This window comes from Talpa occidentalis, unplaced genomic scaffold (genome assembly GCF_014898055.3).
Source record: "Talpa occidentalis isolate TD23 unplaced genomic scaffold, MPIMG_talOcc4v2.1 talOcc4.5, whole genome shotgun sequence".
Lineage (NCBI taxonomy): Eukaryota > Metazoa > Chordata > Mammalia > Eulipotyphla > Talpidae > Talpa > Talpa occidentalis.
In genome coordinates, this window is record NW_023604861.1 from 82970076 (window position 1) to 83256251 (window position 286176).

Genomic DNA, 286176 nt, shown 5'->3' on the forward strand with positions numbered 1-286176 from the left:
AAAAATAAAATACTCCACATGTAATTTTAGAATTGTTCTAGATGGACTTTTCCAGAAAACCCTGAAATACCTCACTCCTTTATTATTCACAGTACACATATGGAATGTCTCATATATAGCGTTTTCTGCTGCTTATTTGAGGGATATAGTTGGACTGCAGCTTACTTTTCAGTTTCTATCATTTCATCATCTAGATACCAAAGGAAAAAGATTGCATTTAACATCACTTCTATAAGTTTTTAGATTTTATTGCCTTTTCTAGCCCAGATGCTATGGAAGTCTGCCTCCCCCAAACTCCTTTTTGCATTCTTTATAAATAAATTCATGGGAATCAGGTTTTTGATATTTAAATCATTTGTGCAAAAATATCAAACATTTCAAAGACTAGGATAACTTATTCACCTATAATTATATCATTTCAACAATTATAAACTCAAGGCCAATTGTACACATGTATCTGTTCATATTTCTTACATTAAAGTAACTCTCAGTGTGCTATTTTACCCACAAGTATTTTATAGATTTCTGAAAGATTAGGGTTCTTTTTGGCAAAACAAATATTGTTAAAAATATCCCTATTCAAAAAAAAATAAATAAAAATATCCCTATTCAAGTATAAAAACCCAGTTCCAATTTTCTAATGTCTCATAAATGGTTTTTGTTCTACTGTGTTTGAATTGAGATCCAAATATGGCCCCTGTGTTATGGCTGGCTTTATAGGTCTTTCAAATTATTTTAAAAATATATACTTCCTTCTCTCTTTGGAATTTGTTGGGTGCAAATCCATGCTACTCAAAATGTGGTCTTTGGAACTAGTCCTGGTTCAAAACTACTTGGTCCCAGTTTGACTGAAAGTATAGAAATTGAGTGTGTTTAGAAACTTTTTTACCATTTGACAGTGACTTTATCTCTGTTGAATCTGACAATAAATTGGGGTTTGCAAGTTTTTGCATCTTACTCTTTTTTTTTTTTTTTGCATTTTACAAAGTATTAATCTGTGATGAGCTGGAACTTAGGGGGGGGAAAAAAGAAACTCTTCCATCACATAGTTTGAGAAGCTCTGCTGAAGGGTTTTCCACAGTTTGGATTTTGTTGATTGCCACTTGTATAGTGTAATTTTAACATCTTCTACCCTCAGAATATCTTGTGAATAGGTAATTTAATAAAAACTTTATCAGAAATTGTTTTTTTTACTTTGTCTTTCACAAGGCTGCTTTAGATTGTGATATGGTCTTCCTTTTTTAAAAAAAAAGATTTATTATTATTTTTTATTTATGCATACAGGAACTGGGGTGTAGGCCAGAGGTGCGGGGGGCTGAGAGGATTCACCAGAGAGAGTAGGGAGCAGAACAGGCAGATCTACTGAAATACATTGCTGAGGGGAGCAGAGAGGCAGACAGGAGAGGTCTGCTGCGCCATGTGGGTTGCTCCCTGGCCCTCTGGGGTGCTGCAGTGGCTGGCGATATCTTGATAGCACTGTCTTTAACCCCTGTGCCACCAGGGAGGCACCCTGGTCTTACTTTTCTTTTTTTTTCTCCAAAGATTTATTTATACAAGCACTGGGTACAGTCAGAAGCGCGGGAGGGTGAGAGAATTCACCAGAGCGGAGAGTAGAACAGGCAGACTAACGATACACTGCTGAGGGGAGCAGCGGATGGTAGGAGAGGTGTGTGCCCTCATGGGAGCCTCGCCTGGCGGCCAGGGATCGAACCAGCGCTGCAGAGGCTGCTGGCAGCTTCGCAACCCAGCGCTCAACCGCTGTGCCACCAGGGAGGCCCCTGGTCTTCCTTTTCAAGAGACAAAATCTTTCTGCTTTATTTGGGATTTTAGTAGCAGTTAATGCTTAAAATTTTGACTCATTTATCCATTAGGGATTGCAAAACGGTGATATTTTAATTCTGTATACTTTTCTGAAAAAAGGAACTTCCCCATTTCTGCTCTTTGGTTAGCCAGTGATATAATTTGAATAAGAGAGACATGTAAATATTTGATGCTTTTCCTTTATCAGTTTTTTCAAAATGAATTGTTTCATTGGCATTCGTGAACTGTGATACATTCTTTTTATTTAAGTATTAATTAGGACTCAAACATTTCAGGTTACTTAATGTTGCAAACCTTTGCATTATTCACCTTATTGATCTCAAATGGCTCCATTTTTGGCTCTCTTGATTCGACTCCTTGTAACTTTAACATGACACTACTAATTTTCATAGGTTTTTTTGCTATCCATCTCTCAAAATATTCCAGGTTCACCTTGTACACTTTGTGCTCTGGACCTGAAGTCAGCCATTTCATTAAGGAACAATGGATAGTTATAGCTTCTGTTGTGGTTATTACTTTTTAATGGACAGGATTTACAAGTATATGTTTTATTTTTAAGATTAAAGTACATCATGACCGTACTGATTCTTCCAATTCAAGTTCAGGACTTTAAGGTGGTGGTTCTTACTGTTGTTTTTAATCTCTTCTGTCTTAAATCTATATCTTCTTTGTCCTATGTCAGGAGCTCTAATTCTTAAGGGCCTCAGGTTGATAGAATTAATCTATAAAAAAACTGCTTAATTATATCTCACTTTACATTCATCACAAATAACAATACCAGGACCACAACCAACAATGTGATTACTCAAAAAGTCAAAATCATTGTACAATTTTGATCTTTTTGTCCCCTCTCAGATTACTTGGCATAGTTCATAAGTAGTTATGCTATGATTTAGATTAAATTTTTAAGCTCATTTGTTTAATTTCATATTTATTATCAGAGTTTAGCATTTAAAATTTTGTATTACCTGAGACATTTACATGGTCCTAAAATCAACCTTACAAGATCTATTCAAAGAAGTCTAGCTTCTCTCTTATTCCCCGCTGTTGTCTCCCTCTCTGACATAGGTAACCTTTCTTTGTTAGTTTTGTTACCAAGCCGTGTGTGTGTGTGTCTATGTATATATGGTTCATATCCGTGGGACAGTTTTTAATACTTTATGTCTCATGATTGCTAACATAAAAGGGGAACCAGTGACAACAATAAGAATAGAAGTTGAAGATTAAATAGAAATAGGAAATAACTGAATCCGCATAAAGCTAGATGAAGGAATTTGCCAGATGCTGAATCTTTTAATTTACAGGTCACAAAACTGATTCAATTACAGCAAGTCCATGAGCTGAAAAGGGAATTCTCTTGGTAAAGCTTTAGGTTTTTTTTTTTAAACAGGGTGGTTTTATAAGAACACTCAAAGATTTATAAAGAAGGATGGAGAAAAGGGTAGCAGTCTATGCCAAAGAATTCATGAAAAAGAGGAGTAAGTTGCTATGATTGACTCCTTTCCACTTTATTCTGCTCTGACATCTATAAAACTTCATCAGCAAAACATTACAGGCTTCTGAGGTAGGTACTAAAGTTTTTTTAAAAAATATATATGTTCATTTACTTATATGTATCAGGATCTTACATGAGAACGTGAACATAAAAAATACTTGACAACCTCACATATGGTAGATGCTTACTGATTAATACAGAGTTAACATGAAGTAAAATAAATGACAACAATTAAAGGGATTACAGAATAAAATGAAACACCACATTTTTACATTATTTGTGAAGGGGAACAATGTTAAGGTAGGTCAATTAAGAATCTGTGCTGCTAAAAGAAAAATAATACAAATTTATAGGTTAAAAAGTAAATAGAAAAGATGAAACGAAGACTCTTAGTAAGAGTCTAACCCATAAAGAAAAAGAAAGGGATCAAAAAGGACTGGAGACAAATAGAAAACTTACAGAAAGATGGTAGGTTTGTGTTTAACCATATCAGTAACTTTATTAAATGTCAGTCGATTATACATTCCAACTGGGTAATTTACGCTTGAACTCGGGTTAGCCTCTTTGCACTCCAGATGGCCTCTAAGCCTTAAAGATGAAGGATTTGCTTTCTTATATTTAACGCTTACAGAAAAGAAGTAATATAACCTGTGAGAAAACCAGTCTTAATTACTGTAGGTATGTAAATAATTTGGGGAAAAAAAATTCTCACATAACTGAGCTCACTTTTTAAACCAGACACTGGAACTGGAGTCAGGCATGAGAAAAGAATATTGCTTGGTAGAGTATGTGCTAGGTTTTAATTTTCATTTCATCAAATAAGACTAGGTGAAAATAAGAATCCTGTGTATGTGCCAGGTAGTAATCTAAATGTTTTATAGCCTCTCAATCTTCAAAATTATCCTAGGAAATAAATGCTATAGTTCCGTTTTTACTTAGGAAGCAAGCTGAAAGAGACAACTATTTCCTCATAGCCACATATAGCAAGTTAAGTGATAAAACTGAAAACCAGGTCTTACCTTGCTCTAGAATCCATGCTCTTTCCATCCTCCACAATTCTGATGAACTTAGACCATTTGGAGTATGGTAGAGAATTTCTTAGATAATTTAGCTAGATAGCTGCTTTGGCAGGACTGGGGATCAGAGAGGGAGAAAGGAGACTTTGCTTGATTGGGTGTGTTATACTTTGTTTTGCTTAACCTGCAAAGGAATTAATGGATAAAGTGGAAAGTCTGGTAGTTCAATGGTAGGAGTGGTACTTAGCCTCTGGTGGGGTATGGGATTATTTATCGGTATTTTGGAAAACTCATGACTTATTTTTTTTTCTATGCAAAAATGCATCGTGACTTTTCCAACAACCTAACAGAATAAAATGCAGATGTAGTCAGTTTTAAGTTTTTTAATAATCTTCACCCTCCTTCCCACCGCCCGCCACATTTATCTTCATGGAATGGACTACCCATTGCCCTACCTATAATGTACCCTTTCCATTTGGATTGCTTTCCCCTGAAGGTGGCAGTCCAGTCCAGCTGCATTGGGGTATAATTGCCAGAACAAACGAGATCCCCAGAGTCTCCTGACTTACTTGGAAAGTGTTTCTGGGTGTCCGAGAGAGGGCATCTGGAGTTTGCTGGTGCATTTTTGTGAAGACTGGCCAGAGGCTTGGATGGAAGTGTAAGACACCACTTCTCAGCCAACATGACCACATGACGCCAGGTTTTTGTAGACCTCTGAGTTGAGTCAAATCATGTATTAAGTTCCAGAGAAATAATGCCTGAGCTAATAACAGCCACAAGGACTGGCTGGGTGCTGCACTCAAATGTTACCTACCCTACAATAGCCTTGTAATTGGGAACTTTTAGTCCTCCCAATTTTAACAGACTTGTTGCTTCCACTGTCCCAAGGCAGCCTCTTGGGGTGAGCTCCAGCCAGGGAAGGAGGGAGTCAAGAGCCTTCATGGGGGTGAGAAGATGAAGTTCTGACTTAGCACTGAGGTGCAGTTACCCTGCAGTTACAGAAGTAGCCCTGCACTTGACTGTGAACTATTAGCTTTTGTTCGTTGTGACCCATACAGGTTTTTCCTGAACTCACCATTCAAAGCTGTATTAGAAAAGAGACCTACTGAACTAAACATTAAGAAACTAAACTGAATACTGTTGAACCTTAATCTTTCCCTTCTGTGGACCCTAGATTGATTAACTGGTGTGTATTTCAGGTCTCTCTTACTAAAGAAATTATTAAATAAATATGTTGTGTCATTAAAGTTGGAAGCATACTCAGTAGGGGCACCTGTCTGTGACCTGCAGACTGCTGGAAGGAAGGCAAAATCACATTTCATGTTTTAGTTGTGTTCCACTCCCTGAGTGGAGTAACTGAGTAAGTACTTTGATGAATCTTCCAGTCTGTTCTGTCAAACATGTTATTTAAATGGCAATATAATATAGTCCTGAGCCCTGAGTGTCTGAGGTTGATGTAGCAAAGTTAGGTTTAGAGGTGGGAAAGAAATGGCACTTTAGGAAAGCTGCTTGTATGTAGTTACTGTTGATTGTGAAGCATTCATTACTTATTCTTCTAAGCAGCCTTGTGCTTCCCGGTTCATGATAACAGGCAAAGAGCCATAGGTGGGTCTTGATTAGTTTGAGCCAATCAGAGTGAGCCCATCTATTTTCCTAGGGTGATTTCTAGTTTAAAGGAGTGAGAGTCAAGGGGAATTTGCCTGGGATACCTGGGGTTAGGGTAAAGAATGGAGTAGGGGGAGGAATTTCTTTGCAGAAACTGAGAAGCAGCAAATTTCTGATTTAGGTAGCACTGAATGCTTTCCTTTAACCAAAGCAATAAGTCTGTTGGAATTGAAGACTAAAAGTTCCAAATTGCAAGTAGGCTTTGGAAGAAGCATGTGCTACAACCAGTAAAAAAGAGTAGTACACACTTAAGCCCTGGAGCCTTACATTATTGGCTCAACCTACATGAAAGCTACTCTACTTCTCAAGTCCTGAAAGCTAATATTTTTCCTTACATTCAAGTCAGTTTTATCAGGGTTTCTTTAATTCATATACTTCTTTAGCTTTAACTCATATAGTTCTTTAACTCATATAGTTCTAACTCATATAGCTTTGATTGTTGAGCTAAGGAATTTACACTATATCCCTTTTTTAATAGAATTTACAGACTTTTGAGATGAAGTTATCCCATATTTCATTTTCAGGTGAATATATAGGGAAAAAGAAAAGTTAGAGCATACAATTAAGATAGACACGAGGACATAAAGGTCTCTATGACAGCTTTGAAGGAGTACCTTCCCACAGGGCAGATAAGGGTGAAGAGCCCCTGATATGACACATTCCCCTTGGGAAACTGCCAGTTAACAGTTGGTTTGACAATATTCAACCCCTCCCATCTTGGAGGATACAGTGCTCTATCCTCACAGGAATATATACACATTTTGACTATGGGTTTTGCTCCCTCAACTCAGGGCTTCGATAGCACCACCCATCATAACTTTGACAATGTATGTTCTGGTAAATGGACGTGTGGGCCAGGCATGAATCTAAGGCATGAACCCATTGACTGAAGTTTTTACTGTGTACTTCATCACCCAGAAACAATTGACTTGATAAGTAGGATGACCTCTAAAGATTGTAGGTTATAGTACAAATTGGAAGTAAGGGTGTTATCCTAAGGATGCTTTGTATGCCTTAGACACAGGCAAGTATGTGGTACCATCTTCTCCATAGCCAGAATATAAGGGTTTAGGAACCAAGGAGTAGAGATTGGAGTGTCCTCTCTCACTATTACAATTATACCTATTAACATACTTCCATCTGTGATCTTGGAAGATCCTGTCTTTTTGGAAGCCCAGGTGCCCAAAAGAAGAACACATACACCAGGAAATAGGAGCATGAGTCTCATGAATTGGAAGCTGAGACTCCCCTCTCACCTTTTGGGGTTCTTCATATCAGGAACTGACTTACAAGGAAAAGGAATCACTGTGCCTAATGAGATGCAAGGTCTTTACCAGGGGAGAATTGAGTTGCTGTGACACAGTGGAGGCAAGGATCATGTTTGGAACTCGAGATTCAGGGGAATGCTGCCCTTTATGACTCCTGCCTAGTAATCCTGGTAAGTGGAAAACTGCAGCATTATGTAAAGATAAGAAAGACCAGTCAAGACTCATCAACTCAGTCTTTATGGCAGAGGGTAAGAGGTAAAAGGAATGAGTGGTAGAGAAACTCAGCTTGTGATTGGATTTATGTTGCTTGTCAACATAGGTCCTGTTACTAGATACAGAGGCAGAGACTATAGTAGCCATGCTAATAGGATTTTTAAAGAAATCCCTTCTCCCCATTATATTATATGCTGGGTATAATAAAAATTAAGTTTGTCTAATAAGGAGCCAATTCTAAGATCAGAGGCGTGAATCTAAGTAAAGATTAACCTCAGAACTTAGGCTTTTGAAGGGGTTGTCCTTGGTGGGAAAAGCACTCTCAAATGTTAGGGGTGTCAGTAGGATCTGACTTCTGGGTGAGACATCTGGGTAATGATTGGACAAGGGAAAAGGGCAGCTATGAAGTACTGTGATTCTGGGTAGGTGACACCATACAATGTGACTTGTCCTGTTGTCTCAGCAAGACCTTTGGCTTAATTTTGGGTTTCCTCAAAGCAAATATGTGAAGACTCCTGAGATCTTCCTCAGCTCTACAAAAGGAACACTCAGGAAGGGCAGGGATTAGCCAAGGTCAAAGAATTTGGTGGTTTCTCTGGGTTTGAGGGAACCTAGGATCCAAGTATGTTGTGGAAAGACAGCTCTACTTACCAAAATCACAGGGTTTGGACCTTGAAAACTGGTCGTTGAGTTGGCCAGCATTCTTCCCAAAGGTGGCTTGCCATGCTTCACTTCTGCATTTTTCTCCAATCAGTTCTTGTACATCAGGATTAGGTTTCATGTGTGGTTTCTTATTTCTCAGTTTAGCTTCTAAGAGATGGAGTTCTAATATGAGACATTACCAGATGCTTATGTTTGAGCTACAGCAACTTCCCCAAATGTCCAGAGAAGGCTTGCCTTATTATCTAAGCTTTCCCTGGCACTAGAATCATCATCTGTATTTGTCATATTCTCGTTTCTCTCTATAATCTTCACCTAAAGCCTTATGTTAATCTTGGTGAGGATTTCTATGCAAGGATACATCTTGATCTATAGGAGTCTTTTCTGCTTCCTGGTAGTTAGGCTTCTTTGAGCAGGGAAGTCGTCCTCACCACTTTGTTGGGTTTATGTAAGTGCCTGTACTGTTAAAACCTCAAATGTTTCTGTTATGATTTGAATGTTTATGTCCCTAAAATTCGTATGTTGAAATTCTAGCCTCTAAAGGTATTAGTAGGTGGGATCTTTGGCAGTCATGAGTGTGGAATGTCATGGATGGGATTAGTGTCCTAAGAAAGGGTACTGGGAGAGATTCCTAGCCCCCTTTTGCCATGTAAGGGTACAGTGAGCTGTCTGTGATCTGGAGGAGAGCCCTCATGGTATGCTGGGACACTGATCTCAGACTTCCACCTCCCAGGTATAATACCCTGGAGGTATTATACCTCCAGGTGAGAAATAGTAAATTTATGTTGTCTATAAACCACCCTGTCTGTAGTATTTTGTTACGCTAGCCTGAATGGACTAAGTTTATAACATTGTGCCTTCATTTCTAGGGTTTTAATCCTTTGAAATATGTTGTACATTCCAGTAATAATAATAATATTTATTGAATGCTCACTATGCATCCAGGACATATAATGTATTAACAGCACTGTATTAGAATTCTCTACAGACCCAATAGTACATATAAAAATACATAGAAATTTAATTATACAGTATTGGCTTTCAAGATTATATATACTGAGAAAGTCCTATGATTGGCATATGTAAGGTGGAAATCCAGAAAAATGATGATGTATTTCCAGCCCCAAGCCAAAGATCTAGAAGCTAGGAGTGTAGATGTCTGAGGACAGAAGGTGGATGTCACAGCTCAAGCAGAGGGCAAATTTGCCCTTCCTTTGCCTTTTTGTTCTAATCATTCTGTTTTGACCCTCAATCTACTCACACTGGAGTGACAACCTTTAATTCAGTCTGCTTAATGCTAATCTCTTCCAGAAACACTTTCACCTGCACACTCTTCAATGATGTTTTACCAGCTATGTGGGCATTCCTTTGTTCAGTCATGTTGACATAACGTTATTCATAAGTACTTAACCTGTGATATATTTTACAGATAAACAAGTGAAGGCTCAGGAAGGTAAAGTAAGTTGCCCAAGATCATAGGGTTAGTAGGTGAAACAGCTAAGTTTTGAACCCGTGTGGTCTAAATCTAGAGTCATCCTTTTATACTACGGCCATTGTTATTTCTTGTCCTACTGGTTTTACAGTTTTTAGCTGAATATTATCTCTCTCACTTTCCCCCCACCTCCTCCCAATGCTCTCTTTCTACTTAAAGCCAATCTCCAGACAAATGGCCTTCTCAGATTTTATGAAATGTACTCCATCTGGATTCAGAGTGCATTCATCTGGCATTTTAGGTTCTGGTCCAAAGAGCCAAAGCCTGTTCTTTGATGCTACCTAGGTCAGTGGTTCCTGGTCTTTGTTCTGTGTTAGAATAATTGGGGAACTTTTAAAAGCCAGATTCCTGGGCCATTTGCAGAGATTTTTATTCAGTAGGCCTGGGGGTACAAGGATACCCAGTTGTCTCCATTTTCTAAAAGAAGATTCTTACAGAATCTTCTATACAGGAGACCTTTAGGCTGACCACACGTTGAGAAACACTGATTGTTCAAATTTTCATTTTTCTTGGTATACATTCCAAACTCCCAGCCTTTAGTCAAAGAAGAGTCAATGAAAATGCCACCAACTTATTGCCCTCTTAACTCGTAGAAATGTTCTTTAAGACTTATCTGGTGGTGTTTCTCCATGAATCAACAAGAATCCTCTGATAGGGAACTTCAGAAAGTTTTCTACAGGGATCCCTCTCATCTCCTCTCATCTGCATCAGCCCTGCCTGTGTCCTCATTCAGTGCCTTAGCATTAAGCAATCCATTGCCAGGAACTGACTTTTCCTGGGATGTTGTGACCACTTCCAGAAGATGTGATAATTACTCTCCTTCCCCAGCTTCCCAAACTTCTTTTTTCGATATCAGCAGCTATGTCTGTTTTTATTTATTTATTGTTTACTAAGCATTTCTTTTTTTTTAAAGATTTATTTATTTATGCATACAAGAACTGAGAGGTACAGGCCAGAAGTGTGGGGGGGTGAGAGGATTCACCAGAGACAGAGTGGGGAACAGAACAGGCTGATCAACTGAAATACACTGCTGTGGGGAGCAGCGGGTGAGTCAGGAGAGGTTTGCTGTGCCATGTGGGCAGCTCCCTGGCCAGCCGGGCCCGGGGATCAAACTCATGCTGTAGTGCCTGCAGACAGCCCCATAGGTTGCTTAGCCTTAACCCCCTGCGCCACCAGGGAGGCCCTGTTTACTAAGCATTTCTTATAGTGGAAATTGAAATCCTCTTGATACCACCATGAGTTTTTCTTCTCAGGAGAAACAAATGAGTTGACCAGAGTGTGACCATGATGTTAGTAAGCTTCACAAAGATCTGTGTGTCAGAGAACGCAGAAATCGGGTAGTGTTTTCAAATTAGCTCTTTGGTTAAAAATCTGCTTTTTCCTTCTTTCTTTCTCCTTACTACTGGAAGTAGTACTGGTTTCTCAGTGAGATTGGAGGCCTGACCCTCCTTGTCTACCCTGAAGCAATAGCAGTAAAAGTGGTCTGAATGCCCACCCCTTTTCAACAGTGATCTCATTGCACTGTCAGAGCCTGGTGCATCGGTCTCCTATGGTTGCTCTAACCAACTCTCACAACTTGACAACTTAAACAAGTTTACTTTTTTCACAGTTTTGCTGGAGGCCAAAAGTCCAAGATCAAGGTATCAGCAGGATCATGCTCCCTCTGGAGCCTTTGGAGGGAGAATCCATTCTTTGTTCTAGTTTCTGGTGACTACCTAGTATTCCTTGACCTCATGGTTCCAACCTCTGTCTCCATCTTTCCATTGCCTTCTCTATGTGTTTCTGTCTGATCGCCCTCTGTCTCTCCATACTTGTAATTTCATTTCTAGTCCAGTGGGGTGATTCAGGATGAATGCCTCCTCTTAAGATCTTAACTTAATCACATGTTTTGTCATGTGAACTTGTATTCACAGGTTCTGGGGATTATGAAGTAAATATATCTTTGTGGAGGCATTTTTTCTGTCTACCACACTTGGTTATGTGAAGTAGGCACCTCTCTTGTCAGCCTCTAGATTTAGCCAGCTAAATCCATGGCCCTGGATATGATAGTGAACTTCAGAAAGCAATTAAAGAACCTCATCTGTAGCAGAAGAGAGGGCAGGAACAGAGTGGACTTCTGTGTACTTAATAAGAAATAAATGATAAATAAAAGCTTTTAACCAGCCTCTGTATCTTGATGTGTTTTAATTTGATCTGCTGTGATTCAAGAACAAAAATTCCAAGTATGCCAACAAAGAGAGACACCCTGAATTTTGGAAGATCCTAAAGTAGTACCCTGAATACATTTTATTCTAACTTTAAATTATGATTATATCCATCTAACATGTGAGGAAACAAAAGCTCAGAGAAGATAAAATGTGTCAATACTCTTACACTACCTGGGATCTGACTTAGTACCATCCCTACTTCCTGCCCTTAGTACACCCTGACCTATCAGATTCTTTTGTCCAGAAAATAGGGTATGTGGTCTCAGAAGACCAGAGCTCATAGAAGCGAAAATTGATTAATGATTCAAGTGATTTTTATTTAAACTGTTCAAATGAGAGAGGCTGTACTTACTTTCTTTCCCAGAGGAGAAATCTAACTCCAGAGAGTTTTTAAGAATTGAGCAAAGTGGGCCTCCCCAGTGGCGCAGCGGTTGAGCACTGGGTTGCAAAGCTGCCCGCAGCCTCTGCAGTGCTGGTTCGATCCCCGGCTGCTCCATGGCCACCGGAAGAGGGTCCCACATAGCGCTCAGACCTCTCCTGCCTCCCGCTGCTCCCCTCAGCAATGTACTTCGGTCCTTCTGCCTGCTCTGCTCCCTGCTCTGGCTTTGGTGAATTCTCTCACCCTCCCACACTTCTGACTGTACCCAAAGCTTGTTCTGACTGTACCCAATGCTTGTATAAATAAATAAATAAATCTTTAAAAAAAAAAAAAAAAGAATTGAGCGAAGTGAACTGATCAGTATAGGCAAGTCCTTTTATAATCCTGGGATGAGGCAGGCATTAAGACCATTAAGACCACAAACATAGACGTCAAAAGGGAAAAAACTAATAAACTAAAAATATGTAATTTCTGCAAGTCAGCCAGCCTGTCTTTAGAAGGGCTTCCTGAGCTGGAGCTGACTGACCACCTATTGTTTAGAACTGCCAGCTAGAGATCCTGACTTTGACAGGGGTGGTCTAAGAGGGTCACCATGTATAATTGTTCATTGTACTGCCTGTGCAGTCATACATGCAGCCTTGAGGGTTATTATAACACCCCATGTAAGGGATGGATCCCAGGACTCATACATGAGCATGTGCGCGCGCACACACACATCACTTAGCCGTCTGAGTTTTCCGGGCTGTATCAAAACTAATTCCTCACATTCCCATTCCTTCTCTTCTTTCCTGGTCCTTCCCAATCACAATTCCAAAGGCAGAAGTTAGGTGGAAATATTAGGCACTAGTGCTACTTAATATACCTTGAATGTCATAGTTGAGGTTCTTTGGTAGCAAGAACCAAAGCTATGCTTCAAATTATTCTATGTAAAAGTTAGATTCTTGACTGCTAATGACATCAACTAGCAGTGAGCATCTGAGACAAGAGGATTACAGGAGAACTTTGGGGACTCATGGAATGGAGAAAAGCTGCCAATGATGGCTTGGGATGTGGACAGGACTCAAGACAGCAGGAGTCACAACTATTTCCTGTCCTGTAGCAGAGAAAGGCTGGTAATTTGCTGTCAGTGTTGATACCACCTCAGATTTCCTGAACCCTTAAGGATTTTCAGGTCCTGGGAGCATGTCTAACTGCCTGAGCCTAGGCCACACTGCACAGTAAAAGGGAGAAAGAAGCCCTGACTCTGAAACTTTCAGACAACTTCAGAGAAGTAGGCACTTCTATTCTCTAAGACCACTGAAGAGGAATGGTGAGGGAGTGTTTAAAAATGACAGGTGGAAAGCTGGGAACCCAAAATGGCAAATATCTATCTCTAAGACCCTCTCTTAGTACTCAGATTCATGAAGAATGGGATCCAGGAACAGGCAGAAAAGGGTCTTTTTCTCCTTTTCTTCCACTGTATCCCCTACTTATTATCATCTCTTTTTCTCTGACTGCAGAACTTTCTCTGAGTATTTTGTCATGGATGTGACTCCTTCTAAGCCTCCAGTTTTATTGATCTCAGCTCCAGACACACACACACACACACACACACACACACACACACAAACACACTAGCATTCTCAGACCCAATTCCAAACTCAAGGGAGAGATCATTGATTGGTTCAGCTCAGATGGGGTGTCTTTCCCTGCTGCCAGGAGATGGTCTTAGAGGATGTGGTTTTTTTGAATATAAAAGATACCCTAAATATGTTCAGCACACTGAGGAATAACATTAGGGTGCATTGTCGCTGGTTCCTTTTTGTATAGACTGGACTATGCATAAAAAGTTTGAAGAGAAACTGCTGCATGAATAAATAACAGAAGTTGGTCAGACTGTTTAACCTATCAAGAGAACCAACTCTTTTTAGATCACTTTAGCCATTCCATATTTGCAAGTAGCTAAGTTCTCCTTAGATTCAATTCTAATTCTGCCTTGCAGAAGGTTCATGTTACTTTATGCATCTGAATAGAGCCCAACTGTACTTCTTTAAAAATAGACCATAATTTGAGCTTTCCCTAGATCAACAGGGCCACTTGCTCATCTTCCCAATGAAATTACAATTCACTAAGTACCCATCTTTAAAACTTGAATCTGGGCCTCCCCTGGTGGCACAGCGGTTGAGCACTGGGTTGCGAAGCTGCCTGCAGCCTCTGCAGCACCAGCTGGATCCCCGGCTGCAACCCGGCCACCAGAGGAGGGTCCCACAAGGCGCGCAGACCTCTCCTGCAGCCCGCTGCTCCCCTCAGCAGTGTACTTCGGTCCTTCTGCCTGCTCTGCTCCCCGCTCTGGCTCTGGTGAATTCTCTCACCTTCCCGCGCTTCTGACTGTACCCAGTGCTTGTATAAATAAGTAAATAAATCTTAAAAAAAAACCCAAAAAACAACAACAACAAAAAACTTGAATCTGCCAAACTCTTAACACATACAATGTACCCTAAGATGCTGGTTAAATGAATGAATAAAACAGTTTGTCAATTCACCCAAGGCAAAGTTGGTGTTTTTTTTTGTTTGTTTGTTTTGTTTTTTGCAATTTATATACTGGCCTATTTCAGTAGCAAGAAACTTGACCTACTCCATTTGCTCTGCAGAATGGCCCTCCAACTTCCCAGCTTTGCCTTACCCTGCTCCATCCCCACTCTCACTGTCTCTGTCCTACTTCCTCTTCTGTCACTTTAGCCCTCTGCTGTAGTCATTAAATGGTCTCTGCCTCCACTCTGGCTCCTTGTGCTTCATCGTTCAAAAAACAGTCAGAGGGTGTTTTTGAAATGTAAATGGAATACTCAACCCTCAGGACTTTGCAGGCTTTAGGCAGCTTCCCACAGGTGCTGCCTGATTCTCTAGCCTCATTTCCTCCAGTCCTTCCTCACCTTCCAATCTAGATATCCTGTTCCTTCTCTTCACTAACCTCAGTCTTGCTTAGTGAACTGAACTTCAGATTTCATCTATAGCTCTCAGTGTCTCTGGAACTAGGTGAAGATTCCTTGCTTTGCTCACACATGCCGATTTTATAGATGTGTAATAATGTGTGATTAGCTTGGTTATTTATCATGTCAGTTTCCTCCACTGAAGTGGAAACTCCTAAAAGTCAGGGACTCTTAGTTTTTTGGCTGCCATAACAAAAGACCGCAGACTGACTTGATAGAAATTTATTTTCTCACAGTTCTAGAGGCTAGCAATTCAAGATCAAGTGATTTAGCTGGTCTGGTTTCCTCGGCGGTCTCTCTCCTTGGCTTGCAGATGGCTGCCTTCTATATGTGCCCTCACAAAGTCTCTCAGTGCGCGTTCTTGCACACATGTCAGATTGGATTAGAGCCACCCTAATAGTCTCATTATAACTTAATCATTTATTCAAAAGCCCATCTCCAAAGACACTCTCCAAATTCCTAACACGGGGCAAGGAGGAGGTTGGGCTTCAACATGTGAATTTTGAAGGGACATAATTCAGCCCATTGCAGGGGCTGTATCACTCCTGCTCATTGTGCCCCATCACTCAGAACAATGCTTGATGTATCACAAGACTCATACCTGTTAAATGAATGGCTGTATTTCAATTCCCCCCTCCTTTTTTTCTCACTCCCAAGCCCCTTAGAGTGCTAAAAACAAGAAAGAGAGATTGCAGCAGAAGGACCATAAGTGTCCACAGGACATGTTTGCTACCCTGATCTTAACATTACAGGCCTTTAAGAGAGTCTTCCTCCCTTTTCCCTGCCAGTACCTTCTTATGGGGCAAAACAAGCCCCTTTCAGCAACTGACCCTGCCTGCATGGGTGTGCGTGCTCTCTCTCTATGGGCTGCTGGGGGAGAAGTTTGCTGACAGCTGCACACCCATCCAAGAGGCCCTCTTTAGAATGTGAGTCACCCTGCTGCGGGGAGTATGGATCTACACAGCTCCCGGAAAGCAATTTAGAAATAGGTACTAGGACCTAAAATAAGGCATGTCCTGCGACATGGTAATTCCAAGACTGTGAATCCAATCTGAGGAACTAACAGAGGGGAGCTCAAGATGGAATTAGATCCTAGTTTTTATATAAAAATTATTTCTCACAATTAGTGAGAAGTTGGAAAGAGCCTACATGTGTAACAGCAAGAGACAGCTTAATGAATCTGTGCACTCATACAACAAAAAGTTGCACAGCTATTGGGAAATTGCCTATGAAGAATTTTCAGTGATGCTAAAAGATGTTATGTGAAAAAGCAGTTTACAGAACTGCATATGTTCTCTGATCTTAGATATAATGATAATTTACAGGTATATCGGCATAATTCGTTCACAGAAAAATGTCTGGATTGCTAAGTATCGAAATACTAATACTATTTTTTCAGACGTACATTTCTTCCTTTCTTTTTTTTTTTTTAAATGCGTTTTGTGTTGAAAGCACCCTGTGTTGCTTCAACGACTAGAAAAGAGAGGGCCAAGTTAGGGCAGCCGTGCGACTGGTCAATGAAATTCGTTAGCTCGGGGCTTCTTGGGCGAGTGCCAGCCCTCCGTCTGCTTCCAGCCTGTTCCCCCAGGAACAGGCTGACGACCCACCTGCCCGGCGGCCGGCTGGCTGGAGGGAGGGGGCTGGAACCCCCGCGGCCGGAGAGAGCCGAGAGCAAAGCGCCGCGCGCGGCGGGAGGCGGAAGGTCAGGGGAGGAGCTGAGCCTTTCTCCGGTCCGCGAGCGAGGTCTGGGCTATGCGGGTGCCCGGAGAAGCGGTGGTTCAGTCTCCGGCCATCGCGGCCGCCGCCCAGTCGGCTGTTCCGCGGCCAGGTGCAAAATGCCGTGTCATTGGGAGGGTCTGCGGCCGCAGCATTGAATTACAGCCCAGCCGGGCCCGGGTAGGGCAGCGGGGGTGGAAGATGAGCAGAAGCCCTTGTTCTTCTCCGAGCGCCCGCTGACCAGCGGGGTAAGCAGCACCCGGGAGACCTGCTTCTCAAGAACAGCAGCTCTGAGCTGGAGCTAGGGCTCTCACCCGACGCCCTTTCACCAGCCCGCTCCGCTAAGGGACCCCGGGGCTGCGTCTCCGCCCTCCCGCCCTTCCCCGGCGCCGGGACCCTAGCTCGCGCCAGTCATGCTGAGGGTCTTCATCCTCTATGCGGAGAACGTCCACACCCCGGACTCCGACATCAGCGATGCCTACTGCTCCGCGGTGTTTGCAGGTAGGAGGGGCCTGTCGTCGCCGCCGCGCCCTGGTTGGGGTCGGGAAGGGGACGCGGTGGCTCTCCACCCTGGAGAGCTCCGGGACTTGAGAGACGAAAGTCCTTGCCCTTGACAGACTGACTTGGAGTGTTGCAAAGACACACGTCCATGGGGAGGGCTGACTCAAACGGAAACTGAGGCAACAAGAGAGAAGTGAGTGGAGCTTCGCCGGGCGGCTTAGGGCTTGGAAAGCAGTTCGGCATTTCATCTCTCATCTCTTTTCTGATCTCTTAAAAGACGTCTTTCAGCACTGTGGGCAGCAAAGCACTGTGCTGAGAGACTCTCCTCCTTTCCCCGGATGGCTGGGCCCCAAGCCTATTTATAAATAGACTCTCTTCCCTCAGGCTCCGGCCTGGGCGGCTCACCTTGGCCTTTGCTCTCTTTTAGAGATAGGGCTGGCTGGCTAGAAGGGACACGGGGCAGGGGTACGGGCCCACCTTTGCTCTGGGCTCAGGATGGGGGAAATTTAGCAGTTGACATATGTCACCGGCACTAGGTACTAGAAAAATCCTTGAGGAACTTAATCCCTGTCACCAGACTGGAGCATGCAGCAAGTGGTATGTGGGGTGGTGGTGTCTCCGTCTTCAGATTGAGGCTTCCTTAAGCAGGGAGCCTGCTCCTCTGTGGGGTTGGGACCTCCCACAGCGAGGTCTTCAGATGGTTATGACTGGACTTTTCCTCCCAGAGGTGAGGGCTGGGCCCTGTCTACTCCTGTCTGCTCAGGGTCAAACCAGAGCTGGGTCTGTACAGCTGGGTCTTTGGATTTAGAGCCATACAAGATGGACCAGGGGAAAGAGTGTGCGAACCCATCTCTACCATCTGTCTGTGGGTTTGCTCTCAGCCTCCAGTACCTGTCACTCCCCTTCTATCCAGAGATCTAACGTTAAATCTGCCTACATCCCAGGTCCCCAGAAATCATAGCATCAGTGGGTCCCTGACTACCCAGCAGACACACCTTTTCAGTTTCACAAGCTCCTGAGTCTACCTGTTCCCAGACCCTTTACTGCATGTGCTCCCAGACACATGCACACCTGAAAGGGCATGTGACACCTGCAGTGTTCAAAAGGAGGGACACTCAGAGCAAGCAAGCGTGTGTCCACAAGCGTGCATGTGTGCACATGTGCACTCACACACACTTTTCTGGGTGTGGGATTTGGGGCTACCTGAGGAGTCACTGAAAAAGCCTGTGGCTTGGAAAGTGTCAGGGACTAAGGGTGGGGAGGGACACTGGGAGTGGGAAAAAAATACTCCATCTATGCTTTTTTCCCCTAAGGTACTACTTTGACCTTTTCTGGACCAGTTCCCCATAGTTGCCTCAGAAAATGAGCTTTGTCAAGGTGTTTCCGGGAGGGTGGTCAAGAACGTACATTGGTGGCCTCCCCACTTCCTCTGCATCCTTAGCTCTGGGAGGCCAGGCTGGGGATCACTTGCAGGGGCCAGACTTACAGCCTGATTGTGGGTCTTGGGCTCCACCTTGCACAACTCCAGGAAGCACTACTCCCGCTGCCGTAAATATCCCCTGGTACAGCGGAGGGAGGAAGGACACTCTGGGCATGAAGCCTCTTCCTCAGGCTTCAGTACCCTCCCCCATGCACAGTCATCCAGCCCCAGGACTGAGGAGACTGTGAGCCACTCCCTCTGGAATTGTGCTGTGCCCAAAACGAACCCCCGTGAGGGGCCACCTGGAGCCCCTGCCTCTGTTCTCAGGGGTCTGGTCTCTGGAGTCCAGCCAGCCTGAACCAGATTCAGGCTGACCACACCTGACCACACCTCCCTCATCAAACATCCCTTCCCCCCAACCCTAATACACACTTGCCTCATACTTCATAGTTCCCCTTTGCCTGGCCAGCTCAAAACCCTCTTAAGAGGAGAGAAAGAATGAATAATGAATGGGAAGCATTTTCTAACCTCAGAAGTGCTTTGATCACATGAAGCACTGCTAGTGTGGCTTCTCTCCTGGAGTTATTATTTCAGCCCCAAGGGCTGTCTGGAGAAGTCCTCCCATCTTCCATCTGTGTCCCTGACTGAGCCTCCTCCTCCCCATCTTCCTGATGGCAGTCTGCAGTCCTACCTGTTGCCTGCTGTCTGGTCCTCTGGGTGGGCTTCTCCTTCTCGGGGGAGAAAGGAGTATATTGTCTGTGCTGACATGGGTGCCCCCAACTTGCAGAGGGGGCTGACTGGAACACCCTTCCTCCCCCCCAATCATCACAGTCACTGCCAGGCAGTCATGGGGAATGCAGTCCCTCCTCCTCAGCTCTGGCCACATTCCACCTCCTGCATCAGCCAAGTTCTTAACCCATGTCCAAATTTGGCCTCTCTGCACATTTGGGCCTGCTCACCCTCCTCCTAGCCAGAGCCGGGTTAATGAATGATTACACAGAAGGCGCTGGTCTCAGGGACACACTACTCAGCAAAACACCCTTCTGGGAAGACTTCTCTCACCAGCTGGCCTGGATCTGGCTTTCCCAGACCCCTTAGATTTGGGGCCTGCACAGCCCTATATTTGACTCTGTGATTATAATATCCCATTATATATATTATAATATCTCATTATGTTATAATATCCCATTATATAGATATATACACACTATGTATAATATCCCCTTATATTATTATGTCCATGCATTCATACATTCATTTCATGCTCACAGCAGCTTTGTGAGGCCAATGGCAGCAAGATTAATCCCTTTAGAGGTGAGCAAACAGGCCCAGAGAAGTGCAGGGGACTGGCCAAGGTGACACAGAGGCAAAAGAATGAACAACCCCACCCCCACCCCCATCATCATTGCTCTCAGTTGTTCTTAGCTTCCAGAGCGGATAATAAGAAAATGCTTTGGAAAGCATACCATATGTCGCCCACATGCAGGCTACCCTGGGCCTGAGCCAGCCCAAGGGAGGACTGAACTTGGGGTAGGTACCCAGCTTGGATTGAGTCAAAGTGGGGGAAGGGTAGGGCTGCAGGGATCCCAGATGAGACAAATGACCCAATGCTGTAGGATTCTGATTTTGAGATTATGTTTTTACCACAAGGAGAGAGAATGGACTTTCATTAAAGTCAATATTCCATTTTCATAGGCTGTTTCTCTAAAACGCTAGAATAATCCCATGAAAGAGAGGCATTTAACTGATACTATGCTTACTAGGTGCTGGGCCTTGTTCTAAATACAACTCATCTAATATGAGCTATACCTTGTTCCAGTTGTAATTTGTAGCAGGCACTAATAGCAACCATATAAAGCAGCAACTGTTACTACTCCTTTGTACAGATGCGAACTCTGTTGCACAAAGAAGTTAAGCTATAACTGATAGGTAATAGTAGAGTCAGGATTCAAGCATGGGTGGTCTGGGTCCACAGCCCTGTCTGTAATGACTACCATATCCCACTGGTCTTAGCTTTGATTTTTAAGATGCAAGCAGTAAAAAGTGGAAGGGCAGGATTTGAATCCAGGATTGGCTTGTACCTGGAACCTCATCTGACATTGCCCCCTCACAGTCTGCCACATCACTCATAGTGCCTCTACTCTCACCCAGTCCCTTTCTTACCTGGGCACAGATTCCTCATGCTTACTCTCTGATGTGGAGGAGGCTTTCTTGTCTCTGAGGGGGGTTCTCTGCCCTTCTGCATCACCCTCTCTGGAGCTCATGGGACCAATCAGTCACTAGGTGGTCCACGGTGCCCCCTTTACATAGTTCTCTTGTGTAGGGCCATCTGACTAGTGTCTGGTAGGCCTGTGGTGGCTTCATAAGGTCTTATTAGCTGAGACCAAGGTCATAGGTCTTGGGGCAGTGATATGGGCAGCCTGTAGGCATTCTGGGGCTGCTACAAAGGGGACCAGGTAACTGGACCCCAAGCTTGACCAGTCCAGTGTGAAGTTGTGTGGAGGGCTCCGGTCCTATTTCCTCTGGCTGCCCCTTTGGAGCAGTCCCTTCTGATCTGAAGGAATTAATTTGTCTACCTGCCTGATGGCTGGCTGTGGCCCTCACCTTGGTGCTAGGTCTTTCTTGGAACAAACATTCTTCAAATGATTCCCCAGATCCACAAATCTTCTGAATCCCTCTCCCTAAGGTAAACTCATTTTCTTTCTCTATTGGCTCTATTGAACCAATCTCCTTCCAGATTGGTTCACTAGAATGAAATGTTAAGCAGAAGGGCACTAACATCTGAGCACTATGCACCAGGCACTCTGCTGGAGATGCTATTGTTTGGCTTAATCATCCCAACACTTCTGCAAAGCGGCATTCTCTTGATTTCACAGAAGCAAACACAGACTCTGAAAGGTCAAGTCACATGTCTCAGGTCTCACACTTAGAAAAGGGTGGACTGGGATAGAAGCCCAGGACCGACTGATTGTTTCTGCTATGGAACAGTTCTTCCTCGGGCAGTCACGTAATTTTAACCATGGCAAGAATCACCTCCGCCTGTGCATTCCACACCCTTGGTGGACACGCAGGTGCCTCATGGACCCAGCTGGCTGGAGGGAAACGTCTGTGGGACACATTCTTTAATGCACATGAGGAGTGAAGGCAGAGAATGCATCCGACCATCTATACTCCTGGGGGGGGTTGGATTTTGGCATATGTACCCCAAAGGAATCCTGTAAACCCACATGCAGAGTGTTATCTCAGGGTTGATGTCTCTGAGCATGGTTTGTTTGTTTTTGGTACCTTTGTGTCAGAGTGGAAAAAATATTAAATCCCAGACATGAGGAGAATCAAGCCTGGGGAGACCAGCCAGCCGAACTCCAACAGTAAGAAAGAGCCCTGTTCAAAACACCCCATTCTTGACAGTCAGGGCGATAGGAATCCAAGTAGGTGACAGAAGATAATAGGGGTCACAAACTCACATGCCAAGGGGCGTCTGGCAGGTGACATAACTAAGCACATGCATGTTGGGTGAAAGGTGGTGGGAAGTGTGAGTCTCTCCACAGATGCCGGATAATTGGTGTTGGGCAGTGAATTTGCACTCATAGGCCAAATTCTCTGTTTTTTTTTTTTTTTCCAAGAGAAGGGGTAAATCCAGAATGGTATGGGAAATCTCTGATGTTTAATCAAGCTACAACCTTGCTATAATACATTGTGTTGCTTAAAGACAACAGGTCTGTAGGCTGCGTGTGTCCTGGGGACACCTGTGACAGCATCTGAGATCCTGGTTTCTGGCTCTCTGGGAAACCAGCAGCCAGTCTTTCATTTGGGATTATCTGCGAGCACCTTTCCAGGACTATACTGGTGGAACAAATTGGGGAGAGCTTTAGTTCCCTCCCCCTTACCTCTGTCAGTCCTGAATGTCATTGCAGTTAATATAACATTGTAAGAAAAAGCTGACTTACCTGCAAATCTAGCTTCAAAACAGGTCATCAGTGCCTTGCTACCTGATGGGGGCTCCTATGCCATCCCTGTCACTAGAGTCCAGGGTGACAAAGAGTTGTCCTTAACCTGTGGCTTTAGGTGGGATTGTAAGTTAGCCCTAACTAATGGTAGTGTGAACATGGTAGTCTCTCTTACTCACATAATAGTTGGGGTGTGAATAGTTCTGACTGATAAAGCTCTAGCCTACAAGGCTTTCCAGAACCCCAGATCCCTCTATCCACTGGCGTCCATTTGGTAGTATCATCTGTGATGACTCATCATCACAATGGGCTGACATGGCCCTCCCCTTTAAGGATGCAGCCGTGTAGTTACAGATGTCCCTTCTACTCCTATCTCATTAGTCATCATTTGGTTTTATGGCCACAACTAGCTGTGAGGGGCACTGGGAAATATGGTCTTCCTATTTGGGTACCACATGTATAGGTAAAACTCTCTGGAAAATGTTCATGGAAAAAGAGGAGAACATCTCTGAGGGGATACGTTGACTTCTCAAGACACTCTCCATGACAGCTGCATTCCTTCAGACAAGTCTCCTTGGAAGGAAGCCCCCTTGAGTCCTAGGTCCCAGTTTGACATCGCCAAGGGAACAGTCAACTATCTGATCAGGAAGAAGTGCTGGGAGTGAACAGCAGCCAGGCAGGGAGATTGGAGTTTGGTGTGAAAAAGAGGTCTCGGGAAGTGTCCAGGGCTCAGATTACCAGCTGCTATCCCTGATTTACAGAACAGGCGTGTGGGGCCCCCGTTCCTTGGATAGTCCTTTAAATAATTAATTAATTAATTAATATATATTTTTAATAGAGGCATGTTATTTATTTATTTGTTTGTTTGTTTTTGTTTATACATGCACTGGGTACAGTCAGAAGCGCGGGAGGGTGAGAGAATTCACCAGAGCCAGAGCGGGGAGCAGAGCAGGCAGAAGGACCGAAGTACACTGCTGAGGGGAGCAGCGGGCGGCAGGAGAGGTCTGTGCGCCATGTGGGACCCTCCTCTGGTTGCCGGGGAGCAGCCGGCAACCCAGCAGCTTTGCAACCCAGCGCTCAACCGCTGCGCCACCGGGGAGGCCCCTGTTCCTTGGATATTAACCAAATGTTTGTGAAAGTCCCTTGGAATATACATCTGAAATATTAAATATGGCCCTACAGATTTCTTGTACTTACTCTGATGGATTATCTCAGTAGGGGGTAGGGTGCGATGTGGTAGGCAAAATGAGTAAGACAGGCATTGTGACAGTAAGAAAAATATACCCAAAACCCCCCCTAGGGGGCAGTACTGTCCTCTTCAAGAACCATGGACTTAGCCTCATCGGGGTGGGAAGGGACACTGAGGATGCAAGTATAACATATATTACACCAATCCAGGATAGCCCTTGCACAGGAAATACTTGGCGGACTGAGACCTACTTGGTCCCTGCCCACATGGACCCAGTCCATCGTCTAGCTAGATATCAGACAATGACTTATTCCTTAAATACTTAAATACTCTGTGCGGGAGCTTGTAGGAGGTCAGAGATGGCTTCCGCAGGGAAGCGATGTTTAAGCTGAGGCCTGAAGGGTGAATGGAGGTAGCCCTGTAAGGTCAGGGGGAAAGACAGTTGCAGGCAGAGGGGCAGCAGAACTGGGAGCTGAGAGGGAGCTTAGCATGTTCCAGAAAGTGAGAAGCCACTGGAGCTGCAGCACCGAGTGAGGGGCTGAGTGGCTTGACCTCGTAGCTGGAGGGAAGGGATTCGAGCTTTATCCAACAAGTCTTTGCAGGGTTTTCAGCAGGGTGTGACCTGACCATGTTTGTTTTAAGATCATCTGTCACCAGTGTGGACAATGACCCACAGGTCACCAGAGTGACTGTGGTGACCATTGAGGAGACCATAAAGTCTGATGTTCTTAATGTCTGCTCATCCTAGAGCTTGTTGACAATTGGAGCTACATGTTTCTTTATTCCTATGAAACAGGAGAAGGGGTCGGGCTTGTTCATTCACAGAACATAAGCCTGTCTCTTCAGGGGAACAACTCAGGACACAGCAGGAGAGACGGCAAAGGATGTGGGCACAGATGCTCTGGGGGTTAGGTGGATGGGAGCCTGAGAAAGTTCTTTACTGAGTAAATAGGGAGCAAACTGAGAGGGAGGCTGACCATGGGGTGCTACAGCTTTGGGGAGAGAGAAAAGTATGAAATTGTCATGCAGGAGAGGGAGGCTGAAGAGAATGTGGAATAGAATATGACGACCCAGCAGCAGTAAGTGTCCACCTGAGTAAGGGGTCACGGATATTGTGACACGGCGGTTTGCTGGGTTCTTGTCCAACATGTTTAGTGTTTAGGATCCAGGGGTGGAGCAGGCAGAGTTGGATGTTGTCAGGATTATCGGTTAATGTTTGGCCATATGAATATGCTAAATTCTCAAAATAAGATTGGGGAAAGGAAGTTGATATTTTATGGGGAGGAATAACTGGTCACAGACTTGAGGCTGAGTGAAGAGGTCAGTGAGGTTCTGGGAGGTGGGTGGAAGGCCAGTACCCCGCCCAATGGTAGGTGCTGGGTACTAGGTGTAGGTGCATAGAACACGATGGCTGCAAGAGAGCTCTCCCAGCTGGCTCCTGCTCCTCACTCAAAGTGGGTTTTCTCTTGCGGAAAACAAGTCTGTCCAGGAGACACACCACAGCCATCCACAGCTTTTAAAGACACTGAAAACACGCCCCCTGGTGCCAGAACTGGAGATACACCGAATTAGAATGGCTCTAACCAGTGGCAATGTGAAATCTTTGGAGAAGTTGTGTGCTGACTGGATCAGACATACAGAGGAGAAGAATCTTAAAGGACCAGTGTGGATACCTACCAAGACTGAGAATCACTACAAGAAAAATCTTATGTGGTGAAGGACTTGGGATTTTCTTTTTTTTTCAGATGAGGACCCACAGCAGCTCAGTGACTTGCACACTGCTCCTGAGATTGTTAAGCAGACTACTTACATCTCTATCCAGCCAGGAGTAGAAGTTGGAGTCGCCATTTTAAAATAAAAGGATAACCACTATTTTTTTTTTTTTTTATGTTCATCAATTGCAAAGGAACCAGTCATAAAACATGAAATCCTGTTAAGGGCTATCACCTCTTAGGGCTCACACTATAAGCAGTTACCCCCATGGGTAGGGGTGAGGGGACCTAGAGATTGCAGGTTGCAGTGGATATTGCAGAGGACTGAATGGGCACCGGGTGGACCCTGTGTCCCCGGGGAAGGAAATTCAATTTAGGCACTGGCCCCGGAGAGAAGTGACCCTAGACTGTTTAGAGAAGGCTCAGAGGCTGGTTCGCGAAGGCTCGAGCGCGGGTCTATACCGGAAAGGCTGCCTCCGCTCAGAACAAGAACACGGATAATGGGGCAGGACTGCGCTAAGGCCGGGACTCGCGGCGCCCCGCGCACTCTGCGGCTCCGCAAGCACTTCCTTCATCACCAGCTCCAATTTGCAATTTTCCGCAGACACGCACTCGTCTCTGCCTCCTGATCACTTTCTCCCCTCGCTGTCGCTCATTTCTCCTTCGCATCCATTTGAAGCGCCCTTAGCTTGCGCGCCGGGACTGGGCGCGGCGGGGAGGAGGAGGCCTGGATGCTTGGCCGTCCGCTAACTCGGCCCCGGCGACCGGGGCCCCAGCGGTCTGCTCACGCTGGACCGCCAAGCTGTGCTTCCCGCCTCAGTGGCGCTTCCGTTCCTGGCCCCGGCGAGCACTCGCGGTGGGAGGTGGGGGACCCGCGCCCCCACAGGCGCCTGTCTGACCCCTGCCCTGCCCCTCCCGCTCCGCGCAGGGCGGATCCGGGTAGGGGCCGGCGGGGAGGGTCCGCCCAGCGGGTGTCCGGTGTCCTCCCAGAGGCCTCTCCCAGGCGTTGGCGACTTCTCCGCGGAGACGCCGCGCGCTTGGGTGCCTGGGTCCTGGGTCCTGCCTGCGCGCATTGCGCGCCCTGAGCGGCTGAACCATGCTATGCTGCCTGCTGGCGAGAGCCAGCAACCTCCCCACGGTGAAGAAGGACCGGCGCAGCGACCCCGTCGCCAGCCTGACTTTCCGAGGTGAGAGCCCCGGGGGCGCCGCGCCGGTGTGCCCTCCTCTCCAGACCGTGCGCGCGACCTGGTCTGCGCCCCTCGCTCAGGCACTACCTTTAGTCAAGGCCACAGTTTCTTCCTTTGTCAGCAGGGACAGAAATCTCAGCCCTGTCGTCTATAGAAGCGGCGATGAGGATGAAACAGAGCACAATAAATGCCACAATGCTCTGAATTTTTGGAAAACCGAAAGTAGCATAAGTCAACATTAACAGTTTTCTAAGACCGAGGCAATAACTTCTCTTAAGACTTTACCGGGCAGCGGACATGGGTGGCTTGGAAGATGGGTGAAGAACAACGAGAGAAATCAGGGTTACTCAAAAAACTAGGCTTACTTTGAAATTTATGTCTTTATTTAATACATTCATTCACTCATCTTTATTAAACACAGGCCATATTGAATCCACCATGTCTCAGTTGCGAGGAAAAGGAATAGAACTGGACGAATATGGCCTTGTCATAAGGAATTTTGAGGGGTGTCAATGATGTTTTCCAAATTCAAAATCTAAGCACCTACATGAGGTGCTTAGCAAGAGAGGGTCTTTCTTTGGGGTAGCAAAGAACACCCAACTCCTGTCCTCATTCAAACAGGCATCCTAACCCAACTTCAAGGCAGACATTCCCACGGGAGGAGGTGTCTCAGGAGGGGGAAAGGGAAGAGGAAGAATCTGTCAAAATTAAGAGAAGGAACAATGGCTGTGAGTCAGGACCCCAGTTCTGCAAAGAAAGATAAATAAGGAGAGGAGAGTTTTCCTCTCTCAGGGAGGCATATATCCTGTGGTTTTATGGAGTTAAAAAATACATGACATTTTTTGGGGGGTGGGAGGGCAGGAGGGGAGGGACTGGGGTCAGAATGGGGGGGTTGAAATTGTATGGGGAATATAAAAATAAAATTTATTATTAATTAAAAAAAATAAAAAAAATACATGTATTACAAAAGATGGTCAAAAGAGGGAAAGGTGGTGTTTTCATAAGATTTGGAAACAGTGGGAATACCAAGGTTTTTTTTTTTTTTTTGGTTTAGACATATTATCTCCATTTGCTTCTCTAAGTACCCAATATAATAATAACCATAGATGAAAGGCACAATTTGGCAATTGAGAACTGTGTGTAACTTTTAATCTTTGTAATGGGGCAATTGAAAAGTGTGAGTTGAAGCATTTTAGAAAACGTTGCTATTTTCATTAAATGGTGACATTCCTGGAACCCCCTTATGAAACTCAGCTTGAGGACAAGTCCCTTGCTGTACCGTATCATCAAATTTCTGTATAGAAATTGTGGGGTTACCATTGTCTGGAAAAGAAGTTCCCTAAAGATCCTGAGTACAGGGACCTAGGGCAGTCTAGGGCTCATGGATGTTTTGAAACTCTTTTGGGTCTGTTCACAGTTTTCTTTCCCTAATTCTGGAACAGTCTTGTGGTGGCTACCATTCTCTCCATTTTGCAAACTTTGGGAAGGTGAATGATGTGTTCAGGTCAGTGGTCACTATCAGTGCCTGGAGTGGACAATGCTCTTCAGTCAGATAAGTGACCCCTCTTGGCTGTTACCATGGCCTAGATGCCCCAAGAGCATGCAAATGACTTCTAATTTCTGCATCCTCACCTTTCACAATGCCTTACTACTTATTGGCACTGACAAGCCCCTAGCAAAACTGAGATATAATAGAATGTAACATCACCAACTATTGAGACTCTATTTGTCTTTCAAAGCCTGACTACAATGCCACTTTCTCCAGGAAGGCACCCAGGATTCCCTTAACTATTATTGGTATCTCATTTCTGGATCCACAGCATCTTGTTGGATGAGCTAGCCCACTCACACCGTCAGCCTGTGGTCAGTTCTTGGCTCCATACTTGGGATGCTGTGACTCAGGGCAGCAACCTGTCCTATTCATCAGGATGTCTGGGTACTGAGCAGAAATAGTGCTCTGTTGTATTTGTGTTCTTTCTGGCCCAGCTTCTAGCTGTTCTCCACGTATACCTGAGCGCTTCTGGCAGTCAGGGGCAGTGATCCTTATGCTTTCCTCTTCCTGGGAATCCCCTAGCAAGTATTTTTGAAAGACAAATTCCTGGATTCCCTCCATGGAAGTTCTGATGCAGTGGGTTTAGGTGACCGAAGAATCAATACTTAGCACACAGAAACAGGCCATTTTGGAGGCACCCTCTGAGAACAATTGCATGAGATGTGGTGAAAGGTGAGATGAATGTGACTGCTTATATGGTGTCTCATGCAGCAGTTTGGAGTTGAGTTGATGCTAGGGAGAGAGCTGTTAGAAAATTGAACCCAGAACTTACAGACTAGCTAGGCTGGGGCACTCAACCCTGTCTATATATCAGAACACATGGGAGAGCTTTAAAAAAGACCATTGTCCACCTTCCTGTCCCCCTTCTCTTTTGAAGCTAAACCCATGGAGGAGGGGCCCAGATTTAAAGTGTTTCTAAAAAATTTTCCAGACGATCTGGATGAACAGTTAGGATTGAGAAGCGTTGAGCCCAACCCCCTCATGGCACAGATGGGACGTGTCCTGCTCGCATAAGCCAGCCTGCGCTGAGTGCTTGGCTGACATACACAGCACCAAGTGCGTGCGCCTGGCTGGCCCCGCTCTTCCTTGCAGTTGTTCCCCAGGCATTCCAGCCTTGGATGTAATTTCAGGACCTGCCTCCCAAAATAGATAATGTGCTGTGGGAGGCTGGACTCTGAGGGGATTTTTTTGGCTTCCTTATCTCAGGGCTTTCGGGTAAAGACTACTAATGAGTACTTATCATTCATTTGTTCTTGTATTAATTAGTTCCTAAAACTACCATGGGTACCTAGGTCACAGGAGATCTTTTTGATGGGCCATGAGTGGGGATGGGCAGCCTCCTTTCCTGTAACATTTACTCATCTGTTCCTTTCTTTCTCTCTCTGTCTCTGTCTCTTTAAAGATTTATTTATTTGTACATACATACAGGAACTGGGGTACAGGCCAGAGGTGTGTGTGTGTGGGTGGGGGGGGTGTGTGAGATGATTCACCAGAGACAGAGTGAGGCACAGAACAGGCAGATTGACTGAAATACATTGCCGAGGGGAGCAGCAGGCAAGCCAGGAGAGGTCTGCTGCGCCATGTGGGTAGCTCCCTGCCCTGGAATCAAACTCTTTTTTTTTTAATTTAAATAATAAATTTTATTTTTATATTCCCTCATACAATTTCAAACACCCCATTCTGACCCCAATCCCTCCCCTCCCGCCCCCCACCCCCCAAAAAGTGTCTCTGGTTCATAGTTTTTTGTTGATTTTGATTTTCACTTTCTTATATTCATTTTCCTGGTCCCTTATTTAAGTTTTCTAGATTCCTGCCATGAGTGAGACCATCCGGTATTTTTCTTTTTCTTTTTGGCTTATTTCGCTGAGCATGATCCCTTCCAACGCCATCCATGTTGCTGCAAATTGCATGTGTTTATCTTTTTTGAATGCTGAGTAATATTCCATGGTGTATATGGACCACATCTTCTTGATCCAGTCATCTATTTTGGGCATTTGGGTGGTTTCCAAAGCTTAGCTATTGTAAATAGTGCTGCTATAAATATAGGGGTGCAGGTGTTCTTTGGAATTGATGTTTCTGTGTCCTTTGGGTAAATACCTAGGAGTGGAATTGCTGGATCATATGGAAGCTCTATGTTTAGTAGGTCCAGAAATCTCCACACAGCTCTCCATAGTGGTTGGACCAGTTTGCACTCCCACCAGCAGTGCAGGAGAGTTCCTTTTTCTCCACACCCTCGCCAACATTTGTTGTTGCTAGTTTTTTTAATATGTGCCATTCTCACTGGTGTGAGATGGTATCTCATGGTAGTTTTGATTTGCATTTCCCTGATGACAAGTGATGTTGAACATGTTTTCATATGCCTGTTGGCCATTTGCATTTCCTCTTCAGAGAAGTTTCTTTTTAGCTCTTCTGCCCATTTTTTGACTGGATTATTTTCTTTGTTGTTGCTGAGTCTCATCAGCTCTTTGCAGATTTTTGTGATCAGTCCTTTATCATTAGTGTTGTGTGCAAAAATGTTCTCCCAGTTGGTGGGGTTTCTCTTTGTTTTTGTTATTGTCTCTTTTGCTGTGCAGAAGCTCTTTAATTTGATGTAGTCCCAGCTGTTTATCTTTGCCTTCACTATCGCTGCTTTGGGTGATGTGTCTGTAAAGATGTCTTTGATGTGCAAATCCCGTAGTGTTTCGCCTATATTTCCTTCTATGTATTTTATGGTTTCAGGTCTTATGTCTAGTTCTTTAATCCATTTTGAGTTGATTTTTGTGTATGGTGTGAGGTAGTGGTCAAGCTTCATTCTTTTGCATGTAGCGACTCTGGGATCAAACTCTTGCTGCAGTGACTGGGGATAGCTTCATAGGTTGCGTCTTAACCCCTTGCACCACCAGGGAGGCCTGTTCCTCTCTTCTGTTTTCCCCTTTTTCCATCCTCTAATGTGATTGTTTATGTCTTGTCATTCACACCTTTAGCTCATAGAACAAATATTTATTGAGCACTTATTACTTGCTGGGTGCTATTCGAGGTGCTGGTGATGCGTGCAAGAACAAAATCAGATCCTTGTTTCCTTGAAGCTCAAAAGTATTATTTCTATGAAGGTCAGATCCCCTGTGTCCCCACCTGGAGTATTTTACCCTGCTTCCTCCAGACTCATCAGCCAGAAACCCAAGAGTCTCTACTGTCCCTTCTCTCTCCCTCATCCTATCAGGTCTTCTGCTCCTCCCTATGTCTCTCTTCCTCCCTTCTTTTCTCTCTTCTGGGTGTCTTTAGACTTTTGGCAGGAGTCTGGGGGATCTTAGAGAACCACCTGAAGGCAGAGGCACTCTTGAGGGGTAAATGTGACTTGCTGGTGTAAGGGAAGGGGCACTGGACTCTCTGAGTCTGACATTTTAAACACTAAAAGTGACTCTAAAGCATTGAAAATAACCTGCTTTCTTTTTTGCAAATATATGTACCCAGTGTAAAAAGGATACAGAATAGAAAGGCATGAGGCAGTACTAATAAGAGGCCCCAAATTCTGATACTTTGAATTAACCTATAACCGGCTTTGACTTATACCCTCCAAGATTTTCTCCCCCTTTAAAAAGAATACAATTAAATTTTTTGTTGTTGTTAAAGTAATATTGGATTTTAGCAGCTGTTAAAATGTTTACTTCATTTAAATCAACATCTGTATATTATAAATTATATTCACTGCAAAAAAGGCCCATTCTATCCTTCATTATACAATTGACCATTTTTATCTAATTTATCCCCTCTTCTCCTTCCTTTCTAGTAATGGCTACTTTAGTCTTATAGTCTCAAAATTTACTTTTGTATAAAATATCAATTTTAGTTGTGAAATTTAATATTCAAATAAATATAGTAGATGAAATATAAATGTATGGTTTAATTCAGTAGTTCCCAACTAGGATGATTTTATTCTTTAGGGGACATTTGACAATGTCTGGAATTATTTTGAGTTGTCACCACTGGAGTTGGGGGGATGGTTTAGGATGTCACCATCATCTAGTAGGTGGAATGCCGGTGTTCTGCTAAACGGCCTCCAGTGCACTGGGCAGTCTCCACAACACCCCAGCAAAGAATCATCCAGCCCCAAATGTTAACAGTGCCAAAGTTGAGAAACTGTTTTAATGAATAAATTATGAGGGAATCCCCATGTGTGTCACCCAGGTCAAGAAATAGCGCCTTACCCATCACGCCTGTCCTCCAGAAGTCCCAGATCCTTGCTTTCCTCTCTAGAGATAACCCCATCTCATACCTACTTTCAGATGTTTGTATATTTACATTTTCAGTCAAAGATAAACCAGGGACATTTTTCTGTATCAGTAAATTTTTTTCTACACATGTTTTAAAATGTCTGCATAGTATTTCATGGATGCACCATAGTTCAGTTAATGTGCCCTCGATTGATGAATATTTAGGTTATATAAAATTTTTAACATTTATATCCATTGCTTAAATTATACTGTCACTATGAGAAATATCCTGGTGACTGACTAAATCTTTGTCCACATATTTAATTATCTCTTTTGGGTAAATACTGAAAGTGACATTGCTTTGTCAAGGGTTATAGACATATATAGGACTTTTCTTCATTTTCCAAACTGCTCTCCTGAAAATCTGTACCAACTTTACCCTCCCAACAGATGAGGACAAGCGTTTATTATAACCTGCTAACACTAAGCATTAGCATGGTAATATTTAATGATTTCCTTTTGAAATATTTGTGACATTTCAATGTTATTACCATTTATTTCTTTCTGAATTGCTTCTAAATTTGCTCATGAGGAAGGGAGAGAGGTGTTTCTCTTTTTCTTAATTAATTGCAAGTGCTCTCTATATATTAAGAATATTAGTATTTTGCCATAGTATTTCAAATCTTCCTCACTTGTAACTGGTCTTTTGAGTTTAAAGGCTAGTCCTCTCAGAGCACATTCCATTCATCACTGCCAGTATATTCATCTGCCACCACCCCTTCCTGAAAAGTGTGGCTTTGGTAGGCTTTCGAAAGAGTGGTATGAGGGTGAGAAGACTAGGCTCTGTAGGGGAGGGTAGTGAGTGATGGCTGCCCAGTTCTCGGTGTACACAGGTTTGAGTCGGGACACAGATGGTGGGGTAACAGTCAGAGATACCAGACTCTATCTACCCTTTTGTTAGGGGGTATCTGTACTAAGAAGTTACGTGACCTTCCTCAGCAGAAGCCAGGGCTACCTTTTCTCCTTTTAGTTGCTAAGGCATTTTGGTTGTCTGATACTTTGAGTTTCTTTCACTTTCTTTTTTTGAGGGGTCAGATGACCTCTGAACTGCTTTCATGCCTTTGGGAGCCCATGCATAAAACTGTCATAAGTACAGTTACTCTGCACCGGTACAGAGCGACTCCTCAGTATTTGTGGAATAAACTTCTGACAGTAAGTCCCGTCTCCTGACCTACAGGCAGAAACGGCCCATCCCTCTCTCTGGAAGTCCCAAATACCCATCTCCTGTCCTCGATACTCCCTTTCCAGGTGAGTGGCGTCACAAGACCCACGCACCCCTGTCAGAACCTGAGCCATCCTCTGCTCCTCCCCGCTCCTCCTTCCCTGCCCACACATGGCCATTGGACCCCTGCCCCACTGCCTCACCATCTCCCATCTGTACTTAAGAAAATTGGGCTAAAATACACATAATGAAAAATTATCATCTTTACCATTTTTAAGTGTACAATTCGGTGGTATTAAGCACATTCATATTGTGCAACCCCCACCGTCAATCTCCAGAACTTTTGTTTTCCCCAGTTGAAACTCTATATCTGTTCAATAATAACTTCCCGTTCCCTTCTCCCCAAGCCCCTGGAAATTGACTTATTTCACTTAGCATAATGTCCTCGAGATTTACTCATATTGCAGCACAAGCCACAATTTCCTTCTTTTCTTTTTTTTTTTTTAAAAAAGATTTATTTATTTATTTATACAAGAACTGGGGTACAGGCCAGATTCGCGGGAGGGTGAGAGGATTCACCAGAGACAGAATGGGGAGCAGAACAGGCAGACAGGTGAAATACACTGCTGAGGGGAGCAGCAGGCGAGACAGGCGAGGTCTGCGTGCCATGTGGGACACTCGCTGGCTGGCTGGGATTGAACCGGCGCTGCAGAGGTGCGGACAGCTTCACAGCGCAGCGCTCAATTGCCTGTGCCACCAGGGGAGGCCCACAATTTCCTTCTTTAAAGCTAAATAATATACCATTTTATGCATATCCCCACATTTTGCTTATACTATTTTCTGATAAGGATGTTGGAGTTGCTTGTATATTTTAGCTACTGTAAATAATGCTGCTGTGAATATGTGTGTATTAATATCCCTTTGAGACTCCTCTGTGAGGCCCTTTAACTTCGGCCCCACGGTGTGAGGCCCTTTGAGCTTCGCTGCTTGCCAGTATTTTATCTGGCTGGGGCTACAAGGCCTCCTGCAGCACCTCTGGACTTGGATGCAGCCTGTGACTATGCTGTCTATTCCTACCACCCTCCAACTGGGGTGCTGGGGCGCCCAGCCCTCACGTTCTCTCCATGTAGCCTCAGGACCTTTCCCTCCATGAGCCTGCTAGGATGATCCCACCAACACAACAATTGAACTTTGTTACAGTTACTCTGAGCTTCCAAAGGCATAAAAGCAGAAGCTGCTAGTCCTACTTAGAGTCACAGGGCAAGCTTAGCTCAGCAAGGAAGTGCCCTGAGCAAGGAAGTGAATGCCAGGCAGCAGGGGGTCATCTATGGACACCACCATATGGGGCTGTCTCCCCCACATTTTCAACTCCAGGGAGCAGGGACCACTTTTTTCTCAACTTGGGCAGTGTGACTGGGGTGTTCACACAAGGTTGGGGTTACTCTTTGATTATTCCTGCCCTAGCACCATGCTAGACATATAAGGAGTCAGTGAGTATCTATATACACCTTTATTTCCATCATTTCCCTGTGTGGGAGTTGGTCTCCCATATACTAGGGGCAGCACCTCACTCTTAGTACTAAGCTGTTTTACTTCTTGGCACTTAATTTTTTTTTTTTTTAAATTTTAGGGCTATACTCTAATCCTAACCGCTGTATTCTACTTTCCAGCCCTGTGAATTTGATATTCTTGATGCCTCATTTAAGTGGAATTATATAACATTTGTCCTTTTGTGTCTGAGTTATTTCATTAGTGTAACATTTTCATGGTTCATCCATGTTGTAATACGAATTAGAATTTCTTTTCTTTTTAAGGCTGAGTAATATTCCATTGCACAGACATCCCACATTCTGTTTATCATTCATCCATCAGTGGGTACTTGAGTCTTTGGTGCATTTGAGATGCTATGTGAAATGGACCATGATTTAGAGGCCCTTTTTATTTTTTTATTATTATTATTTTTTTCTCAAAGGAAGGGAAAATTTATTGCGCCCGGGGCGGACCTCACGTACCCAAGGTGGGCGTCCGTGAAGCCGTGCCCATTGTGAGGAGAGATGTCCCTTTTATAGGGTGAGGAGAGGTCAGGCAGGAAAACTGGGTTGGGGAGGTGGGGGGAGGGGAACAGGTTTAGGTGGAACAAAGCTGTTTTGGGTGGAGCCCAGTTGTTTTCTCCTGTTTATGGCTTCAGTTTAGGCTTGATGGTATCAGTGGTCCTGGTGTCAGGGTCCTCTTGTCTTTTTCTGTGTGGGCTTCCTCATTCTTGACCCCTGCATCGACCTTTCATTCCAGCCTTATGTTGATAAGAAAAGGGGCGATGGTTCTTTCTTTGGATACTTCCTGCTGGAAGGGGGCGAAGACCAGACCGGGGTGGGGGCTTAGGCCTGGTTATGAGCATCTTCTGCAGGGACATGAGAATATGGGCGGAGAAGGGGTTGGTTAAAGGTGGCACTAGACATTTCCCGAATGCGAGCCTGAGTTGGGCCCAAGCACTTGCATACTTACTGCTTGTCCACAGGGACTCTGTTGCTCATCTGTCAATAACAGGAATGACTTTTCCAGGTCTGGGAGAGCTAAGGCTCATCTCAGAGATCTTTTCCTGCAACCTTGACTGTTACCCTGGGCTCCTCGAAGGTTATCGGAGTTGATGAGTCCGGGCCTCTTCAGTCCTCAGCTGCCAAACCCAATACCACCGGTGGCAGGGTTGCAGGGACTGGAAGGACTGGCCCACCACGGCCAGGCGTGGAGGGACAGTCACTTTTCCAGTGACCCCAGACAGTCCTGGCGGAGGGCGGGGTTGGGGCAATGTTTGGACCAATGGCCCTCCAGGCCACACTTGAAGCAGACTCCCGGCGGCTAGCTGCCCTTTTTAAAGCTCTCTTTGACAGGCTTAAATATCTCCCACACATTGCTGACTGTGCTGGGCACCTTCACGGACAACCCCTGACTTAGAGTTTGTCTCATCTGTGATCCCACCAGCTTTCAAGATTCCATTGTCACCAGTGTTACAAAAACAAGCATTTTGTCTGATTTTCCAATGTACCATTGTAACAGGGTGGTCCCCAGGAAAGGGGGAGGTTCCCTGCCCCACCCAAGGGAGGGTGGAGCTGAGCAGGAAGAAGAGAAGCTGCAGAAGAGACTGAGGAAGGAAGCAGGATGGAGCCAGGAGACCTGGAGGAGGCGCATGGAGCCTAGAGACACGTGAAGAAACTGCGCTTGTCTTTTGGTCGTGGACTGGGTGACACAGATGTGGGTGAGACCCGTGGGGAGGTGACAATGGCAGCTTTTATCTTGATGTTGATTTTGCTCTTTTCCTTCCGGGCTTGTCCAGTTGTTTGTGACCCTTTTCTGTGGGTCCCCACTGGAAGATGCTTTAGACTTGTAGCAGGCTTTGGGGCCTTGCTCTGGGCCGATCCCATATGGATGGAGTTTTACCCACGAGGGGATGGGTAACTTTGGGTGCTTCATTTAGAAACTAGACTCTGCCTTTCCTGTATTGTTTCCTAGTTTTATTAAAGTTCCTTCCCATTAAAGTCTCATGTGTTTTGTGTTGATGCGGCGGATGGCAGAACCCATTTAGAATAGGCAGGTTTGCGGGGTTTGGGCTGCCCCTTTCCCTGTCCTATAACACCATGACCATTTCATTGTGTGTTGGGGGGCACTGGGCGGTTGTCAGCTGGCTCTGCCAGAAGCTGGGGTGCTGCCTCCCACACTGTAACCTCTGTGTACTTCTTGGCCCTTGAGACTGTAAGGGCCTCTGTAAGGGGCCTATGATGAGATAGACCTGAAGATCTGAGTGAGTCCTGGGTCCCAGACCACTGGTGGGCAGCATCCTGGACATGGACGGGTAGGTCTCACTAGGCAGTGAGCAGGACGGCAGTGAGTGGCTCCTGTGGGACACTCAGATGTCAGGAGGTGTGGAGATGGCTTGGCCAGTGGCCCCGGTGTTGACCCAGGAAGGGTGAGCTGTCTTCTTGCTTTCACTTTCCTCCTGTCTCTGAGGCTCCTCCTCACTCTCCTTCACAGCTCATGGTCTTTATCAGACTTGGCTTTAGTGGGGTCCAGGTCGTTGAGCTACATCTTTCCTGCCATATACCTTGGCTTCCGGTGCACAGTGGCTAAGATGGTAATTTCTTTGTTTCTCAATTCTCTTTTGACCATCTTCCTTGAAGGCAATGTTTTCAAACGTTCAGACTGTTATCCACAAGATGTATATTTACATCAAGACACACCCATGAAAAAAAAAAAAAAAAAAAAAAAAAAGACACACCCATGAATAGGTGAGTGAAAATATACTCAGAAATTTCAAGTAATAGCACTTTTATGATGAAAGATGTGCCCTGATGTTTTCTTCTCTAGACTAGTTTGTCATTAAAAAGATCTATTAGTCAACTCACTCTCCCTAATGTCATGGCCCCTAATGTTTCCTGGTGAGCAGTTTGAGAAACACCACCTTACACCATTGGGGGGCTCTGGTGGAGGAGTCTGGAGCACAGTGGAGTTGGGTAGACCTGGGGAAACAAGTGAGGAGGTTCCCTGGGGAAATGGATGAGTCCTTTCTGGGTAGGTTCATTCCTCCCACAAAGTCATTCAGCCTGGAGGAACAGCCCCAGTCTACAGCATGGTTCTCATGGATGTCTGCTGGCCCCAAGGCAGAGTTGTCTGAGAGAGGCCATAGCCACCTCCTCACAACCACAGCATGAACTATGAGCTCTCCTATGCCTTTAACTATTGAGTCTGTTAAATTACACCCATGAAGGCACATCTCTTAAGGCCAGAATTAATTATCAAGGACAGAACTGGTCTAAATCCATGATGAGGAAGGAACTATTTCATTAACTGTTTCCTAATTAGCGGTGAGCCTTCCCTTTCCTTGGTGTCTATAAATCATGTGATTGTGTTAGGTGAATGTTTCATTTCTTTCCTGCTCCACTTTGGCACCCCCCAGTGACCCCCTCCCTAATTATCATTCAGAGGGTCTCTGAGTTGGCCCTTCTAACCAAGACTTAGTGAAATGGCAATGAGGGCCCTTGTTCTCATCTTCAGGGAAGGTAGGAAGTAGAAAATGTTTAGAAGACACTTTGCCCAGAACTTGGCACATAGACGCTGCTCAATTAACATGAGCCAGGAGCCCCAGGAAGTGAGTTCCCACGTGGATGACTCGAGAGCTGCAGATGGAATTTCCCATGTTATTACTGTAAGTCTTGGGAAGTTGATAGGGGAGAGGAAGTGAGATAGCGCTTAACATCTCACATTCCTTCAAAGCCTTCTGAAGGAGACACTCATTCTTCCCACTTTACTGTTGAGGAGCTCAGGCCTAGAGAGGTTGTAAGGGCTACCCAAGGTCACACAGTAGTGACGGTTACTCAAATGACTCCAAGTCAATGTGTTTAACCTCTGCTGGGGGTTACCCCAACATGGCTAAGAAGGGGACTCAGAGTGGTTCAGCCAGGGCAGGCCTGGACCAATTTTGAGAACATATCTGGTGCCACTTTCAGTGTTCCTTGAGAACTGTGGTTCTGTCCTCTGGTGAGGAAATGAAATTGCAGTCAACTTTGGAGAGAAAAAGAACCATTCATTCAGCGCCCAGTTACATAGCACCTGACTATATATTAGGGCTGCTAACATGAGTCAGGCATGGTGTCTATCCTCTACACAGACAGCCCCATGGGGGACACAGACATGAAAGCACACTGTTATCCTGCTGTCTGGTACACGTGGTCACAGCTTGATTAGGGAGCACCAAAGAGAACAGCCATCTATGTCTGGGAGAGTCAGGGGGAAGGTTGTCAGAGGAGTGACAACCAACCGGGTATTGCAGCATCAGTAGGAATTCACTAGATACAGCAGAATGGAGCATAGAAAGAGGTGGGGAGTGGAAGTAAATGCACATTTAAATCAGTATGCTGAGTGCCAGGCACCTCACTTACACCATCTTAATTAATTTTCATGTGGAAGGATTATTATGAACTTGCAGATGTGGAACAGAGGATGAATTGCCTAAGATGTTCTTCAGGTATGGTGCATGGATCCTACAGGTCAGCAAGGTCAGAACTTACTTTCACAATGAGACTAAGGCACTATTAGCTCTTTTCACTGCCTCAACATCCACACTGATGATAGACAGTGCTGGAAGGTGAGCCCGCTGGTGCCTTGGCACTAACAGGGCCTAGGGGCCATACTGTAGGAGCCATTGCATTCTTCACCATCATACGTTTGCAGCCTCATTGAGGAATGTTCTCGATAAAGCAATATAATTATTAATTTTATTAAGACTGACCTTTGAGTACACTGATGTGTGCAATATTTTATGCTGAAATGGGAAGTGGGCATAGGGAACACATGGCAGAACCCTGAAAATGGTGATTCCTGCCAGTGCTTGTGTACCTGAATTGCAAATTGAACTAGCCACTGTTTCCAAGTAAAAGCATGGAGTACTGCTTATACTTGAGAGAATGAGTGACAAACTGATTATTCGGTATTGGGCATTTGGCAGACAAATGAACATGAGTGAGTGAGTTTGCCCAAGGCAAACAGCTGACATCTATATCATTTGCTTGCCAATCATAAAATTTGAGCTTTTAAAAGAAAATCAGATTTTTAGAAAACTTGTATCTTCCAACTTCCCAGTAGACGGTCCCTGACTTACGGTGGTTTGACTTAATTTCTTTGACTTTACAATGGTGCAAAAGCGAAATGTGTTCCCTAGAAACCATGCTTGGAATTTTGGATTTTGACCTTTTTCTGGATGGCCATATGCAATCTGATTTTCTCTCGTGATGCTGGGCAGCAGCAGCAAGCTCTACTTCCTATCAGTCCTGTGGTCACGAGGTGAACCATTGTGCTTTTCACTTTCTGTACAGTATTGAATAAATCACAGGAGATATCCAACATTTGATTAGAAGATAAGCTTTATGTTAGATGATTTTTCTCCACTGTTGCCTAATGAAGGTGTTCTAAGCACTTTTAAGGCAGGCGAGGCTAAGCTGTGATGTCTGGTAGGTTAGCTATATTACAAGAAATTTTGACTTATGACATTTTCAACCGTTCGTTTTATTGGGACATAATCCAATTGTAAGTTGAGGAAGCCATAGACGTAATGAATTTGGTGACATGATGAGTGATGGTGATGTTAATACATATGATTTTTTGTGTATCATATAATAAACCATGTCAACTTTTGTAAGATCTATATAAGTCAACGAAAAAAAATTTTCCAAATGACCAATGCAAGATGTTACAGACTCAGGCATAGGTATGATTCCTTCAAAATGCAAGATAGAACAATGGTTTTTAATGGAGCAGAGTACATCAATCTGCTTTCAGATTTCACACTACAACTAACCTTAAAGAACTGTAAGTAATACCACTAGTCGAGTTTTGATACAGTTTTAAAGAAAAATAGCTACAGTTATCCGAGAATGTATTAAATTATGTCCCCTTTTCCAACTATATCACTCTGAATATTCTTCATAGCTGTCAACCAAAACAATACAACAAAACAGATTGATTATAGAAGTAGATATGAGAATTCTTCAGGCACTAAAGAGATTTGCAAAATGTAAACAGTGTCACTTTCCTTTTTCCTTTGTTTGGAAGTTATAGTATTTTTCATAAAAGTGTGTCATTTATGTTAACATGTACTGGATTTTTGATTGCTAACTTAAAATTAATTATTAAATAAACATTTTTAAATGGTTTTTCAGTTTTAGTTTCTAATACAGTAAAAGTCTGTAGAGAGAAGGCGTCTAAATAAAAACTCTTTGGTGGCCTCAATCATTTTTAGGAGTAACAGCCTCTGTGCCCAAAGTTTGAGAACTGCTGCCCTAATGTTTTGCAGAAAATAAGAATTCTCTGGTGGTCTGCTTCATTCCAACATCCACATTCTTTTCCTACATTGGTGATTTATCACAGGCCTTGAGAGGGGCTGGGGGCCCCCCGCTCTCCCACTGAGGGACAGTTAACCCAGTTTCTGTGGGGACCCACTGCTAAACAGCTATTTTTTAAAAAGATTTATTTATTTAGGCATACGAGAACTGGGGTACAGGCCAGATGTGTGTGAGGGTGAGAGGATTCACCAGAGACAGAGTGGGGAACAGAACAGGCAGACTGACTGAAATACATTGCTGAGGGGAGCAGTGGGTGAGTCAGGAGAGGTCTGCTGTGCCATGTGGGTAGCTCCCTGGCTGGAATCGAACTCATGCTGCAGTGGCTCCGGTTAGCTTCATAGGTTGTGTCTTAACCCCTTGCATCACCAGGGAGGCCCGTGAACAACTATTTTTAATACACAGCACTGGAATCTACCAGACCTGCTCTGCCTTTCTCCTTCGGATGTTCCGTTCTCCATGAATTTACTGTACTCTCTCTCTTTCTCCGTTTCTTTCCTCCAAACTCTTCCACAAAATTTGCTGGTATGCTCCACCCTTGTCTGCTCTCCTCTTCTTCTTGCTGTGATGCTGTAAAATGACCCCACATCTCCTGCAAATGGGATGAGTGCTGACGATGCTCACTTCACAGGTGGACTCAGGGTCCTGGGAGATGTTTCCAGATGCTGCAGGGACCTTCATAGTCTAGGCTGGAGTCTATAAAAGCTGAGCAGTCCAGCTAGAGACTAAAGGCTTCTAACTGGAGGGTCTGCACAGGTGGGGTTGAACCAGGTGACCTTCAAGATCCAACCTGCTGTAAGTCCTGTGTCTGTCTGAACACTTTTTTTTTAAAGATTTTTTTTTATTTATGCATACAAGAGCTGGGGTACAGGCCAGAGATGTGGGTGGTGAGAGGATTCATCAGAGACAGAGTGGGGAACAGAGCAGTGGGAGAGACCGGAGAGACCTGCTTTGCCATGTGGATTTCTCTCTGGCCGGCCGAGAATCGAACTTGTGCTGCAGAGGCTGCTGATTGCTTCATAGTGTGGTGCTTAACCCCTTGCGCCACCAGGGAGGCCCCTGGCTGAACACTTTTTTTGTGTCCATTGAGCACTTAATGGAAAAGGTGGGTACATCTGTGCTCTCAACTACCCCTTCAGGCCTAAGGCTCCAGAAGGAATGCCCTGGCTATTGTTTCAGGGTCCATGTCCAGTCTCAGCCATCACAGTGTTTGTTCTTATTGTCTAGCCCAAAGCCATTCTGCATTCCAAGGCCCAGATTCATAAGCATATAGAATGGTCTTGACACAGCCTGCTTTAGACCAGGCACCTTTAAGGCAAGGGTGAGATGGATTTTTTTTTTAAAAATTGAGGCTAACTCACATACCTTAAAATTCACCCATTTAAAACTGTACAATTTAGGTTTTTAAAATTAAATTATATTCACAGTGTTGTGCAACCATTACCACTATCTAGTTCTAGACCATTTCATCATCTCCAAAAGAAACCTCTGTTAAGTATTCATTTCCCATTCCCATCTCCCTCCAGCCCCTGGAAACTACTAATCTATTTTCTGTCTTTTTGGATTTATCTATTCTGGACATTTCATATAAATGGACTCATATGATATGTGGAGGTGGATGTTTTTGAAAAGAAAAATGTAGTATTTTCAGTGAAGATTGTTCCTTTGTAGAATCACACAATTTACAATTTAAAAACCTTTAGGAAGTCAGGAATATAATAACAAACCCATTTTATTTCAGTCTGGGTATTTTAAAACATCCTTCTTATGAGGCTGCTGTTTCTGGATCCCAGATCTAAGAGAGAGAGGACCCCATGATGGGCATTGGGCAGTCACTGTAGTTGGGGAGATTCTCAGAGAATCTGCTGGTTTGGGGAGAGTTCCTTTTTTTTTTTTTAGGATTTATTTTTATTTAGGCATATAAGAACTGGGGTGTAAGCCAGAGGTGTGGGGGGTGAGAGGATTCACCAGAGACAGTGGGGAGTAGAACAGGGGAGCAGCAGGCGAGACAGGAGAGATCTGCTGTGCCTTGTGGGTAAGTTCCTTGGCTGGGCATCAAACTTAGGCCACAGCAGTGATAACTCTGAGACTTAACCCCTAGGCCACCAGGGAGGCCCTGGGGAGATTTCCTTTGGCAGGCCAGCTGCAGTGCCCCTCCCAGAGGCAGACCCTAACTGGGTGGAATGTGGATATGGGTTACCTCTGCTCACTCTTTCTTTGTGTGTCTCATAGGGGTGAAGAAGAGAACCAAAGTCATCAAGAACAGTGTGAATCCCGTATGGAATGAGGTATGTGAGTTTTTCCATCCTCCTTCTTTCTCTGCTGCCCTTGTCTGTGGGACGAGTCTGGGGGTGCATGCAGCAGGCGACTTTCTCTGTGACAGTGTTAAGGACGGAGGGGCTGGTGGTCTGGCCTGACAACGGAATCTCCTGGTGCTGGGAACCCAGGAGGAGGGCTGGCGGCCTGGCCTGCCCGCTAGATAGAGGCACCTCCCCTGCAATGGGGGCAAGCAAGGAGAGGAGTGAGGTGTCGTTTGTCTCTGTTTCCCCCAGCTCTGGTGAGCCAGGTAGAGGAGAAGGGGCTTTCTTGCTTGCCCTATCTTCCTTGTATATATAGAACGCTTTCCTTGCCCAGAGCCCATCGTCTCCTTCCAGGTCTCCCTGATTAACCAGGACCTCTCTGGCTCTTCCTGGCCTTTGTGCTCTGACTTCCTAGGCATTGGTGGAATTGAGTTGGGGGAGCGGGCCTTGGGAGTCTGACCTTGTCTCTTCTGCCTTTGGCTCTCACTGTCACTACTGATGTTCTGGGCCCCTGCTCTTTATGCTTTCATTATTTCATTCTTTTATCTGCCATCTGCCAGCAGATTGGTGGATGCCGGCTCAGTATCCTGAAGGGACCAGGGTGAATCAGACACAGTCTCTTCTCCTAGAGGCCACAGGGTAAGATGCTTTTTCTCCTTTTCTTGCAGGGTTTTGAGTGGGACCTCAAGGGTATCCCCCTGGACCAGAGTTCCGAGCTTCACGTGGTGGTCAAAGACCATGAAACCATGGGGAGGAACAGGTGAGATGGCGGGCGCAGGGGGTGTTCCAGAGACTGTAGGTATGGGTAGGGTCATAGTGGATGTAGATTCCAGAATCCAGGTCCTGGAGCATTGGGGTTTCAATTGAACATTTATTGCCTTTCTTGGGCCTGGCCCAGTAGTAGATATTGGGGAGAGGCCTGGCAGTACCCTCAGGATCTCTGCCCTGGGTAAACCTGAGAGCTGCCCAGGCTGCTGGGAAGGAAGATGGGCTAAGATCGGTGTGCATGTGTTTGCACAGACAGCCTGAGTCCCAGGGAGCAGGGAGGAAAAATCTCCCCATGTCCTGCTGTGGTCCCAGGTGCCCTCTCTTCCTGCCCATGCCGGGCAGGTGAGGCTGTGGCACATTTAGGTGTCAACAGGCAATACTGCAACTGCAGGGATCTCTGGAGGAAGGCTCCATGGAAGAGATTGGGCTTGAGGTGAGATTTGTGGTTTAGCAGTCAGAACAGTAAGAGCAGATCAGTGGATACCACCTGTGGCAGTGTTTTCTGTCATGTCATGGACTTAGTGGTGGGGGAGAGGGGCTTCCAGACAGGGGATAGCGCAGGAGCAGAGTTGTGGCAAAAGCAGGCTCTGTATGGGCAGATGATGGGCCTTTCCCTCCTCATCGAGTTCCTGCCTTGTGTACACTGGACGTCGGGGTGTGGGGGGAGGTAGGGGCGGAGGACCAACTGAGCTTACAGATTGATGACCCCAATGCTGTAGGATCAGGGATCCTGGGACACACAGCCTGTGAGGCTGCACAGTGCCAGGGTAGGGGCTCAGAAGTCCCTGCTGGGCTCATGGGATATATCTATTAAGTGCCAGCAGGAATGGGTTCTTGCTCTTGGTGTCATTTACTGAGATCTGGGCCCTCATATCAGATTTTAGATTGCTGTTTGGTGACTTGCTTACAGTGGGAACCTTTGATTGGGAATTGGGTTGTCCTGGGTTGGCCTGGCTGTATTACTTGGGCTGGAAGAAGAGAGAGAGGGAAGGGGGAAGAGTCAGAGACCTGGGAAAGGCTGAACAGGGTCTTAGGTGGCAAAATACCTGAAATTCTTAAAGAGCTTGGAAGAAAACCCAGTTGCCATCATCTCTCTGTGGCTCTGCTGGCCCTGGGTACAGGGCATGGTCTGTATAGGGAAAGTGGAGGGACTTTGATTGAGCCTCTGAAGGTGGGCTTCAAGGTATGGGGGCCCAGGATGTCTTGGGTTCATCTCATCCAGCTTGATCCTTAGCAGCCCCCACCTGCACAGGGAGCAGGGGCTAGAAACAGTTCACACTTAGTTGCTCCAACATAGATATTTTGTGGAGAGAAGGGCAGACTTTCACAAGCAGGGATGGTGGACCTGCAGGTCATGAAGGGAGTAGCACTGAGCACTGGTAGTCCCAGAAGGCTTCCTGGAAACAGGTCACACTGGTTAACTCAGAGGCTGGGGCTGTCTTTAGAAAGTAAGGGAGGGTTTTCTAGTGTTCGGTAGGGAGGGCGGGTGGGCGAGGGTCTTACAGGTTGTACTCAACACTCTGAGAAGGGAGCAGTGGGATCAGATTAAGGAGCCCCGGGATCAGATTGGGGAGCCCCAAGCAGAGGATACTAACAGCAGAAGCACACAGCTGAGGTTCACCAAGAGCTTAGCTAAGTGTCTGCTCTGTGCTGAGTCTTTCTAATACAAGAACTTTTAATTCCGGTTATTATACTACTATTATAATTGTCATCGTTATAGATGGGGAAACAGAGCCCTTGAGAGATCAGGTCTTTCGCAAAGGCTAGTGAGGGTGAAGGTGTGACTGGTGAGCAGCTCTGCAGTGTGCTTATGATCACAGAGCCCCCTGCATCTCTCAGGCATCCTAGGACGCCCCTTGTGGATGCTGGGCCCTTCTGGAGAGTTCCGTCCCTGATGATGCTGGAGTTGAGATAGCCTAAAAGGGCAAAGGCAGTAGAATTTTGTCACTGTTAGGCCTGCAGAGGAAATGCATGTTTCATTTTCATGACTATATTTAGCATTTCTACAGCCCCTGTGGGAAGATGGCTAGGACCATGAAGGCAGCATGAGATCAAATTTTTGATCAATTCAAGGGCCGGGCAGGTCCTCAGAGTGACACCAGCAGTGCTGCACATGGCTGCCCTGGCCCCGTGGGTCAGAGGTCACACTAAGGGCAGCCTCCTTATCTCTTGGGACCCTCTCACTGATCGTTGTGGCTGTCATCTCACTTCTTCAGTGTAGCTGGCTCCCTAAAGTCCCACGTGACCAGTTCATCGCAGGGCCAGCATGCTGCAAAACAGTTCCTCAAACATTAGTTTTCAGAAGAACCAATTCATAACACTTCCCAATTTATCAGAAATGTCTTTCCTATAACTATTTAAACGCAGTTTTGAGTTTTGCAAACATTATCTCAATGTGTCATGTCTAGCAATTAAAAATTAAAGTGAAACTAAATTAAAACTTAAACTTACATTCATAAATCTCTGAAAAACTCCAGAGGTTGCCCCAACAACACCATCATGGTGGGTTTGTTCTAGGAGCCGGTGGGTAGCAGCCTCCATCAAAGTTTGCTACTTGAATTCGAGTTGTAGGAGCAGGAATCTGTAGAGGGCAGAGGGGAGAGGCTAGATGTGTTCAGGCTCATGCTATGATGTACCTAAGGTCAGAACTCAAAGTGCTTTCACCGTGCACATGGAATGTGAGAAAGGACCCCAACATTACAAGTGGTAAACATTCTAAAGCTGTAGTACTAAGAAACACACCAGGAAGTGACTAGCGCAACCATGTGACATTTCTGATATTAAAAGAGAAAAGGGGTAAAATGCAGGAAATACAGGTTTGAAATGCAAATGCAAGAAAATTCTGTTCTTGGGACACTGGGCAAACTCAGCTGGAGATCCTGGCCCAGGCTGCACTCAATGATTTCCTGTTTATTCTCTAGGCTTCACAGAGAGATGCTGGAGGGAGGGGCCCTGATCCCTGATCCCTGACCAGGTGTTCTGACCCCTGGAATGTCCAATCTAGTGGTTCCTAATTCGGGTTCCACTTGCACCACTGCAGCCTTGCACATACCAGGGCTGGGTCCACCCAGAGGTCTTGATCTCATTGGTGGGGATGGGGCCTGGGCACCATTACAACTGCCAGCTGTTAGGTCTTTGTACTCTGCAGCCTGGGTGAGAGCCACTCATCTCCACTCTACACTGTGCTGCCCAGTTGGACTTCCTGAGATGAGGGACATATTCCGTGTGGGCTAGTACAAATGAAGAATTAAATTTAAATTTTTTTTTAACTTTTCATTAATTTAGATTTAATGTGAACAGTGGCTACTGTGTTGCACAGCACAGCTCTGGATTTTGGAACAGTGTTCCCACCTGGCTGCACATTACAGTGGCGGGGGAGGGGGGTGCTTGAGCACGGATGTGTCTGGGCCCTGTGGTGAATTGATTAAAGGAAACTCTGGAGTGGGGTGCAGACTCTGGAGTGGGGTGCAGACATCAGCACTTCTTGAAAGAGAGGGGAGGGGGCGCCCGTGCACGAGGGAGGAGAACCCAAGGCGGACTTGTTCTCATTCTTTCATGGATTAGCTGTGAGATAAGTAGAATGTGTTACTCTTGTAATGGCTTGTATTTGGGGTGATCACTGTACAATGATCCTAGTCAAAATGGCATGTGGTAAAATTGTTAAGGAAATGAAAAGCTGGCTGAAGGATCCTGTTGGGAACAGTGAGTGTTGACCTGGGGGACATTGGACTTTATTGAAGTCATTCCACAAAAGAGAATACAACATGGGTGTGAACTACGCTGGATAAAACTTGATGTAAACAAAAAAATTTTTCAAAATCTATGCACCAAATCTGTCTTGGGAAATTGAAACATGAAATAATTGTTACAAGTGACAATTTTGGTGAGGTAAAAATGAAGATTAAGAAAAAAAGAAATAGCTTAATTGAGCAATACAGAGAATGCCAATAAATTAGGCTTAATTTGTTCTGGACGTTGGCTTGCCAGTGGTATTTTTTTATTTAAATGTTCAATAAATGTAAACATGGAAACAAATTTCTCCACATGGTACAAACATCATCCAGGGTCAAAATGGTGCTCCCTTGACTGCAGTAACTTACTGCTCTGAGCCGGCCCAGGAACCAGGAGAGAACCTTTCAGGACACCCAGTGAAGTTTTAATGGCTTCAGCATTACTTGTGCTTGTTTTAAGAAAGTATTCATTGTTATCTGAAATATAAGCTAAACAGAGAACCCAATATTTTACTTGGTAACCCAACCCCAGGGTGACTGCACCCAGCCCCCTCTTTAATCAAGAAGCATACAAGACCTAGATTTATACCTAGAACCAGTGAGGAGGTACACTATTGCCTTTCAAGATGCATCCTTTAAGTGTTCATGGTGGTATTTTCTTTGGTATAGTGTGAGCCAGTCACTGATGACCCTGTGATCTGGGTCATCAGTCATGGTGCCTGCAAATGTCTGGGGTCCAGGCAGCGGGAGAACCTCCCTGAGTGCCACTGCACCTTGTTCTTCCTCCTTCATTGGGCTTGATGAGTATGGATTTTGGGAAGAGCTAGGGTCTAGTCTCCTGCTGTCTGGCCTTGGGCAGGTGACCCAAGGTCCCTGAGCCTCTGTCACTTGTTCCTTAGGGAGTATCAAGCCAAGCACAGAAATTCACCAAAGGGGCCTGCCACATAGGGAGACCCCATAAATGGCGGTTCCTTCTGTCACATCCCCTTTCCTTATCTCCTGTGCTGCCCTTCTGCTGCCCCTGTTGCTATAAGTCCCATGAACTCAGCCCTTTTCCATCCAAGTTTGCTATGGTCTGGAAAAAGACTAATTCATACTGAAGTGTTGGAGGCAGCCTCTGGTTTAATGCTCTGTTCCTTCTTCGGAACTTGGTGCTTTATATGCCGTATTTGCTTAGATCACAAGGGAAGTGCTGATGGTGTCGGGCACCACTATAGGCCATGAAGAGATATTTGGGGAAAGGTGGATCTTCCTCACGTGTTGACTACCTCCTGTAAGACTGTCTCTGAACCGAGAGTATGCCTTGCTGTCCCCAGGGTGGAGGTAAGTTGCCTCCTAGGACAATAGGTTTGATACTGGGGAAGTGGCATCTTCTAGGAAACAGCTGAACACAAGATGGCAGTGGCACCTGGGGAAGAGGGCCCGGCCAGTTGATGCCTGGAATGTGTTGGTGTGATTGAGAGTTTCCATCCTGGTGGTCTTAGTCCTTTAGGCTGTCCTCCAGAGTTGAGCAGGACTGGAATGATGGCCTGAGAATAAGGGTCAAAGACTTCTCTCAGGGACCCCCTCTCAGTAGTGAGTCTCACCCTGGCGCTGTCTGTGACCCAGATTTCTCTGAACCTGTTTCCTCGTCATGAATGGCATCTACGATGCGAGGTTTTTGTGAAACTTAAATGAGATAATGTGTGGGTGTCAAATGCCTGTTTGGTGCTGGGTATGTTGCAGGTGCTCAGGACGTGGGGCTGTTGGTGGGAGCAGAACCACATGGATGCACACCCCTACACCATGCGTGTGCCTCGTGTGGACACATTGCTGCTTGTACACAAACACAGTGCATACATACATGCATACACATTCTTTTGTTTAAAGGACAACAACCTAAAAACAACCCTCACAAACATATATAAAGTATAAGCATTAGTTGTAAACGTAAATAAGCTCCACTTGTAAAAAGTTACTCAGTGCAAAGTGTGAGTTCTCCTATCCTCTTTTCCTGCCCTCCCTCCCTCGGTGCATGTTGGCTGTGCTTACTCTCCCTGGGCACGCACACGCTCTGTTTCCATACACGTAGACACATCTAGGCACACTCCAATGGGGTGGCGCCATGCACATTGCCCTGCACCTTGCTCTCCATCCCTTCAGCATGGACCATTCCTGGGTCAGTGGGGTTTGACTGACCCCATTTGTTCCACAGTGGGGGTGCACCAAATTTTATCCCACTCTACCCTGATTGACTGGCAGATGGTTTCTTTCCAATTTCTTGCTCTTGCATGATTGTTCAGTGAACATCTTTCTCCAAATGCTTTCATGTCCTTATAGTATGTGTTTCTTAGGATAGATCTTTAGAAGTGGGATTACTGGATCAAATGTGTCTACATTGTATGTATGAACATGTGGTATTTTGGTAGATTCGGACAAATTACTTTTCAAAAGTGTTGTTCTAATTTATGTCTATCAACAATGTAAAAATAAATGCCTATCAATGTTCATTTAGCTAGTACCGTGGGGGGAAAAGATTATCTTGTAATCCCTCTTGTGTGTCCTTGACTCCTTGTAAAGTTGAGCATTTTTCTTGTGTTTTCTTGTCCATTTGTATTTCTTTTTCTGTCAGTTTTCTATCCTTATAGTTTGAGTTGCTTACCTCTTTCTTACTAATGTGTAGTGCCTTGTGTACTTGGCATCTTATCAGGAATATTAACCCTCCATCTGTTTTAGTTGTAGAGGATGTTTTCCCTCTGGTGCTTTGTCATACATGTGCATGTACCCACAGACGTCAAGGAGGGTGGAGAGGCACTTTGCTATTGCTGGAAACTGGAAAAAGTAGACCTAAGTTCAGCTTCTGGGCTTCAGTGACCCATTTTTTAGACTCCTTCCTGGAATCCTTGGGAGGCTGTTTTGGGGGCAGGAATATTAACAGCTCACCGTCCTATTGTTCTCAGCATATTCAAAAGCATTGACCATATCCGTATTTTCCAAGGATTTTTATAACTGTATTTTGTGTTGGTATTTTGTCTTGGATTCTGTCCAGTACATCCCTGAGTTTCAGAACAGTTTTTCTTTTGTCTATCCCTGAATGGAAGTGGAAACTATTTAGAGTTACCCTTGGGCAGCCCCTGGGGAATCAGATATTGGCGGGGCGGCTGTCACAAGTCAGGTGGACTCAGGGGCTGTGGAATGTCCGTCTTTTCCTCATTTCCTGTCCTTCACTGCCAGGCACGCATGCTGAGGGCTCAGCCCATGCTGTCTCCTCACCAAGGTCCTTAAGCCAGCACTGAGTATGTGTGTGTGTGTGTGTGTGTGTGTGTGTGTCCTGCCAGGATAGGGGCTCTCTGACTTTCCTGTCTCGCCTGACTCACAGCATCTAATGAGAGGAAGGTGCAGCTGACTCAGTGATGAATGGGTTTGAATTTGTGCATTTTTAGTTGACCTCCTTTCCTTAGTTTAAAAGATAAAGAATGAGCAACTGACACAAGGAAAGCCCTCTGGAGCTTTTCTGTAGCAAATAATATCAAGCTTGTATTCAAATTAATTAGTTCAAAATTAATTAATTTTAAGCATATTTGAAAAGTTTCAAACATAGAACAAAGCACATCCATATACTCTCCATTAAGATTCACCTAGTGTCACCATTCTACTCCTTGGGCTTTATCATTCTCACTCTCCTCCTTCTTCCCTTCTTCCTTCTTTTTTCTCTTGCCCATTTGAGGGCGATTTATGTCCATCATGGCCCTTTACCCCTAAATATTTCAATGTATATTTCCTGAGAAAAGGATATTCTTTTTCATAATCATTGTTCAGTTGTCCACCTCGGTAACTTTAACACCGCTGTGCTTCTTTATCAGATCCACTTCCTGTATTCTGATTCTATCAAGCGACCAAATCGTCTTTTACCCTTCTCCCCCCTTTCCTCCCAGTGCAGGATCCAGTCTGGAGGTAGAGCCCCGTATTGAATTTAGTCTTCACGCTTCCACAACCTCCTTTAATCTTGGACACCTCACAGCCTTTGTATTTTGCCACAATTCACATTTTTGAATAATAAAATACCTCCATTTTAAAAGTTTGAATGCTCTTATTTATTTCTATTTTATTTTTTATATTTTTTTTACTTTTTACATCATAGTTCATTTTTAAACAATATGTGCTTCCCCCCACCCCACCAGGTGTAGTCCCCATAGAGTTTCTTTCACCAGTGCACCCGGGCACCATCACCTCAGTTCCCTGTGCTCTTGTGACTAGTGCTACAATGTAGGTGTGATGTTATCTTTTCAGGTTAGTGTTTTCATATTCTTTGGATAAATACCCAGAACTGGAATTGCTGAATCATGATGTCGTTCTATATTCAATTTGTTGAGGAACCTCCAAACTGTTTTCCATAGGTGCTGTGCAATTTTTATTCCCACCAGCAGTGCACAAGGATTCTTTTCTCCACATCCTCACCACCACTTAGTGTGTCTGATCCAAACTTTAATATGATGATTGCAAACTGGATTTCCATTGCCTGCACATCCACCACATTTGCCAGTTTGGGCTGTAAAGCCTTTCCTACACGGGGGGCTAGTAGCCATGGTGACTCTTGTCTACTCCACTGTTGTCGCATACTTACCCTATTCTGTCCCTGATACTTGCACTCATCACTTGTGCTTTCACTGGACCCTCTGTGCTTGACTGGCATGTCATCCAGGGTAGAATGACCCATGAGAGGTCATGAGGCAGGGGTCTTCTCCCTCCTTGAAGGACAGTGCTGGAGTCAGGAGGAAACCCATTTTGGTCCTGGGTTGGTCTGTTAGAAAACCCTTCTTTCAATTGAGTCACAGTCTCTCTCTCTGATTTTGAGGGTCTCATTTCTACTCCACCACTAGAGTGACCCAAAATAAACATAACCTATTACATAGGACAGTGCTTCCAATTATGATCTCATGTGGCCCTCGTAGTGATCCAGTGGAATAGCTTTGTGCAGTGAAGGCCGGGAAGATGGTGGTTGGGAGGTGGGGCCTGGAGGTAACATTCCCCAAACCCCATCTATGCTCCAAGCACCTGGGTACGGGGCGGAGGTGTTAGGTAGGTGAACTCAGATTTTACACAGAGGAGATTCAGTTGCATAAACGGACCTCCCACGCCCCTCCCCCTCACCCCAGGCAGCAGGTTTGCCTCTTTGACTGGTTTCCCTGGGTCCCAGTCAGCTGCCATGTTAACCAGACCAGTTCCCCACATTGGACCCTTCTCTTCCACCTCTCATACCTCTCCTCAGAGCCCAGTCTTCAAAGGCGCCCCATGAAAACTGCACATTCTCACCCTGCACACGGCAGCCTGCTAGAGATGTGCACTGCCCCCTGAAGCTCCACCAGTGCAGGGTGGAGGTCCGTTTATGCAACTGATGCCCCCAGGTCCTGTATCAGTGCGTCACGCAGGGTAGGTGCTCACTGCATGTTTGTTACATAAAGGACTGACTTTTACAGATGAGGAAACAGACTCAGCAAGGCTTTGTACTTTCTGCCCTCCCAGTTGTCAAGTGGCAGAGCTGGTTTTCCAACCGAGGTAGGATGACTTGAGGACTCTTACGTTAAATCACTGAATGATATTTTTGGAAGATAGTGGAGAGGAAGAATATTTCCAAAGTGTCCCTGTAGTTGGAATGGTATAGTTTGAAAATGTTAGGAGTGACCCCATGCGCCAAGACAATGGTTAGTGTGCGTGACACCTTAGGGTCTGCCACCAGGGGTGCGCATTGAACCGACCAGAGTGGGAGCTGTGGGTCACTTTCCTTTAGGGTATTGGGGGGAGTGGGCTTGTCTTACATCCACTTCTTCATTAGTAGCGGTGTAAGCTACATCCTCTTCTCCCAGCTTCCCCAGCCCTAACATGGCCTCTAGCCCCTGGGGCTGTTGTCCTCTCTGGGCTGCCCTATCCTGGCCTGATGCACCAGTTTTTTTCTCAACTGAAAACACCATAGCATAGTGAAAGGCCTGGGGGAGCCGATTGAGGGTCTGCCCCCCTGCAGGCCACTATAAGGGCACCTCAGCTACTCTCCTCCTCCCCTCCCCCTCACCCCAGGCAGCAGGTTTGCCTCTTTGACTGGTTTCCCTGGGTCCCAGTCAGCTGCCATGTTAACCAGACCAGTTCCCCACATTGGACCCTTCTCTTCCACCTCTCATACCTCTCCTCAGAGCCCAGTCTTCAAAGGCGCCCCGTGAAAACTGCACATTCTCACCCTGCACACGGCAGCCTGCAGGACCTCCTCAGAAAGACTTTATCCCCATCTACCACATATAGTTTGGGAGCTTTTAAAAATGACAATTCACCACTGATCTCCCCAGCAGAGAACTAGCTGACTTGTATTTTATTATTAATAATAAATGGGGCTCTATATTAGGAGAGCATGGACACTGAAAAGACAGTTTGTTGCTCACAGCCCCCGAGAGGAGGGGCCGCCACCACGTGCAGGGCCACACAGGCGGCACCAGGCAGTCAGCAGGCAGAGGGACAGACGAGGGCCCAGCCCGGGCACCAGCCATACCCGTTCAGAAAAGAACGGGTGAGGCCGGATTGTGGCTAATGATGGCTTGTTTGAATAACTCAGGAGGCTCTGGGGTGTAGGGCCTGTTCTGAGTTGTGTGGCACCTGTCCTTGGGGTGACTAGGCAGGGGGTACAGGTCCTGAGTGTGAGAGCTCCACAGGGGACAGGGTTGGGGTGGGGTCTGGGCTGGCCAGTTTGCATGTGGCACTGGCAGATGAGTCATTGCCGGTCTCTACCAGTTGGCCAGTCCTGGGAGGGGAGTCCCTTTATAATCAGAATGGTCCTGGATGTTGAACATCAACATACACAAAAGAAAAAGGAATGATTAATACAGCTTGGAATTATATTTAAAAAAAAAAGTTGAGTCAGATCATATTGATAGGCTGGGCTCTTTTCCCGTGGATGAAGCAAAGCAGGACCTCTCCGTTGCTTTCATGATGTGCTCATGGAGCCCTGAGGTGTCCCTCCGGGTCCAAAACAGGGTGTAAGACAAGGCCTTTGGCATCTGGCTCTGCCTGCCTAGTTATCTGTGTGCCATCAGCAGAACCAAACAGCTTTCTGACTCCTAATTTCTTGATCGCTAAGGTAGAGTGGACTGATAAGGCACCTCCCCTATGGGCGTTGGAGGGCAGCTGTGATTAGAAGTGAGTTCCCTGAGGGCAGGGGCTGTGCTTTTGTTGGATGTGTGTAGTTAAGTATTTGTTGAATGAATAAATTATAAAATCTTCAAAGAGTTATATGTTCCATTTTTATATTTAATTTTTGAATTGATAAAAATGTAAGGGGTTAAACAAAAGCTATAAAAAATACAGTGAAAATGTCCCCTGTCATGTTTGTCCCCCACCTACCCCCTTGTCACCTTTCCCCCAAAGGTAACCACTGTTCTGAGTTAATTTTGCGTCATTCAGAGTTCTTCTGTTACTGCTTAATCACAATACAGACCCTGACTGTCTTCGTTTTTCCACAATAGGTATCAAGTTATACCTACTGTTTTGCACTTTGCTTTTTTCACTTAACAATATGTCTCGACTATTTCCATATGTCAGACCACAGTGCATTTCCCATGGTTCGGCTGCAGGCCACTGTATTTGCACATCTTTTTTTGATGGACAATTGGGTTGCCTGTGTTTTGTTATTGCAATCAATGATATAAAATGCCCTGATCTTTTAAAATAAAGTTGTTTAGATTTCTTCATGCTTCATTAAAATAAATTTACTTGGTCACCTTAATTCATTCCCTCCCACTTAGGCTCAGATTTGAGGCCACCACCCATAGCTCTTCTTTTGTCTCTGACAGGGCAGCGCTCCTGGGTGATAAATTTGGTTATTAGTTCTTTTCCGTGGAGGAGATGTGTGCCCTGTCACTGTGTAAGCTGCTTTGGCCTTGCTCCCGCCCCCACACCAATCCCTGAAACATGCCAGTCCCTGACTTCTTTTTCAGTCTTAGGGATAACAGCAGCTCTTTCAGCCCCGAACACTTCTCCTGCCCCCACATTCCAGTGGCTCCAGAACACAGCAAAGCCAAGAGGAATGACCAGAGAGACTGGGAGGGGAGCAGCATTTTTCCACATGTGGGCTGCAGGAGCTGGGCCAAGGCCCATGGGGATTCCTCCTGATCCACCAGGCCCTGCAGTTGCTCAGAGCTGATTGTGAGGCAGGACCCCAAGCCCCTCCTGGCCTCATTTCACTCCTTCTGCCACCCCCTCCCCAGCCCCCATGGCCACTGGTGCCTACTAACCTGTAGCATCTCTCTGGCATTCAAGGCCTCTGAGCCCTAGAATCTGTATCTCAGTCTTGATCTCCAGATAGGGTGCATCTCTTTAAGGGTCTGCCCCCACTCAGGTCTGAGGCTGCCCAGAATGAAGCCATGTGTCCTCCAACTTCTGAAATGAATGAATGAAGAGAGACTATCAGTGTTTCTGGTGATCAGGCCTCAGAAGTGCCCCCTCCCCAGGGAGTCCCTCCTCTGCTCCCTCTCGGGCTGCCCACTCAGGGGCAGCCTGCTTAGGCTTTGGAACGGGCAGCCTGCTGCGCTGCCTCCATCCAAGCTGTCTAGCTCCTTGGTGGGACTGGCCCAGGGCCTATGGCAGGGGTGGGTGATAGGGGCATTGCATGGTGAAGGAAGACGTTTAAGGGAGGAAATAACAAACAACAACTCCTGGCTGAGGGCTCTAGGCCCCCAGGAGGTGCCTGGGCTGGCAGGGGTGGGGCCAGCACTTCCTTCTGCATTTCCTCTCATTGTTCCCCGCCCTACTTCCGGGAATTCTCCTGGGCAGAGGGCTGGGATGGCTAGATGCCAAGAAGGGAGGCAAAGGAGGCCTGGCTTTTCTCTGCACCTCTGGCTCTGGCTAGTGCTCTGACCCAATCTTGAGGGCCCCTGAGTCAAGCGTATGGCTGTCTGGAGACCCAGGTCTGCTGTTTCCTCTACTCCTCTGCCTGGCCCTGCCTCTAGCTCCCTGAGACTGGTGCCTCAGAGATGCTGGGAATTCCCAGAGGGAACCTAGGGACCCAAGGTCCAGAGCAGACTCTGCCATCCATCTGCTGGAGCAAGTCACTGGGCTTGGCTGCCCCAGTTTCACTATGAAGAGCAAGTGACTCTGGTCACCAGTTGCATGGATTGTGAGTCCTTTACACCTGCTGTCCAGTCTTTTTGAAATCACCTGGGTCCTGAGGACACTTCAGTCGACACTCTGGTGACAGTGCCTCCTACACTGGCCTTGGGGTGGAGATTCTCCAGGAGTCCAAATTAGTGAGCTGTGGTATGAGCCTGTTCCATGCTGTGAAGGACATCAGCCAATCGAAATCCTAGAAAACATGACTCCTAGCATCGTTAGAGGACCTAGAACCCTGGAACGAGTTTTAGTGAATGTGTCTCCCTTTAAGCCTTTCTTTAAAGAACTATTAGAAAAATTGATGGCCAGGTTTATTGCCTTGATAGCAAGGGGAATATGTAAGGTGATCCAACATATGTGGGTTCGAAAAGGGATGGTAATGGAGGTATTTTATATAAGCAGCTAGTTACTTATTTACTCATTGATTTAACCATGGTAAAATATACGTAGTGAAACTTACTATTTTAGCCATTTTACGTGTACAGTTCAGTGGCATTCAGTACATTCATTTATTGTGCATCCACACCAGAACACTGGAAATTTATTGATGACAGTAGAATAAGTAATAATAAATATTAGCTCCCGTTCTCCTTATCCCTTACCACTGGGAAACTTTATTCTACTTTCTGTCTCTATGGACGTGCCTATTCTAGGAACCTTATATAATCAGAATTGTACAATATTTGTCTTTGTGACTGGCTTATTTCACTTAGGCTTATTTCATAATGTCTCCCAGGTTCATCTGTGATATAGCATGTAGCAGAATCTCTTCCCTTTTGAAGGCTGAATAATATTCCACTCTTTAGATGCCATACTTTGTTGATGCATGATTTATTCATAGGCACTTGGGTTACTTCTGTCTTTTGGTTACTGTGAACCTGGGATGCAAATATCTCTTTGAGTCCCTGATTTCAGTACTTTTGTGTATATGCCTGGAAGTGGAATTGCTGGATAATACACTAATTCTGTATTTAATTTTTGAGGAACCACCCTTCTGTTTTCCACAATTGCCCTATTTTTCCATTTGCACCAGCAATGCACAACGATTCCAATTTCTCCATATCCACACCAACACTTGTTAGCTTCTGTTTTTGTTTTCTAATACAACCTTGATGGGTGTGAGGCTGTACCTGATTGTGAGAGGCTATTTTTTTTTTTAATTAGCTAGTTAGATCAAGATTGAAGTTTTATTCCATCATGTCATAAGAACCCATGTCCAATGCTATTGCTATAGGAACAAGAAAAAGGGAGGTCCTGGATAACAAGGGTGCTGTTCATGCATTAGGAAAAGAAACTTAAGCAAGTGATGTGGGTACACCTGTGGCCGGCACTGCTCACGTGTTGATACCCACGTGTATCACATGTGGGGATGTGTGTGGTGTGAAAGCCCTGGGTCTCTGTTGGGGGTGGGATGTGTCTCCCTTCCCCAATCTTCTTTGCTGCCTGTCCCTGTAGACAGGAAGGTCTGTTTGTATTTGATTTATAATTGTTGCTGGCCGAGCCCTGGGAAACCACTACAGATGACTTCTGTAGACGATGGCAGTACAGATGTGATGGTGGGGAAATGGTACCTGCTTTCAGGAAACACCCATCTGTTGGACTGCCTAGGCCAGACAGCTCTTCTAGGGGAGCACCTGGGAAGATGCAGTAAGGGCATGGAGAGGGTGGGCCTCTGGGGAAGGGCAGAAAGGGGTCAATGTAGACCTTGGGGGAGGGGTGACATCTCTTATCCCTCTCCTATAGGGACAGAGTCCTGGCTTTCCAAAGGTGGTGCATGGGGTGTTGGGGTTAGGGGTACAGGAGGAGACTTGAGGCATCCCAGGCAGGTCGGCCTTGTCTGTGTGGTGTTTATGAGGTGTGGTGCTGGTGGGTGGTGAAGCTTATGGTGGAGAAGAGCAGACATACTAGGCTAGGTTTCTACAGTCTACTTTTCTCTTCTCGCAGGTTCCTGGGGGAAGCCAAAGTCCCACTACAGGAGGTCCTCGCCACCCCCAGCCTGTCTGCCAGCTTCAATGCCCCACTGCTGGATGCTAAGAAACAACCAACAGGGGTAAGTGCGCATCCAGCATCTGCAGCAGGCCAATTTCTGGTCCTGGGCCTCGCCTTTCTGACTCCAGAGCTGTGTCATAGTCCAGCTTCCAGCAGCCAGGCCTGGTCTTGGGGTGCCCGGAGTGGGGGTGCTGGGTAGAAGAGATGTGAGGGGGGTGGCAGGGAGCCCTTACCCCACCAGCAGGGCTTGAGTGAGTCTTGCTCACACCAGAGTGGCCTGCCCTGTCACCTCTGCTCTGGAGGGAGGCATGGCCACATCCTGGGATTGGTTGTTCATAGAAACCTAATGGCAGCCTTGGTTATATTCCCCCATCTCCCTGGCAGCCTTCCCTCACCATCCAGTGCCCTTCTCCAGATCCAGGATTTCTGAGTCATCTAGGTCACAGATCACAAGGGAAGGGAGGCAGACAGCTCCCTCCCCTGCCCACCCACCTGTCAGACCCCCTTCCTCTCCTCCATTGTCCTTCCCGCCCCTCCCCCAGCCTTCCCAGTGCTCTCCCAGTTGTCACAGACAATTCCCTTCATCTCTGGTCTCCTGTTATTTTTAGTGAGCTAAATATATCCTGTGGGGTTCTTCCTGGTCCAGAGAATTCTTGACCTTCCCTCAGGTCAACCCCACTTCCCAGGATGCACTGGGGGAACTATTGGTTTGGAAATTCATCCTGCTGGTGAGGGAGAGGAATTCCAGGCCACCTAGCCCAGGAGCGTGTGCGTGTGTGTACATGAGTGAGTGTGTACATGTGTGGTTGTGTATATATATGCGAGCGCACATGTGCACACATAAATGCGTGTGCACTCGTGTGAGTATAAGTGTGTGTCAATGTGCATACGTGTGTATATGCATGCACATGTGTGTGTATGAGGTTGGGACTTCATGAGTCAGTCTGGGCAGAGCTCTGAATGAAGACACCTGGGTACTGAGACTTAAAGACAGTGACTGACCGAAGTTACACAGTGGGTTTGTGTCCAAGTGGGGATATGAATTAGGGGTGCATCTCCTAACCTCTCAAGAGATGGGATTTGGGGCCTCCTTGGTGGTGCAAGGGCCTCCCCAGATGCAACCTATGAGGTTGTCCGCAGTCACTGCAGCATGAGTTCGATCCCTGACCAGGGAGCAACCCATATGGCTCAGCAGACCTCTCCTGACTCGCTCGCTGCTCCCCTCAGCAGTGTACTTCGGTCAATCTGCCTGTTCTGTTCCCCACTCTGTCTCTGGTGAATCCTCTCACCCTCCACACATCTGGTCTGTACCCCAGCTCTTGTAAGCATAAATAAAAATAAATCTTTAAAAAAAAGAAGAGCGAAGGGATTTGAATGAACTTCTGCTTCACTGCCCTTCTCATGTTCTACTGAGGCATCGTACACGTCAAAACACAACCAGAGATGCATGGGATGCCTCTTTGGTGGAGAAAGTCCCCTTCCCAAGAGTCCATTCCTTGTTCAGACAGTGCTCACTGAGGAACATTCTGGTTCGATGCGGTATCCAGTCTGTCTCTATCGCCTTCTGAGTTCTTTCTTGGCCCCCCCTTTCAACTCTTTGGTCTTCTAATGTTTCCCACAGTCAAGAAAGACTCCAAAGACTTCGGGTACTGCCCCTTTGTGGGTCCTAAAGAGGACCATTGCTAACTCACAAGGTGTGGGGCACTAGTGGAAGAGTTGTGGGGGTCCAGACGTCTGGTGAGGAGGTGTTTGGAATCAGGGGCTCTGGTTGGTGCTTGCCGTCACATCTCAGGGGTGGGACCATCTGCTTTGCTGTATACTGGGCCCTAATGCCTCCAACCAAGTTTCTGGCTTCCTGGCTGAACTGCTTAAATGTCTCCCCACTCCAGCCCTATATGCACCCCTGATACTGGTGTTTGCTGCAGCTTCTGCAGTACTTGCTCCCCTCCAAGCTCACAGGCCCGCCAGCCCTGCTTTCATACTTGCTCCCTGTCCGTGGGGCCCAGTCAGCCTGGCGACCTTCCCTGGAGGCCTCCTTGCTCCTTGTTTCCTGGCTCTCTCTGTGCTTCACATTCCCTAACGGGGAACCTGCTGCCTTCTTTACCCTGGGCTGGGACCCTAGATATTTGCAAAGCTGGCCAATCTTTCACAAATCATGTTCCCAAGAAAGACTGAGAAACAGAAGGTGATGAGTGAAGGGAGGGCTGGGCCTTGGTTGGTGTTTACCCCTGTCTGAGCAAAGCCTGGGAATGGTGGGGTCTCCCTTTATGCCGCTCTGAAGGTATCACGGGCCTGTGGAGAGGAGCAGGTCCATGTCCTTGTCCCTGTGAATAGCACGATGTCATAGGCAGCCCCAACAGGTCTCAGGATCCTCTGACTGGAACTTCCTGCGGGGGACCCAGGGCAGTTGCACTGTAGTGGGAGGTACAGGAGGCCTGTCCAAAGTGAGGATTCTCACCGGCCACTCACAGAGGCTCGATTTTTAGGCAAAGACTATTGGACAGATCATACCAGGTATTCTCAGATTGCCTGAGGGCTGAGGAACCTGCTGCTGAGTGATGGAAGTGAAGATAAGGCTTGTGGGAACCTCAGAAAACCCTGGAAGGACTTTGAGGAGGGGCCAGAGAGGCCAGAAGACTTGTTGGGGCCATGGACTCGGCTTGCCTGTCACTCAGTGTTCTCAGTCAAATCTCTTCACATATGGCATACTAGGGTATGCCATGAAAAGGTGCCAAATCTATCCTTAGAGGGCTTCTAGACTGAGGGAGAAAACACTACTCCTGTGCTGGGGGAGCTGTAGGCCACGGGGGCACTAGACACACGTGGAAGAAAGGAGTAACGTATACGTGTACTGTGATGGCAGCCTTCTGATGAGGGAGTGAGTACTGTGTCTGTATCACCTCAGCCTGAAAGGGAAACACTGTGGGTGGTAAGAACACATGAAACCTGGCGTCATGGCCTGTGGGGAACTGGGGGGCACTGCACATTGGGACAGGGAGGGGGTGGGCACGTGCTCTGGTGAATACCTGAATTTCTTTTTTTTTTGAAAAAATATTTTTTAAAGATTTATTTGTTTATTTATTCAAAGATTTTATTTATTTTTATACAAGAACCGGGGTACAGGCCAGATGCACAGGAGTTTGAGAAGATTCACCAGAGACAGAGCGGGGAACAGAACAGGCAGACTAACAAAATACACTGCTGAGGGGAGCAGCGGGTGAGACAGGAGAGATCTGCTGTGCCATGTGTGATTCTCGCCGGCCGGCCAGGATTGAAACTGCGCTGCAGAGGCTGCGGATAGCTTCACAGTGTGGCGCTCAACCACCTGTGCCACTAGGGAGGCCTGAATACCTGAATTTCTTTCAAGAGGTTTGAGGGTGCTGTCAACCTCCCCTATCTCAGCTCAAAGCCACCTCTTAGCCTTAGCCTCCACCACCTCAGGATATTGTCTGAGGGCAGGGGACTAAGACTGGGGCACAGATGGGGCTTTCCTGTCTACTAATGAAGAGTGTGTGCGGGAGGTGGACTTTGATCTTGCTGAGTTTCATGCTGGGGCCCAGGAAGTAGGTGGCAAGCACTGGGTCTGAGCATGGCAGGGTGGACAAAGGCCCTGGAGTCAGGCCACACCACCTGTAGGAGGATCCCATGAGTTGTCCCCTGCCTTTGCCTTTGGTTTCCTGGGCTCTCATAGCCTGGGAACCAGACAGGACCCTTCAGAGTTCTTTTGGTATTATTGACAATGGAACCCCAATGGTAGACATGTCACCCTGCTCCAGGGCAACAGGTTTTGTTGGACTAACTGTGAATCGTCTTGTAGGATGACTGCATGGTGGTGTCGTGGCTGGAAACCTGAGAAACAGAGCTGTCAGTGGTGTATTTCAATGTGGGGGGCAAAAGGGGGTCTTACTGGGAATGCTATATGGTCTGGGAGAGCAAGGAATTCACATACATCTCATAGGAAGAAAATCTTTCGCTTTGGTGAAGTCTGGCAAAGGGGAGGGGTGGGGGACGAGGTGTGTATGTGATGTCATCATGGAGGTCCTGAACCTGAGTGGGACCCACCGATAAGCCCCCTTTCATTTAGATCCCCAGTAGAGCTAAAGGCCTCCAGTGTGAACCTCCCCTGGTCCTAAAGCAGGGGTCCCCAGAGCCTGCGCTTAGGGTTGATTCCCTCTGGTGGTGACATCAATTTTGATCCTGAGTTCTGGATCCTCTCAAGCTGCTGGGATGGGCTGGGCTATAGAAGAGGGGATGGCTCCATGCTGGAAGTCTCCTTCACCTGCCTGGAGCCACGGGGATGTTGCCAGTTCTTTCAGAAGTCAGTGTGGGTCTGTCAGTAGAAGCATCTGATGCTCAGGAAATGCACAGAAGATGCTGGGTTCTGGGGCCACTTTCCGTCCTGTTCCCCTGGGAGGGCTGCTAAGGCCCTGGCACCCAGACAGTGGGGAACAGTTACATGCCCACACCTCCACCTCAACACACAGCACTGAGAGGGTACCCCAAATCCTCTAGGTGGTGTGGATGTGGTGGGTAGGTGGCACAAACCCCAAGAAATAGGAAGGGATGCTCTTCAAGGGGATCTGGCCCTGGGAGGAGATCTCAGCTACTGGCTGTTGAGGACCCTGGGCCTGAGGGGCAGCCAAAGCATGCCCTCTGCACTTTTTGCTCTATTCTCACCGGACTGGGGTCCACTTAGACCACTGGATTTAGCACTGTAATCTGCCCTTGTGCTCCTCTGCTCCCTCTTGCCCTGGTTTTCCTTTTCCTTTCTTTCTAACATACTATGTAATTTGTGTATTTATTCTGTTGACGATTTACTGTCTCTCTCCTCCACTAAGAGGTTAGCTTCATGGCGGCAGGAGCCTTTGCTTTGCCCGTGCAAGCATCCCAGCAGCATGCCGTGTTGGCCCCTCTCAGGTGCCTGGTAGATATTTGCAGAGGGAACGGATGAATGGGCAGACCACACCTGTTGGGGCCCCCCCACTCCCCACCTTCCAGATACAGGCCTAAGTCATGGCCCATGAAACACCCAGCTTTGTGGACAGTTGACTCCCTTTCCTTGCTTGATTGAATACTCTAATGTGACCATCTTGACATTTTAAATGATTTTTGAACAAGTGGCCCACATTTTCATTTGGTATGGGGCCTGGCAACTGTGTGGCTGTTCCCTCCTCACACTACTTCTGGAGTGTGGGACTCAGCATGCTTGGGTGGGACACTTTCCTAGGCTCTGCTGAGTGACATTCTTGTGGTTATAACAAAAGCAGATTCTTCATATTTTTTGAACATTTTATTTTATTTTTTATTTTTTATAGAGGCATGTTTTATTTATTTTATTTATTTGTTTGTTTGTTTGTTTTGTTTATACATGCACTGGGTACAGTCAGAAGCGCGGGAGGGTGAGAGAATTCACCAGAGCCAGAGCGGGGAGCAGAACAGGCAGAAGGACCGAAGTACACTACTGAGGGGAGCAGCGGGCGGCAGGAGAGGTCTGCGTGCCATGTGGGACCCTCCTCCGGTGGCCGGGGAGCAGCCGGGGATCGAACCGGCGCCGCAGAGGCTGCGGGCAGCTTCGCAACCCAGCGCTCAATCGCTGCGCCACCGGGGAGGCCCTGAACATTTTATTTTAAAATAATTTAAGATTTAGAGGAAAAACTGCAAGAGTAGCACAAAGAGAATTTTGCCCTAAACCATTTGAGATGAGCTTGCACTTTCCTGGTGGGTCACCTTGAATTTAGTGTGCCTTTTTTCTGATTAAGAGGTAGCCACACACACAGTCTTTAAAATGAGGAAATTAATGTCACGACAACACTACCATCTAAATCACAGACCCCATTCAAGTTCCATCAGTTTTTCCAAGGGTGGCCTGTCAGCCACACGCCTTCATGTGGCGACACCTGGTGGTGATTTCGGGACCTGCATGGCGGTTAGGGCAATGCTTCCCATAAAGGAGCTCAATCATCTTACTGGGTCTCTTCCCCATTCCTCTGGGATGCTGAGTGGATTTTGTCTCCTTCCTCAGTGTTCTGGGCCCCACCTTTCACCGCCTTGCCCTCCCTAGCTTGGCTGCTGCTTCCCAGACCCTAACCAGGAAGATTCCAGCCCCAGATCCGGATTCATCTAGAACCTTCAGCCCTTTCTCTCTCAGGACCAGAACTCATTCCAGGAATTTCTGGATATCCCTAACGTTACTCGATAGAGAGTGTGGTCTTGTGAATTATGCTGGAGTCCAGCTGTGCACTTTCAGAGGCCACTGTGCACTATTAATTGTGTTGATCAAAACCTAAGAATGCTTACTGTTTAATATTAAGTAAAAGAAAAGCGGGCCTCCTTGGTTGCACAGGGGTTAAAGTCTCAGCACTATGAATCTATCACCAGCCACTGTAGCATGAGTTCGATCCCCGGCCAGGGAGCTAACCCACAAGGCACAGCAGACCTCTCCTGTCAGGCCCCCTTCTCCCCTCAGCAGTGTATTTCAGTCAGTCTGTTCTGTTCCCCACTCTGTCTCTGGTGAATCCTCTCACCCCTGCACCTCTGGCCTACACCCAAGCTCTTTTATGCATAGTAAAATAAAAAATAATTCTTTAAAAAAAAGTTAAAGAAAAGCATCTTATATATAGCAAAGCTGTACACTGTTTAAAAAACACTGGAGTGGATTATACTAACATGTGAACAGTGGTGAAATTATGATCATTTGTTTTCTTCTGCATTGTTTGTCCCCCTTAAGATTTTTGCACTTTTTTTTTTTGGCTTTGTTCACTGGGTGAATTTTATTTATTTATTTTTATTTTTATTTTTTATTTTTTACATCATTGTAAAACAATATTTGCTTCCCTCCCACCCCCTCAGGTGTAGTCCCCATGGAGTTTCCTTCCCCAATGCACCCGTGCACCAGCACCTCAGTCCCCTGTGCTCCTCCCTCCCTCCCTCTGGTCCCTCTCCTGCCTCCTCCCCTGCAGGATGTCTCTGATTTATAACTGTCTGTTTTTGCTTTGTTGTGTTTTGTACTGTTTTTATTTTCTTACACTGCTGTCTTACTTGGCTCCCCTATATTCCTGCTACAAGTGAAACTATCGATATTTTTCTTTTTACTTTTGGCTTATTTCACTGAGCATAATTCCTTCTAGTTCCATCCGCATTGCTGCAAATGGCGTCAGTTTATCTTTTTTGATTGCTGAATACTTTCTTAAATGGCACATTTATTACTTTGATCAGTAAAAAGGCTGCCCCAGAATGCCTGCTGGATGTGCATTCCCCTGGCCTAGGAGCCGCGAGGCTGGAGAGCCTGCTGAGCTGAGTATTTTCTCAGACTCAGGGGCTGCTCTGAACAGTGAGGTTCTTGAGGGGGTCAGGTGGGTGGGGGTCAAACAGCCTTACCCTGGGAACAGTGGGTCAAAGGTGGGGTAGATGGGGGAGAGGTGGGGTCAGGGGTGTTTCTGGGAGAGAAGATGGCTCAGTGCTAGCTGAGGGGTCTACACAGATCAAGGCTAAGCACTGTGGAGATGGATGCGGGTGACTATGGCTGAGCAGGGGCTTCTTCCTGAACGTGTGGGCCTACACTGAGAGCTGACACACACAACAGGAGAGGTTTGAGCGCTGATTCATTTATGAAGCCATGTTACCTAATGATTGGCTGTGGTCTGAGATGGGCATGTGGTTAGGTGATTTTATCATTGTGCAAAAGTCATGGAATGAGTGGCACACACCTAGATGGGGCAGCCCACTCCACACCCAGACCCTGCCTGCTGGGCCGCTGCCACATGTGCCGCCCACTCTTGATGGAACCATTCCTAAGTGACACATGCTATAGGTTTACCACATGCTCCATGGTGATTGACTCCCCATTTGACCCTATGAAGAAGGTTCCATTGCTATTCTACCCCCCACTTTACAGATGAGGAAACTGAGGCACAGAGAGGCTACAGATTTTGCCCCGGGTTGCACAGCTCCTGAGTAGTGGAACCTGTCTCCAGATTCTCTGCTCTTAACCCCCGACTATGCTGGTGGCACAACCTCCTGCAGACCCGACCCCTGTCAGAGCTGTTGTCATCTGGAGGAATGGAAGGGATGACCGGGGTGCTGCAGGGCGGTGGTCTGAGGCCAACACTGACCTGCTGTCCTCTCACCCTCTCTTCTAGGCCTCGCTGGTCCTGCAGGTATCCTACACGCCGCTCCCAGGGGCCGTGCCCCTGTTCCCACCCTCTGTGCCTTTGCAACCCTCCCCGACTCTGCCTGACTTGGATATGGTGGCTGGTAAGGCGCCCACCCTGGCCCTGCAGGGTTCAGGGGAGAAGTCTAGTGTTGACACTGAGCCCGGGGATGGGAGACCACAGTGAGACTTCAGCAACCCCTGGTGCCTTTCCCTGGGTTGGGGGCTGCTCGGGTATGGAGAGAGTGGACACCGCTGGGTGGGGAGTCCTGGGATCTGCCTTCTACCATGCAGAAAAAAGGACTGGAGGCATGTTCCCTCAGATGCTGCTAGGACTAGTTGAGGACACCCTCCCTGACCCTGCTGTTCAGGGAGGGGACTGTGCCCAGGCTGGGTGCTCTGCACTGTGCAGCTCCAGGTGTATGGGTGCTTTACAGAGTGTGCCTATGCTGGGGAGGGATCCCCCCAGAGCTCAGTGCTCCCTGCCCTGGTATCTAACAGGCCTTTGGTAATAGCAAGTGACATTGAAAGAACCCATGAAATCAGGAGCTTGTGACTCAGGGACATGAGTTGTTGCCTTTGAATTCAAGTAGCTGTGTGACTTTGGGCCAGCTGCTCTCCCTCTCTGAGCTACACTTTATCATTTATGAAATGAGCAGACTGAATTAGCTAAGTTGCAAGATTGCTTCAGCTCTCTTGACTTGCCTCCACTGTGCTTGTCAAGCAAGGATCCAGCCTGGAGGGTGGGGAAGGATTGAGGGGCGCTGGCTTGCCTCTAGGGGTGGGGTTGGGGGGTTCTGGGTTTGGAAGCCTCCTTGTGGTCTGTTAGCTGGTGCGGGGAGGGAACGGCACAGATGAGCAGGTGGGGTCTTGCCCATGGGAATAATTCTAGAGTTCCTCTCATGGTGAAGGGAGCTAGAAGCAGACACAGCTCTAACCCCTGCAGCCCCTTCCCGGGTGTGCCTTAAGCCTGTCCTGAAGCCCAGAGCTCTGTGGGACTCAGTTGAGAGGGAGCCCATCTCCCTGGGGCTTAGCACTGTCTGAGCTTGGAGATGGGGATCACTCTGAACTGGGGTACAGATTGAGAGGGCTAGAGGAGGTGGGGTTGTGGAGGGCCCCCAGTGTTCTGGTACCACCTCAGAGGTAGATCTGATAGCTTAGGTACAGGCCCCTCGGGGGCAGCTTCTAGACATAACCAATTCCCAGTCCTGCCTGGAAAGAGTTGAGAGGGACAGTCCTCAGCAGATGTGGCAACTCTTTCTGTCCCTCGTGCCAGGCAAGGCAGGTGGGCAGGGCAGGTGGGGTTGGGTACTGTAGGTGAGCTTTCCTCACCCAGTTTCCTCCTTATCCTGTGGGGCGGCGTCCTGCCCCACATGCCAGGTGGGGGACAGAGCCGGGCTGAGACGTGGTCCCTGCTCAGTGACAGCACCGTGGACACGAGATACTCTGGAAAGAAGTGGCTGGCCCCCACGGGTGAGACACAGGCCGGAGCTGTCTCCATCCTTCCACCTGTAACCGTCTCACCTGCCGCCACGTCAGCGCACTCCATCGGAAGAGGGTTTTGTCCTGCAGGACGGGGGCTGGGGCGGGAGGGTGAGGGCCATTCTGTTTCCTTCCTGCTGACTAACTGGACTGACCACCCTCAGATTTCAGCTGTTGGAAGCTTCTCTTCTTTCTCCCTCATCCACTCTGGCTCATCGACGGGAAAAGAAGGGACAGGGGAGGCTGGTGGTGGGACCCTTTGTCAGCTGGCCTGGGTTCTCGGAGCAGGGCTGGGGGACCCAACCTCACTGGCACCCCCTCCTCCCAGACACAGGAGAGGAGGACATGGACGACCAGGGGCTCACAGGAGATGAGGCAGAGCCATTTCTGGATCAGAGTGGTGCCCCAGGTCCAGGGGCTCCCACCACTCCGAGGAAGCCACCTTCCCATCCTCCCCCCTACCACCCAGGGAGCAAAAGGAAGAGAAGCACACCTGCACCCCGAAAGCTGCTGTCGGACAAACCACAGGACTTCCAGGTGATGGGTCGACCGCTGTCTAGCTGTCTACTGCAGTCTCCTCTTTAGCAACAGCCACTGCTAACAGGACCTGCTTGTCTGTCCAGCCTCCGGGAAGATCCAAGTCTCTGCTACTTGGAAGTCGTGGTTGCCCTGGACCCCGGGCGGATGCTAAATGGGGTGATCACGTGTTGGGAATTCAGTCTAGGCCACTGTCCAGCCCCTGGTTTTCTCTTCAAAAATGGTCACTGTGGAGATCCAGCTTATCTTTGCATGTGTTACCTGTTTCCTGACTGGAGTTTGGCCAGCTAGCTCCTTGCAGTTCAAAGTCCGGGTCTGGACCCGCTGCGTGGGCATCAGCAGGGAGCCCTGGGCCCACCCAGACCTGCGGAAGGTCTCCAGATCTAAGAAGCTCAGACTAGATCCCACTGGTTCCTATATCCCTTCCTGTCCTTATTGCCAAGGGTTTTTCTGAAAGTCAGCGTGGAAGTTGAATTTGCTCTTCACAGAGTAAAATTATTAACATTAACCTTTTGACATATTTTTAACCAAACTGGTTCCATTTTATTTATCTTTTCATTTTGGTCCTTTGCTTATTTTTCTGTTCTGCAGAAGTTTCCATTTTGGTGTCATTGTGTTTAGTGATACTTAACTCTTCAGATCTACTTTTATGAGACTAACGTGCTCCCTACTGCACTGAGATACCTCAGAACTGCTTTTAAAGTTAAAAACAGGAACTTAAATCTTTATTTATTAAATGCAATAAATTATAAAAAGGATAGTTCACTTCTAAATCATGGCAATTTAAGCAAAAACCCTAGCTACCCCATTAGATTTGCCTGAGAGACAAAATGCTATCTCCTTATTATTATTCCTAAGACATGTTCTTACTGCCTTTTTTCCCCTAAGAAAATGAATATTCATTTATTGTAAAAAATTTGGAAAATACAGCAAAATGAAAAGAATAATGATCACTCATCTACCTTCCCACTGCTCCTAATGACGTATTCCTCTAAAGTCTTGCACTGAAAAATCAGTTGCTCAATAAACAATAACTTCTGATTAGTGATTAGTACCAGTAAAAATCTTATTTTTCCATGAAATATATGAAATTTTTTGTCTAAATTTTCCATTAAAATTTTGTCATAAAATTTTCCATTAAATAAATTTTCCATTAAATAAATTTTCCATTAAAATTTTGTCATTTTTTGTCATAAATTTTCCATTAAAATATATGAAATTTTTTGTCTAAATTTGGAAGCACAGATATTCCTAACATCTGTATTTACTTAAAGTTCAATGTCAAGAACTCTTAGTTTATTTCTCAGAATGCAAGAAAGAGGTATATATCTTATAAAGAAAGGTGGAGTCACCTCACTCTGCAAGTGTGACATCTGAGGGAGTAGAATGTTCAAGCCCCTCAAAACTGCCAGTGTCAAGGGCTTTGAAGGGGGCACTTTTGTTGGGGCTGTGCCCACGGCTGCATGAAATGAGCTGGGGGCAGCCTGGCAGCTTTCATGTGGAACCAGGGATTTTGTCGATGCAGGTGACCATGGTGGGTAAATAAGATTGTTCTTACAATGCTTTTCTTAATTCCTTTCTAATGCCTTTCCTTTTAAATTCCCCTTTAATACAGTGAGGATGGTCCTTGAGATTTCTGACTCTCTCTCCTCGTGGGGGTGGAAATGGATAGGGGACTGGGGGCCTCTGACTGCTCCCCTTCCTTCTGCTCATACTCCCTCCCGGCTTTCAGATCAGGGTCCAGGTGATTGAGGGGCGTCAACTGCCAGGAGTGAACATCAAGCCTGTGGTCAAGGTCACTGCAGCTGGGCAGACCAAGCGGACAAGGATCCACAAAGGAAACAGTCCTATCTTCAATGAGGTGGGAGACTCTGAGCGCTAGGGTAGGACCTTGGGGGGACCTTCCAAACTGGAAGTGTCTAGCAGACACATGGCAATTCGCTCAGTTTTGGTGAATGGTGCTAACTTTGGAGAGATCCTCGGTGGGTCTCTGAGGAACAGGAGAGAGGGGTCTGGCTTGTGCCCCTACCTGGAATCACTCCACCTTCCTGTGACCCTCTAGGTCAGCCAACCCCTAACCCACTCCAGACATGACAGGCTCTGTGAAGTCAGGGGAGCAACGCCCCAGAACTTGTTGAATTTCCAGAGCTCAGTGTGGGTAGTAGGTGTGGACTGAATGGCCGAATGACCAGACTGAAGGCTGTGGGTGGTGGGCGACCCCCACCCAGTCGTGTGTCAGCAGGCTCTCATTTATCTCCCTTTCACCTTGAACCAACAGACGCTTTTCTTCAACATGTTTGACTCCCCTGCAGAGTTGTTTGACGAACCCATCTTCATCACGGTACGTCTCAGCAGGCGAGGTGTCCTCCCTGGTCAGTGTGCATGTCAGTGTGTGACCATGAGTGGGAGAGAAGCATTTATACCTGGGGATGGGTGATGTGGACCAGCTCACAGTTGCCCCCTGCTGGCACAGAAATGCCTTCAGCAGTGCTGATGGAGGCACCAGTCAACTGGGGAGACTTCCCACCCCTGTTGCACAGCCCCTCAGGTGCGTCAGCTCAGGGTCCTGAAATCTTGCAGCGCACACTTGGATTTACATCTTATTTTGCTCGTGCATGTGCCTGCTTCTGGCCAAGATTTTCTTTCTGTGGACCTCAGTTCTCTTTTGTTTCTTTCCCTCTGAAAGCTTTGTGATTAAAAGCTTGGACTCTGGAGCCAAATTGTGGATTCTAGTCTTGTCTGTGCCCTGTAAGGGTTGTGTGATTCTATCCATGTCCTTTATTGTCTGTGCCTCTGTTGCTTCATCTGCAGAGTGGGGATAATGGTACCTACGTGTGGGGCTCTTGGGGGGTAAACATTGCTTAGAACAGCTCTGGACTACAGCAAGAGCAATGTTAAATTTGGGCTGTTAATATCTGTGAAGGAAGAACTATTGAGTTGGGGCCTGTTTGGGCCAACCTTTACTTCAACATGAGTTTTAATTTCTCTTTCTCTCCAGGTGGTAGATTCCCGTTCCCTCAGAACAGACGCTCTTATTGGGGAGTTCCGGGTAATCATTTGTTTTCTTTGGAAACTGTCTATTCTCACTTGCTCATGGTGGAGGCTGTGTGGGTACTCTGCAGAGACTGGCACTCCAGAGAGCCTGTCCATCTTGGTCTCTGTTGGGTTATTGTTTAAAAAAAATAAACAAAACAAAATCTTCTCCCCACTCAGAAATTCCCTCCAAAAGGGTAACAGAGAAAGAAAACACTTTTATCATCAAATAATCATTAAACCAGAGGTGACCCATTACAGGTGATCCACTAAGAGATCATAAAGACAGACAGAAATCTTTTCATCTAGCCAAGCAGATATGACCCATTCCATACATGCTCTCAAGAAGATAATAGCTAGTCCTCAAGTTGGAGCACACAGTTCACCCTACCTCTATTTTTAAAGATTTATTTATTTATGCATACAAGAACTGGGGTACAAGCCAGAGGTGGGGAGGGGTGAGAGGATTCACCAGAGACAGAGTAGGGAGCAGAACAGGCAGATCTACTGAAACACACTGCTGAGGGGAGCAGCAGGCCAGACAGGAGAGGTCTGCTGCTCCATGTGGGTTAGCTCCCTGGCTAGGGATTGAACTCGTGCACAGTGGCTGGCAATAGCTTCATAGTGCTGAGACTTTAACCTCTTGTGCCACCAGGGAGGCCGCCCTCATCCTACCTTTACCTGGTATTTGGGGTGATTATCTATGCTAGCTAATTGACTTTACCCCAAGAGGAAAAAAAAAAACGGGAAAAAAACAGACTTGTGTTTTTTTGAGAGATTGTTTTACAACTCGGAGTAAGGAGCACACTGGACACAGACTCTTCCCTTCCAGAGATGGGAGAGCCTTGAGGAAGATCATTCTGGTCATAAAGCTGACACAGGCTTACTGGGTTTCTGAAGAGATCCATTTCAAAGATAAACAGAAAGTACTTATATTTATAAGTTTTCTAAGATAAAAATGTTCTGACAAAAAGAGAGGGGAGGGAAATCTTATATCCTGCAGATGAATTTAACTTCTTACTTTTTTTTTTTTAAAGATTTATTTATTTATACATACAAGAACTGGGGTACAGGCCAGATGTGCAGGAGGATGAAAGGATTCACCAGAGACAGAGCGGGGAACAGAAGAGGCAAACTGATGAAATACACTGCTGGGGGGAGCAGCGGGTGAGGCAGGAGAGGTCTGCTGCGCCATGTGGGTAGCTCCCTGGCTGGCCAGGAATCAAACCCGCACTGCAGAGGCTGTGGACAGCTTCACAGTGCTCCACTCAACTGCCTGTGCCACCAAGGAGGCCCTAACTTCTTTCTTTTAATGGGTATTTGTCCTTAGATCTGGGAAGGCAGCAGGTGATTTGAGCTTGGGCAGTCTTCCTCCTGACTATGCGCATCTGGGGCCAGCCACCCCGTGGGCTCCGTGCCAGAACTCACCCCCTGAATTAGATGTGGGCCTCAGATGTGGAGTCTGGGGGAACAAAGTGGGGACAAGTAGAGATAGAGGGGATCCTGACCCTTTCTTTGTCCCAGACAGTCCAGAGGTGAGAGTTCCATAAAGCTGAAACAGAGCACTGACTGTATTATTTAGCTCGTCAGGTGGCTTTAACTGTAAAGCAAAGACAAAACTAGTGGTAGAGACCTTCAGGACAGATGTTTTATTGTAATTCTTAATTGTCTTTTTAATGTTTCAAATTTTCTTTTTTTTTTTTTTTAGAGGCTTTTTTTTTTTTATTTGTTTGTTTGTTTGTTTGTTTTTTTTGTTTATACATGCACTGGGTACAGTCAGAAGCGTGGGAGGGTGAGAGAATTCACCAGAGCCAGAGCGGGGAGCAGAGCAGGCAGAAGGACCGAAGTACACTGCTGAGGGGAGCAGCGGGCGGCAGGAGAGGTCTACGCGCCATGTGGGACCCTCCTCTGGTGGCCGGGGAGCAGCCGGGGATCGAACCGGCCGCGGAGGCCGCGGGCAGCTTCGCAACCCAGCGCTCAACCTCTGCGCCACCGGGGAGGCCCAATGTTTCAAATTTTCAAGCATGTATCAAGTGGAAGAAAGGGAACCAACATATTTTACTCACCCCTGCTATTCAAATGAAATATATAGCAAACTAAGCCCATTTTCCTGGAAGAGCATGTTTTAGAGGAATGGGCTGAAATCTCTGTCACTATGTTGCTGTGAGGGTCTTAATTATATCCAGTCTCTCATCTATGAAACACATTCTCGATCTGAGAACTCAAGGGTTAAGTAAAAAAATTTCATTTTTTACAACTAATTGTAAAAGTAACCATGTTATAAAAAATACTTTATTTTTAACAGCAGTTTAAGGTTCATAACAAAATTGAGTGGACTCTGCCTGCACAGGCACAGCCTTCTCCCCGTCCCCCTCAACGTCCTGCTAATCTCTGACTTTTTAATAGAGAATTATAAAATACAGGAAAGAGTAAATATAAAATAGAAGTCACCCAAATTTACCACCCAGGGACAGCGCAGCTACCATTTTGCTGTGTTTCCTTTGCTCTTTCTTTCCTACACACGGATACGCTTCACCAACCTGATCAAAATGTCTTCTGCCTTCTTTCCACGTAGTAGCAAGTGACTCTTCCCTGCGTCTCTAAGTGTTCTTGAAAAGGTGACTTTTCATGGGATTGACTGACACACCATACTCTATTTAACACTTTTTTTAAAAAAAGATTTTTATTTATTTATACAAGCACTGGGATACAGACCAGAGGTGCGGGATGGGGAGAGAATTCACCAGAGACAGAGCAGGGAGCAGAACAGGCAGAAGGACCAAAGTACACTGCTGAGGGGAGCAGCGGGCGAGACAGGAGAGGTCTGTTGCGCCATGTGGGAATCTCCCTGGCCGGCCGGGAATCAAACCAGTGCTACAGAGGCTGGGACAGTTTCACAGCGCTGTGCCACCGGAGAGGCCCCTATTTAAAACACTTTGGAGGCAAGAGTCTGATGTGTGTTTCCTCTGATTTCAGATGGACGTGGGGACCATCTACAGAGAGCCCCGTGAGTGACCTTCTCCTCACCTTGGCCGTAGCTAGCACTTTGGTTCCAGAGGCTACCTCCTTGGAATACTCACCCATCCTCCTTGGGAGTGTAGAATTTAGATGTGTAGCTTAAGCTGAGTAGGCGGTGGGAGCTGTAGGAAAGATAGGACAGGCTTTTCATCTTCCCTGTCCAGCTTGCCTCCTGGAAGATCTGACCCTCAAGGGGTCTCAGTTGGCCCAGTTGGGGTGCTAAATCTGGAAGGCCCCAAGCAGGAGTTGCTGGAGACTGGGGTCACGTCAGACTGGGATAGGTCATTTGGATGACACATGTAGGGCTACTCCATATCCTGGCTTCTGCTACTCGGGTTGCTTCCTGAGGGGGCGGGTGGAGGGCGTGGAGGCCTTAGTCTCTGATAGGGGTCTCTGTTAGCATTTCTGGCCCCAATTCACACAAACACTCAAAGTACCTCTTGACCTGAGAATGTGAGTCCTGCGCCACATACCAGTGGGTGAGTCCTCATATCCACCGTCCCCATCCCAGGCTCCTGGACATGGCTGCAGTCTTGGGTCCTTTTGATTCTGCCACCATCGGTGGATCTCCTCTCTTTCAGGACATGCCTACCTCAGGAAGTGGCTGCTGCTCTCAGACCCGGAGGACTTCTCTGCAGGGGCCAGAGGCTACCTGAAAACAAGCCTCTGCGTGCTGGGTCCTGGAGACGAAGCCCCTGTGAGTGATTTCTCTGGGTCCTCCTCGTTATGCCTCCCCCAAACAGTAGAGGCGACAAAGAAACAGTTTTTCAGATTTAAAAGAAATACAGTGTAATTATGAGAAATGTAGAGTTTGTGGAAAAGTATAAAAAACCCCAAATCATTCATAATTTACTATGTGGAGAGAACTGTTATTTATTCTTGCCTATCTTCTCAGAAGGATAGACGTGGGTGTTTTTCTTTTTTGCCTAAGTGAAATCATTCTCTGTGATCTCTCTATTATATTGTAGCCTGAATTTTATTGTCTAATTGTCAGAATTGTTTATTGCCTGTCATTATCTTTACATGTCAGTAAGTAAAATTATAAGAGGTGAGGGTGAGAGAGGTGTTTAGATTGGGGAGATGTGTCCAGCTTGCCTTCTGGAAGATCTGACCCTCAAGGGGTCTCAGTTGGCCCAGTTGGGGTGCTAAATCTGGAAGGCCCCAAGCAGGAGATGCTGGAGACTGGGGTCACCTCAGACTGGGATAGGCCCTACTGTATATTTGGGGAGAGGGGATGTAATGTGGTTTGGATTTGTTGTCATGGGAGCAGAATGAGTGGTTGATTATGCCTAAACAGAAGGATTTCTGAGCAGACATAAGAGTGCCTATTCTGGATTGGGGACTTTGTGGCAGAGTCTCATAATACTCAGCAACCTAGAAGCAGGAGAGAGGCAGGTGAAGGTGGAAGTACCAGACGTGGCCAAGGCAGGAGGGTGGACACTGAGGCTGAGGTAGCCAGGGCACCTGAGCATGGCTGCTGGGTGGGGAGGGCTCAGGAGGATGGAGCCAGGAATGATGAGAACAAAGAACAGCAAAGAACGAGTGACTGTCGACTGAGTGCCTGCTGCGTGCCAGGCTGTGCTGATGCCTTGCTGTGTGAGAAGGGGCTTGGAGGAGGTGAAGGTGTTGGAAACTGTCTTCAGAAAAGGTTTTTAGAGGTCAGGGTTTTGCTAGGGAAATGGTGCCCGAGTTGGAGGTAGAACCATGTGTCCACACTAACCGGGAGGGAGATGGTGGTGCTGTCGGCGGAGGACAAGGGCCTGTCTGGGTGAGTGAGTTGTCCGTGTGGATGTTGCTTATCTTCTGGGAGAACAGGAGATCGAGTAGGCAAATTGTGAGGCCGGTACTGCAGTCACCCATGAAGGCGAGTGTGTGTCTTTGGCGTGGTGGCTGCCAGCAATGAGAGCTAGGGGGCGTGGGACTTGTGGATGGTGTGGGCTTCCGGGAAGGAGAGGTGAAGCATGATGGAGGGAGGAGGGGCTCTGCTGCGAGGTGTGGCCTCTCTCCCCAGCCATCGTGGGGTGACTAGGAGGAGTGAGAGAAAAGGTGGAGGTGGGGAAAGTGGATCTCGGGTTAAGGGAGTAGGGAGGTAGGCAAAGCCAAGTGCAATCGGGGGGCACAGGACAAGCTCCATGTGAATGTTGATGGTGAAGACCCCCTTTAATAGGAAGATAAGGGGAAGGCTAGGGGAAGGAGAGTCCAGGGTGTCATGGGGTGGGGGGGGGAGGCACCACCACAACTCAGCTGGACCAGCTCCACCCAAGGCACCTGTCCTTGTTTTCATCCCGTACAGTCCAGTACTGCCCTTCCCTTCTGTATGGCATTTCTGAACATTTTCAAAAATATTCCTCCCCCCTCTTCCTATTAATTTGAATCTTGTTTTTCCCTGATGAAGCCATTCCTCCTGAAAGCAATGGAAGGGGATGAATAGATGTTATTGAAGTGGCCAGCTTGGACCTGTCACTTCTGCGTTATTTTTTAAAGGGTGAAGTGGAAAGGAGACTCTGGTTTTTGAAGCCCTACTATGTGTCACATGCATTTGCAAATCACCGATGTTGATCCTTCAGCAGCCTGTGCGGTCGCTATTAGTGTCTCTGCCAGCGGGGGGGGGGGGGAGGATGTGGGGTTGCAGGGTGAGGAAGCTGCCCCAGATTACATGTTAGTTAGTGGCAGGGTGGCAGGGTGAGATCTGCCTTCCTTCAAGAGGTATATTTCAGTGGTTTAAGTTGAACTGGCAGAAGAGGAGGGAAAATGCTGTGCTCAGGAGGGCATTAAGGGAACATATCTGGTTGTATTGTAGCTGGAGAGGAAAGACCCCTCTGAAGACAAGGAAGACATCGAAGGCAACCTGCTCAGGCCAACCGGCGTGGCCCTTCGAGGGGCGCACTTCTGCCTGAAGATCTTCAGGGCTGAGGACTTGCCACAGAGTGAGTCAGGGGCTCCCGTGTAGGCCACTGCATTGTGAGGGTATACCTTGGGCCAGGCAGTGGGCATTGGTTCCCTGCAGGCGAAGGAGAAGCTGGCCCTCTGCTGCTTCTCTGCCGCCCGTGGGCCTGCTTCTTCACCAAGGGTTCATCAGAGATCCCCTGGGTCTGGTCTGGCTGTTTAATTATTCCATGGGCCGGTTTTCTGGGTTCCCACTGGGAGTCAGCACCATCTGGCCCCTCTGTTCTGCACTCAGGGCTGGATCTCACGGATTTCTTTAGCCCTTCTCAAGGAAGTCCCAGCCTCCTATTTGGCAGATCTGGGGCTGGGGGAACACTCATCCACCAGGTGACCCACTTACCCAGTTTGCCTGGGACTGTCCTGGTTTTAGCACTGAAAGTCCTGGGGACCCCCTCAGTCCCTGGTAAACTGGGACAGTGGGCCACCCTAACTCTGGCCCTCTCCTCATCCTCCCAGGAAGGCCAGTGTGACCATTGTCTGGTTTCTCACAGTGACTAGCTCAGTACCAGACCCACCCTGTGTGTTTCATAAGTACCGGGGGAATAATCCCAAATATTCTAGAGCTGTGGGTGTCAGCCTGGGCTGCACGTTGAAATCACCCAGGGAGCTGTAAAGGAGCCCAGACGCCCGGGCCCCACTGCGGTGTTTCAGATTCACTTGGTTTGCGGTTGGACTCACACATTGGTAGTTTTTAAAGCCTCCTGGTGTGGTTTGAGTGGCTGGCCGTGAGCCAACATTGGGAGCATTCATTAGCATAATCAAGCCATTTGCTGTCCACAGCAGAGTAAGTGAGAACATTTGCAACTTGGGTCTCTGTTTACAAGTTTTGCAAAAAAGCTAATTGTTTGAGGGTTTTTGCTTTGGCTAATGACATCAATAAATGAAATGGGTTCCTTCTGTACAAGCTTAATTGAACCAAAATCATGGAAAGCCTTTAAATAAGTAATGGCTATTAAATGGGCCTTAAAATACGCACTTAAAAACATTTTGCACTTGTTGGTTGAAACTGCAGAAATGAGGCTGGTCAGCTTCCAAGGGTCTGGGGAAATAGAAATGTTGGCTTTGTTCAAGCTGAGGGTGCTCTGTGTTTAGTTCTCTGCAATGTTGTTTAAGTATAAATGAAAGGAAATAGGTGGGCAGAGCATAATTATTTGCTACTTGTTATTTGTTGTCTTGATGTAGGGCTTAGCTAGTGTGTAATCTTTAACTGTCTCCCTGCTCTCCCTCTAATTCATACACTCAAATACATTTATATATATATATATACATCTACATAAATTCATAACTATTTGTCTGTCTATCTATCATCCATCCGTTACCCAATCATATGTAAGCAATATGGCTGATTCACTAAAGTATTGGTTTGGAGCAGCATAGATTAAAAACTCTTCTCAAAAAAGAGTTTACTCTTTTGGTTAACCTTAGGTAAATCACTGTGCTGATGCATATCAAGGAAAATGTCAAGCAGGCATCAATAATGGTGTCTTATTATGGCGACTTCCAGTTATTTTCTGGCTTGTTTACTGCCTTAGCAATGTAGGTTTCTAATTAACCAACCAAACAACCCATCAATCAATCAATCAATCAATCAATCAATCGGTGGCCTTTTCTATAAAGCTTTGAGAGTGGAGGGAACAGTGACCGTGCTCTTGGGGCTGGGTACGAAAGCAGTCTGGTGCCCTTAGGAGCTTCTGTTTAGAGATGGTACTCCCTCCTAGGAGGCACCCCAAGGGGTTAGGGGGTCATGGGGCCCCAAGGCCACCAGAAGACAGAAAGTTGGGTTTGGAGGCGGGCTAGCAGGCAGGCAGTGACCTTTGTATTCTCCCTAGTGGATGATGCTGTGATGGACAACGTGAAGCAGATCTTTGGCTTTGACAGTAACAAGAAGAACTTGGTGGATCCCTTCATGGAAGTCAGCTTTGCAGGAAAAATGGTAAGGAGCAAGGGCGTGGGAAGGTTCTTATGGGAGGGTGAGCACTGGGCATCCCTGTGGACCGTGCTGGGCACTGTGACTGCACGCGGCCACTGAGTGTGCACACTGGCTGGGGTTGCCACGCATGCGCACATGGACAGGTCTGCTCAGGGGGCCAGGACAGATACATAGGAGGACATGGGGATAGACAGAAGATGGACGATGGATAGAGGGACATATGGGGGAAAATGAAGCAATAGTATAGAAACCAGATGTGGAGGTATAAAGATAGGGAAATATTAAAAAATATATGTAATAAAGCCATAATAATTATTTTTAAAAAGTTGTGACAGAAGCTGGGCAGAGGAAGTCCAGTGTGGTGGAAGTATACATCTTATTCCTAGGTGTTTCTGTTCCTCGCAGCTGCCTTTTTGCCAGGAAGCAGGCAATTCTCAATAGGTTGGTGCTCTGGTCTGTGTTGATTTCTGCCTAGCCCTTCCTTATCTCCTCTTCATGCAGACTGACCATTCCCAGAGTTTGTGTGCCCATACTACAGGCTTTCCCCGCCAGCCTTAGCCACTCCCAGGCTTCACCCGTCTCTGTTCTACAGGGTTCTCCCTCAGCTCTTCTTAACTCTGCCCTTTCCTGCCGCCTGCCCCACCCTCCCACCCCAGCCTCTGCACATCTCCACTTGCTGACCTTGATCCTTTAAAGGACTCAACTTCTGCCCCAACCTGCCCTACTTCCAGGAGTCTCCATCCTGACCAGGTGCCACCATCAAGGGCAGGAAATATGGGCCTGCCTTGATTCCTCTCTGCCCCCCAAATCAATCTCCCTACATTAAACATGCCACCCTTAGCTCTTGACTTCAAGCATGTACCAAGGTCCATTTTTTCTCTCTGCCCCATGGCCACTGTCACCAGTTCCCAGGACCACACAACCGTGGGTCTGTTCTCTAGTCTGGGTTCTCTCCTTGAACAACTACCAGAAAAGTTAGTCTCAAGCACAGCTCTCTCTATATAAGGAGTTCAGATCCTGCCCATCCTAACTTTCTTTCCCCATCTCCATGGCCAATATGAGCCCATACAGTCTTGGGAAGAGTGAGAAAATGGCACCTCCTTTCTCTGTGGTTGCAGCTCTGCAGCCCAGCTGTCAAGTGGGGGTTTGTCATCACAGCAGGAAGTAGTGGTGTCAGGCTGTCCTTCATCAGCGGTGATAGGTTGATCACTTGGTAAGAGTAGTGTCTCCAGACCTCACCCTTGTCAGTATACATGTTCTCCTTTGTAATTTGCAAGTAATCCATGGATCACATCTTGATGCTGTGGGGATATCCTGCTTCTTAGAGACAGCTTATCCAGTGCCCACATAGCCACTGCCCTTGCCTGAATGAGTCATTTACTTGGGGTTACAGAGCGGTGATTTTCTCTATCAGTTCTCCATCAGCTGGTGTTTTCCTGGAAGGAAAAGCTCTCCTCCCCACGCTACCCCTTTTAAATATTGACATGGACGTCACCACTTTTTGTTAATTCAGCATGTCAAAATCAGTCACTGCTGTGTTGAGTGTATGAATTGACATCAGGGGGCCACTGGGAGCCCCCTTAGGCTGGCTCCTCCATTTCCAATCTAACTCGGCGTCTCAGGGAAGATATGTCTTGGAGGGGTAACTCTGATTTAATAGTCTTTCACGCGAAGGTGTAAATGCTCACTGCAGGTCCTTATCCAAGTGTAGTTTTGATTGGGCTTGGGGCTGGGGTCTGCTGCCCTGCCCCCGGCCTCAGGAGGGACCCACAGGATGAAGGCAGGAAGGAAGCAGGAAGGTTGGCTGGACCATCTTGTGGGACACTTACCCTAAGGACTGGGATCAGTTCTGTTAATTTAGCAGATGGGGAAAGTCATGTTTCCAGATTTTTTTTTTTTTAATTCCACATTCCCACCATGGTGGGTGATGGGTGGGTGGCTAGTCTTAGGCCTTGTTGCTAAGTCTCAGAGCTCCGGGATCCTTGCCAGCACCTTATCCCTTTCGCTCTCTCTTCTGTCTGAGATGGCCTAAGCTGGGTCTGGGAGCTTTAATAGAAGGTGCAAATGTCTAGGGGAGGTGAGAGAGGTAAGGGATTGTATGAAACTCATAGGTATTTGGGCTCCTACAAGAAGCTGCACCCCCTCTAGAATGAGGGAACTCATCATGAAGGAAGTGGTCAAGGCCCTCCCTCTTGAAAGACCAAGCTGGTTGGCCTCTTCATGTGGTCCCCAGGCCTCTGTGTTCCCCTTTTTCTTCTCTGCCCATCTTGTTGTGGTCTTTCCCCTCACCCTCAATTTGGCTACCTATATTGCTTGTCTCGTTCTGCCTGTCCCTCTCCTAGTCTGCCTGTGAGTCACTTTTTCTTACTACATTCTAATCTGAAGAGTTCAGTTTTTTGTGTGCACCCTCACCCCACAGGACCCTCTTTGCATTTCCTGTTATGGACGCTTGGTGGCACTATAATCTAAGATGTGAATCAAAACTGACTTGACCAAGGGAGAGGAGGGGTGTGTGTGTGTGAAAGATTTTGGAGAAGGAAAGAAGAGGCACTTGGAGGACAGAGCAGGAGACACCCCCAACACCCAAATGTGAGAATAAAACCAATTAATTGGAAAAAATTGAAAAAATATCAGAGAAAACCAAGGGGAAAATTGTGGCCGTATTTCTGCACCCACACCTCTCTGGAGATAACTACTGATAACATTTGTGTGCCTTTCCTTCTAGGTACGCTTTCCTCTCTCTAGCTGTCTCTTTCCCCACTACTGGAAAAATATTAGATTCAGATTACGGTTGGCCATCTCTATTCATGGACTCCATCCTTGCAAACTCATCACTTTATTGTAACCTCAGAGTCCTTGTGGTGCTTTCTTGATCGTTTGCAGATGTGAGCTCAGTGTTAACGAATTGATATGTGAAGAACAGTGTCTTTAAGTGGAGACACACATAGACCAGGTCATGGGATGAAGGTGTTGTGACAGAGGCTCTTGGGGACCTAACCCCATGCTCCCCTTGGAGCCATGGTTCTGGGCTTGCTGATGCCACCCATGTTACTACCATCAGTAAGGAGAATCCACGGTACATATGCCGATAGGGAAACTGTTTTTGTCGTCTAATGTTGAAATGGATATGAAATACTTTTGAAATCATTTTTTTGATAGCTATATAATATCCTTTGAGATGAATATCACAACAGTTAACCTATTTTTGGATAATAATGATTATTATTTACAAATTTCCTCTTTGATACACAACTCTCTACAATCATCAGGGTACGGGAATCTTTGTCCTTGATTGCTTTTCCAGTGGGACGTTCCTAGGACTGGGTCAGAGGGCACACTTGTTTTTTTTCTTTTATTTTTTAAAAAGATTTATTTATTTATGCATACAAGAACTGGGGCACAGGCCAGAGGAGTGGGGGGTGAGAGGATTCACCAGAGACAGAGTGGGGAACACAACAGGCAGACGGACTGAAATACACTGCTGAGGGGAGCAGCGGGCAAGACAGGAGAGGTCTGCTGTGCCATGTGGGTATCTCCCTGGCCAGCTGGGGATCGAACTCATGCTACAGAGGCTTAAGATAGCCCCACAGTGCTGTGCTTAACCCCTTGCATCACCAGGGAGGCCCCCACACCTGTTTTTAAGTATTTGATACAGATGGACAAATGGTTTTTCCTTTTTTCCAGAAGTTAGTTTTACTAACTCTACCAAGATGTGAAGGTGGGTTTAAAAAAGGCTTAGAGATGAGAAGGGCAGGAGGACAGCAGGAGCTTGGAGAAGGAGGAAGCCTGGTGCTGCTGTGCTGAGTGCGTGGGGCGTGGAACAGGATGTGGAGCCTGAAGGGACATCTCGGGCCAGAGGCAGTGCTGGCTTCAGGCGTGGCAAGGGGACCAGCTCCTGGACCCACATGGGACTCAGGCCTCTATACCCATATCCCAGTGACTCAGCGGGAGCCTCCCGAGGGCACAGGAAGCCCTAGAAGACTTGCGGACTTCAGGGCAGTCTGAAGGTAGAGGAGCTGATGGTTCAGATCCGGCTTCACCTGTGTTAGGTTTCTTGTTTGTGGAACATCCAATCTTCAGAGCAGGAGGTCTGGGGCTGATTGTGGCTTGTGGGGTTTGTACTTCACTCAAGCTCTGCTCACTCTCGGAAGCCAGAAGACTGACCCTCCATCTCCTCTTGCCTCTTCCCCCATCTCTAATCTCCAGGGGTTCATAGTTTTCCAAAGGGGCAGGAGACCTGGGCTGATGGGCAAAGGGGAGTGCCTCATGCTATAGGGCCCCTGGGAAAGCCAATCTGGGTTCAGGGTTCTCCCATTTAGAGTCATGGCCATAATGAGTGACAGGAGGGGGGTTTCCATCCAGAAGTTCGGTAGGATGTAAGGATAGGAGGACAGGGGCATTTAGACAGTCTACCCACCCCACCCTTCCCGCCTCCCTGCTCTGGTCTGTCCTGGGCTTTGTCTCTGCAAAAATTTCCCTTATCTGAGCCCACTGCACTGGCCTGAACAGTGGCCAGCATAGCAGAGAACTGCCGCCGGTTGGTGTGGTGGTGCCCTGTGAAGGCCAGAGGTCCATCCATCTGTCTTTTGTGTCTTCTAGCTCTGCAGCAAGATCCTGGAGAAGACAGCCAACCCTCAGTGGAACCAGAGCATCACGTTGCCTGCCATGGTGAGCCTTGGCCTCCTCGTGGCCTATCCAGGAGCTCCTGGGGTCCCAGCCTCCCCAGCATCTTGTTTCCATCTCAGACTTTTTCTTCTTCAAAAGAACCAGCCCAACCTGTCTCTCTTCCTTTCATAGTTTCCCTCCATGTGTGAAAAAATGAGGATTCGTGTCATGGACTGGTGAGTTCTGAGTCTTGGAGTCTGCGGAGGTGACTGTCCTCAAGGGTCCTTTAGTTCAGGCTGCACATGGTGGGAGAGTCTGTTTCCGGTCCGGTTGTCTCCTCTTTGGGGTGGGGGAGGGAGGGGTTAGGGTGGGGGCAGAGAAAGAGAGGGTGTGGGGCGTTCCTGGGAAGCTTACAGCCCATGCTCTGATATAGATTAGAAGGGCAGTCAGGTGGGGTTGGGAGGGCTCTGGGAGCCCCAGATCCTCTAAGGCAGGAGGGACCAGGAAGGCTTCCCGGAGGAGGTGGGGTTGGGATAAGTTCAGGTGGAGTATCACAGGCAAAGGCAAGGAGTCCAGAAAGAGCAGAACTTCTGGGAAGGTGGGCTGTGATGCCCCATGGTTGGCAGGGTGGAATGGAAATTTCCCAGGCTGTGTAGGTGGGCCAAGATGCCACTGCAGGCTGCGATGGGTGAGGGCAACAGCCACATGGCCCTCTGAGACAAAACATCTAACCCTGTTGAGTACCCACTGTGTGCCAGGGCATGATCTCATCTGATCCTAGCTTGGTTTCTGCAACAGTTGCAAAGATTGATTGAGTGACCTGCTTGAGGTGACAACTGGGAAGTGGCCAAGGCCAGGTTCCAGCCAAGCCTGCTGCTTTCTGAGAGCTCTGTTCTTGACTGCTGTGCTGTGCTACCTCGTATGCTGAGGCAGTCTCTCTCACACTGGGGGGGTCTCAGGGGTCCACACGTGAGCTCTCTCCAGGACTTGCTAAATACAGCCTTTCTAAAGAGAGAGTTGTCCTTTCTCTGCCCCCCAAAAGTCTTGGCTGTGCGGTTCCCAGCGTGTTCTCCTTTGGTCTCAAGCCCATGGCACCCCCCAGCCAGGAGGATAATGAGAGACTAGGGAAAACCCCCAGGCCACAGAGCCGTTAAAGTGTACGCCAGTTCCCTGGGCCTAAAGAAAACAGCTTGTGAGAATTAGAGGAGAGGAAGGGAACAGCTAGGAGGGCCAGGAGGGAGAGGCCTCCAGGGCCCTGGCCGCTGGTATGTTCCGTGGGGGAAGCGGTTTGGGGGAGAAAGGTGCCTTATGGCCACAGAAGCATCTTTGCATCTCATCTCGCGGTGTGTACGAGCACGTGTGTGTGCCTGCGTGCACACGGGTGCAGTGGGCCTGTATGTGGTGGGCGGGCCTTGCCCGAGGCCGTGTGAGCTGTGTCAAAGGCATCAGCATACTGTACAATCCAAACACATTACGGAATCTGGTGGTTGCCTCTCTGGTTTGGGTTGAAGTGGCATTTTTATTGTGAGTCTATTTTCAGACTCGCTGTATTTTCCAAAAGCAACCCCAAGCCCCAAAACCCAGCTCTTGGCCAGCAAGCATTCTGCTGCTGCAAGTTCCTCTCCAAAAAAGTGCTTTCTTCCCAGAAAACTCAGATAAACTTTTGTGATTACCTGGATCCTGGAACTATGATGTAGTCCATATGGCCTTTTTCTCTGTAACTTAATCTTCCATTCACTTCTTTAAAAATACCTTTTTATTAAAAACTAAAAAGCCAAAAAAAAAAAAAAAATCCACCCCTCTACTCCCTGCAGAAACAAAGCCTCTCTTCTGTCTTCTTTCCTTCCTCACCCAATTCAGATAAGATCAGAGGTCAGAAATCCCATCCCTTTCTGCTGGTCTTTTCTAGGGGTTGGTCAGAAAAGAGGTTTAAAAGTGCCATCAATGTCTGTTATCTGGTGTTGATAATCTCACTGTAACATGTTTAAGGAAGATTTTGTTTTCCCGTTCTTATTAGCATCATTCACTAGGGAAAATGATAAAGACCTGGGCTGACTGTCCACTCTTCCTAATGTAACTCCCATCCCGGCCCCACCTACCATCAGGTGGAAAACTTTAAAGTGGCAGCTTAATCACCTTCCCCTTCCTGGGAAATATATACAAAGACGAAGGAGGGGAGCAGCAGAAATGCGGTGTCTCATGGGTTTATGATTTATAGGAAAATGGCATTACCATGTCTACGTGTGTTTCTCACCCTGGGACCTGGGTGTGTGATCCCCAGAAGCCGTCTATGCCCAAAGTACAGAAAGAAGAAGGAAAACGCACCCATGGAAGGAGATAGTCTAGCCCAGCCCAGTGTTTCTCAACCTGGGCACCAGGAAGTTCTTTGCTGTGGGACTGTCCTGTGCATAGTAGGATGTTTATAGGATGTTTCTCAGCAGCCATGTCCTCTTTCTATACTGCCTTCTCCCCCACCCCAATTCCGAAAATGTCCCCTGAGGGTCAACATCGATAGATGGAGAAGCAGCAGGTTGCTGCAATCATAGTTCTCATTTCTATACCAAGCGTATGCATCCTCCAATCCCAGCTTTGTCACCTTGGCAATTGTTTTACCTTCTAAAGCTCAGCTTCCCAATCTATTGATAGAATTGGGGTTAACTGCAGTGCTGGCACAGGACTGGCTTGAGGATTAAGTGAGCTTAGTCACATGATATATTTTTTAAATTTAAATTTTATTTTTATATTCCCCATACAATTACAATCCCCTTATTTTGACCCCACTCCCTCCTTTCCCCACCTCCCACCCCACATAGAGTGTCTCTGGTTCATAGTTGTTTGTTGATTTTGATATTTTCTTTCTTATAGTTATTCTTTTTCCTGGTCCCTTATTTAAGTTTTCTAGATTCCTGCTATGAGTGAGGCCATCCGGTATTTTTCTTTTTATTTCTGGCTTATTTCGCTGAGCATGATCCCTTCCAGCTCCATCCATGTTGCTGCAAATGACATGAGTCACATGATATTTTTACCCCAGTGCTTGGCTTTCAGTAGGTGCTCAATAATGTTAATATATTATCATTAAGGGGGGAAGGTGTGGGGCACAGAGGGGTTCTGCACAGGATGTGTTGGCTAATGGATTCATCAATAAGTTAGTCTTCTTGAGAGCCTGCCCACTGCCCCCTATGCTGTTAGAGGTGGTGGTGGCGAGACATCCTTGCAGGGTCGGAGAGGTAACTGGCTCAGATCCTCCCTCCTAGACTGACCCGTAGGCAAGGACTTTCCAGCTCCAAGCCTCAGCCTCCTCACCTGTGCAATGGAGAATAATAAAAGTACCAGTTCCTCAAGGCTGCTATGAATATCCCTCAAGATAAAAGAAGTTTAAAAGTGTTTTGTCACATATGAAGGCAGATACAAAAAGGAATTGTGCATTAACACTGCCTACTTAAGACCAAGACCTTGAAGATGGTTTCTTCTAGGTCACCTGGTTTTCCTTTTGGTCTAGATATTTCTTTTTTTTTTTTTTTTTAAATATTAAATTTTATTTTTATATTCCCCCATACAATTGCAAACGCCCCATTCTGACCCCAATCCTTCCCCTCCCGCCCCCCCCCCCCAAAAAGTGTCTCTGGTTCATAGTTTTTTGTTGATTTTGATTTTCACTTTCTTATATTCATTTTCCTGGTCCCTTATTTAAGTTTTCTAGATTCCTGCTATGAGTGAGACCATCCGGCATTTTTCTTTTTCTTTTTGGCTTATTTCGCTGAGCATGATCCCTTCCAGTGCCATCCATGTTGCTGCAAATTGCATGTGTTTATCTTTTTTGAATGCTGAGTAATATTCCATGGTATATATGTACCACATCTTCTTGATCCAGTCATCTATTTTTGGGCATTTGGGTTGTTTCCAAAGCTTAGCTATTGTAAACAGTGCTGCTATAAACATAGGAGTGCAGGTGCTCTTTGGAATTGATGTTTCTGTGTCCTTTGGGTAAATACCTAGGAGTGGAATTGCTGGATCATATGGAAGCTCTATGTTTAGTAGGTCCAGAAATCTCCACACAGCTCTCCATAGTGGTTGGACCAGTTTGCACTCCCACCAACAGTGCACAAGAGTTCCTTTTTCTCCACATCCTCGCCAACATTTGTTGTTGCTAGTTTTTTTAATATGTGCCATTCTCACTGGTGTGAGATGGTATCTCATGGTAGTTTTGATTTGCATTTCCCTGATTACAAGTGATGTTGAACATTTTTTCATATGTCTGTTGGCCATTTGCATTTCCTCTTCAGAGAAGTTTCTTTTTAGCTCTTCTGCCCATTTTTTGACTGGATTATTTTCTTTGTTGTTGCTGAGTCTCATCAGCTCTTTGCAGATTTTTGTGATCAGTCCTTTATCATTAGTGTTGGGTGCAAAAATGGTCTAGATATTTCTTGAGCGAGCCCCAGAAGACTTGTTCTCCCTGGGTTTGGTGGGTCTGGTTCCCTGAGCAATCTCTTGCCCCCCTCACTCCGTGTCTTGCCTCTGGCCTCCTGCCTCTCCACCCTTGGCAGGTAGCTTGCTGTGGGCTGATGGGATGCCCATGTTTGGCAAGATGGACTAGCATCCTCTAGGGGAGTCTCAAGCAACACTTTCTTTCCAGTTTCATCTTCCTTAGGATTACCAGGCATCATGCCAACGTGAAGACTGGCGCTCCTAACAATGTACTAGTGAGGCCATTTCCTTGCCTGTGGCCTGTGGCCTGGGGTCCCTGCCTGTGCTCAGGCCCTCTCTACCCTCTTGCCCTAGGGACCGCCTCACCCACAATGACATCGTGGCCACCACCTACCTGAGTATGTCCAAAATCTCTGCCCCTGGAGGAGAAATAGAAGGTAAGTCCCCACTTTGTTCTGCTCTCTGCTCCTCTGGGTTCCCCTCATCGCACCCCTACGTGCCTTGCACCTCTAGTTTTCAGTTATTAAATATCAAATACACATATTCCATGCATGGATATACCATAATCCACATTAACTAGTTAATGCTGAGTAGTTAGGTATTTTACAAATTATAAATAATTAACTTTATATTGAATATTTTTGTAGCACAATCTTATGCAATTCATGATTTTTCTTTTGGATAAAGACCTTGAAGTAAAATTGTTACATCAAAAAATATGTGAACATTCTAGAGGTTTTGGTATATATCAAAAAGTCTTCAAAAAGACTGCATTAGTAACATGCTAGTGACTTACATGAACTTAGTTGTTGCACCCTCAGCAAAAAGGTAAAATATTGTTTTTGAAAGCTTAGTTAATTTTTTTTTTTTTTAAATATTAAATTTTATTTTTATATTCCCCCATACAATTGCAAACGCCCCATTCTGACCCCAATCCTTCCCCTCCCGCCCCCCACCCCCCAAAAAGTGTCTCTGGTTCATAGTTTTTTGTTGATTTTGATTTTCACTTTCTTATATTCATTTTCCTGGTCCCTTATTTAAGTTTTCTAGATTCCTGCTATGAGTGAGACCATCCGGTATTTTTCTTTTTCTTTTTGGCTTATTTCGCTGAGCATGATCCCTTCCAGTGCCATCCATGTTGCTGCAAATTGCATGTGTTTATCTTTTTTGAATGCTGAGTAATATTCCATGGTATATATGTACCACATCTTCTTGATCCAGTCATCTATTTTTGGGCATTTGGGTTGTTTCCAAAGCTTAGCTATTGTAAACAGTGCTGCTATAAACATAGGAGTGCAGGTGCTCTTTGGAATTGATGTTTCTGTGTCCTTTGGGTAAATACCTAGGAGTGGAATTGCTGGATCATATGGAAGCTCTATGTTTAGTAGGTCCAGAAATCTCCACACAGCTCTCCATAGTGGTTGGACCAGTTTGCACTCCCACCAACAGTGCACAAGAGTTCCTTTTTCTCCACATCCTCGCCAACATTTGTTGTTGCTAGTTTTTTTAATATGTGCCATTCTCACTGGTGTGAGATGGTATCTCATGGTAGTTTTGATTTGCATTTCCCTGATTACAAGTGATGTTGAACATTTTTTCATATGTCTGTTGGCCATTTGCATTTCCTCTTCAGAGAAGTTTCTTTTTAGCTCTTCTGCCCATTTTTTGACTGGATTATTTTCTTTGTTGTTGCTGAGTCTCATCAGCTCTTTGCAGATTTTTGTGATCAGTCCTTTATCATTAGTGTTGGGTGCAAAAATGTTCTCCCAGTTGGTGGGGTTTCTCTTTGTTTTTGTTATTGTCTCTTTTGCTGTGCAGAAGCTCTTTAATTTGATGTAGTCCCAGCTGTTTATCTTTCTCTTCACTATCACTGCTTTGGGTGATGTGTCTGTAAAGATGTCTTTGATGTGCAAATCCCGTAGTGTTTCGCCTATATTTCCTTCTATGTATTTTATGGTTTCAGGTCTTATGTCTAGTTCTTTAATCCATTTTGAGTTGATTTTTGTGTATGGTGTGAGGTAGTGGTCAAGCTTCATTCTTTTGCATGTAGCGACCCAGTTTTCCCAGCACCATTTATTGAACAAACTTTCTTTGCTCCAATGCATAGTCTTTGCTCCTTTGTCAAAGATTAGTTGACCATAAATCTGTGGGTTTATTTCTGGATTTTCTATTCGATTCCATTGGTCTGTATGTCTGTTCTTGTTCCAATACCATGCAGTTTTGATGATTATGGCTTTGTAGTATAGCTTGAAGTCTGGGAGTGTGATGCCTCCATTTCCTTCTTTTTTTTTCAGTAGAGCTTTGGCTATTCGGGGTTTTTGGTGATTCCATATGAATTTCATCAATAATTGTTCTATTTCTTTGAAGAATGCCATTGAGATTTTGATTGGAATAGCATTGAATCTGTATATTGCTTTTGGTAGGATGGCCATTTTAATAATGTTTATTCTTCCAATCCATGAGCAGGGGATGTCTTTCCATTTCTTTGTGTCTTCTTCTATTTCTTTTAACAGTGTTTTATAGTTTTCTTTGTATAGGTCCTTTACCTCTTTTGTTAGATTTATTCCCAAATATTTGATTTTTTTTGTGAAAGCTTAGTTAATTTAATGGATGAATTTTTTTATTGCCTTAATTTTCATTCACTGATAACTGGTGGAATTAACCAATGCAAATTTTAAAATATTTAAATAATTAGTTTATATTCAGATGTTACATATGTATAAACTTTATATTCTATTGTAAACTGCTGGTTCTTATCCATATTTCTGATGGTATTTTTTTTTTCTCATTGCTTTGTAAGAGTTCTGTGTATATGTGGCTATTAACTTTCTGTCATATATGTGGTAAATGATTCTTGTCAGTTTTATTTTATCACTTAATAGCTTTTGACATATAGAAATTAACATTTTTTTTTAATGTAGCCCAATCTTAATTTTTCCCTTAGTGAACAGGCAAGATTCTAACATTATTTTTTTCAAAATTGTTCTTTGGTGATATCAACACTATAAATTGAATATTCTTTTCCCTATATTTTGAAATGCCATCCTTATCCCCTACTAAATTCCTAAATGTGTTTTTGGGCCTATTTTTTAAATTTTCTATTATCTTTAATTGCTATATCTGCTTATTATTTTTTAGGTTTTGGTATCTGGGTTATGCTGGCTCTGTAAAATTAATTGAAATGATTTAAAGTCTTCTTTAACATCTGGAACAGTTTATATAACATAAGAATATAGTCTTTTGAGGGTTTGAAAGAATTCACCCATAAAACCATATGGGCTGGGTGCCCTTTTGAGTGGGTGTAGTTCTAGCTCTTTAAAAACTTTTCAGTTTCTTCTGTTATTTTTAGTTTGTTACTTTTACTATAGTCAATTTTCATAATTTATAGTTTCCTAGAAAAGCATTCATTACATTGAGGCCTTGCAATTTATTTACATAGTGTTGTTCAGAGCAATCTTTTTTAAATCAAACAAGTCTCTCTACCTGTGGTGTATTCTCCTTTCTTATTTCTCATGACATGCGTTTGCATTTTCTTTTTCCTTTCATAATTAGTCTTTAGAAACTGCCCCTTGCCCCATATACTTTATCAGACTTTTCAAAGAATCAACTTTTGGATTTGTCTGTTAATTCTAAAATTTTCCTTTCTAATTATTTATTCTCTCATCTTTTTCCTTTCAGTCTCCTTAGACTTATTTTGTTGTTTCCTTTGAAAACCTTTTTGCCAATTTCTTATTTTCAGTATTTCTTATTTAAATAATGAAAGTATGGTTTCTGCCCCATCTTGCCTTCAGCAAGCTCCAAGATTATATTTAACTCGATTTCTTAAATATTTTTGCATTTAAGTATTTCGTCTATTTTGAATTTATGTTGGTTTATTTTCTGAGAGCTGTTTGATCTGACTTCTTTGTAGGTAGTCTTTTTTTTTTTTTTTTTTTTTTCCTGACTAGATGATGCTTGGGGGAATGTACCTTTTTGTTGATGCGTAAGAAATTATATTGCTCCATCTTTTCAATGAATTTTGTTTGAGTCATGATGAATTCTTACATCTGAGTGGAGGGATAACTTCTTTTATTCTAACATTGTATTCTAACATTGTGGACTACTGAAGCAGGGTGTGTTGGGCAGGCAGCAGCTCCAGCTCCTGTTCTGCTAATCTTTGTAGCCCAGTGAATAAGGCTTCGTCCCCTCTTACTAGTCCCAGCCTCATTAGGTTGTTGTCAGGAGCCAGTGACAAGATAAAGTTCTTAGAGTGTCTTGTGCACAATAAACCCTAAGGTTAGTATTTGCTGTTTATTATATCATTGACTTTGCATCACTAATGTGATTTTTTTTCCCCTCCGTGCCAATTATGCTTTTTACTGCCTCCCATGTGGTTTTAAAATTGGCTACTGGATTTTGAGTTTCTTATCATGTCTTTTTCTCCCTCTGTCACTCCTTTTATAGTTTCTTTTTCCTGTTTATTTTTTTTTCCTGTCTTCTACCAGCAGTTTTGCTTTGTTTCACAAAGTCTGTCTTGTACTCTTTTGAGGATTCCAGACCATTTCCTAACAGGTGAAGTTTCTCCTGAATCTTACAGATGCTGCTTCCCTGCACTGGCACTTAGTCCCCTCCTTCCTGTGTTCACTCTCTAGCAAGATGCCTTTAGTGTTGGTGTCTTTCTGCAGGCAGGTGGGTTTCTGTCCTCTTTTCTGAGTTTTACCTGGAGGACAGGTTACCAATTTTTAGCAGACTCCACTCTTCAAGTTGAGATTTCCAACTTGAAGAAGGTTCAGAGAGCCTTCTTCTAGGTTCTCTGAAACATTAAAAAATCTTTTGATTATAGAACATTCAAACATGCACAGGTAGAGTTGTACAACCAACTCCCAGGTGCCCCAGTTCAGCTTCAACACCTGTTGACTCTGCTGTTCTGATTTCGTCAGTCCTAGTAGTTGGCAGGATACACAAAATCTGCCTTCCAGAAAGCACTGCTCTCAGGGCTCTCCTGCCTAGATGCTCCTGCTCCTAACTGTGGGTGCTCTGGCCCTGGGATGCAGTCCCCTCCTCTCACTGCTGTTCAGATAGCTTTTGACTGATGTTTTGGACATATAGGAGTAGGGGCCAGTGAATTGAGGGGCTGGATGGGAGGAAGGGCATTCTGGTCTACCTGAGGGAGTGTTTAACCCTCTTCCCCAGCTGGGCTACATTTCTGGAGGTGATGCCAGCCTGCCTCTTTTTCAGGGTCATCAAGAGTATTTTAAGGGACCATAACAGATATATATTTGGTCACTAGATGGCGCTCAGGTCACAGACAACCCAGGGTGGTTCAGGGCCCTAGGCACAGGAGGGACCACGTTCTCTGGGCGCAAAGGACAATCTTCTTGCAACCAGCTCACAAGTTTTAAATGTATAGTTTAGTAGTTTGATCTCTGTAAGAACTAAAGAATTAAACTTACTGTTCAAACTGGAGCCTTTCTTTGAGACTATGGGAGATTCCTTCCCTCAGACTTCATCTCTTTCTGAGGTCCTGAAGGTTACCTCCCTGCCAAGTTTCTCCCCCTTGTTCTGAAGCCACCTCAGAACATGTTGCTCTGACTTCTCTTTCAACTCTTCCTATTTTTTACTCTACCCTGGGGGGTTTTAAGCAGTGTCCCTCTCTTCATTCCTCACTGTACTCAATACCCAAACTAAATCAAACTGTAAAAATAGGTTCTTTCTCTCTAGTCCCTGCCTCATGGTTTACTAGCTTTTTGGTCCAAGCAGGAGTTTTTGTTTTCATGTTTTTGTTTTTATTTCCAGGGTGGACAGAACCTAACATTCCCCTCTTAAGCACCTCTGCCCGCAAGTTGGCCTGGGCACACTCAAGTATTCCTTGGACCCTGTGCTCCAAAGCATTTAGTGAAAATTTTGTTTTCAAAAAAGGAGTGGTTTCTTTAGAAGCTTCAGTCCCTTCAAAAGGTAACAGGCACGCCAGGCTTGTGAAACCTAGCATGGATGCCTGGTGACCTTATATGTATGAAATCATGCTGCAGAACAACACTCACATCCAGTCTTTTCCACAGCAAAGAAACCCCAACTTAGTTTCTTTTTGTCTTTGGAATGTAGATGATGCTGATTTCCCAGCAGTTCTTGCTTTCTCCTGCCGCCTGGTGTGGGCTGGTGTCAGGCAGCCAAGCTGTGGGCGTGGGAGATGTGCTGCAAGGCAGAGGGAGCTGGTGGGCTGGCCACAGGTTATGGCTTCTGTGTCTCCAGGGGTGACAACGGTGTCCCTGGGAAGGTTCGCCAGGCTGTGAGGCACGGCTCTCGGGGAGGAAGGGCCTGCTCTGGGGCCCCTTTTGCTTCCCCCAGGTGATGGAGTTGGGCTTGGCTGCTCCAGCTGTGTTTTGGGGCTTCCACAGCCCTGATTCCCTGGGCTTAGGGAAAACACACCAAAACACTTGTGCTTTGGCAGAGGGTGATGAGGGCTCAATAGAAGCTTTGTGTTGGGTGGCCTCAGTGGTCACTGCCCTTGACTTTACAAGCTGTCTGCAGACTCAGGGGAGAGAACTGGGGGTGATCCTTAGCACCTGGGGACCTGCGACCCTGCCCCCAAATTAATAATCACTGGCTTGAGATGTCGGCAGAACTGTCTCTCTCAGTGTCTAGCACTATGCCAAGTTGGGTTTGCTGAATAAACAAACGAATAGATGAATGAGGGAATTATTGAAAAGGTGTGTTTGGGAAACAGGCCACTTCGCAGCTACCACTTAGTTCACCTAGGCACCAGAAGCATGTGCTGGTCAGATGGCTGTTGGGTTTAGGAGACATCTGTGTCTGAGCTGGGCACCAGTTTGCAACCAGGATTGAGTTGATCTGTGTGTGGGACGCCAGGTTTGCCTCTGCGAAAAGCCCACAGGTGTGGGAACTCTGACCTTGGCCTCATTAGCCTGAGATAACTGGCTGGGCCTGTTTGTAATCATTTGGAAGGAGCTTAAAATGGAATCTGTTTCCTTCCGGTGGTCCCTGGCCACTGCTGTCCTAGGAGTTGCAGCTGTGCCCATGTAGGTCCTTGAGCTGTTGCTGAAGGCTCCCCTATGACCAGGCCTGACTTCCCCACCGAAGAAAACCTATTTTCATGGATCTGAAAATAGCCTTGACTTCTGCCAGCCACATTCCTGGCTGAGATGAACTGAGAAGCTGTGTCCCAAGGCCTCAGGCCCCAGGCCCCTGGGCCTGGTGCTTCTTGCTGCCATCTGGCTCACTGGCTTAGCTCTGTCCTCGCATCTCTGTCCTCAGATCTCTACACTCCTTGACTCTTTTTCTCTCTGTGTGTCTGCTCTTTCTTCCTTCATAATGTGTTGCTCAATTCTTGACTCTTAAATACCTACATGGAGCTACAGGAAAAGATTCCAAGGTTGGAGTTTTTTTTTTTTTTTTTTTTTGAGGACACCAACAAGTAAAGGTGACAAATGAATAAAAAAAAAAAAACGAAGGATTTCACCAACCACATCCCCTGGCTTGGCACTGCCTTACACTTGGTTGCACCTAGCTGTTGGGAGGAGACAGGGAAGGTCTGAGTGCAGGAAGAGGCAGAAAGCACAGAGGACTGTGGAAGGGGACTGAGGATGCCTTTGGGGGGCATCTTATGCCTCCTTAGCAGTGAGGGACAGAATTCAAGAGTTCGTAAGTATGCCAGAGCATGTTTCCTTACTTCTCTTATTTCTAGAACTTACAGGCATTTAGAGTACATGTGCAGGACAGACTAATGGACAGAATCTGGTTTTATGCTTCACTTGGAGCAACAGATGCCCAAAGCCAGACCCCCAGTGCCTGCTGTTGTGAAAATGCAACATGTTGTCCTCAATGGCAATACCAGTAGTGGGCACTAGATGGAGATGTTGTGCCTTGAAATACCACTTCTTAGGACCATGTGCTCCAAAGCATTTAGTGAAAATTAGCTTGGTCTCAAGTGTCAACCTGCCTGCTGGGGTAGAGCGTGGGGTGTGCCTCATAGCTTAGCTCTGGGCACCTTCTGTGTCTCCCAGGCTTTTTTGGTGTCTGAACTTTCCTTCACTTATCTGGCTATCATATGGAAAAGCACATTTTCTTTTCTGTGTTTTTTTGAATGAGTTAAGTTTTGAGTCCAATTTTCAGTTGGCAAACAAAACACACAGAAGTGCAGGCAGACCCTGAGGACTCACCATGGTGCTGGGGGCTGTGTCTGCCTGGGGTGGGGGCCAGGTGATGACTTAGTTGGTGATGGATTCACAGCTGGGCTGGGGGTGGGGCCACATCTGTTTCCTCGCACGGGAGCTATCTTTCCATTAGTCTGTCTGCCAGCTCTCCATCCTTGCGCCTATTCATGTAACCACTCCTCCTCCCAGCCCTGTCCATCCTAACCCTTTTCCATTTCTTTACGCTTCAGAGGACACCGCAGGTGTGGTCAAGCCTTCTCCAGCTATGGACCGTATGTGCTTTCACCTTGGGGATGAGGAGAGGGTGGGCCTTCGGGGTTTGCTGGTGGGGAGAAGGTGCTGGTTGTGGGGATTTTTTGAGATAGGACTGAGATTCACCACCGTGGTCTCCAAGCTGACCTTTGGTTGTTACCTTTCCAGCCCCTTCTTAGCCCCCCAACCCTTTCCTGAGTCTGTGGGCTGTGGCTGATGCTCACTGAGTCCACTCTTTCCAGCAGGGCTGGGTTGGGGCTAAGGTGGGGTTCAGGAGGAGCAGGGGAAGTGTGTAGGGTTTCTCTGGACCAGGAGTTGAAAACTCTTACTGTTGGAATTCACAAAGTAAATCATTATTACGATGATTAGTGCAGATGAATAGTAATGCTCATGTCAGTTCCATTAGCCCGTGCCTCCCACCTCTGTCCCAAATGCCAGAGACCTGTCTGTGCTGGGGACTGGAGGGAGAGTGATGAGGGGTACAAGGTAGTCCCTGGCTCGGGGGGGAGGCACGCTCCTGCCTTCTGGTGGGTAATATATTACTCAAACCTGTCTTGCCCTTCCCTTCCCCCAGGGTCTCAGCACTTAGGGGACACAGTGCTGGAACTCCCATAGGCCTGGCTCAAGTACTTCCCAGCCGAGGCCATTCCCTGCTGTGTGTGCCTCCCCCTCCCCTTCCTTCTGCGGACTGGGTCATCCTGGATGATTGTTGCCCATGTCCCACCTTTGGCATTACGGAATTGACTGCTTTCCCTTACCTCTAAAAGGGACATCCTGGCTTTTCAGGCTCTCAGAGTATAGCCAGTGAAGTCCCATCCTGGGGGACTTGGCTGTCAGCTGGAAATCAGAACATTAGCAAAAGAGGGCCTCCGGAAATGAGGGAAATGATGTGGAGAAAAGATTTTCCCTCATCAGGAGTGTAATTCTCACTCTGAGTTGCCTCCAACTTGCTCCCCTAAAAGGTGTCTCTTTGCACAAAGTGGGGAGGAGCGGGGATGCTGGATGAGTCAGGCTATCAGATAGCCTGTCTTGACTTTGTAAGGATATGGAGGTGGGTGGACATGTATCTTGGGGCTGCCCTGTTGAGGGGACATCTAACTGGGCCCCTCCCTGGCCTCCTAGGAGATGGTATCTCTGGTCACCAGGCTTTGGGGCTTCCCCACAAGCAGGGGGTCCTGAAACACCAGTGGAAGTGCAGGATGGAGAGGGGATGCAGGGCGAGGTATGGACCGAGAAAGGCAGGGCTGTGCAGGGCTGGACCCCAGTGCTATGTGCTGGCTGAGTCCATGGACTTTGAGGTTAGACCATTTTGGGTCATATCACATTGTAGTCATGGGTTCCTTTGCATCTTTGAGTCTCAGTTTGCTCATCTGTAAAATGGAACTAATAAAAATAGTAAAATATCCTTGATAGTAAAATATCCATATATCAGCTTAGTAGTAAAACTTGAAGGAGTTGATGGAAGACGATGGGAGCAGTTGTCAGTGTGACTAGTCTATGTACACTTAGGGGCTTCATCCTGTGCACACTGGGGGAACTGAAGCCAGGAATGGGATCAGGCCTGAGGGGGGTGCCCTTGAAAGCCCCTCTGATCCCTGCCTCTTTTTCTTAGTGGATGACCATCTAGGCTTCCTGCCCACCTTCGGGCCCTGCTATGTCAACCTGTATGGCAGCCCCAGGGAGTTCACTGGCTTCCCGGACCCCTACGCAGAACTCAACACAGGCAAGGTGAGCCAGCCAGAGCCCTGGCTAGGGCAGGGTGCCAGCCCTCCGGTGGCCCTTGGTCTGCAGGCCTGTGTGAGGTCTTCCAGTCTGGCCCAGGCAGTGTTTGGGTCTGGCCGGGACTCCAAGAGCCTTGAAGGGGCATGAGCAGGCCCAGGGCCAGCAGCTACCTCTCAGAGAATCCTCCTTCTGCCTGGCCCCTCCTGCTTTCTTCCCTTTTGCTTCTCTTTCATGGTCAGCCTGATTCCCTCCCCTATCCCCCAATTTTCCTGTCCCCTAAGGGCACTAGTCCCATTTACCTCAGATTTCCTTTTCCCTCTGGTCAGACTGGAGTCTGGTACTGGATGTCTGGGTGGCTAGGCTTGTCCCCTGGACTCGGTACCACCATTTCCTCATCTGAAGAGTGATGGGGTGACTCAGGGACCTCCTGGGTGCCTGTGAGATGAGTGACCTCAGTGCCAGATCCTGCCCCTTTCCTTTCCTTCTTTCCCTCCTGGTGATCCAACCACCTCCCTCAGGGGGAAGGTGTAGCCTACAGAGGCCGGGTTCTGCTTTCCTTGGAGACAAAACTGGTGGAGTACAGTGAGCAGAAAGTGGAGGATCTCCCAGCAGATGACATCCTCCGGGTAGAGGTGAGGGCATGGCTCCGGGAGGGGTGAGGGGGGCAGTGGGGCTGGCCTGGGGGGCGTCATGGTGGAGGAGGGCTTAGTTCCAGACACACTCATGCCTTCACCCCTCTGTACCTCGGTGCCTCAGCTGTGAAATGGGAGTAACCCAGCTCCCACCCTGCCTCCCTGAGGAATGCTCAGAGGCTCAAGAAATTTAAATGAAAGTATATATTTTAAAAATCTTTGATGCAAAACGAGATACTATGGTCACGTGTCACCAGGATGTGACCTGAGATGTGTGTTATGTGCCATGTGTGGCTATCTCAGAGCGTCACCGCACAGACCTCGATGGTGCCGCGTCATGCACGCGGTGCTTTCACTGGAATGACATTAAGCGACGCTTGACTGTATTCTAAGCAATGTAAGGGCAGCTGACATTTGGCCATGTGTCAGACTCTGTGCTAGTGACACCTGGGTCGTCAAGTCCTCCTCACACCCCAGGAGTATCTTCATGTTACACATGATGAAACTGAGGCTCACCTGGGTCAGGGCCACAAGTTGGAGAGTGGGTCTTGCATCCAGGAGGCGGTGTGTGAGGCCCAGAAGGCAGCTTGAGCTTTCAGACTCTGTCAGCAGCACCAGCCTGACCACTCACCAGCTGTATCAGCACCCCTATCTATAAAGTGAGGGACATAACCACAGTGACCTCATAAGATTGTTGTGAGATTTAGATTAATTCATACCTGTGTGCAGCAAGCACTCAATCAGTGTTAGTTGTTATTACTATGTATAATACCCCCAAATCCAGTTGGATAATAACCTCTCTCCTCTGTGCCTCCCATGAGGGGATCATAAAGTCACCCTGGTTCAGGCCAGGACGTGTGATGGAGTGCCTGCCATGTCCTCATCGCGGTGCCCGATGCCCAGAGCGGGCAATGGGATTCTTTCATCCCAAGCACGCAGCAGCCTGTGTTCCCGCAGAGCTGGCTGGCGTGTGGACACCCTGAGTAGTGTGGGGAGACCGGGTGGCACTGGGCAGGGGCCTGGAGGTTTAGGCCTTTGACCCTTCTGAAAGGCAAATGCAGGAGACCCGGCTCCCCTGAGGTGGCGGTGCATTGATGCTGGTTTGGATTAAGGAGCAGCATGACCTTGGAGGAGCAGACCTTATTAGGGGAATGTGGCCAAACACACAGGCCTGGAATGAGTTGCTCAGTTAGTAACCAAATCTGGGCGCTGTTGCTTAGCTGGACCACTCACCACCCACCCGTCCAGCCAGGATTTATTGGGCGCCAGTCATGGCTAGGGCCTGCCAGACATGTGACCCCTCCCCACCCCTGTGTCTTCCTTCCTCCTTCCGGTGACCCCCTGGCCACCTTCTCTGCTCCCAGAAGTACCTCCGGAGGCGCAAGTACTCGCTCTTTGCGGCCTTCTACTCGGCCTCCATGCTGCAGGATGTGGACGATGCCATCCAGTTTGAGGTCAGCATCGGGAACTACGGGAACAAGTTCGACACCAGTTGCCTGCCGCTGGCCTCTACCACCCAGTACAGCCGCGCCGTCTTTGATGGTGAGGCCTGGGCGGTGCGCAGGGCTGGGACCCAGACAGCAGAGTAGGGACCGAGCCCTAAATCCCAGCTAGCCTGGAAAGTTGTCAGAGGCCTGTTGGACCTCCCTGGCTTGGGGAAATCTGTTTGAGCAGGTCCCTTGCTCTGAACTCCCTCTATTGCCTCCCCCTCCTCACCTGCAGGTGGGTCCCCATTCAGGCTCCTGACAGCAACCCCCTCAGCACTAATTCTGACCTGACACTGTCATTATTCCATGATGGCTATGGACCTTGGTGAAGAGAATTTGGAGAGTGTGGGCTTGAGTTTTCTAGAGTCCTTCTAACAATCCCTCTATTTTTTTTTTTTTTTTAATAGAGGCATGTTTTATTTATTTATTTGTTTTGTTTGTTTGTTTATACATGCACTGGGTACAGTCAGAAGTGCGGGAGGGCGAGAGAATTCACCAGAGCCAGAGCGGGGAACAGAGTAGGCAGAAGGACCGAAGTTCACTGCTGAGGGGAGCAGCGGGCGGCAGGAGAGGTCTGCGCGCCATGTGGGACCCTCCTCCGGTGGCCGGGGAGCAGCCGGGGATTGAACCGGCGCTGCAGAGGCCGCGGGCAGCTTCGCAACCCAGCGCTCAACCGCTGCGCCACCGGGGAGGCCCCTCTATTTTTTTTTTTTTTTAAGATTGATGTATTTAAGCATACGAGAACTGGGGTACAGGTCAGAGGTGCAGGGGTTGAGAGGATTCACCAGAGATAGAGTGGGGAACAGAACAGGCAGTTTGACTGAAATACACTGCTGAGGGGAGCAGCGGGCGAGACAGGAGAGGTCTGCTGCGCCATGTGGGTAGCTCCCTGGCCAGGGATCGAACTCATGCTTCAGAGGCTGCGGACAGCTTCACAAGTTGCATCTTAACCCCTTGTGCCACGAGGGAGCCCCAATCTCTCTATTCTGATATGCTAAGGAGCCCTAATGAGAGCAGCAGCTATCTGTTCAACACTCAAAGAGAGCTCAGTTTGCCTTGTTGGGACTGGGCAATATTGGTCACACTAGTGTGCCTGAGGGAGGGAGTTCTTGGTGGGAAGGGGGAGTGGGTGCCTGACTCCATCCCACCCACCACTGCCTTCCCACCACCCCTCTGCTCCTGGCTCAGTACCAGGCCCTTTGCCTCCCTCCAGGGTGCCACTACTACTACTTGCCCTGGGGCAACGTGAAGCCTGTGGTGGTGCTGTCATCTTACTGGGAGGACATCAGCCACAGAATTGAGGCTCAGAATCAGCTGCTCAGGATTGCTGACCGGCTGGTGAGTGGAAGCCCCCTGCCCGCCCACCACCCCCCGCCCGCCTTGTGTACACATTGCCCCAACTGTGTCTTCAGACCTCCCAGGGCACACTCACTTACACACAGCTTTGCCTGCACACCTTCATGGCCCCAGGGCCCCAGGTGCCCTGACAGTGGCAGTTTGCAGTCCTGTCCTGCTTACTGGGAAGGGAGGAGGAGGGTGAGAACACACCGGTGGGGGGCTCCCGGTCTGATACAGGAGACAGAGATGAGCTAAGAGAAACCGGGTTAAGAACAGCAAGCTAGAGCCCTCCTTCCCTCCCAAAAATGTCTTCGACTTTCACCACCTGCAAGGGCTTGTGCTGGAAATTTCTAGCTAGAAGGTAGAAGTGAGCAGGGAGCGGCACCTGCCTTTGGACAGTCAGCAGAGGTAAGGTGAACACCGTCTCACCCACACCTCCCATACAGAGGTTTCCAAACTGAAGTGCAGGTGACACTGGGACTTCCGAGGAGCCGTGGGGGACTCCGAGTGACCAAGGGAAGTCATGAGGGCATCACTGGGCAGCAAGGGGGCCATGTCCAGTGAGGGAAGGCAGAAGGCTAGAGTCCAGTTGGGATGCCATTCCAGGGGTCCAGGGAAGACTGAGGAGGCACCGGGAAGGAGATGGCCTGGCAGGAAATGGGCAGACTTGAGCTGAAAGGACCCACTGGTCTATTGCTCTGGGGAGAAGGGAGGCAGTGAGAGTGACAGGAAGTGATTGGGAAGTTGAGAGGTCAGGGGGTGAGCCCTATTTTGGATGTGAACAGGGGGTTGCCTGTGGGTACCCAGACTTCAGGCCTGGTGCTTGGCCAGAGAGGGAGGAGAATCAAAGAGGGCAGAGGGGTAGAGGCCCAGGGTGGGAAGCTGACCCTCTTGGTGGTGCTGCAGGCCGCTTCTGTGGTGTGCAGGGATGGAGGCTCCCCCACGAGGAGTGAGCCTGGAGGCACGTGGAGGGGACAGTGTGGCATCTGTGGGGCAGGTGAGGAGCAGAGGGGTGTGGGCGAGAAATGGAGAGACTTAGACACCAGTGTAAGTGAGGAGGTGAGCACAGCAGCTCCCTGGGACTGATTGCTCTTGGGGAGGAAGGAGAGCAGCCCCCACTGGGATGTGGATGGCCTGGAGTGGAGGCTGTGCCAGTCGAGACTCTGCCTTCCAGATCAGCTGCGCTTACAGAGGATATTCCCTTGGAGGGAGGCTGTCTGTGCTTTCCAGGCCCTGTCCCCAGACTGGGTGTCCCAGGATGAGCACAGAACACTGCTCAGAAAGACTGACTATACTCCTCTGGGAGCTCCCAGATCAGAGCTGGGCCACTGGACGTGGCTGGAGGAGAGTTCTGCAGAGGAGGCTGGTGCAACCCTGGGAGTGACCCCTAGCCACAGGAGGCTGGCACTCCCTCTTGCTGTTGGTTGTCTGAGTCCTCCAGAAAGAAGGAAGATGTGATCCATCCTGCTTGGGCAGTAGGAATTGGAAAGGAGAGCTCATCCCTGGTTGGGAACTGGAGTGGGGCTCCGAAGATCGCTCACCTGGGCGGTGGCAGACCTGGCTGGAAGGTGGCCAGTGAGGAGTAGGATGCAGTCAAGTTCTGCACATGAAGGCTGCAGGCACCTCATGACCAGGCGTGAGATTGGGGTCCCAGGCATGGGAATTTGGATGTGGTTGTGGGGGTGCCTGGAAGGTTCTTGGGCCAGGACAGGCCCTGGTTTGTCAGGTCCAGGCTCACTCATTCTTGCTCTGACCACTCTTGCCTTTTTGGTTGGGGGATTGGGCTGCAGTGACATGGCTTGGGGAATTGGGCCCCTTGGTGACTTCCCTGCCTGCCTTTTCCACAGGAAGCTGGCCTGGAGCAAGTCCACCTGGCCCTGAAGGCACAGCACTCCATGGAGGACGTGGACTCCCTGGTGGCTCAGCTGATGGATGAGCTCATCGCAGACTGCAGGTAGGGGGTTCCTGGCATCCACCAGTCTCCCTTCCTGGCTAGCGAGGCCCTCTCCCTAGCAGAGTTCGTGTGTGGCGGGGAGCGACGGCACGTCTCCCCAGCCACGCTTGGCCAGCGGTCCAGCCCGTGCTGAGTCCAAAGGTGGTGGAGCCAGCGCAGGGAGTTGAAAAGGTGACATTTAGAGCAGGTCATAAATCTCCCTGCAGCAGCGGCAGCTGTGGGCCCGGGGCTGCCCGGCTCACCTGAATAGGGAGCATTGTGTCTGATCCCCGACCTCTTATTTCCCTGATGGAATCTCCAGGAGGAGCTGGCTGGTGGGGGTGATGGCGCCCCTCCTTCCTCCAAGGCTATGTCGGGGACCACGGTTTCTGTTTAGCCTTCTCTTGACACGGCTGATTGTCAACTTCAGAAAAAGTGGGCCCTGAGGGTGATGGAGAACAGGGGACACAGAGGCATAGCAGAAAGAGGAGCTTCTCAGTGTCTTCTCCACTGCTGAGCAATTTCGGCTCACCCCCACCCTGCCAATTCTGAACCATGGTTTCCTCAACTTGAATATTCAACTGATGAGAAGAATAGCTACTTTATAATATCACATAAACAGAGTGTCTGGCCCGTATGACGTATTTAATAAATGGTTGCTATCATTATTACTAAGAAGAAATGTCCGTGACTTAGGTTCTTATCCCTTTAACCAACGACATGGTTTGGGGCAACCTCCCCCAAAGCCTTGACCTTGGTTTTCCCAGCTGTTAAATGGAATTAGAAATGAATAGTTGTCTTTTCTGCCTTGTAAATTTGAATATATGCAAATGTACTGTTTCCCCTAGGTCTTGCCCCACAGCCCTATTGAGTGCATGAGAAATGCCTTCTTGCTGGGAAGTTGGAAACCATAGCCGCAGGCTGCCCTTCCTTGTTCTTTGTGCCCCCTTGGGAAGTGTACCTTCAATCAGACAAAATGTCTACCCAAAGGAATACCCTCTCCCCTGTGGGTCGCTCACTTATTCCTCAGATCTTCCTGAACCCATGTGCCAGGTTCCAGAGCATTCTGACCAGGGTGCAGCTTCAGCCCTCCAGTGGGTGGTAGATGCAAAAGTGAGCCATTGAAGTCGAGTGCTGGGGAGTCAGAGGTGTGAGCCGAAGGAGCTCAGAGCAGGTGCATGAACTCAAGTGTAATTCAGGGACTCTTTCTGGAGAAAGACTGTGAACTTAAAGGAGGAGCAGGAGTCAGCCTTTGGGACTGCCCAGCAAAGGGCCAGAAGATGGAAATGCCTGCTGCCTCAGGGTCATAGGGAAGCTGAGGCAGGATTGAGGGCTCAGGGTTCTACTATGCCTCTTCAGGAGACACGATGACAGTCTCAGAATGAGCACTTTCTGTACCAGGTGCTGTTCCAAGAATTTTACATGAAAATCTTATAAGCCAGGAAGTAGAATGATTTTACAGTTAAGGAAACTAAGGCACAGAGAAGTTCATTAACTTGACCAGGTTAATTTACTTGCCTAGTCAGTGATGGGCCCCCTGGCTGTCCTGCTCTCTTAATTGTGGATTGGATGTGGGGGCCCAAGAAGACCCAGAATGATCCTCTGGCCAGGGCAGCTGAGTGGATGGCAGGGCCGTTCTCTGAGTCAGCTGGGTATGGGTAAAGATAAAGAGTTGAGGCCTGGCCATGTTATGTGGGAGGTATTTGCGGGATGCCTGTGAATTGTTAGAGTACACAGAGGCTCAGTCATCATGGGGTGCACTGTGTGGAGTAACTTGGGTACCCCGCTGGCCAGCCTGATAGCTGGGGTGTGAAAAGCCAACCAGAGCTCTGGGTTCTACCTGCAGCCTTGCTCATGTTTCCAGCATCTTGTAGACCTAGGGAGGTGTGAAGTGCCTGAAACATCTGAGATGAGGATCCAAATCCTGGGGGTCTGTTCTTGGGGATTTGGCTAAAATACCTCTGCCAAAGTTTGACCTCCTTGAGTGATTCTCCTGCTGGTAGAAGATGACTGATCCCAGGGAAGGAGCTTAGGAGGAGGGTGGCATCCAGAGATGTACAGATGTACTTCAGGGAGAAATTCCAGGTCTCAGGCACCGCCTAAGGGCACCAAGCAGCCCTGGGGTTGCAGCAAGAGGACCTCCCTCTCCCCTCTATGCTTAGTTGTGATGACTGCTAATAGGCAGGGCAGCCGGATCTGGGGCTCCAGCTTGTCCATGGGCTGCTCACCCATTTTTCAGCCAGTCCCTGCCCACATCTGCAACATCCGTATCCTTCCTTTCATCAGACCCTTATCTCAGTTCTTCTCCCTGGCAGCATTTCTCTGCACCCCCCTCCCCCTCGCCATCAGTTGCGCCCTCTCTGTTCTTCCAGGGCAACTAACTCCCACCCCCAACTGCCCACCCAGCTCCATGTGTGCCATCCTGACAGCATGTCCAACTCATCCCCCATCATCTCCCCAGAGCTGTGCCATCTTACCTCCGTCCCCTGCAGTGGCTCCCACTGCCTTCAGGAAAAGTCCCAGCTCTCATCTCTGTCCCTCTGCCTTGCCTCTTGGACCCCAGCAGCCCTACCCTGCAGCCAACCTTTTGGGAGCTCTGTGCTGGCTTCTCTGGCTCTCACTGTCCTGCATGCATTCTCTCCTGCCTTGAGCCTTCGTCCTGTGCACATGCTGCTGCTTCGGCCACAAAATGCCCTTCCTGCGCGTCCACCTGGCTAGCTCCTGCAGACTCCCCCAGGAGCACCATGGGGCCTCATCCCCCAGGGGTCCTTCTGCCTGCTCCAGTAGGGATCTAGCCTGTTTGCTTCACTATTGTGGAACTTCCCTGAGGGTAAGGCTGGATCCTGACTCATGACCCTGTCTGCAATCCAGGTCCAGCAGAACTGAGGCTCACAAGGAGTGACATGAATGATCAGTTTATCTTCCATGCTGGCCACTGGCCCCTCCTGGGTGGCCATCTCTGATACATTCTCTTGGGCTGCAGGAGCAGGCAGTGACTCTTGAGCAGCCCTGCCCTGCCCCTCCCACCGTCTCCAAGTCAGTCACTGCTTGCAGAGCATCTGCCCCTGCTTAGTTTGGGATTTCAGTGTCATCCAGCTTCCTTTCTGGGTCTGTCTTTCTTTGTGTACCCCCTACCTTAGGCTTTTCTGGGATGGGAAAGGGCTGAGACCTCTTGTCAGAGGCAGTCTGCGTTCTGGTTGTTTCTTGGGGAGTTTTGGCTGGACTGGTGGCCTCCACAGAAATCTCTCTTTGGTGGTCTGCATGGCAGTCCCTTCCAGCTCCCGACCTAGGCTGGGAGCATAAATCACCCGGTTGGCTCGGTTCTCTATACCCCACTCTAGACCTGCCGGCTCCCACCCTCAGGCCCACTCAGGCCTCCTTCCCAGGCAGGCCCCAGCTCAGGACTTGGGCCCAGGCCCCCCCATCCAGTGAGCATACCCCTCCACCTCGCTCAGTGGCTGGGGATGAAGGCTGCCCCTCTCCCCTGGCCTGGGGCAGCCCCATCCGCGGCACCCTCGGGGCAGTAAATATTATATTACTACAGGGTGTGCAGTACGTGACCTGAGACAGGCCCCGGGGCTTAAGTTTCCCTGAGATGGAGTTTGCGTACTGCTCCCCCCCACCCTAAAAATTCAATTAAAAAAAATAACAGGAAAAATGTAGTGCACCGAGGGCCTGCCAGAGTGGTGTATCTGGCGGCGGTGCCGCTGCGCTCCGGCGGTAATTGGTTCTGCATAGCTCGGGGAAATTGGCAGAAAAATAAATCAGCCGGGAGCCGGAGTCGAGACGCTGCTGGGAGGGGAGTATGGGGTAGGGTGGGGGGGGGGGCTGCAAGTGGTGGGAGCAGAACTGGCGGAGCGGGTTTGACTGATGTCCTGTTTGGGAGTCAAGGGCTCAGCTGGGGGGGGTGTTATGTGGGGGGGGTTTGGGGGAACCTCCTCTTACCCTCCGTCAGGGATGATCTAGAGGGATCCTGCTTGGTGACAGGGAGCACAGACTCCCTACCCCATCCCATTCTGCATGACCCTTGTTGCTTGTTCTGGTGAGGAGGAGCCATAGGAAAGACTTTTAGGGAGCCCAGTGGGAAGAGGGGGGGGCTAGAGTTCTTTGCTTTCAAGTAGAATTGACTTTATACCCTACCCTCCACTTGGGGCCTAGGGATGTGTTTCTGGGACTGCATGTACCCCAACCTCCTCTCCAAAGGCTTCCCAAAGCAGAGGGTTCTGGGAGGGGTGTTGTGGGGCCGCCCCGGGTCGACACATCTGTATTGCTGGCTGCCGGCCTCCCCACAGCGTCTGCAGTGGCTTGTCAGGGGTCCATAAATTTCCTTCTTGAAGAAAGTGTGCACACAACAGAATGGATTCGTTTCAGCCAAGGGCGACTTAGCACTTGGGCCTCTGTTCTATGAGAAAGCAGAGGCAGGGGAGCCCCGCTGGGTTCACTGAGGGCTTGCAGTCAACTGGGGAGAGGGGGCACATGTAAAAGAACTCATACCACTGGTAGTCAAGGGTAAATTCCAAATAGGGAGCCCGGGAATAAAGGGCTGGATGCTGCAGGCCAGTGTGGTTGGGAAGACTTCCTGGAGGAGGGGAGGATGGAGTAGGATGCATGGAGATGACTGTGCATGTGGGTCAGCCTGGAGAAGGCAACCAGGGCCTGGAATTGAGCAAGTTCTGGGCTCTTTCTCATTGGTCTGTCCCTCACAGCCAGCCCCTGGGAAATGTCCACGAGATGCCCTCCGCCACGCACCTGGACCAGTACCTGTACCGGCTGCGAACCCGTCATCTGAGCCAGATCACTCAGGCAGCCCTAGCCCTGAAATTGGGCCACAGCGAGCTCTCCATCTTTCTAGAGCAGGTTGAAGATTGGCTTCAGCGACTCCGTGCCCTGGCAGATGAGGTAGCTAACCCCATGAGCTGCCTTCCTTCCTGCCTGGAACATCAAAGCTAGGAGGGACTTGGGAACTGTGTGGACCATGCACTAACCTTCACTCCATTGCTGGGTGATATGGGGCAGTGACTTACCCTCTCTGGCCCTCAGTGTCCCCATTTGCAGAGGAGGAGGGTGCAACTTGATACGGGGTATTGTGGGGACCAGCACAGATCCTGGTGTGTAGTAGGAGCTCAGTAAATGTCCCCAAATATGCTCAGTGAATATGCTTCATGAATTCTGCCAAAGTACATCAGAGACTGAGCTGGCATCAGACCTGGGCATTCCTGCTCCCTGCCAACTGATGCCTGTCTGTACCTGGTCTTGAACTGTCTCTCATGGGACCCTGTGTTACTTGCCCTCCTGAATGCCCCTGAGCTTGAGGTCTGTGGCAGTTACATTTGCAGTAATTCTGAACTTTGTTGTACCTGGTTAGAGAGAAATGACTCCAGTTTGTCTTCAGGAGCACTCTTTCCTTAGTTGCATCCCTCTGCCCCACCTACGTCAGATGCCCCCCACCCAGTTCCCCAGGCAAGCAGGTTTGTCTAGAATGAAGAGAATGTTCTGCTCATGTTTCACAAGCAGACTTGCTGCTGCCACTCTGACCAAGCTGTGGGAACCCAGGAAGGGGGTGAGGGATGGTGAGGAAGGAGCTCCCCAGCATGAGTGTGCAGACGGGACAGAGCTTGAAAGAGATTTCTAGAGGATCGAGTTATTGAAGGGGAGAAGGAGGAGGTCCATGATGTGGAAGGAATATTCAGAAAGGGAAAGTAGCCCTACATGTGGTGACTTTGGACTTGTCTCCGAGGGCCTCATGTGGCCAGCTACCTGGGGAGTTCCATGTTGCTCATCTACAAGTTGACCCCTCACAGTGGCCATGGACCATCCCCTCAGGCTGGCCATGCACTGCTCTCCAAATTTATGGTCCGGGCTGACTCCTAAACTCTCAGCACATTGTGATAGGGCTGGGAGAGGCTAAGGTCAAACGGGTGCTACTGACATTAAGGGACACTGGAGAGTCTCTTGAATTTGAGTATGCGGCAGTGGCCCCTGAGGGGCTTGTTGAAACAGGCTATGGGCCCTCCTGATACCGAGTGTCGGGTAGAGCCTGAGAATTGGCATTTCTAGCTAGTCCCCAGGCGGTACTGCTGCTTTGGGGCCGCAGTTTGAGAACCCCAGGTGTCGGGGTTAGGAACACATATTTGGAGTCATAAAAACCCAGTGGCACCTTTGAGGCTCTTTCCCACCAGTCAGGTGGGACTGCCTGTTCCTGCGTCCTGGGCTGTCCCAGGGATGAAGGGGGATGATACAGCATTCAGGAGGTGCCCAGTGAAGGTCCTGGAGCACCAGCCCCAGCTGAGGTCCTGACTAGAGACACCGTTCCACACCCACGGGCATGCTTTGCTCAGCAGCCTTGGAAGCAGATGGGCCACACCCACCCAGCCCTCCTGAACAGCTGAGGCTGTGAGGGGCACAGGGTCCTTAGTGTTCTTGTCCTGTCAAGTGACCACTTTCAGAGCTCTGCTCACTGAGCCCAGAAAAGTGTCACATTCAAGGTCACATCCCCATTATTATAGGGAAGTGAGAAGAATGTCCCTGAAGAGGGCTGGGGGCAGGGGGGGCGGTTCTTAAGTATTATCTCCAGGGTGAAATCAGTTTTTTTGAAGTCAACACTGTTGCCCATCACCCCACCCCTGCAGAGGGAATATCAGTGTGCTTGGGAGAGGGGTTTAAGAACTTGAGCCCTGAGCTCCAGGGATGAGTGTCTCCTTCCAGAAAACATGAAATAGGTTCAGTGAACTTTGGGGGGACTCTTTGTGTGTGCTAGGGATGGCTTCATGCCCTGGACTCAAGGGCATGAAGGTGTGCCACTGGTGCTGGGCAGTCAAGCAGGTGGCCTGGAATGGCCGCATGAGGGGTGGAAGCTGAGGAAAAGGGCTTTGCACCCCCTGAGCCAGGGGGCTCTTGGTGGACTGTGGGGCATGTCTCCATCCACACCCTGACTGCTGCCTTCTCTGCAGCCCCAGAACAGCGTGCCCGACATCATCATCTGGATGCTGCAGGGGAACAAGCGCGTCGCATACCAGAGGGTGCCCGCCCATGAGGTCCTCTTCTCCCGGCGGGGCGTCAACTTCTGTGGCAAGAATTGTGGGATGCTGCAGACGATATTCCTCAAAGTGGGTTCTTTTCCCTCAAGTCACGATGGCCTTTTCTCATCCCCACCCCTGCCTCTCTCCCCGACATTTCCCCTCCCGCTCTCTGTCTCAGAGGCCTTGGGCTCCTCTGGGAAGGGGAGAAGAACTTTGGATAAAACCATTTCCAGCCCCTCTCTCCCCCACAAAGTCCCTAGACCCCAGGCACTGAGTCTAGAAGGTGAGCAGGTGAAAGCTGGAGTCACAGCCCCAGGTGCCAGAGAGGGGCTGTGCTTGCCCTCCCAGAGAGGCCCCTGTTAGGGGGGGCCTCCACCCTCAGCACCCATTCCCAGGGCTAAGAACCTGGCCTGACTGCCTTTTCCTCGAGCTGTAGCCATGTTCAAGTTCGTGTTCCTCCCTGTAGGAAGGCTGGCATCTGGGTGGGTACTGGGTATGGCATCTGGGTATGCCCATCAGAGAGTGGGGAGAAAATAATCCTGTTCCCCAGTCTCACTTAATAATACCAAACTCTCCTCTCCTTTCTCCTCCATACCCATCCTTGGTCCTTATTCATCTTATTTCCGGGGACTGTCTAGCATTGGGGTGGAGTATCAGGGAAGTAAGCAGGTGCCAGAAGACCCCCTGCCCTTCTCTCTGGGTTAATGTGGGGACATGGAGCTGAGGCTGCTTTGTCCAGGGTACTGTGGCCTGGTGGTAAGGACAAATGTGGGGAAATCCCTCCCCGGCCCGAGGGGAGGGTCCCTGTTTGCAGGGCTGTCATTGAGGCTGGCTGGATTGAGGAGCGGCCCTGGGAAACAGCCTTCCCCTGACCACTGATTGCTCACTCCAAATGGTTCTGTTGGCATTATATACTGCCTGTCTCCTTCCTTCTACACCAGGACCAATGCCTACCTCACCTCATTTTGGGGAGTTCCCTTGCTGTCTGGGGAGAGGAGGCTCCACCAGCACCATGATTAAGGCCAAGCTAGGGTTAGGGTTGAGCAGATGTATGCACTGGGGTTATTAATGTCAGAGTAGAGGCCAGCTCTGCCCAGAAAAAGGATGGAGGTGTGAGGTATTGGGATCCCCGCCCCCACCTGCTCATGCCACCTGGGGCACATTCCCCATCCCATCCTAATGTCCTAGCACCTGCTTTTCTCCCTTCTAACCCAGCTCCTCATCTAGAAGGGCAGAAACGAAAGGAAGCCAGGGAGCTGCCCCTCTGAGTGGGTGGAGGTGGGGTGGCAGCCGTGCTCCTGGTGGGCGTGTGGGTGGGGAGGAGATCCAGGCTCTGACCTCCTGGCCCTGCATCTTGGGGAAAGGCAAACTGAAAAATTTCTCTCTTCCAAGCAGGGGAAAAAAAAAAAGATATAGAATTGTTTCTCGAAGTCTTCCCCACTGAGTTTATGAGCCCCGCCAGTAGCTCCTGAGCAAGCTCTACAAAAATGTTGGCAGCAAGCAGAGACCAAGAAAACATTGGTGTTTCTTAACTTAAACCAAAGTTGGAAAAAATGAGCACCAGCAGAGAGGGAGAGGAGCCCCAAACTAGACATTTCTTTATTTGCTGTTGCTATTTTGGGTCCAGTAGGCTGGTCCCGTCTGGGGGAGGGCAGGAGAGAGACTGGGGGTTGGGGGGGAGAAGGGGGTCAGGCATTCCTGCCCTCTCCCTGGGGCTGGTGGTTTGGAGGGGAAAAGGCCACTAACCTCCCTGGGGGAGAGGACAGCTGAAGTGAATAGTCATGGGGAGGTTTCCAGAGGGGTGACGTGTGGGGTCAGGGGCTCCTCCAGGCTTCACCGAGCATGAACCAGAAGCAGAGAGGCTGGGTGAAGGGTGAGACGTCACTGCCTTGGCATGTCCTGCACCCCTTCCTGTCCTCTCACGCTCTCCCTCCAGGAATTCTGGCCTCCTTTACTGGTTGGAGACCCCTCCCCTCAGCCTCCCTTTCCTCATCGGACCCCATCGAAGCTCCTTTGCCTCTCATTCGATCCCCTGTATCTCCCAGAGGAGATGCTCCTCTAAGTTCATGCCCATGAAGCCAAGGTACTTAATGTGTTACTTCCTCTAGAGGACAATGTGTTAATCTGCTGCTCCTCAGGGCACATCTGACCCTTGACTTCCAGCAAATGGTGAAGTAGCTAAGCAGAATAAATTTTTTTATGTTAGGTTGTTGTGGTTATTCCATTTTGGCAGAGCTTCTGAAATGTTCAGGATTAAAAGCACTTGAAGACCAGCAAATAGTGGTTAGCCTGCTGATAAGCACTTGAAAGGGAAGGGATAGCTGATGACACACGAACATCCAACCAACGGGGACAACAACATACACAACAAACCCCAGCAACTGAAAGTGATGGGGGAAGCTTGACCCTCTTCCTCTCCTAGACCCGAAGCATTTGATTTCCTTTAGAGACAAACTCTAAAGCTGTCCAATGTGGTTATCACATGTGGCCCTTTAAAATGATATCGATCAAACTTCAATACAGCTAAATTTAATTCCTGAGCCCATTGGCCACAGGGAGATGATGGCTACCACGCTGGACCGTGCAGGTACAAGCCACTGTGCGGTGTCTTATGAAGTTCCACGGGTCAGTGCCATTTTAGGAGAGAGCAGAAATGGGGTTGTGGTGGGAGAGGGGGGCATAGGGAGTCCTGGTCTAGACATGGTCTGTCTCTGTAGAGAGCACCTAAGTGGGAATGAGGCCATCTCCTTCTTTGCTGGGAAGGAATTGTGGAAGGTGGAGAAAAGATGTCATAATTACAAACTTCCCTCCCATGAAATTCTGCTAAGTCTTCCACCAGGGGACACGCCTAATGGGTTTCAGGAGGATATGCCGAGACCTGGAGGACCTCTACCCCCTGCCCCCCATTGCAACATCCAGACCCTGAAGGGGACTGTGGGTTTCTGTCCTCTGGTTCCCAGTATCCCATGGAAGAGGTGGCCAGATCCCGGATGCCAGTGCAGATTCGGGTGAAGCTCTGGTTCGGACTCTCTGTGGATGAGAAGGAGTTCAACCAGTTTGCCGAGGGCAAGCTCTCTGTCTTCGCTGAAACTGTGAGTGAGCCCACTGCCTACTGCCCTCTGCCCCCATCCCCACGTCCGCCCACCCCCCGCACGTCCCCCACTCACTTCTCTGTTCCTCACTTTCCAGTATGAGAACCAGACGAAGCTGGCCCTGGTCGGAAACTGGGGCACAACGGGCCTCACCTACCCCAAGTTTTCTGACATCACGGGCAAGATCAAGCTACCCAAGGAGAGCTTCCGCCCCTCGACTGGATGGGCCTGGGCTGGAGACTGGTTCGTGTGTCCAGAGAAGACGTGAGTCATGGACAGGGATGACTTGGGGACCCTGTGCTCGGCCCTTTCTCTGAGAAGCCCTGGCCCTTTGGGTCCCTGTGCCTGCTCTTCCCCATGCTTGCAGGGATGGCCTCTTGACCTCTGCTAAGACAGGGCGCGAGCACAGCATTCCTTACTGGAAAGGCTCCGCAATCAGAAAGTCCTTTACTATTAACCATCATTGGTTTCCACTCAAGTGTGCATCGTTGGTTGTGGCCTCTCTCCCGGGACACCTCAGTGTTTCCTCCACATGCTCCCCCTTCTCTGTCTGAGGTTACCTCAGTGCCTCTCAGGGTATGGGCCTCCATCTGTGTGGTTGGCTCTATACCTCCTTCTCCATTTCCACTTTGGTTGACATTTAACAATTGGGTTTATTTTTTAAAAGTGGGCATATAACATATTATTACGAAGTACTCAAATCTTGAAACTACAGCTTGACAACATTTTATGTTTCTACAACTCTCCATGGAGCTTCAGCTATCCGCTGGGCTTTTCGTGTCTTCAGCTCTCTTTCTCTTCTTTTTACCTTTGGTGGAGACTTCTGCTTGTGGGTCTCTAGGCCTCTCTGACTTGCTGCCCCTCCTCTTGTTGGTTGGTGAGGTTGACTGAGGTCCCAGGTGCTCTGCTGGAGGCAGTGGGTGGGTGGGGACCTGCTCAGCAGAGGCTCTGACCCCTACCCACACAGCCTGCTTCACGACACTGATGCGGGCCACCTGAGCTTCGTGGAGGAGGTGTTTGAGAACCAGACCCGGCTCCCCGGAGGCCAGTGGATCTACATGAGTGACAATTACACGGATGTGGTAAGGGCGGGGGGAGTCCTTCATGGGTCCTTGGGCTCTGCTTTCCTGGAGCCCTGGACATTGGGACCCAGGAGGGGTCTGGGATTCAGAGAAGGTGGGACATTTTCTCCCTTGGTTCCACCTCCCAAGACTCTATGCCCTGCTTTCCAGAAGGACAGTGTGCTGACTGGCATGGTAGGACATTGACCCTGAGTCAAACTTGGGGTGTCGAGTTGCATCTTTTCAGCCTTCCTGGGAATGCCTATCTCTTCTCATGCCTGTCCTCTGCTGTCCTAGAATGGGGAAAAGTTGCTTCCCAAGGATGACATTGAGTGCCCGCTGGGCTGGAAGTGGGAAGATGAAGAATGGTCCACGGACCTCAATCGGGCTGTCGATGAGCAAGGTGAGCAGTGCACAGAGCTCAGTGAGTCCCAATGCAGTGAGCTCATGAGGTCTGCTGAGGGGAGCAGCTGAGTGCAGGGCCCGGGGCTCTGGCCTGCTTCATATAGAGGACTTCTGGGTTAGACTTCACTTTATAAATTAGGAATGAGTGAGTGTTCAGTTTGTGAGTGTGTGCCAGACGGAGAGATGACCTCTGGAGAGAGGGAAAATTGCCTGGCAGTGAGTGATGGGTGCCTCTCTGCAGGCTGGGAGTACAGCATCACCATCCCCCCGGACCGGAAGCCGAGGCACTGGGTCCCTGTTGAGAAGATGTACTACACACACCGTCGGCGGCGCTGGGTTCGCCTGCGGCGGAGGGATCTCAGCCAGATGGAGGCACTGAAAAGGGTGAGCCCAGAGGGCTATGGGTAGTTGTGAGACCCAGGTAGGGTGAGGCTAGCTGGGCATAGATACACACCTGTTTGCATAGGTGCACACAGGAGGACAAGGGACCTGTACAGAGCGAAGATGCTTACAGATCACTCGGCACATACACAGGTCACATCCGGCACAAGGACAGATCATACCTAGCACACACACAGATGCCAACTATGAAGGGCGTGCATGTAGAGTTCACACCCAGACTGGAAAATGTGTACACATACCTAGAACATATATATAACTGAGTGTCCTAGAGGCAGAGGAGACCAAGAATATAGCTTATGGGACAGTGCTTTCAGGAATGCCAGGAGCAAGGATGTGGTCTCTGGTAAAGTCTGCTTTGGCCTGAACCATGGCTTGGGGAGGGACTCACTCTAAAATGCCACAGAATCATGCTCACCTGGAGGCAAAGGGGCTGGAGTTTGTGCCATCTTGGTCATCAGTCATTGACTGAGGGTAGATTGGGGTATGTGTCCTACCCAGGGGACCTACTCCCGTCAGCACTGGCAGTGCCCTGGAGAAAGGCCCTGAGAAAGGCTCTGGACTCTTCTGGCAGCTGGTGGGTGCAGCATCTGGGCAGATGTGTAGGTGCACTGGCTGGTGGGCTCTGTTGGCATTTACCAGAGGGGGTATATACAGCAGTAGCACGTGCCCGCACAATGAGCAGATACCCATGGGCACAGACAGGTGCAGAGTGAGGATAGGTGAGCACACGCAGTGCACAGAGCTGCACAGATGCCCACGTCCTGCACAACCTCCTCTGGACCTCTTGGTCTGTCCTGCACATTTGAATTCCCTGGACTAGGCCTCCCTAGTACAGGAGTAGCCTATGGCATGAGCCAAGTCCCTTCTTCTCTCTTTGGTCACAGAGAATCCTAACAGGCAATAAATTGCCTTTAGGGAGAGGAAGTTTATTTGGGGTACTGGTTATCCCTGGTGCTTTGACCCTGAAGGGACACCCAGGGGACAGAGGTGAAGCCTTGCCAGGCAGGTGTGCCTCGCTCCATCACCAGCATTCCTCCTGGAGAGGGATGCAGCTGGCTTCTGTGGCTGAACACATGGTCCAGGTCTAAGATGGTCCTGAAGACAGTCCCACATCATGAACTGGATAGTAAGGGGCTTCCAGGACTCCTTACTGGCTCAAGGGAAGAGCAGGTGTCTGACCTAGGCCTAGACTCGAGGACGAAGAGCCTGGGGCTAGGAAAACTCGCTTTAGAATCTTCATTTTGCCTCTAAATTGCAGACCCACTTACGATTTTACGAGCCAGGATGTGGAGAGGAAAAAGGAAATGACAAGAAAACTTTGGATTCATCAAATCCACTCGTAATCCAAATAAACAAACAAACCCAAAGCCCAGTATTTTTATCACTGCTCAGTCAACCTTCCCTTTCTGGCTCCTTGGTTCTCCTCACAGCCCAGGGAGCCGCTTCCCCTCCTGATTTTCTGACCTGGGGCTCTTATCACTATGGAACCTGCTCAGAGTCCCTCTCCTCCAGGTGGCCCTCCTGGGTTTTTCCACCTGGAGGGTGCTGGTGTGGGTGAGTGGGTAGAGAGAGGCAGGAAGCACACAGGTGGAGCAGAACCCAGGACTCCCTGAGAACCTGCCATCCAGCAGCCTCTGATCTGCCCTGCTCTCCTTTTGCAGCACAGGCAGGCAGAGGCAGAAGGTGAGGGCTGGGAGTATGCCTCACTCTTTGGCTGGAAGTTCCACCTGGAGTACCGCAAGACAGACGCCTTCCGCCGCCGCCGCTGGCGTCGCCGCATGGAGCCGCTGGAGAAGACAGGGGCTGCAGCTGTGTTTGCCCTTGAGGGGGCCCTGGTATGTCATTGTGCCTGTCTTGGGTTGGTGGGTGCAGCTTGGATTCCAGGGCTGTTTGGGACTGATGCAGTGGGAGGTGTGGGGATGCCCAGGATTGGACTTGGATGGAACATTGGCTTCAGTTACTGTTTTTCATGTGGGGAAAGTGGGCACCAGCCTGGGTGTCCTGAATGAAACCCCTCCTCTTTTGGTGCTGCTACTTCTTTGCATGGTGAAAATGATGTGTGGTCTGACCTGTGCCTGGAGCCAAGGGACCTGGCTATTTGCTACTCTTGAGGAGCCTGCTGGGGGGCGTTGGTCTAGTCCTCGGTAGACCAGAGAGGCTTAGGGACCTCTGAATGGTTGCATGTGGGTCCTCCTGGGGTAGAGGCCATAACATGGGCACCCCCAAGTAGCTTTGAGGGTAAGATGTGACTCGACTTGAGCCCTAGGCTGTATCCCACTAGTGTGTATATACTTTTTGGAGCCTGTGAGATTGTGATCAGCTCAAGGTTAATGGGTCAGGATGATATGTTGCCCCAAAGAGATGAGATGCCCTTCCTGGACAGTTTGAGTAGGGCCATTCAGGGCCAGGAAGTAGCTGGTCCCCTATGCTGTCAATCTGGGGATTCCTGCAGGTAGGAATGAGATGCCTAGGAGGAGACACCACTTCTGAAATCCAACCAGGACTGCCTGCCCCCTAGGGGTCTCTGGGTTGTGACCCTGGGGAGCTGGTCTGCCAGCTATGCTGGCTGATGGAATCTGAGTATGAGCAGATGGTGTGTAGTGTGAGTGTTTGGTGCGTGAGGAACAATGGGACTAAGCCCTGGGCCAGGACTGGGCACATATCTGGGGGTGGGGGGCAGGCCTAGGATGTGATGGGGTAGGAACAGAAAAGGGAGTTGAGGTAGCAGTGGGAGTTGAGGGGGAGTGGGCTCCTTCACTGGAGGCTCCTTCACTCTCAGGTCTTGATGGTGGGCCAGCAGTGGCAATATGGGAGAGGAAACCCTTTGGGGCCAGTTTTGTGGGTCAAGTCATGGGGTGCTTGTGGAGCTGGCTGGGCTCTGGGCTACTTGGCTGTTGAGCTGTTGCTCAGACTGGGGCAAGAGAAGAGCAGGATGGAACTGCCAGCAGGCCAGATGGACTGACTCACGAGGGCAGTGCTCCTTTTGTCAGAAAGGGCCTAGGGGCAGGGCAGGGACACGGGCAGAGGAGGTGTTATTGGCTCTACAAGGCTAGGGAGATAAGAATCTTGGCAGTCTCAGTCATGGCCAGCTCTGAGAAGGTGGACAAGCATTCTTAAGAACCAAGACTTATTTTCATGAGACCAAAATTCACCTCAAATGGGCTAATGAGAGAAAAGGGACTTAAGGGCTCAGATAGGTAGGAAGAGCCCAAGAGGTGAATCAGGGAGTTGGCCTCGCAGAAATAGGGGCTCACACAGTGTCCTGGAGTTTGACTCTGTCCTCTGTCTTGGCCTTGTTTTCACATTGTCTCGTTCTGTGGTGGGAAAGATGGTGTCCCCGACAGAAGGCTCTACAGCCGGCAGAGTGCTGCTAGATAAAATAGCACAGCCCACTGCATCCTGTTTTCCTCACAGCAGGAGACACCAGAGAGTGCCTCTTTCTCCATGAGCCGGTAGCAGTCTTTCGTGAGACTGACTGGGCTATACCGGCATCAGTCTCTAGGCCTGGGTGAGGAAACAAGCGCTGTGATTGGCTTTCCTGGGTCAGGCCTCTTATCTGTGGTTGATGCCATCACCAGGTTGAGAAGAGGAGCAACTGATAATGACCAAAAAAACCTCACAAACAAACAAACAAACAAACAAACAAAAACCCTCTCCCTGCCAAACCCCAAAAGAGTGTTGGGCAAAGAGCTATAGATAGGACCACAAGACTATACTGCAGTAGGGAGCCATTGTGGGTTATTTAGCTGAGGAATGCCCTGGTTAGATCTGGGCTTTAGGGCCATTAATTAAGTAGCTATGGAGAGTGCTTGGGAAGGGAGAGCCTTCCATCAGGAGGCCATTAGGAGCTTTGGTGAGAATTCAGGGATGAGGTGACCTTTTGGGGCAGGAGCTGTGAGCCAAAGTGGAGGGTAGGTGGGGTGGCAGGGCTTGGTGAGGGAAGGCTTAGAACAGCCTCAGACCAAAATTGGGAGGACAGTAGGGCCGCTCCCATGGTCAGCCACGGGTGGAGTGGGCCTGGGGCTGCGATGAGTTCACGGTTGGCCCTGGCAAGTCTGACACACACGGTGAAGTGCTGTGTGAGGAAGACGGATCCTGAGGCTGCCTGCCAGGCGGCCCAGGGCAGGGAGGCTGGGAGACTCAGGGCGTCAGCTGTGAGGTGAGGGGCTGGGAGGAGAGAGGGCACGAGGCCAGATGTGCCCGAGACACGTGGATGGAAGCGTGGACAGGCTCTAGGACTGGCCAGGATCTGGGGGGAGAAGACCAGCAAAGCTGAGGACCCACTGCCAAGCTTTCATGGCTTGGTGACTGGGAGAATGAAGGGGGGCATTTCCCAGAAACAGGGAAACCAATCCGTTTATTCGTTTTGTGGGAGAAAACTTTGAGAGAGCCCTGAAACCAAATGTTAAGCCAACAGACCTGGGAAGGTGATTGATTGTGATGCGAATGCAACTCGTTTGTGAGCTTCCAAAGAAACCAACACAGCAGAGCCCACAGTGAGCCTGGGGGAACTTGCTGACAGAGAACCAGAGGCAGACGGTGGTTGGAGAGGCTGGATCCCACAAACGTGGAGTTGGAGGACACAAAGTTTTGGAAAGTCTTTAGGTGTGGCCTGTGTTTGGACAGGGCCACGGGAACTGTTTGGACCAGTCTGTACTGGAGTGAATGGACCCCCCCATCAGCTCCCCCACTCTTCTTCTATGGTCACTCTGTGTGCTTCGTTCCAAGACCATTGACAGCCTAGGCTCCCTGTTCCTGAGCCCCCTGTTTTTCATCTTGGGGTATAGTGATGCCTCAGCAGAGCAATGGGGCTAAAGTCTGCCCAGCATGATCGGACGGATGGCTGAGTTTTCTGGGTGCCAGCACTGAGCTACTGTCCTGGGCACTGGTCTCTGCCCGCTGGTCATTGCTGCTGGGTCCCTTGGCAGGAGCATGGCCACACAAGCCAGGCTTCTGAGTGGTGTGGGTTTGGTTTAAATTCTGCCTTCTCTGCTTCCTAGCTGTAGACAGGCCACTAACCCCTTCCGAGCTTGTTACTCATGAGATAATCGAATCCTTGGGTTGATACAAGGCTCGAGGACATGCCACACAGAAAGAAGTGCTTCTTAGCCTCAATGAACATAGGGGTCATCCGGGATCTTGTTAAAATGCACACACTGGAGTTGGTGTCTTAGCGGGAGATGGAGGGGAGACGAGATGCCCGAGCTCTGGTCCAAGAACTTTACTCAGGTGGTGAGATGTACAGTGCGTAGTGTGTCCTAGGGCTCAAATTGGCCTTTCACTTGGATGCCACTCTGAGGAGGTCCTTCCTGGCTAAAGGTGTGTGGCCAGGGTCCTGGGGAGGGAGGCAGAGAAGAATAACATGTTCTTCTTGCTCCTGGGTGGGAGAAGCGGTCTTTACTCCTATGACCCCTGGTCTGATGGTAGAGGCCAGGCCCATAGGGAACTCCTGCCTAGGAAGAGACGTTCACCCATGGTGTGAATAAAACCAACAGAATCTGCGTCTTTGCAGGGCCTGAGGGCAGAGTGAGAGTGGTTCCAGAGCGATGGAACCACTGGTTCCAGGTTTCTTAGGAGAGGATGGTGGGAGGCAGAGCTTGAAGGAGTCAGGAAAGGACTGTGGGTGGTGGCCAGGTGGCCTTCCTGGTAATCTGACATTTTGGGATATCTGGGCCCAAGGACAGGGCCTGTGGCGCCCTCTTGCCTCCTACTACCCCTTCCTTGGCCCACGCGTCCACCGGCAGGCTGGGCCTTGCCTGCCAGCTCCCTTCTTGAAGACGTCTCTCTGGAAGGCAGGCCCTGTCTGCTCATTAGCACGGGCAGCCTTTCCCTGAAACCTTCTCCGGGGGCCAAGCCTGGCTCCCTCCTCGGAGCGGGAGGCCCTGGCTCTGTCTGCTAATCGTCTGCTGTCTCCATCCCGAGCATTATTTTATTTTCGTATTATTCTTTTTCCAGCTAATATCCTGGCATTCCCAAAGACACCGGGTTTCATAATCTTCCTGGCGTTCCCAGGGAGCTGGGAAGCGGAGCACAAAGCTGCTATTATAGCGCGTTCCATCCAGCCTCCCTCTTCTCGCCCCACACCCCTTGCTGCCGCCACCGCCACCACCGCCGGCTCCCACCCAGTCACCCCCTCCCGACGCCACAGGCCTCTCTGAGAACTCTGGTGACGGCTGCCGGGGATGAGCTCACAGAATCCATCCTGTCGCCCTTGTCCTGGGCCTGCCCTCCATGCTCGAGGATTTTTCCAGAGCCCTGCCTCTGTGCTTGGCCCTGAGTGTCGGCAGGGTTTTCAGAGATGCCTGAGCTTGGGAGGGAAAGAGATGGAGACTTAGCAACATGTGCTCAAAGCTTTGGAAATTTTTAGAGCTGGAAGGAACTTTGCTGTTCAAAAGGTGCTCTCCACCTGGCTCTGGAGGCTCTTGACATTGGATACAATACTGTGGGTGTGCTTGTGAGACCTGTGCGTCTTATGTGTGTGCAGGATGTGTGAGCTAGTATGCAATGTGTACATGCAGGTGTACGCCTATGTGTGATGTGTGCACATGTGTGTGTTCTGAGTGTGTGCAAAGTGCATGTGTATGTCTGAGATGGATAAATTCTGGCATAGGATCCGTGGTTTTCTCCAGTTCTCAAGGGGATCCAAGTTCCCCAAAGAGGATAATGATCTAAATAAAATAAAATAAAATCAATTTTTCCATGTGCCAAGAAATGGGTGAGAACTTTATACACATTTATTCTCACAGTAACCCCTGAGGCTGGATTTTGTTATCATACCATTTTACAGTCGGGGAGACTGAGACTCCAGAAAGACCCTGTCCAATATAGTAGCTGCTAGCCATGTGTGGCTCTTTAAAGTTTCAATGTAAAGCAATTAAAATAAAGCAGTTCTGCAGTCACACAAGTCACATTTCAAGTGGTTGGCAGAGGCCTGAATCCTGTGCTAAGGTGCAAAGGACCCGCAGAGCCAGACACTCAAGGGAAGGCAGTTGGTAGTCAACAGTGCTAGGCAAGGGTTCTGGGAGAGGCTGGTGCTAGAAGAGTAGTTTGGGATTTGAGTGATTGAAAAGGAGACTAGATGTGGACAGGGCATGGAGAGGTCACCTCTGGATCCAGGTGAAGCCCTGTTGCATGCATTGCACTGAGGCAGGTTCCCAGAGCAGGCACCATCAGCAAGGGTAGCATCTCGGAGGTGGGGGGGGTGGTTACCACCTTAAGGAACCAAGGCCCACAGCTGGAAGTGCATGAATGATTGTTGGGAGGCACCTCCATGTGCCCCCAATTCTGTTTCTTGAATCTGCAATTGAGCACCTGTTCTATACCTGGACTTGTGTGGCTACTATGCGTTGCTCCGCCAGGTGGAAGCACCGTTTGGGTAATTCCCGGAAAGGTATGCAGCCAGGGTCTGTCTTGCCTAAGGTATGTATGTGGTGCATCCGTAGGCCTGAGGCAGAGGCATCGTGCTGCATCAGGGCCGAACCGTGTGTGTCACAGATGAACAGATGCGTCGCGGGCCACCACTGTGTCATTGCCTTTGCATGAGGGTGTGCAGCAGGTCTGATAACTTACAGTCTGGTCTGGGGTGCCCTTTATAATCATGCTGGAAAACAGGCATAATCTAGGCCAGTTCAGGCAAACTGGGTTATATGGGTTAATTATGGAGGGACTCCTGCCCGGGATAGAACCTGCTTGAACTTTCTCTGCAACCCCTGCACACAGAGACATGGAAACCCTAAAACGACACACACCCACACAGACACAGATGCCTGCCCCAGTCCACACGTGGCATCGTGGATTCTTTAGGTTTCCTGATTCCACTCCCAGCTCCCCAGGGGCTGGCCAGTAGTTTTGCAAGGAGTTTAACAGCTGCTTCCAAGCCCTGGCTCCAGCTGTAAATTAAGTGGGGTTGCACCCTCCTCTGCTATTCCACTTAAGGTTGCAATCAGCCCTGATTAGGAAGCGAGGTCCCACATATTCCCAAGTTCCCTCTTTTAAAGGGCTCTCCTCCTTTGGCCTGGAAGGTCTGTGTGGGGTTTTCCCTGAAGCTGAGGCCAGAGCAGCCAGGGTGGTGACGTGGGCCCTGGGTTCCCCCAGGCCCTGACTTGGCACTCAGTCCGCTGCTGCGCCAGAGCCCTGCTCAGGTGCTGAGTTCTGATGGGGAAGCAGGAGTCTGGAAGAGTGTGAGGGGGTGCTGGGAAGCCTTGGCTCTGCCAACCAATGTGCAGCCCCATGAAAGTCATTAACCTCTCTGGGCCTGTTTTCTCACTTATCAGATGGGGGTGATAACAACACAGCAAAAATAATAACCTACCTTTATAGGACGAACCTCGCTCCACAGGCCAAGTCTGGTCCTCTGCTTGCTTGTGTGAATAGGGTTTATTGGCACATGGCTGGGCTCATTCGCTGTGCCTGCTACAGCGTCAGTGCCGCTGGGCAGCTGTGTTCTCTAAAGGTGAAAGGATTTAGCAGCCTGCCCTTTGTGGACCACGTTTGCCAATCCCTGTTGGAGGGAACATACCAAGGGTCAGCCATAGTCCCCAGCCCTGTTCTTGTATTATCTCATTTACCCTCCCAGCAGTCCAAAGAGATGAGCTGTTAGTGTGCCCATTTTACAGACAGGCACACTGAGGCACAGACAAGGCAAGCCATCATTACTCTCGCTGTGTTTCCTCATGTGAGTATTGGGAACATTGCTGGGATGAGGTGACGGTACTGAATTTATAGCCCCCTACCCTGCATGGCCATGTTGCTCCAAGTCCCAGCAAAGCCAAGAGTGAAGAAAAGATTCTGGAGGTCATGCTAGGGCTGTGTTAGTAGATGCTTCACAACTAGCTCTCTGGGGAAAAGGCCCAAGCCAAAGCCAGCCCCTGCTGGTTTCCGTGGAGTGCATATCCCTGCAGGACAGCCGTGCCATGTTGCTGCGCTGGTGAGAAGACCCGGCCTCCAGCACACTGTTAAGTAGTATTTCCGCCCCACAGGGCCCTGGGCATAACCTCAAGGGTAGGATAATCATCACAGGTAATACAGAAATTATGAAGTGATGAATCTGAGCATTCATTACCTTTGTTTTTTGAAATAATTTCTGTAGTTATACATTTATATGGTTTTTTACAAATGACTGTGTTTAACAACCAACTTGCAAAATGGCTGAAAATTTAATAATCTGCTCTCATGGGCATGCAAGCCAGCCCCGGCACCTGCTGCTCTCAGGGGTTCCCTGACCCAGTTACTTATGTGGAAGTAAAGAGCTGGGAGCTCACATGTGAGGGGGCAGTCACATAGAAGAGATGGGTCCTTCCTGTGAAGTGGGGAGGGCAGCTCGCCTCCCACACTCATCTACTGTGTCCGCTGGGGCGGCAGTTACCCTGGCACCCTCACCCCTGAGATGCCTCTGAAGCTTTGTTGTTTCTTTTCTGACCATCTCGTGGAGCGTTGCCTGGGCTCTGTCCTCTGCCTGCTTAGTCACAGGGAGCGCCATGCCCAGCCTGGGTCTTCTTGATGCATCCTCTGCACTTCTTTCTCCCCTTGCCTCCACCTTGTAGATCCTGGGTTAGACCACTCAGTCTGTGTGGGGCAGCCTGCCATGGCTGAAGGAGGAGGGTGTGACTGACAGCTCACCGCATGGAGGGAAAGCCAGACACCTGGTGGCTTGGGCGTGGTCTTGGATCTGGCTTAGGTGGGTTGGGGAGTCCCCTCTGCAGACTGCTTGTTTCCCCAGAACCTCCCCATCTCCCCCCAATGTTGTGGCCATACCACGATGCTGGGATGCCAGCCTTCAGCAGACTAAGGTAGGTGTTGGCCACTGGGAATGAGAGATTTCCTTACACTTCTAAGCTTAGGCTCCTCTGGGAGCCATGGGCAGCAATTGGGCAGCAGTGGGTTGGAGGCCGCCCAGTGCCCTGGGCGAGCAGCAGGATCCCTTACAGGCTAGCCCCAAAACGGAGTGCATGGCCACAGACCGCGTGGCTGCCAGCCCCAGCCTGGGAGTCGCATGGCATGAGCTATGGAGGCAGGAATGTGACTGTGGGAAACCCAATGCCCTGGGCCTGGCCCTGGGCTGGGGAAGAGTGTGTGTGTGGGGGGGTGAAGGCTGGGTAGGTGAAAGTTGTAGCATCAACTGCCCCTGTAGCCTGGCTCTGTCCAGGGCTCTGAGTTAAAGCCGTCCCCCTCCTGATCTTGGTGCACCCCAACCTTGCCACCCTAGGCAAGACTTTTCCCTTAAGCACAGGGTGGGTCTCCACTGTGCTACTACTCCTATTTCAGTGCCCTTCCTCCAGGAAGCTTCCTGAACAAGACCTCTCAGGAGCCTACCCCATTCCGTTCCACCCCAGAGATTGGCCTCATCCTGAGGTGCAGTGAGACCATGTCCTCTTTCTGTGGTGGTGTCAGCCCCAGAGCCTCCTGAGGCTAGGAGAATGCTGTCTGATGCACACTTTTCTATCCCCTCCCCTTGGGCTTTGGGCCTTGGGCCTGAGCGCTGTACATGTGGCTTAGGACAGGGAGGGCTGGTGATTAGTTTCATGTGATAAATGTTCATCGGAAGCCTCCTGATGCCAGATGCTGGGCTGGGTGCAGGGGTGAAGGGGTGTGCATACCTTTCCTGTACACATGGAGAGGTGCATGCAGGAGAGAAGCTAGGAGAGCCTGAGTAGGGCTGTCAAGGAGGGTGCCCAAGCCCCCTGTGCTGTGCTGAAGGAAGGGGTCAAGTTAACGCATTGGGGAGGACATTCCAGGTAGACAGAACAGCTGATGCAAAAGTCCTGTAGCAAAGGGAAGGTGATGGATTCCAAATTTAAAGAAAGCCAAAGGCCAGAGAGTAAGGGGGTTGGGGTGGGGATATTGTTTAACATGAGACTGGAGAGATAAAAGAGTTGAGCTGTCACCTCTGGCACCATTTATAGTTGGGCACTACATAATGTCTGATCAAGACAGCTGCCTATATGATGGTGGTCCCAAAATTCCTGGTGGCATGTAGCATCCAACGTCTTAGCATTTTATGCCTGCACAGCCTCATACATCTCCTGTTCACCAGCCTCTTTATAGCATCATTTCCCCTGTGCTTGATTTAAGCTCACATCGTTTTGTTCATTGTGGCCCCCAAGTGCTCAAAATTCACTGCTGATGCTGCCAGTGAGAGGCCACAGTGAGTGATGGACTGGGTGGGTGTGGGCTGTACTGTCGCGGATTGAGTAACGACACTCTATGGTGTCTGCAGAGTGACAGACTCGCCTAGTGCTGCAGAGCACAGCAGGTCTCCGTTGTGAAGTGAGGCACAACTGTGCTGAGGGCTGATTTGTGCAGGCGCATGCCCAAGGCTGTGGGCACATTGTTTCATTTAATGCTCACCAGTGCTTCTCAACTAGGGTTAATTTCTAACATCTACCCACACCTGGGGACATTTGCTAATATCTGGGGGACAATTTTGTCGTTCACAATTGAGGGGAGGGGGAGCTATTGGTGGAGGCCATGGATGCTAAATATCCAACAAAGCACAGGGTAGCCCTCACAGCAAAGAATAATAAGACACAAAATGCCAGTAGTGCCAGGGCTGGAAGCCCTGCGTTTCCCCCAGCAGCCCCACACCATGGGTGTTAGCACTTTACAAGGAAGAACCTGAGCTGTAGGAACTGGGTTCTTCTGCAGCACCCCTATGCTCCAGGCAAGTTCCTCTCCCCACCTTCCTCTCCATGCCCAAAATGGAGCTGCATCTGGGAATTGTGGCCTGGACTTATTCTGTGTCAGACACAGCTTCAGGGTCTGTACAGTCGCGATCGCCTTGATTTTATCTGTGCACTGTTGCAAGGTTTATGTATCTGCAGGCTGCTCTTCAGTCATGCAACAATTAGGTGCCTGCTCTGTTGTGCTGGGGTGTCCCACCCCTAAAATGAGGGCAGTGATAGTCCCTGCTTGTATGGTGCTGTCAGGATTCAGCGGTCTGTTCTCAGGTCCTAAAACAGACCCTGGGCACGGTGGGTACGTGGAGCATGTGAGAGGTGGCAGATCACTGTTGCCTGTACTCACACTCTCTTTCCTCTGTCTACATCATCACTTGCTAGGGGATCCTTCCCACAAGTCAGGCTCAGACCCCAGAGAGTTGTGCAAACTCCAAACAGTTCTGTCCAGAAGGAGGGTTATTGTGGGGCCGGAGAGGCATTGACAGCATCCGAGGCTCAGCTGGGGTTTTATTCACTGAGTCAGGGAGTATTTGCTGAGTACTCTGTGAACCAGTCACTGTAGTAGGTTCTGGAGACACCCATGGCCCCATAAGTGCACATTCTAGGGGTGAGGTAGACAATATCAGAAACATTACTCTATCATACATCTGGGGTGGTGAGTGCTATGAGGAAATTAAATCCACAAAAGGGGAGAGCGCACCACTGCGGGGTATGTGTGAATGTGTGTGTTGCGCAGATGTATGTGGAGCTGTAATGTGAGTGTGTGTGGGTTGGGGGGTGTGTGTGTGTGTGTCTAGGGTTGGGGTGTGTGAACATGTGGGGTAAAGTTTGTGACTGTGTGTGTGGGATGAGGTGTGTAATGGTGCATATGAGGGTTTGTAGTGTGATTTTTCGAAAGTTTGGTCAAGGAGAGCCTCTTTGGGGAGGTGACATTTTATGCTTACATAGCATTAATAATCATTTCCAACTTGAATTTAGGAAAGACCTGGCACAAAGTAGGTGTTCAGTGAACATGGTAGAATGTCAGAGGGAAGGACTGAAAGGAGGGAGATGCTTTCCAGAAGCTTCCAAATCAGGTTTTCATGAGGCGTCATTGTTTGCTTTGAGAGAAATTTTCTAGTGTGAATCCTGCATGTCCACAAGTGAAACCAAAATATACTTCAAAGCAAAGAAAGTGTAATGTTGGATTATCTGTGTTAATGCACACACTAATCCCCTGATCCGGGAGTCGGGGCTGGCCTTTGTCATCAGCCCTTCCTAAAGCTTATGCTGTTGTTCTTACTTGGGGTATGCACTCATTTATTTGAGCATTCATTCATTTTCTAATTATTATTGAGCACCTGCTGCAACCAGTTTTGAAGCAGATGCTGGGGCATGGTGGAAAACCCCACAGTGCTCTCAGTGGGAGGGGCAGACAGGTAGACAGGTATTAATGGAAGGTGGCAGATGCAGTGAGGCAGAAATTAGCAGTGTGATAGGAGCCCACGAGAGGGGTCTCTCTTCCTTGCTGGTGGTCTTGAATATGGGACTGTATGCCTGCAGGAAACAGAAAGAGTGGGCAGAGAGGATGATGTACCTGCGAGTCAGAGAGGGATCCCCAGGGCACTCCATTCCAGCTGGTTCCAGCATAAAGGCTAGAAGGGGTGTGGGTGTTGGTGAGTGTCCTCATTGCTGGAGACTCAGTTCAGAAACTACAGCCAGAGCCTCCCCTGGTGGTGCAGGCGGTTGAGCGCCGTGCTGTGAAGCTGTCCTCATCCTCTGCTGCGCCAGTTTGATCCCAGCTGACCGGTGAGGGTCCCACATGTTGCGGCAGACCTCTCCTGTCGTGCCTGCTGCTCCCCTTAGCAGTGTATTTAGTCAGTCTGCCTGTTCTGCTCCCCCGTCTGTCTCTGGTGAATCCTCTCACCCTTCCATGCATCTGGCCTGTACCCTGGTTCTTGTATAAATAAATCTAAAAAAAAAAAAAAGAAAAAAGAAACTACAGCCAGGCTCCCCTTTGTTCCCAGAGTCTCAAGTGAGTGTGGAGAGCCAGGTGCCCTGGGAGGGTCAGTGGGCTAGAGGATGGAAAGATGTTGGCCAGCTGCATGGGTAGAATTCTGTCCTGTGTGAGAACCAGGATGGCCACAGGCCCAGGGTCCTCTGAAAGGGACCAAAGCTAGGGCATGACCCTCAGCCCAGCTCTAGGTGTGTGTGACCTTCCTGGTCCTCCCAGTTTCTTCCTAGTGGTCCTCATCTCTCTCCTTGAGTTAGGGAGGGAAAGGAAGGAGCAGGCAGGTAAGGCATTGGGGTGGCTACCGCCCCTACCAAGGAGGCAGAGTGGTCAAGTCCAGCCAGTGTGAGGAACATTCCCGAGGGAATGCTGCTTCTCCCCTCTGAAGAACCGGCATTCTCAGTGCAGGGCCTGCAGTGCAGCCTCTGAGCTAGGCCTCAAGTACCTGGCCCCAGACTCCATGGAAATCCCAGGGAGGGGGACACCTTTTCTGATCGCAGGCAGGCAGCCCTGCCCTTGGACAGAGACCCACAAAGTGCTGCCAAAGCTCCAGACAGAGGCCCTTTGGTGGGAGTGGTGCTGATGGGAGGTGACTTGGGGAGGCCATCTAGAGGAGGTGCGAGGTGAGTGGGGATGTTCACTGGCAGCCATCCGCAAGCAGGGAGGTCCCTGCAGGCACCAGGGAGGGGGAGAAGGAATTAGGGGGCTGGCAAGAGCCAGAGGCTGCCTCCGTCCTTGTGCTCACCCCAGCGCCCTAGCTGGAGGGGTGGGAAGCACATGTGTGGGGTCTGGCTGAGGTGGAGGGGCTGCAGAGTCCTGGGCTCCCACCCCAACCCTCGCCAGTGTGCACCTAGCTGCATGGGCTACGTGCTGTTGCACCCGGGCCGGCCAAGCCTTGTTTCCAGCATCCTCACCTGCTTTCCTTGGCGTCCCTGCATCTCACGCCCAGGGTGGCCTGCTGGGCGCCCCCCTCCTAGGTCCAGCCCTATTTGCAGCCTCACAGGCCTCACAACTGGGAGGAGTGCTTCTCAGTCATTAGCTGCTGGACTTGGCCTGTGCTCCTGCAGGATGCCAGCACAGGAGGCCAGGCTGCAAGCCTCTCCTGGTGAAAACGCAGGACGCCCAGGGCTGCACCTGCCCAGGAGGGAGGCTCTCAGCTGTGGTGACCTTTGGGTTCTTCCCTGTCTGTAGTGTGATAACTCTCCTTGTTATGCTGGTCCTGTGTGTGAGTGAGTGAATGAGTGTGTGTGTGTGTGTGTGTGGAGGGAGAGGGAGAGAGAGAGATTGCTTGCTTGATCTGATTTTGATTTCTGCCCAAGACTGTGGCTCCTCATTGAAATGTCCACAATGTCCACTTTTCTAGCTCCTGGAATAATTTTGAGCAAGTATGGGATAGATGAATACCACCTCTGAGCACAATTGCTAACTTGATAGCTGTGACCCCCCAATTTCCCAGGCCCTACCTATACCTTATTTCTCTTGTAAGATCATTAATAGCAGACATTAATTGAGCACTTATTATGTGCCAGGTGGTGCTCTATGAATGTCATGTACTGTATTCCTGAATGATCAGTCATTCTCTGAGATAGATATTATAGAATTATCCTAAATTGACTGAGAGACTGGTTCAGAGAGGTTAAGCAAGCAACTGCTTGCAGTCACACAGCCAGTAAATGGCAGGGAATTGGAATCCAGATAGTCTAGTTCTAGAACTTGTGTTGAAGTTGTTGCCAAAGGAAGGGGTCAGTGCAAAGAGAGGGGTGTCCTTCATGGGAACCAGAGTGAAGCAAGACCTCAGTGAGTCTCCTGGGAGGGCAGAGGAATATGTCTTTCCTGTGTGTTTTATGGGCCCTTTTCCAGGCAGGAGGAACAGAGGAAGGTTTGGTCTACCTTTAGGATGCCTTTCTTTGTGGACCCAGAGTGGCCAGGCTTTCTCTGGGTATCCTGAGCTGACCTGAAGGCAGAGAGGACTGGGGTGCTCAACCACACTCTGGCTGGGGGACAGCATGAGTTTGTGTTGGGAGCAAGTGTGAGCCTGGTCCAGCTCTGGGGATTTCAGGGCTTGGGAAAAGTAAGTCCTGCTGCTGGATGGGGAAGATGAGACAGGTCATTGGTGTGGGTGAGAGGTGGGGGAGACTTGGAGAAATCTGAGTGCCTATATAGGGAACAGGTGGCATAGACCTGCTGTCCAGCAATCCTGGTCCCTCGCTGGGGTCCTGACCAGGAGAGACTGGTGGACCTGATGTCATAGAAAGCCAAGTCTGGGAGGCTGGGGTATATTTCCTGTTCTTGTGGAGGCCTTGATCCCTGGTAGGTCTCAGAGCCCCCTGCTGGATTCCAGAGCCCCCCCAAACCATGCAAACCATGAGGGGCTGTGGTGAGGCAGAGGGAACAGTGGGAAGAGTAGTGCACTGGGGAGCTTGGTTTCTGGTGGACGGAATGTGGTTTCTGGCTCAGGTTGGAGCCAGAAACTAATGAGGACAGGTGAGGGGACCCCTCATCTAGCTTCATGTGCAGTAAGTGCACCGGCAGCCAGCATGTGGAACCAGCCTGCCTCCCTGGCCAGATGACCTCTAGCCCAGGGCTAGGTGGGCTCTTCATGTCTGCACAGTGAGACGTGGAGCAGACAATCTAGCCTTTCCCAGAGCTGAGGACCCAGGTCAGGGCCTGCATGTCCCTGGCACCAGCTCTGTCTCCAGGTATGCAAGGAGTGGAAAGAGATGCAATTCCTCTTCACTCACCCCAGTGGGCAGGTCCCACGGGTTTCTCCAGGGAGAGCCTCTTAGAGCCCTTTCTTCTCTCAAACCCTAACCTCTTGGGTTTACCAACTCAAAATTCCATTCCGGCTTGTCAGGTCTCCACGAGAGTAGAATATTTTCCCTCTGGACTTGACATTGGAGTCTGGGGACACTGCAAGAGAGGATGAGCTCCCCAGAGTGAGATACAGAGGTTAATGGGGTGTTTAGCAGCTGAGGAGCCTCATCTAGAGGTCTTCTGATGCATGGGCCCTGAGCCTCAGGTCAGTTTCCCCACCACCCCCAGCCTCTGGGGCCCGACTCTGCTGTGACCAGCTCTGTGTCTCTAGGGTGGCATGGTGGACGACAGGAGTGAAGATTCCATGTCTGTCTCTACCTTGAGCTTTGGCGTGAACAGACCCACGATTTCTTGCATCTTTGACTGTAAGTGACGTGGGGGTATCTACAGGGCTGATGTGGATGGGCGTGTAACTTTAGATTTCTGTTTGTGTGGGGTTATATGGCTAGGTGTAAACGTGGAGGCTGAGGAGAACTCAGTCTGTGGTGTTTGGGTCAGTGTCTGCGTGCGCACGCATGCACCTGCACCTGGTGGTGTGTGCACAGCTCTAAGCTTGAAATCAGCCTTTCAAAGCCCTGTGCTTTCTGGATGCCCCCATCACCTATTTGGCTTCTCCTTCTCTTCCTCTCCTCTCCTTCCTTTTGCCCCAACTCTCACCAGGCTGACATCACTCAGGTCTTCACCGTGGAGCTGGGCCTGTTAGCTCCTGTGTGTGGCTCACTCCTGCAGGGTGACATGTGTCACCTTTGTTGTTCAGCCCCCGCTGTCTGGTGCCCTTCCTTGGGATGGACACCAGCCCCCTGCTGGCCCCGCTCTCAGCCACCTCAGCCCCTCACTTGGTGTCTCTTTCTCCCTCGCAGACGGGAACCGCTACCATCTACGCTGCTACATATACCAGGCCCGGGACCTGCCGGCCATGGACAAGGACTCTTTTTCTGGTAGGTGGGACAAGAAGAGACCCTGGCCTGAGAGCTGGGAAGTGAGTTGTCTGGCCTTGACCATGGGGGTACAGGAAGTAGGGGACGAGGGGCTTGTGGTATCTGTATTTGCTGGGCTTGTGGAGGCAGGTGGGTGTTCTTGCTAGGGTCCCTGTGCTTTTTGGTTGTCAAGTGGCCTGACTCCTTTACAAGGTGTGGCTTTACTGTCCCTTCTTCCTGAAAGCCTCTGTGGGTTTGACCCCCTTGCTCCTGGGTCTGCTGCTGCCTCCTTTACAGGTGCTTCTTCTAAATCTGAGGTTCCTAAGAGTCTTATCTGTGCCTTTTTCTCTGGGCACTGGAGTCCCCTGAGCCCCCAGTTCCATGACCACTCATGTTGGGGAGCCTTCTAGATCGTTAGTTCCCGGGATCCCTTATGTCCACCCACTGGACGCCTCAGAGACACCCTTGTTTATCCTGTCCAAATCAGACTCCTTGCGAACCCTCCTCTCCCCCCTCTGCCAAGGCCTCCTCTGCATCTCCCACCGTGGTCCTAGCGTCACATCAGCATGTAACTATTATCTACCAGGATGGAAACCATGTCACTCACTGCTGCTGATGCTGGCTCTTGAGTGTCTCAGAGATGTCCCCTCCTCGTCAGTGCCATGGCTGCTGCTGCACACAGACCTTGCCTCCTCTTACCTAGACATCTGGTCATCTCCTGGCTTCCCTGCCACCTTCCACATTTCCCACACAGATCTGGATGTCTCTCACCTCATTTCAGATGTGGACACTGATAAATCCTGCCTCCTCTGTCTGGAAGATGATACCTTTTTGATCTGACCCCTGGGGACCTTCCCCAGTTTCATTTCTTACTAATTCCCCACTGCTAGCTGGCGCTCTCCCTGCCAGCTCTCAGAGTTTGTTATCATCTTCCATTTCCCTGACTGTTGTACTTAGCATTCTCTCTGCCTTGAATACATTTCCTCTCCATTTTTAACTCAATGAACTCATATGCATCCTTCAAGACCCAGCCCAGAAGACCACTGACTGGTTGCTCTGAGCTGGTTGTTCCATCCTCAGCACTTGCTTGGCACCTCACCAGCACCGGTCTCAGAGCCCTTACACACTGCATGGATTAATTGCTGTCTACCTCTGCTGCACCCTTCCCTCCATGACGCTGATGTCCCAGGAAGGGGACTTTTCTTACCTGTGAACCTGCAGGCCTGACATCTAAAGAACTCACGGAGTACTCACCCTGAACCCAGACACTTAGCTGATGTTATTTCATGTGACTCTTGTGCTCTCCTGTGAAGTAGGTATTTAACAGCCCCACTTTACAGATGAAAAAATGGAGACTCAGATAGATCAACTAAGTTGCTTGCATTAAAATAGCCGGCAAGTGACACACCACTTTCTAAATGCTTACTGCTCAGAGGAGTAGAACTGAGTTCTGTGAGAGTAACGTTCTGTTGACAGAATGTGCCAGTTTCTGGCCACCACCTGTCTTCCTTCCTGGCCCCTCTCTAGATGTTGGGGACCACTCAGCTCCTCCTCTCCACTAGCTTTGCTTCCCTGAAATTCCTCTCTGATCAGGGAGTGGTTCTCCAGCCCTGCACAGCCAGGCACAGGGTGGAAGGAGCAAGTTCTTTTCTGTGCTTAGGGCCCAGGGCCCTGAGGACCCTCTGCAAAGCCAGCATGCAGGGGTCCACTGGTCAGCCAGACAGCTGCAGCCACAGAGTCCTGGGAATCGCTGCCAGTGTGCTTCCCGAAGATTAGAACTTACCTAGAGAAAAAAGAAGAGGATTCATTCTCAACCTGGCTTCCTCTTCCTTTGGGACGGTAGGAGGGGGGAGAGTGCAAGTGGCGGTGGGTTTGTTTGGGGTGGGTGGCCACATGGGAGGGCCCTTGCCCTCTGTGGGTTGGGCTGGCCGGACCCTGCAGGGAGCCAGCCACACGGCTGGGCACAGCAGGCAGGGTCGCTGGTGCTGGCCTGCAGACACGTCACAATTTCCATCCCGGCCCCACCCCCCTCCAAATAAACATCCCTTGAGCTTTGAGGGCACTGCCCAGGGCTTCCTCAGAGGCCACTGGCTTCTGAATGAAAGGCCTGATTGAGCAGCTGCTGGAAAGGAAAACAGCAGCCAACACGAGTGAACCTATAAAACTCAGAGTGTTTATTTTCACTCCCAAACCCTAAACCAAAGCAATTTCTCCCCTGGAACTGACCTTGGGGTGGCTGGCGGCCGGAGGCTGTGCATGGCCACTGACTGGCATTTCTCAGAGGAAACTCATGTGTGAATCCGGAGTGTCTGGGGCCAGGGGAGGGTCGGGCACAGTCTGTCGCTGGTATCATCTTCCCGCCTGCCTGCCTGCTGTTTTCTGGGGCAGGGAGGGCTCTCCTCTGGAAGCTCCCTGCTGGCTCTGTCCCATGGCGTAACAGGCCTTTCCACACAGTGGTGGGTGGGCTTGCAGTGCCCTGTGCTGTACCCACTTGTCCCCTCTGTGGTGAGACCTGGGGCTGTCCACAGGCTGGGGCTGCTGTGGCTGCTTCCTGGCTGAAGGTTTGTGGGGAACACTCAGGAATGGGCCAGGAAAGTCTTGTTGAATAGTATTGAACTCCATCAGGGAGGGGGCCTTGTGGAGGTGTTGCCATTGAGCTGCCTGAGGATTTCGCCTCAGGTCGGTTTGAGTGCGAGGCCTGCACTAGTTCTCTGCAGCTCTGGAAGGACGTACGTGACGTGTGCTTGTGTGGTTATGAGTGTGTGTGGCCAGTGTAATGATTAGGCATAAAAATGCCAGTGATGTTTAATGCAAATGACTGCTCTTTGATCCTGGCTTGGCCGTGCGCTGCTGGCAAGCCTCTAGAGTGTGCACTGGGTTTACTTGGAACCGAAAAGATAAGACCGGAGAGGACTTAGAAATCACATGTCCACAACACTAGACCTAATGGGTAGTGTCCCCAAAGAGCAGTCTGAACTGAGTTGCGCTACATCGTAGACTGATATTTCTCCAAGGGAGTCAGGGAGGAAGCTGGCTGCTTTGCTGAATTGTTCCCCAAGGAATGAATTTTGCTCTGGCCCCTCCCCCAGCTGAGGACCACTGCTGTGGTTTGAGGGAGCTTGTAGAACTGCCACCAAGGCAGAGGACCCTGGGGCAGCTTTGTTGTATGTTCGCTGCTTTGCAGGGGATGGGCCGTAGTTTAGGGAGTGTGCTCATGAGTGAGTGTGCTCAGGGTTCTGATTTAGCTAACCAGGCAAGTGAGGGATGGCTGGCTAGTAGACCTGATGCCAAGTTATTAATTTATGGGGTAGGTATTTATCAAGAAGCAGAAGGTCCTATGCCCTCTTTGCTGCCTTATGGCTCTGGGAGGTCACACTATGTTCCAGCTGGGTGGTCCTGAGGGTTGTTGCTGCCAGCCCGGGCTGGGCTGCAGCGGGCCTGATAAGCCTTGGCTGCCCACTGCTGAGGTCACCTCCATGAGAACTGGTGAAACTTTAGTTTTTCCCCAGATCCAGATTCTGCCTTGGGTGAGGGTAGTGGATTCTTGTTTTGGGGCTTCCTGTGTCTGGACTCTTATTATGTACAGCCCCTCTTTTGAAGCAATTTTGTGTTAAGCTTGGCTCTGGCTGGGAGAATTCTCTCCATGAGCTTAAGGAGCTGTTTTCCAAAGTGCATGGGAGGCTTGTGAAATGCTCCACTTAAGAAGGGTTCCTGAGCAAGAGAGACTGGGAAACACGGAGCACTTAGAGATTTACAATGCCCAGTGGCATTGAGAGGCTCTGAGGTGGCTGCAGGAAAGAGCCTGTTTAACTTGTTTAAGAGCTCATTAGCTCCCCAAAGAACTCATGTTTGGAAGAATGCGTTTTGGGGAACACTGATCTACAGGATACAGTCAAATTGCTCAACATGAATGTAAGCCTGTTTGTGATCTGCCCTTTTTCTCCCTGCCTCTTTCTGTCCTCACTGCCCTGGGTACTCCCTTCCTCGGCTCAGCCAGGCAACTGTTTGCTCTACCTCCAGTCCCCATGCTCTTCGGTGCCTTTGCTGGTGTCCCGCTGGGGTTCTGGAGCACCCCCTTGTCCATGGTCTGCCTTGGTTACCTCCTCATTCTTGAGAGTCGGGGTAGGAGGGCTCACTGGGGTCCCCACCCCAGTGCCTTGCTCATCGCCTTGTGTTATAACTTTTTTGAGTTACCATTTGCAACCAGTGGTCGTGATCTTAAGAGCCTGCATCATGTCTCATCCATCCTCCTATTCTGAGCCCCATGTTTAACGTCCACAGGTGGGTCAGTCAGTAATTGTATGTTGAATGAGTGGCATATTATAGATAATGTGAGAGTGAGCATCTTTGTATGTATAGCTTTTTGGTTAATTTGGATGATTCACCAAAATATGGGAAATGTTATAAAGAGTTTTATGTTTTTCAGGGCATATTGCCCAATTGCTTTCCTGAAAGCTTGTTGAATTGCTTCCAGCTTCTGTAAAGGAGAGCACCTATTTCATCCATTTGCCAACACTGGGTTTTATCATTCTAAATAGTTTTTCTTAATTTCATAGGCAAAATATCACAGCATTATAGTTTTCATTGCATTGCCTCAATTACTCGTGATCCACGCCAGCCTCTCTTAGGGGCCTTTTTCCTATGGGCTTGGCATGGGAGAAGGAGCACTGGATTGGGAGTCAGGGGGTCTAGTCCTGACCATGTGTGCACATGGGCTACTGATACTTCCCCGGACAGAGGTCTCCATTCTGTCAAGTGGGATGAGGCCACCGCCCTGTGTGCCACCCTAGATGTCTGATGTGGATATTGCAAGAGGAAAGCCTGGTGTATTGCGAATGTAGAAGCATCCTTCCTGGGGCTCCAAAAGGCCTGAACAGCAGAGTTCCTCCCAGACAACTTGGGTGTAGGGCTCTATGGCCAGCAAAAGCATCATCTGCTTGGGGCCTGGTGGCGGGCCTGAGGCTCTCTCTGGGTGATGATGTCTGCAGACCCCCGTGAGTTCCTGGCTGGAGCTCCTCACAGAGACAGGGCTTGTCAGAGAGCACCATCCAGTCACAGGCTGCTTTATTTCCAGGGGTGCTCCCTATGGCTTGGCAGGTGAAGGCACCTAAGGCCTGGTGCTGCCTCTCTCTGGCCCGAGTGGCCCTGGGGAGAGTGCTGGGCCCGCATGACTGGATGGGGAAGTTTCAGCCCCTCACATTCCTCCCACTGCTTGTGGGGAACCTGCCTTCCCCTCCTCTTGGCTTTCCTGGAAGAGGGATGTGTCTGTGCATCTGTCTGGCTTTCCTTCATCTGACCACCTTGCTTTAGCAACCTCCGTGCTCCTTGGTTCTTTTTTCCTGGAGGGGCTTGGCCCTGTGGGGGGAGAGGCCAGGCCCCAGCACACAGTAGCCCAGTGTCTGAGGCCCCAGGCCTCCAGACCTGCTCTTTACAATGCCTTTGTTGTGTGTTTTTTCCTCCCATGGGCAGGCGGGGTGTGTGTGTGGGTCTGGGTGATTTTTGTTTGAAAGCCACCCCTCCCCATCTCCCCCAGCGCTGAGCTCATTGCCTGAGCTGATGGGGCTGCTGGAAGGAGTCGGCCTGCTCGGGGGCCAGCGTGGGGGGTGCTGCCAACACCAATACAGCGTGCACAGCCGCTACAATGTGCAATTGTGATCTTTGTGTAAACGCGGTCGGTCTGGGGCCCGTGCGCTTATAAAAATAAAGCTTGGGGAAGCACGGGGGGCGGGAACAAAAGGGGCTTTTTTGCGGGCTCTCTAATATGGTTTTATTTATCGGAACGCGCCCTCTTTCCCTTACTGGAACCAGGGAGAGGTTCTCTGCCGAGCTTGGAGCTGATGGTATCACAGCCAGACGGTTTCATTAAACGCACAGACGCCGCTGGGCCCTGCCAGGGCCAGGAGGGGAAGGGCTTGGGGCCAGCCCTGCCAGGGCTGGTGCATGGAAGAGGGAGCCCCATGCCAGGGAAGCTGTCACCAGGTGGGGGTGTTGAGGTATGATGGACATGTCTCCTCTGCCCTTCCCCTGCCAACGGCCTCTCACTGCTCTCGTCTACTCCCAGAATCAGGTTCAAAACCAGTTTCCTGCAGGAAGCCCTCCAGGATTGACTCCATTTATGCCTGAAGGCTGATGAGCTAGTGGCTGCCTCTTGTTAGCCAAACCCAGCATTATTTTGCCAGCAAATGCTAATAGTCTCTGCCTTCTAACTTATATCCCCTCATCCTTAAAACTAGTCCCTTGGGTGACAGCCACAATTTTGAACCCTGCTACCCTCATTGCCCACCCCAGCCCTCCCATCTCATCTGTGCTCACTCTGCTACCTCCTGCACAGTGGCCATGTGTGCCACTTGGCTTTCTTATGGCCAAGGAGCCTGACCTACTCCCTCCTTTTGTGGGGAAGTTCTGTCTCCCCATCCTAGCCCCAGGATCGCAGTTGGGCATCTCAGGATTGGGGCCCTCTGGAGGTCACATGGGGACTAGAGGGGGCACTAGGTCTATACTGCAAGGCTCAGAGGATGCAAGGTGCTGCAGGATGGAGCAGGGGTCAAGGGTCTAGGGCATATGTCAGGTCATTTGGGCTCAGCCTTCCCAGACCTCCAGCACCCAGCTGCCAGCTTCCTGCATCCCCAGACTCTCCTGTCCGTGTGCCCTCAGCATCTGACACCTTGAGGCTTACAAAATGGTGGCAAATTGGACTCTATCCCTAGGTCGAAGTCCTAATGGGAGCTCTTGGAGGAGTCCCTCCCTCTAGGCCCTCTGTGTCTCTCCCAAATTATATGCATTCAGTCTTATAGGACTTTCTCCTGTATGAGTTTCCAAAGGTTGGCCTGAAAGGTGCATCAGCAATGTACACTTTAGGCATGCAAGTTCTCAGGCCCCATCCCAGACCTGATGAATCAGAGTTTCAGTCTGAGTAAGCCTTCCAGGTGATACTGTTAATGCTCACATTTGAGAATCACTGCCCTAGAATCTTCTTTAGTGACTCCAACTTCCCTGTGGGTCTAAGCAGAGGGAATGACAATTAGGTGGGTTTCAGGCCAGTGTGACCAAAGCTGGCAGGCTGGGAAGGAGTTTGGGGCAGTAGAAGTGTGGGGGTTTTATGGTTCCTCTGACACCAGTCAGTGCTAGACAGCTCTTGAGTCCATGTGCTTCTCTTCAGTACCCTGTGCCTGTCTAAGCCACCGCCACTGCCACTAGAGTAGTTGCAGTAGCCTCATAATCAGTCTTCCTGTGCCCACTTCTGCCCCTTCTGTGCATTCTCCATGTGGTAGCCGAGCAGTGCTCGCAAGGCACGCCAGTCGGATGGCTCTAAGGTGTCTGCTCTACTTTCCTTCCCTCATAAGCTTTAGTGCACATTATAGCTATTTTCAAAGCATTGATTAAAATTAAAATTTTTACATTTGCTTGTATGGATTCTTGTTTGTTCCATTATTCTCACCACCTTGTACCTTCTGGCATGCAGAAGGCTCTCAATAAATGCTTGTTGGATGAGTGAGTGACTGAATGAATGAATCATCCATGCACTCCTTCCATCTGCTGGACCTTTCCCCAGCAGCCAGCCCAAGAAAGGAGCCCAGAAGGGGGCGTTACCCACTTGCCTGCACTCCAGCTCCATTTCCCCCTGGTGGCCCACCGACTGGTCTGCTAGAGGGTGGACAGAGCCCCCTGGGGAAATGGGCTCCAGCCTGACCATGGTTGTTCCAGAGTAGTAGCCTCCACTCTTGTGGTCATGTGGCGCCTAGCCGGCAACTTCTCATGGCTCTGCGTGTCCTGTCTCCCTTCCTGGCACCTGACCCACACAGATCCCTATGCGATCGTCTCCTTCCTGCACCAGAGCCAGAAGACAGTGGTGGTAAAGAACACCTTGAACCCTACCTGGGACCAGACCCTCATCTTCTATGAGATCGAGATCTTTGGTGAGCCAGCCAGCGTTGCCGAGCAGCCGCCCTGCATCGTGGTGGAGCTGTATGACCACGACACCTATGTGAGTCTGCCCACCTCAATGCCACCCTCTCCCAGAGTCCACTGGTAGAAGCTGCTGTGAGTGCTAGGTCCCCCACCAGATGGGGGCTTCCGGAGACTGGGCCTGAGGATGGCCTCGCCCCTGACCCCACAGGCTATGGAGTGGTTAATACTACTTTAGAGTAATTAAAAACGGATTGCTAGCACATGTGCAGTGCCCGCGGCAGAGAGAGGGCAGACCTGGAGAGGGCGCTTGGCTGTGGGTCAGGAGCTGGGGTTTTCTCTGTCTCTGACTTGCTTAGAGGCTCCCAGGCCAGCCCCTTCTCCCCATCAGAGAGCTGGATTGGCTCCACAAACATTTGTCAAATGCTTGTTTACTGGCCCCTTTGCTTAGGGTTCCCAGTTGAGATGGGAACCCTCTAGTGAGACAGAGCAGAGAACCCTCTCCTGAGATGCTTGTCCCTGAGTGCCTTGTGGCTTGATGGCAGTAGAGCCATGACCAGGGAGGGTCCTCCTACCAGAGCTGTCCAAAAGAATGTCCTGCTCTGATGGATATGCTCCATAGTTGTGCTGTCCGAGGTGGAAACACCTGCGGCCCGAGGCCATCGATAGCCAAAATGTGGCTAGCACAAGCTGGCTTTAAACTTTATTTAGGTTTAATTAAACTTTAAATTCAAATGGCCATAGGTGGCTAATAGCTATAGTCTTTGACAGCACAGCTCTAGAAGTTTCCTAGGAGGGAGAGAAAGCTGTGATCTGAAATGTGAGGGCAGACTGTGGGGAAGACCCAGGCCCTGAAGGAAATGTGGGATTAGGTGTTGGGAGACGCAACCACCCAAACTGGGACATTCCATATAGCATGGGGACAAGCGAGAGAAAGAGGAGAGCGTGGGCAGGATGAGGAGGAGGAGAAAGGAGTGTGAGGCCAGGGTGCCGGGGGGTGATGGGCACAGAACAACCTTTGAGAATGAGGAGGTGGGATGCTGTTGGGAGAGAGAGATTGTGTCAGCTAATGGAACATTTGGCAAAGAGGCCTGGCCTGGGTTGGGAGCAGCAACGTTATGAAAGGGGAGGGGCAAGATTGGGAAGAAGTTTCTAGAAAAAAATGGTCATACTGAGTGTCAGGGGCTTTAGAGGGTGTGGTGACCAGGAGGTGGGGTAAGGTGATACTTTTTAGGACACCCCACCAGGTAGTGTGAATTAGCTGGCAGTGGGAAATGCAGGCCTGGGCTTCCCTCAGAAGGAAAAGCTGACTTCATGGGGGGAATAAGCAACTGGAGGCTGTCTCTGGGGATGAGCTTATGGCCTGGTACCTTTGAGGCAGGAAAACTAGGAGGGGGCTGGGCCATGGGGCTGAGCAGAAGTTGGTGAAAGTGGTGATGAAGGCCGACAGGACCATGTCTCTTCCTGTGGCATCCCACCTCCTTTCACCCTGTCTGTCCTCTGAGGGCCAATGCCTGGGTGGCAGCTTCCCAAGAGGAGACAGCTGTGGTCTCATCTGAGTAGGTGGGCTCCAGGGTCAAGGGGTGAGCAGAGGCTGTGATCACATACCCCTCTCTGCCCTGAGCCTGGCTGCCTGGGTTCTTCAGGGATCCCCCCGCTCCAAACCTCTCCACGACCCAGCAGCTGAAGGGACAACACCCAGCTCACAGGAGCTTCCAGGATCCTAGTGCTGTGGCTGGTGTCTATGAGTTGTTGGTGCTGATGTCACCTGCCGATATGGCATTCATGTATGAGTTGGTGGCCATTCCAGAAAGGTTCTCGGGCAATGTCCCTATCAGTGAGGTGACTGTAGGCAGCGTTGCTTCCCGGTCCTGCTCTGGATCTGGTGAGGATGGCCGCACCATTTGGCTGAGACCCTGCTTCTGCCTGCTGCCCCTGCCCTCGGGAAGCTAGCCACAAGGCCAGAAGCACAGCTTGGCAAGAAAGAAGGGCCGAGTTTGGACAGGGCTATGAGTGATGACTGAGAAGTGCAGAGAGTAGTAGGACTGGGGGAAATGGCATTTGCAAAGGCCAGGGAGTGAGAGCCAGCGGAGGAGTAGAGGATGTATAGGGCGGACCTTCTGTGGCCAGGGGAGAGTTTGGACTTTATCGTCCAGGCAACCGGGAGCCATGGATAGTGCCTGAGCAACAGAATAGTAACATGAAAACATCATCTGACAAGACTCATGTAACTGAAAGAGCATGATCAATCTGGAAAGTGGGGAGGATTTAAAGGTGAAATGAGCAGGAGATACCCAAGTCCTTGGATCGTGAAACACCATTTCTCTGATGTGGGGGCATCACAGAAATGCTGGGAGGCTGCCGCTCTTCCCTCTAATGGGCTCAGAGTTTGATTACGTTCAAGCAAGGCCACTGCTTGTTGGACACACAGAGGAGCATCCCCACCAAGGTGGGAATTCAAGCTTAGCAACCATGGCTGGGGGGCACTCTCAGCAGCCTGTCCTTGAATCCTTCTAAGGGAACCTGTCCACCACCTGCACCAGGGGGTGCCCTGACTCCTGAGGCCCTTTCAGGTGGCAGGATATAGGCCTGATGATTACTCAGACCCACTTAGGGCCCTGGATTGGGGGACTCTACTCTTCTTTCTCCATTCCTGCTCTAGGGTGCAGATGAGTTTCTGGGACGCTGCATCTGTCAGCCGAGTCTGGAACGGATGCCCCGGCTGGCCTGGTTTCCATTGAGTAGGGGCAATCAGCCGGCAGGCGAGCTGCTGGCCTCTTTTGAGCTCATCCAGAGAAAGAAGGTGAGACTAGTCCACATCCAGATCTGGGAGACCTGGGCAGAGAGTAAATAGTGGGGGAGGACAAGAGGTAGGCGGGGGTGGGGGGAGACACAGACAGGGGAGGCCCCTATGGATGGAGGGGCTGTCAGTACATCCTTCTTCTCTGCCAAGGACCTGATTCAGTGGGAAACACTGAAGAGTCACCTCTGGAAATCAAACCTCCTGCCATGGGTTTGCCCTGGTTTTTTGAACCCCAAATCAGGATATGATCTAACACTGGGTAGAAAGTTGGAGTCTGAACTGCACCAGCATGTCTGAATCGTCTGGCCTTGGGGTGTATTTTTCCCTGGGTCATATCCTGAAGTGGTTTCTGAGAGGAGGATCTCTGTGATCTGGGGTAGGGAGCCTTATTGTGTTGGGGGGCCTCCAGGTAAGGGCAGAACCTCCATTCTAGGGCTTTGCCCTGGCCTTGCCTCATGACTCTGGGTCAACTACTCCTCTCCTATAAACTAGGGTTAAAGCCCTATATTCAAACTTACTCTTAGTGTGACATGCACCCCAATATGTAAGCTGGTTGGAAGAGTGCTCTTTTGGGTGGAGTGTTTGCAGGGGGCACAGATGCCCATCTGGCTTCCCCCTGCACATCACTCTCAGGCGCTCCAAGGAGTCTCTTGGCCTCCAAAGAACAGAGTCTGAAAACCCTGGACTGTGCCCACGGCCACATTCCATGAGTGTTGTTTTGTGGTTGTAGATGTGTCTGGCCAGGGCAAAGAGGGGGTGATGGGGCCTTGAGACAAGAAAAACTCTTTTTTCCCCAATCAATTAATTTAAAAAACATTTAAAAATTTATTTATATTTATTGAGGTGTCTGGTTTCAACACTGTGATTTAGGGGAATAGGTCCATACCTCCTCAGATTATGTCACCACAACATACCCAGCCCCAAAACACCCACAGTCCTTCACCATAGGCCACTGGACCCCCTTCCCGCTTTGTGAAGTTCTCTTTTTCTTTACTCTAGCCGGCCATCCACCATATTCCTGGATTTGAGGTAAGTCTCGCTCTTACCTTTTCTCCTCCAAACTCATTGTCAGCCTCCCTGTGTTTATAGAAACAACCTAAGAGCAAAGGCTTAGACTAGACAGGAGAGAGAAGGGGAGAGGATCTAGGGGCCCAGGGGACAGGAGACAGGGTACAGAGGGTGGGGTGGGGGCAGCAGGGCAAAGGAGGCCCTGCCTGGTAAGAACTGGCCCAAGTCTGGGAGGGCACGGTGGGCCCGTGGGGCAGGGTGGGTGGGACTGGGTCCCTGCCCAGCTTGGGCTTTTCCTGCTTTTCTGCCCTGAGAAATCTGAGAATCGTAGACGCTCAGATTCAAGAGACCTCGTGGTCCTCCAGCCCAGTGGTGCTCAGCAGCCTGCATATTACAATCCCATGGGTAATGTTAAAAATGACCAGTGCTCAGGCCCCAGCCCCCAGGAGCAGAAGTCTCTGGTCCAGGCACTGGTGCTGTTCGAAGCTGCCCATGGGATTTTAACGTGCAGCCAAGGCTAAGACCTAGTGATTAGGCCCAGTGCTTCTCAAAGTATCAACCCGAGCGGTAGCATCAGCCTCATCTGGGGTGTTGTTAGACATGCTGACTCTTGGGTTCCACTTCAAACCGACTGAGGTTGACCCCTGAGGGGCAGCGCAGCAACCAGTGAGTGAGCTGGCAAGCCCTGCAAGGGATCTGACACAGGCTGGGGTTTCGGAAGCTCTGATTGAGACTGGACTCCCCACCTCATTGTTTCTTTCCTTTACCACTGACGTGGGCTTCATGGCCTTCTCCTTGCTCTCGTTCCTTCTCCTCATGGGTCATGGTAGAAAATGATGACCTTTTCCTTGTGCCCAGCCTCATTTGTTTCAGGATATGCTATTCTCTGCCACACTCAGCTGCAGCTTTGAGACACAGTCAGAGGGCTCCAGATGCCTTCCCCCGGGGAGGGCCAGTTCTTACCAGGCAGGGCCTCCTTTGCCCTGCTGCCCCCACCCCACTCTCTGTACCCTGTCTCCTGTTCCCTGGGCCCCTAGATCCTCTCCTCTTCTCTCTCCTGTCTATTCTAAGCCTTTGTTCTTAGGTTGTTTCTTCTTGGTTCCCCAAGTTCTCATGCTCCAGCATGAACAGCCTCAGGCCCGTCTGCTTCCTGGGGCAGTTGCATGGGGTCCAGACACTCCTGGCCACCTGCCTCTCATTTTCCTTTCTCTGCCACTTCCAGAGATGTCTGGACTCTAGGTATATGCCTTGACCTCTCCCAGCAGTCCTCTGTGTCATCATCCATAGAATCCCAGGGACTGCATGGATGACCTTGCTGAGGTGATCTCACCTCCATGGGAGGCAGTTTTGTCAGCCCCTCTCAGGGTGACGTCTGGTGCACTGATCTCTACCCCAGCCCAGTCCTCCCTGTCACTCACTGTGAACTTTTACCCTCTCCTCTCTCCTCCCTCCATCACCTCCTGGATGCGGAACATCCCGTGGTGTGGGCCAGGTGCAGGATACATCAGGGATCCTGGAAGAGGTGAGCCGGGCCCTCGTGGGAGTGGCTTGTGGCTGGGGTAGGTGAGTAGAGGGAGGGTAAAAGCCAGACTTCTGGGTTTCTGGTGCTCCTAATGGGCATCTGTCACACAGAGTCTTGTCTGGATTTCATTCCTCACACTCTGCTTGAAGCCAGGACTTCCTGGGGTGTGTCCTGGTATGATTCTGGCCTCAGAAATCTTGCTACCCTGTTGGAGGCCAGATTCTCCCAGATCTCGTGGGCAGCGATACAGAGTCTCATCTGGCTGATTACCAGGTAGCATGTTTTAAGGAATAAAATATTTGTAAGGGGCCAGTATAGTCAAGGAAGCCTGTCTGGTGGAAGTGACATCACCTAGACATTGTTGCAGAAAGGTGACCCAAGGGGCCAAGTTCAGTTAGGGCCTGGCTGATTCAGGGGATGGGATAGGTTGGGGATTGCTAGGTTCTGGGAGAAGTTTTGGGTTTGTATTCCAAGGAAGCAAGTCTCTATCCTTTTGCTGGGTGGCATGAGCAGCACATTCTCGTTGGCCTCCTGTGCATCCGTGAGCAGATCCTCATGTGTGAGCAGGGTAGCAGGGGCAGAGGCTTGGGTGGACAGACAGGAAGGCAAGCCCTGGTGGATGGGGGCTGGGAACAGGCAGCCACTTCCGGCCATCAGGGAATCCCCAGGCTGGGAGTGGACACCATTTGACATTTTCAGTGTAATTTGGACTTGAGTGCAGGGTCAGGATGTGGGATTCACAGGCCTGGCGCCCCTTACCTCACTTCCTTTCACTCCCAGACCGAGGTGGGGTCCGCCAAGCGAGCTGGCTGTAATTGCGCCTGACAGGCAGCCTCCTGCTTCTGGCTGCAGTTGCGAAAGACTGCCGATTTGGAAAGGGGAGCAGAGTGCTGTCCAGGGAAGCAGCACGGAGCCCTCTGTCTTGATTGAGAGCACTCTGTGGCCAAAACCCACAGCCGGCTCTGAAGAAGACCCAGCCCAGGGATGAGTTATTAAAAAAAGTTAAAATCCTTAGTAACTGGATTTGCAATATAGAACAGTGAAGGCTCAGATTCCGAGAGCGGGGATCTGGCTGTGGTCTTGTCAGGAAGCAAATCAAAATCTGTAGATTTTGGGCCAAACCCTGAAGAGGGCCAAGTGTCCTTCTGCGGGGTTGGCCAGGCCGCAGACTGAGGTGGGGTACAGGTCAGCAGGTCCTGAGGGTCTGCTGGGCACAGGGCTGGGCTGGACCCATAGGTTTAAAAGGTTTGAGGCAGGGGAGTACCAGCTGGCCTAGGGAGCAATGCTAGAAGCTGATCTTGAGATTCCCCTGGCCCTAGAAACACCCTCCCCTGCCCTGGGGTCCACAGGTCAAGCATTCCTCTGCACCTGAGGGCTAAGCCTCATGTCAAGAACCGGGGTGTTATTTGCTTTTAAGAATTCCTAGGGAATGGAGGCAGCTTAGCCCAGCTACTGCTCTGGTCCTGAAGGGAATCTCTGGCCTTGGCAGCATTTTTCTGTCTTATTTGCTGCCTTGTGTCCCTCATTCAGCCCCTCCAGGCTCCCACTCTAATCCCTGTGAAGGATACTTCAGCCTTCCTGGAGGGCCATGAAAAGCCACATGAGGGCCCTTGAGACTGTGGGAGCAGAGGGCACATGAGTATGTCAGGAAGCTGTCTGGCTGCAGGGGGTTGTGGGCTTGGGAGTGAGGGGCAGGACCAGGGGTCATCTGGGAAGCTTGGGTGACTCTAAGGGATGGTTTAAGGATAGCCGAGGCTCCCAGAGCAGATGGAGGCCAGTGGGGAGAGCTTCCTGGAAGAGGTGACCCAGAGCTGGCTTCTGAAGCAGGGATTGGCAGAAGGGGTAGGGGACAGGGGCCCAGGAGGCAATGTGTTGGCTGGGGGCACATCACTGCCGAGGGCCAATTTTGTGGCAACAAGGTCCCCTACCCTCAGGCTTGATAGCTATCCAGAGAGCCCCACTCTGGGGGCTCTTGGTGGGGATGAGGGAACAGTTGAATTGTGTCTTTTGAGGTTTGGTCCATCGGGGAGACCTGGGTTCTTGCAGAGGGTGTGGGTGGAGGAGGGCTTCCCTCCCGCTCTCTAGTCTGTCTTTCTGTCTGTGTCCTATGCTGTTTCCCCCTCCTCTCCAGGCTTGCTGGCCTTCCCCTCTCCCAGCTCTCCCTTCGTGCTTCCCTCTTCCTCTGTTTGCTCCTTGGCCCTGGCTCCCTCTCTCCCTCCTTCTCCCCGCCTCTTCTGAGCCCTCTGTCTCGTTTCTTTTCCTTTTTGTCTGGAGAACAAAGGCGGTCCCTGTTGCCAAGGGGAATGAGTTCAAAGAAACGGCAATTTTAGATTTCCTGAGAACTGGAGAGTGTGCACATGCACGTGTGAGTGTGTGTGTGTGTGTGTACACTTGTGAGAACACACACACACACATGCACATGCACGCACACAGCAGGAGAGGTGAGTGCAATTCCTTAATCACCAGGGCCCCTCGGATGTGGAGTTTGTGCAGAGGAAGACCCCACATGGCGACCCTGTAGGCACGAGCAGGGGCTTAGGGGTCCTGACCATTTAAGGGGCGGTGATTTGGAATGTTACCTTGGTTCTGTGCCTTCTCCCTGCTGGCAGGCAGGCGATGCCTTGGTGGCAGGGGTTGCATGCTCCATAGCCATTTTCACAGGGCCAAACCAGATGTCATTCCACCTGCCCCACCAAATTTAGGCCAAAGGGTATGACTTTTAGTCTGACATGTACACGAGGTACTCTCCTGCACCCCAGATTCACTAGAAGAAAAATTTTGATGTTTTGCAATCAGGAAAATAAACCCAGTGGTCCCCATCCCCCTCTCCCTCCCCCAAGGCCTTAATTTAAAACACTGTTTTTCCTGGGAAGTGTAATTAGAGCAACATGTTGTTCCTAACGAGCTGGGTGGGGCAGGCAGACAATGGAGCCCTCCCAGCCCGCCTGGCTGCCCCTGCCTGGAGCTCCCAGAGGAGCCAGGATCTGAATGTCCAGAGGGTCCCCTGATTGAACCCTGCTGGGCAAGGTGAGGGTCTATGAACTGCTGGTGACAGGACTGACCCAGGCAGCTGGAGGGGCTTGCCAGTACACCCCTGCCCCACCCTGGGGATGAACACCTATTGAGGGTAGTGGCCCTAGGATGGGGGATAAAGTCCCCCTGTGGCTCAGAGCCTTGACTCCCTGTACTGAGCTGCCCAGCAGGAGAGAAAGCAGGAACATCTGGGTAGACTCTGCTCTAGTGGGAGAGAGAGCTTCACTTGGGTCCTTGTACTCTGGGTCTGCCCAGCCTTGTTAGTCCTGCACACCTTAGAACCCCATCACATAGCAACCCCAGGTCTTCCCTGCATTCAGGGTGGCTGGGAGGGTGAGCAAGGAAGGGACTGGTTAAATGTAGCTTCATCTAATTAGACTTGTATTAGATGGCTGCCCTTGATGACTGTGGTCCTCAGAGTCTGTCCTCAACTCCATTCAGGATCACTGTCGGGGCGGGGGGCGGGGAGGGGGCTGTTGTATCCTTGGGTGGAACTGGACCAGAAAGAAGTTGAGAAACTCACACACAGAAACTGACCCTCTGGCTGGGGCTGCGGGATTCTCGTGTAAGCTGTAGGAGACCAGTTAAGAACTTTGAAACCTGGGCCACAGATTTGGCTCTTATAGCTAAAGAAGTCAGAGGGTAGGGTTCGAAGAAGTTTCTGGAGTGCTTGGGGCGATTTTCTGGCGGGTGGAGATCTTGAACTAGGCCCTGAATGATGTGTGAGATTCAGGAAGATGGTAAGGGAAGCCCATTCAAACAGGGAGCCATAAGCAGCCCCCAGGGAGGAGAGCTTTGTGAGGACCCATGGATCTGGCTGGAGCAGATAACTGTTGGCAAAGCGAGGGGGGGATATGTTGGAGTTGCTTCTTCACCTATTCATATACCTGCTCCTCCCTGTTCCTCCCTCTGCCATGTCTCCTCCCTCCCTCCCTCACTTCATTCATAACACTTTGTTGCACAGGGGATTCAGCAATGGGTGCTGTGTGCAGAATTACTGGTTTACCCAGGGCCACAGACAGATGGACACACACAGAGATGGCACAGGGTGGTGTGTCTCTCGGTGGGAGTGAGTCAAGTTGCTAGGGGAGCCTCAGGGGTGCTTGATGTAGACTCGAGGCACCAGGGAGATTCCAAGGGAGACCAGAAGTCCAAGTAGGAGGAGACTGATTAGGTAGGTGGGCAGGAGAGCGCTTTAGACAGAAGAACCAGTGAGTCCAAGCTTCTAAGGTAAACAGAGCTTGGTGCCCCCTGCGGCCTCCTAGTATCCAGAAAGCAGGTAGTGAGGAGGATGTGTGGCAAGGGGCTCATCCCTACCTGAAACCCCGGAGGGGAAAGGTATCTGTGAGAGGTGTGACCAGAAAGTCTGCAGGAGTCAGGTGAAAGATCTTGGAGGTCATGTTGAGGAGTTTGGACTTCATCCTGAGCAGAGAGTGGCATTCCTAGAAAGTTCCCCTGACTGCAGAGTACAGCACATATCAGTTGTTGGGAGGGGTTGTGCAAGGAGACCGCATAGGAGGCTGCTGGTGGACCCAGGCAAGGAAAGGTGGGGGCTGGAACCCAGAACAGAAGACAGGTGGATGGATGGGGCAGAGATTTGGGACAGAATTGGCAAGGGTGGTGATTTATCAGACATGGCGACAAGGGGGTTAAAGTGCAGGGTGGTATGTGACTTTTTGGCATGGTTGTCAGGGTGGATGGTGGGGTGGTTTGTGAGATGACATTTGAATATGGCAGGTTTTGAGGTGGGAGACAGAGAATCCAGAGAATCCAGTTCAGAGAAGACAGATGGACACGGCGCAGGGTGGTGTGAGAGGTCAGTAGGTCACATGAATTAACTGAGCAATAAGAGGTTGAGAAGGTGAGCCCAGGGTTTAGGAAAGATGTTTGGGAGCAGAAAGCTGGGAGAGGGCCGAGCGGAGTGGGGAGGCTACTGAGTGAGTAACTCTAAGCAAACAGAGGTGGGCAGTGGGGAGGGCCCAGCAGTACAGAACCAGAGAGATAGTTTTAGGAAGGAGGCCAAGGTCAACTGGCAGATGCTGCTGAGGGAGTGAGAGATAAGAGCCCGTGAGTGTCTTTTGGGTTGACCTACAAGCAGGTCCTTGTTGACTTTGGAGAAGGAAGTTTCCAGTGAGGGGGTGCAGGGGACAGAAGCAGAATGCGCTGGGCAGAGGGCTAGGTGCAAGTGAAGGAGGGGTGGCCCTTTTCAGGAAGAGATTGGAGAGGAGCGAGGCTGCGGAGATGACACAGAAGGAGGGTGTGGATGGGCCAGAGAGTCTTTAAATGGGGAAGGAAAAGATCCAGCAGATAGCATGGAAAACCAGGGGGGACTGGACGTGAAGAGGCCAGGGAGCCAGAGGTGACACAGTGATCACCAGCAGGTTGATAACTTGTGGTAACTGGCAGTAGTGACAGGCAGTGTGGTGTGTACACTGGACAGTGGGGAGGGAACAGAAGACTGTGGTTAGCTTTCTGGGCAGGGTGGGGCCCCACAGAAGCAGTAGTCCTGGGGAGTGGCAACAAATGGCAGGGAACAGGATATTCTGGGACTGCAGGGACAGCAGGGTACATGGTGGTGGCCTTGGGATGAGCATGGTGGCCTTGTGCCCAGGAAGCTGCCCTCTGATGACTCTTTAACCACTCTCTCTGCTTGTCTCCCTGCTCTGCCGCTGGGCCTGGCGCTCCACAGCTGTGTGCTCCTGCCTTCTTCCTCCAGGGCCTCATCAAAACGGTACTGGAACCTCAGTTTCTGGAGGTTCTTGTTCCCTGTCCTCACTGAACGTGTTCCTGAGAGTGGGGAGCCTGGTCCTCAGCAGATAGAGAGAAAGTCATTACCACGGAGCTCAGGGGAGCCTGGAAAGAAAGATGGAACTTTGAAATGAGGGATAAAAAGGAATCAAAGGGATGCTACCCAGAGTTTGGGGCTTGGAGAGAATGTTCTAGTGGAAATAGAGTAGTGAATTTTCTTGGGTGATTTCAGGAGAACGTGGCAACCATGTGAAAAAAGCTTGGTTTTTCTGCCCCCCTCTGGGGACTTGAACACTTTGTACCCCTTTTCATCCTGGGATTTGGACTCTGGGTCCACACTGGGCTGGATCCATCTCTAGCAGGTCACCAACGGGCCTTCAGGCTGAACCATACTCTTAGATAGGGAGCCCGGATGCACAGCTGCTGCTGCCAGTGGCCTTGGCATCTCTGCAGGGCTGTCTCCATCCCGGCTCCAGTCTTGTGGACTGTACTGCACACGGCACTCCCTGGACTTGTGCCCAGGTCTGCCCTGCACACCACCTCTCCTGAGGCATCTGTCTCATGGCCAGCCTAGTAGTGCAGGTGCTTCCTCCATCATGGCTCCTGGATTGTGAGTCTGGAGAGATAACGAATTCCCACCCTTGGTGCCCTGGTGATAGGGTAGCTGTGCGGTCCTGAGAGATGCAGCTGATGCTTCTACTCCCCTCAGATTACCTTGGGGGACCAATACAATAAAAGCAGTAAAAGCCACATGCTGACAACAATGGAGTAATCATTAGAGACACTTCTGTTTATTATGCACCCTATATGCCAGATACACCTTGCATTTGTTATCTCACTGAATTCTCAGAGTAACTCCATAGGCATGGTTCCCACCGATCTCCATACAAAGATACTCAGTCACAGAGGCTGAGTCATTTGTTCAAGTTCAAAGACTTAGGAAGTGGCAGGGCTAGAGCTAGAACAGAGGTCTGTCTGATTCTAGAAACAAGCTGCTTACCATTATAGGCCAGAGAGGCGTTGCATCCTCAGCGTGTCATTGAGCAGGGGTGACAGCTGGATTTGGCTGCAAGGTGATTCATGAAGACCGAGGAAGCTGGTGTGTTTCTTTACTCCAGATGATCCCAGTGTGTCAGAGCTTCTGTAGATAAGTGCACCAGCCTTCGAGAAAGAACCCAAAGCAAGTCGTTGAGGAATGAATGCAGTGATCCCATTGTTTATTTAATGAGATTACATGAGGCAAACTCTGCGAAGTGTCCAGCACGGCTCTTTTCATTACAGTTAACATTTCCTGGTGTCAGGACCTCTGTGTGTGGACGCAAAGGTTGTGCACTGTGCAAGGGCACCTTGTCTAAGGGGTGCAATTTCCATATCCGTATCTAGTACAACAGTTTTCCAGTAGGTGGCAGTAGAGTGTCTTGTTCTAACAACTAGTAAGCTATGATGATTTTTCTGACATGGAAGTAAAGAGTCTTAAGAAAGGGACATCTTTCCTTTAGTTGTGGCAAAGGTGAAATGAGGGCTAGTTGTCGCATTGCGAGTTTATGTGAACCAGGCACTTTTCTATATGTTGGATTAACCTCTTCAAGCTCGCTGACCTTGGCAGGTTGGTAACTTTTAATAAACTTGATGAAAGTTGGAAAAAAAAAAGGGCTGTAGAGAGGTGAAATAACTTACTTCACTCAATAAGAGGGAGAGCCAGAGGCTGTGTTCCGAGCCACCATGAAATGGTGGCTGACCCACGGCAGTTCTGGCTCTCATTGTTCTGCTGCTTCCCGCTGCAGCTCTTTATGATCATTGGGGATTCTTGCCCATGTCTTTTTGGCAAGCCTTAGTGGACCAGAGTTGCTGTGTGCCACTCTCATCTCTGGTCTTAATGGTGAAGGAGCCTCCCTAGCAGTACCTTTGTTGCCAGTGGTTGCTTTGCATTGATATCTCCTTTCTCCATTCATGAACACTCTTTCTGGTTCACAGTGGGGGTGTTCTGTCCTTGTGGTGAATAGGCGTGCAAGGAGGGGGTATGGGGGTGGGGGTGGGAGGTGTGTGGGTGGTGGAGCTAGGGTACCAGTGTGGATGGTAACTCGGAGGGTTTGAGCCAGGAGAACCAGGCTAGTGGGAGCTATGTGGTTCTCTCTGGGACTGAGAGGGGCTGGAATGCATGAGCCAGGATGGGGTGGGCAGTGCATACCCATGTGTGTGCTCAAGTGCATGTGTCAGGGATGGAGAGACCCTGAGCAGCTCAGTGATGACTCAGAGTCTACATTATAGGAAGAGGGAAGACCTGGGGTTCTCTTGAAATGGGGTGACCTGAACCCTGAGCCCAGATACTTGAATTTTGATCCTGGAGAAGATGGTGCTGACAAACACTGACTTGCCCTCTCTTTTCTGCCTCCCCACATCTGTCTGCCTTTCTGTCTTTGTGTCTTTTCATGCATGTCCTTTCCACCTGCCTGTCCTCCTTTCTTGTCTCTGTCTTGATCTTCCTCCTACCTTTGTCTCATTCTACCTGACACCCGCTGTAGTCAGAGGACACAGACCTGCCCTACCCACCACCCCAGAGAGAGGCCAACATCTACATGGTTCCCCAGAACATCAAGCCAGTTCTCCAGCGTACTGCCATCGAGGTGAGCCCAGTCACATAGCGGGGTGCAGGGGGCAGCCCGGCTCTTCCCCTTCCTGGCCCCAACCTTTCCCCCGGCGCAGAGTCTTTCCAGCTGCTCCCCTCATCCTGTGTCCCCAGATCCTGGCATGGGGACTGCGGAACATGAAGAGTTACCAGCTGGCCAGTGTCTCCTCTCCCAGCCTTATTGTTGAATGTGGGGGCCAGACGGTGCAGTCCTGTGTCATCAAGAACCTCCGGAAGAACCCCAACTTTGATGTATGCACCCTCTTCATGGAAGTGGTGAGCTGACCTCTTTTCTGTCCCTTTGCGGAGTCCTGGTGGCTAGGATTTCCTCGCGGCCCCTAGCAGCGTGGGGGTTGGCTCCAACTCCCCATTGGATTCCCTCTAGGTCATGGCCCCTCTCCCACCTCACTCTTCTGGGAAAATAGAACAGAAATGCTCCTACTCTTCTCACTGGAAGAGTTGAGGCCTGTGAACAGCTTGTTTCCTCCTACCCAGATCCCAATCCTCAGAAGCCCCAAGGACCCTCCTGAGGCTGTGTTCCCTGTCAGGGCAGCTCTCAGTCCTGCGAGCTCCCCACTGGGCCTGCCCAGGGCCCTAATCTTCCTGATTCCTCCAGACCTTCTCTGACCTATTCCTCCCCTAGCCTGGCTCCCACAGAAGGACCCCCCTCATGATACTCAGCCCCTGAGCCCTTTCCAAGCTCCCTGGGCTCCCTCGGCTGAGTGGCCGTAGTAAGGCAAGTCTGAGGAAAGGAAAATGGTCTGCAAGATGAAAGCGCTATAGAAATTCCAGGCCCAGTGGCTGTCAACAGGAGCCTCCTCTTGGCTGAGCCAAAGCCGCCACCGAAGGAGAGCATATAAATTATTTCAAGTTGTGTTCAAAGTGCTTTTGGGGTGGGGGGAGAAGAATCTGGGTCTGCAAGCCAACTCTTGAGTATCCACTTGGGGGGGACTGTCTGCAAGAAATGTTGAGTCCTGGGCCAATTTCTCCCCTCTCCCCCTTCCCAGCTAGCCAGGGTTCAGGGAACGTAGGCTTGTTTTAACTTCGGGCTGAGTTGGATGTATTTGGAAGGTAAAGCTGTGGGGAAAAAGTCAGCCTCTGCACACAGCATTCAAGAGGCAGACAGAAAAACTGTGTGGCTTCTGCTGCCCTGGCCAGCTCCTGGGCTCGCCAACCACCACTTTGAATTTATGACGGTTGGGGGTCATGTGGGGGTTTACAGTCACTCTGCTCTTTGGGCTTGCCCTGTGCAGAAGGCCTTCCCTCCTCTGAGAACTCCCAGGGATGGCTTCAGGCCGGGGCCCAGAGCTTCCCTCCCCCTCCATCCAGATGCTGCCCCGGGAGGAGCTCTACTGTCCCCCCATCGTGGTCAAGGTCATTGACAACCGCCAGTTTGGTCGCCAGCCTGTGGTGGGCCAGTGCACCATCCGCTGCCTGGAGAGCTTCCTATGTGACCCCTACTCTGAGGAGAGTCCTTCCCCACAGGGTGGCCCAGGTAGGGGAGTGCTGCTGATGGGGAGGGAGAGGGCAGGGGACTTGGGGCAGGTGGGCCTTACTGAGATGTGTCCCAGAGCCCTCATCTCATTGGGACCATCATGATGGGAAGTGGTTTCTGCTCAGTTAGGCCAAAGGGGTGGGAATCTTGCCTTCTTCAGAGTTTACTGGGCTCTGGGCTGGCCATCAGAGATCAGGTGCTAATGCCTGTGGGAGCTGAGAGGTGAGGGCTGAAGTGGGAGGTGGTGGGGAAGAGTTGAGAGAGAGGGAGAGAGAGAGAGAGAGGGAGAGGGAGAGGGAGAGGGAGAGAGAGAGAGAGAGAGAGAGAGAGAGAGAGAGAGAGAGAGAAAGATGTGGGGATTCAATGGGATGAGGAGGGAGAAGAGAGATGTGAGGAGAGGAAGAGAGAAAATTGAGAGGAAGAGAGAAATTGAAGGAAAATGGAAGCGATGGGAGAGGGAAGAATTGGGTGCAGGGCAGAGAAAGACACTGATTGAGAAGTGTGGCAACTCCGAGGGGCTTTTCTCTCACAGTTCCCTGGCTGAGTCTTGAGGCTGAGGACGGGGAGACCCTCGGGGAGCCCTTTCTTAAGCCTGTGCACATCTGGCTCTCCCTACAGATGATGTGAGCTTGCTCAGTCCCGGGGAAGATGTGCTCATTGACATAGACGACAAAGAGCCCCTCATCCCCATCCAGGTAGGATGGGTGCTGGGTCCCAGGGGAGACACTGGCTCTGCCCCTGCCCCCCTCCTCACCTCTTCCCAATCCTCCCTTACCTTCCTTATTACAAGGCCTTTATGAGACATCACCTTCTGCATCCTGGTGGCCGGACGTTGTGTAGGTGGAGAGACCCAGATGGGAGCTTTCAGTTTGCTTGGAGTGTGGGGGAAGTGTGTGGAGGAAAAGGTATATGGTTTTCTGGACAAAACCCAATTATTTTTCTCAAAGCATGTGAGAAAAATGGCGCTCTACCTTGAAAGCCATGCTGAGGGCTTTCTCCTAGAGATAACCGGGGCTATCAGACGGGGAGCAAAGGCGAGAGCAGGAAAATACAGTAGGGAGTAACTGGGCTCTCGCTGGGCTCTCAGCCTCCATCACCATCGCCCACTCAGGACCTTTCTTGGGGGTAGATTCAGGCATGGACTTGTGCTAGGTGGCCCCTTGGGTGCAGCTAAAAGGAGGGGGCGTGCATCCTAGCCAATAGCTTCTCCATCCATGCCCTCCACCTCCAGGAAAAGGAAGGGAGGGGGCAAAGAGGGGCCTTATTCCAAGGATATTGACCCTGGGGGCAAGCAAGAGGCATCCTTTTACTGTGTGCTCAGCCACCTAGGACCAAAAAGCACACATCTCTTATTGAGGGGGGCACTTTAAGGGCCCAACCCTTCCAGCACTGGAAATGGAGAATGGCCTAACTGCAGCACTCGCCCGGAACTGCTGTCTGTTCCTGGTCCTCACCTTCCTCTGGGCTTTGCACGATGCGTTATACCCCTGGGGCTTCTGGCACTGCAGGGCTGCCCTAGGCAGAACCTCCCAGCTGACAGAGACAGCACTCGCGTCCTCAGACCCACAGTCTGTCTATCCACCCAGGGCAGGGGTAGCGCTCTGGGAGAGTTTGTTTTCTTTAAACCATAATCAAATATTATTTGGAGAACAAGAGAACACACCTGGGTACTGGATTGGCCCATGATCCTCAGAGTTGCCCCTGGAGATGTGCTTAGAGGGGTTCTCTGATATTTAGGGCCAGCTTCTGCTGCTTTCTCATCCTCTCACCTTGTTCATCTTTCTGCCACTTCCAAGGGAACCCGTCTGGTGTGCAGCCCTCGCTGCTGCTGGGACAAAGGGTCTTGCTCTCGAATTTCACTGAGGCTCAGTCCTCAGAAGTTCTGAGCTCTCCTTCTCTCCTTCCCCATGGCTCTGCTTGGCTGTGCCCATCCTGCCTGCTGGGGATGCCTCTGGCCAGTTCATTCTTTAAGGCTCAGCTTAGGGATGGTCTCCTCGTTCTAGGATTCTGCCCCGGCTCAGCCCTTTCTCTTGCAAATCCTGTCCATATCTCAGTCACTGCACTTGCCTTAGATCTGCTGGCTCTACATGTCAGCATCTTCCCTGAGGGCTTTCTCCTAGAGAAAGCTCAGGGAAGTGTCTGGGGTGCATTCCTTTTTGTGTCCTCAGTGCCCAAGACAGCCTGCTTAGAGGAGGCCTTCAATGAGGTCTGTCTGGATGGTGAAGGGTGAATGGTGGGTGGGTAGGTGATGGGTGAATGACCTGCCCACTCTGTATGGGTCTGAGGAGGAGCTTCTCTTGGCTGGGGGAAGCCCAGCTGGAATTTTCAGATGACCCTGCACAGGACTTAGCTACACAGGATGCTAGTGCCTTCTGGCCTGGGGGAGTGTTTGTAGCTGTTAGGCAGATAATTAGTCCCAAACTGCAGGCGCCTGATCCTGGCTCCTGTTTCCCGCCCCCTCAGTGGGCCTGTCTGAGTCTTGTAGGGAAGTGCAGGGCTTGCCCAGCAGGATTTCCGTTCTGTGTGCTGCCCTCAAAATGTCTGAAGACTCAGATTGGGAAGGGACTATTTTGGGTATTGCTGGCTACAAGCACAGCCAGAGGCAGACGGTGAGGAGGCCAAGTCTGGACATCCTCCCAGAGTTGACATGAGTGAACTGGGCCTGGGGTCTGAGCCAGAGCAGGGTCTGTGCTCTTAGTAGGAGCAAACTGCCACTCTGGCTAGAGCTGCTGGCCAGGCCGAGGTGGAGAGAGGGGATCTGGGCTCCTGGAGGTGTGCCCCAGTGGGAGGAAAGGAAGGGCTGGGGAGGGAGAAGAAGGAAATGAAAGCAGCCTGCTCTGAGCAATGACACTTGGGCCCTGCCCTCATCCAGCTTCCTCTCTGATGGAGGAGACATGGCCCATTCTCAAGGAGCCCCAAGATCAGCAGGGAGACTGGACCTGACATAGTCTGACTGAGGGTTCTGTATTTTTTTTCCTCTGAGACTTATCGATCCATTTAGCTGGTCCAGGCACATCCCCTGGTATTTGGGAGGACTAAATATTCTGAGGCTGATCCAGGAGCCAGTGGGTTCCATTTGCAAATGATTTGCCATATTGTTCTGGTGGGGACCCTCTGCTCTCCCCAGCAAGAGAGAATGGAGGGCCTGGGCCTCTGGGCACTGCAGGGACAAGAAGTCTGTGGGAATGTGATGCCACTGGCCCGTTTATCCATCCCCTGCTTCTCGGTGGCCTGTTTCATTCTGGCGATGCGGCAATTTGCTGAACCTCTGTGTCCTGGCTGTGGAGCCCACCATGGCCCCTTCTCAGCTTAAGTGTGCTCTTGCCACATCTGGCCTCTGTCTGGGATCCTCACGCCCCTTCTCTCTGATGCTCAACCTTCTCACCCTGTCAGCTCGGTTCCTGGGATGAGCCTGTCACCTTCAGGAAGTGCCCCTTCATGCTGTGCAGATGTCCAGGACACCAGGCTGTCTCAGGCAGAGTGTTTCTCAGGCTTCTCGAAATGTTTTGGTTTCTGACAAGAGTGACCAGTTCTAGAGATGATCCAGGTGTTTGTCTAAGGCAGATTGTCCACTGAGCCTTTGGGCTCTGGGGGTATGGATCTCCCATGGATGGTTGTTTGGCCTCTTAAGCTCTTTTCTGTGGTGAGGATGGTTGGCATGAGAGAGGCTCTTGTATGCTGACTCCACTGTTCGTTCTCTGTCTTTCCTTGGAGCAGCTCTTGGACTGGCGGCCTGTGTGTGTCTGTGTGTGTGTGTGTGTTGGGGATGGGGATTATGGAGCATACGTAGGTTGGAGGAAATGCAGATCTGCTTCCCAAGCCTATGGGGTAGGGTGGGTGCTGGGCTGGCTGTGGCTGCCCTGGGCTCCTGGCCCTGGCTCGGGCTAATTTTGAGCCCTCTGCTCCAGTTATAGTCTTCGGACACCACGAAGGTGGGAACGTGCTCCCAGACCTGGAGCGGCAAATTACACCTGCATCCCGAAGGGGAACATGTAATTTTGGAAGCTGGACCAGATCTTAGGAGCACTATGTTTAGTTTTATTTTTCTCCCTTGTGCTCTGTGAACTGATGGTTTTCCCCTGACCTTTCTAAAAACAAACTGTATTAAAAATAACAGTAAGGCTTCTGTGAAGTTCTGGGTGAGAGCGGAGAGCAGAGCTGTTCTTGGTGGGGCCAGTTTCCAGGTAGCTGGGGGTTGGTTGCACGTGGTGTTCACGGGTCCCCTCCAGTTGTCACCACACCCACCAACACACGGCCCCAGAACCATTCAGTGGCTGAGCTGAGTGCCCATTGGCTGTTCTACCCTCCTGCCATGCCTCTGGTTCTGAACAGCCCCGACGGCTAGTTTACAGGAAGCTAAGTGCCCCTTTGGTTATGCCCCCTTCTCAGAGCAGGGATGGGTCTGTGATTGCCCAACTTTCCCTGATGTCCCAGGAGGGTTTCATCCTCACATGCTGCCCGGAGTCCTTCCTGACCCCCAGGTGAGTGTGTCTCCCACAGCTTCCTGCCAAGGGAGGAGGACCTCCTGTGGGGTCTCCCCGAGTCCCCTGCTATAGGGCTCAAAGGAAGAGAAGGTCTGACTCTGAAGCTTGGGTCCTTCTGGTCTCCTTAACTCTCCAGCCTTATCTCCGCTTGCCTGCCCCCACTTCCCCATCCAACCCCTGCCTGCCTGAACCGCTCACTCTCAGGTGGACTGTGCTCTTCCATGCCCCCACACCTGTGCCCTGCTCGCCCCTCCGCTGAGAGCAAGACTCCTGGCTTTGTCTACCTGCTAGGCTGTAGTAGCTTCTAAACTTGACCTCCAAGGCCTTCCTGGACCCTGCAGCTCAGGGATTCACCCTGTAATGTGTGGGTTCACAGAATTGGTGTGCAGGGCCTTCATCTCACCCACATTCAGGTTGCACCATGAGGTGGCCTTTGTCTGTTCTCCAGATGGAGATGCTGACTCAGAGGTCAGGCGCAGAAAGTACTGCATGTTGGACTGTAAGACTCTTCAAAGCCCTCTGACACACGGCTTTGGGGCATCCAGGTGATTCCCTGGTTCTTCCTTTGAGGAGAGAAGACTGAGTAACCTGTGCTAGCCCAGGAACCATGCCCAAGTGGGGGTTGGTGTGGCTCAGCTGTTAGGAGAAACCACCAGAGATGGTGGGGAACTTGCGGTACGTCTGAGATGGGGAGGGTTGAAAGGCAGGGATTGCATGTGAGAGAGGCACTGGGGCAGCGGTGTTGTGGGCAGTGAGTCAGGTGTGGCGAGTCCTTTCCACGTTTCTGGCGTCGTGCTGGGTGTGCATGGCCTTCATCTCAGCCACATTCATGTTGCCCTGTGAGGCAGCCTCTGGCCATTCTCCAGATGAAGATGCTAACTCTGAGTTCACGCTGCTGGTGAAACCATGGGACTGGGATTTGGAGTGAGGCTTGTTTAAATACAAAGCATATGTTCTTCCCACAACTTTTGCAGCCTCTATGGGGAGAGAGCAGTGAATACCTGGTTGGAGACCCCTGCTTCTTCGGAGCTGTCCAGTTTTCCTTGAAGTGATTTCTCTGATCCTGTTGCTAACCAGCCTGTTTAATTTGTAGCTTGCAGATGGTCTGTTGGGCTCGGCCCCCACTAACATGGCAGCTTCTCCATCCAGTCCTCATGTATGTATTATTTACCTATTTGTGGGCTCCTGATTTTCCTGGGGGGCTGTGGGTGGGGGTAAGGAGTTAGGAAAGGAACAGAGTGCGGAGTGGGAGGGGGAAAAAGGAAGTGTTTCTGAGCTTCTCAGGAAACAGTTACTAATCTCTGCTGGTGCAGTGATGGAAGGGTGGGAGAAAGCTATGGAGAAGATTCCTGGAACAGACACTGCTGAATTATCTCTTGGTGGATCTTGCATCATTGGATTTGCCCTAACCCTGCATGAGGACTGGGGGTTGTTTGGGGTTGCATGGGCCACTGGGAGCAGGGGAGTCTCTAGATTAGATCCTGACTGCTGTGACATGGGACGTGAGAAGCCTCTGTGGGCAGTGGCAGGCTGGCTTTCTCTGCCCCTTCCAGAGGTACAAAGGATGTGTGTGACTGAGGAACCCTGGCTGTCCCCAGAAGAGTCTGAGGGTCTGCTGTTCCCCATAGGGACTACTTTTTCTTTGCCTGGATTGACTCCCTGAATACTCTCTTTATGGGTTGTGGGTCCTCCCAGCTGCTGACTTTGGTGTCTGGCCTTTGTCATGCACTCATGAAGCTCTCTGCTAAACCCCTGTCCTGTGGGGAGGCATAAGAGATAAGACCCTCCAAAAGTTAAATTGTGTTCATGTGTCAAGGGGAAGCATTGCTCCATTGGGTGCCTTAATGGTCTTCTAGGAGGAGGTAATATAAAGTTTTAGTTTTTTTTTTAATTTATCCATTGTGGAAAATATAGAAAACACAAAAAATTTTAAGACAGAAAGCTAAAACCACCCATACCCTTACCAGCTGGAGATAAACCCAGAGACTTGGAGATTTGGTATGCCTACATCTTCAGATCTTTCATGCACATGTACATACATTTTTTTTTTGTTTTACAAAATTGGAATCATATTGTACTTTTTTATAATCTATATTTTTGCCTAAAAAATGTATTGCAATTGTTTTTCCACAGCTTTCAATTCTTTAAAAAATATGACTGCTTGTCATTGCATTATATGGACATCCATAAAATTTTAACTACTCCTCTATCATTGAACATTTAATTTCTTAATTTCCACAATTGTCTTATTTTATGCCCATTGCAGAAGTGATTTTGGTTTGCTTTAGCCCATTCCTTTCTAAGTTTATATTACTTGGCATTTATCACCTGTGTTGTTATCCAACTGGGGTATTTTTCTTATTATGATTTTGCTAATTGGTTATTGCTAGAATATAGGAAAATATTCCTGTTGTACATTTACTTTGAAACACACTCTTTATTATGCCCCTTTATTAGTTCTGACAGTTGTTAATTGATTCTTTGGGTTTTCCAGGTGGTAAGATTGTTTTCTTCAAACAATAATAAATGTCACTTTCTTTCTAATAGTTAGCACTTTATTCCTTTTTCCAAAATAACATTTGATAAATCGAGATGATAGTGAGCAAAATAATTTAGTTACTGATTCTAGTGAGAATGCTCTTCCTATGTTTTATTAATTACGATGATAGTCTCAGACAGTCTTGATTTTGTCAAGGTTGTGTCCTTTATTATTAGTTTATTAATAGCTTGAAAACTCATTTATGGAAGTTTAATTTTATCCAGTGCCATTTGGCATTTATCAAGATGATCATTTTGTTTTTCTTTGTCCTGTTAAATTATAATTTTTCTGTGTTCCTGGGGTAAATTCAAATGGGTCAATTGGCCGTAACATTATAATTTACAACAATCGAAGTCCTCTTATCCAGTGCATTACTAACAGTCATACACATGTACCATAAACATTTTATCTTTAATCACATCCTTGTTTCTTCATTTCTTAATCATGTGAGTAAGACTTCTTTGAGTTGGGTCTGCTATTTGAATATAATGTCATTCTTCTGGTATAAACCATATCCAAAATGTGTTATCAATGATTTTTCCTTTATGTTTATTAAAGTTTGATGAGATTGTAATATACCTGCAAAAACAAAATCTGAATGTGGGGTCCTTTTAAAGTTTGAGATCCCCCCCCAAGCCCTGTCACCTTTTTTAAATTTTCCTGTTCAAAAAAATCAACAGGATTATATTTGTTTTCATAGATAAAATGCTCCTTCTTTTTAAATTCAAATTTTATATATTTTTGTAATATTTATTTAGTCACTATCTTAGTATAACTGGCACAAGCAAGATACTTGGTAAAGATACAACTCACTTGCTGGGGTTAAAACCACAGTGAGGTACTATATCATGTCTTTGAGAATGGCACATTTTAAAAGACTTCCAACAGCAAGGGCTGGAGAGGATATGGAGAAAGAGGAACCCTGTTTTGCTGTTGGTGAGAATGTAAACTGGTGCAACCATTATGGAGGCAATCTGGATTTACCTTAAAAAAACTGAAAATGGGAATACTGTATAAGCCAGCATTCCCACTCTTGGGCATCTATCTACAGATTGTGAAATCATCAACACAAACCCTGTATGTTTCCCAGTGTTCACAGCAGCATTATTTATGATAGCTAGGGCATGGATGCAACCCATATGCCCATCAACATATGACTGAATCATGAAGATGTGGGATAGCTATGACTATTTGGTCGTAAGAAAGGATGCAATGCAGCCATTGTCAATCAAATGGAGGGAGTTTGAGAGAATTATATGTAGTAAAGTAAGTCAGAACAATAAAAACAAATGGGAGATTTACACAGAAGACTATTTGATTATGTAAAATACTTTCAAAAGCCAGTAGATATCAATAAACACAGACTCTGAGATTAAGAAGGAGGGGAAAGGGATAAAGGGATGCAAGGGATGGTGGGAAGGAAAAAGAAAAAAAAAATAAGATGGAGAGTGGATAGGTAAGAAAGAAATGGTTCTTGGTGCACACTCAGATTTGTGTGTGTGTGTTGGGTATGCGTACATATGTATGTAGATTTCCTAGCTTTGTCTACTGAAGTGGCCAAGAAGCAAAGCCAAAACCCCCAACAATGCACCTGCTGAGAGCTGCGGTGAGTCACCAAGTTAGCTGCAGGCTTTCTGCCGACCCTGGATGGTGGTCACATTTTTGGCAGAGAGAATGTGTAGCGTTTATTCATCCTGTTTAAGAGGAAGTTTATAGGGAAATTTCTATATACTATTGAATTCGATTTTTTATTGCATATGTAAGGATTTTTGTATCTTTTAAAATTAGTATGGCTTTTAGGTTGCTTTTGTTAGCATTTGATGAAACATTTCATGAAACTTTCTTTTGTTGTGTACTCTCATTTTCTGTGCTCTTGAACAGTCTGTGTCATGAGAGTTAATATTTCTTAAATATAGTTCAGTTGCTCTTTATGAATTTGAATTACACCAGTTGGAAATTATATGAGATAAACATTTTAATAGTCCTGCTTTTTATATGAAATGTGTAATAACACGAGATTAAATCTAAATTTAAAATATGATTACTAGTCATGTAATTTAAAAGATGGTGGCCAAGTGAATTGTATTTTTGGTCTAGCTGGTAAATAGGATCCCCATCATCTTTTTTGAAAATGATATATATATATATTTTTTCTAAAGATTTATTTATTTACTTACACAAGAACTGGGGTGGGCCTCCCCAGGTGGTGCAGTGGTTGAGCCCTGGGCTGCAAAGCTGCCTGCAGCCTCTTCAGCACCAGTTCAATCCCCGGCCTTGGGGCGAGGATCCCACATGGTGCGCAGACCTCTCTTGCTGCCCACTGCTCCCCTCAGCAGTGTACTATGACAGTCTGCCTGCTCTGCTCTCCCCTCTGGCTCTGGTGAATTCTCTCACCCTCCTGTGCTTCTGACTGTACCCAGTACTTGTAAAAATAAATAAATCTTTTAAAAAAAAAGAAGTGGGGTACAAGCCAGATGCACAGGAGGGTGAGAGGATTCACCAGAGACAGAGCAGGGAGCAGAACAGGCAGACTGACAAAATACACTGCTGAGGGGAGCAGCAGGGGAGACAGGAGAGGTCTGCTGTGCCATGTGGGACCCTTGCTGGCGGGCCGGGATCGAACTGGCGCTGCAGAGGCTGCTGACAGCTTCACAGCGCTGCGCTCAACTGCCTGCGCCACCAGGGGAGGCCCAATGCTATTATTTTATGTGAGTTTTGAATTAGAGTTTTTAGGAATGCATGTCTTATATAATTGTGTAAGATGCATCTACCCTGGACATTTTGTGAAAAAAGTACTTTTTTGGGGAGGGGATTCTTGGACCATTTCCTACTTATTCTGTCAATTTGGTGGCTTAGGTAGATCCAGATAATGTCTATTGTATTAGTTTGGCTCTGCACATATTATTATATAAAAGAAAATGTTTCAGTATCTCTTCTGTTTTCATCCTTATTTTTCATTTTTGCAGATTTGTGTTATTTCTTTTATTAAGCCTAGTAGACTTTCATCTATTTTATAGTTTTTCATCTAAAGAACCAGCTCTTTTAAAGTTCTGTCAGGTTGTTTTTTTTAAATTCTAGACTTGGTCATTTCAAAGTTCTCTTCCTCTGGAATTTCTATTAAATATATTTTGGATATCTTGGGCTCCCTCTATTTAAATTATTTTTCAAAGGCGATATTTGTCTATATTTTCTTCTAAATATTTTAAAGTTTTACTTTCCACATTTAAGTCCATATACTTTTTGGAAATGTGTGTGTGTAAAGTTGAAGTAGAGACTGACTTTCTTTTTTCCCATATAGATAACCAATGGATCCAGGTAATCATAGAATGACCTATCCTTTCTCATTAATCTGTGTTGATAACTGTGTCATATATTAGGTTTCTATGTAAGTGTGGCCTTGTGAGCTCTCATATTTTGTTCTATTGGTCTATTTGTCTTTCCCTATACTGAGGGACTTGTCTTATTATATAAGCTTTATAATTTTTGCTATCTAGTAAGGGAAATATCCCACCCTCTTAATTTTCAGGAGTGACATTGCTTTTTTTTTTTTTAAGATTTATTTATTTATTTATACAAGAACTGGGGTACTGGCCAGATGTGTGGGAGGGTGAGAGGATTCACCAGACAGAGTGGGGAACAGAACAGGCAGACTGATGAACTACACTGCTGAGGGAAGCAGTGGGCACGACAGGAGAGGTCTGCCGCGCCATGTGGGACCCTTACCGGCTGGCGGGGATCGAACCGGCACTGCAGAGGCTGTGGACAGCTTCACAGCGCTGTGCTCAACCACCTGCGCCACCAGGGGAGGCCCAATATTGCTATTCATATCCTTTGCTTTTCCATTTCAGCATTTCAGATTTAATGAGATTGTGCCTTTTTTTTTTTTTGTAAAACCTGGCCATTTTAATGTTTTTTTTTTTTTTTTGGCAGCAGAATGTATAGTTCTCTTGATGATGACAGACAATGTGAGACTATTTGGTAGTATCCACAAACATCCTAGCACTGCTAGTTTTCCTGATTGGTGTTTAGTCTTCAATAATTATACGAGTTGCTTGTGTGAAACTGCTGTCAGGCCAGTAAGACTGAATTTACACACCCATCATTTCAGGATTGTTGGTAACCTGGGCTATTACCCCAAATAACCTTCCTCCTGTGTCACAAGCTCAGCTGGCTAGTGTTCACTTCCGTGACAGTTCCTCTGGTAATAACAGCCAAAGCTGTATATAGTGGGGATGAGGGATTCTTCTTTATTCCAAGTATTGGCAGCAAAAGGTGGCTTTCCATTCAGGATGTGTGACATGGGCCTATTTGAAATGTAAACCATTGGCCTAATGAATCTTTCATATTTAGGTGGTTTTCCTGTAAAGCTGTCTCCAACACAGCAGACTTTAGTGACTATCTTTTTCCATACTTTCTTCTTTCTCTCTCCTGTTCAAATACAACTTTTAATACTTTTGTTTCTCTCTGTGCACAAATTTTCCTGCTTTCTCTTTTTGTTTTTGTTTAATAATATTGGAAAGTACTTTAGCTTGTGACTGTTCCTCACAGTCCAGTAGATATGCAGGGACAGCTCCTTTTGCTGGGTGTTTTTTGATTGTCTTTTTCATTTGTGTTTTCTTAGCACAGCGCTGTTTATGGTAGAGCTTAGCTTTCAGACTAACCATCTTTTTTTGTCTTTGAACATTTTTGAGCCTCTGGCCTGCCTTCTTTCTTTTCTTCTCATGGTGATCCAAACAACATTTATAGCATTTGTGATATCACTCAATATATTCATTTTCGTGGCATGGTGAAGGCTGCTGAGCATCTTCATTTGTATTTTTATTTATTTTTTTCCCCATGCCCCACTTGTATATTTTTTTTTTTTTTAAAGATTTATTTATTTTTATACAAGAATTGGGGTACAGGCCAGAGATGCATGGGGGGGTGAGAGGATTCACCAGAGAAAGAGTGGGGAATAGAACAGGCAGACTGACCGAAGTACACTGCTGAGGGGAGCAGCGGGCGAGACAGGAGAGATCTGTCCCACCATGTGGGTTTCTCCCTGGCCGGCCGGGAATCGAACTTGTGCTGCAGTGGCTGTGGATTTCTTCATAGGTTGCGTCTTAACCCCTGCGCCACCAGGGAGGCCCCCCACTTGTATTTTTAAAGGTACATCTTGTGATTTTTTTTTTTACTTGTATGGAAATGAAATTAATTATGATTTGCTGATCTTTTATCCAGAAATTTTCTTAAACTCTCTAATTTTTTGCATTGTTTTGAGGATTCTTCTGGGTTTTCTGTGGCTAATCATATATTTGTGACTAATCAGTTTTCATTCTTCAGTGATTTTCTCCTTTTTCCTTCCTTTCTTTTTAAAAATCATTTCCTTTTCATGTCATATTGCACTGGCTAGAACTTTCAGGTTAATATTTTATGTAACCGAGAATAGAGAGTACTCTGATCTGTTTCTCATTTAAAAGCAACTATTTTTATGTTTCACCAATGAATATAAATTTTATCAGGTGAACAACTAACAGCTTAGAGTTTTTATCATGAATGTTAAATTTTATTGACAAGTAAAGAACTTTGTGTATCTGTTGAGGTGATCATATGATTTCTTCTTTTAATCTGTTAATGCAGCAACCTACCTTAATAGATTTCTTAAAAGGCTGAAATAACTTTGACTTCTGAAACAATGTATCTTGGTTATTACAAATTATCTTTTTTTCCTGCATTGCTAGATTCATTTTGCAAACATTTGAGTTGAAAATTTTTTTGCATCTATTTTTATGAGTGATAATGGATTGAAGTTTCTTTTTCTGAGGCTGTTCATTTCAGGGTTTGGTATCTAATTAATACTGATTTAATAAAATGACTTGGAGCATGTGTGCTCTTTTACCAGTCTCTGAATGAATGACAAAAGATTGATATCTTTTGTTTGAATGTTTGGTAGATTCATTTATAAAGCTGTCTAGACTTTGTATCCTTCTTGGGGATATTTTAAACAGTTGATGCAATTAAAAGAAATGTTTATAGGACCCTTGAGATTTTTCTGTTTCTATGTGAGTCACTTTTGGTGATTTATATTTTATAGGAACTTATCCATTTCTTCCTAAAAATTATCTACAAATTTTTCTTAGCAACATTTTCTCATAGCAGCCTCTTACTTTTTCAAAAAATTTTCTTCTCTATGTAATTATGTCCCTGTTCATTCCTAAGGCTATGTTTTATTATTCCTGCCTGATTTTAAAAAAATCTTTTTAAAGAACCTTCTATTGTTTCCTAGTTTATTAAATTTTTTCTTTATTATTTTTTTCCATCTATTTTTGGGGGAGTTTATTATATTTTTAATTTTTTAAAGTGCTAGCCCTACTTCATTAATTTATTAAACTGTTTAATTATATTTAATATTTAATAATATTTAACTTATTAAAATATTAATTACATTAAATTTTTTAAAAAGTGATATCCCTAGTTTATTAATTTCCTCTTTTTCTAATATAAGCATATGAAGCTATAAAATTCCCTCTAGGTACTGCTTTATGTGTCCTGCAGGTTTTGCTAAGTAGTATTATTTTTGTTATTTTCTAGTTCTGAGTACTTTATGATTTCTGTTATATTTCTTTTTGACACCTGAATTGTTCAAAAGTATGATTTAGAAGTTCTTGACCTGTTTTACGTTATCTTTTTGTTATTGCTTTCTAACTTTCCTATGCTTTGGTTGGGCAAATGTGGACTGTGTATAATGTTTCTTGACAATTGCTTTGTGGCCAAGCACACGATTTTTATGACTGTCCTTTATGCTTGAAAAGATCATGTATTCTCCAAATGTGTTTTACATATAATATGTCCATTTAATATAATATGTCCATTCTTAATTATGTTATTCAAATATATTTTTCTTCCAATTTCTGTGTGTGATTTATCCATTACTTTCTTTTTTTTTTTTTTTTTTAAAGATTTATTTATTTATTTATACAAGCACTGGGTACAGTCAGAAGCACAGGAGGGTGAGAGAATTCCCCAGAGCCAGAGCAGGGAACAGAACAGGTGGACTGACGAAATACACTGCTGAGGGGAGCAGAGGTCTGTGCTCCATGTGGGACCCTCGCTGGCGGCCGGGGATCGAACCGGCATTGCAGAGGCTGCGGGCAGCTTCACAGCCCAGTGCTCAACTGCTGTGCCACCAAGGGAGGCCTGATTTATCCATTTCTAAGAGCTATATTAAAACACCCTGCTTATAATTTGCCTACTTTTCCTTTATATAATTGATATTCGGCACAAACAAGTTTAGAATTCTTTATCTTCCTAGACAATTGAATCTTTTAACAATATATAGTGAACCCTCATTCTGTCTTTTAAATGTTCTACAGATAGTTTTTGCTTTAAAGTTTTGTCTCACATTGATACACAATAGCTATAGCAGCTTTCTTTTTTGGTATTGTTTTCCTGGTATATCTTTTCCTACTTTTACTTCCAATTTTCTGTGACTTTTTATTTTATGTGTCTCTGGTGAAAAGCAAATAGAAGGATTCTATTTATTTTTCTTCTTTAATACATTTGGATGATATTTTTCTCTTAACTGGAGTGTTGGAGAGTCTAATACATTAATTGTGCTTACTGATATATTTGGATTTATTTCTTCTATCTGAATTTATGTCTCTGTCACTCTGCCCTTTCTTTTTTCTGCATTTTCTTCTTCTCCTTTTTAATATTTTACTTTATATAATTCTTACATCATTTTTCATTTTTGCACAATGCATGCATTTTCATTTTGGTTATATTTCCCCATACAATTGCTCCCCCCTTTATTTTGACCCTAATCCTTCCTTTCCCCCTTCCCATAGTGTGTCTCTGGTTTATAGTTGCTTGTTGATTTTAATTTTTACTTTGTATTAATTAGTCTTTTCCTGGTCCCTTATTTAGGTTTTCTAAATTCCTGCTATGAGTGAGACCATCCGGTATTTTTCATTTTCTTTCTGACTTATTTTGCTGAGCATGATCCCTTCTAGCTCCGTCCATGTTGCTGCAAACTGCATGTGTTTATCTTTTTTGATTGCTGATCCATACCTTCTACCACCCCCTTCATTCCTTCTTCCATCTTCAGTTTCAAGACTATACATTGTTTTTCTTCCTTTAGTGATTAATATAGAAGCTTCAACTTGCATATTCCATTTGTTAAGCCTACATTTAATTGGTACTTATTGCTCCCTCCAGAATATTACAAGGAGCTTAGAATGTTTTAATTCTAAGTACTTACCAATACACAAACATTTGTTCAAAATTTTAGTTCAACCTTTATAACTTAGGTTTTCAAAGCAATAATGTTTTTCAAATAATCTTTTTTTTTCTTTTAGCTGTACGCACACTTATTGTTTCTTTTTGTAAAGCAGTTTTCTTCCTCCTGGGATCATCTTTTGAAGTAAAGCCTATAGAAATTCTTATAATAAGAATAAGTTCATTGTATACTTTCTCATTTTTTAATTATTATTTGAAAATATTTTATTTTCACCTTTATTTTGGAAATATTAGTTTCACTAACCTTATTTTCTGTCAGTACTTTGAATATATTACTTGTTTCATTATCTTCTGGCTTCCGTTATGCCATTGGTTTGCTGAACTATTTTTTCCCCACTTTTAATTAGTTCTGGATAGTTCTTAATTATTCTTTCTATAATTTCCTTCTGGAACTCTGAGGATATGTGATGAATCTTCTCTCTTCTATGTGTCTATTAAAGTTTCATATTAGTAGGGTTTTTTTTTTGCATGGGTGGTGTACCCTAATTTCTGAAGATAAGTCTTCTACTTCACTAAATCTTTAGATCCAATCACTTTCTAACTTCATTTATTGAATTTCTAGTCAAAGTACGATATTTTTATTGCTAAAAGCTTTCTTCCTAAATCAGCTTGTTATTTTTGAAAATCTTTTGTTTCTTTGCCATCTTTTTGTCCTCTTAATATCCTTTAATTTTTTGAATTTTTTTTCTTAAGGTTTTATTTCTGATAATTCTTTCTGCAGTCCTAAGAGATCTGATCTGCAGTTGGTATTTCTAGCTGACTCTTGCTCATGGTGTCTCATTCCTTCTGTGTTTAACTATTTTTGATTGTGAACTCATGTGTCTTGGAACCTTATCTGAGAATTTTTTGAGGCCTGGATGAAAGTTCCATTCTTCCAGAGAGGACATGTGTTTACTTTTACCAGATGCCTGGAGACACTACAAACCCAGATTCACTTAAAACTAAATGTTTGGCTTGGGGTTTTTGGGATCCACAGTTAGTTTTCATTTTGACTTCTTATTTCTTTAGATTTTTGCTTTCACATTTGCTCCCAAGGATTTTCTTTACATTCCCATAGGCTCAGTCATGCATTTGATTTAAAGCTATCTTACTTGTTCATTTAGGTGTTCTTACTCAGAGGGTTTCTCTGGCCTTCCAGTTTGTCATTTTGCCTGAAATCAATGTCTTTATTACAGTTTTAAATTTCACAGTCATGCTTGTCTTCATGCAGGTTATATTTCCTTCAGGACTACATATTCTAACTTCTGTTTGTGGTCTCCTCTTAAGACTTCCTAGAAGGAAAAACATTACTGTTTTCTTAGTCAACTCTTTAGCATAGGGAGATACTTGTCTTAGTCCCCAGCTTTCTCCCCTTCTTTTGACACTTAATCTCTTTTTATTGTCTGTCGTCGCAGAGCAAGTCCTTGCTTATTAAGTACTGGGAGCACAGATGGCTTCTGTCCACAACTATGAGTCCCCTTGTGATCTCAAACTCAGGCAGAAAGTAGAAGGAAATAATTTAAGGTTGCTATAATTTTACTTTGCCAGTTAGAAATCCAGCAGGCTGGGAGAAGTAAGAAGGAAAGCAGGTGCAGAAGTTTTGCTGTTGAGCTGTGGAGTTTGCCTGATGTTTGTTGTGGCTGTCAGGTATTAAGCTGGCCAGGTCAGGGCCTCAGCCCCAACCTGTGGACTCTTGTGTAGGAATTTCTGACATAGAGGAGAGCTCACTGTCTCGCAACAGGCACACCAGGCAGGGGTGTTCTTTAGGGAAATTTCTATAGTCTTGGCTGGGTAGATGTTCAACCATGTGGGTTCAGACTCCTGATGGGTCAATTTTCTTAAGGCTGGATGCATATTATTTAAGTCTCTAAACTGAGGTTTCCAGTTCATGAAATTACAGTGAGAAAAACTTGTGCCTAGAGGATGTGACTTTGGATTGTGGTCTAGCCCATGGTCTCTTTATAGGCGCAGCAATTGGGAAGCCAAGTTGTGAGTAGAGATGAGTGAGGAATCAGAATGAGGAGAGAGAGTTTTGTGATTTGAAGTTCAGTGGCAGCTGACTAATATGGATTGGTACATCCATCTCCAAGTTCAGGGGCAATGTTAGTCCCTAAGCCCATGTACTCTCTCTACAGATGGTGCTGGTTTGCCAACTATCCACAGCCAACCTTTATTCCTCTTCTTTTCCAGGACTGACCAGTTCCTTTCTTTTTTTTCTCCCATGGACAGATGCTTTCTCTGATGGAACAATGCAATCTATCTATCCACTTAGGGTCAAGGTTATGAGGGGGCCCCTCTTGCCCTGTGAGGTGATTCTGCTTCTTGCTCTGAGCCACTATGCATTGATTTGGTGGTCTAATTCTCCAAGGGCAGCCCCATTTCTCTTAATTTCAAGTTTTGAGGGGAATGCCTCATTGCAGCTCCTGAGTACTGACAACAATTTATCCAAAGGCTTTGAAGCTAAGGTTTTGTGAGCAAAGGAATCAATTACAGGGTGGGGCTCCCAAGTGAGGAAGCATTTCCAGAAGGAATCCAAGGCAGTTTGTCTCAGGACTTCATGGATGCACCTCTGAATGAGGGAGTATTTTACTTTAATAACATGAATGGTTTTACCTGTACTTTTATATAGATCAGATGTGCTAATTAGGATGGTCCTTATCTTCTCCTTGAACTCGGTTTCCTAAGGACATGTATTTGGCAATATGGCTTCAGCAAGAATTACTATATGTGCTTGAAAGTAACAAAACTGCACTTCTTTAAAAATATCTCTGGTTCAGATGTGTTGCCAGTGCAGCCTGGCCGCCCCCCACTCCCATTAGTTCTGATTAGGGAGGTTTGATGCCTGTCACTGCGTGTAATCTGGACCTTCCTTTGTGAGTCATTCCTTCTCTCATTTTCTCAGAGCAAATACAAATCGCCCATCAAATGACAAGTGAAGGCACAGGGGAGGCAAGGGGAGGGAAATCAGAGCCGAAATCTGTTAGCTATTTGGAGTAATTGGTTATTTGCTGTGTTTGCTGGTTGGGAAGCAGAGCACATACTTTACGGTCTCTCCTGTTACGGGGGCTGGAGTCACCCGCCGATATTGGATCCTCGTTGCCGGAGCCCTTGGCTCCGGGCGCCTTTCCCCTGCTTGGCATTCCTGTGGTCTCCTCGGGGGTGCACCCCCTCCTCCCTCGATGCACACTGCAGGGGGGACAGCCCGGGGTGAAACTTGTCTGGCAAACTCCAGGCCTCATCAGGGAGGAGGAGGCCCCAACCCCCTCCAAATAACCCATCTTACCTCCAGCCAGCCAGACACCCTCTTCCCAAGGGATCTTCCCCGGGTCCACCAGGGACCTGTTTTCCAATCCAGACAAAAAAGTTTCATTTCTTCCCAGAGGGGAATTCTCAGTGCTGCTTGGAAGCCTACAGGATAGCAAGTTCTCTCTGAGGTCTGATTTAATATCTTCCTGCCCCTATTGGTCATGTCACCACCCCCCTCCTCCCGCCCTCTAGCCTGGGTCAAGACAGTGCTTGGAACTTGGGGCAGGGCTTGCTGCTGAGGCCAGACCCCTGAGGGTGCTTAGCAAAGTTTTATTAACCCATCCAGTGTCTTTAACAGCCCTCTTACATGCACAGAGGTGTGTGGAAACCAGGCTGAATTACCATTGCGTTCAAAATATAAAATATTTGAAAAGTAATGTGATTTTATGTATGAAAATGCACACAGTAACTAGAATGTAGGTTGACTTTGGCACATAGTAGGCACCCCCCAAATACTTTCTAAATTGAATTTCAGATAACTAAGATTAGTGTCTGTAGTTTGATGAATGCTTCTGCAGTCCTGGGAAGGCCTTCAAAAATAGTTTTTCTCTTAAGTAGATTGTTGGAACTCTTGCAAAGCAAAATTGTCTATATAAGCAGAATGAAGGTAAGGCAAGTGCTTGCTCAAGCCCTATTGCAATCTTCACAAATTCTGAATTAGTGATATCTCTCTGCTTTCTTCAGAGGTTTAAAGACCCTGATGGGGATCTTCTTTCATTCCACCTACTGGATAGATTCCATTCCCCTGGGTTTTCTGCATGGGTATCTGTGGCCATGGTGTTAGTCCTCAGAGGACCAAGTCACAGGCCGATGTATCCACCACAGGTTCCTGAGCTGGGGAAGGGCCAGCAAGCTGACGTTCCCCACAGGCCCCCCCCACCTCTGTGGGTCCCCCATCTGGAACAGGCCAATCGTCAAATTATTGGGTCCTGACCTTTCTATGTTCAGCATCTGCTTGACTTTGCTAGATTTCAGGCACACTTATTCACTGGGCCTTTTGGAAGCAATTCAGCATTCTGGTTAAAGGTCTTCCCTTCCCTCCCACCTCTGCTGGTCCAGCCTGAAGTCAGAGTAATGATTCCTCCGGCATACACAGAGGCAGGACTGTAAGGAGTGTCAACAAGAGGTTGAACGACCAGTGTTCCACTTGTGGAAATAATTAAGTGATTTTTGTTATGAGTGTGTAGAGTTCTGCTGAATCAACATGGTAGCTGGCTGTGGGCATATGTTTGTGTGGTTTTGGGGGGCGTGAAAGGTTCAGTATGCATGGGGTGGGGTAGGTTTGAAATTGGGGTATTTGCATGTCTGGGAGTTTGTCTGGTCTCATGTAGGCACGAGTACTTGCTTGTTACGTCTGTGTTTGTATTAGTGTGTGCATGGGCAAATAGTCTCAGTTTGTTAAACCTCAGGACATTAATTAAAGAATTAGTAAAATCATCATAGCATTATTCCAGCTATGCAGATGTGGAGCTATGGGACCACAGTCCTGGGAATCAAACTGATGATGATGGCAACATCAACAAGAGCATTTATCATGGTAAACGTTACTGGTCACAAAGTTCCCAGACATCAACTCAGAGCCTCATAACAACCTGAGAATCATGTTATTGTTACCACTGTGTTGATGATAACGATTTGTACTAAGACATTATTTTCCACACATTTAGGGTGTCTGGTTCTGGGTTGACGTAGGCAAGGAGGCTGCTTAAGTTATTAAAGGAAAATGGACTCTTTTTAGAGGTGGGTTCATAGTTCCACATAGTGACCCAAGATTTGACATTATGACCTTGATGACAAGTAAATTTGACCAGAAACTTTTCTCTTTGATAAAATGGTCGTTCTGGGGTGAAAGCATAAGTGATCTCCCACTCCATCCCCTTTCCTCACTTCGCAGAAGCCAGACTTACAATTATTGGTGTCAATTTTGCTGTCTGTATTTATGAAATGTGTTAGGCCACTGAATGAAAATGGGACATTAAACGTTGGGAATGTGCCGTGCTGATTTGGGTCTTCAGAGGGATTAGGGTGCCCATTACACTGGATCAGACCTAGAGAAGCATGTCTTTGTTACGTGACTCTGGTTGCTCAGGAACTGAATGTTGGCTATTAGCTGAAATTGGAGAGGCAGCCAGTCCGTGCCTTGATCAGACTTGGTTGCTTGGCTGGCTGAATACTGCAGGGCCTTGAACCCAGGGCATGGGGAAATAAAATGTTATTGGCCAGACTTGTTGCTAAAGCCTGAGGTGACACCTCAACAATCACACTTCTGCATTTGTTTCTCCTCCTTGCCCTAGCCCAAGACTGCATGCTTAACTATTGCAAAATGAGGTCAAGAACACACTCAGAACTAGAGAACATACAACTGTTTCCCTTTTGGGACTTTGGATTATGGGATTCCACTAACATCAGAGGATTGGTTGGCCTTGGTGCATCTGGGTTAAGATGTGGGAGAACAGTCTTGTTTGTGTGGGGCTTGTTCATATGGCTGTGCTAACTTATTCTTGGACTTCCTGAAGAAGAGGAGGAAGAAGTGGGCTTGAAATAGCTCCATCAAAAGCCAGATTAGTGAAATAGCAGGAACGATATTTTCAAGTCACATCTGTGAGTGTGTTAAAAATACAACTTTTTTTTTTTTTGTAATTCAACTCCATCTCTCTTTCGAGATCACATTTTTCCTGATGGCAGAAAATCCTGCTATTCCTCAACAGTTTAGGTTTAAGCTTAGTCAGTTTTGGGCTTTTCTTCCTTGTCCTCACCCCAAGGAGGCAGCCTAATTCTGGGTTGGGCTTCTACAGTGTCATGACCTCCACAGGGAGGGACCTCATCTTGTCTGCCCTGGATCTCTAGCTCCATTGATCATCCAGATGGCATCTTGATATCTTGGCCACAAGATCCTTTCAGATCCCCTGACACATGCTCTTTCTCTCTCTCCTTAACTTTCTAGTCCTGGGGAGCAGGGTAAAATTTGGCAGCTCTTCAAGATACTTTCCGGCCTATGGGAAACACAGAGGGCTCCCCCAGGCACTCTGTCTCAGGATACCCATGCAGCTATCTTGTATCAAATGCTCCATGTCCCAATTCCTCTGCCAACTTCTGGGTGGGTACTGCTTACCAGATCCTCAAAGTTATGGAAGGGTCTCTTTCATAGATGCTTTGGAGCTAACCTGAGGGACAGGGTGTGGGGTGTCTTATCAGAAATCTTCACACATTTCCAGTTCTTGCTTCCTCTTCCCCTCTACACTCTCATCCCCTCTATATGTGGTTGGAAAACTGGTGGGACAAAATATTCTCTTTAAATGATTTTTTAAATGGCACATTATCTGCTTTTAGAAATTTAAAGGCCAAGGATTTCCCCCCTCCACCGCCCCCGCTGCTGTTAGGGCATTCATACAGCCATCAAATATTTACTGAACTCCAAATCTGTGCCAGATCATGTTCTAAGTACTGGGGATATGGTGTTAAAAAGATAAAGATCTCTGCCTTCATGGGGAAGGAGACACAATAAACGAATTCCTAAGCAAACTCTATGAAATGCCAGATGGTGATAATTGTTAGGGAGAAAAAGCAAGGAAAGGGTGTTGTGATTTAAAATATGGTGAATAAGGAGAGTAAAGCACATTACGTTTTCATCAACACTTGAAGGAGGTGAAGTGGCCCATGGATCTATCTGAGGACTAGAGTTGCAGCCATGGGGAGAAGATGAGGGTGCAGGAAGGGCTTTGTGACCAGAGCAGTGTAAATTAGGAAGGAAGTGGGAGGATGAGTCATCAGGGAGGTGTGAGATCACTGGGGCTGATGAAAGAGCTTTAGCTTCATTCTGAGTGAGCTGGCAAATCATTGGAGTGATTAGCACCGAGGGGTGACTTGTCCTGAAGTGTGTGGTTGTTGTGTTTGTAGATTTGAGACACATGTGAAAGCAGGGAGGCCAGTTAGAAGCCTGGGGCAATAATCCAGGTGTGAAGTAATGGGCGCTGGACCAGGGAGGTAATGATAGCAAAGAAGTGATGGGGTTCTGAATACATACTGAAGGTGGCAACCGCAGGATTTGCTGATGGAGTGAAAGTGGGGCTGAGGAAGCAGAGTTAAAGGTGACAGCAGGGCTTTTGGCTTCAGCATCTGGAAGGAAGGAGCTGTCATTCACTTACATGAGGAGGACTGTGAGTGGGGAATGCTCGGGGACTGGATCTGGACATGGTACATTTGAGAAGCTTGAAAGCTGGCTCAGTGTTAAAAGGTTGTCAAATAGGCAAGTGGAGGTCAGAGGAGTCCTATGGGTAGAGAGAGCTCAGCCCTCTCTCAGTGTGGGCTTCACCAGCATCTATGTTATATGAAGATGTAGGATCAGAGGAGAACCCTAGGGGTGGGGAGTGGGGGTGGCTGGAGAGAAGTCCAGTTCAAGCACTGGCCCTCCGACACACAGATGATTAGAGGGTGTCAAGGAGGACTTAGTGAAGACTGAGAAGACATGGCAAGTGAAGTGGGGACCACCACTATGGTGTTCTGTGGGCTGGGGGGCCATTTCTCTTCAAGGACAGAGGAAAAACCACCTGTCAGATACTGTTCCCACATTGATTTCGGAGGCCCGAGTCATGGGTGGTCTTGACAAACGTGGTGGAAGAGCAGAGAGAATTAAAAAAATGGAATTAGAGACAAGTGTTGATCCCTTTTTCAAGAGGTTATTCTATTAAAGGATGAAAGAAATGCGGTGGAAACCAAAGAGGAAGTGTGATTAGAAAGTTAAAAAAAAGTCATGGGGCCCTGGTGTCACCTGATTGCATGTTGATGGGAGTGATCCAGCAGAGAGGGAGTTCTGATGACTCAGGGAGAGTGAGGAGAATCATGGAGTGATGTCCTTGAGTAGGGCATGGGACCCAGGGTGCCAGTGGAGGGATGGCCTTGAGTAAGGGTGCACAGAGAGCACCCTCTGTATATGAGGGAAGGTAGAACGTGGTCTCTTCTGATCACTTCCCTTTTCTTTTCTTTCTTTTTTTTTTTTAAAGATTTATTTATTTATTTATACAAGCACTGGGTACAGTCAGAAGCACGGGAGGGTGAGAGAATTCACCAGAGCAGAACAGGCAGACTGAGGAAACACACTGCTGAAGGGAGCAACGGGTACGGCAGGAGAGGTCTGTCGGCCGGGGATCGAACCGGCGCTGCAGAGACTGCGGGCAGCTTCGCAACCCAGTGCTCAACCGCTGCACCACTGGGGAGGCCCTTCACTTCCCTTTTCTAAGAGAAAGAGGAAGCTGGGTCACTGGTCAAGACCGAGGATAGAGAGAACATGCTGGAGGTGTGAGGAGAAAGGAGCAGGTGTGGAATGGTGTTGTTAGCAGAGGCGGGGGATCTGAGGTGGGTAGATGGACAGCATCGTAGCCCCTGTCAGGCCCCAACAAGACCTGCAGAGAGTCTGGCAACTGGTTTGCTTCCCCCACCCTCAGCCACATTTGGTTCCATGGGGCCCATATGCAGGAGGGGAAGAGCTGGATTTAAACCCAGGTTGGGTTATCCATAAGTACAATGGATCAAGATTAAGGTGAGAGAATTTAGAGGTGGGGAAGGATTGTTTGTTGCTTACGACTCTGCTGCGTGTATAATTTCTGTCAAGGGCGGGGCAATTAGAAGAGGATTTACCTGTGGAAACAGGGGGAATAGGGCACAGAAGTCACTGAGCAGAAGAGCAGTTGGTGCTACCAGGAGCCAGGAAAGTGACCAGGCTATGCTTCTCATGGGTGGGGGCTCTGCCTAGGGAGGGCCAGCCACAGGCTGGACTTGGAGGGATGAGCACATAGCAGCTGAGAGGGGCTTGAGGGGAAAACTGGGTGAGGCAGGGTTTAAGTCCTTTAGGTGATCAACTTCTTATTATTTCAAAAAATAACTTTTTTTTTGTAGGATAAATACTTCAGATTTCTGCTTTTGTTCTCTTGTTTAGAAACAAGACACTTATATTTCATCATTAATTCTTTTTCATTTTAACAGCTTTATTGAGATAATCCACATAAACACAAGTTCCTATTTTAAGTGTGTAATTCAATGTTTTTTAGTATATTAATGGAGTTGTGCAACCATCACCATAATCAATTTTAGTATATTTTCATCACTCCAAAACAAACCCTAGAACCCAAGAGCAGTTCGCCTCCATTTCCTCCCACCACTCTCAGCCCTAGGCAACCACTAATCTACTTTTTGTCTCAATAGCTTTGCCTATTCTGGGCATTTCGTATAAATGGAATCATGCACTATGTGGTCTTTGCGATTCCCGCTGTGGCCTGTGTCATCCACCCCGCGCTCTTATATCTAGTAGCATGCCTTGTGCAGCTGGGTGGCATTTGCTTTTCCATTCATTGGTTGATGGACATTTGGTTTGCTTCTACTTTTTTTTTAAAAAAAGATTTATTTTTATTTATTTATGCATACAAGAACTGGGGTCTTGGCCAGGGGTTGAGGGGGGCGGGTGGGTGAGAGGAATCACCAGAGACAGAGTAGGGAGCAGAGCAGGCAGATCTAGTGAAATACACTGCTGAGGGGAGCAGCTGGCGAGACAGGAGAGATCTGCTGTGCCTTGTGGGTCAGCTCTCTGGCTGCAGTGGCAATAGCGTGATAGCGCTGAGACTCCCTACGCCATCAGGGAGGCCCTACTACTTTTTGACTATTACAAATAATGCTGCTGTAAACAGTCATGCCCAAATGTTTGTGTGGTTCTACATTGTTATTTCTTTTAGATATTTAGCTAGAAGTGGAATTGCTGAATCTCTGTTGAACTTTTTGAGGAACTGTTGCACTTTTCCAAAGTAATTAAACCGTTTCACATTCCCACAGGCAAGGTAGGAAAGTTCCAATTCGCCATGTCTTCAGCACTTGTTAACATCTGACTTTTTGATTAATCCGTCCTAGTGGGTGTGTGAAAGTTTTCTCATTATACTTTTGATTTGCATTTCCTTGTGACTTAGGATGGGGAACATCTTTTCATGTGCTTATAGCCATTTGTATCTTCGATGGATGAATGTCTGTTTAAAACCATTGCTCATTTTAAAAAATGGTTTTGTCTTTTTATTAATGAACTGTGTAAGTTCTCTATATATTCTGGTTACAAATCCTTATCAGATATATAATTTACAAATCTTTTGTCCTATTCTATAAAGTAGGTTTTCACTTTCTTGGTGGTATATTTTGAAGCATCCTGCTATTGCTCTTTGTTTTAAGATCCAAAGATTTAAACAATTATTGTATATAAAAAATTAAGGAACACATGCATGCAGTGAAAAATTAGACATTTTGAGTGATGTGAAAAGAGAAATAAATAAAACATTTATAATCTTATTCAGTGGTAATTGCTGTGAACATTTGGGGTTTGGTCCATTCATTAAAATGTAATCACATTATTCATTTTTAACCTTTTATTAATTTCATTGGTTATGAATAGCTTTCAAATAAATAAATATGTTTCTACAGCATCTTTTTTATGTTGCATAGCATTTAATCATATGGATATGAAATTTACCCAAATAGTTTCTTATTGTTGAACACTTGAGTTGTTTCCAATTTTTCACTATTATAAAATGAAGTTAAATCTTTATGCCTATTCATGATTTTTTTAATTGGGATAGATTTCTAGAATAGGATTGCTGAAGCATTTTTAGGGCTGTGGGAGCATGCAGCCAAATTGCCTTATGGAGAGATTTTAGCTAGTTATACTCCTGACCACTGATAATAATAGTAATATTATCATATCAATAACAGTGATAACAATTAATGCAATCAATGGCATTAAACATTTATATAGCTTTTATGTGCTAGGGACTGTTGTAAGCAATATATTGATTCCTTTACTCCTAACAATAACTTTATCAAATTTTACAGGTAAGATAATTGAGGCACAGAGAGGTTAAGTAGTTGCTCAAGGTCATACAGCTAGGAGTGGCAGAATTTGAAAACTACTAGTCTGACTTCCAAGACCTGGCTCCCCACTATCCTGACTTACTACTTCTTTATATCCATATCACATGAAAATTATTGGCAGAAGCAGCCACATATACAAAAATCCAAAAGGGAGAAAGTCTGGTACTATTAAGCACAGTGGTAGCTATTGCTTTAACATTCCTTTTACTGCTTAGAGGCTTCCTTTTATTCTTAATCCACTGAGACTTTGACTTAAGAATAAGTGAAAAATTTTATTACTCCTTTCTTTATGCTTCTTCTTTTGCATGTATAGATCAGGGGTTGAAAACATTTTCTTAAAGGGCCAGACAATAAGTATCTGCATGTATAGATCAGGGGTTGAAAACATTTTCTTAAAGGGCCAGACAATAAGTATCTTAAGTCTGGGGGATAATCGGGAAGGTCTCTCTCATGGGTCCACAACTCTGTTGCAGCTATAAAGCAGCCTCAGATAATGTTTAAATGACAACAGGTGTCTGGCCAGTGGGCTATAGTTTGAATATTTCTGTTATAAAGGAACATTTGGGTTTTCTTTCCATATGCACTGATAGTGAACTACTTTGCATTCTGGAATAATGCAATTTGACCATGCCAGGGCTATTCTGCAATCTGTTGTTATTTTATTTAGGCTCTTTATATCTCAGGAATGGGATTAGTCTCTCCATCTCTCTGTCTCTCTCTCTCTCTCTCTATCTGTCTCCATCCTGTTCTTAGGACAGAGTATATATATGTGTGTATAAGAGTGTGTGTGTCAGGCTTCACAGAATTAATGGGGAGACTTCATCTATATTCTGTGCTGTGGAACAAAGAACGATTTATTCATTGAAAGACTGATAGAACTTTCCTCCAAAGAAACCATCTGGACCTGATATCTTTTCTGGAGGTAGTTCTCTGATATCTGATCCACCCCCAGGGTTACTGATCTCTTCATGTTTTCTACAAACTTTGAATCAATTTTGGCTATTTATATTTTTTCTAGAAAATTATCTACTTAGATTTTCTGAGGTTTTGTCATTGATTTGGGTATAGTAAGTCTTAGTCTCTTAATATTTTTATTTTCCCTGTAACTTTTTCTTTGGTGTTTCTACTTTTCAGCATTAGATTTCATAACTATTTATTGGTCTATGGAAATTTTACTCTAGGCTTAATGATCAATTGTAATATTCTAGTATATTACTTTCTATTCATCATTTTAAAATTTTAGTTTTTCTGCTTTTATCTTTCCAATTTCTTGTATTATCAATTTATTTCTTTCAGTTTTTTTTGGTATAAAAACAAAACATTGAAGACTGAATTTTCCTTTGGGTACATACTTAGTAATGACCCACAAATTTTAGTGGCCCCAGTTCTCACATTGTTTGTGTTTTCTAAGTATCTGTGATTTTAGTTTAGTTTAGATATAGTTTTGGTTTTAAAACTTTCCAGCAGGGCTCTCTAAGTGTGTCTTTAAATTTCTGAAAGGTCAGATTTTTAATTTTTAAATTTCTTATTAGTATCTAGTTTTATTGCGTTATGGTCAAAGAATGTAACTGATATGGATTTTATTTCTTGGATTTTATTGAGATTTGCTTTGTGGCTTAATTTTTTTCTCAGTGCTCCATTGGTGCTGGAACAGAAGGTAGATTTCCTGTCTTTAGATTACCTAATGTTTGTCTACTTAACTGACACTATTAATGGTATTAGTCTGATTCCATCTCCATATTCTTTTTTTTTAAATTTACTTGGGTTTTTTTCAAGACTGAGGGAAATGTAAAAACTTTCCCACAGTGGTTGTGTCCCTGTCATGTCTTTGCACAACACACCACGTTGTTGCCTGTTTGTGCCTGAGCCTGAGCCGTAAACCCAGATTTTTAAGTATCTGGACTGAGGAAGAAAATAAAGATTTAGAAGGAATCAAGTAGCTAAATTGAATTCCTTCTAACCATTTTTAGCTCCATGCACATATCTGCCTGTGTGTCTGTGTGTGTCCTTTGGGGAGTATATGTGTATGTCAGCATCTGGCTCTCTCTTGGGCATGTCTATGTAGGTATATTCTTTTGTATGCTGATGATTATGTGAGTTTGATAGGTACGTCTGTATTTATTTATTCATCCATAGCATTTTTTCTTTAAAGTGAACTTAAAATTTCAGGGCTAGAGGCTTTGCCTTGCTCAGTGCCAGCTTTTTCTAGAGCTATTATGAGCCAGAAAACTCTGCTACCCCATATGTTAACACACCCGAACCTCTTCCTTTCTCCTGGCTGCAGAAGACCCTCCTGGTAAGTTGGTCAGAGAAAGACTCTCAGACTCGGCTTGTCTCTGGCACCTGCTGTCTGTGCTGTGTGCCTGGGGACTGCGTTGCAAAGGGTGTTAGGACCACACTTCCAGCCTGGCTGCAGCTGTGTCCCTTATCGTACCCTGTCCTCATAGTGCCCCTTCAGGTACTGTTGGGCGGGCTTCAGCTTGTGCTCACCCTTAGTAAGCCAGACTTTCTAGAAGACTGGCCACTGGTTTGCAGGTAGCCACCAGCATGTCTAGAAACTCTATGATAGACATTCAATTCATTTTATAGACTCTGAGCAGGTGTTCCTGGGAGACCTCCTAGCCTCACCCTCTCATACAGATGAAGAAAGTGAGTCCCACGTGGACTTTCTTGACACTTTGTCCTTGGCTCTTCCCACTGAACTGGTGAACTTTAGTGGGACTGACAGGTGCAGACTAAGTGCCTGGCCCTAGGTGGGGCTTTGGGGGAAGAGTGGCCCTCCCACCTTCAGGGAACTTGCTGATTCCTTGGACAACAGGACACACACACCTGCACAGAACACAGCTGGAGGAACACTCTAGACATAAGAGCTAAGAGGGCCTGTAGAGAGTCCAAGTGCAGGTGGTGTTAAAATTGGGGAAACCAGCATGTGCCACAGTGGACCTGTCCACCTTGTCCAACGAATGACAGTTAGTGGAGGAAGGAAAGGGCAAGAGTGTGTTGTCACAGACTCTCCTTCTTCTCACCTGATTTCTCCACTTGGCACAGTGTCTTTTGGGCACTTAGTATTGGTTGAGTTTCTGGGACTCTGCTTTGATTTGATCTTGGGGGAAGCTTTTATGTTTTGCTGGGACTGGGGGGGGAGTCAGGATAGGTTTTTGGGGTTTGAGTTTTCCTGGGTATACTGCATGTTATGCATAAATAACACATTGTCGATATCCCTCTCCTACAAAGAATTATTCTATGCATCTTCTGATTTTAGCCTCAATATGTCTTTGGAATGCAGGGGTACCTTAATGATTATGCTCACTACCCAGAGGGAGAAGGGAGGTCCCAAGAGCTAAGCAGAGTCTTGCAATGAATGGGGAGGGGTAGGACCAAGGCTAGAGCCTCTGCCTCTCAGTTCCAAGCAAGTATTAAAGCTTTATTCTGCTCTGTGCCACCTTTGCTCCTGCAAAGGTGGGAATTGCCAGCTCTCTGCTTTCCTGAACTCACCCAAAAGGAGTTCTTTGAAGTCCAGGCCAGCTCTTGCAAGGTGTCTGGTCCAGAAGGGCCTTGCTTGGCAAATTCTGGCTCTGAGTTGTTGTATCTTTCTTTCTATCCACTCAGGAGGAGGAGTTCATCGATTGGTGGAGCAAATTCTATGCCTCAACAGGGGAGAGGGAAAAGTGTGGCTCCTACTTGGAGAAGGACTTTGACACTCTAAAGGTGAGACTCTCCAAGATGTTCTCTTACATCTAATCATCCCCGGCACATGAATGGGCAGTGGAAGACACAATAGAAGGAGAACATATCAAGGTGTTTATTTTCTTGTTTGGTGCCTATGGGCTGATGAAGCTAGATGAACACATTGAGGTGAGAAAGGTCATCCAGCAATTTAGAGCAAAAGTCAATGTGGCCTGGCATAACCCAAAAAGCATTTTTGGAAGAATTCTGAGAAATAGTAGAATATGTATGGGCTAAATGATATCTAGGATTTCTTTTCAAATGCTGTCCAGCTCCCCCAAAAGAAAAAGAAAATAAGGGAAAATATACATAGTATGGATGACTCTCTGATAGATTTTTAAAAATATTAAAAATTAGTGAAATTGCAAAATATTGAATTGGTAAAACTTGGAGATGTGTCCTTAAGGATTTGTTATACTATCAGTCTCTTAAAGTTATTTGGATTTTTCTATAATAAAAAGTTTATAGTAGAATAAGAAGAAAAACCAGCTCAAGAATGTATCTCTAATTCCCCCCTCCCCTATAGCTGGGTAGAAACTAACACGTATAAAAATATGGTAAATTCTGTTCCTGTGAAAAATCAAAAACCAAAAAGCAAAAAGCCAAACAAACAATAACAACAAAAAACAGATGAGCCAGCCAATTTCTGGTGTTTTGAAGAAATTCCACAAATACTATTACATTTTTAAAAGTAGACTACTTTCAGAAAGATAACTAGAGATGACTCAAAGTCTTTCCCCAAAGGAATTGTATAGTGTCCTGAATAGTGTTGCCAGATAAAATCAAGGATGCTTGATTACACTTGAATTTTGAATACAAAATGAGTAATATTTTAGTATAAGTGTGCTTCAAATATTGAATGAAACATACCAATGTAACAATTATTTGTTGTTTATAGGAAGTTCAAATTTAACTGGTTCAAATTTAACTGGTTGTCCTATATTTTCACTAGCTAAACTGGCTGCCCTATTTAGAGAACAAGAGTTGGGCAAGGCTCAGACACATGGGAGAGGTCCAAAGAATTCCCTATAGGGCAGCAGACAAATAGTATTTGAAGTTGGATGGAGAAGTTGATGACCCTGGCTTTCTGCTGGCTGAACGCTTCTGGTGGACACACTGGAGGGTGATTTGACAAGGTGGCAAGAGTAGTCTCTGATGAGCTGGAGACTTCTGGGCAAATTATGGCTACAGATGAGACCCAGGCAGCAGCAGTGGCTCCAAAGGCAGCAAGTTCTTCTTTGAGTTGGTAGTTGGGTGTGTGAGTTTGGGCAAAGAGACAGAACTATTTGTGTACAAGGAAGAAGGCCCGACACATTAGGTTTGACATATGGTACTGTGGCCTTGCCAAAAAATGAGAAAAACTAAGTAAGAATGAGGACTTCTGCCAGGGTGGCCCATGGCCCTGGCCCCTTTGCTACTCCCTCAGATGCCGGATGCTGAACTGGCACACAGCCCTTCAACTTGACCTCTCTGAGGAGATTTCTGACAGTATCCAAGTGAAATGTCCAAAACAAAATGCATTCAACCTGTTACTTGAAGAAAAACCAAAACTGGAAGGAATATTGGTTCTTTAAGGATAAGAAAATAAAGAAACTACTACCACCAATATGAATTTTAAAAGTAGCCTGTAGCATTATGGAGAGAATGGAGTACATAATTGGTAGGGAAGAAAACATTTTAGAAATCACTAGCATGGGAAGAAGAAAAACCAACTCATACTTTCAATAGCAAAAGATAGAAAACAAAAGATATAGCAAGAAAATATATAAATACAGAAATCATAGAAAAATACAACAGAAAAATAATAAATAAAAAAATACACTAAATTCTTCTATAGGTTCTAAGGACTCAGATTATATCAAAAGTCAAAATTTATTCCTTCTCTAAAAGACACATCTAAAACAATACAACTTAGAATGGCTAAACAATACATAATTTGGTAAAGAAATAAGTAAGTGCAAACAAAAGAGAAAGAGAATTTAAAATAAATAGCAAAAGAAACAAAATGGACTGTGTTATATAATAAATTATACCTATACCTCAATGAAAAAAACTCCTAAATATTTATACATAGAACAATAAAGCTTAGAACAACTTAAAAAATGGATAAGAATATTTAAACTAATATCTCACACAAATAAAAACATAAAATAACAGAAATTGAAGCTATGGTAGGAATTTCAATGTACTTTTCTTTTAGACAGATGAAGAAGGCAATAGGTACATAAGGAAATAAAAGATCTGAATGACACGGGAAATGTTTTTTAAGTTACATCAAACATTGTGCTTTTAAAATAGAGAATAAAAATAAGAAAAAATAAAGAATGCATTTTTCCCTACTGCTCAGAGAATACTTATAAAATTTGATCACATATTAGTTTAGTAATAAGTTACCAAAAGCAGAAATCATACAAGACAGATGAAAATGTAATAAAATGAAGAATTAATAACAAAAGTTTAAACAGAAAGACCAACCACTTGGAAATTTAAAAAGTATTTTATTGGGACTTCCAGTATGAACATGGCTGCGTAAGTCAGCATTTTTCCCCTTTTCTCCTGGAAATCATTCAAACCCACAAACTCCATTTTCAGTAAAAGTTGGAAACAAATAAAACCCGCAGACTCCAAAATACATGTAAGGACTGTCCAAAGGCAACTGAGATTGGGTAGAAGCCACTCGGCAGTAAATGAAGAGAAGATGCATGAAAATGACGAAAGGTCATAGTACTAGCAGAAAGCCCTATAGTTCCAGATGTAAGAATGTTGATAATTATTTGAGACAGGTTGTAGGTACATGGGAGTTTATTATATATTCTTTTTAGTTTTGGGTATGCCTGAAAATTTTCATAATAGATAGTTAAAAATATAGTGCCTGAAACTAAGATTTCATCATAAAATAGAAAAGTAATATCACTTGTTTACAACAGCAGATATGGGAACTTTGGAGAACCTCTTTGTGCTGGTTGGTTCAGAGAAGCAGAGAAGTTAGAGTTACACAAAAATCATACAGATGGGCCATATTTGCAGGAAGCAGTCCTCCTCTGTGATGCGAACAAAGGAAAGAACCGGTTTAGAGAAATCCAACACATATAGTGATAAGTAATAATAAAAGAAAAAGCACAGCATTAATTAAAAAAATACTATAAAAAATACAAATCAAGAGAATATAACTACGAGAAACATTTTGCCAAGGAGCAACTGAGATAAAGCAATTTGTTATGATCTTTTTCGAAAGGAGACATTCAGAATGTAAAGCAGAAATGAAATAACTTAAAGGATGATGAAAAGAGATGAAATATGAGTTGGTAAGATACAGGAAAGAAGGCAAAGAAAACAAGAAATAAGAAAAAGCACAGGACAGAAGGGGCACATTCGAAAATACAGTAGGGGCACAGAGGACAGAAATAACAAAACACAAAGTAAAATGTAAATAAAGGGTTGTAAAAGAATAAAGAGAAAAATGACAGGCACAGAAGTCAGGGAAAGGAGATCCAACATTTGCATAATTGGAGTTTCTTAGAAAGACAACCAAAACAATGAGATAATTGGAGTTTCTTAGAAAGACAATCACAACAATAGTTTGATAAACTTCACTGAAATGAAAGAATATTTGAATCTACATATTATCAAGTCCATTGTATATCAGGAAAAACAGCTATATTGGCAACCCTGAGGCATCTCTCAATGGATATTATTGGACTTTAGAGACAAAGAAAGAATTTCTTCCCAGCAACAACAACAACAAAAACCACATCATCCTTTAAAATAGGAAATACATCAGGGTGACTTCAACTCCTCCAAAGCTACATTTACTATCCTAAGTCAGTAAAGCGCCACGTGTAAGATCATTAAGGAAAAAGGGGTGACCCAAGGATTTTATACTCAACTAAGCAGCCTTTCAAACACAAAGACTACACCCAGGTGTGCATATCAGGAACTAGGTAGTGGGGTTGCCATGAGCTCATCTTGGGGAACAACTCCAGGATGGACGGGAGCTTAACTAGGAGCTATCACAACTAAGAGAGAACTGGGAAAAACACAACAAAAGGACTATTTGTGATTATATTTTTCCTTAAACCTAAAATGAAAACAAATGAAAGGGTTAAGGTGACAGGATGGAATGTAAATATCATGTATACTGAAAATGTAGTTATGATGAAAATGTCTAAATATAGGTGAAGGAGGAAAGAGGACAGATAAGAGTAATGATAAGAAAAATAGAATTAAGAAACATTTAAAGTTGGCAAATCAGTTAATGAGTGTATAGGCAAATGATTAGCAACAGTGCCAAGGTAAATATTAAGGAGGATGATATTGTATAAATCCAGTGAAGGAGAGGGAGGAGAAAGAGATGAAATTTGATTGTTTAATTATCGCTATAGTAGGGAACTCCTAAACACTGTCTGTGAAGACATAGAGGACTGAAAGGATTATTAATATACTAAATTTATAACAATAATAATGATAATATAACATAAACTCATTCTAGCTATCAGAAGAATACACACACACATCACAGAAAACAGACAAAGTAATTAGATATTTTAAAAAATCTATGAAACTAGAAAATATATAAATACATATATAAACATAATGTAAAATCAGACATAACATAACTGTCATATTAATGCATGTCCTATCAATCACATATTAATTGTAAGCTTTAAATTAGATCTCAAAGTAAATTCTAACTAAAAGAAAGAGACTCATAAAGGTTGAAAATAAAAGACTGGGAAAAAGTGTGCCAGGCAAATGCAAATGAAAAGAAAGCAATCACAATCTTAATATTAGACCAGAGGGAATATAGGTCCCTCACATTAAATGAGACAAAGAATGACACTCTTAGTGCTAAATAGTATAATTCCAAGGTACGACAGTTATAAGAATATTTATAGATGTTCAGTAATTGCAGGAGATAGAAGAGGGAAAAACACACTGGTTGGTAGGGGGAGATTTTAATTTATATCTCCCATATCACACCAGGTCAAGGGGACAAAAAAAATATGAGCGGATATAGCAGAGCAGCGTAATTATTAAGCTGATTGGACTCTGTAGTCTGAAGACAGAGACTTATGTACTATGACTTATGTACTATGACATAAGTACAAATATTGATTGTTACAGGTCACAAAGAAAACCTTAACACATTTCAAAAAGTTTCAACACCACTGACAATGTTTTCTGATTATAATGCCATAAAATTAGAAATCAATAATTGCCTCTATCTGGAAAATGTTTCAAAAGCCCTCTCTTTTAACAATTCTTGGTGAAAGGGAAAATATAAACCAAAATCACAGAATATCTGGGAAACAATGAAAAAGTGCTACATAGTGTTGATATAATATACTGGTGATTGCTAAGGTAACATTAAAAGGAACTTTATAACCTTAAAAACTTATTTTAATTAAAATGAAAGAATAAAGACTAATTATGCATCAAATAATAGAAGTGAAACTAATGAGGGTTTGCCAAGAATATAAAAATGAAAGCATCATATATCATACACCAAGCCAAGTGTTGGCCTGATGAGGGTAAGGCAGGCATAAATAGGCAATTTCATATACATATTTTTATGAGAAAAGTAGAAGCAAAGTAAATAAAGTTTCAACTGAAATAGGACATTCATTTTATAAAAAAGGAGATAAAGTTTTAAGTGACTTGCTTGACCACCTGAAAAAGCAAAAGAAGCAAATGAAAAATTAATTGAACCATCAGAGGAACCCAGTAAGACAGTGGCAATTGTTTAGAGACTCTAGTGGAAGAAAAGTCACACTTACAATATTAGCAAAAAGCTACCTTGAATAGCACTAACAATACATGTGGAGGCTTTATGTGGAGATCACTATAAAGCATAGTACCAGAAGCCTTGAGTTAATTGAGAATTGGATTATACACCTTGATAAATAAAGCTAATACTATGAAGATATCAATTCCCTGCTGCAAAATTCATTTGAAGTTTAATGTGAGTCTAGCAAAAATCCCAAATGTGCATTTGCTTAGAACTGGGCTGAATGTTTCATAATTTCATATCAAAAAATAGTGTGAAAGAATTCCCAAGAAAATTTTAAAAAGGAAAATTTTCAGTAGCAAGTAGCAAAATGCGTTATGAAAAAACAGCAATTAAACAATTTAGTGAAGAATAGACCTATCAGTAGAACAGAATGGAAAGATCATGAACAAGTGTAAGGAGTATAGCATTTAATAGTTATCACAAACCAATGGAAAGAGGAAAAATAGCTTAAACAAATAGGATGCTGAGATAAATGATTAGCTATTCGGGAAGGAAAAATAAGCTGAATTCTTACCTCACAGCAGGTAAATAATGGAGTACATAAAGATTAGATAAAATACTAATGCAATAATGCATTTAAATCAAGAAGAAAAGGAACACTGAGTTTAATAATCTTGCTGTGAAGTCTTTCTAAGCAGACTTATAAGACAGCAGCTGTAAAGGAAAAGATGTTTAGATGAGACTATCTACAATATTTTGTTCCTATCATGAGCATAACTGAGAGAAAAATGATGAGTTGGGACAAAATACTTGTAACATATTTGATAGACAAAGGATCCATAACTTGGACTCCATGCCAGGAGGTCTTTCAGAGCACTGCAGAGCAGAAATCAGACATTGACAGATGGAAAAGTGCAAACAAGGACGAGCAATTGGCAAAGAGAAAATACAAATGGCTGTTAAACCCATACAAATTTCTCTAGAAGGCAAAGAAATGCAAACTAAAAATTCAGTATACCTTTTCACTGACACATTTACAAAGTTAAACATATGTGCAAGTGTGTAGTGATGGTGAAGGACTAGAAGACAGAGACACTTGTGCACTGCGCCAGGAAGCATAAGCTCAGATAGTTTTTCCTGACATGCACGGCAACCTGGTTGTGCACGTCAGCTGGTTAAATGTGCCAACCTTGGACCAGGAATTTAATTTCTAGGGACTTATCAGTGAGATAAGTTTAAACAAATGTATAAAGCATATATACAAGAATATCTGTTGTGGGTTTTTAAAAATAAGGTTAAAAAGAACAGAGCTAAGTAGTCACCAAAACTTATGATCTGTTTATGTAATTAAATATTTCATTGCCATTCAGAAGGGTGTTACATAAGTTTTGATTTCACTTTGGTTGTGTGTATGTGTGTGTGTGTGAGAGAGAGAGAGAGAGAGAGAGAGAGAGAGAGAGAGAGAGAGTGCACAAGAAAATGTATATATTCAAAATGACATACCAAATGCTAACCATACAATTAGTTGTTTTTATTTTGGTAATCAGAATTTAAGGAAGTAAAAATCTTTTCTTTATGTTTACTTATATCGTCTAACAAACCAGTATCAGTTGCATTATTAAATGTTGGAAGAGAGAGAATTTGGTCTTTGTGGAAAACATAAAGCCCTCATGAGAATAATATTTAGCAAGATGACACAGGAACTTACCTGAAATTTCTTGTCCATCCATTTCAGGTATAACCAATTTTACACATACGTTAAGTTCTTCAATAATACTGTTAGGTATATTTTATCATGTGCATAGAAACTACTACTTCATTTAAACCCAAGGAATCCCAAAACACTGCTCTAACAACTGAAACTCATTGGTTGTTTGCGAAGAGAAATTAGTACATCGAGTTCACAGACTTAAAGTGTAGTTCAAGAGAGATGCTCCGCTCGATCTTTGATGCCACCGCTCTTCTTTTCAACAATGCCACACCGGTGTAGATGATGACTCTCAGGTACCTAGAGCCTGTGACTCACCAGAGACCCCTGTTTCCTAATCAACCATGTTTTTGCATCCTGCTCCCTTCTCCCGTCTCTCTTTAATTCCCACTCTTTGCATCCGTTTAATCTCTGCTTCTGTTCTTTCCTTCCCTACCTCTCTTCCTTCTTGATCCCTCTCTTTCCTCCACCGCTCCTACCTGCCCTCTTTTGCCTTTGTCCCTCTAATTCACTCTTGGCCCTTTTCCCTCATTTTCTTCTCTTTCTGTCCTTTCCTTTACTCTAACACCGTCACATTTCCCTTCTTTCCTGCTTCCCCTCCTTTGCTGTCCTGCTCCCTTCTCTCTCTCTGTCCTCTTCTCTCATCCCCACATGTGCAGGTCTATGACACACAATTGGAGAATGTGGAGGCCTTTGAGGGCCTGTCTGACTTTTGTAACACCTTCAAGCTCTACCGGGGCAAGACTCAGGAGGAAATGGAGGATCCATCTGTCATTGGAGAATTTAAGGTAAATCCTTAAATGGGAATGGAAGGGAAGGCTGCAGAGTGGCAGCAGTGAAGAGGACAGGGGTAGTATAGACCAGTGTGCCGATGTTGGTGACCTTGGGGTGTGGAGGTGGTGAAGTTGCTGCTGCTGCAGAATCTGATGGTGAGGATGGTATGGCACTGGACTTGATGATGGTGGTGATCACCCTGGCAGAAATGAGAATAATGGTCATAATGGTGATTGTAATGGTGACAGTGATGACAAAAAGGAACAATGACCCTTCATTCTTTTCAGGGCCACTTCAAAATTTACCCCCTCCCAGAAGACCCAGCTGTCCCCATGCCCCCAAGACAGTTCCACCAGCTGGCTGCCCAGGGGCCTCAGGAGTGCCTGGTCCGCATCTATATCATCCGAGCTTTTGGCCTGCAGCCCAAGGACCCCAATGGGAAGGTAACATTCCTAGAGTCCTACCTCCCCCCAGAACTGGAGGCTGGGGTACAAACGAGCTGCAGAACCTATGAACTGCCCAGGGAGTTCACAGTAAACTTAGGAAAACAAGACAAACAAACTGAGATGTGACTGGATGGAGTTCTAACAAGAACTGAGTGCTCTAGAAGGTCAGAAAAGGCCAAAGTCAGTACAAGACTTGGGGATCATGGGAAGGCCTCATGAAAGGAATAGATTCTTAAGGATTGTTGGGGGTTTGCTATATTAAGAGGAAAAGAAAATAGTATGTCAGGAAGGGTCAAAAGCTTTGGTAAAGCTTTGCAAGGAGCCTGCTTAGTGTGTGTTTGGAATGAGAGCAGGCCATCGGAAGGTGCAGGATGACACTGTGTTTTGTGGGCTTTTTGATGGTGGGGGAGGTGGAGGAGGATGGGGGAAAGAGGAGCAGGATTGGTGACCACGCAGTGCCATGGTAGAGGCTGAGGCTGAAGGAAAGATCAGTAATATTCATCCTGTCTTTATTTAAAAGTTGGTGTTTCGTTCATCATGAAGTGTTAGCATTGACTTTCATTTTTTTAAATATTGCATGAAAATATTGTTTATCTTGAGTGTTGAGTCTTTTGGGCATTCCCTGAAATTTTATGCCTGAAGCAATTACCTTATCACTTCATTCTGGTCCTGGTCCTGAGTCAGAGGAGAATTTGAAAGAGGACAGGAATCTGGAGTTATGGGGAGATGGTGGGGAGGAACCAGAGTAAAGTTGTGAGATGAGAGAGGGAGGAAAGAAGAGGCAGGGTGGGAGCAGTTGGGGTTCTGAGGTCGGGGCTGGGGTCCTCTCTTGTCCCCTTAGACAGGCGCAGCTGTATCCTGGAGGTTGTGGGTGGAGACTGATGTTCTACCCTGGACTCCTGCTTTTCAAGATGAGAAGTCATATTTACCTTTGTCCCTCTGCGAGACCACAGGGCAGGCTCTCAGTCTGGGTACCATCGATGGTGGTCAGTTCATACACTTCATGCTGACTTGATGCCAAGATGAACCCTAAGCAGTCCAGCTGGAGGCTTCTGGAGGCTACTTGAGGGGATGTTGATGCTTGCAGGAAGTACCCAGGAAAGACCAGTCAGGGCTAGTTTGGGCTGACAGAGTCTGGCCATCTTTCTCCCTTTCATCTGCTGATGTGCAGGTCACAGAGCACCCCACCCCTGCCACAGCGAGTCACATACATAAGACAACTGTTGTGTTTCTGAAAACACAGGTGTGATCCCAACGCCCATAACCCCAATGTGCCAGTGGATTGGGAGAATAGAGAGCTCACACACCCCTTTTCTATGGCTGGACTGTAGGTGCAAGCCCACGAAGGGCCTAGTGGTGTCATGTGTGGGGGCAGGACAGGCCCTGACTGGTCAGGTGGCAGGATGGCAACTCCTGCTGATGGCTGAGGACTCAAGAGGCCTCAAAGCTGTATCAGGAAAATGATTTCACTTAAGTGCTTGTCTCCTCCTCCAGTGTGATCCTTACATCAAGATCTCCATAGGGAAGAAATCGCTGAGTGATCAGGATAACTACATCCCCTGTACACTGGAACCTGTGTTTGGAAAGTAAGTTGGGAGCAGGACTGTGTCTCCCCAGTGGGGAAGATATGGCTGCCACTGGGAGGTCCCCAGCTCCTGGAGCTGAGCTTAGTCCCTAAATCTTGCATGCCTATAGGGGTTTAATCTCAGCTAGCTCCTCCTTAGGCACTAAAGGTTTGAGTCCTGGCAGAAGCTCCTAGTGGAACACAATCAAAGACCTGTAAGAGCAGCAATCTATAGTATAAGTCTGCTAATTTTTCTCTTTTTTTTTTAGATGAACTTTTTCTTTGGAATAATTTTTAGATTTTTAGAAAAATTACAAAAATAGCACAGCAAGTTCTTACTTACAGTTGTTGGTAAGTTCTTGGAAATTGTGACAAATATGTTGAATGAAACAACATATAACAAAAGCAGGTCTTGAATCAAGTTGTTCCTTCATCTTTGGCTGGGATTGATATTTTCTCATCAACATTATAACGAAATGACATTATTTGGGAACCTGCTATACGGTTTCCATTTACCTTGCACTCAATTTCCCTCACTGTTAACACATTCTATCATTGTGGTGTATTTGTCAAAACTAAGAAATTGATATTGGTGTCTTCCTTTTAACAAAACTTGGGACTTTGTTAGCAAGTTGTGTTTTGCCTTTGATGTCCATTTACCATCTCAGGATCTGGCATGAGAACCCTCATCTCAGGATCTAGAGTAAGATGCCTCATTTAGTAATCTTTCTCTTTCATTGTCCCGCATTTGTCTGTGATGGATAGATAGAGGAGAATGTGATCCAAGAGAGTAAAACGCTTTACTTGAAATCTAAGGATAAGAAAAGGAAGATTCCCCTGCCCTTGCTGGAAATAGCTCCAGGGCTCCTGACTTAATGTTTGCGTGTGAGCTTATTTCCACCAGAGAAAGACGACTCAGAGGGGGAGGTTGGTAGCTATTTCTCAAGCATTTGTAGAAGGCCTGCTGTGTTCTGATATTGTCAAGTGTCACGATGAATTCATAAGCAGGTTTCTATCAGGCTAGTTGAAGTCACAGCTCTGCATCGAGGAGCCAGTCACCTGGGGAGATGGTGTTTTTGAGGGGAGCAGTGCCGGTCAGTGGTGAGCCACAGCCACACTGGAGTTGGAGGAGAGGGCTGCAGGGAAGAGGAGGGGAGAAGAACCCTATTTGGCGAGCTCCAGTGATTGGCCTGGGGCCACCGCTAATGGAACAGGCAGTGAATGGCGAGGAGGGCTCAAAGCCCAGGGCAAGGTGGAGAGTGCAGAAACACCCTTCCCACTCCATTTCACCCTGTCTCCCCCAAATCACAGCCAGGCTGCTCAGCTTGGGGTTTCAAGCTTCCCTTACTTCAGAGCAGAAACTCTTTCTACAACCCACGTATGGAACAAGCAAACTCTGGGGATATAATCAAAGCACAACTTAGTTTTTGTCTGCCAGTTCCCCGTAAACATTTATTCTGTGGGGTTTCTGCCCTCATTCCCTGAGTGGAAACTATGACAGGCAGGCAGGGAATTTTTCTGCTCACCTTTAGCCAGTCCACTCTGTCTTAAGGCCTCGGTCTGAAGTCAGTAAGCAGATGCCCATCAGACGGCCCTGGGGGTCAACACCCCGTCTCCTGGCTGGATCCACTTAGAGTATAGAGTTGTGTTCAGCACATGGTGTGTGTGGAGGAAGGAGGGCGCTTGCTTCTTCTTGTTCCTGTTTTGTGTCCACATCCCCCCCACCCTCCGGGTTGTCACCAAGGTTCTGACTCACACAGGCCAGGACTGAGGGAGCCTGTGTTAGAGGTGAGGCCCCACCTCATGTGCTTGCTGCCCCTGCTGACCGGGCACCCTCTGGGTGGCACATGCTTAAAGCCAGTTTATTTTCTTGTGGAATCTTTCTGGAGAGGCCCTCAGAGCCTCCCCTGCATCTCCTGACAGGAGTGGCAGATGCTGTGTGCCTTTCGCTAGTGTCCCCACCCTTGCTGCTCAGATGGACCTCCTCATAGTCTCTTGCTGCTGGAGCCCCAGTTTCCAGGTAGCAGGATTCAGGGCCTTTGGGGGGCCTTTGGGTAGCCCTCTTTGCAGGAAGCATTTGTCTTCTGGTCCAGCAGATTTGAGTGCAGCACCTTCTGAATGTAGCCTCTCTCCCCGCTCCTGCTGCAGCTGCTGTCATGTCCTTGAGCTCATGCCAGGTGTCAGGCTTGTCCCCAGCTGCAGGAAAGTCATGGCAGGGGAGCGGGGACAATACCACCAATGTGATGCCCATGAAGGGGGTGGGTCTCAGAGTACAGTAGGAGCTCCCTCCTAAGAAGTGTCTTCAGAAATCCTTGCTTCATCTGACTCTGAACTAGGTGTGAAACCCTGAGTCCCAAAAGTGGGTCCCAGACCCTCTCCTTGGTAAATTCCAGAGCTCTGGTCCCTTGCTCTGGAGTTTCACATTTCTTGTCTCCTGCTATCCTGGTGAAAACTTCACTTGTAATTTACTGTTCCAAGTCATTTGTTCATTCTGTGATCCATCAGGCAGGCGCCTGCTATATGCACAGTCCAGATTGCTTGGGACAACATACACACACACACATACACACACACAAACACACACATACCAGTACCATCCCAGCAGATGCTGTGGGTGGCATGCTTTAAGAGCTACAGGGGAATGAGGAGGATGAACTGCAGGGCTACTCCAGGGAGGGGAGGAGGTAGCAAAGGATGACTTAGAAGCCCCTGTTCCTGCCCACCACCCCCTTCTGCTTTAAGTTCCTGCCCTGCCTGCTGACAGTGGGGAGCCAGCTCTGGCCTGACACCCCTCCCCTGCCCCGCAGGATGTTCGAGCTGACCTGCACTCTGCCTCTGGAGAAAGACCTGAAGATCACACTGTATGACTATGACCTCCTCTCCAAGGATGAAAAGATCGGGGAGACAGTCATCGACCTGGAGAACAGGCTGCTATCCAAGTTTGGGGCTCGCTGTGGACTCCCTCAGACCTACTGTGTGTAGGTGCACAGGGCCAGCTGCTTCTCTGACAATAGGCCCTCTAAAAAATGGGTGCTTCCTGTGTGTCAGCCCTGGATAGGCCTTGTCTCAGTCCTCTTGGGGTCTTGTCCCCCTCCACAGATGGGGAAACTGAGGCCCAGTGATCTTACAGCTTATAAATTGTGGGATTAGGATTTCAACCTCTTTGTCTGACTCTAAGAACCTGGTTCTTGTAATCTGATTGTCCTTAAGACTCTACTGAGAGAAGGAGGGAGAGAAGAAGGGAGACAGACAATGGGTCATAGGCCCAGAGGGACCTTTAGGGGATTTATGTTGCCCCTCAGTGAACACCTGAGTAGACTATCCCTATCTCCTCCTGCCAATTTGGGTCTTGTCTTGGTTTAATTCTCTAAATCTAGAAACTGGAAACTTTTAAGTCCCAATTCTATATGTATTTAAACAATATATACATGTCTCAGTTTCCCTACCGTCTCTAAAATGTAGCTCCCCAGTCATGATGAGTAATCACACCCTCGGTGAAAGCGAAGATAGGCAGTGTGTATATGTGGGTGTGCAGGTCACGGTGCACCTCTGGCCTGGGAAATATCCTGAACTGGCTCCAATTTGTCTTGTGTTGGGCCTCAGCTCTGGACCAAACCAGTGGAGAGACCAGCTCCGCCCCTCCCAACTCCTCCACCTCTTCTGTCAGCAGCACAGGATCAAGGCTCCCTCGTACCAGGCAGACCACGTAGTGTTTCAGGACAAAGAATACACCATTGAAGAAATAGGTGAGCTGCCATGTCAGCCCAAAACCATGGGGCTGGGGGCTCTCCCTCTCCCTCCTTCTCTCCTGTCAAAAGGGTCCAACTGGTCATATTCCATATCTTCAGTGTAGTCTCTCCAGCATAGCCAAGATGGGCTAAACTGGCACTTGGTACTTTGGGGACCAGTACTTACCTGTGATAATAGTGAAAATTAGAGTCAAGGTGGGGCAAGGGTCAGGGGTCAGTGTGGGGTCAGGGTCAAGGGTCAGATAGAGGCCAGGGTCAGAACTCTTTCTAAGGTCAGGTTGGTCCCTTCTGAAAGCAAGATGAAGGGTGCGTCTGAAGCCAGAGTGAGGGTCAAGTTGGCTTCTGGCATTAGGTATTAGATTTCGCTTAGAGTTTTGAGGTGCAGTTCGCCTCTGAGAAACAGTTTTCTACTTGAATTACGTTAACCTGTCAGCTTGACCATGATGGCAGCTTCCAGATCACCAGTGCCCAACCAGTACCACAGCTCCTGCACCTACAGCCTGTAAAGGGCAGGCAGACAGTAAACTCACTCTTGCCCCTGGAATGCCTGCTCTTTTCATGAGAATCCTACCCCGTGTCTGGGATGCCTGCATTGCCCACCCAGAGTGGCTCAGACTCCCCCACTTCCAACTCAGAGCAGCTCAGAATCCCCGGGGGTGTTAACAGCCCCAGCTGGCCCCTTGATTCCCTGGTTCCAGAGATGTTCAATGTCAGTTGGTGCTGAGGTTATAAAAGGGGAATGACAGGTTTGACGCCTCCCCCCATCCCAAATCCCCTCCTCCTCCTGTTTTTCTGATTCTCGCAGGTCATGGCTGAGCCAGGCCTCTCCATCAGGCCCTAAACCCACCCCATTCTCTTTCCTATAGAATGTGCATCTGTTTTAGGGGTGGTCTCATTTCCTCTGTTACTCTGTGAGCAGCTTTAGCACAGGGACCAGGGTTCATGGTCATAAATTTGTAGGGAACGAAAGCCAGAGAACTAGAGATGGTGAGGCCCAACATCTGCCTATTTTTGCAGATGAGGCCTAAGCCTTAGGGGCCAAGAGTGGTTAACAACCTGCCCAGTCACCCAGCCAGTTAGGAGCAGACTCAAACAGTGGTCCTCCTGCATTTCCAGGCTGTTTCCCTTGTGGCATTGTTAAAGTGGGCAGGCCAAGTCTGATGGGTAACTGTGTGTGGATGGAGCGGAGGGGTGGTGGAGGAGGGGGGAAGGGTGTGAGGTGTGGCACTGGGAGTTGGTGGGCAGCAAGATTTTCCCTACAGAAAGCAAGACATGAGGACCAGAAGTGTGCCTCAGCTAGGGGTGAGGGTGCTGGTCTAGGGGCTTCCTGAGACCCAGCCAGCCCTACCAGCTCTTGCTCACTCAGCCCTGGCAATTTTTGCCTTCTCTTTGGGACAGAGGCAGGCAGGATCTTGAACCCGCACCTGGGCCCTGTGGAGGAGCGTCTGGCCTTGCATGTCCTCCAGCAGCAGGGCCTGGTCCCCGAGCATGTGGAGTCCCGGCCTCTCTACAGCCCCCTGCAGCCAGACATTGAGCAGGTAGGAGTGCTGACCCCCAGCTAGCCCCAAGGACAGCATGGACAGCCCCAAGGTACTCTCTGGGAGCTGGCATTTGGTCAATCCCTCTTTGACAGTGTTTCTCCACTATCTGAGGGGTCACCGCTTTCAGGGGAACTTTTAGGGCTGACCTCCACTCCCAGGTTCCCTGCATGCCTTAGGGTCTGGGAAAGGAGCTCTGGCACCTTCTGATCCCTACCTAGGTCAGATCTCTGACTTTCTGTGAGTCATTCTGAAGCCTCACTATTTCAGCCTGGCCTCAGGATGCCCTCCTATCATGTGGCCAGTGGTGTTCCAGATGGCCAGCCCTGTGCTGGGCTGCAGTGGGGTGTTCAGAGCAGGGTGGCCAGCACTCTATGACAGAGTAACAGCAGCCACAGAGAGCAGTCATCAGGAGGGGTGAGGACATCCTCCCACATGAAGAGTAGCAGACCCAAGGGGCCTTTCTGGAGAGGCTGAACTCAGGGCTGGGTTTTGAAGGAGGAGGAAGAAAGAGAAGGTTAGAGGTAGAAAGAGGCCGGGGTAGCTGTAAGGATGCTTTTGTGGGACGTTGCCTCTGTTGTTGGGAATTGAGCCCCTCTTCCCCTTGGTGCTGTGGCCACCAGCTTCCCACACAGCACAGCAGGTGTTGGGATTTTAGTTAGCTCTTGCCTTCTTTAGCTCTGAGAGCCTACGGCAGTGACTTGAGTCCATGCCCCTTCTTCTGTAAGGTGGGAACAGAAATAACAGCTGGCTTACAGAGAGGGAGGGAGCCGAGGGGTGCAGGTAGAGTGATTTCCTATTGCAGAAAGCCTCTGAGCCCCCCATGACTAAAGTATGCTCTCTGACCCTCTGTAGCTTCACATGTGCCGTTCCCTCAACCCGAAATGCCTTACTCCCCTTTTCCATCTGGCGAACACAGATTTGGCTCAAGCATCATGTATCTGAGAAACCTGTCCTAATCCTTGATCCCTGGGCATGGACCCAAGTCAGCAGCCTGTGGGCCAGTGGGGGGTCCTGTCGGGCACCTCCCTTACAGGGCAGTGGGCCCCTCCGAGGAGGGTCTGGGTTTTGTCTGTCCCATGCCTTAAGTGTCTGGCACAGAGCAGGTGGCTGGTGAATGCTGGCTGAGTAAGAAGGCTGGTGAGAGAACAGGGTTTTGTTTCCCCAGGGGAAGCTGCAGATGTGGATTGACCTGTTTCCAAAGGCCTTGGGGCGGCCTGGACCTCCCTTCAACATCACTCCACGAAGAGCCAGAAGGTGACTAGGCCCAGCCACTGGCTTGGAACTGAGTTGTGGGTGGGGCCAGAAGGTCATTCTTGGGCCAGGCTTTGGGCGACTTGGGCCACAAGGTTCTGCTCTCATGTCGGCTGGCCAAGTGTCTGGCCAGGCAAGCATTGGAGACTTCTTGGGTGATCGGGCTTCCTGGCATCTCAGGGTGGAGCACCACCCTTTGGTGGGAAATCCATGTGGACCTGAGTCATTCTTCTCCGCAGGTTTTTCCTGCGTTGTATTGTTTGGAACACCAAGGATGTGATCCTGGATGACCTCAGCATCACGGGGGAGAAGATGAGTGACATTTATGTGAAAGGGTAGGGGACTTCCTCCTTCCCACCTGCCCCAGCTCTACGGCATTGCCCCTTTTTCCTCTGGGTGGGGCCCTATTGAGAAAGTGGGGTGGGGGGAATCCGGTGTAGGAAGAGGGAAATGGAAAAGGGAAGAGGGTCTTTCCAACAGTCTCCATCTTTGGGGAGTTGTTACCTGGCCAGATTTCTTCTTCCATGTAATCTTTGGGTTAAACTTACAAGATGTCCCTCAGGAGAGATTAGAATGTTTTTAAATTCATGGCACATTGGGCACATTGTGGAGATTTCTTGGGAAATATTTTGGGTTTATCTTTACCAAGTTCATTTTATCTTCTTAATTCCTCATTTACCTAAGTTGAAGATACATAGCATGGTGGAAACCTTAGTTAGAAATAACTTTCTAAAATGTGTATGTCTAGTTGGATGGTTGGCTTTGAAGAACACAAACAAAAGACAGACGTGCATTATCGGTCCCTGGGAGGTGAAGGCAACTTTAACTGGAGGTTCATTTTCCCTTTTGACTACCTGCCAGCTGAGCAAGTCTGTACCATAGCCAAGAAGGTGAGTGTCATTCCCGTCCCCAAGGGTGCTAGTGTCAGGGCTTTCTAATGTCAGCGGGACCACACACCAGTGACCACCCTGTCATCACTATGCCTTCATGGCTGCCCCACCCTTGTTGGACTGACCACTGCCATCCCCCCATGACAGCTACAGCCATTATCTCATCACTGCCACTGTGATCACCACCATTTCCCCATCACTGGAAATGTCACTACCACTATTGTCTCCATCACTGTCAATGTCGCCACCTCCATTGCTCTGTCATTTCCAGTAACACTACCACCATTGTCCTCTCACTGCCAAATTTATCACCACCATCGTCCCATTAGTGCTCAAACTGCCACCACCATCTCCACCTCCACCCCCAGTTCTCCCACTTCCACCTTCATTTCCCCCTCACCATCACACCCCATGATGCCAGTGCCACAACCATCATCTATAACTGAGGCCAAATCCTGAAATTATTGCCTTTCTCCCTACCTGACACAAACCAAACAGCAGGAGAGGCCATGGGGTCAGAAGAAGAAGAACACTTGCAGGCAAACCCAGCATGGCCATCAGAAGGGCAGTGGGGCAGACCCCATAGGAGAACTTCCCAAGAGGACCAACCTGGCCTGTGGATTTGGCATTGTAGGACTGGGTGTTGCCAAGCAAAGTTTCTACTGCTACCTCCTTACCACATTTCTGTGTCTGGCACCTGTGGTCACTGTCCAAGCTGAATAGTTGCTGGAGCGACTCTGTTCTTCCAGGCCAAAAACCCCTCCTCTTTCCCCAGGCTGAAGGCACCTGGTGAGGCCTGCTGCATCATCCCGGGGAGTGGTGGATTCAGGAGCCTCAGTGCTCTCTGATTCAGCATTTCCGAGTTTAGGTCTCCTCTGGCCCATATATGCTTCACTCCTGACATAGGCAATACCCGAGGGCAGTGGCTCCTTCCTGGTTGCACCACACCTGTCCTTAGGGAGCGGCCTAGAGCTCCCTAAGGGGAAGGGTGCTGCAGGCAGCGAGGGCCTCGTGGCCAGGCTAACTGGAGGTAGGAGGAGCCTCTGTTGGAAGTGCTGGCTGCCAGTGTCCCAGCCTAGTGCTCTCCCAGCCAAAAACCTCGCTGAGGTTTAGTTTCTTCAGGTGATATTTTTTTCCAGAGGTGGTACAAGGCTTCAAGTTGCAAAACTTCTAAGACTCCTTTCCCTTAAAGAAGGGAAATATATATAATATACTTCCACCTCCCAGGCCTTCTTAATTCTCTTCATTGCATCCTTGCTCATGACCCCTACCCAGCCCAGCACACAGCATCCTCTACACTGTAGGGAAACCAGAATGTCCCACTGAGCATTCTGTAAATAGCAAACAAAGAAAATACAGGGGGGCAATGTTAAATGAATTCTTTTACCCAGGGGTTGCTGCATAGTCCTATAGAAAGCAGAATTCAGCAACAGTCCTGAGTTCTGTGAGCCAAGGAAAGACTAGACTGTTTGTAGGCTGAATCTTGTTTGCCTCTGCTCAGTGTGTCTGTCCGTCACTAGATGTTTCCATGGCAAAACAAATGCTGCATTTGATGGGGAGAGTTCCAGTTGAAACAGCCATCATCACTCTTCTGTATGGACACAGGGAGAGTGGGACTGGAAATTGGGTGGGGCGCCAAGGCATCCACGTGCTGTCCCCGGTGCTCACCAAGCCCTGCAAGACCTGGCGGGGGAAGCTGAGGCTGAGAGGTGTGAACGGGCCTGCCCAAATGCGAGGCAGGATGCCCTTCACTGTTAAAGGTGGAGCTACAGCCAAGATACAGGCGAGGAGTTGTACTACCCAGAGGCTTCTGGTTTTTTCTACAGTGTGGAAGGAGAGATAACCTCTGGCACTGTGACAGGGATTTGAGACAAGCGACAAAAGCTGGTAGTTGCTGTTATGCTGAGCAAGGGCGAGAATACGCTAATTGGTGGCACAGAGAGACCTATTGGGGTCACTGATTAAGAATTTGATGTGGTCCAGTGCTGGCAAAGATTCTCTGCGCTATCAGTCCCCTCAGGGAAGAAGGGAAGAGTGATCTGAAACATGGTGGCGCTGCCCACAGGGAAGGAAGGGAACCCAGGAGTCCAGGGGTCCAGGAGAGACACTTAGGAGTGGGGAGGCTGAGGGAGCCTCAGAGCGGAAATTCCACCTGTGTGTTGCCAGGTTCCTGGAGAGGGTGGGTGGAGGCTGGTTGGTGGAAATCAGAAGGGAGGTTGAGACACAGAGCCAGGTGGTGCTGAAATCAGTCAGGAGCATGAGGGAGGAACTCGCTTGACACAGCAGAGTCAGTGGGTCCCTTTGTGGGAACAGGGAGGCAGGCGGAGCCGTGCCCCTGGAGGCAGGCAGAGCGGTGCCCTCTGTAGGCACCAATGAACCATCTGGACGAAAGGACTGAGTCAGGAGTGGGTTAGGATGGGGGCAGTGCACAGCCTCTGGGCTCCCCTAGTCCTGCTGCAGAGCCAGCCCTCTGCTGAGGGGTTCAGGGCCTCTGGCAGGCAAGCCCTCAAGGGACCCCATTAACCAGACGAGACTGTCGTAAAGTACAAGGTCTCCTTTCATCCAGCTGCTTTGAACCACCGCTGGTTGCCCCGACTGGCTCCCCACCTGGAACCCAGCACACCCACTGGGGCCTGCCTGCGCGTCAGGCACCCACCCTGCAAATAAACAGCTAGTAAAAGGGCCCAGATCGGGAGCGTAATGAGCACCGGGGACCTGGGGGGCCATTCCCCAGGCTGGAGCCCCAGCCCAGCTGCTCCCACCAGGGGCCGTTTGAACCTCTGGCTCATTACTGAGCCCATAAACTGGGGCCAGAGGCATGGAGGATGCTGGCGGCCTGTGCAGGCAGGTCTGTGGAGCTGGCCATAAAAACCCTGCCAAGGAGGGAGGCACCTGCAAGAGGGCAGGGGCCCAGAAAAGGGGAAGGCCTCAGATGGGCTTGGGGGCCCAGAGGCAGCTGGGGACCTGAGCCCCTTCTCCAGCCCAGGCAGCAGTCCAGACTGAGGTCTTTGTAAGGTGACTGTTCCTCACGGGGCATTACTGTGGTCTTGGTTGGGGCCTGCGTGACCTGGATTGGCCACAGTGCAGTTGGAGCCCTGGCTGTGTAGCAAGGATGTGTGTACAGAATCCTCCAGGCCAGACAAGCCCTGTGTGGTCAGCACTGTTCCCCAACTCTCCATGGAGTTTGCCCTCTCTACCCCACTGAGACTCGGGGGCCTGCAGTGGCCTGAAACTCAGGACCTGGAGCCTACTACCTGCAGGAGTGTCAGAATGTTTCCTGTCCTTGCCACCCACTCAGGGAAACTTCAGTGAGAGGACAGAGAAGAGGCATGAGCCCAAAAACCCTGGTGGCTGTCCCTTGGGTTGAGTGGGGCTGCATCCTGGGGTGGATCCAGGCCTCTGCATGCCCAGCCCCCACTCCTCAGCTGCTCCAAGACACCTCTCTAGGATGCAGCCCAAGAGGAAGCTATTTCACACTGATTGGTCTGAGGTGTGGAGAGCTGGGGATGATGAACTTTCCAGCTCTGGAGACTTTTGATTAACTGTGGGGAAAGTTCTTGGGGGTGAAGGTGCAGTGAGGTCACTGTCTCTGAGTGCCAGCTCCTTATAGCAGTGTGCTGGGGGGATCCTTCTGCAGGAAGCCAGGGTGGGGTGGGAGGCCCAGGGCCCCAGCCAGTGCCCCCTATTCCTGAGATCACACCAGCTGAGCAGGAGTTAGAGGCAGGAGCAGGACTCTGGAAAGTGAAGGTTTGGATTTCACACCAAGCCTGCGACTTCCTATCTGTGTCACTTGGACACCTTCCTTGCTGGTAGGATAGTATCTCCTTCATGGGTTGTTGGAAGGCTGAGTTCGTAGTGGTGAAGGGCTAGTGCATGAAATGTATAATATGATATTATCATCAGCAGTCAGGCCTTGGGTAAGCCTCTATTTTCATCATCTGTAAAATGGGAATGAGAACCTTGCCTCATAGAATTGGGAGGATGGAAGGAGCCGTCTTATGTGAGGGGAACCTGCATATCCTCTGCCCCTCGGCCCGTAGCATCTTCCTGCCAGGACCTGGCTTTCCACCACCTTTGGGCCCCCCACTCCACTGCCTCCTCTAGGCAGCCTCCAACTGGGAGGGACCATGGCCCCTCTCTCACTTGCCTCCTGCTTCCTCCTTTGGGTCAGGATGCGTTCTGGAGACTGGATAAGACTGAGAGCAAAATCCCGGCTCGAGTGGTATTCCAGATCTGGGACAACGACAAGTTCTCCTTTGATGATTTTTTGGGTGAGCACCATTTTGGGTCAGCATCATTCTGCACCTGGGGGAGCTACCCCAGAATCCCCACTGTGTGTGTGTGTGTGTGTGTGTGTGTGTGTGTGTGTGTACCTCTCTGGGGAAGCCTGTGAGAGGTGTGTCCTACTTCCCGCCCTCAGGCAGTAGGGTCCCTGGGCCTGTGACACAGTAGTGCCTCTGTGACCAGAAGGACCAGCGGGTGGGCCCTTCGGCAGCGGTGGTATTGAACATAGCTCGTGGGCCATGTTGGAGGTTAGGGCTCAGAGAGGTAAGGAAGAGCGGGAAGCCCAGGTGGAAGCAGGCACACATCTGTCGCTGGCTGCCCCTGGCTGGCTTGACAGACTGCCCCTCAGCCCCGGGTGCAGACTGAATCCAGGGGTCTCAGTCATGCTTCACCTCCATGCTGGAGTGACCGGTGGCTAACGCACATGCCGATCCAGGTCCCCCAATCCCAGACAGGCTTCTGGTGGGGAGAAGTGTGCCGAAACCCAGGGAGCAGGAACTGCTGGGGTGAAGGATATGACAGAGAGTTCTCTTGCAGGGTTTAGGTGTGGAGGGAGAGACACTCTTTTTTTGTTTACAGACTTAAAATAAACTTTAAAAGCACACTTATTATGTGATTCCATTTACATGAAATGTCCACAACAGGCAAATCCATAGAGACAGAATGTGGGCTCATCATGGGGAAGAGGGAGGGGGCAGTAGCGGGTGACTGCTAATGTTTCTTTGGGGATGATAGAAATGTTCTGGAATTGGATGGTGGGGGTGTTTGCACAATTTTGTAAATGTGCTAAAAGTTGCTGAGTTGTGCTTGTTTTAAGATGGTAAAAATGGTGCATTTTATGTTATCTGAAACTTAATTAAAAAAAAAAAGGAACTTGTAAGAAAGGCAGCCAGAAGTCAGGAGTCCAGTTCCCTATTCTGGCCTGCAGCTGGGGAGCAGGGTGGTCTTGGGTGAGTCACTAGAGTCCGCCTTGGGTGGCCCTAACTGCAGAAAGGTGAGTTGGTGTTAGCTGAGCCCTGGGGCCCCTGTCTGAGAACAGCTCCTGCAGGGGTGGGGAGGAGCCTGCTCTGCTCTCCTTCTCCTTACCCCTGCCACACCAGCCTGGCCACCTGAGCTCAGAGGAGCCCAAACCACCCCAGTACTTCATCATAACAGATCCAGGGTGTCAAATTCATGATACCAAAGAGGACTTTCATCATTTTACTTTTTATTCTGGAATACATAATTCCTGCACCGACTTTGGAAAATGTAGATTTCTATTTGATTATCATCTCACTATTCAGAGATAACCTCCACTAATATTTTGGCATGTATTATTTCATATGTAAATTAACAATGTTATCTATTTTCTTTATCTGTATATATTGAAATGGATTGGTATTATACATACTATTTCATATCCCGATTTAAAAAAAAACTTAATGTTTAAAGAATATCCCTTCTGTCGCTGTTGTTTATATGCATACAGCTGCAGCATCCTTAATTCCTGCATAAAGTTCCATCATGCACATGGGTCTTAGCCTAAGTCATCCTCTCTGGGAGGAGACACAGGTCACCTCCAGTTTTCCAATGCTCTTTTTTTTTTTTGACCCTTTGTACATCTTTCCTGATCTAAGACATATTTTTAGAGTTTTTGTGCATTTTAGTGGTTTTTAAAACATTTAACTCAATTGCCCTCTAGAAAGATCTGACATTTTTAAGGTCCCAAGGTTATACAAGGGCACTATTTTTAAGCTCCCAGTTATACAAGGGCACTATTTACCTTAAACTTTTGCTACTGGTACTATCTTTAAAAAAAAAATTCCAGCACAATACCTCTTTTCTATTTTTATTTTAATTTCTTCATGACTTGCAAGGTAGAGTGTTAAAATGTATTTATTATTCATATTATTGATGGGATTTTTTTTCATGGTTTTGGGATGGTGTGGGATGTGAGAGGAATCACCAGAGACAGAGTGGGGAGCAGAACAGGCAGATGCAGTGAAATACACTCCTGAGGGGAGCAGCGGGCAAGTCAGGAGAGGTCTGATGTACCACTTGGGTTGCTCCCTGGCAGGGGATCAAACCGGTGCTGCAGTGGCTGTGCATAGCGTCATAGGTTGCATCTTAACCCCTTGCACCACCAGGGAGGCCCGATTTTCAAGCTTTTTAGGTAGTAAGGCTATATTACAAATAACTTCTCTCTTTTTTAGTTGCTTTTTAATTTTTTTATGGAGTCTTTCTTTGTTTACAAACTTAAACTTTTTGGCATCTGTCTATTAACCTTTCCTTCATGGGGTGAGGCTTTAGAAAATTAATTTTAAAAATAAAGGAAATCTGCATTTTTACTGAATGAGGAAATATGTTCAAATTAAAGTTTAATAGGTTCATCATTTGTCTTAAAAATGAAACTATTGAAACTACTGCTTTTTTTACTCCATGAGATTTTTTTGACTCCTTCATATTTATTTTCAAGTTATATATTGTACTTTTTGGAATATTTATCACTTTTGTTTTAAAAGTGATAGTTAAAATCTAGAATCTTGCCATTCAGAGATAGTCCTGTGTTTCTTCATAGTTTTTTATGTAGATGCGTCATATTGGGGTAATTGTGTGTGTGTGTGTGTGTGTGTGTGTGTGTGTCTCCTTATTTTTTTCTCATTGTATTGAAACCAAAGGGGATGGGAAATATGCATTCATCTATACTTGAAAGGTGGAGAGGTGTGGGTGGAGGAATAGGTTGATGAATGCTGATACAGAGGTGCACAGATGCTAGAAAAATGATATGTGCTCAACAAATGGTAGTTCTAGAAGGATGTGTGTAGTTAGATCAAAGCAGATAGGTGGGTAGAAGGATAAATGGAAAGAAAGAAAATTAGAAAAATAGTTCCAAATTGTTACTTGCAGTAACGAGCATTCTATGCTTAAAAAAAATCTAATGTCCTTTGCATGGTATTCAAGAATTTCTTTAATTTGATCTCAGAAAACATTTTTTAGATTTATCGCTTTCACTTAATCCCTTTAGTAACTCTGCCCCAGTCCCATCAACTTCATCATGTTGTTGTGATTGGATTAAGTGAAACCACATAAAATTGTTTTTATAGGTCAAAGGCTATTGAATACCAGACTAGCATTTTTGTATGGTCTGACCTAATGGATGGAGTTATACAGGGAAATAACGGGTAAATAGATGAAACAGTATAAAGATGGTTGCTTGGATAACGAGGTGGGCTGATGAAAAAATTGGTGGAAGAACCACAATGAGATAATACTTCATACCTACTAGGAAGGCTACAAAAATATACCCAAAGTGGAAAATTGCAAGTGTTGGAGAGGATGTGGAGAAACTGGAACCTTCATACATTAGTGGTGTGAATGTAAAGTGATGCAGCTACTGTGGAAAACATTCTGGCAGTTCTTCAAAAGGCTAAACATAGAATCATCATAGGACCCAGCAATTCTCCTCTTCAGCATATACACTGAAGAATTGAAGACTGGACTACGGCACTTGTGTGACACTGTCCAGGCAGTGTTATTAACAACAGTCAAGACAATCCAAGTGTCTGTCCACAGATGATGGATAAACAAAATGTGGCATATCCATACTATGGAATATTATTAAGCCTTAAAAAGAAGTTAAATAATGACTTGAAAACAGTTTGCTAAGTGAAATAAACAGACACCAAATGACAAATATTGTATGATTCCACTTACATGAAATATCTGGAATAGGTAAATTCATGGAGACAGAAATTACATTAGAGGTTACTGGGGGCTGAGAGAAGGGAGAATGGGGAGTTAGTGCTTAATGGGTATAGAGTTTCTGCTTGGGGGATGAACATGTTTTGGAACTAGGTAGCGGTGATGGCTGTTTTGAGTGAAATTAATGCCACTGAATTGTATACTTGCAAATGGTTACAATGACAGATTTTATGTTGTAAATATTTTTTTCACAATAAAAATAATTCAAAAAATCGATGAATGAATGTCTGTGGACAAAGGGGGAATGAATGGATTTGTATACAGAGAGGTGAGTTGTTGAGCAGGTGTGATGTCCTGTAAAGAGTGATTCAATAAAGGTACATTAATGGGCATGAGGATGTGTGAGTGGGTGGATGAGCAGTTGCACAGATGGGATGAGAGGGAGTGACTGGAGAGATGGAGAGTATATGGGGTTTACCCATGGATAGAAGATGGGGAGGTGACAGTGGGTTTTCCTTTCACCTGCCCAGCCCCGGGGTGGCCCTAGCTTGCAGTGATTGAGAAACCCTCAGTCAAAGCCCCCCTCTCTGCCACAGGCTCCTTGCCCCTGGATCTCAACCACATGCCCAAGCCGGTCAAGACGGCCGAGAAGTGTTCCTTGGATCAGTTGGATGACACTTTCCACCCAGAGCGGTTTGTGTCCCTTTTTGAACAGAAAACAGTGAAGGGCTGGTGGCCCTGTGTGGCAGAAGAGGGTGAGAAGAAGACACTGGCGGTAAGTCTGCTGCCTCTAGCTGCTGGAGTGTGGGAGTGGCACTCCCATGGACTCACTAGGCACATGCCTGTTACGCTCCCTCTCCACCCTCCACTTTTTTTAAAATTTTTTTTAAGATTTATTTATTTATGTGTACAAGAACTGGGGTACAGGCCAGAAGTGAGGGGGGTCAGAGGATTCACCAGAGACAGAGTGGGGAACAGATCAAGCAGATTGACTGAAATACACTGCTGAGAGGAGCAGCGGGCGAGACAGGAGAGGTCTGCTGCGCCATGTGGGTTGCTCTCTGGCTAGCTGGGGATTGAACTTGTGCGGCAGTGGCTTCCAGTAGCTTCATAGTGCTGCATCTTAACCCCTTGCGCCACCAGGGAGGCCCCCACCCCTTACTTTCCTAGGCACCGTCTCTCTTCCCTTCAGCTGCCAGCCTTCCACTCCTTGAAACTCACACCCCTAGCAAACCTATTTACATCAAAAGATACCCTTATCTCCAGCGCCTCTATGGGTACTCTGCACTTCTGTTGTCACAGGGACCCATGTCCTGGGCTCCTTTCTGACCTGGGCCTCTTCTGGGGGGCTCAGCTTCAAGGGATGACCCTTGTACCAGTCTCCTTGCCCAGAGGTCTACTTAATGGTGCGAATGGGGACTGTGGGGAATCCACTTTCCTCTGGAGGGGAAGAGAATCCCTGACAGTTTACTTAGAAATGGCCTGCAGCCAACTAACCTCTAGAGTAGCCTTTGAAATAAAATGTCCTGGTTGTGTAAGGAATTATAACAATGATTAAGGTGTGCTATCACGTTAAAAGGAAGAGGGAAAGAGCATGCACAGATAATATGCAAAAGGTGTACAAATCATTAAACATTAAAAAAAGCTTTTTCCACTTAAGAGTGAAATAATGCACTATTTTAAAATGTGAAAACATTCTTTTTTGCTTGTTAAATCAGAATACAAAAATTGAAATTCTCCTTGCTGGTGAGGATGCAGGACAGGCCCTCTCATTTACTTCTGCTGGGAGCCCTAGTGGTTTTACACTTGAGGAAGCAATTTGTTGGGTAGTACGTAGGGGGAGATTCAACAATGTGTATGTCCTTGGACTCTCTCATGCCACTAAAATATGCCCTAAAATTAACCAGTTAAAATTAATAATTTAGGTTATAGGGTGTTTGTTGCAGCATTATTTAAAATATCAAAGAGTTGGAAACACCCAGAAAAACCAAAATAAGTAGTTTACTAAATAAATTATGGTCAACCACCCCACAGAATGTCTTGCAGATACTAAAAGCAAACCTTACACACTATATAACTAAGTGAAATTCCTAAGTGAATATTCCTAAGTGAAAAAAGCAAGCTATGGAACAAAAATTCACAGTGTGGTATTTCATATATTTACAGAGAAAAACAGGTCAGATACATACATAGGGACATTAACAGGACTTGTCTCTAGTGGAAGCATGGCTGCCTTTCTCCTTTCTGCACACCTGTCTGTAGTTTCTAAATGTTCTGCGAGGAGCAGGTACTGCTTTTGTAATCAGATCAACTATATATCTTTTCAAAAAAGATAATTAAGTGGCCCTGGCCTGGCCTGGCCCCCTTTCAAGCATGAGGCAGAGCCTTTGTGTCCCTGACAGTTTCCCTCTGTCCCTGCAGGGCAAGCTGGAGATGACCTTGGAGATCGTGGCGGAGAGTGAGCATGAGGAAAGGCCCGCTGGCCAGGGTCGGGATGAACCCAATATGAACCCCAAGCTTGAGGACCCCAGGTTAGTGTCACCTCTGACCCTTGATGCCTGCAGAGGAGGGCCTGGGGGTATAGCCACAGTCTGAGAGATACTCCGCTTCATAGATATGCAGAGGCCTCAAGACCCACGTAATTCACAGACAGATGTGACATGTCCAAGGTCACATGGTCTTAGGGAGCAGACGACTGGCATATTCTTGGGAACACCGGCTCATTCCAGGGCTCTCCTCCTCAGTTAATTCCAGAAGCAATCACCATTGGGCAGCTGTGAGCTGCATGCCAAGCGTCCCCTCGTATGGCATGTATATGTTGTGTGGTGGAATGTTCCCTGCCGGCTAATTGGTACTGTCCCCATTTTGCAGACAAGGAAATAATCTCAGCAAAGCTAAGTGAGGTCATTCCATTAAGAAAGAGGTGAAACTGTAATCCTCATTCCGGTCTGGTTGGCCCTGGAGTCTGACCAAGATCTTCCCCTAACCGAGCTGCCTTCTGTGGTTCTACTGTGGTGTCAACATGCCTTTAAACCGTCTTCATTATCCTAACTAGGAAATAGGGCAGTCCCTGCCTGTCCTCCTTCACACACCACTAAGGGGTATAGATGAATCCAGAGGAGACTGAAGCCTTGAAGGCAGTTACTGGGGACCGGATGTGTGTGCTGCTTCCTCCCCACAGCCATGTCCGTGGAAGCCAGACTCAGTGCAGGCAGTGCTTTGTCACGGTGCTGTCCACAGCACCATGGTGGCAGGGAGGTGAGAGGCCTTCCCATCCAAGGATGTTGGGAAAGAGCAGAGACCAGGGCACAGACCCAGCAGCTGCAAAAGATGTGAAACAGTCGTTATAGAGACACCAAATGCTGCAAGCTCTTTGGGTTTCCAGGCTGACTGGGGAAAGGTTTTGAGGTTCTTGACTTTCTGGGTTTACCTCCTGTTATCCTTCCCGGTCCATGCACCAGCTTAGGCAAGTGGTGAGTCTTATCTGGGGCTGAGTGGGCCACAGCTCTCTTAATATGGGCTCCTCGAGGCTCTACCTGGCTCCCAAATCTCTAGTCGGTGATGAAGTCCTGGGTCAGGAAGAAGAGGACGGCAGGAAAGTGTCCTGGACTGGAGTGGCATGTTTAGGGCTTGGCAGCATAGGGGGCACAAACACTGTAGCAAAGACTGGGAGGAGAAGGGAATAAATTTTGGGGGTAGGGGCTGGGGCCTTGGGGGGGCGACAGTGGAGGGCCAGGGATTCGGCAGCAAGGCTTGGGCAAAGAAGCCTTGTAAGGGGTACCCTGCTGACCAATGGGGTCTTCCTTTCAGGCGCCCTGACACCTCCTTCCTCTGGTTCACCTCCCCGTACAAGACTATGAAGTTTATCCTATGGCGGCGGTTCCGGTGCACCATCATCCTCTTCCTCATCCTCTTCATCCTGCTGCTGTTCCTAGGCATCTTCGTCTATGCCTTCCCGGTGAGCAGGCCTGAGGGGGCAGGCACAGATCCAGTCTTGAGGGAGCCCCTGGTCTAAGAGGGAGACATAGCCTGTACTCTTGGGAAGTTCTCAGTCCAGTGGGGGAAACTGAGTTCTTGCTCTTGATGTGAGATATAGCTGTCCTCAGCCAGCCCTTGGAATATGTAGTCAGAAGGCCAGGCTCCTTGGACAGAGATGGCAAGGGTAGCAGGGGAATCTCCTTGAAGGAGGATTTCTCTTGGGTCTGGAAAGGAAGGAAGGTGTGGGTGGCAGAGCAGAGGGGAAGGTCTGTCTGTTGGTGAGGGTGGAACCTACTAAGACCCCCAGGAAGGGACGACCTAGGGCCGAGAGGGTCTCAGTGTCCCCCTGAGGACTTGATGGAGCGTGTCCTGCCTCCTGCAGCGGGGCGGGCATGGGGGAAGGTATAGGTGAGCGGGATAGGGGGGTTAGGGGGTGGGGAAGCTGGCCCAGGAGTCTCTTACTTGGCAGGGGCTACTCCGGAGGTCCCTTTCACCTGACAAAAAGCCAGCTGATAACTGGCAAAGGGCTGCCAGGGCCACATTTTGAGGGTGTGGACCCTCACTTGCAACTCCCCTCACCCCCGCCTCATTAGGGCCCCTCCCAAGGGAGGAGGACCAAAAGATCTTCCTTGTCTGTGCTTCTCAGTTCTCATAGCTCATTAGGGGAATCCTGGGGATGCTCCAGTTCCCCATGTTCCTGAAGCTTCAGACCTTGAAGGGACCGAAGGGTTCCCAGGCTGGTACCTGATTTTTAATGTGAATTAAAATTTAAATTAAAATTTTAATATGAAAATTTCAAATGAACACCAAAGTAGAGAGAATGGTAAAATCAACTCCAGGTCACACCTACTGGCAAAGAAATAGACACCAGAGAGGGGAAGGGACAGGTTCAGGGCTACATGACACCCTGCACACAACTCCCAGGCTGGGGCCACTGTGGCCTCAGTCCCAGTCAGCACCAGGCCACCTGTCAGAGGCACTGTGCCTGCAGCCTGGGAGTTCCTGGCCTGTGAGCGCTTTGCTTTGTGCATCCTCCAGGAGGAAAAGGGGGACAGGATGGAGAGCCCCCTCGCCCTGTGGCTGGCCAGATGATATTAGCAGAGAGAGCCAGTTACAACCACATGCCACCCCCTCTGGTCCTTGGTTTCATGAACTGTGGGGTACAGCAGAGAAAGGGGTCTGGCCTGGACATGCAAGCCCCAGGCACCCTCTGTGACACATGAAGCAAAGGAGGCCCTGGAGCCAGGGTGGTGATGCTGGGCTGCAGGCCAGGCCCTGGAAACCCTTGGAGCCCACGGCTGCCTGGAGTGCCCTGCTGACCGTGTGCTGAGGCTCCGCAGAGGTCACGGCCTATTGGCAAAATGTGGCTGCTGTCTAGGGGTGGATCCAGATTGTTGAGATCTGAAATTTGGACAATTGGGGGGCCCTCTTGAAGCAAAGGAAGACGAAATTACAAATACAAGATTATATCCGGGACATTGGAAGGGCGGTTACTGTGTGGGGCCTGGAGATAAAGCTGCTCCCAGTGGTGACTTGGGATCTGAGCTCTGGCCCAGGACTTCCCCTCAGTGTTTTCCCCGTTGGGCAGGCCCAAGTTGCCCATCGGAGTCGGGAAGGTATGATTTCCCTAGCCTGGTCTGCCCTCAGGCTTGCCTTCTCTCATTTGAGTGTACCTAGCTGCCATTTAGCTCAGGAGGAGACTTGAAGCATGAGGTGAGGGTGTACTGTGAGGATGTGGGAGAGGCTTGTGAGCTGGTGCTGCTGGGGAGCTCGGTCTACTGGGGAACATGGGAAACCTAGGGTACATTGAGATGCTCCATCACGAGGTTCAGGGTAGGTTTAGGCAAAGGAGGGCCGGTGCACACCCTTGCTCCTCAAGGAGGTAGAGCAGCAGCACCAGTACCCGTGAGCTGTCTAGAAAAGCAGAGTCCTGCGCTGGCCCCAGGTTGCTGAGGAGAATCGGCATTTGGGCACATTAAGGTTTAAGAACTGGTTTGCCGGCTGGAAGTCTGCCCTTGGAGTCAGGAAATGTTGGCCGGGTTCCTGCTCTGTCTGGGACTCACTGTGTGATCTTGGTGAGGCCTTCCTATCTGCGTGAGTGGGGGCTGGACAAGGTTAACTCTGACCTACTGTGACTGTGCTGAGGAGATCTCTTTCCCTTCTCTGGGGAAATATCTCTCTTGGTTGCACATCAAATCAAGCCTCCTCCCGGGGAGCCCAGGGAAGGAAGGAAGCAAGTTGAAAGTGATGTCACCACTGCCCCTTTCTCTGCCTAGTCCCTGTCCCTGCTGGCTAGGTGCTGCCCTGCCAGGCAGGTGGGCCACAGACTGGGCCTGCAGGAGCTGGAAAGGAGGCCCCGCTGTCTAGCTGGAAGGTGGAGGGGAGCTCTTCATTCACTTTCAGACTGCGAGCTTCCAGTGTCCCGGGGTAGCTCAGCCCAGGCCCCATGTGCGGGAGCAGAGGAGCCCTTGGGCCAGTAGCCCCAGTCAGAGCACGGCCCCTGCTTTCTGGGCCCCAGCCATGGCATTGCACTCCTTGAGTTCTCTTGGAAATTGTCCTTTGAAAATACCAACTTTGCCCTCCTCTCTCAGTGTTGGCTTGTGGGGGTCAGGTCCTTGGTGAGGGGTATCAGAATAGCGGGGCTGTCTGTGCCTGAGGTGAGGCTGCAGAATGTTTTGCTACAAGATGGGCAGTTCCTGCTTCCCTCCAGCCAAGTCCCAGACCTGGTTAACCTCACCTGACTTTTAGGCCTTGGGGACAGAAAGCCTAAAGAGAAACCTCTTCCCAGGTGTGGCAGAAGGGGGACCCAGGGCCAGGGCTCTCCCCTCCAGTTGGCCTAACCTCCCACCCTCTTGGAAATTCCCCTGGGAGGGGGACAGAGAGGAAAGACTGTTTGATTCCTCTCAGCTCCCCCCAAAGCCAGCCGGGAGCAAGGCCAGCGTGGGGAGGCAGCAGGCGATCTGGCGGGGAAGGAGCGGCCGGCTTTGTTTCCAGAGTTGGCTTTCCCCGGCAGGCGCTGGGGAACATACTGTCCCAATTAGGAGTCCTGTGTTGTGTTGTATGTGTTTTCATGGTTTGGGGGGTGGTGGTGAGTGGGGAGAGGAGATTCCTGTCAGTCCTGAAGCAGCCAGGGCTTAATCAGAGGTGACCCGCTGGCTTGCGTCCTGGGTCATCCCTGTACCTCCCCTCCCCCACCTTCTCCCTGCTCCATGTACAGGAGCATGGTGGCCAGTGAGCCCCAAGTTCCAGGTGGTGGTGTGTGGGAGGGGGCTTGGGGGGCAATGGTGATTGTGCCTTCAGACCACCTGTCTGATGGAAGAGGTTGGGTAGGTCTGCCGCTCACCAGGCCCCAGGTCCTGAGTCTTGGCAGCAGGTCTGAACGTGGGATGAGCCTCCATCGATAAGGGAGAAGACAGCAATTCAGGCAGCTGCAGCCCCAAGCAGGAGGTGCCTGTGGGGTTTCAGCAGGGTGCGAATTTGACTGATGAGAGAGCACTGGGAGGGGAGAAGGTTCTGCTGAATGTGCATGGGGGTAAGGAGGGCAAGGAGCCAGCAGGTGTCTGAAAAGATGAGTCTTCTTTCCCAGCTTCTCCTCCCAGCAGCTGTCACACCTGTCCCTCCTCCTGCCTTCCAGAACTATGCTGCCATGAAGCTGGTGAAGCCTTTCAGCTGAGGAAGCTCAACGCAGGCTGCCTCTTCTGCCCTGCTCCACTGAGCTCCTCCAGACTCCAGCCTGACTGTCCTGCCAGGGTAGGCAGAGAGACAGATGGACATACTCTAAGAGTTGGTAACATTGAGCCTGGGATCACCCTGCTTTCATCATTTCTTCCTGCCCCCAACCCAATCCTTTTTGGATCAGCCCATATATATTTCAGTATAAAACAGTTGGAACCACGAGGTGGTGTTGGTACGTGTCTCTGTAGTGTCTGAGTGGGGTGTAACTGGTTGGGGGGAGGCTGTGTCCAGGGGCCTGTGTATTACTTCTGGGTCAGTGTTCTGAGTTCTGGGGTGGGGTTGGGGGAGGGTGGGCCTAGAGACCTGCCTAAAGATCAAGCACATTCTGCTTCTCCAGGATTTTCCCTTCCCCCCTGTGCCTCTGGTTTCTTTGGCCACACCTGGGAAGAGGTTCCTCTTTATACATATGAACTCTCCAGGAGAGGGCTGGCCAGTCACTCTCCAGGCAGGGAACTTCCTGGACCCCTGGCTGTGACATTGCTCCATGCTCTTGGGATTTCTTTAGGTTCCCTCCCTCTGTTTCCTCACCCTGCTTTAAAGATCTAGTGTAGACAAAACACACCTTTTTCTGTGGTCTAAAGCTTAGTTTTAGCCATGGATCTGACATCTCCTGAAGGAATCGGGATTCATCTTTGGAAGCAGCAGGAACATACTGAAGAAAAAAAGCAGAGTATGAAAACATCATATTTCCAATGGCCTGAGGGACTGGAACTCTGGAGCACGGCTCTGACTGCTTCCTACCCTACTACCCAGGAGGGCTTCTCCTATTTCCTGCTGTGAGGCTGTTCCCCTGGCCCAGGCCTCAAGGCTACAGAGAGATCCTCCCAGGTCCCCTGGCCCTTTGCTGTACTGTGGGACCCAGACTGAGGCCCTGCCTCATCCCCTTCTAATTGGTGAAATTGGGGGCAATTTCAACAGATTTGATCATGTCCAACAGAGTGATTGTCTCTTCCGGAGAGGTTCAGGCTGGGGGTGGCTCTCAATGTATAGCTCTCTTAGGGTCCTGGGAATTCTGAAACCCTGGCAAGAGACCTTCTTGGAAGGTCAATCTGGTGATGAGTCTGCCCTGAATACTCACTGGGCGTGTCGTGTAGAGGCATTGAGTGTCCCAGGGAGAAGCCCAGAGGCAAAAAGAAGCAAGAGGTGTAGAGGCACTGAGAGTCAGCTCTCCCAGGGAGAAGCCCAGAGACAAAAAGAAGCAAGAGATGGTGCAGCCGGCTCAGGAGGTGCCAAGAAAGCTTTAGAGGCTAGGGAGACCTGAGCATTTTCGAAGGAAGAGAAGAGCCACTGCTGAGGGAAAGATCAAAGACACAGGAGAATCAGTTTCTGGAGAAGTAGGGGAGGGTGTTAGCTTTGGAAAGAAAGTACTTTTTTTCTTCCAAATACAGGAAAGCAAGAGGAAGTAAATGCATACCATGCAACTATCAGCCAGATTAAAAGAATTTTGGGGGACATTGTGCCCACGCTTTAATTTTTTCATTTACTCATTTGTTTTTTCCTGCTGCTCTGAGTTATAGGTAATAGAAAACCTTACTCAAACTAGTAAAGGAAATTTAATGATTTAAAGGAAATGAAACAGTTAGAATGACTGGCTTCAGGCAAGGGCTGATCCAGCTTCTCAACTATGTCACGAAGAACTTGCATTCTCTCTCTACTCTATCCTTTGGGTTGGCTTTATTCCATAGCTGGCTCCATTATAGAGCTAGGGTTGAAGCTGCTCCCTTGGGCCGTACAGGCCTCCAAGCAAAACTCACAGGCAGTGAGAGTGCGGATGGCAAAGAGACATCACATCCGACAAACACTTGTTGAGACACTCCACTTGGCTGCCCCAGAGAAGGTCCTGAGGCAGTGAATTACATATGGCTCCTGGCCTTCCATGGGTCTCAGTGTGGAGGTAAGAGTGTGTTAGGAGACCATGGATGTTTGTACCCTGTGGGAAGAGGAGAGAAGGAGCACCAGCTGCCCTGGGGCAGAGAGCTATTGGAGTCCAGTGAGCCTGCAGGGAAGCAGAGGTGAGAGGAAGAGGAGCTGGGAGGGCCAGACCATATGCTGAAGGGCCTTGTGCCTATAGCTGAAGTTAAACTTCATTCTGGTGGCAAGGAAGAGGTGTGGGAGGACTTGAAATTGGACTGACAATGATCAGAAGTGTGGGTTTTGAAAAATCATTCTAGCTTAGTTCTGATAGGAGTCCTCTGGAGGCAAATGGGTAGGTTTCAGGTTGTATAAAACTTGAGCCTTTTACACATATTAAAAAAACTACAAACAACAAATGTTGGCGAGAATGTGGAGAGAAAGGAACTCTCCTGCACTGCTGGTGGGAGTGCAAACTGGTCCAACCACTATGGAGAGCTGTGTGGAGATTCCTCCACCTACTAAATATAGGGCTTCCATATGATCCAGCAATTTCACTCCTAGGTATTTACCCAAAGGACACAGAAACATCAATTCCAAAGAGCACCTGCACCCCTATGTTTATAGCAGCACAATTTACAATAGCTAAGCTTTGGAAACAACCCAAATGCCCCAAAATAGATGACTGGATCAAGAAGATGTGGTACATATACACCATGGAATATTACTCAGCATTCAAGAAAGATAAACACATGCAATTTGCAGCAACATGGATGGAGCTGGAAGGGATCATGCTCGGCAAAACAAGCCAGAAAGAAAAAGAAAAATACCAGATGGTCTCACTCATAGCAGGAATCTAGAAAACCTAAATAAGGGACCAGGAAAAAGAATAACTATAAGAAAGAAAAAAAATCAAAATCAACAAACAGCTATGAATCAGAGACACACTTGGGAGGAGGGCAGGGAAAGGAGGGGTTGGGGTCAAAATCAGGGGGTTGCAATTGTATGGGAAATATAAAAATAAAAAAAAATATAAAACAAAACAAAACAAAAAAACTTGAGCCTTTTAGAAGGTGAAGGTCCAATGATCTCCCCAATTCCCAATAATGTATGTGGTCACAAGTGGCAAGGAACAATTGCTCAGGGTGACGAGTGCAGAGGGTTCACTAGTCCAGGAGTCAACTAGGGGAGATCGGAAAGGCAACACAGTTGTCATTCATTCATTTATTCATTCACTTATGCCTTTCATTCATTGAAGAAATCTATCTATCTATATCTATCTATCTATCTATCTATTTATTTATCTATCTATCTATCTATCTATCTATCTATCTATCTATCTATCTATCTATCTATCTATCTATCTATCTAGGTCTGTCTATTTATCAGACAGGGTGCTGGGCTCCAGAGAGCAAGATAAACATGGTTCCTGTCTCTCCCTCCATCTCCCAACCCTGAGCTCGCAATTGAGTGGGACAGGGACAAGTAAATAGGCTGCTACAATACACTGGTGGGGGAGCAATGGTTGCAGGTCAAGGGCAAGAGGTGGAAAAGACAACAGAGCAGACAGAGTGTGCAAAGACAGAGGCCAATTCAAATATCTGTAACAATTTCCTCATGGGCACAGAGCGATGGTTCTGAACCAGGGGTAATTTTGCTAGTCTTCTCCTCACCCCCGGGCACATCTGGCAATATCTGACGATGTTTTTGATTATCATGATTCAGGGGATAGCAAGGGTGCTACTGGCACCAGTAACTGCTAAACATCCTTCAAAGTTCAGGACAGTTTTTCCTGCCTCTGCCCTACCCTATCCCCCTCCACACACAGAGGATTATTGAGTCCAAAATTCCAGTGGTGCTACGATTGAGAAACTAGCATAGAAATGGAGAATTGCAGTGACACTGAGCAATTAGACTTGATAGGCATGGGAGACTGACTGGGTAGGTCTGAGGGGGCTAGACAGCATGAGAGGGGAGATAAACTCAATTGTCTCCCAGTTGTTTGGCTTTGTGAATGGTTTGAAGTTCTGACATGTTTGCCCTCCATCTACTCCTGTGGTTATGGTCTCTCTTCTTCTGTCACAAAGTTCTAGAGAGCTTCATCTACACTTGCTATCTCCATAGTCTCACCTCCCACCCGCTTCACACACTGTGGTTTGATTTTATGCCTCTGGCAGACGCTGTGGATCTCCTTCTCCAACAGCCACCCCCTTCCTTTCCTTGAAAAAAGAACCCTGGTAAGTTCATCTTTCCCTAAGGCCATGTGCTGAGAAGGGAGCCATCTCCAGCCCTAGGTGCCCGTGTCCTGCTAGATCAAATCAATCACAGTGAAGTCATTATCCTTGCCAGTGATTGGTTTAGGAAGAGACTTTGGACTCATTTATGGCCAATGAGATGTGAGGGGGAGGTAGTGGAGGTTATTTGGGAGGTTGGGCTGGAGGCAGGAAAAGATTCTAGGGAATTTTTGTCCCCCAAAGCAGAGGACACACAGCAGTTCAGAGCATCTTCACTGGACACTTTTGTTCTGTTCCCTTGAAAACTTTTTTTACTGCAGTGACCAATAACTAGGGCTGCCGTATGAGGCACCACATCTAAGACATCACGATTTATTATTTATTGTAACAATTTCCCCACAGATGGCAGTAAAGTGTTTTGTTCTAATAAAATCAGAGTTACAGTAGTTTTCTGATAGACGTAAACTACCTTGAGGAAGGGTCACCTTTTTCTAATTCTCACCAGGGCCCCACCTAGCCCTGGTTGTTAAATCTGTGCAGGCTTCTCCTTCTGACTCAGCAGCAGCTGGCAGCCTGGATCGCTCTGCCTCCTGGTGCACTTACTGTAGCCTTTGGCTTCCATGATACCACAGTGGCCCGACTGGCCTCCTCTCTCTAGCCTCATTTCTTGGGGTCCTTCCCTGTGGTCTGTAATGTTCCCTGAGGCTCTTGCCCTGGTCCTCTGTACTTCCCACGTACATTCCTCCCTAATAGCCCTCCATTCTGGCACCCACTCCTATGACTTCGTTGCCCTCCAGAGGCTATTGACCTTGGATCACCACCTCCAGCCTGTGTCTGCTGTAGACATGTTATCCACTGTTTACCCGTGTTACCCAGTAGGCATCTCCCGCAGGGTGACTCACAGGCACCACGAACTCAAACTTCCCACTCTATGTGTCCATCTTTCACCCCATCAAAATAGTTCCCGCTCTGTTGTGCCCTCGGGCACTGGACTTGTGGGAGGCATCTGAGAGTCCTTCCTTCTCCAAACCCCATAGCCAAACCTGTAGACTCTGGCTCTAGATTCTCTGACTCTCTTGCCATCACCAACACTTCCCTTGCCATCATGCCCCCTGCAAGCTGACATCCCTGAAAACCAAGGGTCTCTCCTTTTCCCTATCCATTCACCGTCCATTGTCCACAACAGTCACATCTGTTGTGCTGGGATGTGGTTCCCAGCATCCTCAAGCGGGGGGGTCAGCCATACTGGCACAGGGCCACTCCTTTGGCCCCCCTTGCTTACCTCTCCTGCCTCATCTGCTGCCTTCCCCTCAGCTCTATCGAGCTGAACCAGTTGCAGACCTGACCTTGGCTTGGCCCCTTCCTCTGGGGTGATTCCTTTCACCCTAACCCTGTGCCATCCACCACTGAAACCAGTTACTTCACTGTCCTCTTCTCCCCCCACCAGAATTTGTGCCTGGAAGGGCTGGACTCACATCTCAGTCCTTAATGAGTCGTCTGCTTCCTTCGCTGAAGGGACTTTACTAAGTGTTTCATAGCAGGTTTGCTTTAATAGCCGGGCCCTGAGAGCCATTTCAAATAGGCTTTTATGTTCTGAAATTCAGTTCTCAACATTTGAGGACCATTTTTGCTGCAAGATGGAGAATAACTGTCATCTGTTAAAGAATGGTTCAGTCAAACTTGGTAAACTTTTATATCCAGAATACTCACTTCCTTGCCTTTACTCATTTCCTCTGCTGATATTTTTGGAGTGAAATATTCTCCTTTTTCAATCAATCTCTTTCTCTCTCTGTACACCATTTTTTGTTCCTTTTCCAGTGTTAGGTGGACAGCTCGGGATAGAGTGACAGACGCCCAGAGGTAGGACAGACAGGAAGAGCTCTAAGCACTGCCTTGTCTGCCTGGGTGTCCACAACCCCCACCCCATTTTTCTTCCTTCCTCAGGGAATGCAAATTTGTCTCAATCCTCTCTCCATGTGTTTCATAAATGTTGGATTATGGGATTTCCAGAGGAGTCAGGTGGGCATTACCTGACTGGACTGGGATATGGGCACAGTCCAGGAAACATTTCCTGCTCGTGTAGGAGAGCAGGGTGAGGGCCAGGGCTCAGCCCGCCATGCTGGTCCTAAAATGGTGGCTGAGGTGCTGAGGAAGAGTGCTTCACCACTGCCGCTGCTCCTTTGGAGAAACGAGATGCAGCTCCTATTCCCTGTAGCTTGGCCAGAGGTGGGTTTCATGCCTTGTCTCCACCTTTGGTTTGGTCTTGGTTTTTCATGGAGTGTGTGTGTGTGGAGGGGGGAGTGGCTGTGTGGGGGAGTGTGTGTGTGTAAAAAAGAGATGACAGATGAAACAGATGGAGACAGAGAAATTCACAGCATGGGATGCAGACAAACAGAAAGACCGTGCTAAGGAGACAAGGAAGAGACCAGACAATGACTAGAGTGTGCCCTCAGCTTTCTCACCGTTCCTCAACAACCAGAACTCAACCCCTTTGCCTTCCCTACTTGCTCCCGGTGTTTGGGTAGAAACAGTATGGGAAGAAGAGACAGACAATTCTCCTCTATGGCCCCCTCAATCTAGTTGGGAAACCCTCATGTCACATTTTCATTATAACTCAGAAGTTCATTGCAGGCTACGTTTATTACCCCAGTCTCCACTTTCATGCAGGACTCACATGTGTGTGTTTGTGGGTGGGGTGGGGCAGCGGTTGGCTCAAGTTCTGGCAGAAAGACTGAGTACTAGCCCCAGCCTGGATGGTTCTTTATGTTTCCACCATTAACTTGGAGCAGAAGCCTGGCCCCTTCTCCTATAGGCTGAGGAGACCCCCATGGGACCCTCCAGGGTCCTCCCTATTCCATCCAGTTCCCTCCCCAGGCTTAGGCCTCTATAAGCTTCAGCAGAGATGGTCTGGAATTTCTTCAAAAAGGACTTTGCTCAAGAACCAAAGATGAAACCAAAGACCAAAATATACAAAGAAATTACTCACACACACAAAAAGTAATAAATTTTTAAAACACCCGCTAGTGTGCTTTTCCTCATTGTGATCTGCCTGTCCCTCTCCTTTTCTTGGAAAACTTCTGCTCTCCAAGTTTACTACCCAGAGGAGAGGAAGAGAGAAGTAGAAATATACCGCGGGAAGGAAGATACCACTCTCACTCGATGGTCAATGAGATATGACGAGGTTAGGTCCTGACAATCCCACATGGAGGATCAGCTGTCTTGTCTGAACCCCAGGAAAGCCCGGCTGCCCTGTGAGCACCCCCCCATGGAGATTCAAAATCACCAGAAGACGTGGTCTGGGAACAAAGCTTTAGGGGCCAAGAGGCGTCTTCAGTCTCCAAAAAGATTCTGTGCCTGACATTCCTGGTCACAGAGAGATTTGGTGGAGCATGGCTTTAGGGTGCGGTGGGCAGCAGTCGAGTCCCGCCTCTGCCGCTCAGCCGTGTGACCCTGGCAAGCTGCCTGAGCGTGAGGCCCCTGTCTTCTTTTCATAAACGTGAATGACCTGAGCTTTCCCTCACGGCTGAGGTGGGGGCTGCCTGAGAGCATGTGCAGTGCCTGACTCACGTGAGCGCTCAGTTTAGTTGGTGAAGGAGCTCTGTGCCGGCCTGGGCATGGGGGAGGTGGGGGTGTCACAAAGGAGACAGCAGGCAGGAGGCGGATCTCTTCCCTGGGAGCCTCCTTGATGTGACTCCTCTTTGCCTGGGGAGCATGGGCTGGCTGCTCTCTGGATGTGGACAAGGAGTGAGAGAAGCGGTGCAGCTGCTCTGGCAGCTGGCAGGGCCACCCCGTCTTGGCCTCGGTGTCCAGGCCTCCTTTCCTAGCAGGCGGCTGGACTTCAGTTATTCTGCATGTCCCCTTTGGGTGGGTTGGGTACCAGATGCCTGCAAATGACCAGAGTGGGGATCCTTGCAGCTGTGCACACTAGGGAGCCCTCCCCTCCAAACAGGCCCTCTTGGGCAGCCCTCACATCTGTCCTGCTCAGACACACCCAGGAAACACCCGTGTTTCTCAAACCTGGTCACAAATGCAGGCACCAGCACAGACACACACACAAGCAACACACACTCCGAGTGTGCACTCGGGGCGCACACGCTTTCTCTCTGTGTGTGTTTCTTACTGTCTGCCAGAATGTGTTCTGGAAACCTAAGCAGAAAGGAGCGTGTGAATGTGGCCATCATCAAGGTTAAATTAATCCCAGACATGTAAAGGGTTTTCTTTTTTTCATTCTCAGCCCTACTGAAAATTCAATTATGACTCTCTGCCAGCTACTGAGATGAGGGGACAAGTAAGTACGTGGCTGAGCCTGGAAAATGGGGCAGCGCCGGGGACCCTTCTTGATCCACACCCTCATTCCCCTTTCCTGCTGTCCAGGATCCAGGAAAGAGTTGCAGTCATTCCTGGATTCCTCACACAGATTGCACTCTGGGGCAGAAGCAAGGTGCCATCCAAGAACGTGGGACTGGCGGAAAGAGAGTTGCCCTTTGAGAGGCGAACTAGGAAATGACCACGTGTGGGAGCAGAGCGGAGCTGGCAGAGGCTCCTCTGTGAGGTGACTGTCCCAGGGCCTCGCAAGCCTCAATGGCGCCTGTGTTTACCCATTTAAGGAGAAAAATGTGAGTCTCAGACCTGCTTCCTGACTCTGTCCAGGCAAGAGACTGGACTGTGAGAGCCTTTGCAAGGCTGCGAGGCCCTGTACCTTGGGCCCGTGCCCCTCCCCTCACGCTCTCGGGCAGCCTTCTCATGGTGGTTTGGTTTCTGGCACGGGTCTGCTCACAGGAGTGTGTGTGTCATGTGAAAGCAAGGTGTGCTTGCCATAGAGCACTCACGGGCTGGCATTGAGGTGTCTACACCCCTGTCTGAGCTCAGCTGATGAGGGTCTTCTCCTGGGGGCCAGACCCCCTCCCACAGACTCACACAATCAAGGTCAGTCATTTAGTCGTGAGCGGGTCTGGTGGGGGGAGCCCTCTGGGTCAAAAACCCCCCACCACCTCAGAAGCCTGTGCAGGAGAGTTGCCAGCCTATCTATCCTTGCAGATAACCTTCCTGTGGGCTGTGGCGGGTTTGCATCTTCCTGTCTGCCCCAGGCTAGGGGTGAAGTGCATCTCCCCTCAGAGAGAGGGTGGTCCTCTATGACAACTGCCTCCTCTTATTCTGCTAAAAGCAAGTGCCAGGGAGGGGCATTGAGTTACTTTAGGGGGCTGCAGGGATGGGGGGACTTGGTCTGTTTGATTCCACAAGAATTTTCCAAGGTCAGGTGAGGTTGTTTTGAAAGAGGATAGATGAATTGGTGGAGATTAGATTTTGAATGGGAGTGTTTGTGAGTTGGCAGTCAAGGAGTTTGAGGTTGGAAAGGAGGTAGGGATGACCTTGGTGACCCAGAACAGAGAGACTTGAAGTGGGGAGCTGAGGGGCCCCCGCAAGAGGCCTGTGGGCCCATTGGAATGGGCCTCAGGCTGGAGGTAGGGACTCTGTCTGCCCTCCTCCTGGGCTTTTGGAGCCTTTTACACACAAGCTAGCACTGGCCAGGGACACTGGATTTTCAGTTATGCTCAGGCTGCCAGAAGAATGAGAAAAATGGGCCTGAGGGAACACCTCTACCACAGAGAATAGGAGGGAGCAGGGCAGGGAGAAAGGGCCCCAGAGCCAGGGATTGTGTGTGTGAGGGGGTGGGGTGTTGTCGTGCTGTGTCTGTCCCTGGTCGGTCATGCTGAGGTGGGGAGAAGCCCTGGGGCCTGCCTTCCCCAAGGGCCTCGGAGTGGCCAGGCTCCACTCTGTACTCAATCAGCCTGTCTCAGATGCCTGAGAGTCACGTCCCACCAGCCCAGACCAGCCCAGGCTCTTGGATATACCCAGGCTGAGCCCACACCCACCCACAAATCTCTCTTCTGCTCTCGGTAAGGGGGAAGGACAGGGGAGCCCCAACCCTCGCCTGGCCTCTAGAGTTGCTCAGTTCAGGGGTGATGACGAAGTTGGAGGCTGGTTAGAGAGGGGACCTGAACGGCTGAGTGCCCACTCTCTCAGGCGCTGTGCTAGGCGCACTGTCCCCTTTAATCACCTGTGAGAGGTAGCCCTTGCCTCCTGCTCCCGTCTCACAGAGCTCATGCCTCATGAGGCAGAAGGTGCGGTGGGGAAGGGGGGTGTGAGGGGATGTCAGAACCCCAGAAAGGGCAATTAGGTGTGAGGTAGCATTTTCATTCATTCAAATATTTGTTGAGTGCCTGTCATATCCAGAGTCTGTTCTTAGCTCTGAATCCTTGACCTTTCAAAAACTCTCAGTTGAGGAGCAAGATGATAAACAACTTCAGCTAGTAATATATGAATTCCAGGAGGAAAAATAAACAGGGAGATAAAAATGACCATGTGTGGAGAACAGCCTTTTTCCATGGGTTTGGGGAGAAGCCCTCTGAAAATGTGGTGTCGGAGCAAAATCTCACCGAAGGGAGTTAGTGAACCATGCCAGCGTGGGAGGGAGTGTTCGCTGGGCAGAGGGCACAGTGAGGGCAAAGGCCCTGAAGCGGGGAGGAGCTGGGCTTGCTGGTCTGGCCTGGTCACGCTGGGGTTGGTTATCATCCTTCCGCCATTGGAAACTCCTTCTGGGCCGGGCAAGGCTGCTCAGCCTGTGCCATTGACGTCTACTGCTGTTGCTCCCTGTGCCTCTCTGGCCAGGATGGCGGTGGGGACCCTCACCCATTGGAGATGACAGATGGCACAGAGCTCCCCTGGCTGTCCCCTTTCCATGCTTGGCCACGTAGGAAACCCCTGCTGGGGATTTGAGCAACATGCTACTTCCAGTTGGGCATGGGTGACTGTTTTTTAAAATAGCTTTTATTGGTTTTTGTCTTATTGCAAAAGTCCTATCATGAACAAATACATGTTCATGATAGGAATTTGAGAAAATGACTAGCACAAGCAATCGTGTGAAAGAGCCACTAATCCCAGTACCCCAAAAGAACCACTGTTGGCACTCAGGTATCTCTAGAATGTTCCATGTGTGTATGAAATGTATGCTAGTATTTTTAAAGACTATGATCTCACTGGTGGTTTGCAACCATTATGCCTTGAATATCTATCCGCATCACTGAACTTGCCTCTACAGCCTCTCATTTGGATAAGCCATGGTTTATTTAGCCAGACTCCTAGTGAAGGATTTTAGTTTTTAGGTAGTTTCCTTTGTGTGTGTGTGGGGGAGGGTTGCGGTGGTGATGGGGGCATCTTATCCACAGGGCTTTCCGCCAGTCATTCTATTCAGGGAGGCTATTTTGAAGTGTCAAAGCAGTCCTTGAGGCAGGGTTACATCCTGTAGGATGCCAGAGCTGGGACAGGGTCTGGACCAGGTGGTCGGGTTTCTAGGATTGGGCATGTTAGGCCTCTCAGCCACCCCAGGCAAATGTCGAATCACTGGGATGATGAGGAGATAAGATTTGTCTGAGGAAACTCTTTTCCCCTACAGCTGTCCACAAACAGTGCTGCTCCTAGAAGAGGGAAACCCTAGGCTCCCAGCTGGCCCATGATGGGCCTGGGCGGGAGTGGACAGTGGGAGAACGGAATACACAGAACAGGGAAGGTGACACAGATCTCAGGGCCATTTGCCCTGAGGTAGAAGCCCTGAAAGCTGCAGGTTTCTGATCTCCAGAAGGCATTGGGGGGTAACTGTGGAGGGGAGGTGCCAGGTGAGGACCCCCAGGGGAGAGTAGATGCAGTATGGATGAGTGAGACTGAGCATCCCTGATTATGAAACACCTCCCTTGTCTTTCATGGAGCCACCTCAGGTTTCCCCTCCAAGGCTGGCTCAGCGATCTTGCTTACATTTTTGGGTCTCCCTCAGAGCCCTCATCACCCCTGTCTCACCTTAACAGCAGTTATTTGGGTCCATCCAAATTTGACTCCCAATTCTCAGGCTTCTGTCCCCACTGAGTATGAGGCCTGAGGTAGTTCTCTTCCCCCATCAAAGGTGGCGTCATGATGTCTCCTTCAGAGAGTTAGCGTGGGGTTCAGACGTCAGGAATGTCAACTCCAGCACATGGTAGATGCTCAGTTGTTGAGTATTTCTTTCATTTTTTTTGTCCTCCCTTCTTAGACACTTTTGAGAGGTTATATGTCCTCCCCAACCCCCATGAGGGTCTCCACATACCACAGGAGGTACACAACACCTCACTGGAGTATGGGAAGAAAATATTTACAAAACCATAGCCGTTACTCTGTCTTAATGTGTAATGTTCACATTGATCATGACCTCCTCTTATGCCATGGGGCTGGCGGTCAAATTTTATGCTGAGTTTGTCAATGTCCCTGAGGACATGTGAGTAGCGTCATCCTTGTTATCAGTTTTTGCTTGTTTTGGTATATTACTTTTGGGGTGATGCTATCTGGGTTTTTAGCACAAAAGTGAACATTTGGCTTAGAAAAATTCCTGCTATGAAAACATTCTGACTGAAGACGAGTTAACCATACTAACAGAGGCAAATAGCAGATTAAAGGTAAGCAAACAGTGCGAAAGCAGAAATGACCTGCAGAGCTGACACACACCTCTCCTGCTGGAACAAGGGCTCCATCGACAAGTTGCATTAGGAAGTAAAAAACAAGGACTTAATCAGATTTAACAGGAAGTCAGTGACACAAGCTGAGATATCGGGAGGCTTAGCAGCAATTAGGATCCACATCCATTACCTGTGTCAGCGAGCCTTGTTCTAAACTCAGAGTGTGCAGGAGCTCTTAACTCATGCAGTCGCAGGCATGTCATTTATGGAGAGACAAATAACCATATACTGGGAGTGCGCACCAGGGCGTTTCACTGATAAGGGCTTGCTGTTCAGGGTCTGGAGTCTGCCGCCCCCAAGCCTCCAGCACCAGGCCCGGCACACAGCGGGGTTCAGGAAGCTTATGTGGGGCTGACCTGTTCTTTGTGTGTTTATGTAAGAGGTTTTATTTTTTTTTTTTTTTTTTTTTTTTTTTTTTGAAAATGAAAGATTTATTCCTCTCTTATAAATGCAGAATTCAAAAACATTAAAAAAAAAACAACCAAGAACTATGTATGACCAAGTGGAAATCATTCCAGTGATATGGAGTGGGTTCAGTATTTGAAAATCAATTCCTATAGTATGCCATATTTTTTTTTTTTTTTTTTAATATTAAATTTTATTTTTATATTCCCCCATACAATTGCAAACGCCCCATTCTGACCCCAATCCTTCCCCTCCCGCCCCCCACCCCCCAAAAAGTGTCTCTGGTTCATAGTTTTTTTGTTGATTTTGATTTTCACTTTCTTATATTCATTTTCCTGGTCCCTTATTTAAGTTTTCTAGATTCCTGCTATGAGTGAGACCATCCGGTATTTTTCTTTTTCTTTTTGGCTTATTTCGCTGAGCATGATCCCTTCCAGTGCCATCCATGTTGCTGCAAATTGCATGTGTTTATCTTTTTTGAATGCTGAGTAATATTCCATGGTATATATGTACCACATCTTCTTGATCCAGTCATCTATTTTTGGGCATTTGGGTTGTTTCCAAAGCTTAGCTATTGTAAACAGTGCTGCTATAAACATAGGAGTGCAGGTGCTCTTTGGAATTGATGTTTCTGTGTCCTTTGGGTAAATACCTAGGAGTGGAATTGCTGGATCATATGGAAGCTCTATGTTTAGTAGGTCCAGAAATCTCCACACAGCTCTCCATAGTGGTTGGACCAGTTTGCACTCCCACCAACAGTGCACAAGAGTTCCTTTTTCTCCACATCCTCGCCAACATTTGTTGTTGCTAGTTTTTTTAATATGTGCCATTCTCACTGGTGTGAGATGGTATCTCATGGTAGTTTTGATTTGCATTTCCCTGATTACAAGTGATGTTGAACATTTTTTCATATGTCTGTTGGCCATTTTCATTTCCTCTTCAGAGAAGTTTCTTTTTAGCTCTTCTGCCCATTTTTTGACTGGATTATTTTCTTTGTTGTTGCTGAGTCTCATCAGCTCTTTGCAGATTTTTGTGATCAGTCCTTTATCATTAGTGTTGGGTGCAAAAATGTTCTCCCAGTTGGTGGGGTTTCTCTTTGTTTTTGTTATTGTCTCTTTTGCTGTGCAGAAGCTCTTTAATTTGATGTAGTCCCAGCTGTTTATCTTTCTCTTCACTATCACTGCTTTGGGTGATGTGTCTGTAAAGATGTCTTTGATGTGCAAATCCCGTAGTGTTTCGCCTATATTTCCTTCTATGTATTTTATGGTTTCAGGTCTTATGTCTAGTTCTTTAATCCATTTTGAGTTGATTTTTGTGTATGGTGTGAGGTAGTGGTCAAGCTTCATTCTTTTGCATGTAGCGACCCAGTTTTCCCAGCACCATTTATTGAACAAACTTTCTTTGCTCCAATGCATAGTCTTTGCTCCTTTGTCAAAGATTAGTTGACCATAAATCTGTGGGTTTATTTCTGGATTTTCTATTCGATTCCATTGGTCTGTATGTCTGTTCTTGTTCCAATACCATGCAGTTTTGATGATTATGGCTTTGTAGTATAGTTTGAAGTCTGGGAGTGTGATGCCTCCATTTCCTTCTTTTTTTTTCAGTAGAGCTTTGGCTATTCGGGGTTTTTGGTGATTCCATATGAATTTCATCAATAATTGTTCTATTTCTTTGAAGAATGCCATTGAGATTTTGATTGGAATAGCATTGAATCTGTATATTGCTTTTGGTAGGATGGCCATTTTAATAATGTTTATTCTTCCAATCCATGAGCAGGGGATGTCTTTCCATTTCTTTGTGTCTTCTTCTATTTCTTTTAACAGTGTTTTATAGTTTTCTTTGTATAGGTCCTTTACCTCTTTTGTTAGATTTATTCCCAAATATTTGATTTTTTTTGTTTCGATAATAAAAGGGGTGGTTTTTTTGATTTCTTCTTCTTCAGATTTATTGTTTGTGTATAGGAAGGCTACTGACTTTTGCGTGTTGATTTTGTATCCTGCCACTTTACTGAATTGATTGATGAGTTGAATTAGTTTTTCTGTGGAGATTTTGGGGTTCTCTATGTATATTATCATATCATCTGCAAATAGTGATAGTTTGACTTCTTCTTTTCCTATTTGGATTCCTTGGATGTCTTTCTCTTGTCTTATTGCTCTGGCTAGGACTTCCAGTATTATATTGAAAAGCAGTGGTGAGAGTGGACATCCTTGTCTTGTTCCAGATCTTAATGGAATTGCTTTCAGCTTTTCACCATTGAGAATGATACTGGCTGTTGGCTTGTCATAGATGGCCTTTATGATGTTGAGGTATGTTCCTTGTATCCCAAGAATTTCAAGGGCTTTTATCATGAATGGGTGTTGCACTTTGTCGAAAGCTTTCTCAGCATCTATTGATATTATCATATGGTTTTTATATTTCTTTTTGTTGATGTGTTGGATAACGTTGATTGATTTTCGGATGTTAAACCATCCTTGTGCCCCTGGAATGAATCCAACTTGGTCGTGGTGAATTATCTTATGGATACATTGTTGGATTCTGATAGCTAAAATTTTATTGAGGATTTTTGCATCAGTGTTCATTAGGGAGATTGGCCTATAGTTTTCCTTTTTTGTGTTGTCCTTATTCGGTTTTGGTATTAGTGTAATATTGGCTTCATAGAACGTGTTTGGTATTGTCCCTTCCTTCTCAATTTTTTGGAAGAGTTTGTGAAGGATAGGCACTAATTCGTCTCTGAATGTTTGGTAGAATTCATTTGTAAATCCATCAGGTCCTGGGCTTTTGTTTTTGGGGAGGTTTTTAATTACCATTTCAATTTCGCTGCTTGTAATTGGTCTGTTTAGGTGTTCTATTTCTTCTTTATCTAGCTTTGGGTGATTGTAGAGTTGTAGGAATTTGTCCATCTCCTCTAGATTGTTGAACTTGTTTCCATATAACTGTTCATAGTAGTTACTGATTATTCTTTTGATTTCTGCTGTGTCCGTTGTGATTTCTCCTCTTTCATTTATGATTCTGTGTATTTGTGCTTTCTCCCTTTTTTCCTTTGTGAGCCTGGCTAGGGGTTTGTCTATTTTATTTATTTTTTCAAAGAACCAGCTCTTGGTTTCATTGATCTTTTGGATTGTTTTTTTAGTTTCAATTTCATTTATTTCTGCTTTGGTTTTTATTATTTCTTTTCTTCTACTGGTTCTGGGGTTTTTTTGTTGTTCTTTTTCTAGATCTTTGAGCTTCGAGATTAGGTTGTTTCTTTGAGTTCTTTCTTGTTTTTTGATGTGAGCTTCTATTGCTATATATTTTCCTCTTATTACTGCTTTTGCTGCATCCCATACATTTAGGATATTGGTGTCCTCCTTGTCATTCAATTCAAAGAATTTTTTAATTTCTTCTTTGATCTCCTCGTTAGTCCAGTGGTCTTCCAGTAGTGTGGCTTTTAATCTCCATGAGGTAGGATAGTTCCTTGCCTTCTTTTTATGATTTATTTCTAGTTTGATGCCTTCGTGGTCAGAAAAGATGGTTGGTATGATTTCAATCTTGGTGTATCTGTTGATGTTTGTCTTGTGCCCCAGTATGTGATCGATCCTGGAGAATGATCCGTGTGCGCTTGAGAAAAATGTGTACTCCGTTTTTTTTGGGTTTAGTGTTCTATAGATGTCTGTTAAGCCCAAATGCTCTAGGTCCTTATTTAGAGCTTTAGTTTCTTTACTTATTTTTTGTCTTGTTGATCTATCCATTGTTGATAGTGGTGTGTTGAAGTCTCCCACTACATATGTGTTTTCTCTGATGTCTGTTTTCAGAGAGGACAACAGTTGTCTGATATATTTTGGTGCTCTTTCGTTTGGTGAGTATATGTTAATGAGTGTTATTTCTTCTTGAAGTATTGTCCCCTTAATCATAATGTAGTGACCATTGGGGTCTCTTTTTATTTTTTTGAGTTTGAAGTCTGTTTTATCTGATATAAGTATAGCTGTTCCTGCTTTCTTTTTTGGCCCATTTGCTTGTAGGATTGTTTTCCATCCTTTGACTTTGAGCCTATTTTTATCTTTTGTAGCTAAATGTGTTTCCTGGAGACAGCAAAAGGTTGGGTTTTGTTTCTTAATCCAGGCTGCAACTCTGTGTCTTTTTATTGAAGAGTTTAGTCCATTTACATTTAGAGTTAATATTGATATGTTAGCATCTGTATTTGCCATTATGTTTGTCTTTCCTTTGATTTTATTTATTTATTCTTTTAATAACTTTTTTTTTTTTTGGTCTTCTTTCGTTGTTATTCGTCCCTCTGAGGTTCTGGCTTTAGGATTCCTTGTAGTATTTTTTGGAGTGGGGGTTTAGTCGCAATGAAATTCCGGAGTTTCTCTTTGTCTGGGAAGGTCCATATTCTTTCTTCATGGAGGAAAGAGAGCTTTGCGGGATAGAGTATTCTTGGTTGGCATCTATTTTCTTGGAGTCTGTTGACTATGTCCCTCCACTCTCTCCTTGCCCGTAGTGTTTCTTCAGAGAAGTCTGATGTCAGCCTGATTGGTTTTCCTTTGAATGTTATCTGTTTCTTCCCTCTTGTCAGCTTCATTATTTTTTCCTTGTCCTGGATTCTTGGGAGCTTTACTATTATGTGTCTTGCTGTGTTTTTCCTTTCGTCGTGGAAGTTTGGTGTTCTTCTTGCTTCTTGTATATCAATTTTCAGCTCCTTCTTCTCATTTGGGAAGTTCTCTTCAATTATATCCATGAATATTTTCTCTGTTCCTACATCTCTCTCCTCTCCTTCTGGAATTCCTATAACTCTTATATTTCCTTTCCTCATGGAGTCAGATAGTTCCCGAAGTCTTTCTTCATTCTTTTTCCTTCGTACTTCTCTTTCCTTTTCTGTTTTGGTTCTTTTTATTTCTGTGTCTTCAAGATTACTTATTCGTTCTTCCATTTCATCTATTCTGCTTTCATTGCTTTTCCCAGAGTTCTTTAGTTCCTCCATTAATTCTTTGATCTCCTGCATTTCTCTTACTTCCCTCTTTAGGGACTCAATTTCCTTCTTCTGATCTATCACTTTTTTAATCATGGCAATTTTAAATTCTCTTTCTGGAAGGCTCAGAAGTTCTTCCAAGTTGCTGTCGTTGCAATCTGGGGAGTGGTTTTCTTTTTGTGGTGTGCTTCTTTCCTGAGGAGTTTTTAGGTTGCGTGTGGTTCTTCTACTCCCTACTGTCTGTTTTCTAATTTGTCGTATGCGTTGGGACACTGTGTTGCTCGGACTGACTGACATCTTGGGTGAACTTCTCCGCTCCCCTCTGGCTCTTCCAGGAGCCATCTCTGTCTTCTGGGGGAGCTTTCTGCTGGTTTTAGGCAGTTTTTACTGAAGAAATGTCCCTGTTCTCAAATGGCGAAGCGGGATGCAGTCCCTGCGCCTCCGGTTTCAGGCACACTCTTCTGCGCACCCGGTCTGCCCCGGACGTGGGTGCCTGCTCCCTCTGTGGGCTCAGACTGCTGGTCGGAAGGGGCCTGGCGTGGAATAACTTCCCGGCTGGCCACTGGGTCCTCCAGAAACCTTCTGCCCTTTTCAAGCAGACTTAAGAAATGTCCTGTTTTATAGGGTGTTAGTGACTTTTTTTTTCCTGGTCGCTAGGTGGCGCCAGAGATCTCTCCTATTGTCCTTGGGGGGCTGTTTTTCGCCTCCCCCCACCCCGTGGGACAGAGAACAGAGCGGGAATGGTAGGGTACACTATGTAAGAGGTTTTAATGACTGCATAAGTGTTCCACTCACCTCCCTCATTCAGAGCACTCTCTCCTCCTCCTCCTGCATACCCCTCCTTTCCTCTCATTTATCCCCTCCTGCCAGTATGTGCCCCTGTCTGACCCTCATTAACTCAAAGTGTAAAAACCATCTGTCTGCAGTCCCCTTCCCCCCTCCTCTCCCAGCTGGGGGTTGGGGCTAGGTCCTTTTTCCTCCCATAGGCTGTCTACACTCAGACCGCTGTGGTTTATAAGCTAGATCTGGATCTGCTAGGCCCCACAGCATAGGCAGGACTTGTTAGGGGACAGCCTCAGGGCACCTCAGAAGACCTACAAAGAATGAGTGACGCCCCTGGGGGAGCCCAGACCTGCCTCTCATTCCTCAGAAGCCTCAGAGCTGCTCAGAAGGCTGTACACCTGGAAGGGCCAGGCTGTAGAAGCCTCCCCTCCCCAGGGCTGCCTCGACACAACTGTGCAGCCACGTCTGGTCTGTGTGTCCATTCTCCTTAACTTTCTCCTCTCACCCCTGCTCCAGCCTCGAGGGCAGCTCCTGCCCCAGGCACCTCTGCCCCCAGCCTTCTTGCCTGGGAGGAGTGATCGGGAGGAAGGAGGGGGAACTGGGTGTGGGATTAAACTAATAAATGTCAAGTGCTTAGAATACCACAGAAGTATTCGCCATGGGGTTCATGGGTTGGGAAGGGTGGCTGAGGAGTAGGGCTGGTGGCCTTTGGGTGGCAGCACCAAAGGGCCTGAGGATGGAGGACTGTCCTAAAATGAAGAAGGAGCTGCCCTGCGCTGAGCTATGCATGGCATCTCCAGGGCTCCTGGGGGCTCTGGGGCAGGGGCCTTATCCCCCTCAGCTGTCTCAGCAGGCTGCCTGAGGGCGGGTTGCCTTCCTTCCTCAGGGCAGCTGAGCAGGCAGGCAGAGGTGAGCGGGGCAGGGGTGTCCCTCCTCCTCCCCCATGCTGGCAGGGGCCCAGAGGAATCCAGGAGTCAGAAGTGGATCCAGGGTTTGTGGCCGGGAGCCCAGCCTGGCCCTGCGCATGAAGGCATTTGAGTTTTCATTACTCAGGGGGAGCCACAAATTGTCTTGACAAGTGTGGTTGGGTTTATGTAACATAAATACCTCAGCACACACCATCCACCTTTCGGGGAGGACAGGTGGAGGTCTCATATGCCGGCTGCTGGAGGAAGAGGGTGGAGAACAGTTAGCCTCGCCCAGGACCTGGGTAGAGGCCACCTAAGCAGGGTGCCAGGCTAGTGTGAGTCCGAAATTTCCCCATCAGTGCTTCACTCACTTGCTCCAGCAGCTACCTCTCCCCGTTCTGTACTTAAAGGCCAATCTACCCTCCACTCCCCACTGAGGGTAACTGGCTAGGGCCTCCATCAGGGTATGTTAGCCGAGATCCTCTTTTCCTCTATCTATACTCCCCAATCTGATGGCCCTGGCGCACAGGGGGAGGTACATGGGTGTCCTTATCTGGGAGGGGAGGTGGGGCAGCGTCTCCTGCTCCATTCCAGGCACTCTGTCACACACCAGGGATGGAGTGAGTGTCAGTAGAGCAACTGGGGACACATGTGGTGCCCTCCTGGGCCACTTCCAGGGAGGCCCTCTTGCTCCTTGATCAGAGGCAGGCCTGACCCGTGGGCTCCGTGGGCTGCCTGGGTGGCCCTGGGCTGCCCCGGGCTGCCCCTTGCCCCACACTCCCTCACGGCTGTCCTAGCCCAAGCCCTCACTGGCCTCTGTGGTGGTTGCTCTGGGACTCAAAGCCACCACTGACCTGCCTCTCTGCCTGTCAGGGTAAAAATAGATGTTTCCACGGCGGCCACCTCCGCAGCCTCAACTTTCTCCTACTTGAGCCCCTGCCAGTATTCGCTCAGTGAGTGGAGCACGAATTGCAGGGCTGAGCCTGGCGTTGGGGCCCCGCTGAGGAGCCTGGCTGCTTGTGAATGCCCCATTGTTCTGGGAGGTGACCCGATGTGTCCCTCCTCCAGGCCTGGGGCCTGCCCTGCTCACCTCCAGGCCTCTTCCCATTCCCTTTGGCTCTGTGCCTGTCTGGCATGGTGGCTCCTTGTCCTCCACTCATCGTCTTAAAAGGAGGCATGGCCCTCCCTTACAGGGCCCGTCCACAGGCTTGTGACCCGTGAACAGGACCTTGGGCTGAGAAGGTTCAATGCTCTGCTCTCACTCCCTTGAAAGTCTTAATCACTTTGAACAAGAGGCCCTGCATTTCTATTTTGTCCTAGGTCTGTGAATTATGTAGTTGGACCTGCTCCATTCGGAGCCACTAGTCTGATGGGGGAGCCACAGGTCTGATGGGGGAGGCACTCTTTCTCCCTTAGGGGGCCACAGGTTGGAGGAAGAAGCATGGCAGCCCCTCAAACACACACAGCCCAAGCAGCAAAGGTCTTTGGCCTTCTGAGACACCAGGCTAATGTGAGAGACACAGTCCTTATTCTTAGGAAACCTCAGCTCACCTGCCTGTGAGCTTGGAGAGATCTTAGGCTCATGAAGCAGGCATGACCCCTGCCCTTAGAGAGCACACTCAGTGGGGGAGGTGGAGCCCCTGCCTTTAATGAGCCCACAGTCAAATGGTGGGGACATCCCAAGTCCTTGGAGAACTGATGGCAAAGATCAGAGGGATCCCTGGACAGCACGGTTGGTCCTGGCTGAGACTCAAGGGCATTCAGGTGGGCATGAGGGGGAGGGGTGGCCAAGAGCAGAGCGTGGGACCCCCTGAGCAGGCACTGATTCCTATGCAGCTGCTGAGGGAGAGCGCTTGGACTTGGTGGGGTGTTGGCAGGAGAGGGTGGCAGCGGAAAGGAAGGCAGTTGTGCTGGTCCTGTGTGTGGGGTGCAGGCTGGCTTGTGGGGTGGGGGTGTTCTCGGGATGGTTGGAAGGGCTTTGTAAGACTCCAGGGAACACAGCAGAGTTGGTTTGCTCCTGAGGGCGGCAGCCCCAGAAGAGCACGAACGCTGGTGTTCTCCCTGCCCCGCAGCCCAGGGACAGGGCGCTGCCCGCCTGGGCGGGTGGAGAGTCCAGTGGAGGCCAGGAACGTGGCAGGCCCCAGAATACAGTTTCCCTGTTTGAGCCCTAGGGCCCACTGAACTTCCTGGGGGCCGGTGGGGTGGAGGGGTCTTCACTAAGGTCCCGCGGCAAGAACATTGACTGGTGAGGGGGGCGCAGGCCGCCTGCCTCCTGGAACTGGGGGAAGCAAGCAGGTGGCAGTAACTCTGCCCTTGCCCTTGGAGGTCAAGGGAGGGCCATGGACATGGGAGGGAGTGCCTATGAGGGGTGGCTTCCTGGAGGAGGTGAGTGAGCTAAGGTTTGGACTTGCAAAGGAGTGCCCCTCTGTCCACCAGGGTGCCTCTTCTTTGAGGATACAAGTGTTCTGCCAAGACTCCTAGTTAAAATGACTCCCAGGAGGAATCTCATCAGGGCGGTCTATCTGGACTGCACTGAGATCCCCTTCCCTTCTTGAGGAGCTGAGGTGCTCGCAGGCAGAGAAAACAGCAGCGATGAGGAGCCCTGGAATCTGTCCTCCCTGAGGGAGGTCCGTGCTCTGCCCTGGAGATTGCCCCCCTCCCCACATTAAGGGCCCAGTGTGGGTCGCTGGCTTTCATCTTGCACTGTCCTTTGGCTTGGCCAGAGACAGCTAGGCCTTGGGGAAGAGTCTCGCACTGTTCCCACCACAAAGACCTCCTCGTGACCATTGGCCGCGGGGGCAATCACTGGCCAGCCTCCAGCTAGCCTCTCCCTGATGAAGTCTCCCCTTGTGATTCCTGGAGGGAAGGGTTGGAGCTCACACTTGGTGGGACCCATGAAGGTTGTTTGCCCCATGGCACAAGGCTTAGGGTGGTTGTGGGGGTCATGTTCACGCAGAGGATCCTTCCAGTGGGGTGGTAAGTGGTTCTTTCTACAAAGAATGTGGGAGGGAGGAGGCTGAGAGAAGGAAAGATGGAGAGATGGTAGGGAGAGGGCCTTAGGGGACCGGGGTCAGGGCTGGGAAGGGAGATTTTTATCTTTGCAAAATGATTTGTCCATCCAGGTGAGGTAGAAAGTGGCCTTGGAAGGGTCCACCCTTCCAAGGTGGACCAGGGTCTCCCCTCTCAGCAGACCGCACCCCTTAGCCAAATACTCCAGGGAAGGCCCCCTGCCATGTTCAAGACCTGGCTCTGCTGGGTATTACATGCACACGTCGAGTGAATGTTTGGAGAGTGAAGATGTGAAGTTGTCAGGATCCTGGTGACCTGCCCACACTGGCCGGGTGCGGGAGGAGTCGTTGCAGGCAGTGGGGTGAATTGCCAAGGCAGTCTTCCTATACTCCTCTGGTCCTTAGCTGACCTTTGTCCTTTGAACTTGCACTGTGACAGGTCAGCAGCAGGGGGGAATGTAGTCAGACACCAAGGAGAACTTCTGGTGGACTCAAGGGATGATACATCCTACTCCAGTAATTCAGGCACTTGCAGAGTTTCTCCTTGGAAAGTGGGGTTATGAACCCCCTCCCTCCACGTACATGCAGGTTGTCATCTGCAGGCTTGGCTGTGCTGGCCTCCTCCACCCTCACAGAGCATCTCCCGTGAGTGCTTTGTGTACTTTTGGGACACAGCCCCTCAGATCCTACCATGTAGGGGAGACACCCTCACCACTCACTCTCAACATATCTAGTCCGAGTCCTCAAGGCCAGAGATAGCAAGGAAGTGGTGGCCTAAGGCAGCCCAGCCAAGGAGTGGAAAGGCCGGCACAGGGCTCTACCCCAGGCTGGTGGTCTGCACACTCAGTCACTTCATTCTCTACCTCATTTATTTACTCAGTATTGGGCTAAGTACAGAAGCTTGTGAAGGAGAGACAGATGAGGCCGCTGCTGCCCCGGGAAGCAGGCCAGTGAGTGTCCAGTACCCTGCAGTGCTGCTTTAGGGCCAGGGGAGGGATCAGTCCTAGTGGGGCTTGTGGGCTCCCTCAGAAGTCTTCAGGAGGAGATGCCTGTCCTGGAGCTTGTAGGAGGAGAGACTGGGGTATGGCAGGAGTTAAGGATGAGGGCTGAGGAGGCTTGGGTGGGGGGGACCCCGAGTTCAGCTCAAGGTCCCCTGGACTGCCCCCTTCCTCACCCCGGGACTGTGAGCCTGACCTCTGCTTGACCTCCCCTCTCACCTCTGCACCGAGATCTCTCTCAGCTGCCTCCTTGACTTCCCCTCACACCTCTGCCAGAAGTGTCCCGTCTCCCTCCAGCCTCCCTCTCCTCCCCTCCTCCCGCTCACTCCAACAAGAAGCTTTCACTTTCCCCACCTGCCTGTCTCCTTTCAGACCCAGCATCTGCTGGGGAAATTGGGCTATTTGAAGAATAAAGGAGAAAGCAGGAGCGGGAAACTCCCTCTCAGGGCCCAGCCCACAGCTGGAGTGAAAACCTGTTCCTAGTTAACACCCCGAGTCAAGGACCAGAATGGGGGTGTTGTGCCCCTTCAGTCCCCCGGCAGGGACCAGGGGGTGAGAGGCATGCTGGGAGAAGTTGGCTGGAGTTATTGGGAGCAGATGGGAAGGGATGATGGGAGGGGTAGGAGGTGGAGGATGAAATGGGTCGCCTGGGGTGGGGGAGTGGTGGGGTTATAGGAGGGTGGGGATGGGTATGTGGCAGACCCTTACCTAGACCATGGGGGTATCCTGAGCCAATTATCTGGAAATATCTCCTCCATGAGAAGTCCTTTGGTCCAGACTGAAGGGAATTCTAGAGTTGGGGTACAGGGCCTTCTGGAAGAACAGAGCCAAGAGCCTTGTCTGTCTGGAGAGTATGTCCCAGGGAAAGTCCTAGTGTGTAAACATTGGGGATCCACAGCACGCTGCCCCTCACTTGAGCCCCTGGGGGCACTGGCAAGGTAAGTAAGGAGAAAAACATGCATGATGGTGTGGACTGGGTGCAAGGAAGCTGCGGTCTGGGAGTGGGAGGCTGGGCATAGGACCTGAGGGAAGGAATGAGGTGGGTGTTCACGAGGGGAGTGTTCCCGTGGGCACAGTGGGTTGATGGCCAGCATTCATTGGGTTTGATGATGATGGTGGCCCTGATGTTTGTGACCGTGGGGGTGCCAATGGCGATGATGTGATTGCAGCGGTGGGTAACAATGGTAGAGCCAGATGTCCTCAGCTTGGCTCCACTTGGGTGTTTACTTTTTGGAGTTTGAGTGGAGTATCTGGTTGGTGAAACTTTTCCAGATTTCTCTTCAGTAGAACCTGTTTCCTCATCACCAGTCCTTGCGAATAGCTAGAACATAGCTGGACTAAGGCCTGGTCTTCACCCCAAGCTCCTCCTTAGTCCTTGCCCTCAATTCGAAACTGATCTCTTTGCAGGGAGCAGCAGTAGGATATCATTGTCACTGGTCACTTTAGAATCTAAGAGATTTAGGTCCTGGAGGAAAAGGTGGGACAGGGAAGGGTGGGGTCAGCGCTAGAGGTGACTTTCCCCTTAGCCTCTGCTCCTTAGCAGGCACTCCTCCCACTAGCCAAGGCCCAGGCAGGCCCCTGGCCTACACTTCCTGCTCCACGTGGCTTTTGCCCAGATTCTTCTTCCAATGTTTTAATTAGATCCCGCGCTCATTAGTTGCCCAAATGCCTTCCAGACACTCTGCAGCTGCTCTGGCCCTCCCCACACCTGCCCATCCATCTGGGCCTACCCGACACCTGGAAGACATTGAGGCCTTCAGCCAGGGCCCCAAACTCCAGCTCCTCCCTGTGGCCTCTTACAGCCGGACCAGGAGTGGAGAAGCAGAGCCTGCAGTCCAGGGAGGCTGGGGATCTCTGGGAGGCCCTGAGAGGCAGGCTGGGAAGTGAGTTGTGGCCACAGCAGGGTCCCAGCATCTCTGGCCCTGTGCCCCTGGCTGTGCCCTATCCCCAGAGACCCCCTGAGAGAATCTGCTCAGAGTGAGTGTTCCCCTCTTTATGTGTGCGGTGGACAAGGAGAGTATGTAAGAGTCCAGAAAAGGGGTACAGGAAGCTGCGCAGTGATCCTAGCGGGCTTTCCTGCAGGGTTTGCCATTCCAAATCATCACCCAGTGTGTGGCAGAAGAGGGTCAAACCCAAGGTCCTGGGAAACGTCCAGACCTGAACTCAGATCCACCCTAAGCAGAGTCCCCCTTCCTGTTCCACTGACTTGCACCAACCCCAGGGACATCATCAAACGAGTGAATTTATTTAATGTTCACTTATGTATACTTACAAGTCATTGCTGTAAGGGTGCAAACATAACCTCACTGCATCTCGCAATAACCCTGTAGGGTGGGTATTTATTTATCTGCATTCAACAAATGAGAAGCAGAATAGCCGAGCAGCTTGCTCAGGTTCGCGCAGGTTGTAAGTAGCTGGTGGCAAGAGGACTCTACCCTCTGCTGTGGGCTCTCAGTCCTGGTGCTCCCCTGCTGCTTCTCTAGAATAAACCAGGAGCCCCGTGCTCTGCAGTGGGGCCATGGAGGCCCTAGTTAAGCCTCCCCCTCAGCAACCAACAGGTGCTGGAATTGGTCTTACCCCAGGGGAGATGGGAGATTTTGATTGTGCACCAGCCAGGCAAGTAAATTCATGATTTCCAGCCTTTGGTTTGCATAGTGCCAGGGGAAAGCCATCCTCAGATCACGGAACTACCTCACATGTGAAGTAGAGACCGCCACGCCTCCCCCTGTTTCCCCACCATGTTTCTGATGCCTACAAGGCAATATGGAAGAACCCGCTGGGGCTCAGCCCCGCTGCTCCCCTCGCCTCTCACCAACCCCGAGGATGATGATGTTTTGAGATATGGATCTCTTTTGATAAATAAATAAATAGACAAGGGCCCTAAAGTATTAAAGGGATGAAGCATTTGGATGGGAGTTCAGGGGAGGATAATGATGCTGAGGTGTAGGCTCCCTCACTGCTGGGTCCCCCAAAGCAGCTTAAAGAGCCTTGGGACTCCTCAAGTCCTGGAATTATTGTTCCAAAGGGGCCAAATTACCATCTTTTGGGGAGTCAGTGGGTGCCATGTTTGGCTCCAGTCAGTCCCTCTGGACCCTGCCTGAGAGCTCTTACCCTCTCCACATATAATGACAATTTTGGGCTGAATAAGTTGGTTCTGGGAGGATGTAAGGGCTTGAGAGAGCATTGAGTTGGGGTTTACTTACCTGCAGGGAGCAAAAAAGGGGAGCAGAGAGAATGCCCTCCTGCCTAGCAGTCATCCAGCTGCGCGCGCGTGTGTGTGTGTGTGTGTGTGTGTGTGTATTTAATACCTTAAATAGTTTTTCCATCTGCCCTCCACCCTTCATTGTCAGTTTCCCTAGCAGAAGGCTTGGGACGGGCTGGCTGCCAGGACCAGCTTTAAATGTCAAGGCCTGGAAAATCCGACCAGTCACCAGGGCCCTACTTCTCTACCCCAGGTGGCAAGATCATGGGGGGAGAATGACAAAGAGAGCCTAACTACTCCTTCTGTGTCCCAGCCCTGCAGGGCCACTCTGTTTCTGGTCTGGAACCAGGCATCCAGGGTCCAGGCCCCTCCCCGGCACTCCATACACCCAGACTGACTCAGACATGTCACACCCCTGCTGCTTGAGAACCTACAGTGGCTCTCTGCTCCCATCTGGGTTGATAGTAGTTTTGGGGGAACAGCATGTCCTGAATGAGCCCCACCCACTAATGTTTTATGGACTCCACCCCTCACCTCCATGTCAAAGAGATCCCAGGCACCAAGGTTTACAACTCCCATCATGCCATGAATCTGCCATGACTCGACTTCTTGAAGGAGGCATTGCTGGGAACTAAGGGTGGAGTTAAGCAGCCATGCTCGGTATAAAGAAGACACAGTGGGTCTGTGGGCCCTTGGTTTTGCCTGCCTTCATGGTGTACCTGGGCCCCAGCTCTGGCAGTGTTACCTTAGGAAATATTGACCAATTGACCTCTCTCTCTCTGCTCCCCCTCTTTTCATTTCCCTGTTGATAAACCTTTTATTAACATTTCTCTATGTGCTTGCCCTTGGGTCTTGTCCTGAGTTTTTTCAAACATGCAGGTGAGGACTCACACCTGGGCCATCCCATCTCCCTTTGGGGTTGCCCTGTAATAGAGGGCCCTCAGCCTCATTCTTAGGCCGCTGTCATCAAGCCATCATATCCGTTTCATCCCAGGTGACTTCTAACTCTGCGTCCCCTTCTAGAATCAAGCTTCTTTGGGAAAACTTTGATCAATACCAAGTTTTCTTAGCACACAGTCTTAAACTTTAGAAGTAAGGTCCCGATTCATTGGAGAGGGGTTTCATATCACGTACAGTAGACCCCATCTCTGGGCAGTAGGGCCTTATCTTCCGATTCAACCAGAGCTGAGTTTGAATTCTGCCTATCCAGCTTTGTCCAGCTGGCAAACTCACCTCATGATTGCAGACTTTAGTTTCCTAACCTCCAGAGTGGAGGTCATAGACCCTCTGCTACCTACATGAAAGTGTTCAGCCTCCTAGGATTTCAAGGGAGTCCTGAGGACGATTCTAATCCTGCATTTCCCCATATGTGTGCTTAGATCAGGTGTATTATCTGCGACTGCCATTCAGAATAGTACAGACTGGGGGCTTAAACAACTGAAATTTATTTTCTCAAAGGTCTGGAGGCCAGACATCCAAGATCAAGGGTGCTGTGAGGGTTGGTTTCTGGTGAGGCCTCTCTCCCTGTGGTCACGTACCTTCTGTCCATGTAAGAATGTGCATAGAAACAGAGAGCTCTGGTGCCTCTTATTCTTCTTATAAGAACATCAGTCCTATGGGGTCAGGGCCCCGTTCTCATCACGTATTTGACCTTGGGACTCATTGTGGCTGATCTTGCTGTCAGTGCTTTCTGGAGCTCTATTTTACACCTACTGCCCTCATTGACTGCGGCACAGCATTTCCTAAGGGGAGTACCTATGGGCAAGGTCAGCATCCCTGCTCTATCTGGATAATGGAACAGTAGCCAGGGGCATTTTCCTGGTTAACACGAGATCTCCAGTGAGGGATCTTAGTTTGTGACATTCGAGCACTGGGTGAGGTTCTCAAACTTACTTATAAACTTTTAAGTTTCCTTCCCTCCTCCTTTGCCTCTCTTCCTTCTTTCTTTCCCTCCCTCTCTTTTACCCTCCTCTCTCTCCCACTTCTTCCTCCTCCCCCTTCCTCTCTCTTCTGTCTTTAGCTGTACCCTTGATTAGCTTGCCACTCAGAGCAGTTCAGACCTGGTTCCTGGAGGGCCCCTCGCTCCCATCCTCTACCATCACGCCTTTGCTGCGTTTCAGTTGCAGCCTTGCCTGGAGACTGAGTGATGGACAGCTTCAGTGGGGTAACCCTTCATCTCCCCCTTTCACCTTTCATCCATGATTCCAAACCCCTTTGCTGAAATTGGTAGGGTTCTGGAAGTCATGGTCTAGGGCCTTTGGTCTAAGGCCTGAGAGCCAGCACCACTGCGTGACCCAGAAGCTTCTTAGAAATGCAGCCTCAGGTTCCACCGAGACTTCCAGCACCAGAATCTGCATTTAGCAAGCTCCCAGCTGGTTTATAAGCAGGCTCATTAAGGTTGGAGAAATACTAGTCTGGAGCAGTGACCTTCGGCGCCGCAGGCTAAGACCCATTAGTGGGTTGTGAAAACCGGGCCATGAATTGCCGTCAGTATCAAAAGACTAAAAGGGTAGAGCTGAAAATAGAGGATGCGCTGACTCAATAAGGGCAAGTGTTTTGGGGGGAAATTATGTCTTCTGGGTTGGGACACAAAATGGGTGTCAATATCAAAAAGTTTGAAGACAAAGTTCCAGTGGCCCTCAAGGGTGGTGAAGCAGGGGACTGGCTGTGGTGACATCTGACTGGAGCCGCCTACCCCCTCCCCACCTGGCCTCACCTCAACTACCCTGGACGCCAAAGAGTTTCCTGTCACCGACCACACACACCTTGTCACCACACCCTGTGGCCCAATGCCTGAGCTTTGGGGTGTGGAGGGGGAGAGCTGGAACCAAAAAGAGTGACTTTTAAAATAGGTTCTTCTCTGCGTTTATTTTTCCCCAGTTCCTTCTCCCCCTTCCTTTTCCAGCTCCTTGCCTGGTTCCTCCTTCTCCTTCTCCTGTTCCAAGCTGAAAGGAAAAGCCAAGTCCAGCTCATTACAGACTAAATCTCCCTCCACAGGGCAGATTTCTCCTTCCCAAGGCCCCTCACCCCATGCTGAGGAGTCAAAATAACCCAGCTGACCCCATGCCTGCAGGGCACCCCCTCTCTTGGCAGCCAGCCACCAGCCCTACCACTGCCAGAAAATTTATCTGATCTTTGAACCTAGCACTCCCCTGGAGATAAAACTGAGCAACTGCTAAAAGCATCGGGGCTGCCATAGAGTGGGGGCATGCAGGGGTGAGCAGGGTGGCTGAGAAGGCAGGACACCCCAGGGACAGAGGGACTGGGAGGTCAGGGGCTTCTTCTGGCCCTTTCTCCCTCCTTTCACCCTCAGTCCCTGGCTCAAGGCCAAAATGGGAAGGTCTGAAAATCTATCAGGAGCGCGTCCCTTTGGATGTCCATCATCGTTATCATCACTACTGCAGATGAAACAGGATGATTGGCTGTTCCTTTTTGCCTGAAGTTGTTCATACCTGTTGCCTGGGTATAATTCATTGGGTCACTTTCACTCCCAAAAGTTCACCAATTTGGATTTTAAATGATCTCATTGAACTAGATAAGAAAACTAAAGAAAACTTTGCTGAAGGTCATGCAGCTGATAAACAGTTCGGCTTAGACTTGACACAAATCACATGCTCATCCCAAAATGCTTCACAAGCTTCCCAGGGTGCCTTGTTCCCTTCCCGGGGTACCTCATTCCCTTCCCAGGACGATGCACACCTTTCCAGGATCCCTCAGCCTTACCGGGATGCTTTCCCAGGATTCCTCGCTTTCTGCTTCTCTCCCCACCTGGCAGGAGGGTTAGTGTGGGTTGGAGCAGGAGACCATATGCTGGAATCCCAGGCCCCTGTGGGTCCTGAGAGCCAGCGGAGGGACCCAGGTCACCCTCTAGCAACCTTTCCTAGCTTCAGGGTGCAGCAGACCTCAAAGAAGTTTCTGAAGTTTCAGATTTCACTTTGAGGGTAGGTAGGGCTGAGATAAAGTTTGAAGTATGTAACTCAGGCAGACAGGATATTTTCTCAGGTTGCTCTTTGTCTTCTCCCCTCAGGCTTGCTCAGAATCCTGGCTGTTGGAAACCTGAACTTCCTTGGGGTAGATGACACAAGTTTCCCCTTCCTTTTCTCTGTAGGAGTGTGTGTGTGTGTGTGTGTGTGTGTGTGTGTGTGTGTGTGTGTGCCATCTGTGTAGGGTGAGTGAGCTTGGTGGACCTGGCAGTTAATGGTAGGGTGGGGAAGCAAGGCCTTTGCATACTGAGGGCCCCGGGTTCTGTGGCAGGGTTTTGGGACAGAAGGACAATATTAGCTACAGGTGATACGTGCTGGCAGGAACTTAGATTAGGCATTGGGATAACAACTTTGAGGCACAAAGTCTCCCAAAGTCTCCTGGTACCCTTGTTCCTCCCTGCTACCCATGGGTACTGACCTGTTGATAGTTTTCTGGCTCTTTCAAGGCTACTGGCCGCAGACTCAGGAGACCCAGGATCTTCTCCAACTGAACCCAAGCCTTGAAATTTTGCTGAGGATCTGCCACATCCAGTGCAAGGACTGCAGGAAACACAGAGGAGTGGGTACTGAGAGTGTTCCACCAAGAAAGAAGCACATTGCTGGCCAGGGACAGAAGAGCAGCATGTTCTCAAAACACACACACACACACACACACACACACACACACAAAGGCAAGCATGTAGACACAACCACTGTGCAATCTGCATAATCTGTGCACACACACCCCAAACATGCACGTGTTCATCTCTACCCAACTACATACACCCCCATACACTTGCAAACACACAATCACACACACATTTAGAGGCATGTGTAGGCCCATCCATGTGTATACTATACACATGCCCTGTGTAGCTGATGCTCAGATGTGCAGTGCCCCCTGGCCACCATGTGGGAATGGGAATTGTCCCTGGCCATGAGACAAGGGGGATGGAGAGCGCTGAGAACAGCAGCTGTGCGAAAAGTGAACATCGCGGCTCACAGTGACCATGGGAGGGTAGGTTTACTTAGAATATAGAGTGGCAAAAAGGTGGGGAGATAGATGACCAGGCTCCCCTCAACCAGCCTCTGCCCCGCTCTGTCCACTCAGTGTTCCAAGGAATGAATTCTTGCCCCTTTTGCCTGATCCCTCTTCTCCTGAGTCATTGGGAGAGAATTAGTTACCTACAAAAATCAAACTGATTCCAGACTTCTCCTGGATGTATGCAAGTCAGCAAAATCTTATTGAAACAAGTCTATACTTGTTCCCACTGAATTTTGAATTTTGTTAGGGGAAGCAAGGGACAGGTCTTGTGTCTACTATTCTTTGGAAGGTCAGGGATAGAAGCTACCTGGTGACCCTCTTAGAGGGCCCTTGTTTTGAGAATCCTGGGTGAAAGCTCTTTGAAAACCCAAGTGGATCAGTCTGATGGCTTCCTCTGGGAGGTGGGGCTGGGCCTGGCAGGATTAGAGTAAGCAGAGAGAAGAAGGCCTGCTTAGTGAGGAACTTCAGGGCAAGAGCCCAGACACCAAGTCAACTGTGTGGTTCTTTCAGGTGTTCCAGAAGGTTCTTCTTGCCTGGGAGTGGTCACTCAGGTCCTCCTTGTAGCAGGTTGCCCTGGGTCACCTGGGACAGACCTTCTTCCTCCTGACCCACATTCAAGTGTAGGTCCTGAGGCTGTACAATGAAGTGTGCATTCCACAAACTCTATTAAGAAGTCAGAGTTCAGTCTGTTGTCAGGGTCAGGGTCAGTTTTGCAGCCAGGGTCAGGGTCAGCTTTGTGGCTAGCAACAGAAGTTGGTCTTGGAATGGGTCTGAGTCAGTGTCAGGGTCAGTGTGTGGCCACACTGTGGTCAGCCTGAGGTCACATTGTTGTGGCCAGGGTCAGGGGTGAGCATGACGGTGAAGTGTTTCTCCTCAGTGTGACCGATGTGCCAGTTTCTGGGACCAGGCCCGTGACTTCACAAAGCCCCAGCTTATGAGAGGTTGCCAGGCCTCTCCTCTGACAGACACGCAAACATCGTCCCACCATGAGCAGCTCTGAGTTCTGAACTCCTCGTCGAAGTCTGGGGTGGGGGGCAGGGCCAGCATATCTGCCAGGCCATATGTCCCTATAACTCCCAGTGACAGAACACATGGCTGCAGTCTGGGGGGTTTGGTGGGGGCCATGGCAGATGGTGGCCCTGACTCTGGAGCTTGGCATCTGGAGGCCAGGCTTTGGCATGGAATGTGGCCCAAGGCAAAGGCTTTTCACATGTGACACGGCCGGTCATGGGCTGTGTGTGGGCCGTTTCCAGCAAAGCTGGGTGACAACACTCATCCCTTCCAGACCCACTCTTCATCCCCCTGAACAACCAGTGACCCCATTCAGTGCTGCTTCTCTGCCCAAGAAAAGGGCAACCAGACAGGTTTTTTGTTCTGAACTCATGCTTCTTTCAACCTGTTGTCCCAGACACTGTCCGTTCTGGAAGGAGGGGCAGGGAAAGGAGGGGGATTAGAAGGCTGGATAAAATCCAGAGAAAGGCACTCTGCTCTGGCCCAACCTCATGCCACTTCGAGTTTGCAGGGAATGGACCTGACTGGAGGCTGGAATCCTGGGACCCTCTGACGCACGTCACCCTGACTGGCATCACTTGAGACCATACTCTCCTCAGGCCCTGATCTGGGCTCTGCAGGGAAATCAGAGCTGAGCCAGAGTCCATCCTCAAGTCTTCACACAGGAAAATATATCTAGTTCTGTGTGTAGGCTGACTGTGGTCGTCGGAGAGGGTGGGAGGGGGAAGGGAGTTGGGAAAAGTTGGAGGTCTTTGCAGATGGTAGAATGGCTCCAGTGCTCAAGGTTCTTTAGAAAATGGGGTGTCTGCATGCTACTCGAGACCAGCTATAATATGAATCTATGTGAATGAACACTTAGGAAGGAGACAGGAGACCTCCCTGGCCCCATGAACAAAGGCTTCCTTAAAGCCTAAGCAGAAATGATGGTGACGGTGCTGCTAATTCACAACAGTAGGAGCAGTAATCATAACGGCTACTCTTTACTGAGTCCCTGCTATGTGCCTCCAAATCCTCACTGCTCTGGTAGGTTTAAAGCATGGCTGCAGATTCTATGACACTCTTTCCTATGAGAGGCAGATTCTGTGTCCACTCCCCTTGATTCTGGGCTCTGTGACAGCTTGGCCAACAGAATATGGTAGAAGTGACTCTGTGCCAGTTTCTGGGACCAGGTCTTAAGAAACTGGCAGTTTCTCCTTCCTGTCTTTTGGGACATTTGCTCTTGGAGCTCAGCCACCATTCTGTGAGGAAGCCAAGCAGCCTCATGGCGGGGTCAGATGTAGTTGATGCAGCCAGAGCTTCCAGCTGAAGTCCAGGCAGACAGCACCCCCTATCCCCACCCTACTGCCATACAGGTGAGCGAGCAAGCAAGCGGGACTTTAGACAGTGCCCACCCCAGGTGGCCCTCACTCATGGCGGGAGCCACTCCATGTGCTGCCAGAAGGAGCAGCGATAACCTGATCTTACCTACTGCTGCTCAAGTTGTAGTTTTGTGTGCGAAAAAAAATGAACGCTGTTGTTTTAAGCCAGGGGTTGGCAAGCTGCTTCTGTAAGGGATAAGATAGTAAATATTTTAGGCTCTGAGGCCATTAGGTCTCTGTTGCAATGATTCAACTCTGTTGGAGTGCAAAAGCGGCCATGGGCAATACATCAATGACTGGGAGTGGCCATGTTGCAATCAAATTGGACGTACACTGAAATGTGAATTGCATATAATTTTCATATGTCATGAAATACTATACAGCTTCTGATATTTCTCCAACTCTTTAAAAACATAAAAAAAAAACAAAAACAACCATTCTTTGCTCACAGGCTGTATAAAAACAGGAAGAAAGACATGGTTTTGCTGACCCCTGTTTTAAGCCATTAGGCTTGAGGTAGCCTGTTAGGCAGTAAGGGGAACACAACCCAGGCACAACGGATTTTGTAAAATTTATCTGAAATTGAGCTACAGGGCACTGAGAAGCTCCTTTGAGTTTACAACTATAGCAACACATTTGCAAGTGGCAGGTGGGTGGGAAGGGTGAGATTAGAATTCAAAAAAATGAGAGAAATAAGAACTGTTTGCTGCTTCCCAGCCATGTTCAGGGAAGAGAGGCTCAGGAAATGGGGGAGGGATCTCTTTTGTGGAGCTGGGACATTTTATTAGACTTCCCCAGAGCAAAATAAAATCTCCCTCCAAACCATTCCAGATCCCTTTTTTGGTTCCACATTCACTATGCAATCTTCTGAGTAAAAGTCATCTTCTTAGGTAGTAGCAGTTGTGATTTTTATTAATTTATTGGATGCTTAGTGTGTGCCAGGCACTGTTCTAATCTCTATATGTGCACGAACGCCTTCAGTCGTCACAGTAATATTATTATCCCAAATTTGTAAAAGAGAAATTATACTCAGAGAGCTTACATTAAAATGTAAGGCCAGTTTGATTTCTTTGGTTATTTATATTCCGCAAATGAGTGAAATCACCCCATGGCTGTCTTTCACTTCCTGGCTTATTTCACTTAGCAAAAGCATGTCAAGATCCATCCATTTTGTCCTAAAAGCACAATTATTTGGGTAGCTGAGTTGTATGAAGTGGCAGATTCTAGGCACTAGGGACAGACCCTGCTGCAGAATGACAAACTGGCATCTTGTACTCTAGCCTGAGTGAATTTATTGTTAGTTTGTGTCTGAGATACACTGAGGCTTCCCAGCTGAGCTAAGCCTTGAAAGACAAAGGCCTCCACCTGGAAGGGCAGAGGCCCTGAGGCCTTATGTGGGGCAGAGAACACACTGGCAGGGAGGTCAGAGCTGCTAGCTGCACCTTCATCTGTGTCCCCATAGGTCCCTTCACATCTTATTTTACTTGACTTCTAGGTAGCATATATCTTTTTGCGCATAACTTTTTAAAATAACAACCGGCCTGTTCTGTGCCCCGCTCTGTCTCTGGCGAGTCCTCTCACCCTCCCGCGCATCTGGGCTGCACCCCGGCTCTTGTATAAATAAAATAAACCTTTAAAAAAAATAACAACCACTTTACTTCCTAAAGCATCATAGCGTCTGCAGAAGTATTCACTTTCCCGGCCTGATACTGATCACAATTTCTCTCATTCCTCCTCTTTCTCTTTTTCCCTTGCTCATTTCCATTAGTGGTTTGCCAATTCTGTTATTATTTTTAATATGCTATTGTGATTTATAGGAAAAAGATATTTGCGGTTTGTCAATTTAATAGTCCTTTTGAAGACTCTGTGTTTGGCTTAGGTGACTTCTCCACGATAGGTTTGTTTTCTATTTCATCATTTTTTGCTCTTATTTCCTTTCATTATCTCTGGGTTTATTTTGGTGTTTTCCTTCTAACTTAAGAGCTGTCTTGCTGACGGCTCTATGTATCCCCAGCACCTGACGAAGAAACTCATCGCATTAGACACCCACTGGTAGCTGTTGAATGGATGAATGAGTGAATGAATATTTTACTTCTCTGTCTCCTTCCCACACCGTCTTCACCATGTCTTCTGGCTTCTACTTCCCAAGTGTGTCTCGGATTGCCCAACTACGTGCTCCTTCCATCCCCTGACGTCACGCTGCCGCTGCTGCTCACCAGGGCGTCCTCCAGTACCTCCTAGCTGGTCAGCCCCCTCCTGTCTAGGCCAGGGGCGGTCTCCATACTGTGGCTGAAGGATCCTTCTTCTTTTTTTTTTTTTTTTTAAAAGATTTATTTATTCAAGCACTGGGTACAGTCAGAAGTGCGGGAGGGTGAGAGAATTCACTAGAGCCAGAACGGGGAGCAGAACAGGCAGACTGACAAAATGCACTGCTGAGGGGAGCAGCAGGTGTGGCAGGAGAGGTCTGCCATGCCATGTGGTACCCTCGCTGGTGGCCAGAATCGAACTGGCAGTGCAGAGGCTGCGGGCAGCTTCGCAGCCCAGTGCTCAACTACTGTTCCACCAGGGGAGGCCCTTAAGGATCCTTCTGAGATATAGATAGATCAGGTTGTCCCTGGTTAAAGCCCTGCAAGGGTGCCCATTGGCACTACTCTCTGCTCTGCCCACTTGCATCTCTGTCTCTCCCCTCTTGTTCTGCATGAGGCACACCATCTTCCCATATCCCCAAACCCCTTCTTGGAGCTCCTCACCCCCTCTGCCCACCTGGCCTCCAGAGGCCTTTCTCAATCCTGTGTTCCATGAGTGATAGGGTACACCTGCAGGGGCATCTTCTGGGGTCTATTCCCTGTTGCCCATGTACCTAGATACCCCCAGTACACAGTATCTTTGTGGAATGAAGGGCCAGTGGTCCACACTAGAGGTACCCAGAGTTGACAGCACCAGACCTGCCTGTCCAGCTCCTTCGCACATACTTTGCAGCGGCCTGGTAGACACAGCCTGGGAGGCTAAGGGGTTTCTCCTGGCAAGGTCCTTGCAGAGCTGGGCAGTGTATTAGCCTTGGCCTTCAGGGTCAGTGAGAGGAGGATTGAGCACCTTCACCTTCTGAAGTGGGGCATGGCTTCCCACAAGACTACACCCAAGGGGGATTCCTTTGAATTATAAGGAGATGAATGGGGGCAAGCCAAAGAATGCTAAGCATTCCTACCCCTCCCTGGTCTTTGTGGGATCAGGCGCAGGCAGTGAAGCTTCAAGGCTCCAGACGGTAACGGGAACAGGGATCATCTTCCAGTTTCTCCATGGGACCTGATGACTCTGGTCTGCAGCAGAGGGGGATTGGGAGGAAAGCAATAGTTTGGCTTTCTGCAGCCTTGGTGATCTTGGGAGTTGAAGACTCCTGGACATGGAGGGGCTTCTTGGGGGACAGCAGCAGCAGGGCTGGAGCAAGACTTCTTCAGGTGGTTTACGTGAGAGCCAGGGAAGGAGGCTTATCTCCACTGGGGGAGCCCTTTCTGGGACCCCCCAGGGTTGTAGGAGACATCTCTGTGTGGGCAGGAGGGCCCAAGATCTGAAATCATCTGCCTGATTTATGACTGCCATAAATCCTGAAGCACGGGCACAACTGACTCCCTCAAATTAAGAACTCAGAGCCAAGCCTCTATCCCAATTGAGCAATTTAAGGATCCTGAGAGGGAACTGTTAGGAACAGAGAAAAATTTGTCCAGAGTGTCAGACCACGCAGCATCTTGGCATCACCTTGAGACCAGGATCCTGTTCAAGGTGGGGCCTGAAGGAAGGTGAGGTCGTGGCTGACTTCTCTGGGCCACTGCTCTCGGTCTCCCGTTTGCTGGCAGACTTGCTCACAGCCTTGGGCTCCATGGCTGTCAAGGTTCTTTCAGCTACTCTCTTCCAGGCCCTGATTCTCACTTACTTTGGGAAAAGGAGATCCAAGCTGATTTGGAAAATGCTCCCTGCAGAGGAGACTGGCATGGTGTCCAGGTCGGCAGGACTATATTTAACTGGCTATATTTGCAGTCCCACTCACTTGTCCCAACCCCAGCCCCGCCTGCCACCCAGCTCCCCCCCGCAGCAGCCTGTCCTGCACCATTGGGGCCCTGTGTCGCCCTTGCTCACCCTGCTCCAGCTGTGCAATTGTGGTCTGGGCCACAGACTATTTTTTGCTTGGTGCCAAAGATTATTCAGTTATCAGGAATGTGTGTTTAAGTGGCCGTCTCCGGAACAGGGATTATAAATAGGAACTTGGGGTCAAGGCCTGGGCCCCAGTGTTCTCCTCCTCTTTGTCCCAGTTTCTATCCCGGCTCCTGTATCTTACTGGGGTGAACATCAGGAGGCCATGGCAAGGGTCTGGGGGAGAGAACCCCAGCTGGGAGGCCACAGGTCCAGGACTAAATACATCACTCACAGGCAAGTCATCCAGCCTCTCCTAACTTGCTGCTGCATCTGGAAGACAGGAGGCTCCGAGACCTAGTCACCGAATGGCCAGTGCATAGGTAGATTCCAGTCAGTCTGTGGAGGAAAATCCAAGTTGGGCAAATGGGTATTTCGGAAGAGACAGCATCAACCAACATTTCTATTTGCAGTGGGGGGATAGGGGCGATAGCAGGATATTAAAAAGAATGAGCAAGAAACATTCTTGGGAGTTAAAATGTATAAGCAGAGGGAAAGATCCAGAATTTGCCTTTAGGGAGCTCCCAGTGGGACTGATGGTGGAGACGAGGCCCAGCACGAAGGCGCCTGAGCAGAAGGGACTGGGCATGTCTGGGTACAGGTGATGGGGGTGAGGCGCGCTCTCCCAGAGGCCTCATCCTGTGACAACAGGCCCAGGCCACAGGTAGTTTGGTGGGTGAGGGCGCCTAGTCAGGAGGGCTGAGCTACTTCCTGGTGACCAGGGTTCCCTTCTTGTCTGCGGAGAACCATCCTCTATGACCTGGTTAGGGTGACTTTGATTCCCCTTCATCTACCGCAGGGGTGAGGTTCAAGGACAGTGTTCCTCCAAAATGCTGGGCTGGAACCAGACCCTGGGTGCTCCATACCGCACCCCAGGGCTCATCCTCAGGCCCCTGACTATAAACAGGGGGTGGGAGGAGAAGGTAACAAAAGTCATCACTTCCCCTCACTTTTCCCATCTGTAAATTGCAGAAATAGCTCCCAACTTCTCACCCTGGATCTCAAAGGCTATTGTTACAATAAATGATAGTTTTCTGAGCAGAAGGGACTTAATTGACCAGAGTGGTGCCAGCCACCAGCTCCAGATGTCACCAAACCGGGCTGAGGCCCGCCAGTCCTGGCTGTAATTCCCAGACTCGGGCCTCAGTCTTCCCTTAGGTGAAGGTTCCGTCATCTGTCCTGCTTTCTCAGTGGTCTTCTTGTGGTCCATCTCCAGCCCTAATCCAGGGCCTGGATGACCTCTGGGACAATATTATGGGGACATTTCCACCCCCCAGTTCAGATCCCTAGACAGAGTGGACCCTTAGCTCTTTCTCCTCTTTGTGGAGGCTAGTACCTGCCCTCCAATCCGTCACCAGGATTGGGCTGCAAAGCGCTGGTATTGTGGCCTCAATCCTGGCTCTGGGACCATCAGTATACGAGAGTTTCTTCTTTCTGATAATGGTGGGGCATTATATATGCACTGTAATTAAGTGGAATTGACTTTTATAAGTTGGTAAGACTTTTTGTTTAAATTTGCAAGTAACAAAAACCTCCCTTGATAGACTACATTTTGGTTTTAAAAAAAAAGTCAGCACAGTTGGAGAGAGGCTCTCCCAGATGTAGTAGGAGGTGGACAGGAGGCTGCCTCCCAGGCCAGGATTCAGAGGTCTCTCTCGTGTGAAAAGAGCAGGTAGATGGTCAGGCTAGCTGCCTGGCAGCACCGCGTTCTGGGAATGGCAGGCTCACAGTGTCTGCAGCACAGGCTCTTGGGAGTCCTTGCTGGGTCATTGTCAAGGACTGTCTTTGTCTTTCCCTCTGGGGCTTGTTCTAGCTTTGACTGTTCTAGCTTTGAATGTACTGTGGGCCAAAGAGAACTTCAGTCCAGCTCCACAGGCAAGAACAGGTGCCATCAGAGGACATTTCCAAGAGGGATCTTAGTGTAGCATTGGTGGTAGTAGTGGGAGAGTTCCAGAGAGACAGAGAGAGACAGAGAGAGAGGGAATGCTTAGCTTATTCAAATCCTGACCTCCACTCCCCACCTGGTCCCTGGACTCGGGCTGCTGTTCAGCTGGCTCATGGGACAGTTTTTGGGTTGAGCATGTATTTGGACAGGGTAGCTACCAGGGTTCAATTACACATAGGTCTGAAACAAGAGAGAGGCTTGAATTATTTTCTCTGCATTTCAACTGCCACCTCCTCTCCCTATGATGAGACCAGGGTGACTCCGACCCAAAGATTTCCTCAGTCCCTGGCCCTGTAGCCTCCCCTTTTCTGGGACGAATGTTGTTCTTCTTTGGTTCAAGTTGTGTCAATCTGCTTTCATTGCCATACTGCCTTCTCTCTGTCCCCTTCAGACCAAGATGGTAGTGTCTCTGCTGGCGGAACATCCTCAAGATCCTCATTTGGGCCTAGGCTCTCTCCCTCTCCTGTTAAACCTGCAGCTTGAATGGCCTTGACTACCTGTTTGGGTAACAGACCTTTACCTCAGCCATCTGCCCTTCCTCAGTGGATCTGGTCTAGGGAACCCTCTCAAGGGAAGCAGAGATACCTCTTCAGGGCTGGCGCTGGGGGTGAGAAGTGGCATTGGGTAGTAGAGCCCCACCTTAGAGACTCTGGAAGGCAAGTCCAAGATTCTAGCCCCGGGACACAGTACTCACAGGTAAGTCTCTCTTTGCAGGCAGAGACAGGACCGGAATACTGGGCTATCAATCTTCAAACGGTTCTGTGGTGTGCATATTGCCGCCATTGCTTTATGGACGAGGTTCCTAAAGGCCCAGAGGGTGGCCTATGTCACACAGCAGGTAAAAGACAGCCAGGGTTAGACCCCAGGTGTTGCGGCCTGCCCCTTAGTACTCCTTTTTGCAGAGACATGAGATGCCTTGCTGAGCGGTCACTGGCTCCTTTCTCAGTATTGTCCTTTGACCAGGGAGAGAAGGGCCCTGCCTTTGGAGTGCTTTCCTTTAAAGTCTGTAGGTACCCCTCTGTGGCTAGAACTGACTGGGATTGGCAGTGTCTTCTGCCTGGGGCACCCTTAGCTTGGCCTGCGCCAGGCTTGTGCTGACCCCAGACCCTATTTCTCTTCCTCTGCATATCCTTCAGCCCTCCACCCTGCATGTGGGGTTCACCCTGTTGGCAGTGGCGGGGATACCCAAACAAATAGTGAGATTCATGCCTATGCAGTCCCCTGGCTCCAAAGCCATGCTCACTTCCAGGTGGGCAGTCTGGCAAGTGAACTGCTTCCTTGGTTGGTGAATATTTTTGTGTGTGTGTGATCACATGAGTTTGGACTTTCTGAGTGGTGTTCACACGATGGTCTTAAATGACTCAAGTTGTTTATATAGACAAGAGCCTGGCAAAGAACTCTTTTACAGGGGTACCACATGCTCTCGGGGTGGCTCTGCTGTTCCTCTGACATCAAACTATCCTGCCGTATTGTTGTTTATTGTATTAATTGATTTTTCCTTTGTTGCTTTGAAACCTCTTTAAAAAGACCTACACCAAGGGAGATTTCCCAAATTCCCTTTATTACCCCTTCCCCATCATGTTTCACAATCCTTAGATTTTCAAATTGGATCCAGATCTGAATTCTAGGCCTTAGTTGTTCGGGTAAAACAATCTCCCTTTGTCCTAGCCCTGTGGACAGTGCTTAGCCCCACCCGACACTTAACCTTCTTGCAAAAAAGCAGGAGGCCTGCTCACACCCTGGGATTTCCAGGAGCGCAAAGATGTAATAAAACCTGCCAGAGATCATATGGTTATCCAAGGAGGCATGGAATTGTCACAGTTTATGCTTCCACCCTAAAATGGGGCTCTCTGGGTTGTCAGTGGTGGCTGTGGCCAGAGGGAACACATGGGGAAGGCATCCTTGGTACATGGCACCTGCTCCTTGCTCCTCTCTTTTCAGCTTTTGCCCAGTTCTGACCTCCAGCCTCCTAGTGCATGTGCTGGCGTGTGCTCCCTAGTGAAGATGGGATGAGGGCTTGGAATGGAGCAGCTATGGTCCAGGGAGCAATTGTCCCCTGGCAGATAGAGTCAAATGCACCATCCCTCACCCTGGGAGGTCAACACTGTGAACCACATTTCCTTCCCAGCAGCATCTGCCCATGGGCCCCTTCTGAGCCTCTTTGTCTCTCTCTTCTCAGTGGGGTTGTCAAAAGCTGAGCCTCACAGGTTGTGACTAATCACTAGCAGATTTTTTTTCCATCCAAGAAGAAGAAAAAGCTGAAGGAGATGAAGAAAAACCCCAACAGTGAATAACTCGGAAGAGTTTCCAACATGTGGGTGTTTTTCTGGGACCAAAGATCAGGAAGATTTCAAATGTAAACAATCCCAAAATAACTCAGCTCTCCCAACCCCAGGCATTCCCAGGACTGGATGTCCACACTCCCTCCCTCTCCCTTTGGGAACCCAAGGTCAGTGAGAGGTGGCAGGACTTGGGCACTGTGAAGAGTCACTTGAGTGAGGCCTTCAAGCAAAGCACAGGCTCTGTGAGACTGGGGGTGAGTCTTCTTCACCAGATGCCAATCATTTTGAGAGAGGGTCTCTTGCCTCACCAGATCAGATCTCCCTGAGATCAGGGGCCGGGACCATAGTTGTCTTTGTTCAGAGTCATAACCCATTGTGCTGAACCAAGCTCCTGAGATTTCTTGCCAGCATAGTGTAATGGAAAGAATATGGACTTTGAAGTCACACAGGGTTGGAATCTTGGCTCCACCACTTATTAATTGTGTGGCCTTGAATATGTTATTTAGCATCTGGGAATCTCAGTTTCCTCCTTATAAAACTGGGGCAATGATTTTTACCCAAGAAAATTATCTAATGTGCCTAGTATAATGTATGTTGCCTAGAAAGGGGTCCATGAAAATTCCTTTTTGTCTTCCCTCCCCCATCTATATGACTTGAGCTTGGAGAAACCAGTAGGTTCTTTTCCAAAAGAAGAATGCTGTGCATGTTCAAGGGAAGAAACCACTAGTCTACATTACTGAAAATTATTACTGCAACTCACATGGAAGGAGAATATATTCAACATATACTTAACAAAATCTTTTGGAGTGATAATGCTGGGGGATGGTGGAAGCCTTGATGAAAATTATAGAAGTGGTGACAATAGAGCTGATGGTACTCATGATAATGAGTTGATCGTAGAGGGAGTGATGGTGATGGGCACTATGGTGATGATGAAGAGATGGTTAAGGTGATGATGGGGACAGAGATGGAGATAGTAATAGGGGCTGCAATGAAATGTAGGTGAGTGTAGTAGTGGTAATGTGGATAATAATGATGGTGATGGCAGTGATATAAGCTATGTGAGCAATGATGATGTTTATATTGTTTGGATGATTATATTATACATGATTTGGAGTCATGGTGAGAGGGTGATTTGTGATCAGGACTATGTTCAACCAGTTATCCACTCCAGGAGATAAAGTGACAGAGCAGGAGGGCAAAGCAAGGTGGAAGAATGCTTTATGATTAACTGTTACTTTGGCCTTTGACTCCAATAGAGAACATTAGAATTCTTAATCATTGTTGATTGAACACACATGTTTATTTTGGCTACTTTCAGAGGACTCACTACCATGTCATTAATGGAATTTTTTAAATAGGCATAATAAGCCCACAAGGAAAAGGAAAAGGACAATGGGAGAGAGAATGGGCAAACAGCAACCTCCATGAGAAGCCAGTAGTTTGGAAATTAAAAGTGGATGAATGAGTGGCACCTAACTTAGCAGACCTTAGGAAACAGAAACCCAAGCCTGCACAGCTGTGGGAATAGATAGAAGGAGCCAATAGGTAGCAAACATTTTTAGTCACAGACCTATTAAAGCCTGGGAATTAGAGGCATTAGTTACCTCTGAAGGCAGGGGTTTAGAATAAGGGTGAAACATGGGAAGATTGGCTATGAGCTTTTAAAAAAGCAATAAGAACCTCCCTATATTTAGTCCTCTACCCTATACATACAGGTATTCCCCCCTTACAAGCTGACAGAAGACAGAAGATTTATGCTCTGAGATGTTGAGCTAAAAAGGTTCTGGACATAGAGGCACAAGGTACTACTACTGGGAGAGGGGATAGGAGCCAATCTGAAAATGGGGGTGGGGGAGTAAAGACCTATGGGTTTTGATATTTGGCCTCCCACTGAAATTGTGAGTCCCATTCAATTACCCTATGGTAAAGCCCACCTTTTAACAACTTTCTCTATTCTTCTGCCACTTTCACTCAGAATTTCAGTGTCTCAAAACTTACTATGAATGGACAGCTAAGAATTACTTGATATTTCTGGGAGGGCTTCAACATTAAAATCAGAGATCAAAACAAGTTAAGAGGAAAAAGGGAACATGAGGGAAGCAATGAATAAGAAAAAGCATAGAAATTATGATTACTATTTTAGATTGATAAAAGGTAATTGTTCCTCTAAGTGAGCATTGAAAGTTATTCTTTAAAAAGGAGCAGAAAAAAAGTTCTTGGAAATACAAACATACCATCCATATTTGATTAAAAACCAAAGAACAGTTGGAAGATAAAGTCAAGAGAAATTTCCAGAAAGTAGAACAAAATACCAAAGAGATGGGAATTGACAGAAAAGTTAGATGAACAATCTAGGAGAAGCATCTAAAGATATAAGTCTTAGAGAGAAATAAAATAAAGGAGGAGGTGAAATTACCAAAGAAACACTACAAGAAAATTATCTAAAACTACAGAACATGTATTTACAGATTGAAAACTTTCCTTGAGTGCCTGGAAAACTGAAGTTAAAAACAGACAACTCACCCTAATATACATTGCAATGAAATCTTAAAACACTAAAAATGGAACCTTAAAAAGTTTTCATAATAGAGGAAAATTTTTTTTTACATATTCTTGGGAATTAGATCCCAAGAATTACCATGTAAGGTAGAAGAAAACAAACACTACTTTTAAATTCTGAGGAAATTATTTTCAAACTAGAGTTCTATACCCAACCAAAATAGCAACTGACTGTGACAAAAATAAAGATATTTTTGGACATGAGTGATCTTTAAAAATTATCTCCCAAGGGCCTCCCCAGTGGTGCAGCGGATGAGCACTGGGTTGCGAAGCTGCCCGCAGCCTCTGCAGCGCCGGTTTGATCCCCGGCTGCTCCCCGGCCACTGGAGGAGGGTCCCACATGGTGCGCAGACCTCTCCTGCCACCCGCTGCTCCCCTCAGCAGTGTACTTCGGTCCTTCTTTCTGCTCTGCTCCCTGCTCTGGCTCTGGTGAATTCTCTCACCCTCCTGCAGTTCTGACTGTACCCAGTGCTTGTATAAATAAATAAATCTTAAAAAAAAATTATCTCCCAAGCATTCTTTTACAGGAAGATTAGGGGCAATGCTATCTACCTTAATTGGGAAGTAAATCAAGGAAGAAGAAGGAGAGAAAGGATCTAGCAATATGGTTAGAGACAAAGGGAAGTCCAAGAATGATGGAGAAAGAGAGTCTCAGGATGACAGTCATGCAAAATGTGTAGAGAACAGCCATACTGTTGATATCAGTTATGAGGAATTCAGGAAGGAGGTCTCTAAGAAAATGAAACTGACACTAGAGTGCCTTCAAAGAAAATTTTTAGTTACATTGGTGACTCCAGGCATAGATTAGTAAATGATACATGAAAAATTAAGTAACTGGTAAATCAAGATAATTATTAATTTCAAGAGAACCAAAGAGTTGTACAAGAAAGGAAAATGGTTAAATTGTGAATGGAGTTAATAGTACAGCAAGCCTTGAGTATGGTGATCAATATCAATAGTGTGTGTGTGTGTGTGTGTATTGTGTGTGTGTACATACACATGTAAAAACTGAATCCTCTGCTTCCATGGTAGGTCATTAGCTAAAATCCAAAACTGAAAAATGCAAGCATATCAGTATTACCACATCATTTAGAAATATGGAAATAAACACTAAAAGAAAGAGTTAAAACAATTCAAAGTACTTGCCTCAGGAAAGGAGAACTCAGAAATGAACAGGATTAGAACAGAACTCTTATGGTTTTCATTATAATCCTTGTAGAACATTTTACTTTCAAAAATATGTACATGTATTACTTTGATAAAAAAAATAAAGATTTAAATAGAATATAAAAATGAAAACTCTAGTAAGCCATACTAGATTATGTGGAGAACTGCTTGACCAAATAATTCAGTCCAAATGGCTCAGAACCAAAATCAGCTGAAAGACCTGCTCCATCTACCATCTCTCGGTCCAAACCCAAGTCTTGGATGTGTCTACATTCACCAGAAACCCACAGAACGGAGCTCAAGAAACACAGAAACATCTTGCATTGCTCCATTGCTCAGACGTTTCCAGGACCATGTGGCTGCCACATTGGGGAGAGAGAGTGGAGTGGGGAGAAAATGTTCAAGCCAAAAAGAAGGAGAGATGATTGGGCCTCTCCCTGGGGGAGCAGGCCCTAGCCCTCATACTGCACCCATGTGAGTTTGACATCAGCCCAGCAATTCTCTTCTTAACTAGCACCATGTACTATAACATAGTCTTAGATCTGAGAAACTATTATAGCACTCTTCCTTGAGGTTAGAGAAAGGAGGGAAGGGAGATCTGTGAATGACTCCTAGGATCCAACAGTGATGGTGGCAGTGGAACTGCCAGTGATGGTACAATGATAGAGTTTATAGAGGTAGAGAAAATGGCAATGACAGTTGGAATTTTATAAGTACAATAGAAGAAGTGATGGGAGAGGTGACAGAGGTAGCGATGGTGCTAGTGGTAGTGAAAATGATGATGATATTGACAGTAATAGCGAAAATAATTTTGGTGGGATGAGGAAAGCAATTGTATTAGTGATGATAGAGATGAGAGTGGCAGTGAAGATGGAGATGATAGAAGAAGGGACTATTAGCAATAATATTATTAGCAATATTATTAGCAATAATAGTGGAGTTGATATGGGGGTGACAGTGGTGATGGTGAGAGGATGGTAATAGGGATTTTACAGCAATGAGAATGAAACAAAGGAAGTGACAGTAGTGTGACAGCATTACTTATGGTAACGAGGAAGGAAGTAATAATGGTAGTGTTTAGTGGTGGTAATGGTGGGAATGATGGGAGTTCTACCTCCTGGTCAGCAGGATAGGGAAGAACAATGAGCGTGGCATGGGAGGTTTTATGGGCCAGACTAGGAAGTGGTGTACATGGTTTCTGTTCAAGTATCATGGGACATAACATAGTCACATGATTGCACATAATTGCAAGGGAGTCTGGGAAATGTAGTTCAGACGTTGACCCACTAGATGAAGTTTTGGAGGACAACCAACATTCTCTCCAGGACAGCTCTCCTCAAATCCTTAAAGGGCTTGAACGTGAATAAAGGTCAAAACGTTCTTAGTATTGCTTCAGAGGGGAGGAAGAGAGAGAGGCAGACACCAGCTAAGTGAATGGAAGGACATTCTTGACAATTTTAACAGAATTATAGGCTGTCAGGGTTGGGAGTGATCAAGAGACATAACCCGCCCTCACAGGCTTGAATCCCAATTCTAAGAATTCTTTAGAAACCTGTAGTGCCGGAGTGCTCTCCATGTATGAGGCAGTCTGGTCTATTGCCAGAGTTCTGGATGCTAGAACTGTGACCTCTGAACTCACACACCTTGAGACTGGAGCCAATGAAAAAAGGTCTGTATTTTATCCCTGCAGCAATTCCTACCTCCACACCTGTCTCAACAGTTGGTTTGTCCTTAGTTCTGTTTGACACTTCCCTCCCACAAAGTCCATATCCTAAAGCACCAGGGACACATATGTGGCAGCTTTTATTTATGCTCCAGGGATAATGTAGGTTGGATCCCTGCAATGACAGCCCAGGTGACAGCTTAAAGAGGATCTGTAGACCCTGCTGTTCTGAAAAGTCCGCCTATCACCTCTGCTGCTCACCATCAAAGGCTGCTTTTCTCTGAGGCCCCACGCTGCTATTGCCCAACTCTGACCCTCTCCCTGGGCACCTACTCCCACCCCTTTGGGTTTTCTCCAGAAGCTGTCAAATTTTTGTTTTCCTATACTGAGCAAATCACTTCCCTTTGCTGCTCATCTCTCTTCCCTGGGGTCTGCCTTGCAAACCACATGGCTCTTCAAGGTACTTTGATTAACACTAAGCGATCCACTTCACAGAGGCACTACATCACTCCCTCGGGAAGCAGAATCTCTGCTGCTAGTTAGGGTGTTAAATGACTTCTAGGCATTTCTCTGCCCCCTGCTATTCATCCATCTACTCATCCATCCTTCCATCTGTTCATGCAACACCTTATTTGTTGAGAACATGCTCTATGCTGGGCACAGAGGGAGGAAAGGGTCTGGCACAGATCAAGGACTCAAGAGCTGGAAGTTCATTTACTTCCCCTGCAAAATTCTCCCTGTAGGTGAAATGACATTTATCACCATGAAGCCACTGGTTCTGGATGCTGGGGAGAGCTGTCCAGCCTCGGGATTGGCTGCCCCTGAGCATTGGGCCCCTATCCTTCAGGTTCCCACAGTGGAGATAGTGACCTTGAGAGGGTCAGGCCCAAATGTTCACCTGCCAAGGCCACTTCTGGCCTGTAACATCTATGACTGACAATGGCAATAACCCTGGCATTCTGGCCTCCCATGTGCAGACAGGGATTATGGAGAAAATGCTCCAGGGATGTCTTGAACAAGTCTCCCAGGCCAGTCCTGGCCAGGGTGTCCCTGTCTCTTCTGTAGTCTCATAGACTGTCTGATGAACTGTAGACGTCTGTTTTTGTCCTTTGAGATGCAGTGGATAGCTTCCTCCTGCAGCTTGCTCTGGGGAAGTGTGAACTTGTTGAGACTAGAATGTTCTAAGTAGGACTGTTTTCCTGCAGGGATCTGGCTCCCAGATGGCGGCCTGAATGGTCAGATGACCACAAGCCTCACTCCCCATGCAGGGAACCTTCTAGATGGCCATTTTCTCAGCCTTAGGGTGTGACCTGCAGGTCTATATCACTCCTGGGAGCACCAGCCACACCGCAGGGGCTGCAGCACAGACGGTCCTGCAGTGCAGCCCTGTGAAGTGTACTTTGCTTCCGTTAATGTGCTTCCCTGGTCTGCAAAGAACTGCAAACCTTCACAGCCTGCTGTGCTTCCAAGTGAGCTTCAAAATGCTGTAACGTCAAAGTGGCATCGTCACTTCACAGAGGGGAAATGGAGGCCCCCAGCTAGAGAGTGACTTCCCTGGTGGAGCAAGAGCTGGGTGGTCACCTCTGACTCTTAGTGCAGTGCTGTCTGTGATCTCAGGTGGCCACCCCTGCCTCAGCACGACGCCTCCAATCCCACCAGGCTGCGGACACTCTGAACTCCCCCATCTGTTCCATTCCCTATTCTTTTTGGGTCCAGGCCCTCATCTCCAAAGCAAGTATGTGGTAAGTAGTCTGGGCTGATGGAGGCAGTACAGCCTCTCCTCCAGGTGACAAGGTGTGCGTCTCAGGGTGTTAATGGAAGTGAGGAGGGAAGGCAGCCCTCGTGGATGTGGCCTAGAACAAAGCAAGGGAGGCAGGTGCTGTGCTGGGATGGAAAGGAACAAGGAACGCCACCAGTCCCCCAGAATGCACCGTGGGCACATATGCCAGCTCCGTTCTTGTCCTCTGCTACTGTCTGTCATGTGCTCCTGACATCCAGAAATCTGAGATGCCTGGAAAAAAGGGGAAGAGGCAGCAACCGGCTATGAGCTCATTCTTGCCGGCCGGCGCCGCCGGGCGCCCCTGCGGGACCCTTTTTCCATGGCAGGGTCCAGGCTCCTGGGGTGGCGATGACTTCAGGACTGGAGATTCCCCACTGGCTGCCCCGGGGGATGGATGCGGGCTGGTGGTGCATTCCAGCCGTGCTCCCCTCCGTCTGGCCGACGTGAGAACCAGAGCCTGCGGCCCTCTGTCTCCTAGCTACTCTCCAGGGGAACCTCTGGTCCAGTGTGTCCCCAGTGGTGCACCCAGCACCTCCTCCTGACCCAGACCTTCCCATCCCCACTCTTCCTGTCTCAGGGATGGAAAACCAGGACCAAGAGATTTGTTCCTCCTTCTTCTTCCTCTTGGCCTCTCTTCCCCTTCTGCTTCCCTCCCCTCTTCACTGGGCCCCGATCTGCCCCTGAGCCCTTGTCTCTGCTTGCCCAGACAGAGCCAGTGTCCCCGACACTGGACACTGATGACTTGCTGGAAGTTTCCCTGCTAGAGGGCACTGTTGCCAGCTGGTGCTCTGTGGTGGCCAGAAGGGAGTGAGCTGAAGGCGCATTGTGGCTTTAAAGTCCTGCCTTTGAAGAGAAGCTGCCTGGATTCCCCTTTTTGGTCTCCCCCATCCCATCAATGACAGGATTGGAAGTCACCACTCATGACCAAGCACCTTTAGATGTGGGCAGAACTTGGATCTGCCATGCGTGCTGCTGATGGAAATTTGTGGGGGCTTTGCTTCCCCCTCCTCCTTAAGCCCTTCCAAAACCCTCTCACTCCTGTCCCTTCTGTCCAGCCCCAAGCAGTCACTGACCACACCACGTTGGTAATGTCTTCCTTTCTCCTGGTCTCCATCATGGTCTTGGGGTGTTTTGTGGGCCCTTATGCACTGGGTGTCCACACCCATTGCCAACACCTCTCACCTGCATCCCCGCCTGCCTAACACAGCCACTGTTTTCTTGGCTGGGGTTGCTTTTTGCCAAGAGCATTTCCACAACTAAGGCTCTTCCCCTCACGACACCTTGCCCGCTAGCGTTGCTCACCTCACAGTGTGGTCTGCACACTGTCTGGCCCGTGGCTTCTCTGCTCTCCCCTCAGCCTCTCGTGCCCTTAGGCTCCTGTATGTTTTGTCATTCATTTCCTTAGCCTGGAAAGCCTTTTCCCCTGTTGAACACCTTTTCATCCTTCAAAACTCACCTTCATGCCACCTTTGATTTACCCAATTCAACCACATATTCCTTGCTCTGCTCTCCTCTTGCCCACGCAGCCATTGTAGTTCTTTGTTGTCACTGTCAATAGGCTGCGGTGCCCACCTGAGGTGGTGTCTGACGCCTCCCCTCATCTGCAGTTCTCTCCCTTCTGCCTCCTGCATCCCCTCCACCCCCGTGCATGGCTGAAGAGGGAGAGGGAGGACTCCCTGGAGCTTGGTGGCCCACTTTTCATGGTCGTAGCCGAGAGACTACTCTTCTGCTTCTAGCTCACTAGTCCAAAACCAACCACCTCACTCAATGAGCGCATTCAGAGCCATTCCTGATAAATATTTTAAAAACAAACTAAGAAAGAGAATGAGGAAGAAGTAGGATGGTGGAAAGCCTGGGAGCTGTTGGAGGCCGTGTGTCCTTCACGTGAGGGCGGTCCCTGTGGGTTGGAGGGGAGCCAGCACGCGGCAGCACGAGTGAGAGACAGAGACAGCAGCAGAGACAAGTGGAGGAGCCTGAAGACACCCCACATCCCGCTGCCTCTTTGCTCTTGCTGTGACTGAGCTGGTTCCATCCTTTTTTCTAATCTAGCTCAAGTTGCAGCTAAGACTCCTGCCTGCCTAACACTCCTGCCTGCCAATCTGTTTGGTTCTGCTTAGAACTGAAGGTATCTGGCTACAAATCTGACCCCTCCCCCCACTTCTCTCCATATCTGCCAAGGGTGCAGCCCCCATTGGGTGTCCCCATTATGGCAAGGTCCCCACCAAAGCCCACGTCTCCAGACCAGGGTTGGTTGACTTTTGCTAATTTAATGACTAAACGCTCCCACACAGGCCAGCGGGCTGCTGCCTGCCTATGGCTTTCTTCCCGTTTTAAGCTGTGTAAACCCATTAACAATCAGCAAATTAATAGTCTGTGAGCCAAGGTCGCCTGTGGTTGGTTTCCTGCAGCCACTGTTCCCCCGGGCAGAGGAGTCCTTCCCACAGGTGTCTCCTCAGCCTGGGTTTGATTTATTTTCTTCCCTTCCCTCCCTCGCCCAGACTAATTACTGCTTTTGTTTATAATTGAGTTAAGTAAACTGACCTCCATCTTCCCCAGCAGAAGCCTCTGTGCCTACACGGTCCATTAATGCCGTCGCTGTGTGGCCAGACATCAACCAGGCTGCAGGACACCAAACATCTGGATGCTGAAGAGGCTTCAAGGGCCGCTGCTGAGGGCAAGTGTCGGGGCTGGGGAAAGGGAGGCGACAGCAGACCTTCGCTGCCAATGACCCGAGACTGCCGGGCACTCACACCAAATCATCCCTGCCGCCGAGAGGTGAGGTCAGCCTGGTGTATGTTCTGAGCCACCAGCCAGACCTGGGAGGGAAACAAGGTGTCTGGGAAGAGACAGTGGAGAACATCCGTGGAAGGGTTGGTCAAGTGGTCACAGCTGAACAGAGGCGCTTTGATGGAGGAGAGGAAGGTCCTGTTCCCCTCTCAGCTGGGTGCCACAGGGCTGGGCCGTCCCTGGGGCTCCTTCTGATGGCACTGCCTGCCCCGGAGCTGCAGGGGTTGAGTCCAGCGCTCTCCAAGGGCCCACTTCCAGCAGCCCACAAATACTGTTTTAGTGCACAAAAGTAGCCCAGGCTCACCAGCAGGGTGTGCTCAGCAGGGAGGCACGGACACACTCTCTTACTCTGGCTCCCATGTGGCCCAGCACATGGGGAGCAGTCTGGGTGGGGGTTACCAACCAGAGCTTGGCTGCCCCCCAGCCCCTGGCCCTAAGCCCTGACGTCACCAGTGCAGACATCTGGCTGTTGGGTCTGATTGAACTCGTGTTTGGAGGGAGCTGGGGTGCCAGGAAGCCTAACTGCACGCACTCCATGCCCACCCAGCCGGCATCTCTCCCAGGTGCTGCCTCCTTCCCGGGCAGAGCAGGAACTACATAGAGGCCATCATAGCCCCTGCCTGGGAGGGCTGTGAGAATTAGCAGCGCATGAGTTGCGTGTGCTCAGCTCATGGGACTGGCCTACGGTGCGCTCCACCCAGGGCTGGCTGCTGCTCTCACCTGACGAGAGACTTCTCTCTGTGCCCCTGTGGGGCCACTCTCACTCACCCTCAGCTTCTCATCTGTAAAAGAAAGTGTTTCCTTCAAGTTTCCTTTTCTAAGCCAAATTTCATTATTTGTAAAATGAGGATAATATTGTTTTCTTCATGATCTCATGGGGGAAGTGACAGGAAGAGACTTGGGTAATATGCTTATAGTGATAGAGCTTTGAGCAGTCAAAAGAGCTATTTGAATTCAGGGGTAGCAACGGTTATGAGCAAGAATAAGTACTAGTGGCTGCCAGTCTTTTCTTAATGTGCTTCCCTTTGCTTGTGACAGCGTTGGAGGGAGATTTCCAGTGTGTGTGAGGAAGAATCCTGGCAGCGTGGTTCTGGACAGAATCGAAAGTATGCAGAGATGTGGCTTGACTTGAGACATCCAGCCCACCGCGGGGGGAGCACAATTCCTCAGGGGCATGCTTTGGGCAAGCTCCCTAAGTAGCTCTTGACCCCCACCCCTTTCTCCTTGTTGGGTACTCCTCGACTTTGGGACAGTCAGCGGCCCAGGGTCACATCCACAGCTATTCTCAGACACTCACGCTGTGAGTGACTAAGATTCCTAAAAGAGTCTGAGCTAAGAAGGACTTAGGGGAAAGTTCCACAGAAGGGAAAACTAAAGGCCAGTGGCCCTTATCTGTCTTCCTTTTGATGTGGTTTCAGTTGCCAGGTTCTCAGGAGCCAGCGCAGGGTGTAGATAACAGTATCTTGGCTTCTTTAGTCACATGTTTCTTTCCTATCTTCCATTGGTCTGCCCTCCTCTTGAAAGACATCACTGCTTTCTTTTGCATATCTCTCCAAGTTGCGTGAGTGGGTAAGCTTTCCTTCCCACACAAGGTGTAGGAAGTTTGTAAGGGCAATATGATTGATTTTCCAAACATAGCATATTATGTTGTTAATTAAGTGAGATCCCCTGAAAGGATTTGAGTGCAAGTCAGGTAATGACCCTGGAAAGCCAGGGAAGTGAAGAAATGAGAAATGGAAGAAGCCAATAAAAGGGGTGCTATAGGTAACCATCAGTGCGGGCAACGGGGAGGCGTTCTCACTTCCCCATACTCATCCAAGTATGGGGAAGGAAGTTGAGGTATCAATCCCCCACCTCCCATCTTTCTTGGGCTCAGGACTGCCTCTGGGAGCACTACACCTCCATTATAGATGGCTTTTCCAACAGGCAGAGGCCGGTATATGGAGCTGGCAGTCTTCTGTCTGTAGAGAGGATTGCTGAGGCAGCTGATGCAAAATGCCTTTACAAGTGAAGGGCATCCCCTACTCCTGCCTTCAACCTCCCCAAGATTCTGATGTGCAGTTCAGACTGGGGGAATCACTGAACCGGTGCTCTATGGCAGGTTTTTGGACAGTGACAGCGATGGTGATTGAAATGAATAAAGCCATGGATTGAGCCTGGTGGCAGGAGACCTCATCCCATGGGCCGCTCATGTTTCTGCACACCTCACTGGCACAGGAATGGCTGTCCTGTTCCCAACTCCTTTTAAATGTTGTTTGTGTAGTTACCTGTCTAGGAAGATACAGACGGTGTCTGTTCATTCTACTATTCTACTTTGTTTATTGTCCAGGGCTATAATGATAATGTCCTCCTTTGTGTCAAAGTTTAGGCCTATTCACTGCCTGTCATAAAAGATTCAGGCTCCCTAAGCCCTGGGTTCCTCTCCTATGGTGCAATCCATGGAGTATGCAGTCGAATCATCTTTGCCTCCCCCTGTAGGAACTAGGGTTCCTAGAACAGGTGTAAATGTGGATATTCCTGGTATTGCTATCCCTGTAGGTAGCAAACGCTCCCTTATCCCTGTCCCAGCAATGTCCTATCTTTTCCCAGCATCCATAACCAGGAGCTGACAAACTTGCTAGCCTGAAAGTAGAGTAAACATTTTAGTTCCTTCTAAAGTTCTTAATACCTCTCCCTCTTGCCCCCCAAATCAAGTGCCTGATCATCATGTAAGTGCTGGGAAGTGACACAGACCTTCTCCTCAGGAGACTAAATTCATTTGTGCAGAAAAGATAAAATGAATAAGAAGTGAATAAGAAGTGGAAAGTCATCCACATTGTGGACTGACCACCAGTGGCATGTTCAAGTGGGACTCTGGAGATGGGAAGATTGGCCGGAAGGGGAAAAACTAGAGCCAAGCAAGGAGGCTGGGAGTAAAGCAGGGTGTTCTGGGAGTGTTGAGGGTCAGCCCCTACAGAGTGCAGGAGGACCCAGCTGAGCACGCAGACCGGCTTATGAGGGCTTTGGGGTGCCCCAGAAGCTCTCATATCTTTATGCCCATTTTTCCCACATTCCACCTTATCATCTCTGAGACTGACTATCCTGACCTCCTTCATGTTCCTCAACTCACTGAGCCCCACATGCCTTGGAAAAATCCCCACAAAATACATGGCAGTTTGGGGTGCACAGTTGTTTGTGGGGTCCATAGTTGTTTGTGGGATAGGGGCTGAGTCCAGAGGCCACAAGAGCATCTACCCACTGTCCCAGGCAGCAGCCGAAGACCACCAGGAACACCCAATAGGGAGAAGATTTATGGCCGAGCCAGGAGGTGCATCCCTGTGAAGCTACCTCCACAGTCATTTCAACAGGAGAATTTACAAGCGTCCTCCTTCGCCTGCTACCGAGTGGAAAAATACACTGGGCCCAGAGCCGCAAGCTCCTTGCCAAGGCCTGTGACTCACCCCCAAGTCATAAATAACGGGTCCCTCATGACAAAGCAGAGAAGGGAGCTGGGCCCAAGGCCACGTATTTATTAGAAAAGAGAGTGGAACCATTAGTTGGGGGGCTTAGTTTCTGGAAAACTCAAACCACACCATATTAGAGAAGGTCAGGAGGCATTTTCCACAGGAATCCAGACCTGACATTATTTTCATATTCTCAACTTTGATCTGGAGTGAGACCCCTGTGGCATTCACTCGAAGCGTGGCCCAGCCACTGAGTGCCGTGGGCCGGGAGCAGGCTTCGCCATGTGCTGGGCCCTGCTGTGTGCCCCTCCAGCTCCTGATGCCTTTGAGGCCATGACAGGAGGCAGCGCAGCGAGCCTCTGTGCCGCCAGTCTATGAGCATCAGGAAACATTTACTGCCTGGAAGTGTGACCTCTGGCAAGTGGCCCTTACTGTGGCCTCCATTTTGAAAACCTTCCAGAGCCTTGTCAAATGAGGTGGGACATGGACACAGGCTCCGTGCAGGGGTCTGAAGTGGCTCACACTGGGGGCGAAAGGAAAGGGAGGGAAAGACCTGCTCCTCTCCAGCTCACTCTTTCCAGGTCTTTCCATCTCTGTGCCTCTCCTGTCTCTGGATATATAAGCGGGTGAATCCAAAGATAATAGATGCAGATAGGGAGCACAATAATCACTTGTGAACCGTCAATGAAACCTTTTATGCTGGAAGAAAGCACGACCGTGAGTTTCAGAGAAAGCTGAGCTTGTCTTCTCCCCCTGAGCCCACTCCATTGTGTTAAACACCACCCCCGACTTGCTTAGAGTAGAGAGCCAGGTGTGGGAGATGACACCCTGCTTCCCTGTCCCCGCAGTAGTGGCTGAGGCCTGTGTCTGCGCTCTTCCCTCCTACCTGCACCTGCTCAGGGCACTGCCGTCCCTCACCTGAGGCTTGGATCTGAACAGGTTGCATTTCCAAGCCTTAGGTGGTGTCCGCTACCTCTGGCTAAAGCCCACTCTTCTGCATGGCTCCCTGGGATGCAGGCCTGGTGGGGTGTCATGGAAGCTTCCTGACTTCCTTCTTGCTCAGTTGCCTGACATCTGCTTACTCACTAAGGCTTCCACAGAGTCACCCCGGCTGGGTAGACACCTACCTCAGCCTCCTGAAGCCTTGGTGGCCCTAAACTGCTGCAACCCATCCATGTCCCCTGCCTGGCCACACTGTCCTCCATGCCGGGACTGCCTTACTCACCTAACCCTCCCTAGCCACACAAGCCCTGGCATAGAGCTGCAGCCAGGGAGAACTCAAGGAGTGAATGATGAATGGCCGAAGAGATGAATGGAGTGATGAATCAATCCTGCCTTTATGACAGCCTTTGGCACGTACAGGAATGCGTGCTGAGTCTGCTTCCCCACGCTGAACTGTGTCCTACTTTCATTGCCTTCTTCTGGCCTCCAAAGCCGATGGCCTTAACTGACAACTGGCCTTGAGCACAGATGACTAACAGGAGCTCCATGCTTGGGTTGGCTGTTTGCTCTTTGCTACCTTGGCTGTCGGGAGACTCACTCTTCTTCCCAGAGCTGTACATGGCATTTCAGACACTGCAGGAGAGCTGTGAGTATTTGTTAATATGGGTTTCCAGGGCCCTAATTTTGAGCTATTGAGGCTAGAAAAGCATCCCCCCCCCCATTATATTTCTGTGTGCATTGTATTGAAGAGCATGACAATTAAAACAAAACAGAATCAGAGCTGGGAAGCCTTGTAGGGATGTTCTGGACCAATCAATGCCTTCACTGTGTAGATGAGGACCTCAGAGACCAGGGTTTGGTTCACAGTCCCCAGAGCTGCAGGAACCCCAGGGCTAATTGCTAAATCCACTGCCCTGGCGGTGGACTCAGCAGTCATGTCTTGCCACTGAACTGTTCCTCATGCCCCAGGAACGGTGGGATGGGCCAACTCCCTGTCATCTAGGCACTGCCATACCCTTCCAGGCCCTTGGCCACTTAGCTAGTCTTCAGTTCTGCTTATTTCTCCTCTGCCTTCCATCAAGCACACATTGCTAAGTCTATTGAGGGGCAATGAAACCTAACCTTGAGGACAATGGTTTAGGGCCTCAGAACCTCAGGACTTAGAATCTGCTGCTGGGGACTGAATCAAGGTAGCAGGTCATCCAGGTATCTCCCTGAGCCTGATCCAGTTTCTTGCAGGCTCAGAAAGGGCTGAAAAGAGCCTGCTGTAGTTACTGAAGGCCCATGCATCTCAGTAGGGCTGATGGTGCCTGATGATGGGGAGAATGCACCCAGCCAAAGGCCACAAACAAGAGAAACAAGCATGAATAAGCACAGGGCAGTTCCTGGGCTTGAGTCCTGAATCTTCACCGTCCAAGTATTTTAAGAGTCAGAAGATTTACTTGGGGAGGGTTCTCTGGAGAGAAATAAACTCAGAAGATTCAGAGCAGAGACAGACTGGGAGAGAAAAGGGACAGGGGCCCGGAAGAGGTCCTCTTCTCCCAGGAACCCCTACTAACCCTGGGGCCAGAGCAGCACTACGCTGCACTGCGGAGGAGGGCACTCGTCCCCTGGAGCCCTAAGGTGGGTCAGAGGGTAGGGAGGGGTTAGATACACATTAGAGGGCCACACAGGCAGGTGCCCGAGGCTGAAAACTTCAATCTCACCTGAGTCAGGCTCCAGAGGGACATTATTGTGGCTTCCCCACCGTGGTCCCTGTGAGCCAGCTCTCATTTCAAGCTGCTACCCCTTCCCATCAACCCATGCTGTGGAGAGAGATACCAGGTCTCCCAGTGGGCAGACAACAGCTGTCCCACCGCTCTCTCTGACTCCAGCCAGGATCACTTGCATTTCTGGGCAATAGAACATCTGAGAGGTGCAGTTCTGCAGTGGGACTGGGGGCAGCAGGGATGAGCGGAGGCTTTATGGGGGAATAAGGCAGCGTGCTCACTGTGCATGCACAGAACCTCTCACGTGCAGCTCCCTGACTTGGAGGGAAGTCAGCACTCTTGGTTTCTTCAGCCATGTTTTCTGCCTTGGCCCACCCTCGCTGTGTTCCAGACATATCCCATTCCGGAACCATCTGCATATCCAGGTTCTTGCCCAGGCTGTTTTCTTTGCTCAGAGCAGAGTACAACTTTGTAACCCCATTTCAGCTTTCACCCCTTGGATAACTCCTACTCCATCTTCTGGAGTCCCCTCAGATAATAAGCACGTGATGTGTTGAGGGCTATAGGGACTTGCAGGTCCAAACTCAGGCTCAGTTCTCTTCGCAGATAATCTTCTGCTTCTAATTTGCTTGTGATCTGGGGAAAAGCTCTCCCTGGTCTCAACTTCTTTATCTGTCCATGAAGAAAGTAAGCAGGCGGCGCTGTGAGCCTGCCGGCTTAGACACACACCCCAGGTGCCAGCGAGGCCAAGGTCCTCGCCCCAGGCTCTCTCCACTGGCCACCTCACCCTCCCCAGCTGGGAAGGACATCCTGAACAGTGTTAAGAATAATAAACACAGGCTGATAAACATCGATAGGCCCACCCGGTGCCAAAAGGGAAAGAGGGAAGACTGCTTTGCTCACTGGAGCCTCCCTGGACCCAGGAGCTGCTGCCAGCTCCTTAATCATCTGGAGACAACTGGCCGGCTCCCCCAGCCCCGCCCCGGGCCCAGGGCAGGCAGAGGCCAGGCCCTGGGGGACCCAGCCACTAGGTCCTTGGCCATAGTTTGGCCCTCACAGATGGCCCCCTGACCCTGTGCCAGAGCCTCTCACTGCATGGGGGTCATGTCACCACCCTGCTTGAACTCTCCGTGGCTCCCCGCTGCCCACAAGAGAGATCCCACACATCCCAACCTGGCCCAGAACCTCAGCCTGCCTCTCAGCCTCGTGGCTAACCTGATCAAAGATCACAGTCCTGGAGAGTATCTTGCCATCTCCCCAAAATGTCAAGCTTATTCCTCTGTTTGCACAGACCACTCCCTTTAGGGAAACTCTGCTGCCCTCACAGGATCCTACTTTGACGCCCAGTTCAGGCACCAAGGCCCTGCTGAATTAACAATTTTAGCTCTGGTTGCTCGGCATTCCCATGGTGTTCCTTGTCTGGTGCCCTCAGAGACGGTGAGAAACACCTGTTGGTAGAGGGGTAAGGAGCACTGCTACTCAGGGCCCGCGCTCTGGAACCAGGTGGTCTAGGCGATCTCTTCTGTCACTTTGCTCTATAGTCTTGGGCAATTTACTCAATCTCTCTGTGCCTCAGGTTTCAGTTTAAGGACAATAATAAGCTTATCAGGCTCATGTGGGCTGACGCAGAGAGCTTTGAAGAGAGCCTGGAACCCAACACTGCTCTGCAAATGGTACCCTTCATTATTTTTCAAGGCCCACATGCACTGTGGGTCTGCTGTGCGTGCTGAGCGACTTCGCGACTGCCTGACTTGTAGCTAGAGAAAGGAGGATAGGCCTGCCTGGCTCCTTCATGAGTCCTGGCTGCTGTGGTTAAGCAGCCAGTGTCGACTGAGGCTTGACTGTGGTGGTCAAGTGTGGCCACAGGACAGACATCCCCTAAGGGTAGGGGCTGCGTTTTCCATGGATGCTATGGGTGTCAGTGAACTTGGCGACTTCTGGCTGCCTAGGCCTCTCTCAGGGTGTCGCTGAACTTGGTGGTCAGTGGCTCTAGGTGCTGAGTCATGGAAGGCTTGGAGTCAGCCGAGGCTGGGGGAGGGAGGGCAGGAAGTGGGCTGTGGTGTGGCCAGGGTGGGCTGCTCCTGTGACCTCTGGGCCTTGGGGGCTCTTCTGAGAGCAGAGACCTGGCTTGCTTATTAAACCACAAGTCCAAGGGCACCACCATTCCCAGGGAGGCTCGGCTAGCCAACTTCCAGCCTTCCTGCCTCCCTGGGGAAGCTGTGTCTCCCTGCTTTCATCCAATTTTCCATGAGGGATTTCCGGAGACACCAACTGGGTCATGTGATTAGAGACACAGTTGAGGAAATTTGTACATTTCTAAAACTCCTAACCCTATTTTCAGATGCCTGCTCCCCTGTGCATATCTCTCCCCAAACATAAGCTTTTATTATGAGCAATATCCTCCCCTCCAGTGGAGAAAAGAATCATTAAGAGATTCATGAATCAAGAGTTCCAGGGGACTGAGCATCATCCTTTAACTTGAGAAGGTTTTTCTGCTTGATTATGGTTAAGGCTTGCCTGGAGGGTCCTGGTGGAGAACAAGGAAACTCAAACACTGCTATGGGGCTGCCCCACCTCTCCCTCAGGGAACTCACAGTGTTCTGGCTGTCACAGCAACTTGTGGGCATGCATCAGCCAGGGGGCTTCTCATTCCCAGTAGTTCAGAGGCAGAGGAGGTGGGACAGGTAGCACTGAAAAATTGGCACCTGGATATGGTGGGTCATGGAGGGGGGTGGGCAAGGAGTCAGCCAATAGCTGGGAAGACAGGGGTTCTAGCAGTGTGCAGGACCAGTGCTGTGAACTGGGGAAGGTGGGGGTAGAAAGAAGAGGACACCTAGTGTATGCCCTGCACTGCTGCTGTGAGCAAAGACCACACCCTGAAGGAATGAGAGGAAGGTACAGAGCACAGCCCTGAGCCAGGTGTGGGCCTTGTGGGCCACAGCTGGGCTAGCTTTCAGCCTTGGTGGGTCCCTCCTGCTGGGATCTTAGGCAATGAGTGTGTGACCTGCACAGCCTAGCCAGGCCTCTGGAGCAGAAGTGGCATGGGCATTTGTATATGCATGCTGGGGCTCCCGGATCAAGGACTCTGTCTCCTTTCTCCTCTGTGTCCTTCTGTTGTCTCTTTTAGTGGGGTCTGTCTACTTGACCACTTTGTGGGGGCTGTGAGGTCATCAGGAAGGGGTTGGCTGCTGTAGCCTGAGACCTTATTAATGGGATATTGAATGCAGCCAGGGTGCCTTCCTTCCCTCTGTGGGGGTGCCCTGGGGACAGCTGATTAAGCAGGCTGGCACAGTGTCTGCAGTGATTTACAGGCTACCCAGAGCTTATGCCTTAAGAGCCCGGCTTCTGCATTATTCATGGTGGTGAGCTATAAATCTGCTCCAGGAGCTGGCTCCAGCTCTGCCCCAGAGGATGAGAACAGAAGGAAGAAGGGTGGGGGAGGAGGAAGCAAGGTGCTCAGAACACCAGTGGGTTCTGAACAGGGACCCCACCCCTGCTTGGTGGCTCTGGTGTGGAATGACCCCCAGCAGTCACCTTGTCCACTCCCTTGCATTTCAGGTCTGTCACCCTCTTCTTGTCTAACCTGGATACCTTTCATTGTAGTTGGAACCCAGAGTTCCTGCCTGGGGTGATTCTTTCCATCAAATGATCTGCCCGATGGCCTGCCATGGGTGGTGAAGGCCTCCATTAGCAAAGTCCAGACTGAGTCCTTGCTAGCTTCACTTCTGGTTCTGGTTACTTTCCTGTTCATTAACAACCCTGTGAAAAAATGCAAGGCAAGATGTAGGCTTGGGCTTGAGAGGAACCACTAGCCTCCAAAACTTGAGCTTGCATCGGAATCACCTGGAGGGGAGTCAGATTGCTGGGACCTTCACCCCATTGTTTCTAAGTTGGCAAGTCCCAGGTGAGAATTTGCATTTCTACAGAGTCTAAAAGTAATGCTGATGTTGCTGGCCCAGAGATCACACCTTGAGAAAAGAGACCTTAAAGTAACTTAACCCAGCTTTTCTGTGCTAACTTCACCTCATGGGGGCAGGAACCACCAGAAAAATATTCAGTTGGTAAGTCCATTCATTCAGTAGACATTTATTGATGCCTACTGAAATCAGAGAAGATGAGGCACTGACCTTAGCACCAGCTCAGGATTCAGCTGGGAAGAGGATACTTAAGTGCACTCCAGGCATTTGCTGAGAACTGAATCAAGCAATTCAATAAATTGAATTGCTCTGCTGGGGACCAATATACCTAGTGCCTATCACTGCTTGCTGTGTGGTCAAAAGGAGAAGCAGGGTGCTTTCTTCCCCAGAGTTGACCCTTTGGAGAAACATCTAGAGATTTAATGGGCTGGGAGTTGGTCAAGTCTACAAGGACTACTATTCTGAAAAGATGTCCCTGCAGACTGGAAAGCTAGGAAGGCTTCACAGAGGAGAGGTGTCTTGAAGGATGAATTTGGAAGTGTAACTGGTGACCCCTGGAAAAGGGGAGGTTCCAGAGTTCCTGCCCCACCCAAGGGAGGGTGGAGAAGAGCAGGGAAGAGAAGCTGGAGAAGAGACTGGAGAAGGAAGGAAGCAAGATGGAGAGCCAGAAGATGACCTGGAGGAGGCACATGGAGCAGAGAGACATGTAAAGAAACTGCGCTTGCTTCTTGGTGAAACAGATGTGGGTGAGAGACCCGTGGGGATGATGACAAAGGCAGCTTTTATCTTGATTTTGATTTTACTCTTTTCCTCCCAGACTTGTCTGAGTGTTTCTGATCTGTTTCTATGGGTCTCCACCAGAAGGTACTTTAGGCTTGTGACAGGCTTTTGGGCCTTGCTTTGGGCCAACCCTGACTGGCTGGACATTTACCCATCAGGGGATGGGTAACTTCAGGTGCTTGATTTGGAACCTACATTGTCTTTTCTTATTGCACACTAATTGTATTAAAGTTTCTTTCCATTGAAGATCTTAGATGTTTTGTCTTGATGCAGGAGATGGCAGAAACTATTTAGAGCAGGAATGTTTGGGGGTTCTGGGGTGCCCCCCTACCTGTTCTGTAATAGATTGAGGGGAAATGGTAAATGTGACTATCCATGGTAGACTAACAATCTTTTCAAAACTAAAAAAACAAACAGGACTGTCCATTTGCTTTCTGTGCCGTAGGCTGAAAAACCATTCCCCTGAACTTACTGGTCTTGTTGTATGTAGCAGTACATTTGGGGACTACACTCCAGGATTCAATCTGAAGAATTTCCCACAGAGCCCTCCATTAGGTGGCTCCTGACTTCTATTCTCTCTCCTCTTAGTTTCAGGGGCTTATAAGGTTTGGAAATTTGTTGGCCCTGATTTAACTATTGATATTGACCTCAGCATTCAAAAGTATTTTTCAAGATCTCTACCCTGACATACCGCAAGCCTAAATTTTGACACTATTGTTACAGAGCAACCCCAATATGAAACAGGTTGCGAGACTGTGGGTCCTCACTCGTGCACTTAAAGGGGACTTATTAAGAGCTAAACTGGGGCCTCCCCGGTGGCGCAGCGGTAGAGCGCTGGGTTGCAAAGCTGCCCGCGGCCTCTGCGGCGCCGGTTCGATCCCCAGCTGCTCCCCGGCCGCCGGAGGAGGGTCCCACATGGCGCGCAGACCTCTCCTGCCGCCCGCTGCTCCCCTCAGCAGTGTACTTCAGTCCTTCTGCCTGCTCTGCTCCCCGCTCTGGCTCTGGTGAATTCTCTCACCCTCCCGCACTTCTGACTGTACCCAGTGCTTGTATAAACAAAACAAACAAATAAATAAAACATGCCTCTATAAAAAAAAAAGAAATAAAACTTTAAAAAAAAAGAGCTAAACTGCAGACACATGCAAAAGGTTGATAAAAGGTTTATTTACAAGGGAAGGAGAAATGGGGAAATAAATAACTCAGGGAGAAAAAGAGGGGGATAAATTCGTAAATGTTCCGCTGACTTGGAATCCCAATGACCCTCCGAGCTGTTAAAAAACCCAGCGCGCCTTGTGGCCAATAGAGCGACACCCTGGCCACATGGCTGGTTAAATACTCAAACAGAGAACATATATGCTTAACTCTGTCCTCAGGTCCTCGTAACCTTCCCTTTGGTGATCATGGGATTTGTAGTTCCCAGTGTCTTGATGGAGTGGGGGTGGAGTCCACAAAG

General features: G+C 48.2%; 1 protein-coding gene, 1 long non-coding RNA gene and 1 pseudogene across 11 annotated transcripts; 1 reads left to right on the forward strand and 2 right to left on the reverse strand.

Annotated features, from left to right (window-relative positions):
- Positions 1–17212: 17212 nt before the first annotated feature.
- Positions 17213–221466, forward strand: DYSF (dysferlin). Of its 9 annotated transcripts, XM_037527596.2 has the most exons (57): positions 17213–17399; positions 43934–43989; positions 44670–44761; positions 59571–59676; positions 67754–67868; positions 69145–69237; positions 69575–69783; positions 71516–71644; positions 72062–72124; positions 72782–72832; positions 75793–75823; positions 76416–76531; positions 78635–78761; positions 80610–80713; positions 85310–85378; positions 85508–85551; positions 90095–90177; positions 99755–99870; positions 100383–100496; positions 101861–102038; positions 103197–103321; positions 105169–105275; positions 109961–110153; positions 112205–112360; positions 115234–115365; positions 115463–115629; positions 116333–116447; positions 116724–116829; positions 117073–117215; positions 118895–119068; positions 133984–134077; positions 134573–134650; positions 142432–142613; positions 145197–145337; positions 146337–146366; positions 147838–147867; positions 153590–153631; positions 156171–156272; positions 156389–156550; positions 157604–157769; positions 158388–158464; positions 163347–163409; positions 187863–187961; positions 196078–196206; positions 196480–196635; positions 198133–198224; positions 201010–201180; positions 201806–201948; positions 203350–203489; positions 204658–204746; positions 204983–205078; positions 205492–205633; positions 209805–209904; positions 214195–214373; positions 216020–216129; positions 217409–217556; positions 221211–221466. In XM_037527596.2, exons 1-57 carry the CDS (start codon positions 17312–17314, stop codon positions 221247–221249), a joined length of 6402 nt encoding a protein of 2133 aa, XP_037383493.1. In that variant the 5' UTR covers positions 17213–17311; the 3' UTR covers positions 221250–221466. The 9 variants fall into 9 exon arrangements, with proteins under 9 accessions (XP_037383493.1, XP_037383495.1, XP_037383497.1 ...); XM_037527598.2 differs by lacking the exon at positions 153590–153631; XM_037527597.2 differs by lacking the exons at positions 17213–17399; positions 153590–153631 and adding an exon at positions 26682–26854.
- LOC119259631 (ribosome biogenesis protein NSA2 homolog) lies at positions 168897–172872 on the reverse strand (annotated as a pseudogene).
- A 29577-nt stretch (positions 221467–251043) lies between the features above and the next one.
- Positions 251044–252705, reverse strand: LOC129146896 (uncharacterized). Of its 2 annotated transcripts, none has more exons than XR_008554253.1 (3): positions 252587–252705; positions 251909–251953; positions 251044–251130 (listed from the first exon to the last, which is right to left on the reverse strand). It is a non-coding gene; the product is annotated as an uncharacterized LOC129146896 (long non-coding RNA). The 2 variants fall into 2 exon arrangements; XR_008554254.1 differs by having other exon boundaries at positions 251885–251953.
- Positions 252706–286176: the final 33471 nt, after the last annotated feature.

Coding starts and splice junctions, on each gene's coding strand:
- DYSF (XM_037527596.2), top strand. CDS start 17,312: ATGCTGAGGGTCTTCATCCTCTATGCGGAGAACGTCCACACCCCGGAC. Junction 44,762..59,570: donor GAAACCATGGGGAGGAACAG/GTGAGATGGCGG, acceptor CTCTTCTCGCAG/GTTCCTGGGGGAAGCCAAAG. Junction 75,824..76,415: donor GACCATCTACAGAGAGCCCC/GTGAGTGACCTT, acceptor CCTCTCTTTCAG/GACATGCCTACCTCAGGAAG.